Raw genomic sequence first — 288,358 nt, 5'->3', positions numbered from 1 at the left:
ACAATCGTATTAACTTCTTTAATCAATACTGGGATGTTATTAGCCCTATGAATCCTCCCCATTTAAAAATTTCCTAAACATCTCCAAGTTTAACACCCCTTTCAATACTATCACAATATGACCTTTTTGCAACCTTTACTACTTTCCTTACCGTGGCCTGTGCCCTTTAATATTAGGTCACTCGGAGAGTGATACTACTTAACTTTCCTAAACACCTTATTTTTCTCCCTAATTGCCTCTGCATACCCCTCAGTCCACCATGGTGGACAATCTCGTATTAATGCTCTTTTTAATTGGAATCACTTCCACCACAGTTTGATGAATAATGTGACATCACCTTTCATTGTAGAAATCCACATTACCCTCAACATTCAGCCTTGACAGACATTCATCACACAAAACCTTGAACCTCTCCCAAGTTGCTTTACCAGAATTCCACCTCCGAAAAGTGGCCTCCTGTCCCTGATATAAATCCACACCCAAATGATCACTCCCTAATCTTTCATCTCCTATGACATCCCACGCACTCAAGCCAGAATGTTCGAAACTGAAGTTAATCTATAGCAGTTTCAGCACTGTTATGAACATTAAATCTCGTGCCCCTCCCATAATTAAGACACACAAGATGGGAAATATGTAAAAATTATTCTACAGTCAAAGCATTACCATCATTCTGCGAACAACCCCACAGTGAACTATGTGCATTAACATCCCCACACCACACAACCCTTAGTGAGCTAGAGCTACATATGCTTTCCAGCAAATCAATTGAGAGCTTTCCATAAGGGTTATAAAAAAAATTACCACTTTAATATCCCTACCTGTTGAATCAACTGCTTTACTGCCAGTGCCTCATGTACTTCACTTACATCCACAACTCTATGTCCTATCCCTTTCCTCTCAAAACTTGCAACACCACCCCCTCTACCAACTAACCCATCATGTCTAATTACAATATAATCCTGCAAGGAAAAACTTAAATGTGGTAACAACCAGGTTTCCTAAATACATATAACATCAGGTGGATTTGATAAATCAGAAACAAACTTCTTAAAGTCTTGACCATTGGAAACCAGGCTTCTCATGTCCCACTGCAATGGTATAATGCCCATTGTATACCCTCACAAGGACACTGAAATACGGATACCCCACCTATCGGAGCTTCATTTACAGCTTCCCACGTAACACCCGTTATACCCAGGTACTTTTCAGCAGCTTCCACAATAACTTTAATTTTCTCAGTGCGACTCAATATCTGAGCAGTACAATTCACCACACCTGTTATGAACATAACAAACTTGCCAACAAGTAACTTCAGAAAGATAATATGATGCTGACATATAGCCTCTGACTTCACATTCTGTTCTCTGGCTGGTAGTACTTTATCAACGTTCCGTTTAACTTTTTGCAAGGCCTCTGTATAAGATGCACTTAACTGTACTTTAACCTGTTGAACTTCAGCTGCCTTCTTAAGCACTTCACATCCTTTATAAGCTGCACTATGTTCCGCAATTACAATTAAACTTTACGCCTTCATAATCTTCATATTTATATTCTCCAGCACACTGGCTACACCTTAGTTTTCCATGACATACTGCCACAACATTTGAAATATCTAAGCAGAGGTGGAATATAAGCTCATACATTATAACTAAAATACTCCAAACTAACTTTATCAGGGAGCTTCACTTCATCAAAACATATCAATACAGATAAACTACCCATCCTTTCCCCATTTCCGACTACTTGCAATCTGTTTACCTCCTTAACCTTGCCTCCCAAGAAATTTCACCTCTTCTGTCGAAATCTCCACTTGAACACCTGTTATAACACCTTTAAAACCTCTATTTTCACAAGGCAACATAGATACAATCTTTTTGCCAAGTGAAGTCTTCAGTTGTAATGCCTTCTCACACTGCTTTTTATCCTTACAAACAAGCAATACCTTTCTGCCCTTAAAGTATGAGCACAATCTATATTCCCTATGGCCACTTTTAGCTCTGTAGTTAGTTTAATGGGATTGATGGAGGGCAGTTTTCCAGGTCAAATTTAAACAATAACTTGAAGTCTTCTTTCCTTTTTTGTTTCAAAACATCCCACCCTTCCTCTCTATCACTTAAAATAATTCCAATATTATGTTTCTTTTTCCATTTTCTAGATCTAGATTCAACTTCATTCTAACCTGCTCCCACCAACCCGCCCTCACCTGAAGACCCCATTTCTGGTTCCATTTCCAGATCCTCTCCCCTACCTGAATGTACGCTATTTCCCAATATCCTCACAGCCAGTGCCACTAACCGCCACTTCTCAACCTCAAACCAACCAGCCAGACAACTGCAAATGATAAGTTCCCCTGAGACACCACCTGGTGTACTCCTGAGTGAGCGGGTATGGGTGGGATTAAAGCTCGATGCTGATTGACTGGATCTAAATTGCCTATTCCTGACGCTATCTCTACACTCGTGGAACTTGCATTAGGTCCCTCACGTGCTCCATTTCTAGTGATTCCTTAGTTCTGCTATCCTGGTCTTCAGTGGCCTTCCAATCTCACCAATATATACTTTTTGGTGTGGTGATTATCGTATGGAGCCCTGACAGTCCTTTGGGTCTTCTAGGTGCCTTTTTCCAATTGTGACCTCATTTTTTTTGCTAATAACTGGACACCATATTTTCAGCAAATTGGTCAGCTTTTCAGTGAAGCTGCCACTGTACGGCCCAATAACTGTTCTACCTGGAGGCCGTCTTTGTTGTGGTGCTGTATCGCACACCATTCCTTTCTCAATTATGTGCAGAGGGTAGTAATTTTTCTTGAATGCATCTCAGATTCTCCTGAACTCTTACTCTTTTGCAGCTCTAGTTGTGTACAAGATATTTTCTCTTAGTGCCATGCCTGGAACAATGCCAAACATTGTCTTCTTTAGATGACTTGACTAGAGATTCAGATACTGGTCTGTGTGAGCCGCCTTCTTGTGAACACTCAACTCCAGCTTGTCTACCATCAGTTTTACCATAACATCTAAAAATGGCCAAGTACCCTCACTTCCTGCCTCCATGGTAAACAGTATGACCTTGTTCTGATTGTTTAAATGTGTTAAAAATGCTTCTAATACTCCCTGAGTGTGCTTCCACACGGGTCTGTGGGTTGAGAGTCTAAATTGGAGAAGGTCAGTGTTGATGGTATCAGAAAGGATCTGGCAAGTGTGGATTGGGACAGGCTGCTTTCTGGCAAAGGTGGACTTGGTAAGTGGGAGGCCTTCAAAAATGAAATGTTGAGAGTACAATGTTTGTATGTGTCTGTCAGAATAAAGGATAAAGATACCCGGTGTCAGAAACCTTGGTTTTCCAGAGATATTGAGGCCCTGGGAAAAAAAAAGGCAGGGTAGGAACAAATGAAGTATTTATGGAGTATTAGAAATGCAAGAGAACTCTGAAGAAATCAGGAGGGCTGAAAAGGCATGAGGTTGACTTGGCTGACAAGCTGAAGGAAAATGCAAGAGCACAGAAAGAGTTGCCTTTTCAATTAGGTCCATGATCAAGATTTAAAAGGCCAAATTTCATGGCAGTATCTCTGAGTTGTGCAGTGACCAAATCAACAGGTAGGAATGGATTAGAAAGGGCGGAATGGCCATTCTTGTGAGTGTGCCAGTCCTTAGAGCAGCTTTGGCTCATCAGGCTTGGGTGAGGTAGAGTATCTGGTGAATTTCTTCATTGCTCATCTGTTAGCACACAGTAGTTCAGTGAGAATGCCTCCAGGAGCAGTGGTCTGTACTGAGTGTGGAAAGTCTGGGAGACCTCCATTCTCCCAGGTAAACACATCAGCACCAGGTTGCAGCTCCTGAGAGAACCTATTAAGGAACTGGATTTGCAGCTCAATGACCTTCAACTCGTATGGGAGAATGAGGAGGTGATATACAGGAGCTACAGGGAGGTAGCTTGCAGGAAATGGGCAACCGGGTGATTGTCAGGAGAAAGAGGAGAAATGCACAGCCGTACAGAGTACACCTGTGGCGGTTCCCCTCAATGATAAGTAAATAACTTTAGATGTTGTTGAGGGGGATGACCCACTGGGGAGGGGATGGTGGGGCAGCCACAGAGACCAGGTCTCTGGCACTGAGCCTGCTGCTGTGGCTCAGAAGAGAAGAGGTGAAGAGAACTGTAGTGTTGGTAGGAGAATCCACAGTCAGAGGAACAGAGAAGAGATTTTGTGGGCAGCATAGGGAGACCTGGATGGTATGTTGCCTCCCTGGAGCCAAGGTTGGGGATGTTTCAGATCAGATCCATGGCATTCTCAAGGGTGAGGGTGAGCAGCCAGAAGTCTTGATACATATTGACACCAATGACATAGGTAGACAAGGTGAGGAGGTACTGAAGAGAGATTTTAGGGAGCTGAAAAACAGGACCTCCAGGATAGTAATCTCTGGATTGCTGTCTGTGCCGCATACTAGTGAGGGTAAGAATAGGATGCTTTGGCAGGTGCGTGTGTGGCTGAGTAGATGGTGTAGGGGGAAGGAGTTCAGATTTATGGATCACTGGGATCTCTTCTGGGGAAGATATGATCTGCACGAAAGGGATGGGTTACAACTGAACCCGAGGGGGACCAATGTCTTTGTGGGCAGATTTGCCAGAGTTGTTCAGGAGGGCTTAAGCTAATTTGGCAGGGGCTGGGAACTGAAGTGATAATGTAGTTGGTTTACAAACAAAGGCAATCTGTATTGAATTGAATTGGCTTTATTTCTTGCATCCTTCACGTACATGAGGAGTAAAATTCTTTGCGTTACCTCTCCATCTATATGTGCCATGTGCAATTTATAGTACTTAGTAATAGTATGTACAATAGGACAGTCAGTATAATATAGAAATACAGTTGTGTCAGCGTGAGTTCATCAGTCTGATGGCCTGGTGGAAGAAGCTGTCCCGGAGCCTGTTGGTCCTGGCTTTTATGCTGCGGTACCGTTTCCCAGATGGTAGCAGCTGGAATAGATTGTGGTTGGGGTGACTTGGGTCCCCAGTGATCCTTCAGGCCCTTTTTACACTCTCCTAGCAAGTAGAGGCTGATGGTAGGGCAAAATTGCAGTCAACAGGATGAGTTGCAATGTAAAAGGCCAACAAAATCGAACAGGGGACTGAAGGTGTTGTATTTGAATGCGCTCAGTATATGGAATAAGGTCGATGAACTTCTTACACAGTTACAGATTGGCAGGTATGATCACTGAATCATGGCTGAGAGAAGATTATAGCTGGGAGCTTGATGTCCAAGGATACACAGTATCAAAAGGACAAGCAGAGGGATATCATGCTCTGATTTTAAAAAAATGAAATCAAATCATTAGAAAGAGGTGACAGGGTTGGAATGTGTTGAATCGTTGTGTGTAGAGCTAAGGAACTGCAAGGGTAAAGAGACCTTGATAGGAATTAAATACAGCTTCCCAAACAATGGTAAGGATGTGGTCTACAAATTACAACAGGAGATACAAAATGAATGCTGAAGGGCAATGTTACAATAGTCATGTGTGATTTCAATATGCAGCTAGATTAGGAAAATCAGGTTGGTTCTGGACATCTAGAGGGAGAATTTCTAGAATGTCTACAAGATGTCTTGTTAGAGCAGCTTGTGGTTCAGCCCACTAAAACACCAGCTATTTTGGATTTTGTGTTGTGCAATCAACTGGAATTGCTTAGAACTTAAGGTAAAGGAACAATCAGGGGTAAGTGATCATAATGTGATTGAATTCGCCCTGAAATTTGAGGAGAAGCTAAACTCAGATGTATTACTATTACAGAATAATGAAGGAGATTAGATGCATGTGAGAGAATTTGGAAAAGAACACTGGCAGGGATGATGGCAGAGCAACAATAGCTGAAATTTCTTGAAGCAATTCAGAAGGCATAGAATTCATACATTCCAAAAAGATAGAATATTTCTGAAGGAAAGATGACACATCCATGGCTAACAAGAGAAATCAAAGCCAAAGAGGGCATATAATAGAACAAAAAATGGTGTCAAGTTAGAGGATTGAGAAACTTTTAAAAACCAACAGAAAGTAACTAAAAAGTCATTTAAGAAGGAAAAGATGGAATACGAAAGTAAGCTAGCCAATGATATTAAAGAGGATACCAAAAGTTTCTTCAGATCCATAGAGTGCAAGAGAAGTGAGAGTGGATATTGGACCTCTGGAAAACAGTACAAGAGAGATAGTAATAGGGGAAAAGGAAATGGTGGACGAACTGGTGGGGAATTTAAGTATTCACTGTGGGTAACACTAGCAGTATGGTGGAAGTTCCAGTGTCAGGGGTCAGAAATCTGTGACGTTACCATCACTTCACAAGTGCAGGTGACTTATCTACCTTCAGACCTTTTAGGAAACTGGAAGGTCTGAAGGTAGATAAGTCACCTGCACCAGATGGTGGATAGGTCAGGGTTCTGAAAAAAGTGACTGAAGAGATTGTGGAGCATAGGGAATAATCACTCAAGAATCACTGGATTTGGAAATGGTTCCAGAAGACATAGAAACATAGAAAATAGGTGCAGGAGTAGGCCATTCAGCCCTTCGAGCCTGCACCGCCATTTATTATGATCATGGCTGATCATCCAACTCAGAACCCAGCCTTCCCTCCATACCCCGTGACCCCTGTAGCCACAAGGGCCATATCTAACTTCCTTTTAAACATAGCTAATGAACTGGCCTCAACAGTTTGCTGTGGCAGAGAATTCCACAGATTCACCACTCTCTGTGTGAAGAAGTTTTTCCTAACCTCGGTCCTAAAAGGCTTCCCCTCTATCCTCAAACTGTGACCCCTCGTTCTAGACCTCCCCAACATCGGGAACAATCTTCCCGCATCTAGCCTGTCCAATCCCTTTAGGATCTTATACGTTTCAATCAGATCCCCCCTCAATCTTCTAAATTCCAACGAGTACAAGCCCAGTTCATCCAGTCTTTCTTCATATGAAAGACCTGCCATCCCAGGAATCAATCTGGTGAACCTTCTTTGTACTCCCTCTATGGCAAGGATGTCTTTCCTCAGATTAGGGGACCAAAACTGCACACAATACTCCAGGTGTGGTCTCACCAAGGCCTTGTACAACTGCAGTAGTACCTCCCTGCTCCTGTACTCGAATCCTCTCGCTATAAATGCCAGCATACCGTTCGCCTTTTTCACCGCCTGCTGTACCTGCATGCCCACTTTCAATGACTGTTGTATAATGACACCCAGGTCTCGTTGCACCTCCCCTTTTCCTAATCGGCCACCATTCAGATAATAATCTGTTTTCCTATTTTTGCCACCAAAGTGGATAACTTCACATTTATCCACATTAAATTGCATCTGCCATGAGTTTGCCCACTCACCCAACCTATCCAAGTCACCCTGCATCCTCTTAGCATCCTCCTCACTGCTAACACTGCCACCCAGCTTCGTGTCATCCGCAAACTTGGAGATGCTGCATTTAATTCCCTCATCCAAGTCATTAATATATATTGTAAACAACTGGGGTCCCAGCACTGAGCCTTGCGGTACCCCACTAGTCACCGCCTGCCATTCTGAAAAGGTCCCGTTTATTCCCACTCTTTGCTTCCTGTCTGCTAACCAATTCTCCACCCACACCAATACCTTACCCCCAATACCATGTGCTTTAAGTTTGCACACTAATCTCCTGTGTGGGACCTTGTCAAAAGCCTTTTGAAAATCCAAATATACCACATCCACTGGTTCTCCCCTATCCACTCTACTAGTTACATCCTCAAAAAATTCTATGAGATTCGTCAGACATGATTTTCCTTTCACAAATCCATGCTGACTTTGTCCGATCATTTCACCGCTTTCCAAATGTGCTGTTATCACATCCTTGATAACTGACTCCAGCAGTTTCCCCACCACCGACGTTAGGCTAACCGGCCTATAATTCCCCGGTTTCTCTCTCCCTCCTTTTTTAAAAAGTGGGGTTACATTAGCCACCCTCCAATCCTCAGGAACTAGTCCAGAATCTAACGAGTTTTGAAAAATTATCACTAATGCATCCACTATTTCTTGGGCCACTTCCTTAAGCACTCTGGGATGCAGACCATCTGGCCCTGGGGATTTATCTGCCTTCAATCCCTTCAATTTACCTAACACCACTTCCCTACTAACATGTATTTCGCTCAGTTCCTCCATCTCACTGGACCCTCTGTCCCTTACTATTTCTGGAAGATTATTTATGTCCTCCTTAGTGAAGACAGAACCAAAGTAATTATTCAATTGGTCTGCCATGTCCTTGCTCCCCATAATCAATTCACCTGTTTCTGTTTGCAGGGGACCTACATTTGTCTTTATCAGTCTTTTCCTTTTTACATATCTATAAAAGCTTTTACAGTCCGTTTTTATGTTCTCTGCCAGTTTTCTCTCATAATCTTTTTTCCCCTTCCTAATTAAGCCCTTTGTCCTCCTCTGCTGAACTCTGAATTTCTCCCAGTCCTCAGGTGAGCCACTTTCTCTGGCTAATTTGTATGCTACGTCTTTGGAATTGATACTATCCCTAATTTCTCTTGTCAGCCACGGGTGCACTACCTTCCTTGATTTATTCTTTTGCCAAACTGGGATGAACAATTGTTGTAGTTCATCCATGCAACCTTTAAATGCCTGCCATTGCATATCCACCGTCAATCCTTGAAGTGTCATTTGCCAGTCTATCTTAGCTAATTCATGTCTCATACCTTCAAAGTTACCCCTCTTTAAGTTCAGAACCTTTGTTTCTGAATTAACTACGTCACTCTCCATGTTAATGAAGAATTCCACCATATTATGGTCACTCTTACCCAAGGGGCCTCTCACGACAAGATCGCTAATTAACCCTTCCTCATTGCTCAAAACCCAGTCCAGAATAGCCTGCTCTCTAGTTGGTTCCTCGACATGTTGGTTCAAAAAACCATCCCGCATACATTCCAAGAAATCCTCTTCCTCAGCACCTTTACCAATTTGGTTCACCCAGTCTACATGTAGATTGAAGTCACCCATTATAACTGCTGTTCCTTTATTGCACACATTTCTAATTTCCTGTTTAATACCATCTCCGACCTCACTACTACTGTTAGGTGGCCTGTACACAACTCCCAGCAGCGTCTTCTGCCCCTTAGTGTTACGCAGCTCTACCCATATCGATTCCACATCTTCCCGGCTTATGTCCTTCCTTTCTATTGCGTTAATCTCTTTTTTAACCAGCAACGCCACCCCACCTCCCCTTCCTTCATGTCTATCCCTCCTGAATATTGAATATCCCTGAACGTTGAGCTCCCATCCCTGGTCACCCTGGAGCCATGTCTCTGTGATCCCAACTATATCATAATCATTAATAACAATCTGCACTTTCAATTCATCCACCTTATTACGAATGCTCCTTGCATTGACACATAAAGCCTTCAGGCGCTCTTTTACAACTCTCTTAGCCCTTTTTAATGCTTGCCCTGGATTTGTCGGCCTGCCACTTTTACTTTTCCCCTTTGTACTTTTTGCTTCTACGCTCACTTTACACCCCTCTGTCTCTCTGCACTGGTTCCCATCCCTCTGTTGTGAACTAACCTCCTCACACCTAGCCGCTTTAATTTGATTCCCACCCCCCAACCATTCTAGTTTAAAGTCACCTCAGTAGCCCCCGCTAATCTCCCTGCCAGGATATTGGTCCCCCTAGGATTTAAGTGTAACCCGTCCTTTTTGTACAGGTCACACCTACGCCAAAAGAGGTCCCAATGATCCAAAAACTTGAATCCCTGCCCCCTGCTCCAATCCCTCAGCCACGCATTTATCCTCCACCTCATCGCATTCCTACTCTCACTGTCGCGTGGCACAGGCAGTAATCCCGAGATTACTACCTTTGCGGTCCTTTTTCTCAACTCCCTTCCTAGCTCCCTATATTCCTCTTTCAGGACCTCATCCCTTTTCCTACCTATGTCATTGGTACCTATATGTACCAGGACCTCTGGCTCTTCACCCTCCCACTTCAGGATATCTTGGACACGATCAGAAGACTGGAACATTGCAAACATCACTTCACTCTTCAAGAAGAGAGAGGCAGAAGAAGGGGAAATATAGGCTAGTTAGTCTAACCTCAGTGGTTGGGAAGATGTTGGAATCTCTTGTTGAGGATGTGGTTTTGGGGTACTTGAAAGCGCATGATAAAATAGGCCATATTCAGCATGGTTTCCTCAAGAGAAAATCTAGCCTGACAAATCTGTTGGAATTCTTTAAAGAAATAACAAGCAGGATAGACAAAGGAGAATTGGTTGATGTTGTGTACTTGGATTTTCAGAAGACCTTTGATAAGGTGCCCCACGTGAGGCTGCTTAACAAGCTACGAGCCCATGGTTTTACAGGAAAGATACTAGCATGGATAAAGCAGGGCTGAATGGCAGGAGGCAAAGACTGGGACTAAAAGGAGCCTTCACTAGTTGACTGCCAGTCACTAAAGGTGTTCCACAGGGGTCTGTGTTGGGAACAATTCTTTTTACATTCTATGTCAATGATTTAAATGATGGAACTGATGGCTTTATTGCAAAGCTTGCAGACGATATGAAGATGGGTAGAGGGGCAGGTGGCTTTGAGGATGTAGAGGGGCTACAAAAGGATTTGGACAGATTAGGAGCATTGGCAAAGAAGTGGCAGATGGAATACAGTACTGTGTCAGGAAGTGTATGGATATGCATTTTGGTAGCAGAAATGAAAGGGTTGACTATTTTCTAAATGGAGAGAAAATATTAAAAAAACTGAGGTGCGAAGGGACTTGGGAGTCCTTGTGCAGGATTCCCTAAAAGTTAATTTGCAGGTTGAGTCTTTGACTGGAAAGGCAAATGCAATGTTATTATTCATTTCAAGAGGACTAGAATATAAAAGCAAGGATGTAATGTTGAGGGTTTATAAAGTACTGGTGAGACCTCACTTGGGGTATTGTGAGCAGGTTGCAGGTTTGGGCCCCTTATCTTAGAAAGGATGTACTGAAACTGGAGACGTATGAAATGACATTCACGAAAATGATTCTAGGATTGAATGGCTTTGTCATATGAACAGTGGGAGCCTGAATTCACTAGAATTCAGAAGAATGAGGGGTGATCTCATTGAAACCTATTGAATGTTGAAAGGCCTTGCAAGAGTGGATATGGAGAAGATGTTTCCTGTGATGGGAGAGTCTAAGACCAGAGGACGTGGCCTCAGAATAGAGGGAGGAACAGAACAGAAATGAGGAATTTCTTTAGCCAGAGAGTGGTGAATCTGTGGAATTCTTTGCCACAGGGAGCTGTGGAGGCCAAGTCTTTGTGTATATTTAAGGCAGAAGTTGATAGATTCTTGATTGGTCAGGGTATGAAGGGATATGAGGAGAATGCAGGAGATTGGGGCTGAGAGGAAAATTGGATCAGCAATGATGAAATAGCAGAGCAGACACAATGGGCCAAATGGCGTAATTCTGCTCCTATATCTAATGGTCTTTGTGCCTCAGTTTCTGTACTTTTATTCTCAATTTTAGCAGATAGTCAACCCTTTCATTCTTGAGGTATATACCCAAAATATATGGTCTTACTCCCCAAGGGTATTTCACATTTAAAGATGTCTTGTAGGGCATTATGTATCCCACTCCAATAGTCTTTGATAACAGGGTAATCCCAGAAAATATGATGATGGTTTGCATTTTGATTTCCACAATTTCTCCAGTAAACGGGGGTGGGGTTACTATCATAATGGGGTTTCCAAGAGGGTGTAATAAATTATTTTATCAAGTTTTTCCACCCGAACTCCCTCCATTTCTGTGAACTGGTACACTTCCATTGATACCTCCATATTATTGTCCAGTCTTCCTCAAATATTATTATCCCTTCTTCCTTCTCCCATTTTGTTTTAATGTATGAAGTCAAATGTGTTTTAAAATTTGACAAACCCTTATACACGCTTGAAATTATTCTACTACTGTTGTCAGAATTATATGCTTTTCTAAATAGCTCTATCAGACATGTACTTGCCTTGGTTACATTTTTAACCGTCTTATTAACATAATGTCGCATCTGTAAATACCGGTAAAAGTCTTGTTTTTCTAATAAGTGTTTCTCTTTGAACATTTCAAAACTGAACAGTGTTCCTTCTTTCATTATATTGCAAATAGCTGTTATTCCTTTAGCTGTCCAGTCCTTAAATCTAGCACCCAGTTTATTCGGCGTAAAATCCGAGTCATATGCACACCATTTAAGAATTGCAATGTCTCTCTCTAGTTTATAATTTTTTTATAATTTTCTGTATTTTAAGAGACCATTTCACCCACGGGTTGTCAATATTATTTAGGTAACTTTGTACGTTGTTATCAGCCAAAATTTCCTGTATGGGGATGGAAAGTCTCCCCTCCTCAATGTTTTTTCATTGAGCATCATATGATGGATTGCACCGGCGTATCACGGCTCTCAACTATGCTGCAAAATATTAATCTCTGTGAGAAGGTAGGTCCCATCCCTCCCTTTCCTTGGCTAATTACAAAGTTTTGAGACGAACCCTGGGCCTTTTACCTTACCATATATATCTTGATAGCATCTTGTTCCATTCATTGAATTGATTTTGGTTAATCTCTATTGGTAGGGTCTGAAAGAGATATAGTAGTCTGGGCAGTATATTCATTTTAATAGATTCAATCCTTGTACTGAGACCAAGAAAAGGAATTAGGTTCCATCTTGTTACAGCTTCCTTAATTTTTTTATATATAGGCTGATAATTGCATTCTGATAATTTTGCCAAATCTTTTGGCATAATGATGCCCAAATATTTGACAGACTCTGTTTGCCATGCCCAAGGATATCTACTTTCAATTTCTCTTGGTGGGCTATAGTTATATGAAAGTAGTTGGGTTTTATCTATGTTGATCTTGTATCCTGATAATTGGCCATATTGTTCAAAGGATTGCATCAATTTAGGTAAAGAGTATGTTGGTTGACCCAGATAGATCAAAATGTCATCCGCGTAACAGGCCAATTTATGCTTTGTCCCTTTAATAATAATTCCCCTGATATCTTCATTTTGTCTGAGTGTATTGAGCTAATGGTTCCAGATATAATGTGAAGAGTAGCGGTGACCATGCACAACCCTGTCTTGTGCCCCTTTCTAGGGTAAAACTATTAGATAAATATCCATTGATTTTAATCCTAGCAGTAGGATTGTCATATAGTGCCTGTATAGTTTTAATAATTGTGTCACGTAGACCAAATCTATGTAAAACTCTGTAAAGAAAATTCCAATTAACCGAATCAAATGTCTTTTCAGCATCCACGTTTATCACTATTGCTTCAATTTCTTTTTTTTTCATATGATCCATAATGTGAAATGTCCCTCGTATATTGTCTTGTGTTTGGCATTGTATAAAACTTGTCTGATCATTATGTATCAGTGTGGGTAGAAACTCTTCTAATCGTTTGGCCATGATAGAGGTAAATATTCCATAATCCACATTAAGAACAGATATTGGTCTAAATCAGGGGTCCCCAACCTTTTTTGCACTGCAGACTGGTTTAGTATTGACAATATTCTTGTGGACCGGCCTATCGGGGGAGGTGGGGGTGGGGGGGGGGAGGGTTGCCAACCGACAAGAGTAGCTGTCAAATATGTTGTGTTTACCCCGAGAAAGACTACAATGACCATGAAGCCTTGCGCGGGCACCAGTGCGCATGCGTTTACATGCCGATTTCTTTTCTCTACAAATCATTTTTGGAGATTCTGTTCGGGGGGCGGGGGGTGTTAACCACGACCGGAAGTGGCTAATACCCTCATTTTCCTCTCTAAAAGGGTTTATCTAACGAATTTAATATTAAACACACAGCACATATTTTCCTCGCATGAATATAGTGATAAGTCAATTATCAGGGGAGCTTGAAATAAGTGTTGAATGAACTTCCAGTAGGAGTGGTAGAGGCAGGTTCAATATTATCATTTAAAGAAAAATTGGATAGGTATATGGACAGGAAAGGAATGGAGGGTTATGGGCTGAGTGCAGGTCGGTGGGACTAGGTGAGAGTAGCATTTGGCACGGACTAGAAGGGCCGAGATGGCCTGTTTCCGTGCTGTAATTGTTATATGGTCATATAAGTCACTTATAAATCAATAGCATCATAACATTTTAAGTAACATTTGGATATTAAACACACAGCACATATTTTCCCCGTATGAACATATAAAATCATTGCAACACACCAATATCGCTGAATCAGTGGGAACCCTGGGCTTGTTTTCCTGCAACAAGACGGTCCTATCGAGGGGTGATGGGAGACAGCGATACTCGAAGGAGGTTCCTTATGTCCAGTCTATTTAGTTTTCGTTGCATTCATTGCAGAGATATGTTGGAAATGGAAGCAACGTTTTCAGTGCTCCCGTGGTTATCTCAGGATATTCAGCCTTGACTTTGATCCGGAATGCCGGCAGAGATGTTATGTCAAACATACTTTTCAGCCCGTCGTCATTTGCAAGCTCGAGGAGTTGATCTTCTTCCCGCGCCAACATAGATGACGTGCGGGTAATAACCTCGCGTGCGTTCAAACTCAACAGTGGGCGTGACAGGGAATGAGGAAAGGTTTCCTCGCGGCCCGGTGGTTGGGGACCGCTGGTCTAAATGACCCACATTCCATTTTATCCTTGCCTTCTTTCGGTGTAGCTGAGATTATCGCCTCCTTCCAGCTGGGTGGCATTTGCGCTTTTCTTAGGGCCCAGTTCAGTGTGGGGAGTAAAATAGGAATTAACTCACTTCTAAACTCTTTATACCACTCTGCCGTATATCCATCTGATCCTGGTGACTTGCTTAATTTAAGCCTACTAATTGCAGTTTTTAGTTCAGCTTCAGTTACGTCAGCAGTCATCGTTCTATTTTGTTCTTTGCTTAACTCTAAAGAATTCAGGAAGGTGACAATTTGGGTTATGCTTCCCCCTGGAACTTTGGAATATAGAGTTTTGTAAAACATTTCAAAAGCTTTTTGAATTTCACTTAGCTTTTTTTTAATCACTTTTGTTCTTGGATCCCTAATTCTATGAATTGTATTTTCTATCTTTTTTTTCCAGTTTCCACGCCAGTATTTTCATAGATTTAGATCCACTTTCATAGTGTCTCTGTTTCAGAAATATTAAATTTTTTCTAATTTCTTGTGTAGCCAAACTATTAATTTCATTCCTAATTTTTAAAATTTACTCTAGTGTACCCTGTGCCAAACTCAATCTGTGCTTTTTTTTCTAGTTCCTTCAGTTTATTTTGTAATTCCCCTAATGTTTTATTCCTTTTTATGAAGATATCGCTATAATTTTCCCTCTTAAGACAGCCTTCAGAGTATCCCATAGAATGGGAGGTGAAACCTCTCCATTATCATTGAATTCTAAGTAAAGACCAATTTCTTTTTTAATTTGTTCTTTAAAGTAGGGATCATTGCGCAGACTTGAATTTAGTTTCCAAATTGTATTATTTGGTTATAGGTCAAAATCAACAGATAAATATATAGGTTCATGGTCACTTACATCTATTGTCCCAATTCCACAGGTGATTATTTTGTCTCTACCTTTTCCAAATGTTATGAAATAGTCTATTCTTGTAAATAAAGAATGGGGGGTCAGAATAATGAGTGTAATCCCTTCTGTCGGGGAAAAGGTCCCTCCATATAGAAACATAGAAAATAGGTGCAGGAGTAGGCCATTCGGCCCTTCGAGCCTGCACTGCCATTTATTATGATCATGGCTGATCATCCAACTCAGAACCCCGCCCCAGCCTTCCCTCCATACCCCCTGACCCCCGTAGCCACAAGAGCCGTATCTAACTCCCTCTTAAATATAGCCAATGAACTGGTCTCAGCTGTTTCCTGTGGCAGAGAATTCCACAGATTCACCACTCTGTGTGTGAAGAAGTTTTTCCTAATCTCGGTCCTAAAAGGCTTCCCCTTTATCCTCAAACTGTGGCCCCTCGTTCTGGACTTCCCCAACATCGGGAACAATCTTCCTGCATCTAGCCTGTCCAATCCCTTTAGGATTTTATACGTTTCAATCAGATCCCCCCTCAATCTTCTAAATTCCAACGAGTACAAGCCCAGTTCATCCAGTCTTTCTTCATATGAAAGTCCTGCCATCCCAGGAATCAATCTGGTGAACCTTCTTTGTACTTCCTCTATGGCAAAGATGTCTTTCCTCAGATTAGGGGACCAAAACTGCACACAATACTCCAGGTGTGTTCTCACCAAGGCCTTGTACGACTGCAGTAGTACCTCCCTGCTCCCGTACTCGAATCCTCTTGCTATAAATGCCAGCATACCATTCGCCTTTTTCACCGCCTGCTGTACCTGCATGCCCACTTTCAATGACTGGTGTATAATGACACCCAGGTCTCGTTGCACCTCCCCTTTTCCTAATCGGCCACCATTCAGATAATAATCTGTTTTCCTATTTTTGCCACCAAAGTGGATAACTTCACATTTATCCACATTAAATTGCATCTGCCATGAATTTGCCCACTCACCCAACCTATCCAAGTCACCCTGCATCCTCTTAGCATCCTCCTCACAGCTAAAACTGCCACCCAGCTTCGTGTCATCCGCAAACTTGGAGATGCTGCATTTAATTCCCTCATCCAAGTCATTAATATATATTGTAAACAACTGGGGTCCCAGCACTGAGCCTTGCGGTACCCCACTAGTCACCGCCTGCCATTCTGAAAAGGTCCCGTTTATTCCCACTCTTTGCTTCCTGTCTGCTAACCAATTCTCCATCCACATCAATACCTTACCCCCAATACCGTGTGCTTTAAGTTTGCATACTAATCTCCTGTGTGGGACCTTGTCAAAAGCCTTTTGAAAATCCAATTATACCACATCCACTGGTTCTCCCCTATCCACTCTACTAGTTACATCCTCAAAAAATTCTATGAGATTCGTCAGACATGATTTTCCTTTCACAAATCCATTGCTGACTTTGTCCGATGATTTCACCGCTTTCCAAATGTGCTGTTATCACATCTTTGATAACTGACTCCAGCAGTTTCCCCACCACCGACGTTAGGCTAACCGCTCGATAATTCCCCGGTTTCTCTCTCCCTCCTTTTTTAAAAAGTGGGGTTACATTAGCCACCCTCCAATCCTCAGGAACTAGTCCAGAATCTAAAGAGTTTTGAAAAATTATCACTAATGCATCCACTATTTCTTGGGCTACTTCCTTAAGCACTCTGGGATGCAGACCATCTGGCCCTGGGGATTTATCTGCCTTCAATCCCTTCAATTTACCTAACACCACTTCCCTACTAACATGTATTTCGCTCAGTTCCTCCATCTCACTGGACCCTCTGTCCCCTACTATTTCTGGAAGATTATTTATGTCCTCCTTAGTGAAGACAGAACCAAAGTAATTATTCAATTGGTCTGCCATGTCCTTGCTCCCCATAATCAATTCACCTGTTTGTCTGTAGGGGACCTACATTTGTCTTTACCAGTCTTTTCCTTTTTACATATCTATAAAAGCTTTTACAGTCAGAATTAGACCAACATCCTCAAAAAGAGTGTTAACTTTCTTATGTAAGGACTTTGTTTCGTAAGTTTTTCTATTGGAAGAGTCTAACTTTGGTTGTAATTGTAAATTTAAGTCTCCCCCACATATCAAGAGACCTTCTGTTTCTGTTAGCATAATATTAGTAATTTTCTGGAAGAAACTAATGTCACTTTCTGGGGGTGTGTATATATTCAATAAAGTAACTGGATTTCCATCTATATGCCCCCTTACCAGAATATATCAACTTGATCATGGACAAGGATAGATCTGGTCCTAGGGTTGAGGTTCTTAACTGGAAGAAGGCCAAATTTGAAGAAATGAGAAAGGATCTAAAAAGCGTGGATTGGGATAGGTTGTTCTCGGGCAAGGATGTGATCGGTAGGTGGGAAGCCTTCAAAGGAGAAATTTTGAGAGTGCAGAATTTGTATGTTCCTGTGAGGATTAAAGGCAAAGTGAATAGGAATAAGGAACCTTGGTTCTCAAGGGATATTGCAACTCTGATAAAGAAGAAGAGGGAGTTGTATGACGTGTATAAGAAGCAGGGAGTAAAATACTTAAGGAAGAAATCAGGAGGGCTAAAAGAAGACATGAGGTTGCCTTGGCAGTCAAAATGAAGGATAATCCGAAGAGCTTTTACAGGTATATTAAGAGCAAAAGGATTGTAAGGGATACAATTGGTCCTCTTGAAGATCAGAGTGGTCGGCTATGTGCGGAACCAAAGGAAATGGGGGAGATCTTAAATAGGTTTTTTGCATCTGTATTTACTAAGGAAACTGGCATGAAGTCTATGGAATTAAGGGAAACAAGTAGTGAGATCATGGAAACTGTACAGATCGAAAAGGAGGAGGTCCTTGCTGTCTTGAGGAAAATTAAAGTGGATAAATCCCCGGGACCTGACAGGGTGTTCCCTCGGACCTTGAAGGAGACTAGTGTTGAAATCGCAGGGGCCCTGGCAGAAATATTTAAAATGTCGCTGTCTACAGGTGAGGTGCCGGAGGATTGGAGAGTGGCTCATGTTGTTCCGTTGTTTAAAAAAGGATCGAAAAGTAATCCAGGAAATTATAGGCCGGTAAGTTTAACGTTGGTAGTAGGTAAGTTATCGGAGGGAGTACCAAGAGACAGAATCTACAAGCATTTGGATAGACAGGGACTTATTAGGGAGAGTCAACATGGCTTTGTGCGTGGTAGGTCATGTTTGAGCAATCTATTGGAGTTCTTCGAGGAGGTTACCAGGAAAGTGGATGAAGGGAAGGCAGTGGATATTGTCTACATGGACTTCAGTAAGGCCTTTGACAAGGTCCCGCATGGGAGGTTAGTTAGGAAAATTCAGTTGCTAGGTATACATGGAGAGGTGGTAAATTGGATTAGACATTGGCTCAATGGAAGAAGCCAAAGAGTGGTAGTAGAGAATTGCTTCTCAGAGTGGAGGCCTGTGACTAGTGGTGTGCCACAGGGATTGTTGCTGGGTCCATTGTTATTTGTCATCTATATCAATGATCTGGATGATAATGTGGTAAATTGGATCAGCAAATTTGCTGATGATACAAAGATTGGAGGTGTAGTAGATAGTGAGGAAGGTTTTCAGAGCCTGCAGAGGGACTTGGACCAGCTGGAAAAATAGGCTGAAAAATGGCAGATGGAGTTTAATACAGACAAGTGTGAGGTATTGCACGTTGGAAGGACAAACCAAGGTAGAACATACAGGGTTAATGGTAAGGCACTGAGGAGTGCAGTGGAACAGAGGGATCTGGGAATACAGATACAAAATTCCCTAAAAGTGGCGTCACAGGTAGATAGGGTCGTAAAGAGAGCTTTTGGTACATTGGCCTTTATTAATCAAAGTATTGAGTATAAGAGCTGGAATGTTATGATGAGGTTGTATAAGGCATTGGTGAGGCCAAATCTGGAGTATTGTGTTCAGTTTTGGTCACCAAGTTACAGGAAGGATATAAATAAGGTTGAAAGAGTGCAGAGAAGGTTTACAAGGATGTTGCTGGGACTTGAGAAACTCAGTTACAGAGAAAGGTTGAATAGTTTAGGACTTTATTCCCTGGAGCGTAGAAGAATGAGGGGAGATTTGATAGAGGTATATAAAATTATGATGGGTATTGATAGAGTGAATGCAAGCAGGCTTTTTCCACTGAGGCAAGGGGAGAAAAAAACCAGAGGACATGGGTTAAGGGTGAGGGGGGAAAAGTTTAAAGGGAACATTAGGGGGGCTTCTTCACACAGAGCGTGGTGGGAGTATGGAATGAGCTGCCAGACGAGGTGGTAAATGCGGGTTCTTTTTTTAACATTTAAGAATAAATTGGACAGATACATGGATGGGAGGTGTATAGAGGGATATGGTCCGTGTGCAGGTCAGTGGGACTAGGCAGAAAATGGTTCGGCACAGCCAAGAGGGGCCAAAAGGCCTGTTTCTGTGCTGTAGTTTCTATGGTTCTATGGTTTCTATATCTGCCCACCTTATCTCCCATTTCGAATACATTTTCAGAATGTAGATTGCTTGAGATGAGAATAGCAACTCCTCTTCTATGTCCTGATTTATATGAGGAGAAAAACAAATCAGTGAAAGCCCATTCTCTTTAATTTTCCATGCTCATTATCACTTGAGTTTCCTGTAAATTTACTACATGGGCTTGTTCTTTTTTCATTTTTGATGGAATTTTACTGCGCTTGACTGGATTCAACAGCCCATTGACATTAAAAGAAATGAATTTTATTTTGTCCTTAGTCGTGTGTATTTATCTGTTAGTATATCATTTAAATTTGCAGAATATAACTTAATCGATCTACTCCCTGAAAAAATTAAGAGCCAAGGAACGCGAATAATAAACAAAGGTAACGAAGGTGTGATTCCAAGGCTGGGGTCTCTAGATGACCCTGGGTTGAGCTAGAAGAAACGTCTCGCCGTGGGGGATAGCCCCTCCCACCTGTGAGTTGAGGGCCCTCGCTGCAGTACCTATAAAAGTAAGTTTAAAAAATCTATGTCCATTACACAGAAAGGATTTCCCTGTGTATTCCTCCCAGGTATATATTCTCATTTAGGTGGGGGAAAAGGAATGAATGAATGAATTTTTAAAAATTGAGTAATATAAAATCCACATTATAATACATATTTCTTGAGATAGGTATATCACTGTCTATTTTTGCTCCCGTTTAGTTTATCAGCACTTTTAAAGTTAGCCAAACCTTATGGTTCTTCTGGAGGAGGTGAGGGTTGCACTCGGAGAACTGACAGTCATAGTCATAGTCATACTTTATTGATCCCGGGGGAAATTGGTTTTTGTTACAGTTGCACCATAAATAATAAATAGTAATAGTAATACTACTATTAGTAAATAGTAATAGTCATGGAAATAATAAATAGTAATGAACCATAAATAGTTAAATAGTAATATGTAAATTATGCCAGTAAATTATGAAATAAGTCGAGGACCAGCCTATTGGCTCAGGGTGTCTGACCCTCCAAGGGAGGAGTTGTAAAGTTTGATGGCCACAGGCAGGAATGACTTCCTATGATGCTCTGTGTTGCATCTCGGTGGAATGAGTCTCTGGCTGAATGTACTCCTGTGCCCAACCAGTACATTATGTAGTGGATGGGAGACATTGTCCAAGATGGCATGCAACTTGGACAGCATCCTCTTTTCAGACACCACCGTCAGAGAGTCCAGTTCCATCCCCACAACATCACTGGCCTTACGAATGAGTTTGTTGATTCTGTTGGTGTCTGCTACCCTCAGCCTGCTGCCCCAGCACACAACAGCAAACATGATAGCACTGGGCACCACAGTCTCACAGAACATCCTCAGCATCGTCCGGCAGATGTTAAAGGACCCCAGTCTCCCCAGGAAATAGAGACGGCTCTGACCCTTGTAGACAGCCTCAGTGTTCTTAGACCAGTCCAGTCTCTTCCTAAAATTTTTTTCTCCTCCTGTTCTCTTACTATTTTTCCAGCAGATCAGGATAACTGCTCTGCCAGACTTTCCCTTGGTTTGACCACGCTAATGGACAGTCCTCTGTTGTTCATGTCTGTAGTCGCCTCTTCCACCGTCTGGTACAGTCGTATCCCTTCTTGGTAAAATACCCTCAGTTTAGTAAGGTACGGGGTTTGGAATTTAATCTTCTCTTGCTTTCATATTCGTTTTGCTTCAGAATATTCCTTCCATTTCTGTAGGACCGCTGGGGGGGTAATCATGATCGAAGTATATTAACTTCCCGTTCCAAAACACCCTCTTACCCCAGGCCCTTCGTAGAATCTGCGCCTTGCTCTTGAATCGAAGGCATGTAAGTACTATTGAGCGTGGTTTACTTTCCCTGTCTCCGGGAGGCCATGGGATGAGTGAACAATGCGCCCTCTCAATTTCAATCTCCATTGTCTGGGGAATCTCCAGCGCTTCCTGCAGCAACTTGTCTACAAACTTCATCATCGACAACCCTCTGCTCCTTCGGGAACATTATAAATCCTGATATTTTTCCGTCACGATCTTCCCTCTTGGTCAAGCAATTTACTTTCCTGTTGATTTAATATTTTTATCGTCTTACTGAGTGTCTGTCCACGTTTTGCACGCGATCTTCCACCTTCTCAATTTGTGTTTCTGCCACCGCTATTTCCTGATTGACGTTGGTGAGCTCTGACTTGATATCATTGAGTTGCTACTTTATATCTTTTTGGATTTCCCTCATCTCTTCCAAAATCTTTATCATATTTGCCGCTTCGCCTGAACGAGGCCCAGTCAGCCCCGCCGCCGCGCACTGCCCCTCTCTCTTCCATCGGCTCCGCAGTGATGCTTTCTTATCTCCATTCTTGCCCCCTTATCAATTCAGATAGTTTCGAAAGATCTTATATTTGATGGATTAATGGGGCAAAATATGCGTTTTTCCAGAGGAGCTGTTGACTGAGCAGATATAAAGAGAAGGAGAAAACTGAGGTTTTCTGCCCTCTGCTTTCTGAGTGAAGCCTCTTTTCACTGAAGCCTCAGAGTTGAAGCCTCAAGACCACCACTCTGACGACGGCCGCTTTCCTTTAGTTTCCTCTTACTGATCAACCCCAAACGCTGATTGGGCACCGGTCAAAGTTCTATTAACGTTGCTGTAAATGGAATGGGAGTCCTTGTGCCGGATTCCCTACAGGTTAATTTGCAGGTTGGGTTTGTGGAGAGGAAGGCAAGTGTGATGTTAATATTCATTTCAAGAGGACTAGAATATAAAAGCTGGGTTGTAATGTTATAAAGCTCTGGTGAGGCCTCACGGAGTATTGTGAGCAGTTCTTTGAATGAATGTACTGCAACTGGAGAGGGATCAAAGGAGGCTCCCTGGGTCATTCCACACAATCGTAAGTACACTGTTTTGGATACTATTGTGGGGGATGACCTCCCAGGGGAATGGTACAGAGATGGGGTTACTGGCACTGACCATTGGTCCATGATGCAGAGGGAAAGGAGGAGAAGAGGGGACTCCATAGTCAGTGGAAGAGTTAGGATATTTTGTGGACTCCCAGATGGTATGTTGCTTCTAAGACACCAGGGTCAGGGACGTCTTTGATCGCATTTTGGAGGGGAAGGGAGAGCAGCCAGATGTCTTGGTACATATTGGGAGCAATGACATAGAAAGACAAAGCAAAGAGGTCCTGAAGAGAGAATTTAGAGAGCTAGGCAGGAAGCTGAGAAGCAGGACCTCCAGGGTGGTAATTTCTGGATTGCTACCTGTGCCACGTGCTAGTGAGGCTGAAAACAGGGCAATTTGGCAGATAAATGTGTGGCTGTGAATCTGGTGCAGGGGACAGGGATTCAGGTTCTTAGATCATTGGGATCTCTTCTGAGGGTGGTATGACCTGCTCAAAAGGGATGGGTTACAGCTGAACCTGAAGGGGACCTATATTCTCGCAGGAAGGTTTGTTAGAGCAGCTGGGGAGGGTTTAAACTAATTTGGCAGGGGTGTGGGAACCGGAGTGAAGGGACTCGGGATAGGACGGATGGTAAAAAAGCAAAGATAGCTTGCAGTCAGACTGTCAGGAAGGGCAGGCAGATGGTAGGACAGAATTACAGCCAGCAGGGTGAGTATCAGTGCATTAGGAATGCAGAATCAAAACAGGGTAGCAAATGCAGTACTGAAAGTGTTATGTACTCAAAGTGAGAATAGGAACAGAATGAGGTGGCAGATAAATGCATGGCTGAAGAATTGGGGCAGGGATTTGGATTTCTGGATCATTGGGACTTCTTCTGGGGCAGGTGTGACCTGCACAGAAGGGACAGGTTACACTTGAATCTGAGGGAGGCCAATATTGTTGTGGGCAGGTTTGCTGGAGCTGTTGGGGAGTGGTTTAAATTAACATGGCAGGCGGACAGGAACCAGTATGATGGAGCTGGGGATGAGCCAGCAGGATTACAGGTAGATGATGGGTGTAACATGAATGTAAGGAAGGACAAGCCAATGACTGGGTACAAATGCAGACAGAGCAAAGAGTTAAATTGTACCACAGAGGCAAAACTCAGAAGGGCAAAGAATGCAGGACTGAAGTTGCTGTATTTAAATGCATGTTGTATTCGGAATAAGGTCAATGAACTCATGGCTCAATTAGAGATTGGTCGGTATGACTCTCTGGGCATCACTGAGTCGTGGCTGAAAGATGGCCATAGTTGGGAGTTTAACGTCAAAGGATGCACTTTGTATCGAAAGGACAGGCAGGAAGGCACAGGTGGTGGTGTGGCTCTGTTGGTAAGAGATGGAATTGCATCTTTAGAAAGAGGTGACATAGGGTCAGAGAATGTTGAATCATTGTGGGTGGAGTTAAGAAACTGCAAGGATAAAAATACATTATGGGAATCGTATATAGACCTTGAAATAGTAGCCAAGATGTGGGGCTGAGATTGCAAAGGGAGCTGGAAAAGGCATGTAATAAGGGTAATGACACAATTTTAATGGGGGACTTCAATATGTAAGGGGATTGGGAAAATCGGGTTGTGTCGGAAAATGGCTTTTTAGAGCAGCTTGTGATTGAGCCTACTCAGGGAAAGGCTATCTTAGATCGGGTGTTGTGTAATAACCCACATCTTATTGGGGAGCTTAATGTAAAGGAACCCTCAGGAGGCAGTGATCATAATATGATTGAATTCATAGAAATATAGAAAACCTACAGCACAATACAGGCCCTTCGGCCCACAATGCATACGGTGCATTGGCCTTCATCAATCGTGGGATTGTGTTTAAGAGCCGAGAGGTAATGTTACAGCTATATATATATATATATATATAGGACCCTGGTCAGACCCCACTTGGAGTACTGTGCTCAGTTCTGGTCACCTCACTACAGGAAAGATGTGGATACTATAGAGAGAGTGCAGAGGAGATTTACAAGGACGTTGCCTGGATTGGAGAGCATGCCTTATGAGAATAGGTTGAGTGAACTCGGTCTTTTCTCCTTGGAGCGACAGAGGATGAGAGGTGACTTGATAGAGGTGTACAAGATAATGAGAAGCATTGATCGTGTGGATAGTCAGAGGCTTTTTTCCAGGGCTGAAATGGCTAGCACGATACGGCATAGTTTTAAGGTGCTCGGAAGAAGGTACAGAGGAGATGTCAGGGGTAAGTTTTTTTTTTACTCAGGGTGATGAGTGAGTGGAATGGGTTGCTAGCAGCGGCGGTGGAGGCGGAAACGATAGGGTCTTTTAAGAGACTCCTGGATGGCTACATGGAGCTTAGAAGGATAGACAGCTATGGGTAAAGCCTAGGTAGTTCTACAGTAGGGACATGTTCGGCACAGCTTTGTGGGCCGAAGGGTCTGTATTGTGCTGTAGGTTTTCTATGTTTCTATCCACATGATCAATGCCTCAAATCATCTTGTACACCTCTATCAGGTCACCTCTGATCCTCCGTCGCTCCAAGGAAAAAAGGCCATATTCTCGTAAGGCATGCTCCCCAATCCAGGCAACATCCTTGCAAATCTCCTCTGCACCCTTTCTATAGTTTCCACACCCTTCCTGTAGTGAAGTGACTAGAACTGAGCACAGTACTCCAGGTGGGGTCTGAACAGGGTCCTATATAGCTGTAAAATTACCTCTCAGCTCCCGCGGTTGATGAAGGCCAATGCACTGTATGGCTTCTTAACCACACAGTCAACCTGCGCTGCAGTTTTGAGTGTCCTATGGACTCAGACCCCAAGATCCCTCTGATCCTCCACACTGCCAAAAGTCTTACCATTAATACTATATTCTGCCATCATATTTGACCTACCAAAATGAACCACTTCACACTTATCTGGGTTGAACTCCATCTGCCACTTCTCAGCCCAGTTTTGTATCAAATCGATGTCCTGCTGTAACCTCTGACAGCCCCCCACACGATCCACAACACTCCCAACCTTTGTGTCATCAGCAGATTTAATAACCCATCCCTCCACTTCCTCATCCAGGTCATTTATAAAAATCACGAAGAGAAGGGGTCCCAGAACAGATCCCTGAGGCACACCACTGGTCACCGACCTCCATGCAGAATATGACCTGTCTACAACCACTCTTTTCCTTCTGTGGGTAAGCCAAATCGGGATCCACAAAGCAAGGTCCCCTGGGATCCCATTCCTCCTTACTTTCTCAATAAGCCTTGCATGGGGTATCTTGTCAAATGGCTTGCAGAAATCCATATACACTACATCTACGGCTCTACCTTCATCAATGCTTTTAGTCACATCCTCAAAAAATTCAATCAGGTTCGTAAGGCACGACCTGCCTTCAACAAAGTCTTGCTGACTTTTCCTAATCATATTATGCCTCTCCAAATGTTTATAAATCCTGCCTCTCAGGATATTTTCCATCAACTTACCAATCACAGAAGTAAGACTCACTGCTCTATAATTTCCTGGGCGATCTCTACTCCCTTTCTTGAATAAGGGAACAATACCTTCCACCCTCCAATCCTCTGGAACCTGTCCTGTCCCCATTGATACTTTATACTTTATTGTCACCAAACAATTGATACTAGAACATACAATCATCACAGCAATATTTGATTCTGCGCTTCCCGCTCCCTGGATTACAAATATTAAATATTAAAAATAGTAAAAATTAGTAAATATTAAAAATTTAAATTTTACATCATAAATAGAAAATAGAAAAATGGAAAGTAAGGTAGTGCAAAAAAACCGAGAGGCAGGTCCGGATAGTTGGAGGGTACAGCCCAGATCCGGGTCAAGATCTGTTCAGCAGTCTTATCACAGTTGGAAAGAAGCTGTTCCCAGATCTTGCCATACAAGTCTTCAAGCTCCTGAGCCTTCTCCTGGCGGGAAGAGGGATGAAAAGTGTGTTGGCTGGGTGGGTCGTGTCCTTGATTATCCTGGCAGCTCTGCTCCGACAGCGTGTGGTGTAAAGTGAATCCACGGACGGAAGATTGGTTTGTGTGATGTGCTGCGCCGTGTTCACGATCTTCTGCAGCTTCTTTCGGTCTTGGACAGGACAACTTCCATACCAGGTTGTGATGCACCCTAGAAGAATGCTTTCTACGGTGCATCTATAAAAATTAGTGAGAGTTTTAGGGGACAGGCCAAATTTCTTTAGTTTTCTCAGGAAGTAAAGGCGCTAGTGGGCCTTCTTGGCAGTGAACTCTGCTTGGTTGGACCAAATCAGGTCATTTGTGATATTGACCCCAAGGAACTTAAAGCTTTTGACCTGTTCCACTTGCGCACCACCGATGTAAATTGGGTCGTTCGGTCCGCTACTCATTCTGAAGTCAACAACCAATTCCTTCGTCTTGCTGACGTTGAGGGATCGGTTACTGTCTTCGCACCATGCCACCAGGTTCTTAATTTCCGCTCTGTACTCAAACTCATCATTACCCGAGATCCAGCCTATAATTGTTGTGTCATCAGCAAACTTATATATTGAGTTTGATGGAAACTTGGCTACACAATCATGGGTTTACAGTGAGTACAGCAGGGGGCTGAGTACACAGCCTTGTGGGGCACCGGTGCTCAGAGTGATTGTAGAGGAGAGCTTGTCCCCTATTTTTACAGCCTGGGTCCTGTCTGTGAGGAAGTTGAAGATCCAGCTGCAGATCTGAGTGCTAAGGCCCAGGTTCCGGAGCTTAGGAATCAGTTTATTTGGAATGATGGTATTAAAGGCAGAGCTGTAGTCAATGATGATGCAAAGATCATTGCCAGAGGCTCAGCAATCTCCTCACTCGCCTCCCACAGTAGCCTGGGATACATCTTGTCTAGTTCCGGAGACTTATCCAACTTGATGCTTTCCAAAAACTCCAGCACATCCTCTTGATGTCTATATGCTCAAGCTTTTCAGTCCACTGTAAGTCATCCCTACAATCGCCAAGGTCCTTTTCCGTAGTGAATACTGAAGTAAAGTATTCATTAAGTATCTCTGTTATCTCCTCTGGTTCCATACACACTTTCCCACTGTCACACTTGATTGGTCCTATTCTCTCACGTCTTATCCTCTTGCTCTTCACATACTTGTAGAATGCCTTGGGGTTTTCCTTAATCCTGTCCGCCAAGGCCAAGGTTCTGAACTTAAAGAAGGGCAACTTTGAAGGTATGAGACGTGAATTAGCTAAGATAGACTGGCAAATGACACTTAAAGGGTTGACGGTGGATATGCAATGGCAAGCATTTAAAGATCGCATGCATGAACTACAACAATTGTTCATCCCAGTTTGGCAAAAGAATAAATCAAGGAAGGTAGTGCACCCGTGGCTGACAAGGGAAATTAGGGATAGTATCAATTCCAAAGAAGAAGCATACAAATTAGCCAGAAAAAGTGGCTCACCTGAGGACTGGGAGAAATTCAGAGTTCAGCAGAGGAGGACAAAGGGCTTAATTAGGAAGGGGAAAAAAGATTATAAGAGAAAACTGGCAGGGAACCTAAAAACTGACTGTAAAAGCTTTTGTAGATATGTAAAAAGGAAAAGACTGGTAAAGACAAATGTAGGTCCCCTGCAGACAGAAACAGGTGAATTGATTATGGGGAGCAAGGACATGGCAGACCAATTGAATAATTACTTTGGTTCTGTATTCACTAAGGAGAACATAAATAATCTTCTGGAAATAGGAGGGGACAGAGGGTCCAGTGAAATGGAGGAACTGAGGGAAATACATGTTAGTAGGGAAGTGGTGTTAGGTAAATTGAAGGGATTAAAGGCAGATAAATCCCCAGGGCCAGATGGTCTGCATTCCAGAGTGCTTAAGGAAGTAGCCCAAGAAATAGTGGATGCATTAGTGATAATTTTTCAAAACTCTTTAGATTCTGGACTAGTTCCTGAGGATTGGAGGGTGGCTAATGTAACCCCACTTTTTAAAAAAGGAGGGAGAGAGAAACCGGGGAATTATAGACCGGTTAGCCTAACATCGGTGGTGGGGAAAGTGCTAGAATCAGTTATCAAAGATGTGATAACAGCACATTTGGAAAGCGGTGAAATGATCGGACAAAGTCAGCATGGATTTGTGAAAGGAAAATCATGTCTGACGAATCTCATAGAATTTTTTGAGGATGTAACTAGTAGAGTGGATAGGGGAGAACCAGTGGATGTGGTATATTTGGATTTTCAAAAGGCTTTTGACAAGCTCCCACACAGGAGATTAGTATGCAAACTTAAAGTACACGGTATTGGGGGTAAGGTATTAATGTGGATAGAGAATTGGTTGGCAGACAGGAAGCAAAGAGTGGGAATAAACGGGACCTTTTCAGAATGGCAGGCAGTGACTAGTGGGGTACCGCAAGGCTCAGTGCTGGGACCCCAGTTGTTTACAATATATATTAATGACTTGGATGAGGGAATTAAATGCAGCATCTCCAAGTTTGCGGATGACACGAAGCTGGGCGGCAATGTTAGCTGTGAGGAGGATGCTAAGAGGATGCAGGGTGACTTGGATAGGTTAGGTGAGTGGGCAAATTCATGGCAGATGCAATTTAATGTGGATAAATGTGAAGTTATCCACTTTGGTAGCAAAAACAGGAAAACAGATTATTATCTGAATGGTGGCCGATTAGGAAAAGGGGAGGTGCAATGAGACCTGGGTGTCATTATACACCAGTCATTGAAAGTGGGCATGCAGGTACAGCAGGCGGTGAAAAAGGCGAACGGTATGCTGGCATTTATAGCGAGAGGATTCGAGTACAGGAGCAGGGAGGTACTACTGCAGTTGTACAAGGCCTTGGTGAGACCACACCTGGAGTATTGTGTGCAGTTTTGGTCCCCTAATCTGAGGAAAGACATCCTTGCCATATAGGGAGTACAAAGAAGGTTCACCAGATTGATTCCTGGGATGGCAGGACTTTCATATGATGAAAGACTGGATGAACTGGGCTTGTACTCGTTGGAATTTAGAAGATTGAGGGGGGATCTGATTGAAACGTATAAAATCCTAAAGGGATTGGACAGGCTAGATGCAGGAAGATTGTTCCCGATGTTGGGGAAGTCCAGAACGAGTGGTCACAGTTTGAGGATAAAGGGGAAGCCTTTTAGGACCGAAATTACGAAAAACTTTTTCACACAGAGAGTGGTGAATCTGTGGAATTCTCTGCCACAGGAAACAGTTGAGGCCAGTTCATTGGCTATATTTAAGAGGGAGTTGATATGGCCCTTGTGGCTAAAGGGATCAGGGGGTATGGAGGGAAGGCTGGTACAGTGTTCTGAGTTGGATGATCAGCCATGATCATACTGAATGGTGGTGCAGGCTCGAAGGGCCGAATGGCCTACTCCTGCACCTATTTTCTATGTTTCTCATGGCCCCTTCTGGCTCTCCTAATTTCATTCTTAAGCTCCTTCCTGCTAGCCTTATAATCTTCTAGATCTCTATCATTACCTAGTTTTTGGAACCTTTTGTAAACTTTTCTTCTTGACTACGTTTTCAACAGCCTTTGTACACCACAGTTCCTGTATCCTACCATCCTTTCCGTCTCATTGGAACGTACCTATGCAGAATGCCATGCAAATATCCACTGAACATTTGCCACATTTCTTCCGTACATTTCTCTGAGAACATCTGTTTCCAATTTATGTTTCCAAGTTCCTGCCTGATAGCTTCATATTTCCCCTTACTCCAATTAAACGTTTTTCTAACTTGTCTGTTCCTTTCTCTCTCCAGTGCTATGGTAAAGGAGTTAGAATTATGATCATCATCTCCCACTGAGAGATCTGACACCTGACCAGGTTCATTTCCCAATACCAGATCAAGTACAGCCTCTCCTCTTGTAGGCTTATCTACATATTGTGTCAGGAAACCTTCCTGAACACACCGAATAAACTCTACCCTATCTAAACCCCTTGCTCTAGGGAGATGCCAGTCAATATTTGGGAAATTAAAATCTCCCACCACAACAACCCTGTTATTATTACACTTTTCCACCTGTTTCCCTATCTGCTCTTCGTTGTCCCTGTTACTATTGTGTGGTCTATGGAAAAAAAACACCCAGTAGAGTTATTGACCCCTTCCTGTTCTTGGCTTCCACCCACAGAGACTCCGTAGACAATCCCTCCATGACTTCCTCCTTTTCTGCAGCCATGACACTATCTCTGATCAGCAGTGCCACGCCCCCACCTCTTTTGCCTCCCTCCCTGTCCTTTCTGAAACGTCTAAAGCCTGGCACTCGAAGTAACCATTCCTGCCCCTGAGCCATCCAAGTCTCTGTAATGGCCACAACATCATAGCTCCAAGTGCTGATCCACGCTCTAAGCTCATCTGCTTTGTTCATACTCCTTGCATTAAAATAGACACATCTCAAACCATTGGTCTGAGCACGTCCCTTCTCTATCACCTGCCTATCCTCCCTCTCGCACTGTCTCCAAGCTTTCTCTATTTGTGAGCCAACCACCTCTTCCCCAGTCTCTTCAATTCGGTTCCCACCCCCCCAGCAATTCTAATTTAAACTCTCCCCAATAGCCTTAGCAAACCTCCCTGCCAGGATATTGGTCCCCCTTGGATTCAAGTGCAACCCGTCCTTTTTGTACAGGTCACACCTGCTCCAAAAGAGGTCCCAATGATCCAGATATCTGAATTCCTGCCCCCTGCTCCAATCCCTCAGCCATGCATTTATCCTCCACCACATTCTAGTCCTATACTCACTGTCACGTGGCACAGGCAGTAATCCCGAGATTACTACCTTTGCGGTCCTGCTTCTCAACTTCCTTCCTAACTTCCTGTAATCTGTTTTCAGGACCTCCTCCCTTTTCCAACCCATGTCGTTGGTACCAATACATACTATGACCTCTAGCTGTTCTCCTTCCCACTTCAGGATATCATGGATGTGATCAGAAACATCCCAGACCCTGGCACCTGGGAGGCAAACTACCATCTGTGTTTCTTTCCTGCGTCCACAGAATCGCCTGTCTGACCCCCTAACTATAGAGTCCCCTATTACTGCTGCCTTCTTCCTTTCCCTACCCTTCTGAGCCACAGGGCCGGACTCTGTGCCAGAGGTGCAGCCACTGTTGTTTCCCCCAAGTAGGCCACCCCCCCCAATAGTACTCAAACAGGAGTACTTTTTGTTAAGGGGGCCAGTCACAGGGGTACTCTCTAGTATCTGACTCCTGCCCTTCCCCCTTGTGATTGTTACCCAGTTATCTGTCTCCCGAGGCCCCGGTGTGACTACCTGCCTATAGCTCCTCTCTATCACCTCCTCACTCTCCCTGACCAGACGAAGGTCATCGAGCTGTATCTCCAGTTCCCTAACCCGTCCCTAAGGTCCCTACCACCCCACCAGCCTCCGGATCCAGCACATTATCCTCCGCAACTTCCACCACCTTCAACAGGACCCCACCACTAAGCACATAGAAACCATAGAAAAACTACAGCACAGAAACAGGCCTTTTGGCCCTTCTTGGCTGTGCCAAACCATTTTCTGCCTAGTCCCACTGACCTGCACACGGACCATATCCCTCCATACACCTCCCATCCATGTATCTGTCCAATTTATTCTTAAATGTTAAAAAAGAACCTGCATTTACCACCTCATCTGGCAGCTCATTCCATACTCCCACCACTCTCTGTGTGAAGAAGCTCCCCCTAATGTTCCCTTTAAACTTTTTCCCCCTCACCCTTAACCCATGTCCTCTGGTTTTTTTCTCCCCTTGCCTCAGTGGAAAAAGCCTGCTTGCATTTACTCTATCTATACCCATCATAATTTTATATACCTCTATCAAATCTCCCCTCATTCTTCTACGCTCCAGGGAATAAAGTCCTAACCTATTCAACCTTTCTCTGTAACTGAGTTTCTCAAGTCCCGGCAACATCCTTGTAAACCTTCTCTGCACTCTTTCAACCTTATTTATATCCTTCCTGTAATTTGGTGACCAAAACTGAACACAATACTCCAGATTCGGCCTCACCAATGCCTTATACAAACTCATCATAACATTCCAGCTCTTATACTCAATACTTTGATTAATAAAGGCCAATGTACCAAAAGCTCTCTTTACGACCCTATCTACCTGTGACGCCACTTTTAGGGAATTTTGTATCTGTATTCCCAGATCCCTCTGTTCTACTGCACTCCTCAGTGCCTTACCATTAACCCTGTATGTTCAACCTTGGTTTGTCCTTCCAATGTGCAATACCTAACACTTGTCTGTATTAAACTCCATCTGCCATTTTTCAGCCCATTTTTCCAGCTGGTCCAAGTCCCTCTGCAGGCTCTGAAAACCTTCCTCACTATCTACTACACCTCCAATCTTTGTATCATCAGCAAATTTGCTGATCCAATTTACCACATTATCATCCAGATCATTGATATAGATGACAAATAACAATGGACCCAGCACTGATCCCTGTGGCACACCACCAGTCACAGGCCTCCACTCGGAGAAGCAATTCTCTACTACCACTCTTTGGCTTCTTCCATTGAGCCAATGTCTAATCCAATTTACCACCTCTCCATGTATACCTAGCGACTGAATTTTCCTAACTAACCACCCATGCGGGACCTTGTCAAAGGCCTTACTGAAGTCCATGTAGACAATATCCACTGCCTTCCCTTCATCCACTTTCCTGGTAACCTCCTCGAAAAACTCAACAGATTGGTCAAACATGACCTACCACGCACAAAGCCATGTTGACTCTCCTTAATAAGTCCCTGTCTATCCAAGTGCTTGTAGATTCTGTCTCTTGGTACTCCCTCCGATAACTTACCTACTACCAACGTTAAACTTACCGGCCTATAATTTCCTGGATTACTTATCGATCCTTTTTTAAACAACGGAACAACATGAGCCACTCTCCAATCCTCCGGCACCTCACCTGTAGACAGCGACATTTTAAATATTTCTGCCAGGGCCCCTGCAATTTCAACACTAGTCTCCTTCAAGGTCCGAGGGAACACTCTGTCAGGTCCCGGGGATTTATCCACTTTAATTTTCCTCAAGACAGCAAGCACCTCCTCCTTTTCAATCTGTACAGTTTCCATGATCTCACTACTTGATTCCCTGAATTCCATAGACTTCATGCCAGTTTCCTTAGTAAATACAGACGCAAAAAACCTATTTAAGATCTCCCCCATTTCCTTTGGTTCTGCACATAGCCGACCACTCTGATCTTCAAGAGGACCAATTTTATCCCTTACAATCCTTTTGCTCTTAACATACCTGTAAAAGCTCTTTGCCTCTCCACCCCTCTCCGCTTTCCGCAGGGATCGATCCCTCCGCGACTCACTTATCCGCACGTCCATCCCCATGGACCTCCCACCCGGCACTTATCCCTGTAAGCCTAGTGCTACACCTGTCACTACACCTCCTCTCTTGCCACTGTTCAGGGCCCCAAACAGTCCTTCCAGGTGAGGCAACACTTCCCTTGTGAATCTGTTGGGGTCATCTATTGCATCCGGTGCTCCCGGTGCGGCCTCCTCTACATCGGTGAAACCCGACGCAGATTGGGGGACTGCTTCGTCGAGCACCTCCGCTCCGTCCGCCACAACAGACAGGATCTCCCGGTAGCCACCCACTTCAACTCTGCTTCCCATTCCCATTCAGGTATGTCCATACATGGCCTCCTCTACCTCCATGATGAGGCTAAACTCAGGTTGAAGGAACAACACCTCATATACCATCTAGGTAATCTCCAGCCCCTTGGTATGAACATAGAATTCTCCAACTTCTGGTAATTCCCTCCCCCTCCCTTCCTCTATCCCTATTTCTTAGAAACTTAGAAACTTAGAAAATAGGTGCAGGAGTAGGCCATTCGGCCCTTCGAGCCTGCACCGCCATTTATTATGATCATGGCTGATCATCCAACTCAGAACCCAGCCTTCCCTCCATACCCCCTGACCCCTGTAGCCACAAGGGCCATATCTAACTCCCTCTTAAACATAGCCAATGAACTGGCCTCAACAGTTTGCTGTGGCAGAGAATTCCACAGATTCACCACTCTCTGTGTGAAGAAGTTTTTCCCTAATCTCGGTCCTAAAAGGCTTCCCCTCTATCCTCAAACTGTGACCCCTCGTTCTGGACCTCCCCAACATCGGGAACAATCTTCCCGCATCTAGCCTGTCCAATCCCTTTAGGATCTTATACGTTTCAATCAGATCCCCCCTCAATCTTCTAAATTCCAACGAGTACAAGCCCAGTTCATCCAGTCTTTCTTCATATGAAAGACCTGCCATCCCAGGAATCAATCTGGTGAACCTTCTTTGTACTCCCTCTATGGCAAAGATGTCTTTCCTCAGATTAGGGGACCAAAACTGCACACAATACTCCAGGTGTGGTCTCACCAAGGCCTTGTACAACTGCAGTAGTACCTCCCTGCTCCTGTACTCGAATCCTCTCGCTATAAATGCCAGCATACCGTTCGCCTTTTTCACCGCCTGCTGTACCTGCATGCCCACTTTCAATGACTGGTGTATAATGACACCCAGGTCTCGTTGCACCTCCCCTTTTCCTAATCAGCCACCATTCAGATAATAATCTGTTTTCCTATTTTTGCCACCAAAGTGGATAACTTCACATTTATCCACATTAAATTGCATCTGCCATGAGTTTGCCCACTCACCCAACCTATCCAAGTCACCCTGCATCCTCTTAGCATCCTCCTCACTGCTAACACTGCCACCCAGCTTCGTGTCATCCGCAAACTTGGAGATGCTGCATTTAATTCCCTCATCCAAGTCATTAATATATATTGTAAACAACTGGGGTCCCAGCACTGAGCCTTGCGGTACCCCACTAGTCACCGCCTGCCATTCTGAAAAGGTCCCGTTTATTCCCACTCTTTGCTTCCTGTCTGCTAACCAATTCTCCACCCACACCAATACCTTACCCCCAATACCGTGTGCTTTAAGTTTGCACACTAATCTCCTGTGTGGGACCTTGTCAAAAGCCTTTTGAAAATCCAAATATACCACATCCACTGGTTCTCCCCTATCCACTCGACTAGTTACATCCTCAGAAAATTCTATGAGATTCGTCAGACATGATTTTCCTTTCACAAATCCATGCTGACTTTGTCCGATCATTTCACCGCTTTCCAAATGTGCTGTTATCACATCCTTGATAACTGACTCCAGCAGTTTCCCCACCACCGACGTTAGGCTAACCGGCCTATAATTCCCCGGTTTCTCTCTCCCTCCTTTTTTAAAAAGTGGGGTTACATTAGCCACCCTCCAATCCTCAGGAACTAGTCCAGAATCTAACGAGTTTTGAAAAATTATCACTAATGCATCCACTATTTCTTGGGCCACTTCCTTAAGCACTCTGGGATGCAGACCATCTGGCCCTGGGGATTTATCTGCCTTCAATCCCTTCAATTTACCTAACACCACTTCCCTACTAACATGTATTCCGCTCAGTTCCTCCATCTCACTGGACCCTCTGTCCCTTACTATTTCTGGAAGATTATTTATGTCCTCCTTAGTGAAGACAGAACCAAAGTAATTATTCAATTGGTCTGCCATGTCCTTGCTCCCCATAATCAATTCACCTGTTTCTGTCTGCAGGGGACCTACATTTGTCTTTATCAGTCTTTTCCTTTTTACATATCTATAAAAGCGTTTACAGTCCGTTTTTATGTTCTCTGCCAGTTTTCTCTCAAAATCTTTTTTCCCCTTCCTAATTAAGCCCTTTGTCCTCCTCTGCTGAACTCTGAATTTCTCCCAGTCCTCAGGTGAGCCACTTTCTCTGGCTAATTTGTATGCTACTTCTTTGGAATTGATACTATCCCTAATTTCTCTTGTCAGCCACGGGTGCACTACCTTCCTTGATTTATTCTTTTGCCAAACTGGGATGAACAATTGTTGTAGTTCATCCATGCAACCTTTAAATGCTTGCCATTGCATATCCACCGTCAATCCTATAAGTGTCATTTGCCAGTCTATCTTAGCTAATTCACGTCTCATACCTTCAAAGTTACCCCTCTTTAACTTCAGAACCTTTGTTTCTGAATTAACTATGTCACTCTCCATGTTAATGAAGAATTCCACCATATTATGGTCACTCTTACCCAAGGGGCCTCTCACGACAAGATCGCTAATTAACCCTTCCTCATTGCTCAAAACCCAGTCCAGAATAGCCTGCTCTCTAGTTGGTTCCTCGACATGTTGGTTCAAAAAAAAAACATCCTGCATACATTCCAAGAAATCCTCTTCCTCAGCACCTTTACCAATTTGGTTCACCCAGTCTACATGTAGATTGAAGTCACCCATTATAACTGCTGTTCCTTTATTGCACACATTTCTAATTTCCTGTTTAATACCATCTCCGACCTCACTACTACTGTTAGGTGGCCTGTACACAACTCCCACCAGCGTCTTCTGCCCCTTAGTGTTACGCAGCTCTACCCATATCGATTCCACATCTTCCCGGCTTATGTCCTTCCTTTCTATTGCGTTAATCTCTTTTTTAACCAGCAACGCCACCCCACCTCCCCTTCCTTCATGTCTATCCCTCCTGAATATTGAATATCCCTGAACGTTGAGCTCCCATCCCTGGTCACCCTGGAGCCATGTCTCTGTGATCCCAACTATATCATAATCATTAATAACAATCTGCACTTCCAATTCATCCACCTTATTACGAATGCTCCTTGCATTGACACATAAAGCCTTCAGGCGCTCTTTTACAACTCTCTTAGCCCTTGTACAATTATGTTGAAAAGTGGCCCTTTTTAATGCTTGCCCTGGATTTGTCGGCCTGCCACTTTTACTTTTCTCCTTTGTACTTTTTGCTTCTACACTCACTTTACACCCCTCTGTCTCTCTGCACTGGTTCCCATCCCTCTGTTGCATCACCTCCCTCATAGTTCCGCCTCCTTCTTCTACTTCGCATTGTTCTCCTGCCAATCACCTCCCTGCTGCCCCTCCCCCACCCCTTTGTCTTTAAAATTACTGTTATTTATCAACTACCAGCATTCTTCAAACCCTCCCCAAAGTTCTTCCTTCAGTCCTGACGAAGGGTTTCGGCCCGAAACGTTGACTAATCTTTTCAACTGATGCTGACTGAGCTGCTGAGTTCCTCCAGCGTGTTGTGAGTGTTCCTTTGACAACAGCACCCTAACCCTAACCCTCCAGCGCATTGTTAGTGACCCTTTGACAACAGCACCCTAACCCTAACCCTCCAGCGCATTGTTAGTGACCCTAAGCAGCTGCAGCTCGACACACCTGGTGCAGATGTGGCCACCCGGGAGGCTGGGAGTCTCCAGGATCTCCCACATTTGACACCCAGTACAGAACACTGGCCTCACAGACATACCTCCTGTTTCTATTCTTCACAGGTAAGGTACCTCGCTTTGGCCCGTTATGAGCCAAAACCCTACCACTCTGCCGCAGATTACTCCACCAATGATCACTCCTTTGATGAAAGACCTAGATGGAGTAGATATGGAAAGGATGTTTCCCATGGTGGGAAAGTCTTGGACAAGAGGGCACAGCCTCAGGGTAGAGGGACGCCCTTTCAAATTTGTGGAATCTGTTCCCAGAAGCAGCTGTGGAGGCCAGGTCACTGGGTGTTTTTAAGGCGGAGATTGATAGCTTCTTGATTGGCCACGGCATCAAAGGGTCCAGGGAGCTTGCCAAGGGGTGGGGTTGAGGAGGGGAGAGAAGGATCAGCCATGATTGACTGCTGCTCCCATGTCTTGTGATCTTATGGAAAGCTTGAATAGGTTAGGACTTCCTTCCTTGGAACATAGAAGATTGCCAGGAAATTTGTTAGAGGTATACAAAATTGAGGGGTATAGACTTGGTTAATGCAAGCAAACTTTTTCCACTGAGGTTAGGTGGGACTACGACTAGAGGTCATGGCTTAAGGGTGAAAGGTAAAAAGTTTAGAGGAACATGAGGGGAAACTCCTTCACTCAGAGGGTCATCAGCGTGTGGAATAAGCTGCCAGCACAAGTGGTGCCTGCGAGCTTGATTTCAATGTTCAATGGTTATGGTCCCAGTTCAGGTCGATGGGAGTAGGCAGTTAAATGGTTTGCATGGATAGATGGGCTGAAGGGCCTATTTATGTGCTGTACTTCTCTATGACTCTAATGTGAGCTGTTGGAAGAAAGACGGAAGCAAATACAGTGGATTCTAGCTAACTGGGTCATCAGTTAATAGGAGCAGATGCTTATTTGGGGCAACTCTTAAGAATAAAAACTAATCAAGGAAGTAGTCGGGATTCCCTTCGTTTATTTGGGACACAATGCACTTCGTGGGAACAGGAGACCGTTGATGAATAATTTCAAATTTGCAACAGTTGTGTGTACTTGCGTAGCTGTTGGAGAATACACTGGGCTTAGAATGAGCAATTTTTAAAATGGCATCAGTCACTTTTGTGTTCAAGAAGCAGAAATACGCAAGAAGACAATTCAGAACAGTTTTGCTCACTGCAGTTTCAAGCAGTGAAAATGAAACAATTAACTAGTTCAACTAAGAAACTACAAAATTTGGAGGTATCAAGTATCGTCTTGAATGTTACAGTGAAATGAAGATTTGAGGATACAATCAAAGTATTATATGAATTCCATTTTGGTAAGTATTCAGAATGAATACAGCATTTTATAGTACTGTAGTAGTATTGGTAGTACTCTGATTCGTTTTGTATTTTGGTTAAGCAGATAATTTGTTAATTAGTGTTTTTTTAAATAGCCTTTTTAACTATTTCCATGAAACAGTAGCGAATTGGGGTATGTCACTTAATTGGACCCAAGACTTACTGGTCTCAGTTAAGGAGATTCCGCACAACAGTGGGTCCACAATGTGCTGGTTACATAGAAATGTAACCAGGAACGTACACTAAGTACGTTTTGTCTACGTGCATTTCTCATCATCACAATGTGGAGGCTTTGGAGAGGGTGCAGAAGTTATTCACCTGGGAAGTCTCCAACCTGATGGCATGAACATTGATTTCTTGACCTTCTGGTAATTGCAGCCCATCTTCACTATTTCCCTTTCACCTTATCTCCTTGCCTGCCCATCACTTCCCGCTGATGCTTCCACCCCCTTCCCTTCCCTTCTGTCCTCTCCTATCAGATTCACCCTTCTCCAGTCCTTTATCTCTTTCACCCAATTAACCTTCTAGCTCCCACTCCTGGTTTCATCTATCACCTGCCATCTCGTACTACTTCCTCCACTCCCACCTTCTTACTGATTCTCCTTCCTTTCCAGTCCTGAAGAAGGGTTTTGGCCTGAAACATGAACTGTCTATTTGTCTCCATAGCTGCTGCCTGGTCTGCTGAGTACTCCCAGCATTTTGAATGTGTTGCTTTGGATTTCCAGTATCTGCAGATTTTTTTGTTCCCGTGGAAGTTACCTGGATCGGGACAAGAAGAGCGGCGTGGGAGCTGAATTCTGAAGGAAGGCAGTTTTTTAAAAAAACTTCTTCAAGTGCAAGAAAGACGAAACTGCGCAGGCGTGTGACGTAGGCAGGACAGCGCGGAGAGTTTAAAAAGGAGACCACCGTATACAGGGGGCAGCGGACTGAATGGTAGCAGAGTGTAGGGCTTTGGCTCAACGGGCTTAGGTGGTAACGGGAAGAGGGGAGAGCGAGGCACAAACTCTTTTTTCCCCTTGGCGAATCGGCCCGGACAGACAGAGGAACAGCAAGGCTCACACAGCTATTGGTACAAGCTAACTGTTTAAAAAGTTCGTCTGTTTGGCGAGGTAAGTGGGTGAGTAGACTTATTTTTCCTGTTTCATTCCTGTAGAATTAGATAGCATGCCTGCAGGGTTAGTGCTTTGTTCAGGGTGTCAGATGTGGGAATCCTGGGAGACCTCCAGCCTCCCTGATGGCCACATCTGTGCCGGGTGCACTGAGATGCAGCTCCTCAGAGACCGTGTTAGGGATCTGGAGCTGCAGCTTGATGACCTACTGCTTATCAGGGAAAGTGAAGAGGTGATAGACAGGAGCTATGGGGAGGTAGTCATCCCTAGGCTACAGGAGTCAGAAAACTAGGTCACTGTCAAGAGAGGGAAGGGAAGAGCCCGGATAGTGGAGAGCACACCTGTGGCTGTCCCCCTCAGCAACAAATATCTCGTTTTGGATGCTGTTGAGGGGGATGACCTGACAGGGGACGCCCAAGGTGACCGGGTCTCCGGCACTGAGCCTGGTGCTGTTGTGCACGAGGGAAGGAGGGAGAAGAGGAATGCTGTAGTCATAGGGGATTCCATAGTCAGGGGAACAGACAGGAGATTCTGTGAGCCTGACAGAGATACTCGCATGGTGTGTTGCCTCCCAGGTGCTAGGGTACGGGATGTCTTGGATCAGGTCCTGAATATTCTGAAGGGAGAGGGCGAGCAGCCAGTTGTCTTGGTACATGTTGGTACCTCTGACATAGATAGGAAAAGGGAGGAGGTCCTGAAGAGAGATTTCCAGGAGTTAGGAAGGAAGCTGAGAAGCAGGACCTCCAGGGTAGTAATTTCGGGATTGCTACCTGTGCCACGTGCTAGCGAGGGCAAGAATAGTAGGATCAAGCAGATGAATGTGTGGCTGAGAGACTGGTGTAGGGGGCAGGGCTTCAGATTCTCGGATCATTGGGATGTCTTCTGGGGGAAGTATGACCTGTTCAAAAAGGACAGGTTACACCTGAACCCGAAGGGGACCAATATCCTGGCGGGAAAGTTTAATAGAGCTGTTAGGGAGGGTTTAAGCTAATTTGGCAGGGGGGGTGGGAACTGGAATGACAGAGTGGAGGAAGGGGAAAACAGAAATAAATCTAAGATAGTGAGCAGTAAAGATGTCAGGAAAGACAGGCAGGTGATGGGGCAAATTTGTAGCCATTGGGATGAGTTGCAGTGCAATAAAGTTGCAGTGAAATCAAAGCAAAAAGTATCAAATACTGGTCTTAAGGTGTTGTACTTAAATGCACGCAGCATAAGGAATAAGGTGGATGATCTTGTTGTACAGCTACAGATTGGCAGGTATGATATTGTGGCCATCACTGAGACCTGGCTAAAGGATGCATGTCTCTGGGAGCTGAACGTCCAAGGATACACAGTGTATCAGAAGGATAGGAAGGTAGGCAGAGGGGGAGGCGTGGCTTTATTGGTAAGAAATGATATTAAATCATTAGAAAGAGGTGATATAGGATCTGAAGGTGCAGAATCTTTATGGGTTGAGCTAAGAAATCGCAGGGGTAAAAGGACCCTGATGGCAGTTATTTATAGGCCTCCAAACAGCTGCAGGGATGTGGACTACAAATTACAACAGGAAATAGAAAAGGCTTGTCAGAAGGGCAGTGTTATGATAATTGTGGGGGATTTTAACATGCGAGTGGGTTGGGAAAATCAGGTCGACACTGGATCTCAAGAGAGAGAATTTGTAGAATGTCTGCGAGTTGGCTTTTTAGAACAGCTTGTTGTTGAGCTCACTAGGGGATCGGCTGTACTGGATTGGGTATTGTGTAATGAACCGAAGATGATTAGAGAGATTGATGTGAAGGAACCCTTAGGAGGCAGTGATCATAACATGATTGAGTTCACTGTGAAATTAGAAAAAGAGAAGCCGAAATCTGATGTGTCGGTAATTCAGTGGAGTAAAGGAAATTGCAGTGGCATGAGAGAGGAACTGGCCAAAGTTGACTGGAAAGGGACACTGGCGGGAAAGACAGCAGAGCAGCAGTGGCTGGAGTTTATGCGAGAAATGAGGAAGGTGCAAGACAGATATATTCCAAAAAAAGAAATTTTTGAATGGAAAAAGAATGCAACTGTGGTTGACAAGAGAAGTCAAAGCCAAAGTTAAAGCAAAGGAGAGGGCATACAAGGAAGCAAAAATTAGTGGGAAGACAGAGGATTGGGAAGTTTTTAAAACCTTACAAAAGGAAACTAAGAAGGTCATTAAGAGGGAAAAGATGAACTATGAAAGGAAGCTAGCAAATAATATCAAAGAGGATACTAAAAGCTTTTTCAAGTATATAAAGAGTAAAAGACAGGTGAGAGTAGATATAGGACCGATAGAAAATGATGCTGGAGAAATTGTAATGGGAGATAAGGAGATGGCGGAGGAACTGAATGAGTATTTTGCATCAGTCCTCACTGAGGAAGACATCAGCAGTATACCGGACACTCAAGGGTGGCAGGGAAGAGAAGTGTGCGCAGTCACAATTACGACAGAGAAAGTACTCAGGAAGCTGAATAGTCTAAAGGTAGATAAATCACCCGGACCAGATGGAATGCACCCTCGTGTTCTGAAGGAAGTAGCTGTGGAGATTGCGGAGGCATTAGCGATGATCTTTCAAAACTCAATAGATTCCGGCATGGTTCCGGAGGACTGAAAGATTGCAAATGTCACTTCGCTATTTAAGAAGGGGGCAAGGAAGGAAAAAGGAAATTATAGACCGGTCAGCTTGACATCGGTGGTTGGGAAGTTGTTGGAGTCGATTGTCAAGGATGAGGTTACAGAGTACCTGGAGGCATATGACAAGATAGGCAGAACTCAGCATGGTTTCCTAAAAGGAAAATTCTGCCTGACAAACCTACTGCAATTTTTTGAGGAAATTACAAATAGATTAGACAAGGAAGATAGAAACATAGAAACATAGAAAATAGGTGCAGGAGTAGGCCATTCGGCCCTTCGAGCCTGCACCGCCATTTATTATGATCATGGCTGATCATCCAACTCAGAACCCAGCCTTCCCTCCATACCCCCTGACCCCTGTAGCCACAAGGGCCATATCTAACTTCCTTTTAAACATAGCTAATGAACTGGCCTCAACAGTTTGCTGTGGCAGAGAATTCCACAGATTCACCACTCTCTGTGTGAAGAAGTTTTTCCTAACCTCGGTCCTAAAAGGCTTCCCCTCTATCCTCAAACTGTGACCCCTCGTTCTAGACCTCCCCAACATCGGGAACAATCTTCCTGCATCTAGCCTGTCCAATCCCTTTAGGATCTTATACGTTTCAATCAGATCCCCCCTCAATCTTCTAAATTCCAACGAGTACAAGCCCAGTTCATCCAGTCTTTCTTCATATGAAAGACCTGCCATCCCAGGAATCAATCTGGTGAACCTTCTTTGTACTCCCTCTATGGCAAAGATGTCTTTCCTCAGATTAGGGGACCAAAACTGCACACAATACTCCAGGTGTGGTCTCACCAAGGCCTTGTACAACTGCAGTAGTACCTCCCTGCTCCTGTACTCGAATCCTCTCGCTATAAATGCCAGCATACCGTTCGCCTTTTTCACCGCCTGCTGTACCTGCATGCCCACTTTCAATGACTGGTGTATAATGACACCCAGGTCTCGTTGCACCTCCCCTTTTCCTAATCGGCCACCATTCAGATAATAATCTGTTTTCCTATTTTTGCCACCAAAGTGGATAACTTCACATTTATCCACATTAAATTGCATCTGCCATGAGTTTGCCCACTCACCCAACCTATCCAAGTCACCCTGCATCCTCTTAGCATCCTCCTCACTGCTAACACTGCCACCCAGCTTCGTGTCATCCGCAAACTTGGAGATGCTGCATTTAATTCCCTCATCCAAGTCATTAATATATATTGTAAACAACTGGGGTCCCAGCACTGAGCCTTGCGGTACCCCACTAGTCACCGCCTGCCATTCTGAAAAGGTCCCGTTTATTCCCACTCTTTGCTTCCTGTCTGCTAACCAATTCTCCACCCACACCAATACCTTACCCCCAATACCGTGTGCTTTAAGTTTGCACACTAATCTCCTATGTGGGACCTTGTCAAAAGCCTTTTGAAAATCCAAATATACCACATCCACTGGTTCTCCCCTATCCACTCTACTAGTTACATCCTCAAAAAATTCTATGAGATTCGTCAGACATGATTTTCCTTTCACAAATCCATGCTGACTTTGTCCGATCATTTCACCGCTTTCCAAATGTGCTGTTATCACATCCTTGATAACTGACTCCAGCAGTTTCCCCACCACCGACGTTAGGCTAACCGGCCTATAATTCCCCGGTTTCTCTCTCCCTCCTTTTTTAAAAAGTGGGGTTACATTAGCCACCCTCCAATCCTCAGGAACTAGTCCAGAATCTAACGAGTTTTGAAAAATTATCACTAATGCATCCACTATTTCTTGGGCCACTTCCTTAAGCACTCTGGGATGCAGACCATCTGGCCCTGGGGATTTATCTGCCTTCAATCCCTTCAATTTACCTAACACCACTTCCCTACTAACATGTATTTCACTCAGTTCCTCCATCTCACTGGACCCTCTGTCCCTTACTATTTCTGGAAGATTATTTATGTCCTCCTTAGTGAAGACAGAACCAAAGTAATTATTCAATTGGTCTGCCATGTCCTTGCTCCCCATAATCAATTCACCTGTTTCTGTTTGCAGGGGACCTACATTTGTCTTTATCAGTCTTTTCCTTTTTACATATCTATAAAAGCTTTTACAGTCCGTTTTTATGTTCTCTGCCAGTTTTCTCTCATAATCTTTTTTCCCCTTCCTAATTAAGCCCTTTGTCCTCCTCTGCTGAACTCTGAATTTCTCCCAGTCCTCAGGTGAGCCACTTTCTCTGGCTAATTTGTATGCTACTTCTTTGGAATTGATACTATCCCTAATTTCTCTTGTCAGCCACGGGTGCACTACCTTCCTTGATTTATTCTTTTGCCAAACTGGGATGAACAATTGTTGTAGTTCATCCATGCAACCTTTAAATGCCTGCCATTGCATATCCACCGTCAATCCTTGAAGTGTCATTTGCCAGTCTATCTTAGCTAATTCATGTCTCATACCTTCAAAGTTACCCCTCTTTAAGTTCAGAACCTTTGTTTCTGAATTAACTACGTCACTCTCCATGTTAATGAAGAATTCCACCATATTATGGTCACTCTTACCCAAGGGGCCTCTCACGACAAGATCGCTAATTAACCCTTCCTCATTGCTCAAAACCCAGTCCAGAATAGCCTGCTCTCTAGTCGGTTCCTCGACATGTTGGTTCAAAAAACCATCCCGCATACATTCCAAGAAATCCTCTTCCTCAGCACCTTTACCAATTTGGTTCACCCAGTCTACATGTAGATTGAAGTCACCCATTATAACTGCTGTTCCTTTATTGCACACATTTCTAATTTCCTGTTTAATACCATCTCCGACCTCACTACTACTGTTAGGTGGCCTGTACACAACTCCCACCAGCGTCTTCTGCCCCTTAGTGTTACGCAGCTCTACCCATATCGATTCCACATCTTCCCGGCTTATGTCCTTCCTTTCTATTGCGTTAATCTCTTTTTTAACCAGCAACGCCACCCCACCTCCCCTTCCTTCGTGTCTATCCCTCCTGAATATTGAATATCCCTGAACGTTGAGCTCCCATCCCTGGTCACCCTGGAGCCATGTCTCTGTGATCCCAACTATATCATAATCATTAATAACAATCTGCACTTTCAATTCATCCACCTTATTACGAATGCTCCTTGCATTGACACATAAAGCCTTCAGGCACTCTTTTACAACTCTCTTAGCCCTTTTTAATGCTTGCCCTGGATTTGTCGGCCTGCCACTTTTACTTTTCCCCTTTGTACTTTTTGCTTCTACGCTCACTTTACACCCCTCTGTCTCTCTGCACTGGTTCCCATCCCTCTGTTGTGAACTAACCTCCTCACACCTAGCCGCTTTAATTTGATTCCCACCCCCCAACCATTCTAGTTTAAAGTCACCTCAGTAGCCCCCGCTAATCTCCCTGCCAGGATATTGGTCCCCCGAGGATTTAAGTGTAACCCGTCCTTTTTGTACAGGTCACACCTGCGCCAAAAGAGGTCCCAATGATCCAAAAACTTGAATCCCTGCCCCCTGCTCCAATCCCTCAGCCACGCATTTATCCTCCACCTCATCGCATTCCTACTCTCACTGTCGCGTGGCACAGGCAGTAATCCCGAGATGTAGTGGATGTTGTATATTTGGAATTTCAGAAGGCCTTTGACAAGGTGTTGCACATGAGGCTGCTTAACAAGATAAGAGCCCATGGAATTACGGGAAAGTTACATACATGGATAGAGCATTGGCTGATTGGCAGGAAACAGAGAGTGGGAATAAAGGGATCCTATTCTGGTTGGCTGCCGGTTACCAGTGGTGTTCCACAGGGGTCCGTGTTGGGGCCGCTTCTTTTTACATTGTATATCAATGATTTGGATTATGGAATAGATGGCTTTGTGGCTAAGTTTGCTGATGATACAAAGATAGGTGGAGGGGCCGGTAGTGCTGAGGAAACGGAGAGTCTGCAGAGAGACTTGGATAGATTGGAAGAATGGGCAGAGAAGTGGCAAATGAAGTACAATGTTGGAAAGTGTATGGTTATGCACTTTGGCAGAAGAAATAAACGGGCAGACTATTATTTAAATGGGGAGAGAATTCAAAAGTTCTGAGATGCAATGGGACTTGGGAGTCCTCGTGCAGGATATCCTTAAGGTTAACCTCCAGGTTGAGTCGGTGGTGAAGAAGGAGAATGCAATGTTGGCATTCATTTCTAGAGGAATAGAGTATAAGAGCAGGGATGTGGTGTTGAGGCTCTATAAGGCAGTGGTAAGACTCCACTTGGAGTACTGTGGGCAGTTTTGGGCTCCTTATTTAAAAAAGGATGTGCTGACGTTGGAGAGGGTTCAGAGAAGATTCACTAGAATGATTCCGGGAATGAGAGGATTAACATACGAGGAACGTTTGTCCGCTCTTGGACTATATTCCTTGGGGTTTAGAAGAATGGGGGGGACCTCATAGAAACATTTCGAATGTTGAAAGGCATGGACAGAGTGGATGTGGCAAAATTGTTTCCCATGGTGAGGGAGTCTAGTACGAGAGGGCATGACTTAAGGATTGAAGGGCGCCCATTCAGAACAGAGACGCGAAGACATTTTTTTTAGCCAGAGGGTGGTGAATCTGTGGAATTTTTTGCCACGGGCGGCAGTGGAGGCCAAGTCATTGGGTGTATTTAAGGCAGAGATTGATAGGTATCTGAGTAGCCAGGGCATCAAAAGTTATGGTGAGAAGGCGGGGGAGTGGGACTAAATGGGAGAATGAATCAGCTCATGATAAAATGGCGGAGCAGACTCGATGGGCCGAATAGCCGATTTCTGCTCCTTTGTCTTATGGGTTGGAGGGTATGAGCTATAAGGGGAGGTGGGACAAACTTGGGTTGTTTTCTCTGGAGTGGCGGAGGCTGAGGGGGAGATCTGAAAGAGGTTTATAAGATCTTGAGAGGCATAAATGGAGTAGACAGCTTTTCTTCTCTAGGTGGAAATGTTAAATTCTTGCTTTGTAGCTTTATGGTGAGATAGGGAAGTTTATAGGTAATTAATGAGGTAAGTCCTATTCGATTTTTAATGCAGTGGTGGGTGACTGGAACACTGCTAGGGGAGGTGTTGGGAACCATGCACAACAGCAATACGTGAAAATAATTTCATCACAGACATGAAGTCGACCGCTGGAATATTGCAGGGAGTTTGGCTGCATGAAGGAGGGACGTGGATGCACTGGTGATAATGCAAGGAAAGATCACTCGCTCAATCCCTGGAATGAAGACACTGAGACGAGAGATGAAGGGAGATTGATCACACTGTGTCCATGTGCATTAGAAAGGTTAGACGAATGAGAGTTCATCTTTGAGTTCAGAGGGGAATTGGCGGGCGGGTGTGTCTGGAACCAGGGTTCAGAGTAAGGGGTCACATTTCAGTTGGAGATGAGGAGGAATTTTTCCTTCACCGGGTTGTGAATCTTTGAAATTCTCTCTCCAGGATTGTGGGGGCAGAGTTCGAGGCATTTTTAGTTTAACCATCTGCCAAAGGCTCTTGGAGAGGGATCAGGAAGACAGTGTCGGGGCCAAAACTGTAGCAGCTTCACTCTCACTGACTGGAAGAGTTGGCCCAGGGGACTGACTGATCTGCTCCTGTTTTAACAACACTTATTTTAAAGTTTTTGACCTTTTGAAATGTTTTCATTGCAGGGTGTTTGATAGCAGTGTCACTTTGCAGAAAGTGACAATGGCAGATCTTCAGAAGCAGGATGTAGTTTAGTGGTGGTGGGAGGGGGCAGGAGCAGCTGACCCCTGGCCAGTCTTTTAGAGAGCCCATCGTGTGGGCAACATGGAGTTGATGGAAATGCTAATCCACATCCATCCCTGGGGAGGGTATGGAGGCATTCCATCGCTTGGTCCTCAAGAGGATGGAGTTGGATCATGGATTAGCTTAATCCAGTTTGAGCTGTACATCCAGATGTGCAAATATAACTTCCTGCAGAGGGGATGCCAGCAACGGTTAGCTGGAGGTTTGATGGCAATATTCAACGCCATGGGGAATTTTGTTAACTAAACAGAAACTTGTATTTCCATAAGTCGTAGGAGACCATTCTGCCTGTCTAGTTGATCCTGGCTCTCAAAGCAATCCTATCAATCCCATTCCTCACTCATCTCCCTGAACTCTCTTCCATATATGCGTTAACAGCACTCAGTTCTACCCCTCACCAAGGAAGAGTTAGTGGCCACATACCCCAATTATCCCATAACTTTGAAACTTGGGAGGAAACTGGAACACCCTGGGGAAACCCAGGTGGCCACGGGGAGAACATGCAAACTCCACATAGACAGCAGCAGAGATTGGGATTGAACCAGGATCTCTGGAGCTGTGAGTTACATTACCCATTGAACCACTGTCTGATCAGGCAGATAAGATATTGCAGCACGAACAGCATCTTCCAGTGTGGGTCATTCCTCTGCAGAACACACCACCAAAAACCTTGACAGGAACACTTTGCTGGATTTCCAAGAAACACCATTATTTTTCCCCTCTTGAAGACGTCTTTACACTGAGGCAGTGTGTCCAGTGAAGATCCCGCCCCGCCACAGCCTTGGTGGGTTCCGGGGTTTATCTGCAGTGTATTTCAGTTTGCATGCCAAGGTGAGGAAGGTGCAGGTGGTGACGTCAACGTTTCTGCTTACCCCTCTCCCTTTGGGATGTACTGGTCGCCAGTCTTGACCACACTGAGTTGCTGTGTGCTACACTAAGAATAGTATAGGCCCTTCAGCCCACAATGTTGTGCTGACTTTTTAAATCTATTCTAAGATCAATCCAACCCCTCCCTCCCGTATTGCCATACATATTGTGTGGTTTGGGTACTGCACTGGCTTGGGGGGCGGGGGTGGTAGAGAGAGAATGAGTGAAGAGGCCAAATGCTTTAGGAGGGGGCAAAGTGCAAAATAGGCAGGCTGTTTGGCCTGGGTGACACTGGGGTTGTCGGTGCTGTACTTGGCCAGTGGAGAGCATTCTATCCAACTTGAGTATTTTGTAGCAACATCTGTCCTAGTCCTGTAGCCACAGTAATGTGACCAATCTGATTAGACTTTTGATCAATTGACAAGGAGAAGGCAGGAGAATGGGGTTGGCAGGGATAATAAATCAGTGAATTGATGGGACAAATGGCCTAGTTTTGTTCCTATACCTTATGGTCTTACATTAATGATCAGGATCAGCCTTGGGAGCAAGTTTTCTTTAGCCAGAGGGTGGTAAATTGGTGGAATTTTTTTGGCACAGATGATTATGGAGTTGATAGATTCCTGATTGATAAGGGGGTTAAGGCCTTTGGGGAGGTTGCAGGAGAATAAAGTTAAAATCGCCCTCAATTTTGCTCCTACGTGTTGTGGCATTGAACTTGGTGGATGGTGGGAAGAACATTGCTGCCGGTTAGTTCAGTAGTCACCACCACCCACAGTGCATGTGGGCAGGACTGCACGGTTTTCATGGGCTGTGTCTGCTGTGGGACAGTGTCGCTCTGTCACCTTCTGCCTCTGTCGAGGTGGGGGGGGGGGGAGTACCAGCTTGGCAGGTGATAGGTGAGGAGGAAGGTGGGAGAGAGGATGGAGTAAGAAACCAGCTGGTTTCTGCTCCCTTCCTTTCCAGTCTTGATGAAGGACCTCAACCTTATTTTCATAGATGCTGCCTGACCTGATGAGTTCCGCCAGCATTTTGTGCACATTGCTGCAGAATCTCTTTATGATATACCAGTGTTAACCCCATTTCCAAACTCTCACTGACCATTCCAGCTCCTCACCTCCCTGTTCATTCTTTTTAAATGTGTAGACTTTCTCTCTTCCACTATCCCTCAGGCCTGAATCTCCAATGAGTGAAAAACATTTCCCTCAGCTGCCAGGGCTCAGGAGTGAATGTGCTACATCTGAGCCGAGGGCCGACATCATTGCCGACGGATCAGTCTAGTTTTATTCTTGACCTACTTTTGGCTTCATGAAGGGTAAGTTAAAAGTCAGACAAGGTCATGAGCAGCAGCTATTTGTGGACAAGATTGTTTCGACTATTCAGTAGTTTCAGATCACCCGGACTTGTGACTTAAAAATGCATTTTCCATCTGAATCTCCACCTCCAGGTTTTTAGACCAACCCTCAGAACTAGCAGTCCACTGTCTTAAATACAGCAGCAAGGCCAAGGAAAGGAAGATTACAGAATGTATGATTGATCCTAATATACTGCACTATTACCTCGTAGGAATGTTATAATCTGTAATTACCAACCACTATTTGGCCAATTTTCAGCATCTTGGGAAGAATCATGTCTCCGAGATAATTCCTGCTTTCCAGACGATCCCAGTGAGATTCAGCACGCGTGCTCCTCCAACTCTGCCGCCCCTGGTACTTTTCAAGGGACCGTTTCCACAGCAGCTTCCTGGATCCTCATTCCATCAGCTACCCCTCACAGAAACGCCCCCCCACCCTGCTGACAACACTCCCCTTGTGATGTGGGAAACTGGCTATCTCATAGCACTGAACTTTGTACGCTGCTCAATTTCCAGCTCCCATTAACCCACCAACTAGGTGACCTCACTTACAGCCAATTCCCATGGCAACCTTGACCTCATTTGAAAAGTATTCTGTGTCCTATCAAACACTTTCACCATGTTCTTTGCAAAAAAGTGAATGTTTTGGCACTAAGTTTTGATGAAGTCTTAAATCTGAAACCAACTCCCCACTAATGTCCCTTCTGGCATTTTTCCTGCAAGTGGGACAAGTACAACACCTGCCCCTTCACCACCATTCAGGGCCCTAAACAGTCCCTCCAGGTGAGGCGACACATCATTTATGAGTCTATTGCGGTCATTTACTTTATCCAGTCAGACCTCCTCTACATTGGCGACACCTGACATAGTTTGGGAAACAACTTCCCGGAGCACCTTTGCTCTGTCTGCCACAAAAGACAGATCTCCTTGTCACCACCCATCTCAATTCAACTTCTCATTCTGGCAGATCTGTTTATACCCTCCTCTACTACTATTATGAGGCCCCTCTCAGACTGGAGGAGCAACACCTCCTATTCCATCTGGGTAACCACCAATCTGACCGCACAAACATCGATTCCCCTAATTTTTTGCAATTTCTCCATGCCTTACCATTCCCCATTCTAGTTCCCCTTTCACTCTTTTTCTTTTCTTTCCCCAGTGTCCCTCCTTTTCTTTACCCCATGATCCATAGAAACATAGAAAACCTACAGCATGATACAGGCCCTTCGGCCCACGAAGTTCTGCCGAACATGTCCCTACCTTAGAAATTACTAGGCTTACCTATAGCCCTCTATTTTTCTAAGCTCCATGTACCTATCCAAAAGTCTCTTAAAAGACCCTATCGTATCCACCTCCACCACCGTTGCCGGCAGCCCATTCCACGCACTCACCACTCTGAGTAAAAAAACTTAGCCCTAACATCTCCTCTGTACCTACTCCCCAGCACCTTAAACCTGTGTTGTCTTGTGGCAACCATTTCAGCCCTGGGAAAAAGCCTCTGACTATCCACATGATCAATGCCTCTCATCATCTTATACACCTCTGTCAAGTCACCTCTCATCCTCCGTCGCTCCAAGGAGAAAAGGCCGAGTTCACTCAACCTGTTTTCATAAGGCATGCTCCCCAATCCAGGCAACATCCTTGTAAACTTCCTCTGCACCCTTTCTATGGTTTCCACATCCTTCCTGTAGAGAGATGACCAGAACTGAGCACAATACCCTAAATGTGGTCTGACCAGGGTCCTATATAGCTGCACCATTACCTCTTGGCTCCTAAATTCAATTCCACGATTGATGAAGGCCAATGCACCTTAACCACAGAGTCAACCTGCGCAGCAGTTTAGAGTGTCCTATGGACTCTGACCCCAAGATTCCTCTGATCCTTCACACTGCCAAGAGTCGTACCATTAATACTATGTTCTGCATCATATTTGACCTCCCAAAATGAACCACTTCACACTTATCTGGGTTGAACTCCATCTGCTGCTTTTCAAGCCAGTTTTGCATCCTATCAATGTCCCGCTGTAACCTCTGACAGCCCTCCATACTACCCATAACACCCCCAACCTTTGTGTCATCAGCAAATTTACTAACTCTTGCCTCCACTTCCTCATCCAGGTCATTTATAAAAATCACAAAGAGTAGGGGTCCCAGAACAGATCCCTGAGGTACACCACTGGTGACCGACCTCCATGCAGAATATGACCCGTCTACAACCACTCTTTGCCTTCTGTGGGCAAGCAAGTGATGGATGCACAAAGCAATGTCCCCTTGAATCCCATGCCTCCCATCCACTGTCCTCTCCCAACAGATTCCTTCTTCATCCCTTTACATCTTCCACATATCCCCTCAGCTTACTTCATTCTCCTTCAGCTGCCAGCTTGTACTCCTCCCCTTCCACCTTCTTTCCCCCCTTCCTTTCCAGTCCTGAAGGACCTCAGTCCAAAACTTTGACTGTTTATTTCTCTCCATAGATGCTGCTTGACATGCTGTGTTCTTCCATTTTGTGTGTTGCTTTGGATCTGCAGAATCTTAACAACTATGGATGATGTGTTGCCTCCTGGGTGTCAGGGTCCAGGACATCTCAGATCATGTCTTTTCAGAGACTCCTGGACAGGTACATGGAGCTCAGAAAAATAGAGGGCTATGGACAACCCTAGGTAATTTCTCAGGTAAGGACATGTTCGTCACAGCTTTGTGGGCCAAAGAGCCTGTATTGTGCTGTAGGTTTTCTATGTTCTATTTCCACAGCGTTCTTAAGTGGGAGTGTGAGCAGCCAGATGATGTTGTCCACATTGGTACCAATGATATGGATAGGGGTAACAAAGTCCTGCAAAATGAGTTCAGGGAGTTGGGTGCTAAGTTATAGGACAAGACCTGCTGCATTATGATCTCAGGAATTCTACCTGTACCACATGCTAGTGAGGCCAGAAATGGGAAGATCATACAGTTTAACACGTGGCCAAGGAGATGGAAGGGACAGTTTGCACTTGAACTGGATGGAGACTAACATACTTGTGGGCAGGTTTGCTCATGGTGGTGGTTTAAACAAGTTGCAGGGTGATGGGAACCAGAGTGTCAGAACAGATGTTGAAGGAAGATGTTAAGCCTACACACAAAGTCAGGAATCAAAAGGTTGCTGGAGGGACAGAACTGGCAGCTTAACCTTCCAGGGTTCCGCTGTTTTAGACATGATAGATGGAGGGATTACAGGGGCAGGGGCTGCATTATTATTTAGGGAAAGTGTCACAGCAGTGCTGTGTCAGAATAGACAGGAGAACTCACCCATTGAGGCTATGTGCGTAGAACTGAGGAATTGGTAAGGTATAACCACGTTAATGGGATTATGTATACTACGGACCACCCAACAGGCCATGGGATTTAGAGGAGCGGATTTGTAGAGATCACAGACTGTTGCAAGGAAGCAAAGACTGGGAATAAACGGGACCTTTTCAGAATGGCAGGCAGTGACTAGTGGGGTACTGCAAGGCTCAGTGCTGGGACCCTAGTTGTTTACTATATTAATGACTTAGATGAGGGAATTAAATGCAGCATCCCAAATTTGCAGATGACACGAAGCTGGGCGGCAGTGTTAGCTGTGAGGAGGATGCAGGGTGACTTGGATAGGTTAGGTGAGTGGGCATATTCATGGCAGATGCAATTTAATGTGGATAAATGTGAGGTTATCCACGTTGGTGGCAAAAACAGGAAAACAGATTATTATCTGAATGGTGGCCGATTAGGAAAAGGGGAGGTGCAACGAGACCTGGGTGTCATTATACACCAGTCATTGAAAGTGGGCATGCAGGTACAGCAGGCAGTGAAAAAGGCGAATGGTATGCTGGTATTTATAGCAAGAGGATTTGAGTACAGGAGCAGGGAGGTACTACTGCAGTTGTACAAGGCCTTGGTGAGACCACACCTGGAGTATTGTGTGCAGTTTTGGTCCCCTAATCTGAAGAAAGATATTCTTGCCATAGAGGGAGTACGAAGAAGGTTCAACAGATTGATTCCTGGGATGGCAGGACTTTCATATGATGAAAGACTGGATCAACTAGGCTTATACTCGTTGGAATTTAGAAGATTGAGGGGGGATCTTATTGAAACATATAGAATCCTAAAGGGATTGGACAGGCTAGATGCAGGGAGATTGTTCCCGATGTTGGGGAAGTCCAGAACGAGGGGTCACAGTTTGAGGATAAAGGGGAAGCCTTTTAGGACCAAGATGAGGAAAAACTACTTCACACAGAGAGCGGTGAATCTGTGGAATTCTCTGCCACAGGAAACAGTTGAGGCCAGTTCATTGGCTATATTTAACAGGGAGTTAGATATGGCCCTTGTGGCTAAAGAGATCAGGGGGTATGGGGGGGAAGGCTGGTACAGGGTTCTGAGTTGGATGATCATACTGAATGGCGGCGCAGGCTCGAAGGGCTGAATGGCCTACTCCTGCACCTATTTTCTATGTTTCTATGAAACATAAGGTTGTGATAGTAGATGATTTTAAATTTCCGCATATTGGCTGGGACTCTCCCACTGTAAAAGGACTGAATGGAAAATTGACTCAAATGTGTTCAGAAAAGTTTCCTTAATTGGTACATAAAAATCCTACCGGACAGCGTGTGATCCAAATCTCCAATTAGGGAATGAGACAGGGCAGGTGACAGAAGTCTGTGTAGGGGAACTTTTCACCTAGTGATCTCAATGTCATTAGTTTAAAAATAAACATGCAAAAGGATGGGTCTGGATTGTGGATTGAGATTCTAAATTGGAGTAAGGCTAATTTTGTTGGTGTCAGAAAAGATTTGGCAAACATAGAATGGGATCTGTTGTTTTCTGGCACAGGGGTAGTTTGTAAGTGGGAGGCCTTCAAAAGTGAAATTTTGAGAGTACAAAGTTTGTCTGTGCCTCTCAGAACAAAAGGGAAGGATAACAGGTTTAGGGAATCTTGGTTTTTGAGGATCACTGAGGCTCTGGTTAAGGAAAGGAAGGAGGTGGTTAGCAGGTAGCAACAAATAAGGTATTTGAGAACATGTAAGGAAATTTAGGAAGGCTAAAATGTGTGAGGTTGCTCTAGCAGACAAGGGGAAGGATAATCCTAAGGGTTTCTACAGGTATATTAAGAGAAAAAGGACCAGTAAGGGACAAAATTTGTCCTCTGAAATACCAGTGTGGTATTCTATGCATGGAGCCAAAAGAGATCTTAAATGGATATTTTGCAACTGTATTTACTTGGAAAATGGACATAGAATCTATAGATTTGAGGCAATGCAACAACAGTGTTATGGACCCTATACAGATGAAGAGGTTTTTGCTGCCATAAGGCAAATTAGGGTGGATAAGTCTCCAGGGGCTGATAATGGGTTCCTGTGAGAGGCTGGTGCAGAAATTGCAGGGGCCCTAACAGATATTTAAAACATCTTTAGCCCTGAGTGAGGTATTGGGAGGATGGCTAATGTTGTTCTGATGTTTAAGAAAGGATCTAAGAATAAGACAGGAAATTATAGGCTGGTGAACCTGACATCAGCTCACCAGCTACTGTAAGGAACTGGATATATATATATTTGGATTAACAGAGACTGATTAGGGTTAGTCAACATGGCTTTGTGTGTGGTAAGTCATGCCTCACCAATCTTAGAGGTTTTTGAGGAAGTTACCAGGAAAGTTGAAGGCAAGGCAGTGGATATTCTCTGCATGGACTTTAGCAAGGCCTTTGATAAGAGGTTGGTCAAAAGTGTTCAGTCACTTGGCATTCAGGATGAGGTAGTAAATTGGATTAGACATTGTCTTTGTGGGAGAAGCCAGAGAGTGGTATGTGTGTGCCGAAACATTATTCCGCTAGTCCCATTGACCTGCATCCAGTCCATAACCCTACAGACCTCTCCCATCCATGTACCTATCCAATTTATTCTTAAAACTTAAGAGTGAGCCCACATTTACCATGTTACATGGCACCTCGTTCCACACCCCCACCACTCTGAACCTTTCCCCTTTCATCCAAAAGCCATGTCCTCTCATATTTATCTCTCCTAATCTAAGTGGAAAGAGCCTACTCGCATTTACTGTCTATACCCCTCATAATTTTGTAAACCTCTATGAAATCCCCGTCATTCTTCTATGCTCCAAGGAATAAAGTCCTAACCTGTTCAATCTTTTCCTGTAACTCAACTCCTGTAGACCCGGCAACATCCTAGTAAATCTTCTCTGCACTCTTTGAATCTTACTGATATCCTTCCACTAGTTAGGTGACCAGAACTGCACACAATACTCCAAATTGGGCCTCACCAATGTCTTCTACAATCTCCCCATAACATCCCAACTCCTATACTCAATACTTTGATTTATGAATGCCAGAATGCCAAAAGCCTTCTTTACAACTCTCTCTACCTGTGACACCACTTTCAGGGAATTATGTATCTGAACTCCCAGATCCCTTTGTTCCTTCACACTCCTCAGTGCCCTACCATTTACTGTGTATGCCCTACCTTGATTTGTCCTTCTAAAATGCAACACCTCACACTTGTCTGCATTAAATTCCATCTGCTATTTTCTGGTCCATTTTTCCAGTTGGTCCAGATCCCTCTGCAAGCTTTGAAAGCCTTCCTCACTGTCCACAATGTCTCCAATCTTAAGGGAGCTAGGGCTTTACTCTTTGGAGAGGAGGAGGATGAGAAGAGACATGATAGAGGTGTACAAGATAATAAGAGGAATAGACCCTTCCCCAGGGCACCACTGCTCAATACAAGAGGACATGGCTTTAAGGGGTGGGAAGTTCAAGGGGGATATTAGAGGAAGGTTTTTTACTCAGAGAGTGGTTGGTGCGTGGAATGCACTGCCTGAGTCAGTGGTGGAGGCAGATACACTAGTGAAGTTTAAGAGACTACTAGACAGGTATATGGAGGAATCTAAGGTGGGGGCTTATATGGGAGGCAGGGTTTGAGGGTTGGCACAACATTGTGGGCCAAAGGGCCTGTACTGTGCTGTACTATTCTATGGTCTATGTATGTTAACATCATCAGCAAACTTGCTGATCCAATTTACCACATTATTATCTAGATCATTGATACAGACAACAAACAACAATGGTCCCAGCACAGATCCCTGAGGCACACCACTAATCACAGGCCTCCAGTCTGAGAAGCAACCATCCACTACCACTGTAGTTGTATAAATCATTGAGGGCTTAATTGGAGTAATTTGTCCATTTTTGGTCACCCACTTACAGGAAAGATGTAAATCAGATTGAAAGAGTGCAGAGAAAATTTACAAGGATGTTGCTGTATCTTGAGGATCTGAGTTATAGGGAAGGGTTGAGTAGGTTAGGACATTATTCTCTTTAACGTAGAAGAATGAGGGGGAGATTTGATAGAGGCATACATTATGAGTATAGATAGGGTAAATAAAGCAGGCTTTTCCCATGGAGGTTAAGTGAAACTAGAACTAAAGGTGATGGGCGAAGGGTGAAAAGTGAAATGTTTAAGGGGAAACTTGTTCAATTAGAGGGTGGTGAGAGTATGGAACGAGCTGTCAGCATAAGTGGTGAACGTGGGTTCTATTCCAATATGATGGGTAATGCTATGGTTCAGGTGCAGGTCAATGGTGCTAGGCAGACAAATGGTTTAGAAACATAGAAACATAGAAACATAGAAAATAGGTGCAGGAGTAGGCCATTCGGCCCTTCGAGCCTGCACCGCCATTTATTATGATCATGGCTGATCATCCAACTCAGAACCCAGCCTTCCCTCCATACCCCCTGACCCCTGTAGCCACAAGGGCCATATCTAACTTCCTTTTAAACATAGCTAATGAACTGGCCTCAACAGTTTGCTGTGGCAGAGAATTCCACAGATTCACCACTCTCTGTGTGAAGAAGTTTTTCCTAACCTCGGTCCTAAAAGGCTTCCCCTCTATCCTCAAACTGTGACCCCTCGTTCTAGACCTCCCCAACATCGGGAACAATCTTCCTGCATCTAGCCTGTCCAATCCCTTTAGGATCTTATACGTTTCAATCAGATCCCCCCTCAATCTTCTAAATTCCAACGAGTACAAGCCCAGTTCATCCAGTCTTTCTTCATATGAAAGACCTGCCATCCCAGGAATCAATCTGGTGAACCTTCTTTGTACTCCCTCTATGGCAAAGATGTCTTTCCTCAGATTAGGGGACCAAAACTGCACACAATACTCCAGGTGTGGTCTCACCAAGGCCTTGTACAACTGCAGTAGTACCTCCCTGCTCCTGTACTCGAATCCTCTCGCTATAAATGCCAGCATACCGTTCGCCTTTTTCACCGCCTGCTGTACCTGCATGCCCACTTTCAATGACTGGTGTATAATGACACCCAGGTCTCGTTGCACCTCCCCTTTTCCTAATCGGCCACCATTCAGATAATAATCTGTTTTCCTATTTTTGCCACCAAAGTGGATAACTTCACATTTATCCACATTAAATTGCATCTGCCATGAGTTTGCCCACTCACCCAACCTATCCAAGTCACCCTGCATCCTCTTAGCATCCTCCTCACTGCTAACACTGCCACCCAGCTTCGTGTCATCCGCAAACTTGGAGATGCTGCATTTAATTCCCTCTTCCAAGTCATTAATATATATTGTAAACAACTGGGGTCCCAGCACTGAGCCTTGCGGTACCCCACTAGTCACCGCCTGCCATTCTGAAAAGGTCCCGTTTATTCCCACTCTTTGCTTCCTGTCTGCTAACCAATTCTCCACCCACACCAATACCTTACCCCCAATACCGTGTGCTTTAAGTTTGCACACTAATCTCCTATGTGGGACCTTGTCAAAAGCCTTTTGAAAATCCAAATATACCACATCCACTGGTTCTCCCCTATCCACTCTACTAGTTACATCCTCAAAAAATTCTATGAGATTCGTCAGACATGATTTTCCTTTCACAAATCCATGCTGACTTTGTCCGATCATTTCACCGCTTTCCAAATGTGCTGTTATCACATCCTTGATAACTGACTCCAGCAGTTTCCCCACCACCGACGTTAGGCTAACCGGCCTATAATTCCCCGGTTTCTCTCTCCCTCCTTTTTTAAAAAGTGGGGTTACATTAGCCACCCTCCAATCCTCAGGAACTAGTCCAGAATCTAACGAGTTTTGAAAAATTATCACTAATGCATCCACTATTTCTTGGGCCACTTCCTTAAGCACTCTGGGATGCAGACCATCTGGCCCTGGGGATTTATCTGCCTTCAATCCCTTCAATTTACCTAACACCACTTCCCTACTAACATGTATTTCGCTCAGTTCCTCCATCTCACTGGACCCTCTGTCCCTTACTATTTCTGGAAGATTATTTATGTCCTCCTTAGTGAAGACAGAACCAAAGTAATTATTCAATTGGTCTGCCATGTCCTTGCTCCCCATAATCAATTCACCTGTTTCTGTTTGCAGGGGACCTACATTTGTCTTTATCAGTCTTTTCCTTTTTACATATCTATAAAAGCTTTTACAGTCCGTTTTTATGTTCTCTGCCAGTTTTCTCTCATAATCTTTTTTCCCCTTCCTAATTAAGCCCTTTGTCCTCCTCTGCTGAACTCTGAATTTCTCCCAGTCCTCAGGTGAGCCACTTTCTCTGGCTAATTTGTATGCTACGTCTTTGGAATTGATACTATCCCTAATTTCTCTTGTCAGCCACGGGTGCACTACCTTCCTTGATTTATTCTTTTGCCAAACTGGGATGAACAATTGTTGTAGTTCATCCATGCAACCTTTAAATGCCTGCCATTGCATATCCACCGTCAATCCTTGAAGTGTCATTTGCCAGTCTATCTTAGCTAATTCATGTCTCATACCTTCAAAGTTACCCCTCTTTAAGTTCAGAACCTTTGTTTCTGAATTAACTACGTCACTCTCCATGTTAATGAAGAATTCCACCATATTATGGTCACTCTTACCCAAGGGGCCTCTCACGACAAGATCGCTAATTAACCCTTCCTCATTGCTCAAAACCCAGTCCAGAATAGCCTGCTCTCTAGTCGGTTCCTCGACATGTTGGTTCAAAAAACCATCCCGCATACATTCCAAGAAATCCTCTTCCTCAGCACCTTTACCAATTTGGTTCACCCAGTCTACATGTAGATTGAAGTCACCCATTATAACTGCTGTTCCTTTATTGCACACATTTCTAATTTCCTGTTTAATACCATCTCCGACCTCACTACTACTGTTAGGTGGCCTGTACACAACTCCCACCAGCGTCTTCTGCCCCTTAGTGTTACGCAGCTCTACCCATATCGATTCCACATCTTCCCGGCTTATGTCCTTCCTTTCTATTGCGTTAATCTCTTTTTTAACCAGCAACGCCACCCCACCTCCCCTTCCTTCGTGTCTATCCCTCCTGAATATTGAGTATCCCTGAACGTTGAGCTCCCATCCCTGGTCACCCTGGAGCCATGTCTCTGTGATCCCAACTATATCATAATCATTAATAACAATCTGCACTTTCAATTCATCCACCTTATTACGAATGCTCCTTGCATTGACACATAAAGCCTTCAGGCACTCTTTTACAACTCTCTTAGCCCTTTTTAATGCTTGCCCTGGATTTGTCGGCCTGCCACTTTTACTTTTCCCCTTTGTACTTTTTGCTTCTACGCTCACTTTACACCCCTCTGTCTCTCTGCACTGGTTCCCATCCCTCTGTTTAGCATGGAATAGATAGGTTGAAGGACCTGTTTCTGTACTGTAGTGCTCTATGATACTGTTTATGCTCCCACAGATGCCACCTAACCAGCTCAGTGTTTCCAGCAGTTAGTAATTTCATCCCTGTAGGTTTCTCATGGACATTAAGGTTAAGAAAGGATTTCAGGCACTACATGTGGTGGGTAGTATTCCTACAGAAGAGCAAAACTCTTTTAAACTCAGGAATTGCAGAGAACTTTTTAGCATTCTGTCCATTCTATTGCAATAGGGAAATGGAAACGTGGATAAATTGGAAACTAAAGCCAGTAAATTAATGTAAATTAGTGCAGGCGCAGGGGACGCTTGTGACAGGAAAGCAATAGACACTTAGGCAGTTAAATGATGCTGGGTAGGTGGGCAAGATAAAAGGGGGATCACTGGGTGAAAAGCCACTACAACATAGTTTGGTTTGTGCATGAATAGAAAAGATAAATGATTAAAAGATGAATAGGAAAAGCAACAAGCAGTAAAAACAGGATGAATAAGATGAATGGAAAGAGGCACCAATCCAAAGATTACCGACTGGAAGCATTTAAACACGGGCAGGTGAAGTATCTTGCAGCAAAGAGGAAAGGATATTTATCGAAGATTGGAGTTTATGGACTGGGTTACTATTGAAAGTATGGATGATATCAAAATGTATTTCAGAAAAGTAGAAATGCTTGTGTTCCATTTCTGCGTAAAAGGAGCACTTGTTGCTTAAATAACAAGGAAACATTGAAATCATTGGGCTCTCCCACTACAGATGGGACAGTTTGCACCTCAACTGGAGGGAGACTAACATCCTAGCAGGAAGGTTTGCTAGTGCTGCATGGGAGGGTTTTAAACTGGAGTTGAGGTGGCTGGGAACCAGAGAGACAGGTAATAGTGTTTGTGGGGAATGGAGTAAAGCCTATATACAAAGACAGGAATCAAAATGTTGAGCATGGTGGGTCTAATGTTCTGAGTTGCATCTATTTCAATGCAAATATTGTAGAAAGGTGGATGAGCTTAGCGCATGGATCAGCACGTGGAATTATGACATTGTAGTGAGACTTAGTTGTAGGAGGGGTAGGGCCAGGTGCTCAAGTGTTCCGGGGTTCAGTTGTTTTAGACATGATAGAGTGGGAGGGATTAAAGGGAGATGGGTAATTTCACAGCAGTGCTCAGTCAGGACAGACTGACCTCTTCTACTGAGGCTATATGGATGCAACTGGGGAGTAAGAAAGGGATGACCACACTTAGAGGAACAAACTTGGAGAGGGATCGCAGGCTGTTGCAAGAAACACGAGGTTGTTATAGTAGGTGATTTTTAACTTTCCTCATTGACTGGGAATCCTATACTGTAAAAAGGGCTAGATGGGATAGTTTGTCAAATATGCTCAGGAAAGTTTCCTTCATCAGCACATAGAAGTTCCAATGAGTGAGTGAGAGTGAAATACTTGATCTGCTATTAGGGAATGGGACAGGGCAGGTGACAGAAGTCTCTGTAGGAGAACATTCTGCACCAAGTGATAATGCCATTAGTTTCAAGTTAATTATAAAGAAGGATGGGTCTGATGCTCGTGTTTATTTTCTAAATTGGAAAAAGGCCAATTTTGATGGTATCAGCAAGTGTGGATTAGGACAGGTTATTTACCGGCAAAGGTGTAGTTGGTAAATGGAAGGCCTTCAAAAGTGAAATTGTAGAAACAGAGTTTGGATGTACCTGTCAGAATAAAAGGCAACTTTAACAGGTTAAGGGAGCCTTGGATTTTGAGGATTATTGAGACCCTGGTTAAAGAGGAGGTGCAAATGAGAAATTTGATGAATATAACAAATGCAATAGAACACTTAAGGAGGAAATGCAGAGAGCTAAAAGAAGGCATGAGGTTGCTCGAGCAGACAAGGTGAAGGAGAATCTTAAAGGCTTCTACAGATATATTAAGAGCAAAAGGATAGTAAGCAACAAAATTGTTCTTCTGGAAGATCAGAATGGTAATCCATGTATGGAGCCAAAAGAGATGGGGGAGATCTTGAACAAGAGAATCTGCAGATGCTGGAAATCAAAGCAACATACACAAAAGGAGGAACTCAGCAGGTTGGGCAGCATCTGTGGAAAAGGGAATAGTTGACAGTTCAGGCCGTGACCCTTAATCAGGAATGGAGAAAAAATGATCTTCAATGCATTTTTTTTTTGCATCTGCATGTACTCAGGGCCGGCTGGTGGCGTAGCGGCATCAGCACCGGACTTCGGAGAGAAGGCTCTTGAGATTGAATCCAGCCGGCTCCCTTGCACGCTTTCCATCTGTGCAGGGTTGAGCGTCGAGCTAGCAACTCAGCCTCGTAAAAATAAGAAAGCCTGCTTTAAAAAAAAAATGTACTCTGGAGATGGACATAGAAGCTATAGAAGTGAGGCAAAACAGCATCAACTCTCCCTCAGATCCTGTGGAAGGTAAATGCAGGGGATCTAGCAGAATTATTTAAAATGCCCTTAGCAACAAATGAGGTGCCGGAGGATTGGAGGATAGCTAATGGTCTGTTGTTTAAAGCAAGGAAATTATAGGGTGGTGAGCCAGACATCAGTAGTGGGTAAAGGACTGGATATGTGTTTAGATAGACAAGGACTGATTAGGGATAGTCAATATGGCTATGTGTAAGGTAACCAATCTTTTTGAGGTGGATGAAGGCAAGGCAGTGGATGCTGTCTACATGGACTTTAGTAAGGCTTTTGACAAGGTTCTGCATGGGAAGTTGTTCAAGAAGGTTCAGTCACTCAGCATTCAGGATGAGATGGTAAATTGGATTAGAGATTGACTTTGTGGAAGAAGCCAGAGTGGTTGTAGACAGTTGCCTCTCTGACTGGAGGCCTGTGACTAGTGGAGTGCCGCAGGGATTAGTACTGGGTCCTCTGTTGTTAGTCATCTACATTAATGATCTGGATGAGCAAATCTGTGGATGACACTAAGGGGCATAGTGGACAGGAAGGAAGATGATCAAAGCTTGCAGTGGGGTCTGGACCAGCTGAAATATGGGCTGAAAAAACGGCAGATGGAATTTAATGCACCTTGAGAGGACAATCTAGGGTTGGAAATGCATGCAAGCAGTGTTTTCTCCAATGGGTTGAGTGAGACTAGAACTAGAGGTCATGGGTTAAACTTGAAAAGTAAAACATATAGGGGGACCTTCAGAAGGCGATGAAAGTGTAGAATGAGATGCCAGTGGAAGTGGGATTGACTGTAAGATTAATGGAAACATTGATTGGGTACATGGATGAGAGGGGCATAGAGGGCAGGTCAATGGAATTGGGCAGATTAATAGTTTGGCACACTAGATTAGCTGTAGGGCATGTTTCTGTGCTGCAGAGCACTATGACTCTACATCACTGCAATTTATCCATGTCACACCTGCTCCAAATTTCAGCCAGATTGTAGCCAGCACTGGAGCTCCTAAGGTAGGTCATTAATAATCAGGGTCAATCGTCAAGTGGAGAATTCAGTTTGAGTCTGTGCCCCCAGATGGAGAAAGTATTTGAAAATAACTCTTAGCAAAATGCAGTATAAAATCAAAAATGAGCACAGCAATCCATAAGACAAAAGCAGAACTATCGTGTTTAATCAAGATGAGATCAAACTGAAGTAAACAATTCTTCTTCATGACAAATGTTTAGAAAGGCAGCGACTATGACAACTTCTGATAACGCTGGGGCTACAGCGAGAGAGCGAGAGAGGGCAACTATAAATCAGTAAACAGCTTTGGTGTAGTGTTTAAAGCAGAAAAAGATGGCGTGCACATGGGAAGGGGAGGAATATGTGGGAGGGGGGAAGAGAGTGCAGCTGGAAAGTGAGCATGAAAGAGGGAAAGAGCAAGGTAGGGGAAGGACATTGAAATGTTGGGACAATAGGGGGAATGAAGAGGAAAAGATTGAGAAAAGTGAAGTTATGCACACTTTCTACTATTTAAAAAAAAAGCTGCCAATCTGTGAATAGGAACTGAAACAGAATAATTTCTTCTGTCAGACATTTCAGAATCTTAAGTGCACTTCAGGAAGTTGGAGGCAGTGTCCGAGGGCTCTGTACCTAATGGCATTCCTAGCCTGCATCCCCACCGGAAACTCAGCTTGTGCCTGTTAACTGCCGATATAACACATTAAAGTCCACGCATTTAAGGCCATTTGCATAAAAATAGAAAAATGATTTTGCTTACTTTCCTATTCCCAACATGTCTTGTGGCTTTCTGACATGAGACCATCAGACATAGGTTCTGAATTAGTCTATCCAGCCCAGCGAGTCTGCTCTGCCATTCCATGATGCTGATTTATTATCCCTCTCAACCACATTCTCCCTGTAACGCCATGACTAATCCAGAACCTATCAATCTCCACTTTAAATATACCCACTGACTTGGCGTCCATAGCGATGTGTGGCAGTGAATTCCAGACTCATCACACTGTGGCTAAAGAAATTCCTCCTGAACCCTGTTCTAAAGGGATGTCCTTGTATTCTGAGACTGTGTCCTCAAGTCTTAGACTTCCCCCAAAACAGGAAATAACCATGTCCCAAATCTTCCCTCGCTGGTTATTCAGGAAGGCACTTACTCACTAGAAGAGATGAGCAGGATCAGAGGAGAAAGGTGCAATCACTGTCCTATCATGTCTCCACCATCTCCATGCACGGAACTCCATACTGGATATCAAGAACCCAATCTCTCCCCTCACGTACTTAAAGACAGGGTCTAAATCCTGCAAATGTCTGCACCAAAATGGGCTGAAGAGCTCTGGAAAGAAGGCGAATCACTACCTCTCAGGGCAATGAGGAATTAGTAATAAAAGGCAGTGGCACACATATCTAGTGAGGAGGGCTGGGGTGAGGTTTTTATTCATTATATACTGGTCAACCAGGTTCCTTGAGGTTGCTATAGCTGGGGAGTGGTAGTGGGGATAAGCTCCCACTACCTATTAAATGCTCCCAATAGTGTGTGCCTCAAATAGTCCAGCTACCAGCCTTCATGTGTCGTTTAGCTACCAAGCCCGGCAGAACCATTTCTACTGACAGGAGAAGGGGCAAATGCAGATTACTGGCATCTTAAAACCAGTTGCCTTGAGAAGATGGGGCTCATCAGCTATGTTTGGCAGTTCATCTAGAAGGAAAACTCTGATCTCAAATCTCCACTGCCTTGTGGCTAAACCCACTCATGGGGAAGGCTTCAGGAGTAAACCCTGAGGAAAAATCCGGAATTGGAGTCCCTAAGGCAGTCCTATGTTGAGTTCAAAGCTGGCGGGCAACTCCTGCCGTTACTTTGGGTGCATCAGCTGTGTGGAAGGGGGAGCCTACTATAAGGGCCTAATTGGTCATACATATTGGTCTGTACGGCTCTTACTCTGAATCTCTAAACACGTAGATCCACTGGGAGAAGAGAAAATTCTGAATAAACCATGGTTAAAAGGGGGATTACATGCAGCTACTGAAATAATGAGACAGGAGTCAAGCCCACTGGAGTTTGTTTTTTAGTATATTATAGCAAATACATTTTGAGAATAAAGTAGGAAACCAATTCAGTAAGGGAAAAGTGTCTTTGGAAATTTATATTGGAAGGGAAGATAGAGGGTCAGCTTGTGGATTTAACAACAGCTTCAGAAACTCGATGGTTGCTGCTCCTTAGTAATGGAAGTTGGTACAAAAGGAAATGCAGTAATTCAAAACTGGGCATCTCCCAGTGATTGTCAGCCTTGCCCACTGGCTGCAAAAGCAGCCTCATCTTGTACACATCTTCTAGCCGCAGTAGGAATAGACAGAAGATTGGGCATTGTGTTGATTCCTGCGTTAGTCACCATATTGTGGGGCAGTTTCCCTCAGGTAATACTTAACTTGAAGCAATTGAGAGTTAGTTGGATAAAATGACAAGGCAGAAATCCCTAAAATGCTGGTTATTATAGTTGCACTGTATTTTTTGGGCAACTGAATTGCAAGAAAACCCTGAATGATCCAATTTAAGCTGTAATTACTATCCAAGCAGGCTGCACAAGAGTTGCTGTGTTGTTTTGTAGAGCCCAGTGTGTTGAGAGGACATCCAGCTTTCTTTCCAATTGCACGAATGACGGATCACCGATATCACAAAAGGAAAATGCGATCATGCCCTCACACACAAATACATACACATACACACACACATACACGCGCATTTCCATACCATCAACAGATGTCAAAAAGCATAGGCAAGTTAGAGATGAGGTTCAGCACTCAAGGACACCAATTTTCCAGAGAGATCTGGAGGGGGTGGGGAAAAGCATTAAGAATAACCTTCATGCAAAAATATCACCAATTACAAGAGCACACGGAGGTCAAGAAATCACTCCATTCTCCTCTCACCCAGCAGATAGTCTGATTAACACCAATGCCTTTTACTACAGAAATACAACTCCTCTGGACTCGTTTCTCTCACTCATAATTATGTTTACGCTGAGCCACGAATCCAATGCACATGCCGATGAGCACCACAGTACCTCTGCTCTCCAATGCTTACCATCTTCACTTGCAAGCATACAAACAAAAACAATCTTCCTTTTGCTTTTCCTTCCTTCAAAGATTCAGAAAACATTATACAAATCAAAAGGACCCTTTTTTATATATATATATATATATATATATAAAAAATATATATATATATATATATAAAGCAGCGTGAAGAGAGGTTTTAAACAATAGCTGAAACAATAATCACAAACAGATGACCCCAGATGTTATTGCCAGAACAAAGAGCACATCAGTGCTGATGATCCATTCATGTGCACATTGGGAACAGAATCATTATTCACACACGCTTATTTAAAAACCCACTTCAGCAGTGTTCTCACCCAGAACAGCATCAAAACACCAAAACAAATTACCCCCAACCACCTTGTTCCTAGCGGCTGCAGTTCAGGCCCCAGACACAGGCATGGGGAAGGTACAGGGAGTTGGGGTTGGGGGAGGAAAAAGGGAAATAAATTAGTTTTATGAATTGAGGGATTGTATTTTTTTGTCCAAAGTGCCAGGTCTCTTGCTGCGACATGCAGTTTTTATACACAGTCCCCATGATCAGGACAATCAGTCTACTTCCTCCACGTTTCCATAGGCCGGGGTGCAGTGCTCGGCTGGATGCGTGAACAAATCAGACACCGCGTCTGCAGTCAGCTGGGGAGCGTCTTCGGGGTCCAGACCTGCCCCCCGCACTGCCTGACTAGAAGCCTGTAAATATATCAATCCCAAAATTTAGGACAAAAAGAGAGTACAGAAATGCTGTGCAACTCAAAGTTGGCTGAAAAAGTGCAATAAAAATTTATTACAAGGTTTTTGCATTCAACTGCACAATATATTTTAAGGAACATATTTAAAGCTCAAATCGATAGAATCAAGTATCAACGCCCTGAGTGAAAGTATTTTAAATTATAAATCAGATTTAAACTCCCCAGCTTTACACACTTTAAACATATCAACATTACAATTTTTAAAATATGTGAAAATATACATTTGGTGGATAGAGGCATCATCGTAACATTTAATTTTATACAATCCAGTGACAACCAACAACTCTCCCCCACCTCCCCCAGCCACAAAGACAGACAGACAGACAGTCAGTCACACACACACCCACCATTAAGCAGCCCTTACATGCAACATTTGAGATACAATGTTAGGGATTTTTTGCAACAGAGCATGAATGATCAGCAGTTTATAATCCTAATCAAGTGTTAGATTTTCAATGCAAGATATAAACATCCTGCAAAAAGACAGTCAACATATTTATTCCCTGCTTGGTAAAGGTGAGGCTGTCTCATTCTGCACGGCTCTGAATTTATTAGTGATTTCTGACATTTAGGCTCCAAGTTCAGCTCTTTAATGTGACAGTGCTCAACTGGCCTTTAATGGAATGAGATAGTTGCACCTGAGCCCCAGCAAGCAGATGTTCAACAGCCAGCTAAGGTAGTTTCACCTGTACTTGTCCCTCCACCCACTAGCCAAGGGTGAGAGGCAGACGGGCTCTGCCTCTGTGTGAAAGGAGCAGGACAGTGGTACCTGGCAGCATAGGCGTGGGAATGGGAGGTACCCAGCTGCGTGGGGAATGGGAGGCACCCAGCCGCGCAGGCGTGGGGTGGTCTCCAGCTGCACGGGCGTGGGGAATGGGAGGCACCCAGCCGTGCAGGCGTGGGGTGGTCTCCAGCTGCACAGGCGTGGGGATGGGGTGGTCTCCAACCGCGCGGGCGTGGGGGACGGGATGGTCTCCAGCCGCGCGGGCGTGGGGGACGGGAGGCGCCCAGCTCTGGGGAGGAGGAGGGCTCTGGGTGGGTGGTGTGGTGCAGGCTGCGTGGATCTCAGTAGCACAGAGAAAACAGTTCTCTGTTCAACATTCAGTGTGTTTCATGGGACAAAACAAAATCTCACATTGCTTTCAGAGGTTTATTAACCGGAAATCCTTAAATTCTAAACTATAATTAAAAAAGTATGAGGATTAATCAGTAGGCAGAGGTCCAAGACTACCAGTATTCAAGTTTTATTCATTTAATTTTAAGAACCACGATATCAGTTTTAGTCAGTGAAGCTGTCATCGCTAACTCTCACAGCCCAACACTGTGGCTCACAGATGGAACAGCGGGTACGCAGAGTTTTTAGAGCACTGCCCTATTAAAAAATTAATAATTTGTGGGAAAACAAGGCAGCTGTGTGCTGTACAACTGGGAGTACACAAATAACTGGAACCCTATGGATGTACCGTGCAAATCACAACAGTGAAAATGGGGCGGGATGCAAGAGACACAGAGGGGGCTGGTGTTGTGGAAGTGCGGTTAGGCAGTATGTACAATTGCTGCCTCCCTCTACTACTGTGATACACAGGTGCTAAATGAGCAGAGGATACAGGACATTTACAAAGAGAGCTAGCATGGCAGCAAAAGTGCTGAGGACAAAATATCGGATGTAATCCTGGTCTGAGTAGTCTGAGAGCCAGGTTCCTGAGAGCTCCTCGTGGATCCGAGACTGCAGTGGCCTAAGTCCCTGATTATGCCTGCCTGGTGTGCGTGGTGCCTCTTCCCCAGTATCTTCTGCCTCCAGCTCCTGCCATATTAGAGAAGCCTGCGATTTGTGGAAACTCCTGTCAGCCTCTCAATAGAACAGTTGTAATACAGGCCTTCACTAACTCGCTCTCAAAAGCAACACAACTACCTTAGACACAGTAAGCCAGGAATGTGCAAGAGGTTCTGTGACAATCATTTGAACAAAACGACCGGTTCAATACTTTCATGTTAAGGTAAAATGGATATGACAAATGTGCAGACATCTGTGCATATAAGGTGATGCCCTGGGCACATTAAGTGTAAGTATGAGCTGGCACATGAAGAGCTGGTGGGTACATTTGCAGTGTTATCACAGACTCCACACTTTGCCTCGCACAATTAACATTTGTGTCAAATGAAGGAAAACAGATATTGAAAACATTTCTTCTTTTTAAATGAAAAAAAAATCAAAGCCCAATACACTAGATGTGGACTCAAGGTTTCAGGCCAGTGTGGGTATTCATTCAGATGCAGAAAGGTAGACTCAATCCACCATTACGCTGCACCTCAGAACATCTTTACAAGGAATGGATCGTGGTGACGACCTGCATTTCCGTCCCAAATACTGTTGATTGAATGCTTCATTGTTGGACCTAATCAGTGAGAAGGATCAAAGATTCATAAGCCAGTCGTTTTGCAAACTTACTTAGTGACTGGAATTAAGTGGGACACACTTTTCACGAATATTGCTGCAGAACATATTGTACATTCCAAGATGCCAATGATAAACCAGGTTAAAATATTCAGCCTGACTTAGGGTCAGGCTCATTTGAGAGTAAGCTTGGTTAACACACAAACTGTCTTTGACGGCTCTGTTGGCCAGTCATGCAAGGTTACAGCTTAACTTGAATTTAACACTTGAACCTGCCACCCAGATTTTAAAGCAGCACTACTCTCAGGTTAGCCTGCCTTAAGTTATTGGACTGCATGAAAACAAGATAAAATACAATTGTGTAAACATCAAAGGTTCAAAGGTCTAATTTAATGTTAAATATACGTAACATCGCTGCAATAAAAGTAACACCAACTATGTAAATATAAGCATTCAGCTGTGTTTAAAACTTTTTTGAAAGATATTCTAGTTACCTTATAATTGAATGGTAACTATGGTGGATTTGTTACACCACCATATCTAGATGTTAATGTGCTGGGTAGAATTGTTGAGAAGTTGTGTCCCACACATGATCACTACAGTTCTCTGTGTGTGTAAAGGGAACAGGGCTTCAGTGGGATGCTGCTTTGTTGAATAACTACCTAATGTTAGGGAAAGGTTCAAAGCGAGACAAAATGCTAGAATGCATCTCCCAGTCTTCTCCTCACTACTTCTGTGGAGACAGGGAAAAGGAGCAGGAAAAATAACAAGGCCACAGAAAAAGGCAAAATTTCCTCTAGCTGAATGACACAAGGGGACTACAGAAAAGTTTTATGTAATAATAGTGTTTCCTTAATCCATAAGGAAATGCCCCCATTTTAAACAAGGCAGTTCAAATTTGGAGCAATACAATGTCAGTCCGAGCAAGCTTTCTTATACAAACACAGCCTACAAGGTCAGAATTAAATTCTTGTACTTCTTAACAAGGACATTTCCCTGGTGTCCACAATGTTGTAAGCAGCATAGTAACTTTAAGATCAGTTAGAACTATTCAGCTTGAAGGAGTTAGTCACACTGGGAATATGTGCAAGGTTTACTTGGACAGAGCTAACAATTTATGGTGAGATGCTGAGATTTCAGCCAGGGGCAGAAACAAGGAAGACTGATGTACTATGAGGGCTACTGTCCAGGTGTAGGTGGATGGCAGAACAGTAGTTTATCATGGACTAGATGGACTGAAGGCAGTTCTCTATGACTTGTTACTGGAACACTTTTAATAATCTGAATATCCTTCTTGCCTGTTGGGCTTGCTGTCAGTTGCAGTGCTTTCAATTTTCACTACAGTTTCCTCTTGTCTCTACAACACTGTGTCCAGTCTCACCTCCCCCAAGGCCATTCCCCAGTAAACTCGTCTCTCACAAGGATATCCCCCAGATGTTAGGAAGGATAGAGTATGAGCAGCAAGAGCAGACAGATGGGGCAGGCAAAGCAGATCTGCTGAAAACAATGAACAGCAGGAGGCCTACAGGGCTAAATTAAGAAAGGTCACCTTCGAGCACTTAATCTTACCAAGACTGTGAAGATGGAGGCCTCCAGCAGACTGTTACACAAGACTATTTTTAGCGTGTTTTGTATTTGAAGGAACAGTCAAACAGTTCCAGATAATCTTAGAGTTTAGAAACTACAGATAACTGCTGCGTGCTGACTGGGAGTCATGGGTTACGAATGAAGAATGCTGCAACTTCTCAGGCTTTACTGCTGTGACTAAGGACAGAATCATTTCAGAACATCTCCCTAATTGACTGAGAAGCAGCAATGGCATAGGCCATTTCCAGCAAGTGGCTACCCTTGTGTAGTTGTTAGTTTTAACAGTGCAGTACGTGAACCTCTAAACCCATAGTCATTGATGGCAGTGTCTGAAATGCCTTTCCCACCAACTTCCCTGTCCGGTCAAGATTAATACCAACAATGTGCTGGAGGATCTCAGTGGGTAATGTAGGACAACACGGTAGTGTAACACTATTACAGTGACCTGGGTGCTGCTGCTGTCTGTAAGGGGTTTGCATGTTCTCCCTGTGACCGAGTGGGTTTCCTCTGGGTGCTCTGGTTTCCTCCCACTTTCCAAAGTCCTATTGGTTAGGGTTAATAAGTTGTGGACATGCTATGTTGCCGCCAGAAGAATGGCAACACTTTCAGGTTGTTCCTAGCACATTCTTAGACAGTGTTGGTTGTTAACATAAACAATGCATTTTACTGTACAGAGCCCTTATCAGCTCTGTTCAAGAATTATCCAGCCAGTCAGTCAACTCCCACCCCCAGAAACTCAATCAAGGTCCCTTTGAATGCTACAACTGAATTAATAGGATGGTTAAAAAGGTGTGTGGTGTGTTGACCTTCATTAGTCGGGAGATTGAGTTCGAGAGCCACGAGGTAATGTTGCATCTTTACAAAACTCTGGTTAGACCACAAACCCAGCTTACATGCAAGGCCTCTCAGGTTTTGAAAATATTTCTGATTTTTTTGCAGTTTACTCAAGGACAAGGTCACTTTGGGGATATTATCTATGGATGTTCAAAGTAACAGAAGTTACCCATGAAAGTGAAAATTCCTGTTTCAGTGGTGTTTGTGATACATTAGTTCAACTCTCAATCTTGTTGCAATTTCTCATCGGCAACACATTTGGAATTTAACTTTTAATCAGCTCTATTAAACAAAACTGGTTCATGATTTAAGAATAATCTAATTTATATACATTCTCATCAGCATGACTAACACAGAAAGATTAGATTAGCTTTATTTATCATATGTACATCAAAACATACAGTGAAATGCATTATTTGCATCAACGACCAATAAGGATATGCTGGGTGTAGTCGCAAGTGTTGCCAGTGCCAATGTAGTATATCCACAGTCTACTAACCCTAATCTGTACATTATTGGAATGTAGGATGAAACTGGAGAATCCCAGAGAAAACCCGTATGGTCACAAGGAGAATGTTTATACTACTTGCAGTAAGCGACAAGAACTGAAAGCCAACTGGTGATCGCTGGTGCTGTATTAGCATTATGCTAATCGCTGCATTAGTATGGCACCCGCAAAAGGTTGTATTGATAAAAAACACATGTACGTATGAATGTGAGGGAAGAGAGGGGGGGAAAGGGGAGAGGGGGAAGGGGGGAGAGGGGGAAGGGGAGAGGGGGGAGGGATTTATGTACATGTGACCAACTGCATGGAGTGCCATCATAATCCTGTTCAACTTGCTTACAAGTCCACTCAACCATCCATGGAAAAATATTACAATAGTGAAAATGTACTTCAAAGTGAAAATACGATAATGATTTGCTGCCACATCGGAAATGATTTGAAGCACAATACTAAGTACAGTGAAATCTATCATGTGGCTAAATTAGGTGTGAGTGAGAAACCCTTGGCCAAACTAAGTACAATTTCTGTGGGCAGGTAAAGAGAGTAGGGGAGACAACCAGGAACTAGCTGCAGTTATGGCCAAGTTTGTGGATGATATAAAGATAGGGAGCAGTGTAGAAGAAGCAGGGAGTCTGCAGAAGTTAGACAGATTGGGAGAATGGGCAAAGAAGTAGCTGATGGAATAGGGTAGGGAAATGTATGATCATGCACTTTGGTAGAAGGAATAAAGCCGTGGACTATTTCCTAAACAGGGAGAAAATACAGAAATCTGAGCTGCAAAGGGACTTGGGAGTCCTTGTGCAGGATTCCCTAAAGGTTAATTTGCAGGTAGAGTTGGTGGTGAGGAAAATAAATAAAATGCTAGCGTTCATTTCTAGAGTATAAAATAATATTACTAGAATATAAAAGCAAGGATGTGATGCTGAGCACTGACACCTGTGGAACACCACTAGTCACCGTCAGTCAACTGGAAAAGGCCCCCTTTATTCCCACTCTGTCTCCAGCCAATCTCCAGTCTCTGTTGTTATCTTTCTTTGAGTACCATGGGCTCTTATCTTGTTAAGCAGCCTCATGTGCAGCAGCTTGTCAAAAGCCTTCTGAAAACTAAGTACCCCAAAACCCCATCCTTAATAATGGGCTCCAACATCTTCCCAACCACTGGGCAGACTAACTGGCCTATAATTCCCTTGCTTCTGTCACCCTTCCTTCCGAAAGAGTAGAGTGACATTTGTAATTTTCCAGCCCTCTGGAACCATTCCAGAATCCAGTGTTTCTTGAAAGATCATTACTAATACCTACATAATCTCTTCAGGAACCTCTTTCAGAACCCTGGGTCTAGTCCATATAGTCTAGGTAATTTCAAGAAATAACAGAGACAAAGGAGAGTCTGTGGATGTGGTCTACTTGGATTTTCAGAAGGCTTTTGACAAGGTGCCACATGTGAAGCTGCTTAACAAGAGCCCATGGTACTACTGGAAAGATACTAGTATGGAAAGAGCATTGGCTGACTGGCAGGAGGCAAAGAGTGGGAAAAAAGGGGATCATTTTCCCACTGCCATAACAGTGACAGAGTCCCTCTTACCTACCGCCCCATCTGCCTGCTATAGAAGGATATGGGAAATGTACTGCCAAAGAGGATAACGATTTTTATCCTTCTGCATGACAGTGCAGTGATGTGGTCACAAAACCAGCTGAGTTGGCACCTCCAAAGCAGAGAAATGTGGCACAGTGGAGCATACTTCAATCACAAAATGCTGGAGGAACTCAGCAAGTCAGGCAGCTTCTAATTGCTGATGAAGGGTTTCAGCCAAAATATCAACTGTTTATTCTCCATAGGTGCTGCCTGACCTGTTGAGTTCCTCCAGCATTTTGTGTATGTTGTTTTTCAGCATCTAATTGCTGAAGGGTTTCAGCCGAAACATCAACTGTTTATTCTCCATAGGTGCTGCCTGACCTGTTGAGATCCTCCAGCATTTTGTGTGTGTTGTTTTTCAGCATCTGCACACTCTTTTGTGTTTAACATATTCCAATCAACTTTCACTTTACGTAAACACCATGGCCAACTTGAGAGATGTTTATTGTGGCACCTGTAATTGCTCAATGGCCAGGGTAGTACATATTAATTAATTAGCAAATCTGGGAAACGGCACATCAAATAGCTACACCCTTCCTGACTATGGAAGGGAAGGAATGACACTACAGCACTAAGAGTTGGCAAGTTTGATGTCAGTCTCTAGACAGGCAACAAAGCCAATAGATAGCATCTGTGACAAAAGACTGAAGAGCAGGGGAGAGAGATGCCCCACCCTGTCTACAAACCTGGGAGGCTGTTCCATCTGCTTCCGCCGTGCACTCTGCTCCCCGCGTGGCAGCTCTCGTCCGTGAAGGCCTCACTACGGGAGAATTGCGGCGGCGATAGAACAGCACGTAGGCATGCCGAGCTACCACTTGGCTTTCATCAACCGTTGTGACAGTGCTGTCGTCAAAGAGGCGCCAACCTGAGCAGAAAGCACGGACAGACAAGGCATCAACTTAGTTGCCAGCCTGAAGCTAGTGATTCCCACGTTGTCCTTCCACATGGCTAGAGCTAAAACAGACAGGGGAGATGATGCACATGTGACAGAGAACACATAACAGTACAGCTCTTAGTGTATGTATCCTCCATGATGCCAATCCAAACTCATTGCATCTGCCGCACATGGCCCATTCCCTAGCTGTTCATGTGTCCATCGAAATGCCTCTGAAATGTTGACAACGTACCGGCTCAGGCAGTGTTTTCCAGGCAAGTGTGCTGAGTGCATTCCTCACTTTGTGTTACTATTTCTAGGGAACACAAGATCTCTTGTACGTCAATACTCCGACAGGTCCTGCCATTTACTGTACACTTCCCAAAGTGCCAAACCTCACATGTTGGTGAGCTTTCTCATCTGTGGTGTCTACTTTCCGTCTCACCTGTTGAACTGACTTATCTCACTAGTCTACACAGAAAGACAGGGATAGGCTTGCCTTCTGAATGGGAACCACTGAATCCTAGAGCAATTCATTGTAGTGAGGAACCAAACAGATGTACTTATGGTTGTTTTACAACACCACAGGACTATTTGCTCTCTACTATTTATCACCCTGCACCATTTAATCTGTACTTGGAGTTTGCTCACAGCACTCCTTCACTTCTGCTTAAAGCAGACTTTCTACAACCAAACAATGCATTTCTTAGACATCAAATGAGCAAAGTATTTAATTCAGCATCAGTTGGGCGAGGTACTTACACTATGCACATGGAATAACTCAAGACATGCTGCCCGCAGCTCTGCATTATCAATGCTTTTAAGGCCAGTAGAACCTGATGAGATGCTGTGCTGTTTTTACAGAATGTTAGAACAGAGAACACTACACCTTTGGCCCATGATGTTGTACTTGCACTTTCACTTACTCCACGATCAATATAACCCTTCCTTCCCACGAGTGTGAGTGAGGATCTCCGTCGGTCAGAGTTAACCATGGATGTGTCCTAGCTGCCTAGATATGCAAGCCAGCGCAGTATGGTATGAAGAGCAAGCTGTTCCCCATGCAGCAAGCTCCTTCTCTCCACACATCTGATGAACCCAAAGGAATGGCAGAGACCGATACAAGTTAGTACCAGCAGCGTTGCAGGCATTGCCAGTCAACGTTGATCAATGTAGGACTGCCAAAGGGACTCCAGCTCCTGATTTTTCCCCTCGGGGTTTTTTCTCAAAGCCTTCCTCATGAGTGGGTATAGCCGCAAGGCAGCAGGGGTTTCCTTCTCCTGGATGAGCAGCCAACCATGGCTAACGAGCCCCATCTGCCCAAAGCTACTGGTTTTAAGGTGCCAGTAACCCACCTATACCCCTTCTGCTGTCAGTAGAAATGGTTTCACCAGGTTTAGTAACTAAACCACATGTGAAGGCCAGGAGTTGGACTTGGCTGAGGCTATTTGAGCCTCCCACATAACCCTCCATTTTTCTATCATCCATGTGCCTATCTAGAGTCTCTTAAAACATCCATAATGTATGTATCTGCCTCTACCACCACCACCCCTGGCAGGATGTTCCATGTCCCTACCTCTGACATCCCACTAATTGGTAAGAAGCAGCCATTTTGCTGCAGGTTTAGGTACAATAGGCAGGATCTACATGAAGGGTCCCTGCATCATACACCATTCATGAAACAGCTGGGTATTCCTATTCATCTGAAACTGGCGCTTCAACAATGAGTTACTAATTTCCCAATCTTTTTAAAAGAGACCCTTCTCCTCAAAGGGTAAAGAAAACAGCTGAATATTTTTAAAACAGTTTGATAGATACTCAATTAAAAGGTGAAATCTATCATGGGTCGTAAGATAGTAGGGGTGCAGAAAATGAGAAAACATTAGAAGCAGAGTTAGGCAATTCGACCCATGGTCTCTTCTGCCATTCAATCATGGCTATATATATTTCCTCTCAAACCAAGTCTCCTACCTTCTCCCTGTAACCTGTGATGCCCTGCCTAGTGGCATTTGCTTTAAATATACCCAATGACCTTGCCTCCACACCCACCTGCGGCAATAAATTCCAAAGATTCACCATCCTCTGGGTAAACAAATACCCCCTCATTTGTTCCAAATGGATGTCTCCCTATTCAGAGGCTGTGTCCTCTGGTTATGGACTCTCCCACTGTGGAAACCTCCTCCCCTCCACACCCACTCTATCCAGACCTTTTAATATTTTGCAGGGACTACAGAGCTTGACTTGCAAGGGGAGGTTTCTTTGATGCATAAGAGCCTGAGGGGTGAGCTTTAGAGGTTTATAAAATAATAAGGGATTTAAGGTGCATGGTCACAGGATGGGTGAGAATAAAACTACAGGGTAAAAGCTTAAGGAGAGAGGGGTAAGATTTAAAAGGGATCAATGAGTAAGATTCTCACACAGAGTTTGGTGGGTACGTGGAACAAACAAATTGGAAGAATGGCCAAAAAAGTGGCAGATGGAATACAGTCTTGGGAAACGTATGATAATGCATTTTGGTAAAAGGAACGCTAGTGTGGATTATCTAAATAGGGAGAAGGTTCAAATGCCAGAGGTGCAGAGGGACTTAGGAGTCCTTGCGTAAAACACTCAGAAGGTTAATTTGCAGGTCAAGACTGTGGTAAAGAAGGCAAGTACAATGTTGGGATTTATTAAAATAGAAATAAAAGCAAAGGGGTAATGCTGAGGCTTTATTAGACACTAGTCAGGCCGCACTTGAAGGAAGTCCAGAGGACATTCATGAGGATGATTCTGGGAATCAGGTGGTTAACATATGAGGAGTGTTTGGTTGTTTTGGGTCTGTACTCACTGGTATTTAGAAGGATGCGGGGGTGGGGGGGGTAGATCTCATTGAAACCTACCAAATGTTGAAAGGACTAGATAAGGTGGATGTGAGGAGGATGTTTTCTCTGGTGAGGGTATCCAGAACCAGAGGGCACAGCCTCAAAACTGAGGGGTGGCCTTTTAGATCAGGGGTAAGGAGAAATTCTTTTAGCCAGAGAGTAGTGAATCTATGGAATGCTCTGCCACAGACTCTGGTGGAGGCCAAGTCTGTGGGTATATTTAAGGAGGAAGTTAATAGCTTCCTGATCGTTCAGGGCATCAAAGGATATGGTGAGAAGGCAGGTGTATGACATTGAATGGGATCCAGAGTCAGCCATCATGGAATGACGGAGCAGACCCAATGGGCTGAATGGCCTAATTCTGCTCCTATGTCTTGTGGTCTTATGAGACTCATTCTAATGACAAAGCTACCAGAAGAAGTGGTTGAGGTGGGTACAGTTTACATTTAAAGACATTTGGATGGGCACATTGATAGGAAAGGTTTTGAGGGATATGGGTGAAATGTGGGTAAATGGAACTTCAGATAAACACTTCAGCATGAACTAGTTGGGCCCAAGTGCTGATTTAAGTTCTGTATAATTCTGACAGATCTGGTGGTTATCAACTCACCCACATCACTCCGCTGACTGTTCTTGTCATTAGGTAGGCGTGCATAGGCAGTGTAATGACCCCCAATCATTCCACCATAGTGATTGATTACTGCATACAGATCGTAGACAGGGGGCTGTCGGTCATCCTTCTGACCAATGCAGAACTTACTCAGGTCCAAGTTCCTTTAAGGCAAGTAGAGTGATGTTAAACAAGAAATTCCCACTTCAAGTACTGTAAACACATTTCAAGTTCGAAGGGCAGCTTTATCAGCAACTCAAAGGAATGCCAATTGGATCATCAATATCGGGCTTCATTGCCGAGGCTAGAGAAAAGAACGCTTCTAGTCCTCAAACCCAAACTCTGGGTACAAGACATAGATGATACAAGACCATAGGATATAGCAGCAGCATTAGGCCATTTGGCCCATCGCATCTGCTCTGTCATTTCATCATGGCTGATCCAATTTTCCTCTCAGCCCCAATCTCTCACCTTCTCCCCATATCCGTTCATGCTATGACCAATCAAGAAACTATCAACCTCTGCCTTAAATATATATATATAAGACTTGGCCTCCTCATCAGCTGTCTGTGGCAAAGAATACCACAGATTCACCAACATCTGGCTAAAGAAATTCCTCCTCATCTCCGTTCTAAAAGGATGCCCCTCTATTCTGAGGCTGTGTCTTCTGGTCTTAAACTCTCCCATCATAGGAAACACCCTCTATACATTAACTCTATCAAGGCCTTTCAACATGTGACAGGTTTCAATGAGGTCACCCCCATTCTTCTAAATTCTAGTGAATACAGGCCCAGAGCCATCAAACACTTTTCATACGACAAGTCATTCAATCCTGTAATCGTTTCTGTGAACCTTCTTTGAACCCTCTCCAACTTCAGCATATCCTTTTTAAGGGTCCAAAGCTGTTCACAATAGTCCAAGTGAGGCCTCACCAGTACTTTATAAAGTCTCAGCATTACATCCTTGCTTTTATATTCCAGTCCTCTTGAAATGAATGCTAACATTGCATTTGCCTTCTTTACCACAGACCCAACCTGCAAATTAACCTTTAGGGAATCCTGCACAAGGACTCCCAAGTTCCTTTGCACCTCAGTTTTTTTGTGTTTTCTCTCCCTTTCATTTCTTCTACCAAAGTGCACGACCACACACTTCCCAACACTGTATTCCATCTGCCATTTCTTTGCCCATATTCCTATCCTATTTTGTCTAAGTCATTCTGTGGCCTCTCTACTTCCTCAAAACTACCTGCTCCTCCACCCATCTTGATATTGGCTGTAAACTTTGCAAATCAGTGACATATACTTACAAAAATTGTTCCCAATGAGGAGCCCTGTGGAACACCACTAGTCACTGGCAGCCAGTCAGAAAAGGCTCTCTTTATTCCCACTCTTTGCCTCCTGCCAATCAGCCACTGCTTTATCCATGCTAGAATCTTTCCTGTAATACCATGGGCTTGTAGCTTGTTAAGCAGCCTCATGTGTAGCATCTTGTCAAAGGCTTTTTGAAAAACCAATTACACTACTCCTTTGTCTATCCTGCTTGTTATTCAAAGAATTCCAACAGAATTGTCAGGCAAGATTTTTCCTTGAGGAAACCATCCTGACTGTGGCCTATTTTATCAAGTGCCTCAAGTCCCCGAGACCTCATCCTTAATAATCGACTCCAACATCTTCCCAACCACTGAGGTCAGGTTAACTGGCCTATATTTCGTTTCTTCTGCCCTCTCCCTTCTTGAAGAGTGGACTGACATTTGTAATTTTCCTGTTTTCCGGAGCCATTCCAGAATCTAGTGATTCTTGAAAGATCATTACTAATATTTCCACGATCTCTTCAACCAGAGATCCCCTGGGCTGTACACCAACTGGGCCAGGTGACTTATCTACCTTCAGACCTTTCAGTTTCTCTCTGGATATGGTAACTTCACACACTTCATGCCCCCTGACACCTGGAACTTCCACTATACTTTGTGTCTTCTACAGTGAAGGATGGTGCCAAATTTCTTATTCAGTTCATCTGCCATTCCGTTGTCTCCCATTCTACCCCTCCAGCATTACTTTCCAATGGTCTGATATCCACTCTCACATCTGTTTCACACTGTATATATCTGAAGAAACTTTTGGTCTCTTCTTTAATATTATTGGCTAGCTTACTTATCTTTGTCATACTCAAATGAAATGAAAGAGGACACCTTTAACCAAATTGACAATGTATTGGGTGACATCAAGTTTACAGTGGAAACAGAAAGTGAGAACTGACCTGCATTCCTGGACGTACTTGTCTTGAAAGTGACGGACTTTTATTGGAAGACCAGGTATTGAACTACCACAGCAACTAGCCCGCCTGCCTGAAGAAAAGCTCATCTGCACAAGCACACTGCAGCACCACCGAACTTCAGGCGAGGGAAGAGAAACACTTATTTAAAGTGCTCCAGAACAATAGTTACTCACGGAATTTTATCAGGAGATGCTCACTAAGGAGAGAGAGTCATGTAGACCTTACTCAACATGCATTGAAACACATGACCTTGCCCTACATCAAGAAAATCTCAGAAATGACAACTTAACCATTCAAACCTCACGGCATCACAATTGCAAAGAAAGCAACAACAACTTTTAAGGAAAGAACCAAGGTACCAGGAAAGACAACTGACAAAAACCGCTAACAAACAGTCATCAAATCTGACAACATCTACAAAATCCTAAGAGCTAAAGAAACACAAGCCTATAGGATTCAAAGGTCAACTAACGGGGAGCTATAGAAACACGAGCATTCCCAGAGAAACACCAACAACTGCACACTGAGGATGTCACCTCAACTGGTGATGAAACATCTGCAAGCTAATTGCCAAGCTCAGTGAACACCACAACAGCAAACTTATTGAGTATGCCCACAGAAATTATTCTCAGAGTTGTATATGATAACATGTATGTACCTTGATAACAATATTTACTTTGAACTTTGAGCCACAGTTACTTGGCCCAAGCCGTCAGGTTAACTTTAACATTTCCTGTCAGAATCACCTTAAGTACAGATAGTCTGGTACCTAGTGTCACTTTATGTACATTCAGTCTATGTATATAAGCTCATCTTATGTTTATTATGTTTCTTTATTTTTTATGCTTATTGTATTATTTTAATGTTGTATCAGTTCTGGAGCAACAACCATTTGGTCCTCCTTTACACTTGTGTACTGATGAAGGACACTAAATAATCTTGAATGAGCCACAATATTGAATTGAGATATTCTTCAAAGGTGGATGTGGACCTCACTACAATATCCTTTCCAAGAGCCTCAGGTACACTGCTTCCCTCTGCACTCTGATAATGAAAAACAGGGAATAATCAAACATACATTGGCTTTGCTGTGCTACTTACCTGACAGGAAACTCCACCATATCATTGATTTTGTCTCTCCAGATGAAATTGCGAAAGGAAAAGCGTTTCAGTTGAATGATGAGGACATTTGGGAGCCACCATAACATCAACTGCTTGGATGCCTCCCTATGCTGTTTACATTTGGGACAGTACCTACAATAGATCAGAGACAGGGTCAGTTATGTTCTGTACAAGCCAAGCATGTGCAGAAAGCATCAGTACAGTAATAATACAGAGAGCCTTACGGCTACCTGGGCCTTTACTCTATCAATTTACAACTCAAATCCAAACATAAAAGTAACATTAGCTACTTTTAAAGAAGTTCAATTTATTGATTGCGATGCAGTGCTGATTAGGCCCTTTCAGTCCTTTGAGCCACACCGCCCAGCAACCCCCGATTTAACCCTTGCTGAATCATGGGACAATTTACAATGACCAATTAAGCTATCAACCAGTATGTCTTTGGACAGTAGGAGGAAACTAGAGCACCCAGAGGAAACCCGCATGGTGAGAGGTAGAGAATAAAAACTCCCTACTGACAGCAGTGCAGGGATTAAAGTAAAACTTGCAACATCAGGAATTTGCAAAACCGATGTTCAGCCAGCTGTGGTCAATAATTTGGGAGGAGATAGCATAACTACTTGGGTTAGTCATGACAAAGTTCTTGCAAAAGAGTCAATTTCAAAAGCAATGGATTATAGTCTGTTCTACCCCTGGGCACTGCCCAGTGTCAAGAATTGTACAGAGTACTGTTCATTATAGATTCTATCCATGGGCACTGTCCAGCTTTGAGAATTGTATAGAGTACTGATCTATTCTACCCCTTGGCACTGCTCAGCTTTGAGGATTGATGCAAACTCATTCCAGCCACTGGTGGCATTCCATATCTGGATTATGAAAAGAGGAAATATTCAAAGCTGAACTCTCTGCTTTACAGAAGGAAGAACTGTCCATATAGTTAAGTCTTCTGGGACTTCCCTTCAGAATACTAGAACAGGTGTTGTATGAAATATGGAAAGCAAGCCATGTACAGGAAGTTAACATAAATAATGTTGGTAATGGTCATTAGTCTGGTTAAAAAGATACTGATAGAGAGCTAAATTTTGGCCAGTGCACTGGAGAAATATTTTCAAAATACTGTTGAGATATTTTACAGCGATTGAAAGAGGTCAGGAACGCAATGTTACAACTTGTTTGAGAGTCAGAATCACTGGTGGTGTAGTTGTTTCCTCAGGAGTTGTTTGGAGAATCAATTTGAATGAGTGAGCTCAAAACCTGGCTCAATGAGGGATAGCTGAATCATGTTGAGACTGAATATTGAGACTCTTGCATAAAGTGATTTGACTTGTCTTGCTGATTTGACACAAACGACACATTTTACTCTGTGACAAGTAAAGCTAGTAGAACAACACCGTGCAGGCCCTTTGGCCCACATTGTTATGCTAACCAGTTAACCCAGACTAAGATCCATCTAACACTTCCCTCTGACATAACCCCGCATTTTTCTATCGTCCATGTGCCTATCTAAGAGTCTCCTGAATGTCCCTAATGTATCCACCTCTAACACCACCCCCGGAGTGCGTTCCCCATACCCACCTATCTCTGAGTGAAGAACCTACCCCTGATGTCCCCCTTATATTTTCCTCCAATCACCTTCAACTGGTGTCCCTGGCAATGTTTATCGCTCAGAACAGCACGCAAGGTCAGTGTGAAGAGCTGGATGAGGCCTTACCAGGCTTCCTCAGGTGCCAGCACCTCGGGTTTAGTGAAGAGATTCAGACATTGCTCCAGTGTGAAGTAGCCAGCTTTGGCTGCTTCACTGGCTGAATTGGGATCTTCGACGTACTCAAGTTCTTTGGATTCCACCAGCACATACTCCTTCTGCCGCTCGTTGTTTTTCCAAACCATTGCCAACGAAACATTATCAGGAAGTTCCAAGGGAGCATCACCTGTGTAGGAGGGAGATGAGAATGAGAAGGCATTGACTACGAGTAATTATTCAATGCAGCAGATTAGGCTGTACACAATTTATCATTTGAGCCCACTCTTCATGTCACAGTTGGATGAGGGGTGAATATCATGCCTTTCTTGCAGCAGCTGGTAAAATTGCTTCTGCCCAAGGAGATACTGATGCAATGCTGCACTGCCATCACAGAGAAGATCCTCACATCAGCCATTATTGTGAGCCGTTTTGGGCCCTTATCTAAGGGTCCAGAGGAGGTTTACATGAATAATCCTGGAACTGAAAGGGTTAACATATGAGGAGCGTTTGAATACTCTGAGCCTGTACTTGCTGGAGTTTAGAAGAATAAGAGGGGGTCTCATTGAAACCTATTGAATATTGAAAGACCTAGATAGAGTGAATAGGATGTTTCCTATGATGGGGGAAGTCTAGGACCAGAGGTAAAGAGCAAGTTCTTCAGAGAGGAAGGTGAATCTGTGGAGTTCGTTGTCTTAGATGGCTGTGGACACCAGGTCATTGGGTATATTTAAAGCAGAGGTTAATAGGTTCTTGATTAGTCAGGGTGTCAATGGTTTTGGGAAGAAGGCAGGAGAATGGTGTTGAGAGAGAAAATAAATCAACCATGATCAAATGGCAGAGAAAACTTAAAGGGTCAAATGGTCTAATTCTGCTCCTATATCTTATGGTCTTATTACTGTCCGGTTTGGTTCCTTCTGGAAAGTGCCTCAAGACTATTAAAACAAAAACTTAATGCCATCTTAAAATTTCTTCCCCCAAGCAGTTAGTCCCCCCCCAGCTATCAGCCCCACCACTGTAAACACATGCTGGCGTTTCTGTATTTATGCACATTTTATGTGATACCTGTACTGTAATCTGATTTTATTGGCTGTTAGAACATATGTGTTTTTAAAAAACACAATTCTTTATAATGGTTGAATGTTGTTTTGTTTGTGTTGCATGTTACACCCTGACCACCACACCACAGCAAATTCCTAATCCATGTAAATGTATATAGTGAATAAAGTTGGCCCTTGACAATACGGCACTCCCTCGGTACTGACACCCTGACATAGTTGAGTTTCAATGTTATCGTTCGGATGATGAAATACCACTGTAATACAGCCAAAGAAATGATCAGAATGTGATCGTTGCACAACTGTAAGACATGTTGGAAAGAATGCTACACCTTCACGTCTCCCAATTCCCCATTACAGCGGCTACATCGAATTAAAATGCGCTAACTTACAGAATGCAGGCAAATATATACAATTTTATATTTGTATAAATTGTTCATTGGCAAAAATCAACAGGCTCCCTTTTAACCCGAGAGCCGATCCGCCATCATGGAAGTCCGGATGCGACAGCTCGACGCATGCGCACAGCCAGCCTCAGCAGCGACACCTACCGGAGCAAAAGGGCAGGGAGGCTCTATTTCGAGGGGGTCACATTCTGCTAATCACCATCAGCATGTGCAGGATTGGGACAGATCAAACTGCCACCCATCAATAAGAGATAATTAAATCTCATTGTAATAATGTACTTTGAGACACCCATAAAACCCTTTGCTGCAATCAAAGGACAGCGGTGACTATATCACGTCCATTTAGGAGAGCACCAACCACATCATCAAGAATAATCAGCACCCTTTGGTGTTACTGCTTCGTATCTTCTACCCAGCATTAGGGTAAAATAAAATGGTCAGCCTAATTATGCTGCGTGGAAAAGGAAGGGGGACATGATGGTCAAGAGATGACGCCAAACGTCGTCGGGAAGTGACAAGGAGAGGGAGAGGACAAGAATCAGATGACGCCAAGGCCACACGACTCCAAGATCAAAGAGTCAGGACAAAAAAAAGATGACAGAAAAGAGACAGAGAAGGAGAGGCATGCACGTTTCCAGGATCAGAGACAAACAATAAACAGCAGAAGAGCTGAAGAGACCCGGGATGAAAGGGTTGCAATCTCCAGAATGATAATCAGAGGCACGAGGGTGGCAGATAAACCAGAAATGATGCCATCAAAAGTGTCCTTCGTTAAACGAGGAGGAGCTATATTTGCTTTGCTACACATCATTCTTCTTTAATAAACTGAGGTTTTCTACTTCAGTTTCCAAAACAAAGCGATAGCAATAGCATTCAGGAAAATTTAATGTTCATTCTGGTCACATCAGACTACACTACCCTTCTCTCAAAGGGTGCCCCAACGGGTCACCCCGTTGTCTGGTATAAAAATAAAGTTATAAGTACAAATATGGAATAAAATGTGCAAAAATACACAAGTACCAGTAGGTAGTTACAATGTAAACAGCATAACAAAAATTGGTTTGAAGTGTTTACAGTGCAGTGATGTGATGGGGCTAATAGACAGAGGTGGGGTCTAATTAAAATTGCTGATCAGACTAACTGTCTGGGGAAGAAACAGTTATTGGAAAATTTCACAAGGCACTGGGAAAGCTCAAAGGTGACGTGCAGATCTCTATGCACCACAGATAGTTCTGCTTACCAGCAGCGCACAAATTCAGAGTCGGGAATGATGGCGATGCCAGCCACTGACTGTCCAATATACACAGTTTCATGCACAACATTATTAAAATATTACATAAAACTACTTTAAGGGTATATGTATAAGCTGCATATGCAATGCAAATGAATTGTGTGTTTAGATTTGGTCCCACCCCAAGCTATCTCATTACATAGTTCCAAATATTCTAAAATCCCCCAAAAATCCAAAATCCAAAACATTTTATGCTCTTAGCATTTGGATAAGGGGTGCTCAACTTTCAGTCTTGTGGAGCTCTCCAGCCATATTCTCGCTGCTCCTTCCCTATAGACACTCAAATGTTTGACCCTCCAATATTTATCCAATTCCCTTCTGAATTTATATCGGCTACACTTTTAGTCATATCATTCAGGGCACAACTACCTAGTGTACAAACATTTATATGTCATGTGACAAGCGGACCCTCATTGGTGGAGAATATTCAGAATCAGAGGTCCAAAGACAAGAGCACTTGTAACATATCATGGCTACAGCTAGCCATACAGCATGCCAAGCATCATTTTCTGAAAGAAATCTAATTTTCACAACTAAGATGCCATGGGGGTGGGGGGGGGGGGCAGGTTCAGGATAATGATGAAGGCTGTAAGCCTGGGGAGAATTTCATTGAAACATAAATTAGAACGGAGGATAATTTCCGTTAACACATCAGATGAGCTACATTGCCTTTTCCATTTTATTATTGGTTCCGTAAGTGATAAAGGAGCATTTCTAAATGACTGTAATTATTAAGACAGAAGCAGAGTGACCAGGCAAGTGGCGTGAATCGTTCGAAGGAGATTAGTTACAGTGAAAGATTGAATAGGTTCGGACTTTATTCCCTGGAGTGTAGGAGATTTGACAGAGGTATACAGATTTATGAGGGGTATAGATAGTGTAAATGCAAGCAGGCTTTTTCCAAAGGCTGGAGGTCATGAGTTAAGGATGAAAGGTGAAATATTTAAGGGAAACATGAGGAGAAACTTCTTCAGTCAGATGTTGGAGAGAGTAGAAAAATACTCAGTAGAAGTGGTGAATGCAGGTTTGATTTCAAAATAAAAGTACATGGATGTGAGGAGTATGGAGGCTATGGTCTGGGTGCAGGTTGATGGTACTAGGTAAGATAACAGTTCAGCATAGACCACAAGACAAAAGAGCAGAAGTCGGCCATTCGGCCCATCGAGTCTGCTCCGCAGCTTCCCCATGAGCTAAATTATTCACCCATCTAGTTCCAATTTCTGGCTTTTTCCCCATATCCCTTGATACGCTGACTAATTAGATACCTTTCAATCTCCTCCTTAAACACCCTCAATGATCGGGCCTCCACAGCTGTATGTGGCAACGAATTCCACAAATCCACGACCCTCTGGCTAAAAAAATTTCTCCTCATCTCTGTTTTAACTGGGTACCCTCTAATTCTAAGACTGTGGCCTCTTGTCCTGGACTCACCCACCAAGGGAAACAACCTTTCCACATTTACTCTGTCCAACCCTTTCAACATTCGAAATGTTTCTATGAGATCCCCTCTCATTCTTCTATACTCTAATGAATATAATCCAAGAGCCGACAAACGCTCCTCATATGTTAGCCCCTGCATTCCAGGAATCATCCTCGTAAATCCTCTCTGAACTCTCTCCAACATCAGTACATCCTTTCTAAGATACGGGACCCAAAACTGCACATAGTATTCCAAATGAGGTCTCACTAATGCCCTATAGAGCCTCATCAACACCTCCTTACTCTTATACACTATTCCTCTTGAAATGAATGCCAACATCGCATTCGCTTTCCTTACCGCCGATCCAACTTGGTGGTTAACCTTTCGGGTATCCTGCACGAGGACCCCCAAGCCCCTTTGCACTTCTGATTTTTGAATTTTCTCCCCATCTAAATAATAATCTGCCCGATTATTTCTTCTTCCGAAATGTACAACCCTACATTTGTCAACGTTGTATCTCATCTGCCATTTCTTTGCCCACTCTCCTAAACTGACTAAGTCTCTCTGCAACCTTTCCGTCTCTTCAACATTTCCTGCTCCTCCACCTATCTTGGTGTCATCCGCAAAGTTAGCCACAAAACCATTTAATCCATAATCCAAATCATCAATATACATCGTAAAAAGAAGCAGCCCCAACACCGACCCCTGCGGAACACCACTAGTAACCGGCAAGGTGAAAGAATCTGACAGGACAGTGGGTCATGGAAGAAAGGAAAGGAGGTGGTGAACCTTAGGGAGGTGAGGACAAGGGATGGGAAGAGAATCAGAATTGTGAATGGAAAAGGAGAAAGGGGGAGGGGGAGAAATCACAAGAGGGAATATGAGTGTGGCCACATTGTGGCACCAGAGGAGACCATGAAGCGATATGTCAGAATAGGAAGTCAAAATGAAATGGGCTGCCACCAGAAAATCCTGCCTGCTATAGCAAATGTATCAAAGGTGCTCGACAAAGCGGCCCGCAGCATCTCTCTCCACAGTTACTGCTTGGAAGAGGTAAGCTTAACAGGAATGTGGGTTGAATGGAATGGGTTATAAAATGTGTACTGGAAGGTCAGCACAGAGCCAGTGGGCTGAAGGTCCACTTCCCTGCTGCTCGACTGTTTCCAGTATTTTCTGTCATAACTTCAAATGTCCAGCACTGGCTGTTACAGCCCTTGGACTCCAGTTTCAGTGCACCCATCCACTTTGCCCCATGTCATCAGTAATTGCACCGCAAGTTTCTGTGGGCGCGGGTGACACTTTCGAATAGGAATTGTGGACTCTCCACAGGACAGATCTGCACGGTTGGTACTGTTCAATAGGTTAAGCATATGCCACATGAGAGGCATAGATAAGGTGAAAGCATTCTACCTTTCTCACCAGAGTTGGGAAGCCAAGAACTAGAGGGCACAAGTTTAAGGTGAGAGGGGAGAGGTTTAGGCAGAACTTTTTTGTTTTATCTATGTGGAATCAGCTGCCAAAGGAACTGGGAGAGGCAGGCATACTGACATTTAAAAGATAGTTGGACAGATCCATGGAAAGGAATTGTTCAGAGAAATATGAGCCAAACACTAGCAAATCGACCAGTTGGGCTTAAGGGCCTGTTTTTTTTTACTATATAACGACGACTCTACTCAGGAGAAAATTAATTTATGAAATAATGTACGTAAATAATGGTTCTTTGGATAATTCAGGGACTTTCCAGATTATGGAAGACCTGACCTACAACAATCTACGCAAACTCTGCAATAAAGAATTTTTCAAGATAGCAAAATTTGTTACAGAAAATGCAAATATCTCCTGGAGTTATAGAACTGCGGTAGCAGCTAGTTAATTCAAAAGACATCATCTTTTAAAAAAAATTACACGCAACTTCCTGGCAGTAATAAGACACCATTGTCTTGAACACAGCTGCTACTTCACAACAGGAGGCCACTCAAATCATTTGCTTTGGAAACTGCTAAGGCAATCTCATCGGCTGACTTTTGTAAGAATCATCAATCAATTTAACATCCTTTGATACTAAAAGGCCATCAATTGTGTTTCATTGTAACTATACAGGGGAAGGCAATAAATCAATGTTTGTTCTGATTGACCCTCATTGAAGTTTCTGAGCTGTGGAACAATCTACGACAATTTTCAGAAATCGATCTCTTGCGTATCCCAGGGGCTCCCCGTATTCAGTCAAGCTCATGAAACAAGGAAGTTAAACATTCAACCACCCCCCCAACAAAAACACGTCCATTATTTTGTACGCAGTTTCATTAATAGACACAGAGGTTACAGCAAGTGCAGTATCGGGGTAGAAAATGAAATGTCATCATTTGGAAGTCTGGCAATTCTCTCTGATCAAATCTTCATACTAATCTCATATGACAGGACAGACAGTTAACAATATTTTCTCTTGGAATTTAACTGAAACAGTTTGTCAGAAACAGAGTACTTCAGTAATGGGCTGCCAGGTCCAGCATGAGAGTAGCAGCAAGCTTGGAGGAGCATGTGGATGGAGAAGCCACATTGACACTGTTGTCTCTGCTCTGGCAGAGTTGCTGCCACTGACATTCTTTGTACATGGTTTGGTCTGGGTGGTGACAGCAGTAAACCTTCTTGATGGGCGACCAAGAGATTCATGGATACGAGAAGGCCCTTTCCTCCCAAACAACCCCAATACATAGGAAGCAAATACAGTTCGAAGTACATTAAAGCATTTCTATGCCTCCATACTATACTGCCCTGAGATTCCTTTTATTTGACCATAAGATAATAAGACGTAGGAGCAGAACAAGGCCATTTGGCCCATCAAGTCTGCTCCGTCATTCCATCATGACCAATTTATTATGCCCCCAAACCCCATTCTCTTCCTTCTCTTTGTAACCTTTCCTGCCCTGACTAATCAAGAACCTATCAACCAATGCTTTAAATATACGCAATGATTTGACCTCCCCCACTACCTGTGGCAATGAATTTCTACAGATTCACTCTGAAAGAAATTCCTCATCTCCGTTCCAAATTGATGTCCTTCTATTAAGACTGTACCCTCTGGTCCTAGGCTCCCCCACTATCAGAGGTCCTTTCAATATTTGATAGGTTTCAATGAAATTCCCCCTCATTCTTCTAAACTCCAGTGAGTACAGCCCACAGCTATCAAAAGCTAATATATTAACCCTTTCATTCCAAGCATCATTCGCATGAACCTCTAGACCCTCTCTAATGTCAGCACATCTTTTCTTAAATAAGTGGCCCCAAAACCCGCATAATACTTCAAGTGCAGAGTGCAGAATGCCTTATAAAGCCTCAGCATTATATCCTTGCTCTTATATTCTAAACCTCTCATAATGAATGCCTTCCTCACCAACTCAACTTGCAAATTAACCTTTAGGGAATATTGCACAAGGTCACCTATGTCCATTTGCACCTCTGTTTTTGAATTTTCTCTCCATTTAGAAAATAGTCAACACCTTTATTCCCTCTACAAAATGAATGGCCCCACACGCCCCTACACTGTATTCCATCTGCCATTGCTTTGCCCATTCTCCAAATCTGTCCAGGTCCTCCTGCAGGCTACCTGCCCCTCCACCAACCTTCGTATTGTCTGCAGACTTGCCACAAAGCCATCAACCTTATCATCCAAATAATAGATATATAACATGAAAAGAAGCGGTCCCAACACCAACCCCTGTGGAATACCACAGCTAACCAGAAAACACTCCCTCTTTGCCTTCTGCCAATCAACCAATGCTCTATCCATGCTGGTATCTTTCCTGTTAATACCATTGGCTCTTAACTTGTTAAGCAGCCTCAATGTCGCACCTCGTCAAAGGCCTTTTGACAATCCAAGTACACAACATCCACCAATTCTCCTTTGTCTATTCTGCTTGTTATTTCCTCAAAGAATTCCAACAAATCTGTTAGGTAAGATTTTCCTTTGAGTAAACCATGCTGACTACGGCCTATATTATTGTGTGTCTCCAAGTACCCCGAGACCTCATCCTTAATAATCGACTCCAACATCTTCCCAACCACTGAAGTCAGACTAACTGGCCTAAAGTTTTCTTTCTTCTGCCTCTCTCCCTTCTTAAAGAGTAGAGTGATATTTCCAAATTTCCAGTCCTCTGGCACCATTCCAGAATCCAGTGAAAGATCTTGAAAGATCACCACTAATGCTTCTGCAATTTATTCAGCTACCTGGACCTTGGGGAGTAGTCCAACTGATCCAGGTAACTTATTTACCTTCAGACCTTTCAGCTTCCCAAGCACCTTCTCCTTAGTAATAGCAACTAATATCACCTCTGCCCACTGACACTCTGGATTTTCTGGCATAATTCTAGTGCCTTCCATAGTGAAGACTGACACAGAGTACTTACTAAGTTCATCCACTATTGCAATCCAATATCCACTCTCACCTCTATTTCTCCATGTATTTGAAAAAAAAAAGTTTGTTATCCTCATACTATTGGCTAGCTTACCTTCATATTTTATCTCTTCCTCCCTTATAATTTTTTTAGTTGTCTTCTGTTGGTTTTTAAAAGTTCCCCAATCCTTTCTAACTTCCCACTAATTTTTGCTATATTATATGCCCTCACTTTTGCTTTTACACTGTCTTTGACTTCCCTTGTCAGCCACGGTTGCCTTATCCTCCCCTTAGAATGCTTCATCTTTGGGATATATCTATCCTGCACCTTCTGAACTGCCCCCAGAAACTTCAGCCATTGCTGTTTTGCAGTCATCCCTGCTAGTGTCCCCTTCCAATCAACTTTGGCCAGCTCCTCTCTAATCCTTCTGTAATTTCCTTTACTCCACTGTAATACTGATACATCTGATTTTAGCTTCTCCCTTTCAAACTGCAGGGTGAATTTTGTTATGTTATGATCACTGTCTCCTAAGGATTCCTTAACCTTAAGCTCCCTAATCAAATCTGATTCATTACACAACACCCCATCCAGAATTGCCCTTTCCCTAGTGAACTCAATCACAAGCTGCTCTTAAAAAGCCACCGTGTAGGCATTCTACAAATTCCCTTTCTTGGAATCCAGTACCAACCTGATTTTCCCAATCTATCAGCATACTGAAATCCCACAAGATTATCGTAACATTGCCCTTTTTAACATGCCTTTTCAATCTCATTGCAATTTGCATCCTACATCCTGACTACTGTTTGGATGCGTGTACATAACTCCCATCAGGGTCTTTTGACTCTTGCAGTTTTATAGCTCTACCCATAAGGACTCTACATCTTCCAATCCTATGTCACCTCTTTCTAAAAATTTAATTTTAATGTTTACCAGCAGAGCCACCCACTCCCTCATCCTACCGGCCTGTCCTTTCGATACAAGCTGAATCTTATGATGTTAAGCTCCCAACTACAAATTTGATTCAGCCACGACTCAGTGATGCCCACAATGTTGCACCTGCCAATCTCTAATTGTGCTACAAGATCAAACATTCCATATACTGCGAGTAATAAAATATAACATCTTCAGTCTTGTATTCATCAGCATTTTCGATTTTGCCCCATGTTACACGTGAATTCATCCCACTAACTGCAATTTTGCCCTATCATCTGCTTGTTCTTCCTCACAGTCTCACTTGGGGTTATTCACAGTAAAACAAATATCGACAAAAATATACAAGAAAGAAGCAACCAATGTGCAAAGGGAGTTAATTTTCATGGTAGATTCTTGGCCAAAGGCGTAAAGCAGGAGCTAGCAGATAACTGAAAGACAAATGCACTTGGAAGGGCAATACTACAGGACGCGTGCTGAAGCCATTTAGCTGGAAAGATTCTGGAGTAACTGGATTAAAGCAGATGTGCTCAAAATGACTAATGTTCCCAAAATAGCTGCAGTTGCTCTACATCTCAAAAGAGGCTTTTTCTTTAGCAGCCGGGTACAGTACAACAGCAGGCAAAAATTATAAAATGCCACATCCAGAAAACTCACTAAAATGGCTATGAGCCCCATTTCTTTGACCTCACCTTTGTCTTCCATTTTCTGCTCTTTGTTTGACGGGTCAATGAGTTTGATGTAAAACTGTGGTGTGTGAAAACGTACTGATGCAGATGGCTGCTGGTAACCAGGAATCACAGCTGTGGAACAAGAGTTCAGAAACTATGTTATACTGACATTTCTTAATAAACCTTTGAGAGGTCAAGCCACTATTTACTACAAGGACGCTCAGCTTCAAGCACACCAGGTAAAACTGACGGCGTAATAAATGGAAAGTGGTTTCCTAGCTTTCAGAGAACATTTGTTAGTTCTCCAGGAGAGACTTCCAGGAGATATTTTAGTCAAACTAAAGGGCACAGGAATTAAGATTATTGCAGGAAATGCAATGCCCTAGTTGCTTGGTAGAGGGTGGATGATGAAGTCAGCTCCTCCAAAAGTGAGAACACTGGTCCTTTCCTCCCAAATCTATTTTCATTAGCCTTACACATATAGAGTTTAAATTACAACATTACAGGGGAATGGATACCAGAGAGCCAGAGGAATTAGTGGACAGGTTGTGGAGGCCGATGTTGGTAAGATCTCAGACAAAGTCAGGAATCAAAAGGTTAAGCATGGTGCGACTAGTATCCCGAACTGCATATACTTCAATGCAAGAAGTATCATAGGAAAGGCGGATGAGCTCAGGGCATGGATCAACACCTAGAATTATGATGTTATAGCCATCAGTGATACTTGGTTGCTAGAGGGGCAGGACTGGCAGCTTAATATTCCCGTGTTCTGTTGCTTTAGACGAGACAAAGTGGGAGGGATTAAAGGAGGGGTGGTGACATTACTAGTCGGGGAAAATGTCATGGCAGTGCTCAGTCAGGACAGACTGAAGATATCAGAAATGATCGGGCAGGTGTGGTTTGGGATTGGCTGCCTTCTAGCAAACATGTACTTGGAAAAGTGAGAAGACTTCAAAAACAAAATTTTGAGAGTACAAAGGTTGTACATGCCTGTCCGAATAAAAGGTAAAGATAACAGGTATCGGGAACCTTGGTTTTCAAGAGACATTGAGGCCCTGGTTAAGACAAAAAAGGAAGTGCATAGCAGGTACAGACACGAAGGAACTAATGAGGTGCTTATTGAGTACAAAAATGCTTAAGAAAGAAATCAGGAAGGCAAAAAGGTATGAAGTTGCTCTAGCAGACAGGGTGAAGGAGAATCCTAAGGGATTCTACAGATATTTTAAGAGCAAAAGGATTGCAAGTCACAAATTGGTCCTCTAGAAGATGAGAATGGTAATCCACATATGGAGCCAAAGGAGATTGGGGGGGGGGGGCGGGGAGATCTTAAAAGCATTCTTTGCATATTTACTTGGGAAGCTGTTACAGAGTCTATAGAAGTGAGGCAAAGCACCATCAACTTCATGGACCCTGTAGAGATCATAGAGGAGGAGGTGCTTGCTACCCTGAGGCAAATCAGGGTGGATAAAACCATAGGGTCTGACAAGGTGTTTCCTCGAACCTTATGGGAGGTAAGTACAGACATTGCCAGGGTGCTAGCAGATATATTTAAGGCATCCTTACTGAGAGGAGATGTACCAGAGAATTGGAGGATGGCTAATGCTGTTCTGTTGTTTAAAAAAAGCTCTAAACAGAAACCAGGAAGTTATAGACCAGTGAGTCTGGCATCAGTTGTGGGAAAGTTATTGGAAGGTATTCTAAGAGACTGGGTATATAAGGATTTGGATAGACATGGACTGATTAAGGATAGTCAGCATGGCTTCATGCATGGTAGGTCATGCCTAATCAACCTTATCAAGTTTTTTTTGAGAAAGTTATCAGGAATGTGGATGAAGGCAAGGCAGTGGATGTTGTCTACATAGACTAATTTGGACTTTAGTCAGGCATTTGACAAGGTCCTGCATGTGAGGCTGGTCAAGAAGGGTCAGTTGCTCGGCATTCAGTACCAGGTAGTAAATTGGATTAGACATTGGCTTTGTGGGAGAAGTTAGAGAGTGGTAGCAGAGGGTTGCCTCTCTGACTGGAGGCCTGTGACCAGTGGTGTGCTGCAGGGATTGGTGCTGGGTCCTTTGTTGTTTGTCACCTATATCAATGATCTGGATGATATTATGGTTAACTGGATCACCAATTTGCAGATGACACCAAGATTGGGGGTGTAGTGGACACTGAGGAAGGCTATCATGACTTGCAAAGGGATCTGCATCAGCTGAAAAATTGTATTGAAAAATGACAGATAGAATTTAATGTAGACAAGTGTGAGGGTTTGCACTTCAGTTGGTCTTACACAGTGAATGATAAGGCACTGAGAACTGTAGTAGAACAAAGGAATGTTATGTTTAAGATGCACAAGATGTCAGCGAGGACTAATTTGGAGTATTGTCTGCAGTTTTGGTCACCAACTACAGCAAAGATGTAAACAAGGTTGAAAGAGTGCAGAGAGAATTTCCAAGAATGTTGCTGGGGCTAGAGGGCCTGAGTTATAAAGGTAAGGTTGAATAGGTTAGGACTGTATTCTTTAGAATACAGAAGATTGAGAGGAGATTTGATAGAGGTATACAAAATTATGAGGGGAAATGCAAGCAGGCTTTTTCCACTGAGGTTGGGTGGGACTTCAAGCAGAGGTTGAGGGCACATGCGTGAAATGGAAGGGATGCGGGTAAGGGTACCGTTGATGGTGGAGGAAAAGAAGTCCCTGTTTTTGAAGGAGGAGGACATCTTTATTCTGGAATGAAAAGTCTCAACCTGAGAGCAGATGCGGTTGAGATGGAGTAAATGAGGGAAGGGGATGACACTTTTACAACTGACAGGGTGGGAAGAGGTATAGTCCACGTAACTGTGAGAATCAGTGGGGTTAGAAAAGATCAGTAGATAAACTATTTCCAGAGATAGCGACAGAGATTGAGAAAGGGGAAGGAGGTGTCAGAATATGGCCCAGGTAAACTTGAGGGCAGGGTGGAAGTTGGATGCATGGTTGATGAAGCTGACAAGCTCCACATGAGCGCAGGAAGAAGCACCAATGCAGTCGACGTAGCATAGGAAAATCTGGGGAATGATACCAGTGTAGGCTTGGAATGTAGACTTTTCCACATAGCCAACAAAGAAGTAGGCATGGGGGGACCCATGCAAGTGCTCATGGCTACACCTCTTGTTTGAAGGAAGTGGGAGGGGCCAAAGAATAAATTATTGAGAGTGAGGATAAGTTCTGCCAGATGGAGGAGAATGGTGGTGGAGTGCACCTGGTGTCCAGAAAGAAGCAGAGGGCTTTAAGGCCAACCTAATGGGGGATGGAGGTAGAAAGGGACTCGATAACCTTAGTGAAAATGAGACGACCAGGGGCAGGGAACTTGAGGTCATTGAAAAGATCAAGAGCATGTGAAATGTCATGGATGTACAGTGCTTATAGAAAGTATTCACCCCCTTGGATTACAACACTGAATCACAATGGATTTAATTTGGCTTTTTTAAAGCACTGATCAATAGAAAAAGATTCTTTCATGTCAAAGTGAAACAGATCTCTACAAAGTGATCTGAATTAATTACACAAAATAATTGATTGTATAATTACTCACCTCCTTCAAGTCAGTATTTAGTAGACACATCAAAGTTGCTGGTGAACGCAGCAGGCCAGGCAGCATCTCTAGGAAGAGATACAGTCGATGTTTCGGGCCGAGACCCTTCGTCAGGACTAACTAAAAGAACAGCTAGTAAGAGATTTGAAAGTGGGAAATTTGGATCTCCCCCTCCCACTTTCAAATCTCTTACTAGTTCTTCTTTCAGTTAGTCCTGACTAAGGGTCTCGGCCCGAAACGTCGACTGTACCTCTTCCTAGAGATGCTGCCTGGCCTGCTGCGTTCACCAGCAACTTTGATGTGTGTTGCTTGAATTTCCAGCATCTGCAGATTTCCTCGTGTTTGAGTATTTAGTAGACTCACCTTTGGCAGCAATTACAGCCTTGAGTCTGTGTGGATAGGTCTCTATCAGCTTTGTACATCTGGACATTGCAATTTTTTCCCATTCTTCTTTACAAAACTGCCCAAGCTCTATCAGGTTGCATGGGAATCATGACTGAACAGCCCTTTTCAAGCCCAGCCACAAATTCCCAATTGGACTGAAGTCTGGACTTTGACTTGACCACTCCAGGACATTAACTTTGTTGTTGTTAAGCCATTTCTGTGTAACTATGGATTTATGCTCAGGGTCACTGTCTTGCTGGAAAACAAATCTTCTCCTGAGTCGCAGTTCTGTTTCAGAAGAGATCACGTTTACCTCCAGGATTTCCCTGTATTTTACTGCATTCATTTTACCCTCTAACTTCACAAGCCTTCCAGGCCTATCCCCACAGCATGATGCAGCCACCAACATGCTTCATGATAGGGATGGAGTGTTTTTGATGATGTGTGGTGTTTGGCTTACAGCAAACATTGCATTTAGTCTGATGGCCAAAGTGTTTAATTTTGGTTTCATCAGACCATAGAACCTTCTTCCAGCTGACTTCAGAATCTCCCACATGCCTTCTGGCAAACTCTATCCAAGATTTCATGTGTGTTTTTTTTCCCAACAGTGGTTTTCTCTTTGCCACTCTCCCATAAAGCTGCGACTAGTGAAGCACCCAGGCGACAGTTGTATGCTCAGTCTCTCACATCTCAGCCACTAAAGCTTGTAACTGCTCCAGAGTTGCCATAGGTCTCTTGGCGTCCTCCTTCACTAGACCCCATCTTACACAGTTTTTGAGGACGGCCTGCTCTAGACAGATTTACAGCTGTGCCATATTCTTTCCATTTCTTGATGATTGACTTAACTGTACTCCAAGGGATATTCAGTGACTCAGAAATTTTCTTGTATCCATTCCCTGACTTGTGTTTATCAAAAACCATTTTGTGGAGTTGCTCAGTGTGTTCTCTTCTCTTCATGGTGTAGTTTTTAATCAGGATACATACTCACCAGCGGTTGGACCTTCCAGATACAGGTGTATCTTTACTACAATCAACTGAAACACCTTGACTGTACACAGGTGATCTCCATTTAGCAAATTATGTGACTTCTAAAACCATTTGGCTGCACCAGTGATGATCTGGTGTGTCATATTAAAGGGGCTGACTACTTATGCAATCAATTACTTTGTGTTTCATATTTGTAATTAATTTTGATCACTTTTGTAGAAATCTGTTTTCACTTTGACAAAAAAGAGTCTTTCAGTTGATCAGTGCCAATAAAGACAAATTAAATCCACTGTCATTCAATGTTGTAAAACAATAAAATGTGAAAACTTCTGGGGGGGGTGGGTGGGAATACTTTTTATAAGCACTGTAGATAGGAAGGGACCGAACCAGGGGATAAAACAGAGTCAATGTATGCAAATACAAGTTCTGTGGGGCAGAAACATGCAGAAAAATGGATCTATCTGGACAGGCAAATTTATGGATCTTGAGAAGGAGTTAGAAACGGGAGGTGTGGGGTCAGGGAATTATGAGGTTGTGACAGTGGATGGGCAACCCCCAGAGCAAATAAGGTCAGTGATGGTGTGGGTAACAATGGCTTGGTGCTCCTTAGTGGAGTCTGTTCAAGGGGTAAGAAAGAGGAAGTGTCTGAGAGTTGTCATCTGGCCTCATCAAGGTGGTGTTCAGACTAGTACAGGACTCCTCTTATCTGCAGGTTTGATGATGAGGTTAGAATTAGGGTGGAGAAAGTGGAGAGCAGCACATTTGAAAAGAATGAGATTAGAATCGGAAAGAGTAATAGTAAACATAGAAAACCTACAGCACAATACAGGCCCTTTGGCCCACAATGCTGTTGCTGAACACGTACCTACTTTAGAAATTACCTCGGGTTACCCATAGCCCTCTATTTTTCTAAACTCCATGTACCTATCCAGGAGTCTCTCAAAAGACCCTATTGTATCTGCCTCCACCACCATTGCCAGCAGCCCATTCCACGCACTCACCACTCTACCCGACATCTCTTCTGTACCTACTTCCAAGCACCATAAAACTGTGCCCTCTTATTTTAGCCATTTCAGCCCTGGGAAACAGCCTCCGACTATCAACACGATCAATGACTCTCATCATCTTATACACCTCTATCAGGTCACCTCTCATCTTCTGCTACTCCAAGGAGAAAAGGCCGAGTTCACACAACCTATTCTCATAAGGCATGCTCCCCAATCCAGGCAACAGCCTTGTAAATCTCCTCTGCACCCTTTCTATAGTTTCCACATCCTTCCTGTAGTGAGGTGACCAGAACTCAGCACAGTACTCCGAGTGGGGTCTGACCAGGGTCCCATATAGCTGTAACATTACCTCTCGGCTCTTAAACTCAAACCCACAGTTGATGAAGGCCAATGCACCGTAAGTCTTCTTAACCACAGAGTCAACCTGCGCAGCAGCTTTGTGTGTCCTATGGACTCGGACCCCAAGATCCCTCTGGTCCTCCACACTGCCAGGAGTCTTACCATTAATACTATATTCTGCCATCATATTTTACCTACCAAGATGAACCACCTCACACTTATCTGGGTTGAACTCCATCTGCCACTTCTCAGCTGAGTTTTGCATCCTTTCGATGTCCCGCTGTAACCTCTGAAAGCCCTCCACACTATACACAACACCCCCAACCTTTGTGTCATCAGCAAATTTATTAACCCATCCCTCCACTTCCTCATCCAGGTCATTTATAAAAACCACGAAGAGAAGGTGTCCCAGAAAAGATCCCTGAGGCATACCACTGGTCACCGATGGTAAAGTCGAGACAAGTTATCACCTCGTCGGCAGTCAGCAATGAAAAGATCCAGAAGAGGCAGAAGACCAGAGAGGGGTTTCCAGAAAGAGGAGGAGAGTTGGATATGGAAGAAGGGGTCAAAGGTGCAGGGTGAACAGTCCTTGCCAAAGAAGTAGGCACAGAGACAGGCACAGCAGAAGAGTTCAGTGTTATGGTGGCGCAGAACTCACTGAGGCATGGGCGCAGAAGGACAGAGGTGAGGCCTTTGCTGAGGGCAGAATGTTCTGCCACAGTGAGGGGAAGATCAGAGGGAACTGTGAAGACCTGACATGAAAGAGAGCTGGGGTTGGAGGGGAGAAGAGGGTTGGTAGAGTCTGAGGAGAGGGGAGGGTTGAGGTGTTCATGGAAGGTAGGGTAGGAGGAAGATGGAGCTTCCAAGGACTCGAGAGCTGGCGGTGGGACCTGAGAGACATGGGATGGCAGAGTGGTGGTGGGGGAAGGGGAGACTGCGGTTCCAACGGCAGCACGTAAAGACCAGGTCTGGAGGTGTTGGCAGTCAAGGTCCAGTCTGGAATTGTAATTGGAGGTTGCGCAATAGGCAACAGCCTGTTGTCCACATTGTACTGTCCTGGCTTGCATATCATATGCAAGAAGGGGGCATGAGAAAGCCTTGGCGAGTAGGGTAAAGGAAAACCCCAAAGCATTCTTCAATTATGTGAAGAACAAAATGATGACAGGAGTGAAGGTAGGACCAATTAGATATAAAAGTGGGAAGATGTGCCTGGAGGCTGTGGAAGTGAGCGAGGTCCTCAATGAATACTTCTTTTTGGTATTCACCAATGAGAGGGAACTTGATGAGGGTGAGGACAATACGAGTGAGGTTGATGTTCCAGAGCATGTTGATATTAAGGGAGAGGAGGTGTTGAAGTTGTTAAAATACATTAAGATGGATAAGTCCCCGGGGGCTGACGGAATATTCCCCAGGCTGCTTCACGAGGTGAGGGAAGAGATTGCTGAGCCTCTGGCTAGGATTTTTATGTCCTCATTGTCTACGGGAATGGTACCGGAGGATTGGAGGGAGGTGAATGTTGTCCCCTTGTTCATAAAAGGTAGCAGGGATAGTCTGGGTAATTATAGACCAGTGAGCCTTACGTCTGTGGTGGAAAAGCTTTTGGAAAAGATTCTTAGAGTTAGGATCTATGGGCATTTAGAGAATCATGGTCTGATCAGGGACAGTCAGCATGGCTTTGTGAAGGGCAGATCGTGTCTAACAAGCCTGATAGAGTTCTTTGAGGAGGTGACCAGGTATACAGATGAGGGTAGTGCAGTGGATGTGATCTACATGGATTTTAGTAAGGCATTTGATAAGGTTCCACTTGGTAGGCTTATTCAGAAAGTTAGAAGGCATGGAATCCAGGGAAGTTTGGCCAGGTGGATTCAGAATTGGCTTGCCTGCAGAAGGCAGAGGGTGGTGGTGGAGGGAGTACATTCAGATTGGAGGATTGTGACTAGTGGTGTCCCACAAGGATTGGTTCTGGGACCTCTGCTTTTCGTAATTTTTATTAACGACCTGGATGTTGGGGTAGAAGGGTGGGTTGGCAAGTTCGCAGACGACACAAAGGTTGGTGGTGTTGTAGATAGTGTAGAGGATTGTGGAAGATTGCAGAGAGACATTGATAGGATGCAGAAGTGGGCTGAGAAGTGGCAGATAGAGTTCAACCCGGAAAAGTGTGAGGTGGTACACTTTGGAAGGACCAAACTCCAAAGCAGAGTACAAAGTAAATGGCAAGATATTTGGTCGTGTGGAGGAGCAGAGGGATCTGGGGGTACTTGTCCACAGATCCCTAAAAGTTGCCTCACAGGTAGATAGGGTAGTTAAGAAAGCTTATGGGGTGTTAGCTTTCATAAGTCGAGGGATAGAGTTTAAGAGTTGTGGGGTAATGATGCAGCTCTATACAACTCTGGTTAGGCCACACTTGGAGTATTGTGTCCAGTTCTGGTCGCCTCACTATAGGAAGGATGTGGGAGCATTGGAAAGGGTACAGAGGAGATTTACCAGGATGCTGCCTGGTTTAGAGAGTACACATCATGATCAGAGATTAAGGGAGCTAGGGCTTTACTCTTTGGAGAGAAGGAGGATGAGAGGAGACATGATAGAGGTATACAAGATATTAAGAGGAACAGATAGAGTGGATAGGATATTGGTTTATTATTGTTAAATGTTCCAAGGTACAGTGAAAAAGCTTGTCTTGCATAGTGTTCATACACAGTGATTGAGCTGGTACAAGGTAAGATAACAATGCAAGATAAAGTATTAATGATATGGAAAAAGTGATAAGATGCAAGATCATAATGAGGAAGATTGTGAAGGTAAGAATCCATTTTATCTTACAAGAGGTCTTTGTGAAGAAGGATTTTGAAAACTACAAAGCTTACCCTCAGGCTTTGGAGCTTTCTCGTAAGAGGTTTCCTTCTCACATCCTAAGTGGTCCTGTGATTCTGGCTGCATTTCCGAGAACCCCGAGTCGTAGCTGTGAATTGAATCCCTCTCTCTGCCTGGCCAGCTTGTTCCCTTTAAGAAAGCAGAGGCCAGGAGAGGCTCGGACATAGAGCTAGTGATGTGAGTACGTTGGAGGGGCCGGAAGTCTCGTTCCTGAACTTCCAGTGGCAGATTTCCATCTCCAGTTTCAGAGCCGGGACTGGTTCCAGTGGTGGGTTGCATATTATCTATCTTGGAAAGGGGTGGCTCAGGTGAGATTCGACCAGGTTGGAATGGAGGTTGGAACACATTAACTGAATATCTGTAGCAGAATACAATGCAAATATGAATCAGAATCAGGTTTATTACCACTGACGTTCAGTATGTTGTGAAATCTGTTGTTTTATGGCAGCAGTACAATGCAATACATAAATAAATTACTGCAAGTTACAACAAGAAGTAGGTTAGCACACCAGCTTACAGCATCAGGAAGCACCAATCTCTGAGTGCAGGTTTTCAGGCATTCATATCATTATACCCGATACAACATAGGAGGTGGCCATTTGGTCCATCATGGTGGTGCCAGCTTGGTAGTTAGCCTTGTAACCAATGCAACAGCCTTCCTTTTGCAATATTCACTCCAATGCAACACAAATCTGCTTCCACTGGTTTCTATACATCCCCTGTCATGGCTCAATGAGTATAATACAATTCTTATCCAGTGGAACTTTTTACCAGCGATCAGATCTAGTCATAGGTCTACTGGTTATTGACCTCCTCAGTGTAAACACTTGCTGCTAATTTTCTCTGCAAAATCTTCTCATACTTTGCAGCACAATGACTAACCAGCTGTTGATTGCAGTTACTGATTAGGCAGCTGCCTGAACTGACCTGTGGTATGGTACCCAAAAAGCAGATTGCCCTTGAAGATAGAGGGCATAGAACAGAGGCAAGTATTTACCCACACGGTACATCTCGTCAAGCACAGGAGTCTATGACTTGAGAAGATGCAAGCATTTCTGAAATTGAACATAAACAATTCCCTGACAGCTGGTTGCTTGGATTTGTTCCCGATTAGAGAGGCACCATCGTCATTGGCCATATCAAAGCTGGTGACGAATCAGCAAATTGGAGTGGGATTGAAAATCTGTCTGAGTGGTGTTTCAACAATAATCTCTTACTCGCTGTTAGCAAGGCCCAGGAGCTGATTATTGACTTCAGGAGGAAGAAACTGGAGGTCCATGAGCCAGTCCTTATCAGGGGATCAGAGGTGGAGAGGGTCAGCAACTTTAAATTCCTCAGTGCTCACATTTCAGAGGATCTGTTCTGGATCCAGCATGCCAGTGCCATTACGAAGAAAACACAGCAGCACCTCTACTTTCTTAGAAGCTTGTGAAGATTTGGCATGTCATCTAAAATTGCGACAAACTTCTACAGATGTGTGGTGGAGAGGGTACTGACTGGCTGCATCATGGCCTGCTATGGAAACACCAATGCTCTTGAACGGAAAGAGCCTACAAAAAGTAGTGGATACAGCCCAGTTCACCACAGGTAAAGTCCTTCCCACCATTGAGCGCTTGTCGCAGGGAAGCAGCATCCATCATCAAGAATCCCCACCACCCAAGGCCATGCTCTCTTATCACTGCTGCCATTAGGAAAAAGGTACAGGAACCCTCCTGATTTTGTATACCTATCTTATTTAGTCTTTCCCTGTAACTCAGGACCTCAAGGCTCAGCAACATCCTTGCCAAATTTCAAGCTTATTGTTATCTTTACTGTAGGTAAGTGACCAAAACCACGTACAATAGTGCAAATCAGGGCTCAGGTAATGCAGACAAGGGCGAGGTGTTACACTCTGGGAAAACAAAGTAGGATAGGACTCGCACGGTGAGTGGTCGGGCACTGAGGAGTGCTGAAGAACAGAGGCATCTTACAATAAAGATACTTAGTTCCTTGATAAAGGCAACTTTTGGCATATTGGCCTTCATAAATCAAAGTATTGAGTACAGGTGTTGGGATGTTATGTTGAAGTTGTGTAAGATATTAGTAAGGCCTAATTTTGAACATTGTGTCCAGTTCTGGTCACATACAGGAAATATGTTAATCAGACTGAAACAGTGTAGAGCAACACACACAAAATGCTGGAGGAACTCAGCAGGCCAGGCAGCACCTATGGAAAAAATGTACAGTTGACATTTCGGGAAAAAACCCTTTGGCAGGACTGGAGGGAAAAAAGAAAGCTGAGGGGTAGATTTAAAAGTGGGGGGAGTGGAGAGAGAAACAGCAGATAAGCAGTGAAAGCTGGAGGGGGAGGGATGACGTAAAGGAAAGAGTTGGAGAGCAGCAGGGATCATAGCGGAAGAGCAGCAGCGACAGTGTGTTTCACTGAACTCCAATCAAAGGGAAGATTTAAACTTCTTCAGGGTAGACATCCCTGGAAGACATCTGCAGATTTTCTCTTATTCGTGAAAGTGGAGAGAAAATTTACAAGGATGTTATCGTGACTTGAAGACCTGAGTTATAGGGAAAGATTGAGAGGTTAGGACTTTACTCCATGGCGTACAGGAGAATGAGGGGAGATGAGGGAACACCCTAAAGACTAACCTGTAGGTTGAGTTGGTGGTGAGGAAGGCAAACGCCATGTTACGATTCATTTCAAGAGGTCTAGAATACAAGAGCAAGGACATGATGCTGAGGCTTTATAAGGCACTGGTGAGGCCTCACCTTGAGTATTGTGAACAGTTTTGGGCTCCTCATCTTAGAAAAGATGTGCTGGCATGGGAGAGGGTCCAGAGGAGGTTCACAAGGATGATTCCAGGAATGAAAGGGTTATCATACGAAGAACGTTTGATGGCTCTGGGTTTGTACTCACTGGAATTCAGAAGGATGGGAGGGGGGCGGGGTGGAATCTCACTGCAGCCTTCCAAATGCTGAAAGGCCTAGACAGAGGAGATATGGAAAGAATGTTTCCCATGTTGGGAGAAAGAGGACAAGAGGGCATAGCCTCAGGATAGAGGGGCACCCTTTCAAAACAGAGATGCAGAGAAATTTCTTTAGCCAAAGGGTGGTAAATTTGTGGAATATGTTGCCACATGCAGCTGTGGAGGCCAGGTTGTTGGGTGTATTTAAGGTAGAGATTGATAAGTTCTTGATTGGACATGGCATCAAAGGTTACGGGGAGAAGGCCGGGAACTGGAGTTGAGGAGGAGATAGAAAAGAAGGATCAGCCATGATTGAATGGCGGAGCAGACTCGATGGGCTCCTCTGTCTTATGGTCTTATATGGTCTTGATGGGGTATACAAAATTATGAGGGGTACTGATAAGGTAAATGCAAGCAGGCTGTTTCTAGAGGCTGGATGGGACAAGAGCTAGAGGTCATGGGTTAAGGATGAAAGAAGAACTGTTTAAGACTATAACACCGAAAGACATAGGAGCAGAATTAAGTCATTTGACCCCTCGAGTTTGCTCCGTCATTCCATCAAGGCCGATTTATTGTCCCTCAACCCCATTCTTTTGCCTTCTCCCCATAACCTTTGGCACCCTGACTAATCAAGAACCTATCAACTTCCACCTTAAATATACTCAATGACTTGGCCTCCACAACAGTCTGTGGCAATGAGTTCCTTACCGAGTCACTACCCTCTGGCTAAAGAAATTTCTCCTCATCTCTGTTCTAAGGGGACGTCCCTCTAGTCTGAGCTGTGCCCTCTGGTCCTAGATTCACCCACAGTAGGATACAACCTCCCTACATTCAGACCTTTCAATATTCAATAGGTTGCAATGAGAATTCCCTTCCCCCCATGTTTCTAAACTCCACCAAATGCAGGCCCAGTGCCATTAAATGCTCCTCATATATTAATCCTTTGATTCCCAGAATCATTCTTGCGGATATCCTCTGGACCCTCTCCAATGTCAGTACATCTTTTCTTAGATAAGAGGCCCAAGTCTGCTCGCAATACTCCAAATGCAGTCTGTCCAATGCCTCACATGCTTACCACTGACTCAACCTGCAAATTAACCTTTAGAAAATCCTGCACAGGGACTCCCAAGGCGCTTTAGACCAAGTTTGGCAAATAGCCAATGCCTTTATTCCTTCTACCAAGTGCATGACATTACACTTCCCTCATTATATTCCATCTGACACTTTGCCCATTCTCCCAATCGAACTCCTTCTGCAGACTCCCTGCTTCAACATTACTTGCCTCTCCACCTGCCTTCGTATCAACTGCAAACTTGGCCACAAAGCCACCAATTCTGTCACCAAAATCGTGACTTATAACATGAAAAGAAACGGCCCAACACAGACCCTTGCGAAACACCAATAGTCACTGGCAGCCAGCCAGAAAATGCCACCTTTATTCCCTCTTTCAGCCTCCTGCCAGTTTGCCAATATTCTATGCATGCTATCACCTTTCCTGTAATACCATAGCCTCTTACCTTGTTAAGCATCGTCATTTGCAGCACCTTGTCAAAGGACTTCTGAAAATCTAAATAAACAACATCCATTCATTCTTCTTCGTCTATCCTCCTTGTAATTTCCTCAAAGAATTCCAACAGATTTGTCAGGCAAGAAACCATGCCGACTTCGGTCTATCTCATCAGGTGCCTCCAAGTAACCAGAGTCCTCATCCTTAATAACGGGACTCCAACATCTTCCCAACCACTGAAGTCAGACCAACTGGCCTATAATTTTCTTGCTGCTCCCTCTCTTCCTGCTTGAAAAATGGAGTGACATTTGCAATTTTCCAGTCCTCCGGAACCATTCAAGAATCTAGTGATTCTTGAAAGATGATTACTAATGCCTCCACAAATCTCTGCAAATACCTCTTTCAGAACCATGGGGTACAGCCCATCTGGTCCAGGTGATTTATCTACCTTCAGACCATTCATCTTCCCAAGCAACAACTTCTTAGTAATAGCAACAAAGCTCATTTCTGCTCCCTGACACAACTGAATTTCAGGCATACTGTTGGGAGTCTTCCACAGTGAGGACTACGCAAGATACTTAAGTTTCTCCGCTATTTTTTTGTTCCCATTACAGTACTGCCTCTTCAGCATCATTTTCCAGCGGTCCATTATCCACACTCGTCTCTCTTTTGGTCTTCATTTGAAAAAACTTTTGGTATTATCTTTTATATTATTGGCTAGCTTACCTTCATATTTCATCTTTTCTCTCCTTACGGCTTTTTTAGTTGCCTTCTGTTGCATCTTTAAAAAATGTTTCTCAATCCTCTAATGTCTGACTAAATTTTGCTATATCACAGGCCCTCTCTTTAGCTTTTATGCTATATTTGACTTCCTTGTCAGCCATGGTTGCCTCATCTTCCCTTCAGAATACTACTTCATCTTTGGAATGCATCTACCCTGCACCTTCTGAATTGCTCCCAGAAACTCCAGCCATTGCTGCTTTGCTGTCCTCCCTGCTAGTGTTCCCTTCCAATGAACTTTGTCCAGCTCCCCTCTCATGCTTCTATAATTCCCCATAATATTGACACATCTGATTTTATGTTCTTCCTCTCAAACTGCAGTGAATTCTATCATATTATGGCACTGTTTCCTAAGGGTTCATTTACCTTAAACTCCCTATTCAAATTTGGTTAATTACAGAACACCTAATCCAGAATCACCGTTCCCCTAGTGGGCTTAACCATAAGTTGCTCTAAATAGACATCTTGTAGGGATTTTCCAAATTCTTTCTCTTGAGATCCAGGACAACATGATTTCCACAATCTCCCTGCATATTGAGATCCCCCATGACTATCATTGTAATTTGCATCCCATATCCTGGCTACTTGGAGGACTGGTTACAACACCCATCAGGGTCTTTCTACCCTTTGTTTCTTAACTCTACCAACGAGTATTATATATCTTCTGATCCAACTACCTCATCCTCAGCCCTATGATTCCGATTCCCATCCACCTGCCTAATTAGTTTAAACTATCCCCAACATCTCTAGCCAACCTGCATGCAAGGATATTGGTCCCTCTCAGGTTCAGGTGTAACCCGTCCCTTCCCCAGAAAAGACTCCAATGATCCAGAAATCTGAAACCGTGCCCCTGCACCAATTCCTTAGCCACATATTCATCTGCCAAATCATCTTACTCTTACCTTCACTGGCGCGTGGCATGGCAGCAATATCCCGTTTTCCGGTTTTCTACCTCACTCCCTATTCTCTCTTCAGGATCTCCTCCCTTTTTATCCATGTCAATATGTACCAAGACTTCCGGCTACTCACCTTCACCCTTGAGAAAGCCGTGGACCCGATCCAAGACATCCCTGACCCTGGCACCTGACAGGCAAAATACCATCCAGGTATCTCTTTCACATCCACAGAATCTCCTGTCTGTCCCCAAAACTAAGGAATCCCCTATCATGACTGCATTCCTCTTCTAAGTCACAGAGCCAAACTCAGTGCCAAAGACCTGCTTGCTATGGTTTCTCCCCAGTAGATCAAACCACAACACCTCGCGCCCCACCCCCCCACCGTCCTTCCCCCAAAAGAATCCAAAGTGGTATACTTATTGTTGAGGGGAATGGTCACAGTGGTACTTTGTACTGGCTGCCCGCTTCTCTTCCTTTTCCTGACAGTTACCCCGTTATCTGCCTCCTGCAACCTAGGGGTGACTATTTCCCTGTGCCTCCTGTCTATCACCTCCTTATTCTCCCAGATGGGCCACAGGTTATCGGGCTGCAGCTTGTGCACATTGTGCAGATGTAGTTATCAGGGAAGTTTGCACATCTCACAGAAGAAACATACCACTACCTCTGGACCCATTCTTGGTGTACTCACTATGTACTAATAGAAAAAAACAAACTTACTAAGAACTCCACCTGTTTTAAGGGGAACATGAGGGGGAGCTCTTAACTTAGAGGGTAGCACGACCTATCAACAGAAGTGGTGGATTTGGGTTCGCTGTCAACACTCGAGAGAAATTTGGAGAGCTACATGGATGGGAGGGGCATGGAGGGCTAAGGTCCACGTGCAGGTCAATGGGACTAAGCAGGTTTTGCACAGACTAGATGGGCTGAAGGGCCTGTTTCTGTGCTCTAGTGCTCTGTGACTCTATGACCAATGTCTTACATAACTTCAAACTAACTAATTGAAATAATGGTAATGAAAATAAGCCTAGCTTTCTGTTGAGTTAAAGCAGAAAGGACATTCAGCCTTAAAATCATGCACCACTCCATTCTCATCTAAGGCTCCAACACACATTTAAAAGCAAGGCATCGAGAGGTCATGACACCAACAACGCTCTGATACTGAACTTCCTTGAGCTTTTCCAGGAAAACTGTTCATTTGCAGCTGCAACCACCCACACCCAGTCTCCAACCCACTGATTGATTAGTTATAACAGCTAACTCAGCGTTGACCACACAGCTTGAAGAGGAATTAAAATTCGCACCCCATGCATTGCAGAACAATAGAGTCAGTCGACCCACCACATAGCTCAAGTGTCAAAGTCATATCCCTGTGACTAAAGTGTTCTTGTATATCACTTGTTTCAATGATTCATAAAACCCTTCAGTAATGTTGAGATAACGTGAAAGACATGCATGTGTTCAGCCATTGTTTCACAACGCAGTGGGAGTACAGAACAGCTGTTACTTGTAGCCAGTGCTGTGCTAACACTATATATTCACTGATTTCCATTGTACCTTGAATATCCCTCCAACAGTTGTGTCAGCCTGGAATAGGTGAGCCGCGATTCCTGCACGCTAATTATGAAGGGCAAGCCGATGTTTTCCGCTCTGCATTGGTTTTTGTGATCTGACCAATGATTCATTTGACAAGTCCTGTGGGAGGGGGAAAAAAGAAAGAATTACTCCCATAAATTTATATTAAAAGTACATTCATTATCACAGGACAGCAATTCTTCATCTTCAAATAATTAGAATACTTCACAGGTCCTGCTTTATTCGGAAGGACAGAACTACAGGCCATTAAGCCAGAAAGAGAGCAAAGGAGATTTTACGAGGATGTTGCAGGGACTCAAGAGACTGAATTATAGAGAGGCTGAGGAGGAAGCGAATGAATCATGATCTTTCAGAGAAGCACAGAAAGGGTAAACACATATACTCTCCAGGGGTTGGGAATCAAGAACTAGAGGGCCATAGGTTTAAAGTGAGAGGTGAGAGAATTAATTAAAACCTGAGGGGCAAATGTACATAGAAGCTGCCAGAGGAAATGGTTGATACATGTGTATTAATAACATTTAAATACATTTTGAGAGGTACATTTACATGATAGGAAAGATTTAGAGGGATAAGACCAGAAAACGTAGGAGCAGATTTAGTCCATTTGGTCCATCTAGTCTGCTCCACCATTCGATCATGGCTGATTTATTTTCCCTCTCAACCCCAATCTTCTGCCTTCACCCCATGACATTTGATGCCTTTACTAATAAAGAACCCATCAACCTCCACAGGAGGATGATGAATGATGTCACAGGCTCCAGCGGTTAAAGAGCCTCTTGCTATTCCACTGTGGACTGTCAGACTGTCACCTCACTCTATTCTCCAATGAAATACGGCAAACCCAGCTCACAGCTGTGTACATGGGAAGGAAGGACCAACTCACTGGTTGCAGTAGGCAACTCGGTAGCAGCTAGTGCAACGACGCAGCTTCTCCTCCGGCTGTTGTGGCTTCTGGCAGGCAGCACACTTGTTGATCGAGATGTTTGGGATTAACAACCTCTGCAGACAAACAAAGCATGAAGTTACTCGTGTCCCAGCATCACGGCACAGGTAATGCAGTCAGCAAACTCACATACAGCCAGTGTGTCCCTGGTTCATTTTGAGACAAACGAGAACCACATTGAAATCAATTGCATCTGCCTTCAGGAGATAGAGAAGAGCTCTCTCTCTGCTTTGGAGCTTAGGTAACCTCTACTGCCATTCCATCAGAAAGAGGGAACATGGAAAAGCTCTGCAGAAACAACTGGTGACTCCTACCTGTTGTACTTGCAGCTCGACTACTCGCTCCTTTGTAAGGTCTTGAGACAGCACCTCGAAGCAGAAGAGTGTATCACTGGGGGACACTGTATCCAGGGACTGAGATGCCAAAAATAGTCGCTGGAATCTATTTCTCACAACCTACAGGAGGAAAGCGCCAAACAAGAGTGATAGAGCTGTCAGTAGCAAAGAAACCTGCAGCATTGAGATTTGTACAGTATATCAACATGATATTGCTCAAATTGTTAAACCACCTTAGTACACTTGAGTTACTTCACCAATTTTGGCCTGAAGCAGTGAACAGACAGTGGAAGAAAAAGGAGAAGAGTATACAGCCCTTCAGCCCAGAACGATGGTCAATCTTTTAATCTACTCTGAGATTCAACTAACTCTTCCCTTCCTCATAGTCTTTCATCCATTTGCCTATCTAAGAGTTTCTTAAATGTCATCAGTATATCTGCCTCTATCACCACCCCGGTAGCATGTTCCATGCACCCACCGAACTGTTAAAAAAAAACAACCCATCTCTATTCATTAATTAATTCATTAATGCATTGACCTGAATATCAATAATAAATTGGAATTACTTCATGAATTTTTTGATGTTGTTCTGAAACCTGGATCAGGCAGTGCAAGAGAAACTCCTTTGCACTTTCAAATTAATTTTAGGGTGTCAGAATTTATTATTTAAATTAAAAGCTTTCCTAAGACTGGAAATTATTGCTGGGTCAGCTGATAGTCAGTGTACATCTATAAAGAGAAGTGTGAGGTATCACACGTGGGGAGGTGCAATAATGCAAGGGAACGTATGACAAACGCAATAGTAGCGAGAGTTGCTGAAGAACAAAAGCACCTTGGAATAACATCCAACACACATCACAGTTGCTGGTGAACGCAGCAGGCCAGGCAGCATCTCTAGGAAGAGGTACAGTCGACGCTTCGCCAGGGTCTCGGCCTGAAACGTTGACTGTACCTCTTCCTAGAGATGCTGCCTGGCCTGCTGCGTTCACCAGCAACTGTGATGTGTGTTGCTTGAAATTCCAGCATCTGCAGATTTCCTTGTGTTGCAATAACATCCACTGATTCATCCAGGTCAGGTAAATAAAGGTGGTTAAGAAAATATTTCTGTATAAGCAAAAACACAGACAGTTCAGTAGCATAGTAGTTAGCACAATGATTTTCAGCACCAGCGATCACCAGTGTTCAATTCCCTCCATTGACTGTCAGGAGTTTGTATGTTCTCCTCATGACAACGTGAGTTTCCTCTGAGTGCTCTGGTTTCCTCCCATACTTCAAAGTGGGTTAGTAAGTTGTGGGTATGCTATGTTGGTGCCAGAAGCACGGCAACACTTGGAGGCTGCCCAGCATAATCCTTGCTGATTTGATTTGACACAAGCTACGCACTTCACCGTATGTTTCAATGTACATTTAAAGCTAATCTTTAATAAATCTTTGAATACACAATCAGGGAGGCTATTCTAGAAATGCATATACTGGAATGTTCATCACACTTCTGCATAAGTACTATGTACAGTCTAATCACCAAATTACAGGAAACACGCCGTTACACCAGGGCTTGGGTTAGAAGAGTGTAGCTATAAAGACCGACTAGATAAGCTAATTGTTTACCCGGGAAAAAGGGAAGCTGAGAGTTCACTGAGTTGCATAATTGAAGGGCCTCACAGACAGTTGGAAGAATCATTTACGTTACAGAATTATATAAAATGTGTATTAATTTAAGTTTGGTAATTTATATGTCCTTGCCTTGTGCTGCTGCCAAAAATCTAACTTCTATGGCATGAATGAATTGAATTGACTTTATTTCTTACATCCTTCTTCACATACATGAGGAGTAAAAATCTTTATATTACATCTCTGTCTGAATGTGCAATCGTAGTAATTTATAATGAATACAACAGTCAATGTAATATAGGGTACACTCAAATCAGGTGGAAGAAGCTGTTCTGGAGCCTGTTGGTCCTGGCTTTAGTTGCAGTACCGTTTCCCGGATGGTAGCAGCTGGAACAGTTTGTGGTTGCGGTGACTCGGGTCCCCAATGATCCTACGAGCCCTTTTTACACACCAGTCTTTGTAAGCTTCCTGAATCATGGGAAGTTCACAACTACGGATGCGTTAGGCTGTCCGCACCACTCTCTGCAGAGTCCTGCAATTAAGGGAGGTACAGTTCCCATACCAGACAGTGATGCAACCAGTCAGGATGCTCTCAATTGGGCCCCTGTAGAAAGTTCTTATAATTTGGGGGCCCATACCAAACATCCTCAACTGTTTGAGGTGAAAGAGGCTCTGTTGTGCCTTTTCCACCACACAGCTGGTGTGTACAGACCATGTGAGGTCCTTGGTGATGTGAAAGCCGAGGAACTTAAAACTGATGTCAATAGGGGTTAGCCTGTCTCCATTCCTCATGTAGTCTACAACCAGCTCCTTTGTTTTTGCGACATTGAGGGAGGGGTTGTTCTCTTGACACCACTGTGTCAGAGAGATGACTTCTTCCCTGTAGGCCATCTTGTTATTGTTTGAGACAAGGCCAATCAATGTAGTGTTGTCTGCAAATTTAATTAGCAGAGTGGAGCTGTGGGTGACAACACAGTCATGGGTATACAGGGAGTAAAGGTGGGGGCAGGGGAACAGTACAGCCCTGAGATGCACCTGTGTTGAGGGACAGAGGTGAGGGAGCCCAGGTCTTGCCACCTGCCAGTAATCTGACAGGAAGTCTAGGATCCAGCTACACAAGGCAGGGTGAAGGCCGAGGTCTCTGAGCTTCTTGTTGAGTCTGGAGGGAACTATGGTGTTGAATGCTGAACTGTAGTCCAAGAACAGCATTCTCACACAAGCATCCTTCTTCTCCAGAAACAAACTTATTAACAGAAACATGAGCAACCAAGAAGTAAAAGTCAAAAGTAACTGGCTTTCTCCAAAGGCTTGGTGGGAATCTGGAAAACACTGGCTGAAAAGGAACTAAATGGCAGAAACTCTAATCATATTTACAATGTAGTTAAATCTTGGACCACATTTGGGAGTATTCTGTGTAGTTCTGGTTGCCTTGCTATAGGAAGGATATGGAAGCTTTAGAGAGGGTGCAGAGGAGATTTACCAAGATGCTCCATAGACTGCAGAGCATAGGCTGGGCGAGCTGCAGCTTTCCTCTTATAGAGAAGGAAAATGAGAGGCGTCTTGATAAAAGTGTATTACAAGATAAGAGAAAAAGAATGGATAGCCAAAGGCTTTTTCCCCAGGATGGAAATGGCTAATACAGGGGCTAAGTTTTGAAGTTGATTAGAGGAAAGTATAAGGAGAATGTCAGAGGTAAGTTTTTTAAAAAAAACATTAGTGAGTGTGTGGAAGTAGAAGGGATGGAGGTAGAAGAAGATACACTGGCGACATTGACGAGGCTCTTAGTACATGGATGAAAGAAAAATGGAGGGCTATGTGGGAGGGAAGGGTTAGATTGATCGTAGAGTAGGTTATAAGGTCAGCACAACATTGTGGACTAAAGGGCTGTGCTGCAGTGCTGTATTAAAGAGCTATGATGGGCAAGGCTATAGAGCTGATACTGAAAGGTTACTGCCTCTGTTGCAAGTTTTCTATGAGTTAAGGCAGCTGGATATGGGTCACAACCAGCCACGATCTTACTGAACAGGCTCAAGGGCAGAATGGGCCATTGTACTACTATATTAAGAAAGAGTGCCAGCAGCTTAATCAATCTCAGAAATTTCATTTGATGCCCAGCTCACATCTCAGTTTTCATTCATAAGCACACATTTTCCAAGCTGAAATCATTTGTCGACCTTCAGGATCAGAAACATCAGCTCCATTTGCCTTTAGTTTGCTCAGGGAAACATACAAAGGAAAAGCCTCACTTGTGGTCTTCTTGAAGGTAGACAATACTATAGGGGTCAAAATCCACTGTAGTCCCTCTTGGCCAGCGTCCAATGGACCTACAGAGGTATGAATAGGTGACGCAGAATATTCCCAGTTCACTAGATCAGACGGTAATATTTTTAGGAAAGTATATCCCAATGGAACATGTATTTAAAATTATAAAGATATTAAATTGAATTGTCTGGCATTTGTTGGAAGCTTGTGTATGTTTTCTCAAGCTGCATGGGTACAGAAGAGATTCATGAAAATGTTAGTGAGACTGTAGGGGCTGAGTTATAAGGAGAGGCAGGAAAGGCTGGGACTCCTTTCCTAGGAGTGGGGAAAACTGGGGAAGATAAGGTCATAGAGTTTTTTTAACCCCTAGAATCTAAAACCAGAGGTACACGTGTTGGCCGGAAGAAACTACAATCAATGAACAGGAATGGTGGTGCCCATTTTGTGAACTGTTCGATGAAGCAATTCTTGCTGTGGGATAACTTAATCAGAGCAATTGAACTTGGGCACAAGGAGTTTCTGTTAATGATCTGCAAAACCTGAGGCTATTCTCAGATAAGAAACGTGTTTATTGTGTAAAATGATAGGTTTGTAGAAGTAATCTCATCATCTGGTTCGAGTGTCTGGATAGCCAGGTTCGAGCCAGTCAGAGTTGAAGAGAACTAAGTAAGTCACCTTAGGCACAAAGTTGAAGGCAGAGCCCTAAAAATAATACTGCTTGTAGCACTGGCTACATCCAATGAGAATTTGACACAGATCAGTCAGATGATTGAGGCAACAAAATTGAAACATCAAAATTGAAACATCATAGGATTGACCTTGTAAAGTATGGATCTGTTGTCTACGCATGCGCATTCTTCTTCCTCTCGCGCTGCAATGTGAATACATTAGTTACAGCCATCTCGTGTGCGTGCTTTTATTGAATCGATATGTAGTTGTGTGCAGACACAACAAATTGGCGACATGTATGAAACTAAATGTCACCAACTGCACTGACAGTTATGGGACAAACCAACAAGAGTTAAATAGCATGAGAAAGCCGAAGGACCCGTGAATAACAGTGAAAGACACGCTGAATTTAAAGTGAGAGTAATGTGGCAATGTCTTCAGTCGGGAAAGTTGGCAAATTTGACAGAACTAATGAAGGCTGGGAGTCGTATTATCAAGAGGATGGAACTGTATTGTAATGCGAACAATGTGGAGGAGCAAAATAAAGCCGCTACACTTCTTAACTTAATGGGCCCAAGAACGTACAGTCTCTTATGCAACATAGTAACCCCTGCAAAGTCAGCAAGACAGTCAAATGAAATTATTACAAGATTACAAAATCACTTGAGCCCTAAACTGATGGTAACAGCTGAGAGATTTAGATTTTACAAAAGGAATCAGTTAAAAGATGAAAGCATTTCTGAATACATTGCAGAAATACGCAAACTTTCCCAGTACTGTGACTTTAGAGATGTAGTTTCTGATGCATTAAGAGACAGGCTTGTGTGTGGTATGCATAGTCAAAGCACTGAAATGAGGCTATTATCCAAAAGAAACCCAACCTCAGAATGGGCATTAACCATTGCAATATCATTAGAGACTGTAGAAAAGGATGCAAAACTACAGAAGAGGAGGTTAGATTGTCAAATGCACAAAACGTCTCTGAATTGTGCAAAAAGCCAAAGATGTTATCAATGTGGCAAATCCTCCCATGATGCAAATGACTGTTGTTCAAAGAAAAGTCTGCAGAAAGTGTCACAGTCAAGGTCACAGAGATAATCCGTAAGGCAGACAAAAAGCACAACTGGGTGAAAAGTCTGATACACAAAACTAAACAAATGCATAAAGTTACTGAATGTAAAACAGAATCAGACAACATACAGTCTGACAAAGGTGAACTGTCATGCCTAGAAGTGCATAACTAGATCACAATAGATGATCTGGATTACAATAGATGTGCCCAGTGTAAAACTGAAAATGGAGCAGGGTCAGCTTTGTCCATAATTCCAGAGGCTGACTACAACAGACCCTAAGATACCATTGGGGAAGACCTCAGTAATGCTAAAGACTTACACAGGTAAAAAAATGTCTCCCAAAGGCAAACTGAAAGTAAATGGAGGCCAAGCACAATGTATTGAAAAGTGGATGGCCAGCACTTCTGGGATGTGAATGGTTGAGAAAAATCCAACTAGACTGGCATTCAATCAAAGCTCTCAGTGTGACATCAACAGGAAACGGTAGCCCAAATGGTAGCACTGACCAGAGACTGGCACAGCTGCCAATGCTAGTGAGGAGGTGATTCAGAAGGGGATTGGTAAACTCACAGGCATGAATTGAACTGGATGACACAGCAACACCAAGATTCCGTAAAGCTCATCCAGTGTCTTACATCAGGGGTCCCCAACCTTTTTTGCACCGCAGACCAGTTTAATATTGACAATATTCTTGCGGACTGGCCAACCGGGGGTGGTGGTGGGGGTGGCGGGGCTAGGTTTGCCAACTGGTTACCCTGAGAAAGACTACCATGGCCATGAAGCCTTGCGCATGCGCGCATATATTATGTGCACATGCGTGTACGTACCGATTTTTTTCTACGAATCATTTTTGGCGATTCTGCTCAGTGAAACTACACTGTACATACATTATTTCTACTTTATAAAGGCTGTGTACTTATCATATCATTCCTTTTACTATATGTTAGTGTTATTTTAGGTTTTATGTGTTATTTGGTACGATTTGGTAGGTTATTTTTTGGGTCTAGGAACGCTCAAAAATTGTTCCCATATAAATTAATGGTAACTGCTTCTTCGCTTTACGCCATTTCGGCACGAAAGATTTCACAGGAATGCTCTGCCTTAGAGGGGGAAATACGGGACCAGGGCGGTCCCGTATGGAACAAACCAATTTAGCCTAATATACGGGATGTCCCGGCTAATAAGGGACAGTTGGCAACCCTGGGGGGGAGGGGGGGATGTTAATCACGACCGGAACATAGGTGATAAGTCAACTATAAGTCACTTTAAGTGGCTAATACACTTAACTTCGTTTCTAAAAGGGTTTATCTAGCGAAGTCAATATTAAACACACAGCGCATATTTTCCTCGTATGAACATATGAAATCATTGCAACACACCAACATCGCTGAATCATTGGGAGCCCTGGGCTTGTTTCCCTGCAACAAGATGATCCCATCGAGGGGTGACGGGAGACAGCGATACTCGAAGGGGGTTCCTTATGTTCAGTCAATTCCGCAATTTAGTTTTCGTCGCATTCATTGCAGAAAACTCCGCTTTGCAGAGATATGTTGGAATGGAAGCAACGTTTTCAGTGCTTTTGTGGCTATCTCAGGATACTTCGCCTTGACTTTGATCCAGAATGCCGGCAGAGATGATATGTTAAACATACTTTTCAGCCCGCTGTCATTTACAAGCTCGAGAAGTTGATCTTTCCGCACTGACATGGATGATGCGTGTGTAATGACCTCGCATGCGTTCAAGTTCAACAGTGGGCGTGACAGGGAGTGAGGAAAGGTGCAGCTGACTTGTATCGTTTCATATTGCCAAATCATATCGTTTCCTCGCGGCCCAGTAGCACATGCTTTGAGGCCTGGTGGTTGGGGACCACTGCCTTAAGGTGGATGCTGATGCAGAGCTTGGAGGCGTCTGCAATTCTCTCCAAGGTTGAGTGGAGCGATTGGGCCATGCCCAATGTCCTGGTGATCAAGAAAGGGAAGGCTGGAGGCATTTGTGTATGTGGGGATTTGAAGGTGGGCATCAACCTGGTGCTGCATCCTGTGCAGTATCCCCAGCCACAAATAGAAAACATTTTTGCATCTATGGCAGGCGGGGAGAGATCTTCAAAGATTGACTTGTCACAAGCTTATCTGTAAATAGAGATTGAGGAGTCAAGCAGGAAATTCCTCAAAATCAACACTCACAAGGGACTGTTCCAGTATAATTGTCTCGTCTTTGGTATCGAATCAGCTCCAGCAATTTGGCAAAGAGCAATGGACCAAGTGCTTCAAGATGTCCCAGCAACACAATGTTACCTTGAAGATATCATCGTGACTGGCAAAAGTGATGAAGAGCACCTCCAAAATCTGGTAAAGTGTTTACCAGGCTGGGCGAGTATGGTCTGCACACAAAGAGGGAAATGTGAGATTTTCAAGAATGAAATCTCATATTGTGGACATGTCTTTGACAAGCATGGCTTACATAAGTCACAAGAGAAGACTGAAGCAGTGTTACAGTCACCCAAACCAGAAAATGTGTCACAACTCAGCTCATACTTGGGTCTTGTAAACTACTACCATCGGTTTCTCCCAAACATTGCAACAGTGCTGCATCCATTGAACACACCATTACAGACAGGAGCAAAGTGGGAACGGTCAGAAAGATGTGAAAAAGCATTCAAGGAAACAAGAAGACTAATAACATCCAATGATCTGCTCGCCCATTATGGTCCATCCCTGCCCATCTGACTGGTGTACTATGCCTCCCCTTATGGCATTGGAGCCATTTTGCCACATATTATGAAAGATGGATCTGAACGCCCGATTGCATTTGCTTCAAGATCACTGATGAGTGCAGAATGCAACAATGCACAGACTGACCAAGAGGCCCTAAGTCTAGTATGGGGAATAAAGAAGTTCCACCACTACCTGTATGGAGAAAAGTTTACACTAGTGACAGATCACCATCCCTGAGTGTCCATTTTCAATCCCAGGAAGGGAATTTCTGTGATGACTGCTACCTGGTTACAATGTTGGGTACTGTTCCTTGGAGCCCAACTCTACGAACGTCGAGTTCAAGGGTACCAAACAGCATAGCAACACTGATGGCTTGTCATATCTTCCATTATTGGCAATTGAAGAACTGGAAGTCTTCATATTGTGACCCAGCAGAAGTGTTCAACACTGCACTGGTGGACCAGTTGTTGGTAACAAATTCCAAAATACAAAGGGAAACAAGGAATGATCTGACATTGTCAAAAGTCTATGAAACCAGCATGCAAGGATGGCCAGCTCATGGTAAATCTTACGTTTCCAGAGACCGACTGTTGGCATGTCAAAGAACGCTGATGTGTGGCTCTTGTGTTGTGGCTCCTCTAAACTACGCACCAGAGTGTTAGAAAATCTGCATGAAAGACATCTAGGTACAGTCAAGGTGAAGAGTCTCACTCAGAGCTACGTGTGGCGGCTAGGAATACAAAACAGGATTGAAAACTTAGGCAAAAGCTGTTTGGAATGCCACAACATTCAAAATGCACCACACAGGCACTGTTACACCCATGGGAGTGGCCGTCATCACCATGGCAAAGAGTACATATTGATTTTGCGGGGCTATTCATGGACTTCACGTTTCTGATTGCGGTGAATGCTCAATGTGGCCGGAGGTCATACCAATGAAGTCAACCATGTCAGCAAAGACTGTCCCCGCTCTGAGGACTACCTTCGTCAGAAATGGCTTACCTAACCAAATCATGACCGACAACAGACCACAATATACATCAGAACTTTGACTTCAAGATGAAAAATGGTATCAGACATTTCAAATCACAAACACAAGAAAATCAGTTGGCAATCCAAGCCACACACACAAAATGCTGGAGGAACTAAGCAGGCCAGACATCAACTATGGAAAAAATGTTCTGTCGATGTTTTGGGCAGAGACCCTTCGGCAGTCCTGGCCCAAAACGTCGACTGTACTTTTTTGCCCCCATAGACAATGCCTGGCCTTCTGAGTTCCTCCAGCATTTTGTGCATGTTGAGCACATTTTTCAAGTCACCTCCTTACCACCCAGCAACAAATTGGTCAGCTGAAAGGTTTATCCAAACCTTCAAGTCGTCCATTAAAGTGATGGACAAGGAGGACATTTCTCTACAGCACAAGTAGAAAATTTCCTTTTTGTGTATCGGAACGCTGTTTATGCAATGACAAATCAAACTCCTGCACAGCTGGAATCTGAGATCTCACATGGGCCTCTGGAAAGGTACAGTTCAGCCAGTTGCAAAGTAAAACATCAAGGAGCTTCGAGATTGGACAGGAAGTCCTAGTGCATGATTACCAAGATAAGTGGACACCTGGTAGGATAGCTACAAGAACTGGACCACTGATATACAGAGTGGATGCTGGAGATCAGACATGGAGAAATCAGGTGAACCATATACCGGATGCTCAACCAAAGAACACACCTGAGTTGATGGCATCTGACAAGACGGACACATTTCAGTCACTGGACCTGCCTTCCAGTAATGATCATGTCACTGACAGCATCGTGACACAGGAAACTGAGAACGTTGTCTTAGATAAAACACCTACCAAACCTGATACCACTCCTTAGGTCCAGAGGTGTGACAAGAACATTACTGTTGATAAGACACTTGTCAAACCTGATGCCACTCCACAGTCCAGAGGTGCTATCCTGAAAGAAACAGAGCATCACCCAAAAGAACTGTGAAGTTAGTTATGGACTGTTATTGTGAAAGCATGTTTATTTGGAATATAGGTTTATGAAAGGAAAGTTGAATGTTTTCTACATATACAGTTTATGTTGCATTAATCCAAAGGGGGAGGAAGTGTAACGTATGAATATATTTCTTTTAGAGCAATGACATCCCTCTTAGCACTACATATTGATCTGTTGTCCACGCATGCGCATTGTTCTCCTTCTCTCTCTCACTGCAATGTGAATACACCAGAGAAAGCCATCTCCGTGTGCATGCTTTTATTGAATATATATGTAGTTGTGCACAGACACAACATACCTAATGAGGAAAAGTATAAAAATAGAGGATTTTGAGAGCTCAGGAAGCAACAACTCCTCGGAGACCAACCACTGCAGATGTGGAGGACCCCACGTCAGACACGTGGGGATTAGATCAGGACCACAAGGTACACATGGTTAGTTGGACTTTTCCCAGGCAATACCTTTTCTATTCTTTGACTGTTCATGGAGGGTCAGGAAAACTTAGTTCATGAGCATATAGATATTCAGTTGTGTGAATTCACATGAGCCAATAAAAGTACTTGTAACACAGGTATAAGGTGAGAAAGGAATGAGTTAAAAGGGACCCGAGGATAGTGGGTATCTGGAACAAGTTGCCAGAGGAAGCTGTAGAGGTGGATATAATTACAATGGGGTTTAAGATGTTTTGACAAGTACATAGATAAGGTTGAGAGGAAAATGGGCCAAATTCAATCAAATGGATTAACTTGGTCAGCTTGGACCACCTGGGTCAAAGGTTGTGCTTCTGAGTTGTTTGGTCTGTGACTTTCTGACCTTGAACTAGCCAAGTTAAATGCCATTTGCCATTCTCTGGCCCACTTCCTAAGTTGGTCTCTTAGACAAAGACAACATCACTGTCCACGACACTACCAATTTCATTGTAGTCCACAAACTTACTAACCATGTTAATAACAACTCCATCCAAACTGTTGGTAAACAACAGTGGACACAGCACCAATCTCTGTGGCATACCAGTGGTAACAGGCCCCTAATCTGAAAACTGAACGCCCACTACCAGCATCTGTGTTCTACCACCACGTCAATTAGCTAACTCATCCTGGACCCCATACGATCTAACCTTCCAGACAGCCCTTTCTTGCCTTCTGAAATAAACGCACAACTTCAGACACCCTCCAGTCATTTGGTATCTCACCCATGGCTAACTCTGCCAGTGCCTCAGGAGGTTCTTCCCTAGCTCCCATAATGTCCTAGGATGCACTCTGGATTTGGCCACCTGAATGTGCTTCAAGACCCCCAGCACCTCTGGAGGAACAAGTAACTCTTTAGATAAAGATGGATTTCAAGACAGGAGAACTTTCTTGTTCAACCCATCTTCTCATCACCTTCTCTAGTTTAATCACAAGTCACCTTTGCACAGTTATAAGGCCTTACCTCAGCTAGTCGGAGACAGTCTACTTTTACCTTCATGTTTCGGGCAACAGCTTCAAAGATGTCTGTGGCGCTGGCATTTTCCTTGCTCACACTCACCAAGATCTATTAGCAGAGAAGGAGAAAAGGAGCAATCAGGTTAACTAAAATACATTTAGAGCATGTTTAACTGAGTAAAACATTCCAAGGCTTTTCACAGAACCAAAAACAAATTCTAACACCAAGCAACAACTAACTTGTTTAAGCACATTGGCCTTCATAAACCAAATTATTGAGTACAGGAGGTGGGATATTATGTAGAAGTTGCATAACACAATGGTGAGGCCCAATTTGGAGCACTGTGTCCAGTTCTAGTTACCTACCTACAGGAAACATAGAACATAGAAGTCTACAGCATATTACAGGCCCTTTGTAACAACCATGTAACATACTCTAGAAACTGCCTAGAATTTCCCTATTGCACAGCCCTCTATTTTTCTAAGCTCCATGTGCCTTCTAAGAGTCTCTTAAAAGACCCTATTGCGCTGGCGGTGCATTCCAAGCACCCACCACTCTGTGTGAAAAACTTACCCCTGACATCCCTCCCTGTACCTACTTCCAAGCACCTTAAAACTTGTGTTAGCCATTTCAGCCCTGGGAAAAAGCCTCCAGCTATCCACACGATTAATGCCTTTCATCTTACAATCTCTATCAGGTCACCTCTCATCCTCCATCATTCCAAGGTGAAAAGGCCAAGTTCACTCAACCTATTCTCATAAGGCACACTCTCCAATCCAGGTAATATCCTTGTAAACCGCTGCACTCTCTCTATAGTATCCACATCCACAGTGAGGTGACCAGAAGTGATCACAGTACTCCAAGTGGGGTCTGACTAAGGTCATATAGCCGTAAAGATTGAAAAAGTACAGAGAAAGTTTACAAGATGTTGCTGGGTCTTGAGGACCTGAGTTACAAGAAAAGATTGAATAGGTTCGGACTTTATTCCCTGGAGTGTAGGAGAATGAAGGGAGATCTGTTAGAGGTATATAAAATTATGAAGGGTATAGATAAGAGTAGATGCAAGCAAGATGTTCCACTGAGGTTGGGTGAGACTAGAACGAGGGGTCATAGATTGAGTGAAAGGTGAAATATTTAAGGGGAACCTGAGGGGGCAACTTCTGCACTAAGAGGGCAGTGAGAACATGGAATGAGCTGCCAGTGAAAGTGTAGGATGTGGGCTCAATTTCAATATTTACATTGTTTGGATAGGTGTATGATTGGGAGGTTTATGGAGGACTATGGACCAGGTGCATGTCGATGGGACTCAGCAGATTAATAGTTTGGCACAGACTAGATGGATCAAAGGACCTGTGTCTATGAATATTTAGACAGCTAACCAAGAGCTTGAGCAAAGCAGCAAAGTTTGGGAGCATTCTAAGAGAAGAGAGAGCCCGAGGGAGAGAACCTTAGAATCAACATTTCAAAACTTAGAACTCAGGATACAGAAGAGAAAGCCTTAAATTGGGGTGATTAAATATTGGAATCCACTGAAGGACAAGAAAGGAAGATCCCAGGGATACGATGGATGGATGTGAGAAAATAGTGGAGTGCAGAGTGAGTTTTACAACTGAAGGGACACATGTGTGGTGGGAAATTCTCTACACAAACTCATGTGGTTCCAGAATCATCTAGCATATTCCAGGCAAAGACTGAGGTTACTGGAGAATAAACAGGTAGAGATGAAAGATTAGCTCTATTTGTCACATTTACATTAAAACATACAATGAAACAGTGTCAATGACAAACACAGTTTGAGGATTGTAGGGGGTAGTCCACAAGTGACCAACATAGCATACCCATGCCAACTGCTATGTAACCATGGCTGCTGATGTTTTGACACAGGAGGCTGTAGCTACTGAGATTTGGAGCTGATAAGGTAAGAGAATGGGTATTGAGGTAGAGAAAAGTCATAAGCTAGCGCATGACATGGCAAGCTGAAGGGCTGAATGGCCCTCTCCTACTTTCACTGTATGCTTGTACGGTGGTGTGAATTAGTACATGGACACCAGATCAGGATGAGATCAATTCTTTCCATAATATGTCGATTGGAGGGCGAGTCAGACAGCAAAGGAAGAGCTGAATCTAGCAGGAAGAGAAAATGGATAACAACCTTAGCAAATAAACCAAGGTTAGAAGTATAATGTTAGGAGATGGAAGTATTCAGTCTTGGCAAACAGTGAGGATGTGGAGTTAATCTCATCTGCCTGTAGTCAGGTGCAGCTGAGAAAGGGAGGAAGCGGGGTACGGGAGTGGAGGCAGAGAATTCAAGAGATATTCCACAGATCAGTTTATAAATGGCAGAAGACCTAATAGACTGGATGGGCAGGGGGAAATACCTGATTGGGAAACACTAAATTATGAGGGCATGGCTAGGACTGAGAGCAAGGAACCTTCCTCAGGGTGGTGATATCTGTAACCAGACAGCTCGTTTACAGTACGGGTAAGAAATTTAGAAAGAACCTGAGTAAGAACGTTTTCATCTAGAATGGTTGGAATTTGGAATACTACCAGAAGGACTGGTGGAGGCAGAAACACTTGTGTAAAAGAGTATCTGGGTGAAGACTCCAGAGCCAGTGCTGGTATTAAATTAGCACAGCTGGGTATTTCATGGTTGGCATGGACAGTGGGGCAAAGGGCCTGTTCCTGTATGAATGTAAAATTCAATCGCAGAGTGGTTAGCATAACAGTATTCCAACACTGGTGACCCAATTCAATTCTTGCTGCTGTCTGTGAGGAGTTTGTGCGTTCTGCCTGTGACCGAGTTAGCCTTCTCCGGGTGCTCTGGTTTCCTCTTGCATCCCAAAGACACAGGGGTGGTTGGTAGATATATTGGTCACGTGGGTGTAATTGGGCGGTGTGGTTTGTCGGGCTGCAAGGGCCTGTAGTCATGCTGCATCTCTAAATAAAAATAAAATAACTACAGCAACTTTATGCACAAATCTTCTTTAGGGGACAAGCCATTAAAGTTCAAAGAAAGTATATTATCAAAGTATGTATGTGTCACCATATAATACCTCAATATTCATTTCTTGCAGGAGCTTATAGGAAAATAAAGAAGTAGACTTCATGAAAATTTAAGCATAAAGACTGAAAAACAACCAACGGCAAAAGTCAAATTGTGCAAAATACATAAATTAATATTGTTAATTGGTTAAATAATCAGTGCAGTGTCAAGGTGAGTGATTCAGGAGCCTGATGGTTATAGAGTAATTAATTGTTCATGAACCTGGTAGTGTGGGACCCAAGGCTCCGTACCTCTTTCCCAAGCAAGCTGTGAGAAGACAGCATGGCTTGAATCCCTCCCAAAGTTGCCAAGGAATGGGACTAATCAATGTGAACAAACTCCTGTCAGGAATTACAGTCTCTATCACCAAGGACAACATGCAAACTGGCCACACATTGCAGTGTCTGAGGGAGGACAGTATATACAAAGCAGCTTACATTGTTGCAGAGTGCTTTGTGTTGACTTGAGAATGTGCATATCAGTACATAAATGAAGACTTTGTTTCAAGCAAAAAGAATGTTTATCTACTTAGTGTTTGTCATCTGATCAGTGGCCTGAAAATTTACTTTCTAATCAAACTTATTCTTTCTTATCATTTTTGTATTGGCCCATGTCAAAGCAAGCCTCAGCAGTTTGAAGACTGAGGAAGGAATAGTGCTCACTGCCACACGACTCTTACCTTGATGGGTTTTATGTGGGGCTCCTTAGCAAAGTAGAAAACAGTCAGCACCTTCTGCTTCTGTGGCAGTGGGACCGACAGGTAGAGGAACGGATCAAATGTGATCGATACCTGGAAAACAAAATGCACACAAAATGAATGGGAGACAGGCAGAGACACATGCAGATAAAAACAGAGTCATCCTCACCCTCACCGTATCTACAGGACAACAATGCCTCCAGTTCCTTACTGCAGACTGGAGGTCTCAGATATTGTGCACAGCTCGCAAAGGAGGTTCCTATCCCAATCAAGGATAAATTTGATTCCTAGCCATGGGAGATAATAAGGCAGCATCCTGCTTCTACCACCGCCCTTATTCTCAGTACTACTTTTGTCAAATTTGTTTCAATATTTGAGTGTGCCATCTCAATGATCACTGAGGGGGTGCTGCAGAGTTTGAGGTGTTGTCTTTCTAAGCGGACAATAAATGGATGCTGCAGCTGCTTTCCCTGTCAGGGAACGTCATCTGTCATTCTCTAATGCAAATATAAGCCTCTCCCCCCACCCATCCCATATTACCATTTAGAAAGGAGCTCCTTTTGACCTGGGACACCAGGTGGTGTAAATGCTGGGGATAAATGGAAATGTTTCACTTAGAGCCCACATGAAAAGCAGAGTATGTGATGGAGTCTGAACAACCAAACACCCATTCTCCTAATCCCTACATTTGGCATCTGGGGGTGGGGTGGGGGCAAGAGGACTGTTTGAACCAGATTAGGACAATATTGAAAGCAAGAAATCATGAGATTAAACACCGATCCCCGCAAGGCTAAAGTTAGAACAACTCACACTAGAATATTAGAGAGTTTACGTGAGTTTACAATCTAAAAGACCCATCTGTTGATCTCCACTGGCCGCTGGCAGAGAAGATTCTAAGTGTGACACTGGGCGCCAAGGCAGTGTAGTGGATAGCACAACATTATTACAGCTTGGGGCATCAGAATTTGGAGTTCATTTCCGTTGCTGTTTTGTAAGGAGTCTCTGTACGTCCTCCTTGTGGAATGCATAGGGTTTCTCTGGGTCCTCAGTTTCCTCCCACAACCCAAAGACATTCTGGGTAGGTTAACTGGTCATTGTAAATTGTCCCATGATTAGGTTAGGGTTAAATCGGGGTTATCAGGGGTTGCTGGGTGGTAAAACGGTCTCCCAGTCTGCGTCGGGTCTCGCCAATATATAGAAGGCTGCACTGGGAGCACCGGATGCAGTATATCACACCAGCCGACTCACAGGTGAAGTGGAAGGACTGTCTGGGGCCCTGAATGGTGGTGAGGGAGAAAGTGTAAGGGCATGAGTAGCACTTGTTCCACTTACAAGGATAAGTGCTGGGAGGGAGATCGGTGGGAAGGGATGGGGGGGCGGGCAGTACGAGTGGACAAGGGAGTCGCGTAGGGAGCAATACCTGTGGAAAGCAGAAAGGAGGGGGGAAGAGAAAGATGTGCTTCATGTTGGGATCCTGTTGGAGGTGGCGAAAGTTACGGAGAATTATATGTTGGACCTGGAGGCTGGTGGAGTGGTAGGTGAGGACAAGGGGAACCCTATGGGGTGGCGGAAGGATGGGGTGAGAGCAGAGTTGATGGTGGAGGAAGGGAAGTTGCTTTCTTTAAAAAAAGGAAGACATCTCCTTCGTCCTGGAATGAAAAGCCTCATCCTGAGAGCAGATGCGGTGGAGACGGAGGAATTGCGAGAAGGGGATGGTGTTTTTGCAAGAGACAGGGTGGGAAGAGGAATAGTCCAGGTAGCTGTGAGAGTCCGTAGGCTTATAGTAGACATCAGTAGATAAGATGTCTCCAGAGATGCAGCCCTGACGCAGACCGGGAGACCGTTTTGCTGAACACCTACGCTCTGTCTGCCAGAGAAAGCAGGATCTCCCAGTAGCCACACTTTTTAAATCCACGTCTCACTCCCATTCTGATATGTCTATCCATGGCCTCCTCTACTGTCAAGATGAAGCCACACTCAGGTTGGAGGAACAACACCTTATATTCCGTCTGGGCAGCCTCCAACCTGATGGCATGAACTTGTCTAACTTCTATTAATGCCCCTCCTCCCCTTCTTACCCCATCATTCATTCATCCATCCATCTATCTATCTATCTATTTATTTCTTCTCTCTGTCCATCTCACTATAACTCTTTACCTGCTCTCCATCTTTCTCTGGTGCCCCCCTCCCCCTTTCTTTCTCCCTAGGCCTCCCGTCCCATGATACTCCCCCTTCTCTAGACTTGTATCCCTTTTGCCAATCACCTGTCCAGCTCTTAGCTCCATCCCTCCCCCTCCTGTCTTCTCCTATCATTTCTGATCTCCCCTTCCTCCTCCCACTTTCAAATCTCTTACTAACTCTTCTTTCAGTTAGTCCTGACGAAGGGTCTCGGCCCGAAACGTCGACCGTACCTCTTCCTAGAGATGCTGCCTGGCCTGCAGCGTTTTGTGTGTGTTTTGCACTAACTTAGATAGGCGCCTTGGTCAGCATGTTTGAGTTTGGCTGAAGGGCCTGCTGTATAGCTTTATGACCATAAATACACACAGAACAGGGTAGATAGAATATTCTTCTCATTGAGAAGGGCAAGCTTGAGGTGAGAGGAAGGAGTTTTAAAGTGGATTTATGGGGAAAGTTATTTTTTGACTGTGCAGTGGAGGTGGTGGAAGTTAGATGCAATCAGTATGTTAGAGGGGCATTTAGTGGGGCACTTAAATAGGCAAAGCAAAGAATGTTATCATTCAACTGAGTGTAGCGGACAAATGGGTCAGCATGGTTGTGGTGGAAGGAAGGGCCTGTACAATACGATACATAACATTAATGCTCCGAACCTTAAAAGTCCAGAAGTCACCTTTTGCCTAGTGTGGATTATTTTTCAGAATCACTGGCAGACTGGAAGCCATTGCTTACGTGCTAGTTCCTGGGTTGAGGTTTACATCGTTACACAGGCTTCAGGCTGTAACCTCAACTGAACAGCACCACCTAGTGTTATGTTGGGAATAAACAAGACTGCATGCCTGCAAAATGTTCCTCACAATTAGATTTATTATCACCGACTTAAGTGACATGAAACTTGTTGTTTTGAGGCCAATCCTAACAGTAGTAAGATTTGTCCAAATTCCTTCCTTCCTACAACAGCAGGCAATTTGAATTCAATAAAATCATGGTATTCAAAATAAGTTCACCATTGCAGCCTACACATTTTCAGCTGTTCTCACTCAGCTAGTCAGTCGAAGTTGAGAAACACTTGATTCCACTCCAATTCTACAGGCTCTACTGAAGCCAACATGTGATCTGCTGGCTCTGGCATGGACAGGGTTGCTGGAATTGATGGGAAGCAGACAGCAAGTAGTTAAATCCTGAGTCCCTCCTGTGGTAATGTGTTGAATCAAGGTGTTAAGTATTTCTTCACTTGCTTGTTCACCATCCTGAACAGCAATGGGGCAGTCGGAGTGCTAGTGTGGACTCTGGGAATGGGAATGTCTATGCAGCATTTTCTGTCCTCCTGAAATCTCACACTGTGACAGAGCTTAGAGCAGAGTACTTGCTGCGGGATGCTAGTATCTGACATGCAGACAACGAACCTTCGCTCTGAGCTGATTAATGTGATCAGAATCTTGACACAGATGGGGACACTGACGTTCACTTGCCTATCCAGCCAATGGATATGGAAGATTATAGATAATATTAGAGGTATCTCTCCAATGTTGAGTCCCCCCATGTCCAAAATATACCGGAGGGCAGAGATCAAAGCGCTCCCATAACTAAAGGCCTGCTGTCAGGTTGACATCTTCGTTGAACATTCATTTTCTCAATTGGTCAATGCTTGGGTTGACATATTGGAAGTAGTGGTTAACTCATTATCAGTACAGGTTGAGTACCCCTTATCCAAAAATCCAAAATCCTAAAACCTCCAAAATTCAAAATGTTTTTGAGTGTTGACATGACGTCACAAATGGAAAATTCTACAAGGCGCTGGGAAGGTTCCCAGGCGATGCGCAGGTCTCTGTGCACCACAGACAGCTCTGAGAAGTGACCTCACATATGTAATGAACAGAAGTTAATAAAGACTAAAAACACTGCATAAAGTGAAACATGAAGATCTCGATCATGCTTTGACAATGGATTCGTCAGCATCAGAGTGAACATATGCCACCTAATGGTATGCTGATCATGAAACAAGCAAAGATCTATCACAACAAACTCAAAATTAAAGGTAGTTGTGAAAAATCAGCAGGGTGGTTGTAGAAATTTAAGTCTACAATGCTGATGGCTTTTATACCTCCATAAAGCCTAAAAAAGTAAAACACTGCACTGTAACCATTTAATCAAACACGCCATTGTAGGTGGAGACTGAACGCCTGCCGTTGTTTGTTGTTGTTCAACAGCTGATTCAGGTTTACTCCTGATGCTGCCGGGCTGCTTTTGTTACCTTGCACACATTATATTTTCATTATATTCATGGTATCTAATCATTTTTACTGTTAAGTACAGTAAATGAAGTGTGATGGACAAAAACTGCTTACTGGTAGCACATAAATTCAAAGTCAAAAATGATGGTGATCCCAAGCTCTCTTATGATATATTGCAAAACCAAAAAAAATCCGAAATACTTCTGGCCCGAAGAATTTCAGACGAGGGGTACCCAAGCTGCACTTCTTGCTGACTAGTGGCTCCCAGCTATTAGAAATGATCTATTGATCTGTATTTTCCCAGATCTGATTGTACATCTAGATGATCAGAGGTACAATTGTTTTGTGAGGCTGGGGAGGGTGCAGGGACAGGGTTAGGTTGGTAGAGGACTTTGTCTTTATGTAGTTTAGTGAAAAGCTCATTCTTTAACTAAAGGAGTAAACAATGAGCTGGAGCTGTCTCCAATCTTTCCTCAGTGAAAATTTTCCAGTGATCATTAACCCTTTCTTCACCCTCTCCATACCAATCACATTTCTCTTATAACAGAGGCGCCTTAGTGTTCCAAAAACACACTGAAAGTCAGCAACATGGGTAGATAGGGTGGTGAAGAAGGCACATGGCATGTTTGCCCTCACAGGACAAGACACATGTACAAGTAGGGGTATTAATATTAAAATGTTAGGGAACATTGGTTAGACCACCCTGAGTACTGTGTGCTGTTCTGGTCACCACCCTATACGATGTACTTGAGATGGAGAGCTCCAGAAGAGATTCACTGGGATTTTTGTCTGGACTGGAGGCCTTTAGTTTTGAGGACAGATTGGACAGGTTGGGCTTGTTTTCCCTGTAGTGAAGGAGACTGATAGAAGTATGTAAAATTATGAGGCATACATAGGCTATCTTCTGTCCCACAGAAGTAGTAAAGATGGCATAGGTTTATATATAGTTTTTTCATAAATTCTATTGTATTTCTTTATTTTCCTGTAAATCCCTGCAAGAAAATGAATCTCAAGGTAATATATTCTTTGATAATAAATTTACTTTGAAGGGCTTAGGGTGAAAAGAAGGGGCTTTAAAGAGGATGCGAGGAGTATTTTGCTTACCCACAGTGGTTGATACGTGGAATGTGCAGCTAGAGGTGGTGATGGAGTCAGATACTGACTTTCTTTAAGAGACATTTTGACAGGCAAGGTACAGGAGGATAAGGATCTTGGTGCAACAGAGATTAGAGTGCAAGGTTGGCATGGACATTGTGGGCCCATTTTAGAGCTGTGTGACTATCAGAAGTCAGATGGGTCTTTGGTTGAACTTCCCATAACACTGTTGTCATCCTTAGTGTAGTTTCTGAGGGTGAACCACACTAACCCCCTCACCCCATCTCATTTTCTGCATACTCACCTTGAAACACATAGGACACACCAGCTTGGACTTGTACTGGCCCTGGAACAGGTCCACAATGAAGGAATCATTTCGCATCTTGTGACGCTCCCAAGCTTCCTCTGCCACCACCTATAGAGTTCAATGAACAGGAGACGCTGCAGGTCAAACATGTGATATACTCCTTTGTTTATTTACACCACAGCAGGTACCGGCAAAGTGAGATCACTTGTACTTAATCTGCTCTCTTGGTTATTTACATACACCTCCTGCTGCCGTCCATACATTCTCTCTGTGCTGTCCTCAGAGTACTCCGATTTCCTCTCACAGTCCAAGGACATGCCAGTTGGTAGGTCAATTGGTCATTGTAAATTTTCCCATGATTAAATTGGGGAGCTGCTAGGCAGCGCAGCTCAAAGGGACAGTTCCATGTTGTATGTCAGTAACTTCCCCCCTCACCATTTCCCATCCCTTTTCCCTCTCTCACCTCATCTCCTTGCCTGCCCACCACCTCCCTCTGCGACTCCTCCTCCTTTTTCTTCCTTCTATGGCCTTCTGTCCTTCCTATCAGACTTCCACTTCTCTAGCCCAGTATGCCCTTCACTCATCAACTTCCCAGCTCTTTACTTCAGCCCTGCCTCTCCCAGTTTCACCTATCACCTTTTGTTTCTCCCTCCCCTCCCCCCACCTTTTAACTCTACTCATCTTTTTTCTCCAATTCTGCCAAAGGGTCTCGGCCCACAATGTCGACCACTCTTTTCCATTGAAGCTGCCGTGCCTGCTGAGTTCCTCTAGCATTTTGTGTGTGATGCTCAGATTTCCAGCATCTGCAGATTTTCTCTTAACTGAGAACTCAGGAAATCTTTAATGAGCGGTGTCTCAGACAGGCAGAGTTCATTGTTGGGGATCTCCAGCACCCAGGTCATGCCCTTTTCTCACTGTTACCATCAGGTAGGAGGTACAGAAGCCTGAAGACACACACTCAGCGATTCAGGAACAGCTTCTTCCCCTCTGCCATCCCATTCCTAGGTGGACATTGAATCTTTGGACACTACCTCAGTTTTTAAAAAATATACAGTATTTCTGTTTATGCATGTTTTTAATCTATTTAATATACGTAATTGATTTACTTGTTAATAAACATTATTATTTTATTTATTATTTTTTCTCTGCTCGATTATGTACTGCATCGAACTGCTGCTAAGTTAACAAATTTCACGTCACATGCTGGTGATAATAAACCTGATTCTGATCTCCCCCCCATCTGTTTTGGCTCCACACATTGATTAACATTCTGCTGGAATGCTCTTTGATTAATCTGCTGCTGTTATTGACACTACCTCAGACTGTCCTACAGGCTCTACACCATTCTGCTGGCTTGCTCCTTAATTATTATGTACACTGTTACTCTGTGAGCTTCCTGATGCACACAACAGTAAACTCACCTCATCCAATTCTCTCCAAAACACAACTTTAACCTCAAGACAGGAAAACATGAGAAAGTCTGTAGATCAGTCGAAGCAAGCAGCTGAGAAGAAGGGAGTGAAGAAATCGGGTGCAAAAAGTCTTTTTTCTTAAACACTGCTCGGGGAGAAGGGTCTGCACTGCGCAGGCGCATGACGTAGAGCACCAAGGTTTAAAAACAGACCACCATATACAGCGGGCAGCGGAGTGAGAGGGAGCAGAGTGGGACGGCTTTGGCTCAACAGGCTTCGGCGGGAACAGGCAGAGACCAGGGTAGGTTCCAGTAAGTTTTTTTGTCCAAATTGTTTAGAGTAGAGAGAATGCCAGGCAGGATGTTGGAATGGTCCTCTTGCAGGATGTGGGAAGTCAGGGAGACCTACGGTGTCCCTGACAACGACACCTGCAAGAAGGGCATCAAGCTGCAGCTCCTAACAAACTGCGTTAGGGAACTGGAGCAGGAACTGGATGACCTCCGGATCATTCGGGAGAATGAGGAGATTATAGATAGTAGCTACAGGGAGGTAGTTACGCCAAAGGAGCAGAGCACAGGAAATTGGGTCACTGTCAGGCGAGGGAAGGGGAAAGGGCAGGCAGAGCAGGGTTCCCCTGTGGTCATTCCCCTCAACAACAAGTATACCACATTGGATACTGTTGGCGGGGGGGATGACTTACCTGAAACAAGCTGCAGCAGCTGGATCTCTGGCACTGAGTCTGGCTCTGCAGTGCAGAAGGGAGGGGGGAAGAAGAGAAGAGCGTAGTGATAGGGGACTCGATAGCTAGAGGTACAGATAGGAGGTTCTGTGGTCGCGACAGAGAATCCAGGATGGTTTGTTGCCTCCCGGGTGCCAGCATCAGGGATGTCTCTGATCACTTGCATGACATTCTGAAGTGGGAGGATGATCAGCCAGATGTTGTGGTGCACATCGGTACCAATGACATAGTAAGGAAGAGTGAGGAGGTCCTGGAGAGTGAGAATAAAGAGCTTGGTAGGAAATTGAAAAGCAGGACCTCAAGGGTGGTAATCTCAGGATTGCTACCTGTGTTACGTGCCAGTGAGGGTAAGAATAGGATGCTCTGGAGGATGAACAAGTGGCTGAGGAACTGGTGTAGGGGGCAGGGTTTCAGATTTCAGGATCATTGGACCTCATCTGGGGCAGGTGGGACCTGTACAAGAGAGATGGATTACACTTGAACTACAGGGGGACCAATATCCTTTCAGGGAGGTTCGTTAGTGCTATTGGAGAGGTCTTAAACTAGATTTGCAGGGGGATGGGAACCAGAGTGCCACAGCTGACAGTGGGGCTGGGATGAAAATAAATGATATTAAAAGTTCAAGCAAAGCCGCAAATAGAAAAGTTGTGAGTGGTGGTAAAAATCTTCTGAGGTGTATATATTTCAATGCTAGGAATATTGCAGGGAAGGCAGATGAGTTGAGGGCGTGGATTGACACGTGAAATTATGACGTTATAGCAATTAGTGAAACTTGGCTACAGGTGGGGCAGGACTGGCAGCTTAATATTCCAGGGTTCCGATGTTCCAGATGTGATAGAGGCAGAGGAATGAAAGGTGTGGGGGGGGGTAGCATTGTTTGTCAGGGAAAATGTTACAGCAGTGCTCAGGCAGAACAGATTAGAGGGCTTGTCTACTGAGTCCTTATGGGTGGAGCTGAGAAACAGGAAAGGTATGGCCACATTAGTGGGGTTGTATTATAGACCACCCAACAGTCAGCGAGAATTGGAGGAGCAAATCTGCAGAGAGATATCAGACAACTTCAGGAAACATAAAGTGGTGGTGGTAGTAGGGGATTTTAATTTACCACATATTGATTGGGACTCCCATACTGTTAGGGGTCTAGATGGTTTACAGTTTGTAAAATGTGTTCAGGAAAGTTTTCTAAATCAATATATAGAGGTACCAACTAGAAGGGATGCAATATTGGATCTCCTGTTAGGAAACGAGTTAGGACAAGTGATGGAAGTGTGTGTAGGGGAGCACTTTGGTTCCAGTGATCATAACACCATTAGTTTCAACTTGATCATGGACAAGGATAGATCTGGTCCTAGGATTGAGGTTCTGAACTAGAAGGTGGTCAAATTTGAAGAAATGAGAAAGGATCTAAAAAGCGTGGATTGAGACAGGTTGTTCTCTGGCAAGGATGTGATCGTTAAGTGGGAAGCCTTCAAAGGAGAAATTTTGAGAGCGCAGAGCTTGTATGTTCTTGTCAGGATTAAAGGCAAAGTGAATAGAAATAAGGAACCTTGGTTCTCAAGGGATATTGCAACTCTGATAAAGAAGAGAGAGTTGTATGACATGTATAGGAAACAGGGAGTAAATAAGGTGTTTGAGGAATATAAAAAGTGCAAGAAAATACTTAAGAAGGAAATCAGGAGGGCTAAAAGAAGACATGAGGTTGCCTTGGCAGTCAAAGTGAAGGATAATCCAAAGAGCTTTTACAGGTACATTAAGAGTAAAAGGATTGTAAGGGATAAAGTTGGTCCTCTTGAAGATCAGAGTGGTCGGCTATGTGCGGAACCAAAAGAAATGGGGGAGATCTTAAATGGGTTTTTTGCGTCTGTATTTACTAAGGAAACTGGCATGAAGTCTATGGAATTAAGGGAAACAAGTAGTGAAATCATGGAAACTGTACAGATTGAAAAGGAGGTGGTGTTTGCTATCTTGAGGCAAATTAAAGTGGATAAATCCCCAGGACCTGACAGGGTATTCCCTCAGACCTTGAAGGAGACTAGTGTTGAAATTGCAGGGGCCCTGGCAGATATATTTAAAATGTCGGTGTGTACGGGTGAGGTGCCGGAGGATTGGAGAATGGCTCATATTGTTCTGTTGTTTAAAAAAGGATCGAAAAGTAATCCGGGAAATTACAGGCCGGTAAGTTTGACGTCGGTAGTGGGTAAGTTATTGGAGAGAGTACGAAGAGACAGAATCTACAAGCATTTGGATAGACAGGGGCTTATTAGGGAGAGTCAACATGGCTTTGTGCGTGGTAGGTCGTGTTGACCAATCTATTGGGAGTTTTTCGAGGAGGTTACCAGGAAAGTGGATGAAGGGAAGGCAGTGAATATTGTCTACATGGACTTCAGTAAGGCCTTTGACAAGGTCCCGCATGGGAGGTTAGTTAGGAAAATTCAGTCGCTAGGTATACATGGAGAGGTGGTAAATCGGATTAGACATTGGCTCAATGGAAGAAGCCAGAGAGTGGTGGTAGAGAATTGCTTCTCTGAGTGGAGGCCTGTGACTAGTGGTGTGCCACAGGGATCAGTGCTGGGTCCATTGTTATTTGTCATCTATATCAATGATCTGGATGATAATGTGGTAAATTGGATCAGCAAATTTGTTGATGATACAAAGATTGGAGGTGTAGTGGACAGTGAGGAAGGTTTTCAAAGCTTGCAGAGACTTGGACCAGCTGGAAAAATGGGCGGAAAAATGGCAGATGGAGTTTAATACAGACAAGTGTGAGGTATTGCACCTTGGAAGGACAAATCAAGCTGGAACATACAGGGTAAATGGTAAGGCACTGAGGAATGCAGTAGAACAGAGGGATCTGGGAATACAGATACAAAATTCCCTAAAAGTGGCGTCACAGGTAGATAGGGTCGTAAAGAGAGCTTTTGGTACATTGGCCTTTATTAATCAAAGTATTGAGTTAAGAGCTGGAATGTTATGATGAGGTTGTATAAGGCATTGGTGAGGCCGAATCTCGAGTATTGTGTTCAGTTTTGGTCACCAAATTACAGGAAGGATATTAATAAGGTTGAAAGAGTGCAGAGAAGGTTTACAAGGATGTTGCTGAGACTTGAGAAACTCAGTCACACAGAAAGGTTAAATAGGTTAGGACTTTATTCCCTGGAGCGTAGAAGAATGAGGGGAGATTTGATAGAGGTATATAAAATTATGATGGGTATAGATAGAGTGAATACAAGCAGGCTTTTTCCACTGAGGCAAGGGGAGAAAAAAACCAGAGGACATGGGTTAAGGGTGAGGGGGGAAAAGTTTAAAGGGAACATTGGGGGGGGCTTCTTCACACAGAGAGTGGTGTGAGTGTGGAATGAGCTGCCAGACGAGGTGGTAAATGCAGGTTCTTCTTTAACATCTGAGAATAAATTGGACAGATACATGGATGGGAGGTGTATGGAGGGATATGGTCTGTGTGCAGGTCAGTGGGACTAGGCAGAAAATGGTTCGGCACAGCCAAGAAGGCCTGTTTCTGTGCTGTAGTTTTTCTATGGTTTCTATGCTGGAAATTCATACAAAATACTGGAGGAACTCAGCAGGTCAAGGAGCACCTATAAGCAGTCAACTTTTTGGGCTGAGACCCTTCATCAGGACTTTGCAAACCTGCTTTTGATGTCGTGTCTGGTTGATAACACTTCTCCCTCACCAAAAGCCTGGTTTAACAAGTTATGGTAAACACTAGTTCAGAGGAATGTCAACGCTTTGGAGAAGTTGCAGTGTAAAAAAGGCCAAGGATATTGAAGGATTAAGTTGAACAGAGGATCATGGAGATGTGTAAATGCAATAATTTAATGTCAGAACTGGAGGGGAAAATGAAGTTGGATTTTTCTTCAGTCATTCCTCCAAAGGAGTCACAAAGGCCTCTTCAAATTACCAGAGCTCCAGTCTTCATGACATTATCTGAACACTCCTCTTTGTAAACAGACTGGCCAAAACTAAATGGTGACACGACAAAGTGCTTAACAAACAGGCACACTCACTTGTTGTGCACAGGAGGCAATGTCGAGGGACTCGTGCACTAAATCCAAGCTGCTGGAATGCACTATCTGGAACAAATGCAACAAAAGGCAACAGCTGCAACTGCAGATCTGAGGTACCCAGTATAGCTCAATGGGCCGAATTGCCTAATTCTGCTTCCATTTCTTAAGGTCTTACCTCATCGGGGCGTCCATCGGAGTCCACTGTCTCTGTGTATGGTTTGTTCTGTATCCTATTAAGGTCCTCATGCAGGCCATCCAGTAGAAATGCCATAAACTCCTGTGCATCGTGCTGTGCGTAACCAGTGAACTGGCTGGCTTTACTGGCCACAATAGCCTGAAAAGAAAGAGTGACGACATGTAGCCAAAACAACAACGGACACGTTTATTTGCATCACACCACAGATTTAGGCAATGAGATACCAGTAATATCTATTTCATCCTTTTATCTGTCATGGATGCCCTTTTCCCTGGGTCACAGTCTCAGCAAATGCCAGAAAGTGACACATCAGAATAAAGAACATAGAAATCTACAGCACATTACAGGTCCTTTGGCCCACAACGCTGTGCCGACCATGTAACCTACTCTAGAGACTGCCTAGAATTTCCCTACCGCATAGCCCTCTATTTTTCTAGCCCCATGTACCTATCTAGGAGGCTCTTAAAAGACCCTATTGCATCTGCTTTCACCATTGCTGCTGGCAGTACATTCCAGCACCCACCACTCTGTGTGAAAAACCTACCCCCGACATCCCCTTGGTATTTATTTCTAAGCACCTTAAAACTGTGCCCTCGTGTTAGCCATTTTGGCCCTGGGAAAAAGCCTCTGACTATCCACATGATCAATGCCTCTCATCACGTTGTACACCTCTATCAGGTCACCTCTCATCCTCCATCGCTCCAAGGAGAAAAGGCCAAATACACTCAACTTATTCTCATAAGATACCCCCTCCAATCCAGGCAACATCCTTGTAAATCTCCTCGATACTCTCTCCACATCCTTCCTGCAGTGAGGTGACCAAAATTAAATGCAGTACTCCATGTGGGGTCTTATATAACTGTAAAGATGTGGCACTGCCGCTGTACACTGACTGGCTGGCTGAGTCTCGACAGTACATTCTTCCTGGGAGTTGAGCCACAGATTCCAGTGTTTGTACAGCATTTCCTAGTAATGCTGTGGAAACTGTGCGTCCATTACATTTTTAAAGACTGCTTTGTGTGATAGTGATCTCATCACATTTATAAGAAAAAGCAGCAGTCGGCCAACTGGCCCTCTGAGCCTGCTGTACCATTCAATACAATCACCTCTCACACCCAACCTTCCAACATGCAGTTACAGAAAACTACATCAGAGAAACAGGCCATTTGGCCACTTAGCCCATGCTGATATTTTGCCTGGTCCCATCGACCCAAGCTGGACCATAGCCCTCCATACCCCTCCCATCTATATACTTAACCAAACTTCTCTTAAATGTTGAAATCGAACCAACATCCACCACTTCCACTGGTAACTCATTCCACACTCGTATCACTCTCTGAGTAAAGAAATTCCCCCTCAGGTTCCCCTTAAATACTTCACCTTTCATCCTTAATCTAGAACCTCTAGTTTTAGTCTCACCCAATCTCGGTGGAAATGCTTGCTTGCAATTACCCTCCCTATACCACTCAGTTTTACATATCTCTATCAAATCTCCCCTTAATCCTCTACATCCTCTGGATTAGTATGGATTCAAAAGCTACTGGGAGAAGGCAGGAGAATGGGGTTGAGAGGGCCTATAAATCAGCTATGCTCGAATAGAGGAACAGACTCGATGGGCTGAAAGGCCTAATTCTGCTCCTATATCTTCTGGTCTACATCATAGGGGTTGAACTAGTGAACCATCTCTGTGCTCACATCTCACTGACATAAAGCACTGACTCAGTGTTCCATTATCACTACTGTCATTCACAGCTTTGGGAAATTCATTTTTGAGAAATGAGTTTTGGCAGATTACCAGCAGCATGACATGATGTAAGATGAGCAGAGGCTGTACAAAGTTACTTTCCGGTGTCACTTGCCTGGCAGAGCCTGGGGCAATAATCCTGGCTGCACAAAACTGCCAGATATTCATTACGCCTGATGCATCATTTCAAAGCAAACCAGGAGCTGAAAGCAGGGTAAACTGCTCCTGCAACTAGTGCAGTCTAGAATGATTAGGCCGATTCCTAGGATCTGCTCAGGGAGACTGAAAACCAGATCAACACACAAAATAGTGGAGGAACTCAGCAGGTCAAGCTGCTTCTATGGAGAGGAACAAATATTTGATGTTTCAGGCAGAGACCCTTCAACACTAGCTTTCCAACATTTACAGATTCTCTTGTGTTCATAAACTGCAAAAAAAAAGTCTACAAGTAGTGAATAGAGCAGACTCCATCACAAGCAAAGCCCTCCCCACCAATGAGCAGGAAAGAAGAATCCATCATCAAGACCTCAGCCTTGAAACCTCCTTGTGCAACTGTATCCCGGACTTCCTCTTATGCAGATCCCAGTCAGTTTGGATTGGCAACAACATCTCCTCCATAAGCTCCTTCAGTACAGATGCGCCAAAAGGCTATGTGCTTAGCTTCCTGCTCCACTCACTTCACATTTATGACTAAGCACAGCTCCAATGCCATATTTAAGTTTGCTGACAACACCACTGTCGCTGGTCAAATCAAAGGTAATAACAAATCAACATATAGGATGAAGATTTGAAATCTGGCTGAGTGGTGCCACAACACAACCTGACTCAATGTCACAAGGAGCTGATTACTGCCTTCAGGAGGTGGGAGCCGGATGTTCATGAGAAGCAGGACCTCAAAGGTAGCAATCTCGGGATTATTGCCTGTGCCATGCGACAGTGAGCATAGCAATAGAATGAGGTGGAGGATAAATGCGAAGCTGAGGGATTGGAGCAGAGGGCAGGAATTCAGATTTCTGGATCATTGGGACCTCTTTTGGGGCAGGGGTGACTTGTACAAAAAGGATGGGTTGCACTTGAATCACAGGGGGACCAATATCCTTGCAGGGAGGTTTGCTAAGGCTACTGGGGAGAGTTTAAACTAGAATTGCTGGGGGGTGGCAACCGAACTGAAGAGACAGAGGAAGGGGCAACTAGCTCACAAATAGAGAAAGCTTGGAGACAGTGCGAGAGGGAAGATAGGCAGATGATAGAGAAGGGATGCGCTCAGACTGATGGTTTGAGATGTGTTTATTTTAATGCAAGAAGCATCATGAAAAAAGCGGATGAGCTTAGAGCATGGATCATTATGTGGAGCTATGATGTTTGGCCATTACAGAGACTTGAATGGTTACTTAAGAGTGTCAGGCTTTAGGTGTTTCAGAAAGTACAGAGAGGAAGCCATAAGAGGAGGGGCGTGGCACTGTTGATCAGAGATAGTGTGACGGCTACAGAAATGGAGGAAGTCATGGAGGGATTGTCTACGGGGTCTCTGTGGGTGGAAGTTAGGAACAGGAAGGGGTCACTAATTCTATTGGGTGTTTTTATAGACCTCCCAACAGGGACATCGAGGAGCAGACAGGGAGACAGATTCTGGAAAGGTGTATTAATAACAGCGTCATCATGGTGGGAGATTTTAATTTCCCAAGTATTGATTGGCACCTTCCTAGAGCAAGGGGTTTAGATAGGGTGGAGTTTGTTAGGTGTGTTCAGGAAGGTTTCCTGACACAATATGTAGATAAGTCTACAAGAGGAGAGGCTGTACTTGATCTGGTATTGGGAAATGAACCTGGTCAGGTGTCAGGTCTCTCAGTGGGAGAGTGTTTTGGAGATAGTGATCATAATTCTATCTCCTTTACCATAGCATTGGAGAGGGAAAGGAACAGACAAGTTAGGAAAACTTTTAATTGGAATAAGTGGAAATATGAAGCTATCAGGCAGGAACTTGGAAGTATAAAGTGGGAACAGATATCTCAGAGAAATGTACGGCAGTAATGTGGCAAATGTTCAGGGGATATGTACGTGACGTTCTGCATAGATACGTTCCGATGAGACGGGGAAAGGATGGTGGGGTACAGGAAATGTGGTGTACAAAGGCAGTTGAAAATCTAGCCAAGAAGGTTCAATAAACTAGGTAATGATAGAGATCGAGAAAATTATAAAGGCTGCAGGAAGGAGCTTAAGAATGAAATTAGGAGAGCCAGAATGGGCCATGAGAAGGCCTTGGCGAGCAGGATTAAGGAAAATGCCAAGGCATTCTACAAGCATGCGAAGAGCAAGAGGATAAGACGTGATAGAATAGGACCAATCAAGTGTGACAGTGGGAAAGTGTGTATGGAACCAGAATAGCAGAGGTACTTAATGAATACTTTGCTTCAGTATTCACTACGGAAAAGGACCTTGGCGATTGTAGGGATGCATTTCAGTGGACTGAAAAGCTTGAGTATATAGACATTAAGAAAGATGATGTGCTGGAGCTTTTGGAAAGCATCAGGTTGGATAAGTCACCAGGAATGGATGAGATATACCCCAGGCTATTGTGGGAGGTGAGGAAGGAGATTGCTGATTCTCTGGCAAAGATCTTTGCATAATCAATGGGGATGGGAGAGGTTCTGGAGGATTGGAGGGTTACAGATGTTCTTCCTTTATTCAAGAAAGGGAGTAGAGATAGCTAATTATAGACCAGTGAGTCTTACTTCAGTGGTTGGTAAGTTGATGGAGAAGTTCCTGAGAGGCAGGATTTATGAACATTTGGACAGGCATAATATGATTAGGAATAGGCAGCATGGCTTTGTTAAAGGCAGGTCGTGCCTTACGAGCCTGACTGAATTTTTTGAGGATGTGACTAAACACATCGGTGAAGGTAGAGCCGTAGATGTTGTGTATATGGATTTCAGCAAGGCATTTGATAAGGTACCCCATGCAAGGCCTATTGAGAAAGTAAGGAGGCATGGGATCCAAGGGGACGTTGCTTTGTGGATCCAGAACTGGCTTGCTCACAGAAGGCAAAGAGTAGTTGTAGATGGATCATATCCTGCATGGAGGTCGGTGACCAGTGGTGTACCTCAGGATCTGTTCTGGAACCCCTACTCTTTGTGATTTTTATAAATGACCTGGATGAGGAAGTGGAGGGATGGGTTAGTAAATTTGCTGATGACACAAAGGTTGGGGATGTTGTGTATAGTGTGGAGGGCTGTCAAAGGTTACAGTGGGACACTGATAGGATGCAAAACTGGGCTGAGAAGTGGCAAATGGAGTTCAACCCAGATAAGTGTAAGGTGGCTCATTTTGGTAGGTCAAATATATTTGGCAGAATATAGTATTAATGGTAAGATTCTTGGCAGTGTGGAGGATAAGAGGGATCTTGGGGTTCGAGCCCACAGGACACTCAAAGCCGCTGTGCAGGTTGACTGTGTGGTTAAGGAGGCATACGGTGCGTTGGCCTTCATCAACTGTGGGATTGAATTTAGGAGCCGAGAGGTAATATTGCAGCTACATAGGACCCTGGTCAGACCCCACTTGGAGTGGTGTGCTCAGTTCTGGTCACCTCACTACAGGAAGGATGTGGAAACTATAGAAAGGGTGCAGAGGAGATTTACAAGGATGTTGCCTGGATTGGTGAACATGCCCTATGATAATAGGTTGAGTGAACTAGGCCTTTTCTCCTTAGAGCGACAGAAAATGAGAGGTGACCTGATAGAGGTGTATAAGATGATGAGAGGCATTGATTGTGTGGATAGTCAGATGCTTTATTTCAGGGCTGAAATGGCTAGCATGCGAGGGCACAGTTTTAAGGTGCTTGGAAGTAGGTATAGAGGAGATGCCAGGGGCAAGTTTTTTTTTATATAACACAGAGGGTGGTGAGTGTGTGGAATGGGCTGCCGGTGGCGGTGGTGGAGGCGGATACGATAGGGTCTTTTAAGAGACTCCTGGATAGGTACATGGAGCTTAGGAAAATAGAGGGCTACGGGTAACCCTAGGTAAATTCTAAAGTAAGTACATGTTCGGCATGGTATCGTGGGCCGAAAGTTTTCTATGTTTCTAACTTCACTTGCCCCGTACCGAACTGTTCCCACAACCTACAGACTCACTTTCAAGAACTCTTCATCTCATGTTCTCAATATTTATTGCTTATTTATTTATTATTATTTTTTCTTCCTTTTTGTACTTGCACAATTTGCTATCTTTTGCACACTGGTTGTCCACTCTATCTTGCTGGTGCTCCAACACGGTGGTTTTGTGGAACTCATGTTCCCTTGACTTGGAACACCTAACCTAATGGACTAATTGATCCATTCTATTCACCTTGGGAGTTCTCTTCCGTAGTCCTGACCGCAGTTTACATACCACCAACAGCCGACTAAAGTCACACGTTCGTAACACTGAATGATGTCACCTCCAAACAAGAAGCAGTCTATCCTGACACATTTCACATCACAGTTGGAGATTTCAACCAGGCTTGTTTGAAGAAAATACTGCCTAATTACCACCAGCATATAACCTGTAGCATTAGAGGTCCCAATGCACTACACCACTATTATACTAAGACAAGGAATGCCTACCGTTCTTTGCCCAGACCATATTTTGGTAAATTGGATCACTTGGCTTTCCTTCTCCTAACTGCATACAGGTAGAAGCTAAAAAGCAAAGCTCCAGAGATTAGGACAACAAAGAGGTGTTCACAAGAGGTAGAGGAGCAATTATAAGATTGCTTTGAGTCAGTGGATTGGACTGTGTTCAAGCACTCATCTAGGAATCTGAATGAACACACCATGGTTGTAACTGACTTCATTAAAACAGCTGTACATAATTGTGTCCCAACTAAATCATTCAGAGTCTTCCCCAATCAGAAGCCCTGGATGAACAATGAGATCTGAAATTTGCCAAGGGCCAGATCAGAGGCATTCAAGCCTGGAGATCAAGAAAGTGACAAGAGGTGCAGGTACAATCTTCAAAAAAGCCATCTCAAGTGGAAATTCCAGACCAAACTTGAATCAACAAGGGATGTTCAACAGCTGTGGCAGATCTCAAATGCCACAACTTCTTATAAAATCAAGCGACATAGGAGACAGCAGGGCTTCACTTCCAGATGAGCTCAATGACTTCGCTTTGACTGCCCAGAACACAGAAGAACCATCGCAAACTCCTACATCCCCTGATGATCCAATGATCTCAGTCTCTGAAGCCGACATGAGGGCTGCCTTCAGGAGGGTGAACCCAACGAAAGCATCCGGACTGGACAGACTACCTGGCCATGTACTAAAGACCTGTGCTGATCAACTGGCAGGTGTGTTCACTGAGATCTCTAACCTCCCACTTTGGTTAACCTGCATCCCCTCAACCATTAGGCTCTTGAACCAAAGGGGATAACTTCACTTGCCCCATCACTGAAATGCTCCCACAAACGTGGACTGATTTTCAAGGACTCTTCATCTCATGTTTTTGTTTTATTGCTATTTAACTATATTTGCATTTGCACTGGTTGTTGTCTTCTGTACTCTGATTGAATGCCCTGGTTGGGTGGTCTTTCATCGATCCTGTTATATGCCCACAAGAAAATGAATGTCAGGGTTGTATATAGTGATGTACGTGTAATTTGATAATAAATTTACTTTGAACTTCGAAACACACCACCATCCAAGGCAATGCTCTCTTCTCACTGTTGTAATTGGGAAGGAGGTACAGAGGCCTTAGGCACCAGGTTCAGAAACAAACATCAGGCTCCTAAATCAATGTGGATAACGTCACTCACTTCAACACTGAGCTGATTCCACAACCTATGGGCACACTTTCAAGACTCTACAAGTCATTCTCAATACAGTTTATTACTAATTTTTTTTTGTATCTGCACAGTTTGTCTTCTTTTGCACATCGGTTGCTTGTTCCTCTTTCTGCGTAGTCTTTCATTTAATCTATTGCATCTTTTGTGAATGCCCGCAAGAAAATGAATCTCAGGGTAGTATGTGGTGACATACACATACTTTGATAATAAGATTACTTCGAACTTTAAAAACAAATGGCTGACGCTTTCACTAAGAAAGAGAAGTGACATTCAGGATACTGAGTAGGGTTCACAAGACAGGTGGCAAAGTTGCTTCATGTTCAATTCACTGTCACCTGACTGTATACAATCAACAAAACTACATTCCTCCGGACCATGGTGCACCCATAAAACATATCACAAATACAAACCAAAATATTATCATAAATAAATTAATAAAATATAATTCAAAATGCATGTAGCGTGCAGTACAGGTAAAGAGCTCGCTGTCCTAGTGATGAGACCTCAGTAGTGGTAGGGTATTCATTAGTCTCACAACCTGAGGGAAGAAGCTGTTACTTCCACAAGAATTAGGGGCAAAGTTTTAAGTAAGGGGCTACTTATTTAATACTGAAAAGTCCTCACTTGAAGGCTTCTTTTTATTTGTGATTTTTGTATTGCGGTTGATCAGCCATTGCCCATTTTCATGGCTCAGGTGAATATATAGGAACAAGGCAGAGAATTGGTCATCATCTTACTAAATGTACAACACTTGGAATATTATGTTGCCTCATCATAAGCAGAATGTGGCAGAGAAGATTTACCAGGATGCTGCCTGGATTAGACAGCGTGTGTTATGAGGATAGGTTGAGAAGATAGGGCTTTTCTCTTGGATTGAAGAGGGATGGGGAGGTGATTTGTTAGAGATATAGATCGAATGGACAGCCAGAGACATTTTCTCAAGGTGGAAATGGCCAATATGAGGGGACGCAATTTTAAAATGGTTGGAGGAAAGTATAGGGGGATGTTAGAGGCAAGCTGTTTTTTTTTTATGTACACAGAGTGGTGGGTGCATGGAACGCTCTGCCAGGGGTAGAGGCAGATACATCAAGGACATTTAAGAAACTCTTAGTTAGGCACATGGATGATACAAAGTTGGAGGGCTATGTGGGAGGGAAGTTGGATTGATCTTAGTAGATTAAAAAGTTAGCTCAACATTGAGGCTGAAGGGCCTATACTATTCTATATTCTATGAATGCAGATCAACAATGAGTGTTCACTACTATTTCTAACAACACAGGAGGAGACAATCCCGTTAGAACCTGCTAGACAGAAATAGAAGATTGCCATTCAAACCCTCTAACCCACTTCACTGGTCAATTACATTTCATACAATGAAAAGATCACATTTCAGAAACTGAACTAACTCAATTTGGGGCAAGAGGTTAAGGAAAGGTTAGAAAGATTAGCTTCATTTGTCACACGTGTATTGAAACAGAGTGAAATATTGCTTGCATCAAATCAGCAAGGATTGTGCTAGGGTTTTAGAAAATTCTTCAATTTATCAGTCCAGACCCCAGCATCTCCCCGACACTAGTCAAGCAAGACCATTTCAAGAGGCAACACTGCCACGAGTTATTTCATAGAACCACTGCGCCTGTCAGATCTTCGGCAGAGCAAATTTTCACTCAGTGCCAAACCCATAATTACTGGTATTACCTGGAAGAAGGGCACCCACCTAAACCTTTTCCTTCTCTAAAGGAAGCTAAATACCTACAAACATTTAAACCTCCCCATAACATAACTATTTAAAAATAAGAGATTCTGCAGATGCTGGAAATCCTGAGCAACACACACAAAATGTTGGAGGAACTCAGCAGGTCAGCATCTATGGAGAGGAATGAACATTCAACGTTTTGGGGCAAGACCCTTTATCAGGAGCGTCTTGGCCTGAAATGTGGACCTCTTATTTCCTTCCATAGATGTTGCCTTACCTGCTCAGTTCCTCCAACATTTTGTGTGTTACATAGCAAGTTAAGCTTCAAATTCCTCTTTCGGCCATCAGATGATCAATGCCCAATGAGCTGAATGGCTTCACTCACTCTCATGTTCCCACAGTTCGAGCTGTGCCCAAGTTGCTAACTTGCTGGCAGACCCGGCAGTGTTTCTGCTGACTCCAGGGTTTTGCCAAGCATGGTTCACTCACCTTCAGCTTAGACGGCTGGTAGGCATGGTGCGTTCCTTTCCACAGAGCCCTCAAAAGCACTGCGAAACCAATGGCCAGTCGCCCGCCCGTTCCCAGAGGGTTGTTGTAATTTATTTCAGACTCAAAGGATTGATCTAGGAGCACAATCAGAGTTCCTGATTAATCTTTCTTCAACCATGGCTGGTATCAAAACAAAATCTAAAAATTTGTAAGCATTAAAATGTAGCAATGTATTTCCCAATTAACCACTTAAGGTCAATATAAGCAGATGCTGTTCCAAGACGACCATTTCCCTTAATGCTAACGATGACTGTGAAAAGAACCTTAGCATTTATATAAAACCCATACACAAAGTGCTTTGCAGCTCAACACGTTCTGAAGCGTAGCCACTATTGTAGCCAACTGCACGCTGCACACTCTCAGAAACTAATATGACAACCTCCGCAAACTGGTTTATGCCCGTTGGTTCAGGATAACTACACAACTCTCATACTAAGCAGCAGTTGGCTTAACAACCAATTCGATAGCCTTTGTCTGAAATGCCGGACCACTGCAGTACCACGGAATCAAATCAGTATTCTCCTGATGGCCGGGATGAACTGGATTCTTTAGGAAAGGACTCAAGCCCATAACACACTGGTTTAGAGGGGGATACCTTCTGCAGCCACATGACTGTTAATGTTTTGGCCTTTCACACTTCACTAACCGTGGAAGTAGTCACGAAGCTCCCGTGTGTTGGATAACGATTGGATGACACTGTTCATGAAGCAAGTGTTGCCCAAGTTGACCAATCCTGTAAAGCCTGGAAGGCAGACCTTCTTTTCTTCCTCTTCCTCCTCTGTATGTTCAGCCCCAGTGCCGCTGTGAGTCATTGGAGTCACCATACAGGTAGGCTTGGGCTGCAAGAATATGAGACAGCTTAGAGGAGATCAGAATCAGAATTAGCTTTATTACTGACATGTGTCATGAAATTTTTTGTTTTGCAGCAGTACCACAGTGCAATACACGAAATATTACTATAGGTTACAAAAAGGAAAACAAAGTAAACAATGCAAAAATAGTGAGGAAGTATTCACAGACTGTTCAGAAATCTGATGGAGAAGCTATTCCTGAATCGTTGAGTACGAGTCTTCATGCCCCTGTACCTCCTCCTCAATGGTAAAATGAGAAGAGATGCAGAAGGTCTTTAACGATGGATGCCACCTTACTACCTGATTATTTGTTCTTTGCACTATTCAATTATCATTAAACTAAAAGAGCCTACTTTGGCTATTCAGCCCATTGAGTCTGCTCTGCCACTACTCCATCATGGCTGATTTATTATCTCTCTCAACCCAATTTGCTGCCTACACCCTGTAATCTTTGATACCCTGACTAATGAAGAACCTATCAACCTCTGCTTTAAATATATGCAGTAACTTGGCCTTCACAACCCTCCACAGCGTGGCAATGAACTCCACAGATTTACCACCCGCTAGCTCAGGGTTTCTCATCTAGGGTTCCTTGAGAAGTCAGCAGGGGTTCCACGAGAGATCATGATTGAAGAAAATAAACATCGTTTTTTGAACTTCGTACAATGCACAATGCTAGTGCTCGCAGTGGTGTGCAGTGACCGAGCAGCCCTGATCGAAATCTCTTTAGAGGTCTCTCAGCCCAGTATGGCAGTGCGCAGTAGGACCATGTTTATTCTGAGTTCTTGATGCGAGGTAAGGGAGGCCGCTGATAATTGGTGAGCACTATATTGCACAGAGGAGAGGTTGGCAGACTGATAGTGAATGCTGTATTGCACAGAGGGGAGGTTGGCAGACTGACAGTGAATGCTGTATTGCACAGAGGGGAGGTTGGCAGACTGATAGTGAATGCTGTATTGCACAGAAGGGAGGTTGGCAGACTGATAGTGAATGCTGTATTGCACAGAGGGGAGGTTGGCAGACTGACAGTGAATGCTGTATTGCACAGAGGGGAGGTTGGCAGACTGATAGTGAATGCTGTATTGCACAGAGGGGAGGTTGGCAGACTGACAGTGAATGCTGTATTGCACAGAGGGGAGGTTGGCAGACTGATAGTGAATGCTGTATTGCACAGAAGGGAGGTTGGCAGACTGATAGTGAATGCTGTATTGCACAGAAGGGAGGTTGGCAGACTGATAGTGAATGCTGTATTGCACAGAGGGGAGGTTGGCAGACTGACAGTGAATGCTGTATTGCACAGAGGGGAGGTTGGCAGACTGATAGTGAATGCTGTATTGCACAGAGGGGAGGTTGGCAGACTGATAGTGAATGCTGTATTGCACAGAGGGGAGGTTGGCAGACTGATAGTGAATGCTGTATTGCACAGAGGGGAGGTTGGCAGACTGATAGTGAATGCTGTATTGCACAGAGGGGAGGTTGGCAGACTGACAGTGAATGCTGTATTGCACAGAGGGGAGGTTGGCAGACTGATAGTGAATGCTGTATTGCACAGAGGGGAGGTTGGCAGACTGATAGTGAATGCTGTATTGCACAGAAGGGAGGTTGGCAGACTGATAGTGAATGCTGTATTGCACAGAGGGGAGGTTGGCAGACTGACAGTGAATGCTGTATTGCACAGAGGGGAGGTTGGCAGACTGATAGTGAATGCTGTATTGCACAGAAGGGAGGTTGGCAGACTGACAGTGAATGCTGTATTGCACAGAAGGGAGGTTGGCAGACTGATAGTGAATGCTGTATTGCACAGAGGGGAGGTTGGCAGACTGATAGTGAATGCTGTATTGCACAGAAGGGAGGTTGGCAGACTGACAGTGAATGCTGTATTGCACAGAAGGGAGGTTGGCAGACTGATAGTGAATGCTGTATTGCACAGAGGGGAGGATGGTAGTTTGATGAGGAGCATGAAGTACATTTTCTGAGCATTGAATGGACTTGCCTAACCTGGGCTGTGATGTCAGCCTCTCACTCCCGAATTACCTCTCCGATCTTCCAATTAAGCGCCGCCAACTGACTCATGGGAGCGAACAATCTCTAGCGGTGCAGTAGAAAATTGGAGGGAAATTTTCAATCTAAAGTAGGAATTTTTACGTGCCCCGACTCAGCTGCTGGCGTGCCGCTTTACTGCTGTGTAAACATTGCAAAGGATGGATTGTGTAGGTTAGAAGTGAATTGTATGGTGAAGTGTTCGTATTCTTTGTAGTTTTCCCCTTTATTTTATCGACTATGCTGTTTTTTAAAATATCTTATTAACCCGTTCCTTTGAGCCTAGAATACGAAAAACAACGTACAAACGCAGCAGTGGCTCCAACAAAATTAAAAGACATCTACAAATCACAGCCATATGACAGGTAAAAGTGCTGATTATTTTAAACGGCTGTTGGAATCTCAAAACAAACAGTAAAGCTTTTAATTAAACTCAATTTACAACCTTTATTTATATAAAATCTACCACGCCTACTTTTAGAAAAGTTAAATCCCATTTTGGCTTCAGCCATTTATTTAACAGAAATTTATTATGTTTGACTTACGAGTTTTTAAAATTTACATTCTCTGCTCAAAAGAGCATTGACAATTATCTGCGTGAAGTGCATCCGGCTGCAGCTCCTTGAAGACAGTGTTAGGGGTCTGGAGCAGCAGCTGGATGACATTCGGCTTGTATGGGAGAGTGAGGAGATAACTGATCAGAGTTATTGAGAAGTAGTCACCACTAAGTTGCAAGAGGCGAGTAGCTGTGAGACTGTCAGGAGAAATGGAAATGTGAATAGGCAGTTGATGCAGAACACCCCCGTGGCCATTCCACTCAATAAGTATACTGTTTTGGATACTGTTGTGGGGGATGACCTCCCAGGGGAATGCCACAGAGACTAGGTTACTGGGACTAAGCATGGGTCTGTGGTGCAGAAGGGAAAGGGGGAGAAGAGGGGAGAGGTAGTGATAGGGGACGCAATAGTCAGGGGAACAGACAGGAGATTATGTGGACATGAACGGGACTCCTGAGTGGTATGTTGCCTCCCAGGTTTCAGGGTCAGGGACATCTCGGATCGCGTCCACAACATTTTGGAGAGGGATGGAGAACAGCCAGATGTCTTGGCACACATTGGTACCGATGACATAGGAAGGAAAAGCAAAGAGGTCCTAAAAAGGGAATTTAGAGAGCTAGGTAGAAAGCTGAGAAGCAGTACCTCCAGGGTAGCAATTTCTGGGTTGCTGTTGTGCTACATGCCAGTGAAGATAGACAGGATGATCTGGCAGATGAATGTGTGGCTGAGAAGCTGTAGCAGGGGGCAGGGCTTCAGGTTCTTGGATGATTGGGATCTCTTCTGGGGAGGTATGACCTGTCCAAAAGGGGCAGCTTGCACCTGATCACCTGAGGGGACCAGCATTCTCGCAGGCAGGTTTGTTAGAGCACTAACCTGGGAAGGGTTTCAACTAATTTGGCAGGGGGTTGGTGGAAACTGGAGTGAAGGGACTCAGAAAAGGACGAATAGTTAAAAAAAAAGCAAAGATAACATACAGTCAGACTGTGAGGAAGGGCAGGCAGATGATAGGACATAATTGCGGCCAGCAGGGTGTGTATCAGTGCTTTAGGGATGCAGTATCAAAATGGGTAGCAAATACAGTACTTAAAGTGTTAAATCTCAAAGCATGGAGTATAAGAAATAAGGTGTATAAGATCTTGTTGCACGACTACAGATTGTCAGGTATGATGTTGTGGCCATCACTGAATCATGGCGGAAGGATGGTTGTAGTTGGGAGCTAAATGTCCAAGGTATCAGAGGGATAGGAAGGTAAGCAGAGGGCGTGGCATGGCTCTGTTGGTAAAGAATGCCATCAAATAAGTAGAAAGATGTGACACAGGATCGGGGGATGTTGAATCCTTGTGGGCTGAGTTAAGAAGCTTCAAGGCTAAAAGGGCCCTGATGGCAGTTATGTACAAGCCTCCCAACAGCAGCTGGGATGTGGACCACAGATGTCAACGGGACATAGAAAAGGTGTGTCAAAAGGGCAGTGTTATGATAGTCATGGGAGATTTCAACATGTAGGTTGATTGGGAAAATCAGGTCGGAAAAGGGTTTGTTGAATGCCTATGAGATGGCTTTTTAGAACAGTTTGTCAATGAGCCTACTAGGAAATTAGCTATACTGGATTGTGTGTTATGTAATGGGCCGGAGGTGATTAGAGAGCTTAAGGTAAAAGAACCCTTAGGAGCCAATGACCACAGTATGATTGAGTTCAACTTGAAATTTGAGAGGGAGAAAGTAAAGTCTCACTTAGCAGTATTTCAGTGGAGTAAAGGAACTTACAGTGGTATGAGAGAGAAGTTGGCCAAAGTAAGTTGCAAGGAGATGCTGGCAGGGATGACAGCAGAGCAGCACTGATGTGAGTTTCTGCATGGATAGACATATTATAAGAATGAAGAAATACTCAAAAGGCAAAATAGTACAACCATGGCTGAGAAGGGAAGTCAAAGCTAGTGTAAAAGCAAAAGAGAGGGCATACAACAAGTAAAAATTAGCGGGAAGACAGAGGATTGGAAAGCTTTTAAAACACCACAGAGCAAGTAAAAGAATCATTAGGAAGGAAAAGATGAAATATGAAATCAAACTAGCAAACAATATCAAAGTGGATAGTAAAAGCTTTTTCAAGTATGTAAAGAGATGAGAGTGGATATAGGACCACCAGAAAATGAGGACAGAAAAAAAATAATGAGGGCCAAGGAGATGGCAGATAAACTAATTTGAGTCTTTGGCATCAGTCTTCAATGTAGAAAACACTAGCAGTGTGCCAGATGTTGAAGGGTGAGAGAGAAGAGTGTAGTTACTATTACAAAGGAGCAGGTGCTCAAAAAGCTGAAAGACCTAAGGGTACACAAGTCACCCAGAGCAGATGAACTGCACCCTGAGGTTCTGAAAAAGTAGTAGAAATTGTAGAGTCATTAGTAACGATCTTTCAAAAATCATTGGACTTTAGCATAGTCCCAGAAAACTGGAAAATTGCAAATGTCACTCCAGTCTTTAAGAAAGGGGAAGGCAGCAAAACAGAAAGTATAGACCAGTTAACCTGATCTCAGTGGTTGGGAAGATGTTGGAGTCAATTATTAAGGATAAGGTTAAGGAGTAATTGGAGACACAGGACAAGATAGGACAAAGTCAGCATGGTTTCCATTAGGAAAAATCTTGCCTGACAAACCTGTTGAAATTCTTTGAGGAGATTACAAGTAGGATAGATAAAGGGGATACAGTGGATGTTGTATACTTGGACTTTCAGAGTTCCTCCAGCATTTTGTGCACATTGCTTGGATTTCCAGCACCTTCAGTTTTTCTTGTTTGTTTTGAGGTTTTTGTTTTGCTGAACATTGTGGACATGCTATGCTGGCACTGGAATGTGTGGTGACACTTGTAGGCTACCCCCTGGACATTCTATGGGTGTGCTGGTTATTAATACAAATAACCCACTTCACTGTATGTTTTGATGTACATGGGACAAACAAACCTGAATCTGCAGTGCAAAAAGGCGATGGGCAATACTATTTGGCTTTGTCCCCAATGGGAATAAATCAAAATCTGACCCTCACCTTAAGAGCAAGGACAAAGGTGAAATAAACTTTACTTACCGATGTTACCAACGTGTCCTGCTTAACCTGGACATTCTCATGCGCTGGCCTGATTGCCACCGGGTCGAGGCTGGCCTCCTCAGAGCGTATCTTCTCCTTCTCATTTGAGCGTGGCTCCTCCTTGGGAGGAAGTGCATGCTGGCTGCTCCCAGGCTGAGCTTTGTCTAGTGACGGTGGGCCTGCAGGCACAGCTACTTTGGCACCACCCACTGCACCTTAAACAGGGGAGCACATGGCTTGTGTTTAGAAGGTCTAACGAAAACACAAAGGTATTTAGAACACCTTAAAAATCAACTACAAAAGGTGTAGGTCATGTCTCACATGGGCTGGACAGAATGAAAGTCTCTCTACATTGTCCAATCTCATATTGCCAGGATAGGAACGGGATAGCTTTGGTTTTAGAATCTTCAGCACTATTACCACCGGGAAGGAGGAACAGGAGCCTGAAGACCCACACCGCCAGGTTCAGCAACAGGTATTATCCCTCAGGCTACTGAACCAGTGTAGATAATTTCACTCACTGTCACACTGAACCGACTGCACAACCTACAGGCCCACCTCACAACTCATGTTCTCAGTATTATTTATTTTCTTATTTTTATTTGCACAGTTTGCTTTCTTTTATACATTGGTTGTTTGTTAGTTTTTAGTTTTATTCATGAACTCTATTGCATTTCTTTACTTTCCTGTGAATGTCTGCGTTAATGAATCTTTGGGTAATATATGGTAACATGTATATACTTTGATAATAAATTTACTTTGACTTTAAATTTCATCTACAATGTTCGGTTAAATGCTTAAGGAAAAAGCAAACAACCTGCTGGGGAAGGTCAGCAGGTTGAGTAGTGCAAGTGGTGGAAAGGAATTGGGTCAAACCCACTACTAGAACTCTCAAAGCAGAATTCCATGGGTTAGTGGGTTAGATACTGAATAAATTCCCTCCATGCTACCCTATTTCAGTACCTACTTTCTATCTTGTATCTATGACCTGTCTCAATGTGACTTCCAAGTGATCAGAGAATGAAAGATATTCCAATGCTGTAAATATACGATGTAATTTCAGGTAGAGCCCTTGTGGACAATTTGGGCTGTTTTCTATTTAGATTCTCAAGCAGAAGGTTAGAATGCCACTCAGCCAACTGGTCTTGATGCAGAGGATGGAAAACCATTTTTAGTTTTCAAGAACAAAACATCCTGAAAAACGTACAAGAATGCTTTTCATGTACTTCCTAATTCAAACTACATAATCAAATTAAGCACGATGATCACCTTAAGTAAAAGCTATTTGATTTTCTATGATTATTGAAAAATAGCTTGAATATCTTTAACCAAAAAGAAAATTAAAGCAAGTAAATGTCTACCGGGACAGATGAGCAAAAGTCTGGTAGAAAGGAAAGAAAATCAGACAATAGAACTCTGAAACTGAAATACAAAAAGTGCTCCAAGTGCTCAGGTGCTATTAGCATCTGTGGAGACAGAAACAGCATTATGTTTCAATCTTAATAGATACTGCTCACTGGTTCGAGTACCTGCATCTCTTTGAAAAGGTACACTGTAGAACACAGTGAGCAGAAAGGTAACCAGCAATAAGGACTACAGAAGCTGAGGTACAGCCGCTTTAAAGGTGTCAGGGAGGCTGGAATCGAAGATTGGAAACATTACCCCCACTAGGATGTAATAGAAATTATGTGATAGCGATACTCTTATATCCACCTGGAATCCAAAGAGCAGGTATCTGCAATTAGATTATAAAAAGCTTCCCTTCACACTGAGTAACACACAAAATACTGGTCTGGCAGCATCAGTGGAGGGGAATAAATAGCTGACATTTTGCACCGAGACCCTTCATCAGGACTGAGTCTCCACACGGCATCTGTTGTTTTATCAGCCCAAGCATCAATATTCCTGGATTTCAGTGCTTTAAAAGGGATAGAGAGAGCGGAAAAAGGGGAGGAGGGGTGGCATTACTGGTCAGGGATACTATTACAGCTACAGAAAGGGTGGGTAATGTAGCAGGATCCTCTTTTGAGTCAATATGAGTGGAAGTCAGGAACAGGAAGGGAGCAGTTACTCTACTGGGGGTATTCTATAGGCCCCCTGGTAGCAGCAGAGATACAGAGGAGCAGATTGGGAGGCAGATTTTGGAAAGGTGCAAAAATAACAGGGTTGTTATCATGGGTGACTTTAACTTCCCTAATATTGATTGGCACCTGATTAGTTCCAAGGGTTTAGATGGGGCAGAATTTGTTAAGTGTGTCCAGGATGGATTCCTGTCACAGTATGTGGACAGGCCGACCAGGGGGAATGCCATACTAGATCCAGTACTAGGTAATGAACCGGGTCAGGTCACAGATCTCTCAGTGGGTGAGCATTTGGGGGACAGTGACCACTGCTCCCTGGCCTTTATAATTATCATGGAAAAGGACAGAATCAAAGAGGACAGGAAAATTTTTAATTGGCGAAAGGCAGATTATGAGGCTATAAGGCTAGAACTTGCGGGTGTGAATTGGGATGATGTTTTTGCAGGGAAATGTACTATGGACATGTGGTCGATGTTTAGAGATCTCTTGCGGGATGTAAGGGATAAATTTGTCCCGGTGACGAAGATAAAGAATGGTAGGGTGAAGGAACCATGGGTGACAAGTGAGGTGGAAAATCTAGTCAGGAGAAAGAAGGCAGCATACATGAGGTTTAGGAAGCAAGGATCAGATGGGTCTATTGAGGAATATAGGGAAGCAAGAAAGGAGCTTAAGAAGGGGCTGAGAAGAGCAAGAAGGGGGCATGAGAAGGCCTTGGCGAGTAGGGTAAAGGAAAACCCCAAGGCATTCTTCAATTATGTGAAGAAAAAAAGGATGACAGGAGTGAAGGTAGGACCGATTAGAGATAAAAGTGGGAAGATGTGCCTGGAGGCTGTGGAAGTGAGCGAGGTCCTCAATGAATACTTCTCTTCGGTATTCACCAATGAGAGGGAACTTGATGATGGTGAGGACAATATGAGTGAGGTTGATGTTCTGGAGCATGCTGATATTAAGGGAGAGGAGGACAGATAAATCCCCGGGGCCTGACGGAATATTCCCCAGGCTGCTCCACGAGGCGAGAGAAGAGATTGCTGAGCCTCTGGCTAGGATCTTTATGTCCTCGTTGTCCACGGGAATGGTACCGGAGGATTGGAGGGAGGCAAATGCTGTTCCCTTGTTCAAAAAAGGTAGTAGGGATAGTCCGGGTAATTATAGACCAGTGAGCCTTACGCCTGTGGTGGGAAAGCTGTTGGAAAAGATTCTTAGAGATAGGATCTATAGGCATTTAGAGAATCAAGGTCTGATCAGGGACAGTCAGCATGGCTTTGTGAAGGGCAGATCGTGTCTAACAAGCCTGATAGAGTTCTTGGAGGAGGTGACCAGGCATATAGATGATGGTAGTGCAGTGGATGTGATCTATATGAATTTTAGTAAGGCATTTGACAAGGTTCCACACGGTAGGCTTATTCAGAAAGTTAGAAGGCATGGGATCCAGGGAAGTTTGGCCGGGTGGATTCAGAATTGGCCTGCCTGCAGAAGGCAGAGGGTGGTGGTGGAGGGAGTACATTCAGATTGGAGGATTGTGACTAGTGGCGTCCCACAAGGGTCTGTTCTGGGACCTCTACTTTTTGTGATTTTTATTAACGCCCTGGATGTGGGGGTAGAAGGGTGGGTTGGCAAGTTTGCAGACGACACAAAGGTTGGTGGTGTTGTAGATAGTGTAGAGGATTGTCAAAGATTGCAGAGAGACATTGATAGGATGCAGAAGTGGGCTGAGAAGTGGCAGATGGAGTTCAACCCGGAGAAGTGTGAGGTGGTACACTTTGGAAGGACAAACTCCAAGGCAGAGTACAAAGTAAATGGCAGGATACTTGGTGGTGTGGAGGAGCAGAGGGATCTCGGGGTACATGTCCACAGATCCCTGAAAGTTGCCTCACAGGTGGATAGGGTAGTTAAGAAAGCTTATGGGGTGTTAGCTTTCATAAGTCGAGGGATAGAGTTTAAGAGTCGCGATGTAATGATGCAGCTATATAAAACTCTGGTTAGGCCACACTTGGAGTATTGTGTCCAGTTCTGGTCACCTCACTATAGGAAGGATGTGGAAGCATTGGAAAGGGTACAGAGGAGATTTACCAGGATGCTGCCTGGTTTAGAAAGTATGCATTATGATCAGAGATTAAGGGAGCTAGGGCTTTACTCTTTGGAGAGAAGGAGGATGAGAGGAGACATGATAGAGGTGTACAAGATAATAAGAAGAATAGATAGAGTGGATAGCCAGCGCCTCTTCCCCAGGGCACCACTGCTCAATACAAGAGGACATGGCTTTAAGGTAAGGGATGGGATGTTCAAGGGAGATATTAGAGGAAGGTTTTTTACTCAGAGAGTGGTTGGTGCGTGGAATGCACTGCCTGCGTCAGTGGTGGAAGCAGATACACTAGTGAAGTTTAAGAGACTACTAGACAGGTATATGGAGGAATTTAAGGTGGGGGCTTATGTGGGAGGCTGGGTTTGAGGGTCGGCACAACATTGTGGGCCGAAGGGCCTGTACTGTGCTGTACTAGTCTATGTTCTATCAGCTAAATATGCAAGTGCTATTAATGTAGTCATTGCAGCCCTTGTTCACAAAGACAAATGCCACCTGAAGTATAATCATCTGGGCATTGCACAGCAATGAATGATCACAGGACACCTTTGCTGTACACAGAGTAACATCCCAACTCAGCATCATCACTGAGCAGCAGTGACAATCCCAGTATTGTCACGCAGTAGCAGTAACAGAGTAATCTACAGTACAATACAGGCCCTTCAGCGCCCAATGTTGTGCCGACCATGAAACTGGCTAGAATTTCCCTACCGCATAGCCCTCTGTTTTTCTAAACTCCATGTTCCTAAGAGTCTCTTAGAAGACCCTATTGTATCCGCCTTTACCACAGTCTCAAGCAGTTCATTCCAAGCACCCATTACTCTGTGTGAAAAATTTACCTCTGACAGACCCCTTGTACCTACTTCCAAGCATCTTAAACCATGCCCCCTCGTGTTAGCCATTTTAGCCCTGGGAAAAAGCCTCTGGCTATCCACATGATCAATGGCCTCTCATCATCTTATACACCTCTATCAGGTCACCTCTCATCCTTTGTCGTTCCAAGGAGAAAAGCCCAATTTCACTCAACCTATTCTCATAAGGCACACTCTCCAATCCAGACAACATCCTTGCAAATCTCCTCTGCACTCTCTCTATATATCCACGTCTTTTCTGTGGTGAGGTGACCAAACTGAACACATACCCCACGTGGGGTCTAATTAAAGTCTTATATAGCTGCAAAATTACCTCATGGCTCTTGATCTCAATCCCATGGTTGATGAAGGCCAACACACCATATATCTTCTAACCACACTGCCAACCTACGCAGCAGATTTGAGTGTCCTATGGACACGGACCCCAAGATCTCTCAGATTCGCCACACTGCCAAAAGTCTTATTAATATTATATTCTGTCTTCAAATTTTACCAACCAAAATGAACCACTTCTCACTTACCTGGGGCTGAACTCCATCTGCCACTTCTTGGCCCAGTTCTGCATCCTATTGATGTCCCGCTGTAACCTCTGACAATCCTCCAGACTATCCACAACACCCTGAACTTTTGTGTCATCAGCAAATTTACTAACCCACCCTTCTACTTCCTCATCCAGGTCATTTATAAAATTCTCAAAGAGGAGGGGTCCCAGAACAGATCCCTGCAGAACACCACTGGTCACCAACCTCCATGAAGAATACGAACCATTTACAACCACCCTTCGTCTTCTATGGGCAAGCCAATTCTGGATCCACAAAGCAATGTCTCCTTGAATCCCATGCCTCCTTACTTTCTGAATGAGCCTTGCATGGGGAACCTTTACAAATGCCTTACTGAAATCCATATATACTACATCCACTGTTCTACCTTCATCTGCTCCCAATTTATGTTCCCAAATTCCTGCCTAATAGCATAGTTCCCCCACCCCCAATTAAATGTCTTCCCAAATTGTCAGCTCCTATCCCTCTCCTTCTCTATGGGAAAGGAGATAGAGTTGTGATCGCTACCTCCAAAATGCTCTCCCACCGAGAGGTCTGACACCTGAGCAGGACATCCATACAGGACCAAACGATACACTTCTGTACTCTACCCACGATATGCCCTGACTGACTTGTGTTACATCGAGAGCAACTCATACCCATCTGATAGGCGTTTCTGCGGCCACAAACGAGACTCCAGGAGGGTATGTTGCCTCCCTGGTGCAAGGGTCAAGGATGTCTCTGAGCAGCTGCAGGACATTCTGGAGTGAAAGGGTGAACAGCCAGTGGTCGTGGTGCACACAGGTACCAACAATATAGGAAAAAAAATGGGATGAGGTCCTACAAGGTGAATTTAGGGAGTTAGGAGATAAACTAAAAAGTAGGACTACAAAGGTAAAAATCTCTGGATGACTACCAGTGCCACATGCTAGTCAGAGTAGAAATAGGAGGATATATCAGATGAATACGTGGCTTGAAAAATGGGTCATGGGGGAGGGATTCAAATTTCTGGGGCATTGGAACCAGTTCTGGAGGAGGTGGGAACAGTACAAACAGGACGGTCTACACCTGGGTTGGACTGGAACCAACGTCCCGGGGGAACATTTGCTACTGTTGTTCAGGAAGATTTAAACTAATGTGGCAGGGGGATGGGAACAAGTGCAGAGAGACAGAGGGGTGTAAAATGAGGGTAGAAGCAAAAAGTAGTAAGGTGAAAAGTAAAAGTGGCAGGCCGGCAAGTCCAAGGTAAAAATCAAAAAGGGTCACTTTTCAACATAATTGTATAAGGGCTAAGAGTGTTGTAAAAGCAAGTCTGAAGGCTTTGTTTGTCAATGCAAGGAGCATTCGTAACAAGGTGGATGAATTAAAAGTGCAGATTGTTATGAATGAATATGATATAGTTGGAATCACAGAGACATGGCTCCAGGGTGACCAAGGATGGGAGCTCAACATTCAGGGATATTCAATATTCAGGAGGGATAGACATGAAAGAAAAGGAGGTGGGGTAGCATTGCTGGTTAGAGAGGAGATTAATGCAATAGAAAGGAAGGATATTAGCTGGGAGGATGAGGAATCGATATGGGTAGAGCTGCATAACACTAAGGGGCAGAAAACGCTGGTGGGAGTTGTGTACAGGCCACCTAACAGTAGCAGTGAGGTTGGGGATGGCATTAAACAGGAAATTAGAAATGCGTGCGATAAAGGAACAGCAGTTATAATGGGTGATTTCAATCTACATATAGATTGGGTGAACCAAATTGGTAAGGGTGTTGAGGAAGGGGATTTCTTGGAATGTATGCGGGATGGTTTTCTGAACCAACATGTCGAGGAACCAACTAGAGAGCAGGCCATTCTAGACTGGGTACTGAGCAATGAGGAAGGGTTAATTAGCAATCCTGTCGTGAGAGGCCCCTTGGGTAAGAGCGACCATAATATGGTGGAATTCTTCATTAAGATGGAGAGTGACATAGTTAATTCAGAAACAAAGGTTCTGAACTTAAAGAAGGGTAACTATGAAGGTATGAGATGTGAATTAGCTAAGCTAGACTGGCAAATGATACTTAAAGGGTTGACGGTGGATATGCAACGGCAAGCATTTAAAGATCACATGGATGAACTACAACAATTATTCGTCCCGGTTTGGCAAAAGAATAAACCAGGGAAGGTAGTGCATCCGTGGCTGACAAGGGAAATTAGGGATAGTATCAATTCCAAAGAAGAAACATACAAATTAGCCAGAAAAAGCGGCTCACTTGAGGACTGGGAGAAATTCAGAGTCCAGCAGAGGAGGACAAAGGGCTTAATTAGGAAAGGGAAAAAAGATTATGAGAGAAAACTGGCAGGGAACATAAAAACTGACTGTAAAAGCTTTTATAGATATGTGAAAACAAAAAGATTGGTTAAGGCAAATGGGGGTCCCTTACAGTCAGAAATGGGTGAATTGATCATGGGGAACAAGGACATGGCAGACCAATTGAATAACTACTTTGGTTCTGTCTTCACTAAGGAAGACATAAATAATCTTCCGGAAATAGTAGGGGACCGAGGGTTTCGTGAGGTGGAGGAACTGAAGGAAATACATGTTAGTAGGGAAGTGGTGTTAGGTAAATTGAAGGGATTAAAGGCAGATAAATCCCCACAGCCAGATGGTCTGCATCCCAGAGTGCTTAAGGAAGTAGCCCAAGAAATAATGGATGCATTAGTGATAATTTTTCAAAACTCTTTAGATTCTGGACTAGTTCCTGAGGATTGGAGGGTGGCTAATGTAAACCTGCTTTTTAAAAAAGGAGGGAGAGAGAAACTGGGGAATTATAGACCGGTTAGCCTAACATCGGTGGTAGGGAAAATGTTAGAGTCAGTTATCAAAGATGTGATAACAGCACATTTGGAAAGCGGTGAAATCATCGGACAAAGTCAGCATGGATTTGTGAAAAGAAAATCATGTCTGACGAATCTCACAGAATTTTTTGAGGATGTAATTAGTAGAGTGGATAGGGGAGAACCAGTGGATGTGGTATACTTGGATTTTCAAAAGGCTTTTGACAAGGTCCCACACAGGAGATTAGTGTGCAAACTTAAAGCACACGGTATTGGGGGTATGGTATTGATGTTAATAGAATTGGTTGACAGACAGGAAGCAAAGAGTGGGAATAAACGGGACCTTTTCAGAATGGCAGGCAGTGACTAGTGGGGTACTGCAAGGCTCAGTGCTGGAACCCCAGTTGTTTACAATATATATTAATGACTTAGACGAGGGAATTAAGTTTAGCTGGGTGGCAGTGTTAGCTGTGAGGAGGATGCTAAGAGGATGCAGGGTGACTTGGATAGGTTAGGTGAGTGGGCAAATTCATGGCAGATGCAATTTAACGTGGGTAAATGTGAGGTTATCCATTTTGGTGGCAAAAACAGGAAAACAGATTATCTGAATGGTGGCTGATTAGGAAAAGGGGAGGTGCAACAAGACCTGGGAGTCATTATACACCAGTCATTGAAAGTGGGCATGCAGGTACAGCAGGCGGTGAAAATGGTGAATGGTATGCTGGCATTCATAGCAAGAGGATTCGAGTACAGGAGCAGGGAGGTACTACTGCAGTTGTACAAGGCCTTGGTGAGACCACACCTGGAGTATTGTGTGCAGTTTTGGTCCCCTAATCTGAGGAAAGACATCCTTGCCATAGAGGGAGTACAAAGAAGGTTCACCAGATTGATTCCTGGGATGGCAGGACTTTCATATGGATCGACTAGGCTTATACTTGCTGGAATTTAGAAGACTGAGGGGAGATCTTATTGAAATGTATAAAATCCTAAAGGGATTGGACAGGCTAGATGCAGGAAGATTGTTCCCGATGTTGGGGAAGTCCAGAACGAGGGGTCACAGTTTAAGGATAAAGGGGAAGCCTTTTAGGACCAAGATGAGGAAAAACTTCTTCACACAGAGAGTGGTGAATCTGTTGAATTCTCTGCCACAGGAAACAGTTGAAGCCAGTTCATTGGCTATATTTAAGAGGAAGTTAGATATAGCCCTTGTGGCTAAAGGGATCAGGGGGTATGGAGAGAAGGCAGGTACAGGGTTCTGAGTTGGATGATCAGCCATGATCATACTGAATGGCGGCGCGGGCTCGAAGGGCCGAATGGCCTACTCCTGCACCTATTTTCTTTGTTTCTATGTATACCTAGCTTACGTGTACCTACGTGGTTTGATGTGTTCTGTACCCTAGAGTCAAACCCTACTGTCAGACACCAGATTTTGATCATCTAAATTCAGAAATTCAGCTACTGTCTGTTCCCCAGCTTCTTATGAGACTTTATGCAGACAGCTTAACGATTTACTGAAACTCCAAAAGCAAACCTACATAGAGTCAAAGAACGCTACACTACAGAAACAGGCCCTTCAGCTCATCTGGTCCATGCCAAGCTATTTATCTAACTAATCTCATCAACCTAAACCTGGACCATAGCCTTCCACACCCCTTTCATCCATTACCTATCCAAATTTATCTTAAATATTGAAATCAAACCCATATCATCCACTTCTGCTGGCAGCTTGTTCCACACTTTCACTTCCCTCTGACTGAAGAAATTCCTCCTCACGATCCCACTGAACATTTCCCTTTCACCCTTAACCTATGACCTCTAGTTCCAGTATCTCACAATCTCAGTGGAAAAAGCCTGCTTACATTTACCCTATCTACATCCCTCATAATTTTGTATACCTCTATCAAATTTCCCCTCAATCTTCAAAGCTCCACGAAATAGAGTCCTAACCTATTCAACTTTTCCCTATAACTCAGCTCAAGTACATAGTACATACTGTACTATAACAATAACTTGCATGCTGCAGTTGCAGTGGGATTAAACCAGCACATTAGCACAATGCTTTACAGTATCATCAAGCCGGGTTCAATTCCCCTGCTGCCTGTAAGGAGTTTGCACATTCTTCCCCTGACCACATCGGTTCCGTCTCACGGTCCAAAGACGTACTGGTTGTGAGGTTAATTGGTGGTAGCAAATCGCCCCATGATTAGACTAGGATTAAATTGGGTTTTGCTGGATGGTGCATCTTGAAGGGCCAGAAGGGCTATTCTGTGCTGTACCTCAATAAATAAAAAGCCAGAATAAAACACAGCAGCCCAGTCAGTATCTGGGAACAAAGTAAGGTGTGTTTCCTTTGTCATCAGATGCTGACTGGCCTGGCTTCCATTTGTAGTAGTGTGAAGCACTCGGATGTCACTCTGCAGACCTTGTGCTGCCAGGGCTTCGAGCCCTCCCCACCGCTGGTTCCGCCTCTTCTTCAGACAAATGTCAATACGCGATGTCGTGAAGGTGTAGTGACACTGCTCTGGGTTAATCAGGTTCCTACAAAGAGATTAAAACAGATTGTTAGACAACCTTCAACTCCCCCCATTTATCTTGCTCTGTAGCTGCTGCCATTCTGATGTCTTACCCTGGACAGGTAGCTGAGAACATTGCAGTAACAGAGGCTGCGACACTTTTATGTTCAGATTAGAGAAACCTTCTACTGCACTTGACAGGTGTGTCAAAAACTTAAAGTACAAAGCTGATTGCTGGACAATGGAACAGAATCAGAATGGCTATGACATGATATTGCTGTTGCAACAATGTGGATAGTTGAGATAGAGGAACAAATACTTGTTTTTACGGGAAATGGTGATTGACAGGGGAAGAAACACCAGACAAACAAGCTTTGCTCCCAGCAAAGAAAATGATGGCAAATCAATGGGTGTTGTCTACATGGACTTTAGTAAGGCGTTTCACAAGGTCCCACACTGGAGGCTAGTCAAAAAGATTCAGTCACTTAGCATTAAGGATGAGGTAGGAAATTGGATTAGACATTGGCTTTGTGGGAGAAGCCAGAGAGTGGTAGTAGAGGGTTGCCTCTCTGACTGGAGACTTGTGACTATTGGTGTGCTGCAGGGATCATTTCTTGTTTGTCATCTACATCAATGATCTGGATGATAATGTAGTTAATTGGATCAGCAAATTTGCAGATGACACCAAGATTGGGGTAGTACTGGGCAGCGACGAAGGCTATCATGGCTTGCAGAAGGATCAGCTGGAAAAATGGCAGATGGAATTTATAACAGACAAGTGTGAGGTGTTGCACTTCAGTACGACCAACCGTGGTAGGTCTCACACAGTGAACATTAGGGGACTAAAGAGTGTGATAAAACGAAGGATTGTGGGAATACAGGTCCATAATTCGGGTAGATGGAACTTGTCAGCCTGGGAAGGCGGTCCATCTAAGAGAGGGAAAACTCTGATTTCAAACCTCCGCTGCCTTGCAGCCATACCCACTCATGGGAAAGGCTTCGGGAGTAAACCCTGAGGACAAATCTGGAGCTGGAGTCCCCAAGGCAGTCCGACGTTGTCTTCAACCTCGTTCTGGCAACTCCTGCAACGTCACTGCTGCCAGGCTGCATCGCCCCTTGCCCTTCCCTTGGACAACACCGGTGGTGTGGAGAGGGGATATCTGCTCCATGGGCAACTGCCTGTCTTCCATACAACCTTGCCCAGGCCTGCGCCCTGGAGAATCCAGGCGCAGGTCCATGGTCTTGCCAGACTAACGGATGCCACCACAATAATTCGTTGAACATGGCATCACAGATAGATAGGGTCACGAAGAAAGCTTTTGGCACATTGGTCTTCATAAATCAATGTATTGAGTACAGGAGATGGGATGTTATGTTGAAGTTGTATAAGATGTGAGGCCTAATTTGGAGTATTATGTGCAGTTTTGTTCACCTATCTACAGGAAAGATTGAAAGAGTACAGAGAAAATTTTGAAGGATGTTGCCGGGTCTGGAGGATCTGAGTTACAAGGAAAGATTGAGTAGATTAGGACTGTATTCCTTAAAATACAGAAGTTTGAGAGATTTGATAGAGGTATACAAAGTTATGAGGCGTATAGACAGGGTAAATGCAAGCAGGCGTTTTCCTCCGAGGTGGGTGGGACTACAACCAGAGGTCATGGGCTAAGGGTGAAAGGTGAAAAGTTTAAGGGGAACAGGAGGGGAAACTTCTTCACTCAGACAGTCATAAAAGTGTGGTATGAGCTGCCAGCACAAGTGGTGCAGGTGTGCTAAATTTCAACATTTAAGTGAAGTTTAGGTAGGTATATGGATGGAAGGGATATGGAGGGCTAAGGTCCCGGTGCAGGTCGATGGGTGTAGGCAGTTTAAGTGGTTTCCGCATGGACTAGATGGGCTGAAGGGCCTGTTTCTGTGCTGTATTTCTGTACGACTATGATTCTATGTTCATGGCAGTTGGAATAGAAGAGGTAAACAGCAAATCTACAATTGCTCAAGTTACAGGAAAAAAAACCTGGATGTGAGCACTGAAAAATAATTCTCAATTAATCTGCAACTATTTCAAAACTCAGCTAGATAATCTCACACAAAAGTGATGCAAATCTGTTTAAAACACACACACAGTTTTGTGAACAAAACAGAGGAGCTCAGTAGGTCAGGCAGCATCTATGGAGAGGGATAAATAGGTGTCTCGAACAAAGACTTCATATTATTTTATTGTAGTATATAGGGGAGATACAGATTTGTTTCACAGATCTGGACTGAACTGTAGTCAGTGGCAGCCTTGTCCATTTTCTATACCAAATCTCTTGACAAGAACTCTATACAAACATTAAAGAGGATGTAAGAAAAAGAATTGGAATTGCTGTACTGAGATACAGTGGTAAGTTTGTCTTGTGTACTGCTCACACCGATCAGATAATTGCAGTGCAATTAGGTACCGCAAGGGAAAAACAATTAGACAATGCTGAATGAAGAGCAACAACTACAGAGAAAGTGCAGTGCAGGTAGACAATAAGGTGTAAGAATTCCCGCAGCCAGATCTACTTGCCTGGCGTGTTTGATATAACACCCTATAGAAAGCTTCGTACATACCACTAGATGTGTGAGCTCTAGAATTTAATTTGTGGAACTACTTCCATGAACAGCCCAGACAATCAATGTGTTAAATGAACATTAGTTATACATCAAAACACAAGTAGGAGTAGGTCCTATACTCCTTGTATTCTACTCTGCCATTCAACATCATGGCTTGTTTGACCATAAAACCACAAGACATAGGAGCAGAATTAGGCCATCTGGCCCACCGAGTCTGCTCCGCCATTCAATCATGGCCGATCCTTTTATTCTATCTCCTCCTCAACCCCAGTTCCCAGCTTTCTCCCCGTAACCTTTGATGCCATGTCCAATCAAGAACTTATCAATCTCTGCCTTAAATACACCCAATGACCTGGCCTCCACAGCTGCACGTGGCGGCAAATTCCACAAATTCACCACCCTTTGGCTAAAGAAATTTTTCTGCATCTCTGTTTTGGAAGGGTGCCCCTCTATCCTGAAGCTGTGCCATCTTGTCCTAGAGTTTCCCACCATGGGAAATATCCTTTTCACATCTACTCTGTCTAGGCCTTTCAACATTTGAAAGGTTTCAGTGAGATGACCCCTCATCCTTCTGAATTCCAGTGAGTACAGACCAAGATCCATCAAACGTTCCTCGTATGATAACCCTTTCATTCCTCTAATTATCCTTGTGAACCTCCTCTTACCCTCTCCAATGCCAGCACAACTTTTCTAAGATGAAGGGCCCAAAACTGTTCACAATACTCAAGGTGAGGCCTCACCAGTGCCTTATAAAGTCTCAGCATCACATCCTTGCTCTTGTATTCTAGACCTCTTGAAATGAATGCTAACATGGCATTTGCCTTCCTCACCACCGACTCAAGCTGCAAGTTAACCTTCAGGGTGTTCTGCACAAGGTCTCACAAGTCCCTCTGCATCTCAGATTCCTGGATTTTCTCCCAGATTAGAAAATAGCCCGCACATTTATTTCTACTATCAAAGTGCATGACCATGCAATTTCCAACACTGTATTTCACCGACCTTTGCCATCAAATCTACTTCCCCGCCTGATCCCCAGAACCCTTGATTTTTCCACAGTCTAAAAATCCCAGCCTTGAATATATTCAATAATTCCAAAAATTCATAGCCCTCTCCAAAAGAACATTCAATAATGCCTCTTTTTGGGCTAAAGTGGCCAACCCATTATTCTTGTATGATGTGCTCAGTTCTAGATACTGAAATCAGATGAACATCCAAAGTCATCTACTGTCAAGGCCTCACGTTTCTTTAAAACTCTAGTGAGCATTTTTTACTTTGAGATACAGCATGGGAAAGGGCCCATCCAGCCCAATGAGTCCACACCACCCCATTATACCCATGTGACTAATTAACCTACTAACCCATATGCCGTGGGAATGAGAGAGGAACCGGGAGAACCCAGAGGAAACCCACAGATCCCTTACAATCGATATCCTATCTCCAATGCAAGTGCACTTTGTGTAAACACAATTAAAACCATACATAGGACAGCAGGTATGATATTACAGAAACCTTGTCAATTTGTCACTGAACTTCTGTATTCACTGTTACAAGATTCTTGAACAGACATCTTGTACAATATAAATTATTGATCTCACTGCATCTCGCTTTCTCTGGAACTGTAGAACTATATACGGCACCTGTTGATCACCTTCCCCTTGTACTAAATTACACAATGTACTTAAGTTGTGAAATGATCTACATGGATGGCATGTAAAACAAAGTTTGTCACTGTATCTCTGTACTCATGACAATATCTCAATGTCTCTATCTCTGGAGATAGCTTATCTACCGATGTCTACTATAAGTCTACGAACTCTCACAGCTACCTGGACTATTCCTCTTCCCACTCTGTCTCTTGCAAAAATGCCATCCCCTTCTCGCAATTCCTCTGTCTCCACTGCATCTGCTCTCAGGATAAGGCTTTTCATTCCAGGACGAAGGAGATGTCCTTTTTTAAAGAAAGGGGCTTCCCTTCCTCCACCATCAACTCTGAGTCACATCTATCAGAAGTGCATACGGCTGGGCGATCTGGAAGACCGTGTAAGGAACCTGGAGCAGCAGCTGGATGACCTTCGACTCATAAGGGAGAATGAGGCGGTCATAGATGAGAGCTACAGGGAGGTAGTTACACCTAGGCTGTCGGAAGCAAGTCGTTGGGTGACAGTCAGAGGGGGGAAAGCGAAGGTGAGCAGACAGGTAGTTGCAGAGCACCCCTATCGCCATTCCCCTGAATAATAAGTTTACCGTCCTGGATACTGTTGGTGGGGACGACTGACCAGGTGTGAGCCACGGTGGCAGGGCCTCCGGCACTGAGTCTGACCCTGTGGTGCAGAAGGGTGGGACGGAGAAGAGGAGAGCTGTCGTCATTGGAGACTCTATAGTCAGGGGAGCAGACAGGAGATTTTGTGGACGTGAGAAGGACACCCGCATGGTTTGTTGCCTCCTGGGTGCCAGGGTCTGGGATGTCTCTGACCGGGTGCACGACATCCTGGTATGAGAGGGAAAGCAACCAGAAGTCATGATACATGTTGGGACCAACGACATAGGCAGGTAGAGGGATGAGGTCCTGAAGTGTGAGTTTCGGGAATTAGGCAGAGGGCTGAAGAACAGGACCTCAAGGGTGACGTTCTCAGGATTGCTGCCAGTGCTACATGACAGAGATGGTAAGAATTGAAGGAGATGGCAGTTGAATGCGTGGCTGAGGAGTTGGTGCAGGGAGCAGGGTTTTAGATTTTTAGATCATTGGGATCTCTTCTGGGGAAGGTGGGACCTGTACAGATTGGATGGGTTGCACCTGAACTCGAGAGGGAGCAGTATCCTTGCAGGTAGGTTTGCTAGCATGGTTCGGGAGGGTTTAAACTAATTTGTGAGGGGGATGGGACCCAGAGCGATAGAGCAGTGAATGAAGTGCATGGAGTAAAGCCAGATCTAACATACAGAGAGGCTTTGAGGAAAGAGAAGCAGAATAAACCGTGTAAAGACAGTAAGGTAGGAGGGCTGAAATGAGTGTACCTCAATGCAAGAAGCATCAGGAACAAAAGTGATGAACTGAGAGCTTGCATACATACATGGAATTATGATGTAGTGGCCATTACAGAGACTTGGCTGGCACCGGGGCAGGAATGGATTCTCAATATTCCTGGATTTCAGTGCTTTAAAAGGGATAGAGAGGGAGGAAAAAGGGTAGGAGGGGTGGCATTACTGGTCAGGGATACTATTACAGCTACAGAAAGGGTGGGTAATGTAGCAGGATCCTCTTTTGAGTCAATATGGGTGGAAGTCAGGAACAGGAAGGGAGCAGTTACTCTACTGGGGGTATTCTATAGGCCCCCTGGTAGCAGCAGAGATACAGAGGAGCAGACTGGGAGGCAGATTTTGGAAAGGAGCAAAAATAACAGGGTTGTTATCATGGGTGACTTTAACTTCCCTAATATTGATTGGCACCTGATTAGTTCCAAGGGTTTAGATGGGGCAGAATTTGTTAAGTGTGTCCAGGATGGATTCCTGTCACAGTATGTGGACAGGCCGACCAGGGGGAATGCCATACTAGATCTAGTACTAGGTGATGAACCGGGTCAGGTCACAGATCTCTCAGTGGGTGAGCATTTGGGGGACAGTGACCACCGCTCCCTGGCCTTTATAATTATCATGGAAAAGGATAGAATCAAAGAGGACAGGAAAATTTTTAATTGGGGAAAGGCAAATTATGAGGCTATAAGGCTAGAACTTGAATTGGGATGATGTTTTTGTAGGGAAATGTACTATGGACATGTGGTCGGTGTTTAGAGATCTCTTGCGGGATGTAAGGGATAAATTTGTCCCGGTGACGAAGATAAAGAATGGTAGGGTGAAGGAACCATGGGTGACAAGTGAGGTGGAAAATCTAGTCAGGAGGAAGAAGGCAGCATACATGAGGTTTAGGAAGGATCAGATGGGTCTACTGAAGAATATAGGGAAGCAAGAAAGGAGCTTAAGAAGAGGCTGAGAAGAGCAAGAAGGGGGCATGAGAAGGCCTTGGCGAGTAGGGTAAAGGAAAACCCCAAGGCATTCTTCAATTATGTGAAGAAAAAAAGGATGACAGGAGTGAAGGTAGGACCGATTAGAGATAAAGGTGGGAAGATGTGCCTGGAGGCTGTGGAAGTGAGCGAGGTCCTCAATGAATACTTCTCTTCGGTATTCACCAATGAGAGGGAACTTAATGATGGTGAGGACAATATGAGTGAGGTTGATGTTCTGGAGCATGCTGATATTAAGGGAGAGGAGGTGTTGGGAGTCCTAAAATACATTAGAACAGATAAGTCCCCGGGGCCTGACGGAATATTGCCCCGGCTGCTCCACGAGGCGAGAAAAGAGATTGCTGAGCCTCTGGCTGGGACCTTTATGTCCTCGTCGTCCACGGGAATGGTACCGGAGGATTGGAGGGAGGTGAATGTTGTTCCCTTGTTCAAAAAAGGTAGTAGGGATAGTCCGGGTAATTATAGACCAGTGAGCCTTACGTCTGTGGTGGGAAAGCTGTTGGAAAAGATTCTTAGAGATAGGATCTATAGGCATTTAGAGAATCAAGGTCTGATCAGGGACAGTCAGCATGGCTTTGTGAAGGGCAGATCGTGTCTAACAAGCCTGATAGAGTTCTTGGAGGAGGTGGCCAGGCATATAGATGAGGGTAGTGCAGTGGATGTGATCTATATGAATTTTAGTAAGGCATTTGACAAGGTTCCACACGGTAGGCTTATTCGGAAAGTTAGAAACATGGGATCCAGGGAAGTTTGGCCAGGTGGTTTCAGAATTGGCTAGCCTGCAGAAGGCAGAGGGTGGTGGTGGAGGGAGTACATTCAGATTGGAGGATTGTGACTTGTGGTGTCCCACAAGGAAAACAACAGGAATTCTGCAGATGCTGGAAATTCAAGCAACACACATCAAAGTTGCTGGTGAACGCAGCAGGCCAAGCAGCATCTATAGGAAGAGGCGCAGTCGACGTTTCAGGCCGAGACCCTTCGGGGTGTCCCACAAGGATCTGTTCTGGGACCTCTACTTTTCGTGATTTTTATTAACGACCTGGATGTGAGGGTAGAAGGGTGGGTTGGCAAGTTTGCAGACGACACAAAGGTTGGTGGTGTTGTAGATAGTGTAGAGGATTGTCAAAGATTGCAGAGAGACATTGATAGGATGCAGAAGTGGGCTGAGAAGTGGCAGATGGAGTTCAACCCGGAGAAGTGTGAGGTGGTACACTTTGGAAGGACAAACTCCAAGGCAGAGTACAAAGTAAATGGCAGGATACTTGGTAATGTGGAGGAGCAGAGGGATCTCGGGGTACATGTCCACAGATCCCTGAAAGTTGCCTCACAGGTGGATAGGGTAGTTAAGAAAGCTTATGGGGTGTTAGCTTTCATAAGTCAAGGGATAGAGTTTAAGAGTCGCGATGTAATGATGCAGCTATATAAAACTCTGGTTAGGCCACACTTGGAGTATTGTGTCCAGTTCTGGTCACCTCACTATAGGAAGGATGTGGAAGCATTAGAAAGGGTACAGAGGAGATTTACCAGGATGCTGCCTGGTTTAGAAAGTATGCATTATGATCAGAGATTAAGGGAGCTCGGGCTTTACTCTTTGGAGAGAAGGAGGATGAGAGGAGACATGATAGAGGTGTACAAGAAAATAAGAGGAATAGATAGAGTGGATAGCCAGCGCCTCTTCCCCAGGGCACCACTGCTCAATACAAGAGGACATGGCTTTAAGGTAAGGGGTGGGATGTTCAAGGGGGATATTAGAGGAAGGTTTTTTTACTCAGAGAGTGGTTGGTGCGTGGAATGCACTGCCTGCGTCAGTGGTGGAGGCAGATACACTAGTGAAGTTTAAGAGACTACTAGACAGGTATATGGAGGAATCTAAGGTGGAGGCTTATATGGGAGGCAGGGTTTGAGGGTCGGCACAACATTGTGGGCCGAAGGGCCTGTACTGTGCTGTAGTATTCTATGTTCTATGTTCTATGTTCTAACTCTGCTCTCAAACGCATCTCTCCCATTTCACGCACATGTGCTCTCACCCCATCCTCCCGCCACCTTAGGGTTCCCCTTGACCTCACCTACCACCCCACCAGCCTCCAGGTCCAACATATAATTCTCTGTAACTTCCGCCACCTCCAACGGGATCCCACCACTAAACACATCTTTCCCTCCTCCCTCTTTCTGCTTTCCACAGGGATCACTCCCTATGCGACTCCCTTGTCCATTCGTTCCCCCCCCCCATCCCTTCCCACCGATCTCCCTCCTGGCACTTATCCTTGTAAGCGGAACAAGTGGCTACACATGCCCTTACACTTCCTCCCTCACCACCATTCAGGGCCCCAGACAGTCCTTCCAGGTGATGCGACACTTCACTTGTGAGTCGGCTGGGGTGATATACTGCGTCCGGTGCTCCCAGTGCAGCCTTCTATATATTGGTATTGAATAGGTAGTTAATTTCTTGTTTAATAGACTAGATACAGTTTGTTAACTGGAAAGTAGCCCATTTATCCCTGTTCCTATCAATTAACTAATCCGCTAATCATGGATTACCCTCAATGATAAACCCATTCAAAAAGCAGAAGCTCTTGATCCATCTGCTCAATGTGGCAAACAAATCACAGCCAGGAGCTCGAGGGACCTCATTCTGCACATCACCATTCTCCACGTTGCAGTTTCAGTACTATAGCATGCCACGCAGTTGAAGCAAATCAAGAATATGCCAGACTATTCACATCAATTAAAGATCTGCTCTGGTCAATAATATAAAATGCTCATGAACATTTTACATTCTTTCCAAACAATCCTCTGCTAACAATGTGCTTCAGCAACAGGAGCTCTGCTATGACCTACCATCTGTTGAAGCTTCTCACAAACAATGCAAATTCCATGCCAAACATTTACAACACAGCTGGTCTTACCGAACTTTCACCTGCCACTTGAAGATGGTGTTTGGTCCACTGTCAGGGTGGATACGCAGAAATGGCTCGTGGCTTTAAAACAAAACCAGGACATTAGTTCAGCAAATTCAGTCTGCTTGTTAATCAATCATATACATATAGTACCAAAACTGGCTCATATGAAGTAGTACAAAGTCAGAAAACTGTATTAATGAACGCTTCTCCTCTGAAGTACAAACTAGGCTTCAGTACATGCCAATGCCAGCTGAAATTCAGTTCTACTGTGAGTCACAAAATGTAATGACAGTGTCACCTTTTGCAAAATAGGATTTATCTTCAACTTGCAAATCAACTTGAACGAGTGAACAGGGTTAAATTGAGCCTCTTCCGGGCTTCCTGTTTGGGTGAAAGGGTAATGATGAGAAAATCCCTGTTCATCTCAATGGTGGCAGAATTATTGAAAACTGCAGAGAGTGGTGAAGATATGGGATGCCCCATTTCATTAACAGATGTGACGAAGGAAGTTATAAGAATACAAAAGCACTAGTTCAGCAACAGATCACTACACACAAAATGTAGTAGTGGCCTCAGATCAGCTGCAGATGCCAGGGAAATCTTGGAGAAAGTTCAAGTAAATGCAATCAAAATAATTAGAGGTCTAAACCAATCAACATAGAGAGAAACAGGTCTCATTGGTGCAAGGGATCTGATTCTGATCCCTTGCACCAATTTTCTACTGATTTAAAAGGAGATGGACAAAATAACCAAAGTACAACCATTCTCCTGCAGCAAGTAGCTGGCATTGGAAATACATCAAAAAGCTGGAGGAACTCAACAGCCAGGCAACGTCTCTGGACAGTTGACACTTTGGGTTGCTTTAAGACTAGAGACATCAACTGTCCATTTCCCTCCACAGATGCTGTCTAACCTGCTGAGTTTTTTTTTTATATAGAGGGATACAGCAGAGCACACAGACCCAACTATACCCATATAACCAATCAGCCTAATAATCCATGCCTTTGGAATGTGGGAGGAAACTGGAGCACCTGAAGGGAACATATATGGATATGGGAAGAACGTACTAACTCCTTACAGACTGCAGTGGAAACTGAACCTGGGTCAATGGCACTATAATTGTGTTACACTAACTACTACACTGCCAGGTCACCCAAAACTGAAGTTTGTTTGTATTTTATTTAGAGATACAGTGTGGAACTGGCCCTTCTAGCCCAATGAACCGCACTGGCCAGCAACCCACCTATTTAACCCCAGCCTAATCACACTACAATTTACAACGACCAATTAATCAATTAACTGGCAGTCGTGGAGGAAACTCACGCAGTCATGGGGAGAAAGTACAAACTCCTTACAGACAATACCAGGAACTGAACCCGAGTCACTGGTGCTGTAAAGCAATGTGTTGAACTGCTATGCTACCATGCCACCTCTTCCAGCTGTCTGTGTGTTGCTCCAGATTTACAGTATACACAGTCACTTGGAAATGCATTGACCGATTGGCAGTGGATTTCAAAAGGGAGTTTATCAGCACTTGAAAAGGGAACAAAACACAGCTTTGAGGGAAGGGTAGAGGACTGGGACGGCGGAAATGTTCCGCTACAAACCTGAAGAGCCGTTGGACCTCCTGTTCAGTTACCGTTCATTGCCCAACAGTGTGTTCAGGTTAGGAGACATGGAAGTTGAGTTGATGAAGGCAGAGCTTTGGATGTGCTGCATTTGGATTTTAGTGAGGTATTTGATAAGGTTCCCCATGGTAGGCTCATTAAGAAATCAAGAGGCAGAGGATTCAAGGGAACCTGGCTGTGTGGATTCAGAATTAGCTTGCCTATAGAAGCCGGAGGATGGTAGTAGATGGAGTGCATTCTGCCTGAGGGTCTGTGACCTGTGGTGGTCTGCAAGGACTCAGATGAGGAAGTGAAGGAGTGGGTTAGTAAGTCCGCAGAGGACATGTAGGTTGGTGGTGCTGTGGATAGTGTAGAAGGCTGAGATGTCGATAGGTGCAGAGCTGGGCTGAGAAGTGGCAGATGGTGTTCAACCCAGAAAAGTGTGAAGTAATAAGAGTTTGGAAGGTTGAACTTGAAGGCAGAATACAAGGTTAATGGCAGGATTCCTAGCAGAGTGGAGGACAGAGGGATCTTGGGGTTCACAGATCTCTCAAAGTTGTTGCACAAGTTGATAGGGCAGTTGAGGTGGTGTCTAGTATATTGGCCTTTATTAGTTAGGGGAGTTCAGGAGCTGCAAGATAACGTTGCAGCTTTATAAAACTCAAGTTAGACTACATTTGGAGTATTGTGCTCAGTTCTGGTCATCTCATTATAAGAAGGATGCAGAAGCTTTTAGAGAGGGCACAAAGGAGATTTACAACATCATGGGCTGAAGGCCTGTACTATTCTGTGTTCTACATTTCCACAAACTAGAAACAAACATTGGTGAGGCAAGACAGAAAATTCCCATCTTTATCAAAACTAAAAGCAAAGAAAGTTTTCATTTCCTGCTGACAGGGAAACTTCTCAGTTCACGCACAGCCCCAAGATTACCACGCTCCCTCTGTGGTAGCTCTGCACACCTCTTGCAGAATGCAAACTGAGGGGCAATCTCGGACTCAAAAGCAAGCACGCTACCCACCTTGCAATGGTACTCTCTGTCAATGTGGGAGAAGATCATATTTCAGGCTCCACAAAACTAGATTGCATTTTTTCTCTGCCGACAGAGAGTAACTGTTCATCTCTGTGAAATTTGCTCGAAATCTGGAACTCACCTGGTCTGGAAAATGAGGGTAAAGTCTTGCTCGCGGAAGAGCACCTTCGACGTGGATTTGCAGATCTCCTTCACGTACACATGGACCACCATTGCATCTGTGCCCTTCTCATACGAGTCATACTTGACAAAGCTCAGATTCACATAACCATCTGGCACTACAGGAGATTGAAGAGATTAACAATTAGCTTTATTTGTCACACGTACATCAGAACGTGCAATGAAATGCATCATTTGCATCAATGCCCAAAGCATTCTGAGGATGGTGCTGGGGGCAGTCCACTAGTGTCATCATGCTTCTGGTACCAACACGGCATGCCCTCAACTTACTAACTCTAACCCATTCTGGTGGCCCAATCAGCGGCAAGAGCAGGCCACAGCGATGAGGTTTCTCACAGATCAGCAACACTTGTTTAAAAGTTTAGAAGGGACAAGCCATTGTTGGGAGTAGGCCAATGGTGAGAGCAAGAGTGTCAGGCTTTGGCTCAAAGAAGGCTGTGGGTGAGATTTTGTTAAAGTTCCCTTTGGTCTCTCTTATCGTACCTAGTGTAGTAAATGGCCTAGCTCACTAAATTCTCAAGGAACTACATCTGCGTGAAGCGCATCCAGCTGCAACCCCTTGAAGATCGTGTTAGGGATCTAGAGCTCAGCTGGATGACCTACGGCTTATACGGAGAGTGAGGAGATAATCAATCGGAGTTACAGGGAAGCAGTCACCCCTAAGTTGCAGGAAGTGAACAGATAGGTGACTGTCAGTAGAAATGGAAATGTGAATAGGTAGTTAGCACAGAGCACCCTTGTGGCCATTTCCCTCAATAATAACTATACCATTTTGGAAATTGTTGTGGGGGATGACCTCCCGGAGGAATGCCACAGAGACCGGGTTACTGGCACTAAGCATAGTTCTGTGGCGCAGAAGGGAAAGAGGGAGAAGGGAGGAGCAGTAGTGATAGGGGGACTCAATAGTCAGGAGAATAGACAAGAGAATCTGTAGACGTGAACGGGACACCTGACTGGTATGTTTCCTCCCAGTTGCCAGGGTCAGGGACGTCTTGCAGGGAGCAGCCAGATGTCTTGGGAGCAATGACATAGGAAGGAAAAGCAAAGTCCTGAAACAGAGAATTTAGAGCGCTAGGCAGAAAGCTGAGAAGCAGGGCCTCCAGGGTAGTGATTTCTGGATTGCTACCTGTGCCATGTGCGAGTGAGGGTGAAAACAGGTTGATTTGGCAGATTGATGTGTGGCTGACAAGCTGGTGCAGAGGGCAGGGCTTCAGGATTTTGGATCATTGGGACCTCTTCTGGGGGAGGTATGACCTGTACTAAAGTGGCAGGTTGTACCTGAATCCGAGGGGGACCAACTTTCTCATGGGCAGGTTTCTTAAAGCTGTTGGGAAGGGTTTAAACTAACAGCAGGGGATGGGAACTGGAGTAAAGAGCTCAGGATGGGGCAAATAGTAAAAAAGCAAAAGATAGCATACAGTCAGACTGTCAGGAAGGGCAGGTAGATGATAGGACAAAATTTCAGCCAGCAGGGTGAGTATCAGTGCATTAAGGATGCAGAATCAATAAGAGTAGCAACTACAGTACTCAAAAAGTTATATCTCAATGCAGGAAATATAAGAAATAAGGTGGATGATCTTGTTGCACTATTACAGATTGTCTATGATGTTGAGGCCATCACTGAATCCTGTCTTTCGGATGGTTGTTTCTGGGAGCTGAATGTCCAAGGTTATATATTGCATTGGAGGGACAGGAAGGTAGGCACAGGGGGTGGTGTGGCTCGAATGGTAAAGAATGGCATCAAATCAGTAAAAAGATGTGATAGAGGATTGAAATATGTTGAGCTGAGAAATGCAAGAGTAAAAGGACCCTGATGGCAGTTATATACAGGCCTCCCAATAGTAGCTGAGATGTGGACCACAGATTACAATGGGAAATAGAAAAGGCTTGTCAAAAGGGCAATGTTATGATAGTCATGGATGATTTCAACATGCAGGTCGATTGGGAAAATCAGGTTTGTAATGGATCGCAAGAGAGTGAGTTTGTTGAATGCCTACGAGATGGCTTTTTGAGCATTTTGTTGTTAAGCCTAATAGAGGACATTGCACCTGAACCTGAGAGGACCAGTATTCTCGTAGTATTGTTTATTAGAGCTGTTAGGGAGGGTTTAAACTAATTTGGCTAATCGGTTAAGTAATGAACCGGAGGTGATTAGGGAGCTTAAGTTAAAAGAACCTGCAAGAGGCAGTGAGCACAATATGATTAGATTAGATTAGATTATGAGGACACTCAGTCCTCATTTATTGTCATTTAGAAATGCATACATTAAGAAATGATATAATGTTCCTCCAGTATGATATCATGGAAACACAGGATAGACCAAGACTAAAACTGACAAAAACCACAGAATTATAACACATAGTTACAAAAGTGCAAAGCAACACGGTAATTTGATAAAGAGCAGACCATGGGCATGGTAAAAAAAAAGTCTCAAAGTCCTGATAGCCCATCATCTCACGCAGACAGTAGAAGGGAGAAACTCTCCCTGCCATGAACCTCCAGCGTCGCAAACTTGCCGATGCAGCACCCTGGAAGCACCCGACCACAGCCGACTCTGAGTCCGTCTGAAAACTTCGAGCCTCTGACCAGCCCTCCGACACTGAGCACCCAGCACCATCTCTGCCGAGCGCTTTGACCCCACCCCGGCCGCCGAGCAACAAGCAAAGCCGAGGACTCGAGGCCTTCCCTTCCGAAGATTCTGGATCATACAGTAGCAGCGGCAGCGAAACAGGCATTTCAGAAGTTTCACCAGATGTTCCTCCGTGCTCTCACATCTGTCTCCATGAAATCAGGATTGTGCACGGCATCCTACTTGACAGATATCAGATATTCATTGCCGAAGTGGCCACTGCACGCTGCGTCGTGCCGCCATCTTCTCTCCTCAAGTTGATCGAGTTCAACTTGAAATCTGGTAGGGAGAGAGTGAAGTCTGATGTAGCAGTATTTCAATGGAGTAAGGGAAATTACCGTGGTATGAGAGAGGAGTTGGCCAAAGTAAATTGGAAGCATCTGCAGATTTTCTTGTGTTTAAATTAGAAGGAGATGCTTGCAGGGATGACAGCAGAGCAACAATGGCATGTGTTTCTGGGAAAAATAAGAAAGGTACAGGATAGACTTATTCCAAAATCAAAGGAATAATCAAATAGCAAAATTGTACATCTGTGGCTGACAAGGGAAGTCAAAGCTAAGGTAAAAGCAAAAGAGAGGGCATACAACAAAGCAAAAATTAGCAGGAAGACAGAGAATTGTGAAGCTTTTAAAAACCTACTGAAGGCAACTAAAAGAATCAGTAGGAGGGAAAAGATGAAATATGAAAGCAAGTTAGCAAACAGTATCAAAGTGGATAGTAAAAGCTTTTTCAAGTATGTAAAAATAAAAGAGAGATGAGAGTGGATATAGGACCGCTAGAAAATGAGGCCAGAGGAATAATAATGGGAGCCAAAGAGATGGCAGATGAACTAAATGCCATCAGTCATCACTGTGGAAGACACGAGCAGTGTGCCAGATGTTGAAGGGTGAGGGAAAAGAAGACATTGTAGTTCCTATTACAAGGGAGAGGATGTTCAAAATGCTGAAAGACCTAGGGTACATAAGTCACCTGGAGCAAATGAACTGCACCCTAGGGTTCTGAAAGAGGTAGCGTTAGAGATTGTGGTGGCATTAGAAATGATCTTTCAAAAATCATTGGACTCGGGCATGGTGCCAGAGGACTGAAAAAATGCAAATGTCACTCCACTCTTTAAGAAAGGAGGAAGGCAGCAGAAAGGAAATTATAGACCAGTTAGCTTGACCTCAGTGGTTGGGAAGATGTTGGAGCCAATTGTTAAGGATGAGATGATGGAGTACTTGGTGACACAGGACAGGATAGTACAAAGTCTATGTGGAGGGCCTTTGACAAGGACACACACTGTTTGTTGGTCTGGAAGGTCAGAACATATAGGGTCCAGGGTGAGAGAACAACTTGGATGCAAAAATGGCCTGCTGGTAGGAGGAAGAGGATGGTAATGAAGGGTTTATTTTCAGCACTTGTGACCCGTGACTCAGAGGTCTGCCTCAACTGGGTTCTTTGTTGTTTGCCATACTTCAAGATCCTGAATCCTACAACTGAGCTTTTACTAGCAACCAGTCCAGACATCAGAAGTTTGAGAGGAGATTTCACTCAGGTCCACTGCCCGCATAGAAAACGACAACACCAGGTCACAGTAGTGTAACTGAACTCTGGCCAGTGACAAATCCGCATTTGGGATTGACAAGTAAGAGCAAATTAAAGGCAGGGGCAAGTGCAGCGCCCATGGTCTGAGTGGACATAGTCAGAGTGGTGATCTTGAAGCTTTAGCTCTTTGAAGCTTCAGTCAGAGAAAGGAAAGAAAAGCTCCGTATTTAGTTTTTTCCTCCAATCTCTTCTTTATATATGCTCAGCTTGGACAGTTGGGATGGCCAGTAGGAGAGTGGAATGCTTCTCTTGCGGGATGTGGGAAGACAGGGTGACCTCCAGTGTCCCTGACTACAACTGCAAGAAGTACATCCAGCTGCACTTTCTAACAATCTGCATTAAGGAGTTGGAGCTGGAACTGGATGAACTCCGGATCATCTGGGAGGCTGAAGGGCTGATAGATGGGACATATAGAGAGGTAGCTGCACGACACAGGAAACTGGGTGACAGTCAGAAAGGAGAAAGGGGTTAAGGAACCAGTGCAGAGTACCCCTGTGGCCATCCCCCAACAACAGGTGTACCACTTTGGATACTATTGGGGGAGATTAACTACACAGAAGAAAGTCATAGTTTTGAAGTCTCAGGCTCAGGAGTCTGGCTCTGTGACTCAAAACGGGGGGGGGGGCGGTGGAGAGAAGAACAGGAATACTGTCGTGAAAGGGGATTCGTTAATCTGGGAAATGGGCAGGAGGTTCTTTGGGGAGAACGAGATTCCCGTATGGTATATTGCCTCCCAGGTGCCAGAATCCAGGATATCTCCAATTGAGACCTCAGCATCCTTAAGTGGGAGGATGGTCCATGTAGGTACCAATGATATGGGTACGATGAGTGACGAGGTTCTGCACACGAAGTTCAGGGAGTTACATGCTAAGTTAAAAGGCAGGACTTCCAGGGTTGTGATCTCAGGATTGTTAACTGTGCCAGGTGTTATTGAGGCCAGAACCAGGAATCTCATACTGTTTAACACATGGCTAAGGAGTTGGTGTAGGAGGGTGGGCATAACATTTTTGGATCATTGGGCATTCTTCCAGGGAAGGTGGGACCTGTACAGAAGGGACCGTTTTCATCTGAACTGTAAGTAACATGCTGTAGGATTTTACTACTGTGTAACATGCTGTAAGGTTTCACTGATAATGTAATGGTTTCTCTGTAGCAGCAATGTTTGGGTTATGACTAGAGATAACAGGGTTAGGAATGCTATTGTTCTTCCTTGTGAGCTGGAAGAGAGATTTTTGTGGTCTTTTGGCCGGGGAGGGATGAGGAGAGAAGATGCAAATGAAGAGAGTGGTAGACCACTGATCGGGGTGGACTTGGAGCGAGGTTCCGAAGGGCAGCGATGATCGGAGGAGGTCGATGGTGGACGATTGACTTATCAGTGAGCTCCAACATTGTGCAACAGACTTTATTAAGATTGGGCCCCTTTTTTCATTTCTCTACTAACCATATAGTCAAAGTAAGAATTATAAAGCTTACTTATTTAATCGCATATTGTGTACTGTTTGTTATTTCAGAGTACTGATTTGTAACAGGGGACACATCGTGCAGCATCCACCCAAATGAGATTTCTTAGGTTTGGATGGGCCGGGGGCTATCACCTCCTAAATTAAGCCTCTAGCTGAAGCGAGAGTTGCATGAAGGAGGACTAATATCCCAGTGGGAAGGTTTGTTAATGTTACACAGTAGGGTTTACACTAGAGCTGCAGGACGATGGGAACCAGAGTGCCAGAGTGGAGAGGTTGCGCAGGCAGATGCTTGTAAGACCTCAGACAAAGTCAGGAATCAAAAAGTTGAGCTGGTGCAACTAGTGTTTTGAGAAGCATATACTTCAATGCAAGAAGTATCAAAGGAAAGGCAGATGAGCTCAGAATAAACACCTGGAATTACGATGTTGTAGCCATTCGTTAGACTTGATTGCAGGAGGAGCTGGACTGGTAGCTCAATACTCCAGGGTTCCATTGCTTTAGTCGCGACTGAGCGGGAGGGATTAAGGTGGGGAGTGGTGTTCCTAGTCAGGGAGAATGCTACGGTATTGCTTCATCAGGACAGATAGTGAGGGAAATGAGAAATAGGGAAGGTGTAACCACATTAATTGGGCGATATTACAAACCACCCAACAGTCCTAGGGATTTAGAAGAACAAATTGGTAAAGAGATCCCAGTGTTGCAAGAAACATGAGATTGTTATAGCAGGTGATTTTAACTTTCCACATATTGACTGGAATCTCATAGTGTAAAAGGACAAGATGGGATGGAGTGCATCAAATGTTTTCAGGAAAGTTCCCTTCATTAGTACGTATAAGTCCCAACGAGAGAAAGTATGCAACACTTGATCTGTTATTAGGGAAAGAGACAGGGCAGGTGACAGAAGTTTGTGTAGGGAAACACATTGTATCCAGTGTCCACAATGCAATTAGTTTCTTAGTAAATATGCAAAAATTTGGGTCTGGTCCGTGGGTTGAGATTCTAAATTGGAGAAAGGCCAATTTTGATGGCTCTGGCAAGTGTGGACTGGGACAGGCTGTTCTCTGGCCAAAGTGTTCTTGGAAATGGGGGGCCTTTGAAACTGAAATTTTGGGAGTACAAAGCTTGCATGTGTAAAGAACCTTGGTTTTCAAGAGATGTTGAGGTCCCAATTAAAAGAAAAGAAGGTGCATTGTAGGTATAGGCAAGTAGGAATAAATGAGATGTTTATGAAGTACAAAAAATGCACAAGAACACTTAAAAAAGAAATCAGGAAGGCTAAAGGGAAGCATGAAGTTGCTCTAGCAGACATGGTGAAGGAGAATCCTAAGGGATTCTGCAGATATATGTTAAAAGCAAAAGCATTGGACCTCTGCAAGGCCAGAATGGTAATCCATGCATGGAGCCAAAACAGATGGGTGAGATCTTAAATCTTAAAATCTTATTTTTTATATCTAAGATGGATACAGATTCTATAGCTAAAGTGGTATGCAAAAGTTTGGACACCCTGGTCAAAATTTCCGTTACTGTGAATAGCTAAGTGAGTAAAAGATGACCTGATTTCCAAAAGGCATAAAGTTAAAGATGACACATTTCTTTAATAGTTTAATCAAGAAAACTTCCTTATTTCCATCTTTTACAGTTTCAAAATAACAAAAAAGGAAAAAAGGCCTGAAGCAAAAGTTTGCGCACCCTGCATGGTCAGTACTTAGTAACACCCGCTTTGGCAAGTATCACAGCTTGTAAACGCTTTCTGTAGCCAGCTAAGAGTCATTCAATTCTTGTTTGAGGGATTTTCGCCCAATCTTCCTTGCAAAAGGCTTCTAGTTCTGTGAGATTCTTGGGCTGTCTTGCATGCACTGCTCTTTTGAGGTCTATCCACAGATTCTCGATAATGTTTAGGTCGGGGGACAGTGAGGGCCACGGCAAAACCTTCAGCTTGCGCCTCTTGAGGTAGTCCATTGTGGATTTTGAGGTGTGTTTAAGTTCATTATCCTGTTGTAGAAGCTATCCTCTTTTCATCTTCGGCTTTTTTACAGACGGTGTGATGTTTGGTTCCAGGATTTGCTGGTATTTAATTGAATTCATTCTTCCCTCGACCAGTAAATGTTCCCCATGCCACCAGCTGCAACACAAGCCCAAAGCATGATTGATCCACCCTTGTGCTTAACAGTTGGAGAGGGGTTCTCTTCATGAAATTCTGCACCCTTTTTTCTCCAAACATACCTTTGCTCATTGCAGCCAAAAAGTTCTATTTTAACTTCATCAGTCCATAGGACTTGTTTCCAAAATGCATCAGGCTTGTTTAGGCTTGTTGTACACTTCTCACGCTCTTAAACTTTTCGATGATTTTAAGTTCCCTGGCCCCCACCGCTTTACTTTCACCACGGATGTCCAGTCCCTGTATACTTCCATCACCCATCAGGAAGGTCTAAAGCTTTTTGGATTCCAGACCTAATCAGTTCCCCTCTACCACCACTCTGCTCTGTCTAGCGGAATTAATCCTTACTCTTTAATAATTTCTCCTTTGGCTCCTCCCACTTCCTCCAAACTAAAGGTGTAGCTATGGGCACCCGTATGGGTCCTAGCTATGCCTGCCTTTTTGTTGGCTTTGTGGAACAATCTAAGTTCCAAACCTATTCTGGTATCTGTCCCCCACTTTTCCTTCTCTACATCGATGACTGCATTGGTGCTGCTTCTTGTGCGCATGCTGAGCTCATTGACTTCATTAACTTTGCCTCCAACTTTCACCCTGCCCTCAAGTCTACCTGGTCTATTTCCGACACCTCCCTCCCCTTTCTAGATCTTTCTGTCTCTATCTCTGGAGACAGCTTATCTACTGATATGTACTATAAGCCTACTGACTCTCACAGCTATCTGGACTATTCCTCTTCTCACTCTGTCTCTTGCAAAAATGCCATCCCCCTCTCGCAATTCCTCCATCTCCGCTGCATCTGCTCTCAGGATGAGGCTTTTCATTCCAGGACAAGGGAGATGTCTTCCTTTTTTAAAGAAAGGGGCTTCCCTTCCTCCACCATCAACTCTGCTCTCAAACGCATCTCCCCCATTTTATGCATGTCTGTTCGCACTCCATCCTCCCGCCACCCCACTAGGAATAGGGTTCCCCTGGTCTTCACCTACCACCCCACCAGCCTCCGGGTCCAACATATTATTATTCTCTGTAACTTCCACCACCTCCAACGGGATCCCACCACTAAGCACATCTTTCCCTCCCCCCCCCCTCTGCTTTCCGCAGGGATCGCTCCCTACGTGACTCCCTTGTCCATTCGTCCCCCCCATCCCTCCCCACTGATCTCCCTCCTGGCACTTATCCTTGTAAGCGGAACAAGTGCTACACATGCCCTTACACTGCCTCCCTTACCACCATTCAGGGCCCCAGACAATCCTTCCAGGTGAGGCGACACTTCACCTGTGAGTCAGCTGGGGTGATATACTGCGTCCGGTGCTCCCGATGTGGCCTCTATATTTTGGCAAGACTCGACGCAGACTGGGAGATTGTTTTGCTGAACACCTACGCTCTGTCTGCCAGAGAAAGCAGGATCTCCCAGTGGCCACACATTTTAATTCCACATCCCATTCTGATATGTCTATCCACGGCCTCCTCTACTGTCAAGATGAAGCCACACTCAGGTTGGAGGAACAACACCTTATATTCCGTCTGGGTAGCCTCCAACCTGATGGCATGAACATTGACTTCACTAACTTCCGCTAATGCACCACCTCCCCCTCGTACCCCATCCGTTATTTATTTATTTACACACATTCTTTCTGTCTCTCTCTCCTTTTCCTCCCTCTGTCCCTCTGACCATACCCCTTGCCCATCCTGGGTTTTCCCCCCCTCCCCCTTTTCCTTCTCCCTGGGTCTCCTATCCCATGATCCTCTCATATCCCTTTTGCCAATCACCTGTCCAGCTCTTGGCTCCATCCCTCCCCCTCCTGTCTTCTCTTATCATTTTGGATCGCCCCCTCCCACTTTCAAATCTCTTACTAGCTCTTCCTTCAGTTAGTCCTGACAAAGGGTCTCGGCCCGAAACGTCGACTGTACCTCTTCCTAGAGATGCTGCCTGGCCTGCTGCGTTCACCAGCAACTTTGATGTGTGAGGCTTGTTTAGATGTTCCTTTGAACCTTTTGAATGGAACTTTTTGGCTGCAATGAGCCATCTAATTTTAATTTGAACTTTGAAATTGAGAATGTTAAAAAGAGAATACTTGCCAGTTCTTTCCACTGTCTGATGTCAGTCATTAGAGAAATAGAACAGATAACTATTTTGCAATGTGATGAACTAATGTGATCCACATACTTTGCTCTAAAGGTATGAAAACAGGCCTTTCAGAAATTAAGGATTTGAAATGGTAAGGGGAAGAGGGTGGAATTATTAGTATTTTTCCCCCAAGGTAATTGGAGTGACAGCATAGGCTGAAACGACTGTGTTGTTTAATTTCTGGGTTGCCGTATCTTGGGGCAAAGTCATCACAAGAATGGTTCAACATTGTGCAAGTCACCTATTCCTGCATCAGGTGAATTGGTTGAAAAGGGATAAGCAAGGCATATTCTTTTCTACTTCCACATTGCAGATATTTTTAGAGACACTGCACTCAAAAACTTCCATAGTTGTACTGTGGAGAGCATTCTGACAGGCTGCATCACTGTCTAGTATGGAGGGGCTACTGCACAGGACCGAAAGAAGCTGCAGAAGGCTGTAAATCTAGTCAGCTCCATTTTGGGCACTAGCCTGCAAAGTACCCAGAACATCTTCAGGGAGTGGTGTCTTAGAAAGGCAGTGTCCATTATTAAGGACTTCCAGCACCCAGGGCATGCCCTTTTCTCACTGTTACCAGCAGGTAGAAGGTACAGAGGCCTGGGAGCACACACTCAGCGATTCAGGAACAGCTTCTTCCCCTCTGCCATCCCATTCCTGAATGGACTTTGAAGTTTTGGACACTACCTCACTTTTTCTTTTAATATACAGTATTTCCGTTTTTGCACATTTAAAAAAATCTATTCAATATATGTAACTGATTTACTTGTTTATTTATTATGTTTTATTTTATTTTATTTATTATTATTATTTTTTCTCTCTCTCTCTGCTAGATTATGTATGGCATTGAACTGCTGCTGCTAAGTTAACAAATTTCACGCCACATGCCGGTGATAATAAACCTGATTCTGATTCTATGATCAACTTTTTAAAAAGCTGATGTAGGAATTGCCATAGGACAATAAAGATAGAGGGTGCAAGGCAGGGCCTGGACCAGAGAGCATGAAACAAACCAATGTATGGCCATTACTGGAGTGAATGGAGCCAATTCAAAGCAGCAGAACTGAGGCAAGGCGAGGAGAAATCAAGGTGGCAGGACCCGGGTCTGAGCGTGAGAAAGTAGCTGACGTCTGACTGATTTAAGTGCCAGGCCAGAGCAAGGCTGTGGGTCCCACACCAATCTCAAGTCTGTATATTGTATACGTTGAAAATAAATGTACTTTGAGCTTTGAAAAGGTTTTACATTTCCGATTCAAAAATGATTAGGGATGGTGTGGATGGATTGAGTCATGTGATACCACCTTATGCGAAGCAAAGTTAAAAGCATGAACTTTATCCCACATGATCCCATTGTACTAAGTTTGCCTCTCTAACACTCACCTCAAAAACTCTCAAGACGCAGATTATTCTACCAATGTTGTGTAAAAATTGGCAGTCATCTTTCCCCTGGGTCTGATGTTGCAAAGTCGACAGACTGGAAGCTCATCAATGTCCTGGCTTCATGCACTTCATGTGCAATCTGAAGCCAGGTTTATACAGGATGTGGTATGTGAGCTTTTCTGGGAATGGATTTCTTATTGCTGCGTTGTGAATCAGTCAAGGTGAGGAAGGGCATGCTTCTGAATTACATAAATTCACAAACTGTGCATGACATCACACTTAACCAAGAGTGCAGTTCAGCATTCACATAACTGGAGAAAACAAACACACAGGCAGCACAATGACAGCTGAAAGATTTCTGAACATACAGAAAATGAGCAATGATCAAAGTTTGTGAATGGCCTAGATCAGCGGTCCCCAACCACCGCAAGGCATGTGCTACCGGGCCACGAGGAAACGCTATGAGTCAGCTGCACTCTTCCTCATTCCCTGTCATGCACTGCTGAGCCATTACACATGTGAGGTCATTACGCATGCGTCATCCATGTCAGCGCGGGAAGGAGATCAATTCCTCAAGCTTGCAAATGACGGCGGACTGAAAAGTATGTTTGTCATAACATCTCTGCCGGCATTCTGGATCAAAGTCAAGACTAAATATCCTGAGATAGCCACGAAAGCACTGAAAACGTTGCTTCCATTTCCAACATATCTCTGCAATGTATGCAATGAAAACTAAATTGCGGAATAGACTGGCCATTAGGAACCCCGTTCGAGTAGCGCTGTCTCCCATCAACCCTTGATAAGACCGTGTTGTTGCAGGAAAACAAGTATTCAGCCCAGGGCTCCCACTGATTCAGCGATATTGGTGTGTTGCAATGATTTTATATGTTCATACGGGGAAAATATGCGGTGTGTTTAATATCGAAATGTTACTTAAAATGTTATGATGCTATTGACTTACTTATATAACCATATAAGCACAAGTTCCGAGTATAAACCATGTCAGCTCATGAGCAAATTTCTTTGACAGATCAGAACGTGTCCAACTATAGTTACTGGTCACGAGATGCAATGGGCAACAATGGCTCAGTTACACAGAACACTACACTACAGTAAAGGCCTTTCAGTCCAACATGTTGTGCTGATCTTTTAATGTGCTCAAAGATCAATCTAAAACTTCCTTCCCACATAACCATCCATTATTCTATCATCCCTGTACCTAAGAGTCTCTTAAATGCCCCTAATGTATCTGCCTCTACCACCATTCCTAGCAGGTCATTTCCACTGCTCTCTGTGTAAAAAGCCTAACTTTAACACCCCCGCCTCATACTTTTGTCCAATCGACTTAAAATTATGCCCCCTTGTATTAGTCATTTCCACCCTGGGAAATGATCCCTGGCTGTCCACTCTATCAATGCCTCATCATTTTAAAAGCCTCTCATCCTCCTTCACTTCAAAGAGAAAACCCCTAGTTCATTCAATCTATCCTCATTGTTCTCTAATCCAGACCACATCCTGGGAAAGTTCCTCTGCACCCTCTCTAAAGCTTCCATGTCCCTCTATGAGGCAACCATAACTGAATACATACTCCAAATGTGGTCTAACCAGAGTTTTATAGAGCTGCAACATCACTGTGGGCTCTTGAACTCAATCCCCCGAGTAATGGAGACCAACACACCACATGCCTTCTTAACCACCTTATCAACTTGAGCATTAACTTTCAGGGATCTATAGACATGGACTCCACGATCCCTCTGTTCCTCCACGCTGGTACATTTCCTGACATTAACCCTATTAACTTGAAGTCAGAACAATCTTCCAAAATGAATCATTTCACACTTTTCCGAGTTGAACTCCACCTGTCACTTCTCAGCCCATTTCTGCAACCTGTCAATGCCCCATTGTAACCTTTGACAATCGTCTACACTCTCGAACAGCTCCACCAACCTTTGTGTCATCTGCAGAAAGTAAAACTGTCACCTGTCAGTTTCAGCAACCCAGGTTTGCCCATGCTGTATGAAGCTGGTTAGTCCATCCTGTGATCACGTGGGCTTGCCCAATACTCCAGTTCCCTCCTACAATGTAAACGCATGCAGGATAGCATGCTAATCCTTCCCTAAGCTGTCGATGAGTGGTAGAGGAATGGATTGGGGTGGGGGGGGGTAAAAGATTTATGACCAATAGGATTGCACCATAAGCTGGTATGGACCTGATGGGCCAAAATAACCCCTGCCTTCAGAAGATACGAATGAAGGCAGTGCAAAGATACTGAATCTGTCTGAGCACCAACCAAAGTGCTCCATTTGGAGTGTGTGCCAAAAAAAAACCCACGGTTGCCCTTCAGCATTGATCAATCTCCTGGTGAACAGCACTGATGTACTGATGCTGGATAATATAGAACTGGGCATACAGCATCACTGAATAAGCTGCGAAGATTACTAGCATGAAAGCTGATCAGATAGAGCGCGTAAGGAGGGCAGCATTATGAAGTGGCTTGGAAAAAGGGACATTGGGAAGATGGGCCCACTTGAGAGAAAACAAATATTCAGGTTAGCTACAAAACTGTTACTAATAGCTTGTAAAGATAATAGATTTAAAGATGAGCTTTATTTGTTACATACACAGCGAAATGTGCTATTTGCATCAAATCAAATCAGTGATGATTATGTTGGGCAACTTGCAAGTATCGCCACACTTCTGGTGCCAACATAGCCCTAATCCGTACATCTTTAGAATGTGGGAGGAAACCTACATGGTGATTGGGAGAATGTACAATCTCCTTACAGACAGTGACGAGAATCAAACCCTGATCTTACAGGTGGTACTGCAAAGCTCCACACTAACCACTACATCACTGCACCACACCTCTTTAAATTCCTTATCAGATAAAATAATGAAAAGAAAGAATGTGGAACTCTCTCGCATGAGAAGCATTAAGGTGAAGATAACTACACTCAATGGAATTAAATATAATATACAAACATATGATGATGCAGACAGCAGCCAGAGAACTAGAAAAGAATACCAATGAATTGATCCACTTGACCCGAAACAGGAGTGTGTGGGCCATGGCAGTCAAAGCTCAAACTGGGCACAGCACCTGATGATAACGATGACACAAACATATAAACGAGCAGCAGGAGGTTACTCAGCTTCTTGAGCCAGCTCTGTCATTTATGACAAAGGCTGATACAAGTGCAGCCTCAATTGGAGGCAGACAGGAACTCTTCATAGCCACCTGCCCCTTCACGCCTTTGCTTAACAAGAAGCAATCTACTTTACCTTAAAAATACCAAGGAACTCTGCTTGGAAGAAGAAAGTTCCACAGACATACAGCTTAGAGGGAACAAAATGTCATGCACTCCCTCCGTAGCAAGTAGCTCTTCTTAGATAGAGAGATCAAAACTGTACATAAGACTCCTGGCATGTTCTCACCAAGGCCCAATATAATTGTAACTAGACAGCTTTTACACCATACAAATTCTCTCATTAGGAAGGCCAATGCCTCAGCAGAGGTACAAATCAGAGCAGTGAAGAAAACCAAAAAACTGAAGTTCATTTATAGCATCTCCAACCTCCAAACAGAATACTAGATTTTAAAAAGATACAAAAGGTGATTACCTTCAACCTTTTCCTCAGAAAGACTTTCCTTCACCTGGTTGGTGTTCTCCACAGATGAATGAGACGGTGATGTGGTGCCCTCACTGGGCCTTTCTAATGGGACCTGCCCTTCAGTCAGTTGTTTGATAGGGTCCATTTGGCTTCCAGCAGATGTGTCAGAGTTCTCATTTACAGATGAACTCCATGTCACTGTCCTTTCCACAGTTACATCAGCAACCTCAGGACAGTTTCCAACAGACTCCTGAGCCTTTGTCCCAGTGTCACCCACTACTGGATCCACAGGAACACTTAAACTTGAAGGCTGTGCCGTACTTTCGCAGAATAATTGAGCTGATGTAGCGTTGATATCATGGCTCTCCGGAAGCAGTTTCTCCTTCTCGGTCACTTCCAACTTGTGCAAAAAGAGAAGAGAAGATAAGCGTTAGTATCATGGGAGAATTCACTGGCAGAGCATCACAATCTGAAAGCAGCCAGATTGGCTCAATTGACCTTACGCTACCAGAAAACCAATCCAACCATCTTCCTCAAAACTATGTGCATCATTCACAGACAAATGCAGTCAGATTAAACTAAGTAGCACGAATCAATCAGTCACATAGTATGAAAATGGCTTTTGGCCTACTGATCTGTACCTGCCACCGAGACCATACCCACCAAAAAACACCAATGTTACCTACCGTAAAACCCTGAGTCCTTACCTACCAGAAAACACCAGTGTTAACCTACCGTAAAACTGAGCCCATACCTACCAAAAAGCACCAGTGTTACCTCCCAGAAAACCAGTGTTACCTACTGTAAAACACCGAGTCTGTACCTACCAAACACCAGTGTAACCTACCGTAAAACCGAGTCCATACCTACCAGAAAACACCAGCGTTACCTACTGTAAAACACTGTCATTTAACTCTTCTCACTTTCATAGTCATTGCTCACCTTGCCCCATATATGCTTTAGTCCTGTACCCTCAATGCCTTTCCTATCTACTGTCCTATGCCTTGTATATGTTGCAATTGTATCTGCTTCCTCCACCTCCTTTGACAGCTCGTTCGGGATATTCATCACCCTCTGAGGAAAACTTATTCAAATCTCCTCTCAGGTTAAGTTTACAGCTCTCCAGACCGTGTTAGGGAATGGAGCTTCAGCTTGATGACCTTCAGATTGTTAGGGAGAGGGAAGCAGTGATGGACAGGAGCTACAGGGAGGTAGTCACCCCAAGGCTACAGAAGACAGATAAACGGGTGACTGTCAGGAGAGGGAAGGGAGATCGTCAGATAGTGGAGAGAACCCCTGTGGCCATTCACCTCAACAATAAGTACTCTATTTTGAGTAATCTTTGGGGGGGGGGGGTGGGAGAAGAACACCTTCCTAGGGGAATCAACAGCTGCTGTGCCTCTGGCACTGAGTCTGGCCTTGTAGCTCAGAACAGTAGGGGAAAGAAGAGGATGGCAGCAGTAGTAAGGGATTCTATAGTCAGGGGGTCAGTTAGGTGATTCTGTGGAAACGAAAAGGAAACATGGATGGTAGTTTGTCTCCCAGGTGCAAGGGTCTGCAATGTTTCCGAACATGTCCACAATATCCTGAAATAGGAGGGTGAGCAGCCAGAAGTTGTGATACATATTGGTACCAATGAATAAGGTAGAAAAAGGGAGGTGGTTTTGAAAACAGAATACAGGGAGTTAGGAAGGAAGCTGAAAAGCAGGACCTCGAGGGTAGTAATCGCGGGATTACTGCCTATGCCATGCGAATGAGGATGGGAATAGAATGAGGTGGCAGATAATTGCATGGCTGAAGAATTGGAGCGGGGGCAGGGATTCAGATTTCTGGATCACTGGAACCTCTTTTGGGGCAGGTGGGACCTTGACAGGTTGCACTTGAATCTGAGGGGGACCAATATTCTTGTGGGCAGCTTTACTAGAGCTGTTGGGAGTGGGTTAAACTAATATCATAGGGGAATGGGAACCAGGAGGTTAGAGCTGAGGATGAGCCAGCAGGTTTATAAGTAGATGATGGGTGTAACATGAATGTAAGGAAGGACAAGCCAATAATTAGGTACAAATGCAGACAGAGCAAAGAGTTAAATTGTACCACAGATGCAAAGTTCAAAAGGGTGAATAATGCAAGACTGAAAGTGCAGTATTTAAATGCCCGTAGCATTTGGAATAAGGTGGACGAATTTGTGGTGCAATTAGAGATTGGTCGGATTGACGTTGGAGGCGTCACTGAGTAAGGCTGAAAGAAGGCCATAGCTGGGAGCTTAACATCAGAGGATATAATTTGTATCACAAGAACAGGCAGGAAGGCACAGACGGTGGTGTGGCTCTATTTGTAAGAGATGGAACTACATCTTTAGAAAGAGGTGACACAGGGTCAGAGAATGTTGAATCTTTGTGGGTGGAATTAAGAAACTGCAAGTGTAAAAAAAACCATTATGGGAATCATATATAGGCCTCCAAATAGTAGTCAAGATGTAGGGTTGAGATTGCAAAAGGAGCTGGAAAAGGCATGTAATAAGGGTAATGACACAATTGTAATGGGGTATTCAATATGCAAGGAGACTGAGAAAATCAGGTTGGTGTCGGATTGCAAGAGAGGGAATTTATTGAATGCTTACGAGATGTTTTTTTTAAAGAGCAGATTGTGCTTGAACCTATTCGGGGAAAGGCCATCATAGATTGGATTTTGTGTGAAAACCCAGATCTTATTCAGGAGCTGAATATAAAGGAACACTTAGGAGGCAGTAATCATAATGTGATTGAATTCATACTGTAATTTGAGAGGCAGAAGCACAAGCCAGATGTATCGGTATTGCAGTGGAATAAAGGGAATCACAAGAGAAGAACTTGCCCCGGTGGATTGGAGGACACCGGTGGGGATGACGGCAGAGCAGAGATGGCTTAAACTTCTGGGAATAGTTCACAAGGTGCAGGATAGATATGTCCCATAGATGTTGTTCTCAAATGGCAGGGGTAGGCAACCTTAGCCTACAAGGGAAGTTAAAGAATGCATTAAAGTCAAGGAAAGGGTATACAAGGTAACAAAAGTGAATGGGAAGCTTTTAAAATCCAACAAAAGGCAACTAAAAAAAGCTATAAGGAAAAAGATTAAATAAGAGGGCAAATTAGCCAATAACATAAAGCAGGATACTAAAAGTTTATTCAGTTATATAAAGAGTGAAAGGGAGGTGAAAGTTGACATTGGACCACTGGAAAATGATGCTGATGAGGTAGTAATGGGGAACAAAGAAATAGCAGATGAACTTATTGGGTACTTTGCATCTGTCTTCACTGTAGAAGACCCAGCAAGATCTAGAGGTCTGTGAGTGTCAGTGAGCAGGAGTGAGTGCTGTTGCTATTACAAAGGGAAAAAGTGCTGGGCAAACTCAGGGGTCTTAAGGTGAATAAGTCACCTGGACCAGATGGACTACATCCCAGAGTCCTGAGAGAGGTTGCTGAAGAGATAACTGAAGCATTGCTCATGATTTTCAAAAATCACTTGATTCTGGCATGGTCCCAGAGGACTGGAAGATTGCAAATGTCACTCCACTCTTTAAGAAGGGAGGAAGGCAAAATAAAGGTAATTATAGGCAAGTTAGCCTAACCTCAGTGGTCGGGAAAGTGCTGGGAGACCAATGATAAAATAAGTCAAAGTCAGCATGGTTTCTATTAAGGAGAATCTTGCTTGACAAACCTGTTAAGAGTTCTTTAGGGAAGTAACAAGCAGGGTGGACAAAGGAGAGGCAATGGATGTCAGTTACTTGGATTTTCAGAAGGTATTTGTTAAGGTACCACACATGAGGCTGCTTAACAAGATAAAATCCTGTGGCGTTACAGGAAAGATACTGGCATGAACAGAGGAATGGTTGACAGGCAGGAGGCAGTGAGTGAGAATAAAAGAGGCTTTTTCTGGTTGGCTGTCAGTGACTAGTGGTGTTCCTCAGGGACAATACAGGGACTGCTACTTTTCACATTGTTTGACAATGATTTAGGTGATGGAATTGATGACTTTGTGGCAAAGTTTGCTGATGATACTAAGATAAGTGGAGGGGCAGGTAACGCTGTGGAAGCAATGCGATTGCAGCAGGACTTAGACAAATTGGAAGAATGTGCAAAGAAGTGGCAGAATGGAATACAGTGTTGGGAAATGTACGATAACGCATTTTGGTAAAAGGAACAAAAGTGCAGACTATTATCTAAATGGGGAGAAGGTTCAAACATCAAAGGTGCAGAGGGACTTGGGAGTCCTTGTGCAAGACTCCCAGAAGGTTAATTTACAGGATCAGTCTGTGGTAAAGGCGGCAAATGCGATGTTGGCATTTACCTCAAGGGGAATAGAATATAAAAGCAAGGAGATAATGCTGAGCCTTTATAAGACACTAGTCAGGCCGCACTTGAGAGTATTGTCAACAGTTTTGGACCCCATATCTCAGAAAGGATGTGTTATCATTGGAGAGGGTCCAGAGGAGGTTCACACGGATGATTCCGGGATGAAGGGGTGGACTGTACTCTTTTCCATAGATGCAGCCTCGCCTGCGAGTTCCTCAGCATTTTGCGTGTATTGCTTAGATAGCCAGCATCTGCAGATTTTCTCTTGTTTATGAGGAGCGTTTGGCAGCTTTGAGCTTGTACTCATTGGAATTTAGAAGAATGCACGAGGATCTCATTGAAATCTACCAAATGTTGAGAGGACTAGATAAGGTGGATGTAGAGAAGATGCTTCCTGAGGTGGGGGTATCCAGAACTAGAGGGCACAGCCTTAAAACCGAGGGGTGACCTTTTAGAACAGAAGTAAGGAAGAATCCTTCTACCCAGAGTAGTGAATCTGTGGAATTCTCTGCCGCAGACTGCGGTGGAGGCCAAGTCTGTGGATATATTTAATCCAGAAGTTGATCATTTCCTCATTGGTCAGGAAATCAAAGGATATGTCAAGAAGGCAGTTATATGGGGTTGTAGGATTCCTGAATGGCAGAGCAGACTCGATGGGCTGAATGGCCTAATTCTGCTCCCACATCTTATGATTCTAGCCATCTATACCATTCATTTTATAAACCTTCGCAAGATCACTCCTCAGCTCCAATTTTCAGAGAGAAGAACCCCAGTCTCTTCACTCCAGGTAACATTTGGTGAATCTCCTGTCATCTTCCAAGTACTTTCACATCCCTTTGGTAGGGTGGTGACCACAACTGGGCACTATACTCAGTGCAACTAAATCATGACGCCAAGCACATCAAATAACCTTTTCACAAAGTTATCCACCTGTATCCATTTTCAGGAATCTTTACATTTGCACCCCACGATCTCTCCAAGATATACAGAGTACATATGCTCTATAGATCCCATTGGTATTTAATATCTCAAAGTGCATGACCTCAATTCTTGTCTGGATTAAACTTCATAAAACAACATTCCTTGCAGTTTTTCCAGATGATTTGTATGCACTGTATCCTTAGACAACTATCTTTGTACTGGACATCACAACCAACTTTTATGTTGTCTGCAAATGTACTAATGAGACCCCTACATTTTCTTCCATCATTTATACCTGTTAGAAACAAAGCTTCCAGTTGCTGTGGAACACTGCTGGTCACAGCCTTCTGGTCTGAAAATCCATCCACCACTCTCTGCTTCCTATCACCAAGCCAACCGGGTTCCAGTTTGCCAACACTCTGCAGACCCTTTGTGCCTTAATCCCTTACCCATGGAGACAAATAGAAAACAAACACGAGATTCTGCAGATGCTCGATATTTGGAGCATCACACACAAAATGCTGGAGAAACTCAGGTCAGGCAACATCCATGGAAATGAATGAACAGTTGACATTTCAAGCCAAGGAGAGGAAGGGGGAAATTGTATGAATAAAAAGGTGGGGGGAGGGAAAGGATGACAAGTCAGAAAGTGATCGGTGAAGCCAGGTGGGTGAGAAAGGTCAAGAACTGAAGAAGAAGGAATCTCATAGGAAAGGAGAGTGAACCATGGGAGCAAGGGAAGTTGGAGGGACATGAAAGATGCAGGAAGGGGTGGGGGAAAGAAAAAGCAAAATAAAAACCAGGAGAAATTGATATTCATGCCATCAGGTTAGAATATGAGATGTTGCTCTTCCAACCCGAGAGGGAATGCATTGGGACAAAAGAGAAGTCCACGGACTGACATGGCAGAATGGGAATGGGGAAAGGAACTTAAATAGTTGGCCACGGTGAAATTCCGCTTTTGGCAGGGCAGATGAAGCGGAAGTGCTCAACGAGCGATTCTCCAGCTCATATCAAGTCTCACCAATATAGAGGCAGCGGCATTAACATCGGGGGCACCAGATACATTAGACAACTCCATTTGATTTGCAGGTGAAGCACTGCCTCACATGGAAGTTCTGTTTGAGGTCCTGAGTAAAGGCAAGGGAGGCGGCAAATTTCTACCCTGCTTGGTCCGTTTCTGATGGTTCTCTTCCCTTTCTTGATCACGGTCTCCATCTCCGGAAATATACTGTCAACCGACATATTTTATAAACCACCCAATTTCCAAGGCTATCTTGACCTTATCTCTTCCCACCATGTCTCTGGTAAAAACGTTCTTCCCTTTTTTCAGTTCCTTCGTCTCCACCACACCCGTTCTGAAGATGCAGGTTTCCTTTCCTTCTTCAAGGATCAGCCTCTCTTTCTTCAAAGAATGGGGATTTCCTTCCTCCACCATTGATGATGCCCTCACCTGCATATCCTCCATTTCCCAGATATCTTCCGGTCACCTCAACAGTGATAGAGTTCCTCCTGTCCTTACCAACAACCCCATGAGCCTCCACATCCAACGCATCCGCCACTCTCCACAACTTCTGCCACCCCAAAGGGATCCTACCACCAAGTACATCTTTACTCCCGCCCCACTCTCCGCTGTCCTACATGATTGTCTTGTCTATTCACCCCTCCTCACTAATATCCCTCTTGGCACATATCCCTGCAAGGAAGTGAAATGCTACACTTGCCCATTCACTTCCTCCCTCCCTCCCTCAAAGTATCAAAGATTCCAAAGAGAAGGTAGAAGAATGGGGTTGAGAAGGATAATATACAGGTCATGATGGAATGGCAGAGTAGACTAATTCTACCCCCATGTCTTATTTTAAAATCTTATTTATTATCGGTGGTTAAGATGGTACAGTGCCTATACAAAGTATTCACCCCCTTGGAAGTTTTTATAATTTGTTTTACAACATTGAATCACAGTGTATTTATTCAAAGTTGCTGGTGAACGCAGCAGGCCAGGCAGCATCTCTAGGAAGAGGTACAGTCGACGTTTCAGGCCGAGACCCTTCGTCAGGACTAACTGAAGGAAGAGTCTCTTCTTTACAAAACTACTCAAGCTCTGTTAGATTGCATGGGGATCATGAGTGAACAGCTCTTTTCAAGTCCAGCCACAGATTCTCATTTGGATTGAGGTCTAGACTCTGACTTGGCCACTCCAGGACATTAATTTTGTTGTGTTTTTCAAGCCATTTCTGTGTAGCTTTGGCTTTATGCTTGGGGTCATTGTCTTGCAGGAAAACAAGTCTTCTCCCAAGTCACAGTTCTCTTGCAGACTGCATCAGGTTTTCCTCCAGGATTTCCCTGTATTTTGCTGCATTCATTTTACCCTCTACCTTCACAAGCCTTCCAGGGCCTGCTGCAGTGAAGCATCCCCACAGCGTGATGCAGCCACCACCATGCTTCAGGGTAGGGATGGTGTGTTTTTGATGATGTGCGGTGTTTGGCTTACACCAAACATTGTGTTTAGTCTGATGGTCAAAAAGCTCAATTTTGGTTTCATCAGACCATAGAACTGACTTCACAGTCTCCCATGTGCCTTCTGGCAAACTCTAGCCAAGATTTCATGTGAGTTTTTTTTTAAACAGTGGACTTCTCTTTGCCACTCTCCCATAAAGCTGTGACTGGTGAAGCACCCGGGCAACAGTCGTATGCGTGCTCTCTTCCATCTCAGCCACTGAAGCTTGTAACTCCTCCAGAGTTGTCATAGGTCTCTTGGTGGCCTCCCTCACTAGTCCCGATCTTGCAGTCACTCAGGTTTTGAGGATGGCCTGCTCTAGGCAGATTTACAGCTGGGCCATATTCTTTCCATTTCTTGATGATTGACATAACTGTACTCCAAGGAATATACAGTGACTCAGAAATTTTCTTGTATCCATCTCCTGACTTGTGCTTTTCAATAACCTTTTTGCGGAGTTGCTTGGAGTGTTCGTCTGTCTTCATGGTGTAGTTTTTGCCAGGATACTGACTCACCAGCAGTTGGACCTTCCCAATATAGGTGTAATTTTACTACAACCAATTGAAACATCTTGACTGCACATAGGTCTCCATTTAACTAATTATGTGACTTGTAAAACCAGTTGGCAGCACCAGTAATGATTTGGTGCGTCATATTAAGGGCGGGTGAATACTAATACAATCAATTATTTTGTGTTTTATATTTGTAATATATTTGTAGAGATGTTTTCACTTTGACACGAAAGTGTCTTTTTCTGTTGATCAGTCAAAAAATCCAAATTAAATCCACTGTGATTCAACATTGCAAAACAAGAAAACATGAAAACTTCCAAGGGGGAGGAGGGGTGGTGGTGAATACATTTTAAAGGCACTGTATACTTAATTAGTAAAGAAGAAAAGCAAAGAAAGCTGCAATTGAATGGAGCTGTCCCAATGCCCAATGGAACGTGAGCACATGCATGAGGCACAGAAACAAAGTTAGATATTAAAATGAAGTTTGTGCTGCAATTTCATGTACATACACTGGGATCCTGTTAATTGGGACACATCAGGACCAGTACACTCTGGCTCAATTAACTGGCTACCCTGAAAAGCCAAAGCTTCATGGAAATAGTTATAAAGGTATAAAAAAGACAAACTGAGTAACAAATTACGTATTTAAGTGAAATACAGAACAAATATGAATACCATCACTACCACTACAGTACTATGAAACTGTAATACTTCCTAGCAATTATTGGAGGAATTCATCCAGTGTACGCTGTCGTGTTCTTTTGATTGACTGTAAATGAACTCCTAGTGCAGATAATGTCTGCCTTCACACAATGCTTTCAATTATTGCATCCCCCAAATCTTTATTTTTATTGTAACATTCAAGATGATTGTTAATACCTTCAAATTCTTCATTTACTCCTAACATGAAGTCGTGAAATTGTTTCATTTTCACTCCCAGCCGATTCTGGTATCTCCAAGCCTGAGTGCTCGAAACCACAGTGAGCAAAGCAGTTCTGAATTGTCTTACTGCTTCTTTCTTGCCAACCATCAGTGACAAAAAAGACTGCTGCTTTTTGAGCACAAGCATTTGCAACTGACAATGCTTAAAAACTGTTTGCTCTGAGCACGGTATAGCGACTAACGGCTACACAAATACACACAACTGATGCTAGTTAGAAACTGTTCGCAATAGTTTCCTGCCTCAATTATGTGGCATGGTGTTCCAAATAAAGGGAATCCCAGCTATTTTCCTGATTAGTTTTTTGTTCTTGAAGTGTTGTCCCAAATAAGTGGCTGCCACAATTAACTGATTGCCTAATTAACCAGAATCCATTGTATAAGGAGAAATGGTCCCTCCCCCCCCATTCATAGGTACTTTACATTTACACTCCACACCTCATACCTAACAATGACACACTCCACTCCACAGTTCCTCACCACCCACTTCATCCCCCCATTCACTGACACTCCACACCTCATACCTACACTGACACACTCCTCTCCAGTTCCTCACTACCCCCTTCATCTCCCCATTCACTGACACTCCACACCTACCTACTTACACTGACACACTCCTCTCCACAGTCCCTCACCACCCCCTTCATCCCCCCATTCACTGACACTCCACACCTCATACCTACACTGACACACTCCTCTCCACAGTCCCTCACTACCCCCTTCATCCCCCCATTCACTGACACTCCACACCTCATACCTACACTGACACACTCCTCTCCAGTTCCTCACTACCCCCTTCATCTCCCCATTCACTGACACTCCACACCTAACTACTTACACTGACACACTCCTCTCCACAGTCCCTCACCACCCCTTCGTTCCCCCATCCACTTTCACTTTACACTGACGCTCCACACCTCATACCTACACTGAGAGACTCACTCTGTCGTATCTTCATCTGCCTGTGCTGCTACCTAGAAGAGTTTCTCTTTCCAAGAGTCATTTTATTTCCTGTCAGAGTTTCCTTATGTAGATACCCCTGCACGTAGCGTCACTTACATACATACACACACAGTCGGCCCTCCTTATCCGCGAGGGATTGGTTCCAGGACCCCTCACGGTTACCAAAAAAATGCGGATGCTCAAGTCCCTTATTCAACCTGTCAAAATGCAGTGGACCTTAGGACCCAGCGGAATCCCGGACCTTATTTAACCGGTCTCAGTGTGGTGGACATTAGGACCTGGCGGCGAGGCTCTGAATCCACAGTTTCTGTTCACGAAAATAATCACGATCGCGATTTAAAATAAAGTGGAAATAATAAAGCGATCGGAAAGAGATTAAACGCCATCGGTCATAGGAAAAGCGTTAGGCTACAGTTGGTCAATGATCGGAACAATTTTGAAGGATAAATTGAGAAAAGCCCTGCCCCGATTAAAGCTACAATTATTACTAAGCAACGCAGTGGTTTAATTACTGGGTTTTGGAGTTTTGGGTTTTTAATCCTCAACATCAACCCGGCAGGGATGGACAGTGCACTTGGGAGCGGTCTGTCACTGGATTGAACTTGGGAATTTCCGTTCCTGAGCCTGGCGCTGAACATACGTTTCTTAAGTGTTTTATATGCATTGAAAGGTAAAATATATACTATATACTAAGACAAATGTTTGACCAACTGACGCTAAATAATACCAGGTGTACCTGTTCAGACTTAGTAAGAGAACTTCCGTTTTTTTTCGATCCCGATCCACGATAAACTACGCACATCCTCCCGTATACTTTAAATCATCTCTAGATTACTTATAATACCTAATACAATGTAAATGCCATGTAAAATAGTTGTTATACTGCATTGTTTAGGGAATAATGACAAGAAAAAAAAGTCTGTACATGTTCGAACAACAAGTGCTGGAACATAAAGCAGGATACCAGAAGTATTTTTTTCCAGTTATATAAAGAGTAAAAGGGAGGTGACATTTGATATTAGACCATTGGAAAATGATGCCAGTGAGGTAGTAATGGAGGACAAAGAAATGGCTGATGAACTTAATCATTACTCTGCATCAGTTTTCACTGTGGAAGACACTAGCAGTGTGCCAGAGGTCCATGAGTGTCAGGGAGCAGGAGTGAGTGCCATTGCTATTACAAAGGAAAGAGTGCAAGGCAAACTCAAAGGTCTTAAGGTGGATAAGTCATCAGATGGACTGCACCCCAGGGTTCTGAAAGAGGTTGCTAAAGAGATTGTAGAGGCATTCGTAATGATATTTCAAGAATCACTAGAGTCTGGAATGGTTCCGGAAGACTGGAAGATTGCAAATCTCACTCCACTCTTCAAAAAGGAAGAGAGGCAGAAGAGATTATAGGCCAGTTAGCCTAACCTCAGTGGTTGGGAAAGGGTTGGAGTCTATTATTAAGGATGAGGTTTCAGGGTACTTGGAGATTAATGATAAAATAAGTCAAAGTCAGCATGGTTTTCGTAAAGGGAAATCTTGCCTGACAAATTTGTTAAGAGTCTTTTGAGGAAGTAACGAACAGGGTGGATAAAGGAGAGGCAGTGGATGTCACTTATTTGGATTTTCAGAAGGCATATGATAAGGTGCCACACATAAGGCTGCTTAGCAAATTAAAATCACATGGCATCACAGGAAAGGTGCAGTAATTGTTGGAGGAACTCAGGAGGCCAGGCAACATCTAGGGTAGGGGTCGCCAACCGCTCGATCTTTGAGACTTTCCCAGTCGATCCCGAAAAAAATGAAAAATAAATACACAAATACTGTTGTAATGTGAGCATTATAAAAATAAGTAATACTAATTAGGATAATGGTAATATAGCAATATTTTCGCTATTGAAAACTATTTGTAGAGAGAGATTGTTTCCGGGTTGCGGGGTTTTAGTTCCGTTCTTTCTGCCCGGTGCGCATGTCTGTAGCTCCCCCGCCATGCACCGCGTTTTCAGCGTAGCCTGTGCTGCATCAAAGTGACCAATTAGAACAGATAAGAGTACAGACTGTCGCAAACATCAATATACAGCACTCGCTGGTGATATCCTGCAAGGTAGCTAGCTAGCATGGCGGAGGCTCCACGAAAGAAGGCGAAAACATACAACTTCCATCCAGAATGGGAAGAGGAATTTCTATTTGCCTTGGTGAAAGACAAGTGTGTATGTATGTTGTGCCACCAAACACAAGCACTGACTAAAAGAGGGAATCTGGAGCGGCACCACAACACCAACCACCAGGAATTTAAAGACACCTACCCCCCCCCCCCCCCAAAGAGCGCAATTCGTGCCTGGAAAGTTGAGGAACTGAAATCTGGGTTGAAGGCCCAGCAATCGTTTTTTACAAAACATGCTGCTCAAAATAAGGCTGCTATTGAAGCATCATTTCGTGTAAGTCACCTTTTGGCTAAACACAAGAAGCCTTTTACAGATGGCAATTTATTCAAGGAAGCAATGGTCATTATCGCAGAGACCATTTTAAATTACTTTAAAAACAAAAACGACATCATAACTGCAATACATGATATACCGCTTGACCCTGTAACAGTGACAAGGAGGGTAGAATCACCGTCAGAGGATGTGGATCCACAAGTGTTAAAGGACTTGTCACTCTGTGAATTTTTTTCACTACAGTTCGATGAATCCCTGGATGTAATGCAAACAGCTCAGCTTGTTGTATTTGTCAGAATGGCTTTCCAGGATTTTACAACAAAGGAGGACTTCCTCACTCTTTTGCAATTAAAGGAGAGAACGAGAGGTGAGGATATTTACAATGAGTTTAAAAAATATATCTGTGAAAATGACATCCCCATTCACAAACTGGGGGCAATTACTACTGATGGGGCCCCAGCAATGCGCGGTGTGCGCGTTGGTTTTATAGCACTGTGCCGTCATGATTTTCCTGACTTCCTGAATTATCACTGTGTGATTCATCAGCAGGCCTTGGCTGGGAAGGTCGTGGAGTTTTCTCATGTAATGACACTGGTGGTCAAACTGATAAACTTGATTCGAGCAAAAGCACTTCAGCAACACTTATTCAAGGCGTTATTGGATGAGCTCGATGCCGCTTACGGAGACATAATTCTTCATGCTGATGTTCGGTGGTTGAGTCGCGGTAAAGTGCTACAATGATTTGTTGACTTGCTGCCTGAGATAAAGACTTTCCTGTCAACAAGAAACGAGGAGCACGAGGAGCTGTCAGATGATGCGTGCCTACTGGATTTAGGGTTTCTGACAGACATAACAGCTAAATGAAACGCACTTAACAACCAGCTCATGGGAAAAGACCGACACCTAACCCACATGATCAGCGCAGTAAATGCGTTTAAGGCCAATCTCGGTGTCTGGATTTCAAATTTAGAGAATGGGAGGCTGACACACTTTCCCAACTTGGAAAAAATGTTACAGGCCATCAAGGAAAAAAATGCTTTTCGCCCTGAGCAGTACTGTGCTTACCTAGACAAACTGGCAATAGAGTTCGATCGGCGTTTTGGGGAGTTAAACGTCATGAAAGATATTGCTGCATTTATTTCAAACCCATTTCTGCCACTCGATATAGAACAGATAGCAGCCAAATTCCAGCAAGTATTTGGTGTGCCAAGTAATACTGAAATGGAAATAATTGATTTGCAAAATGACATCAAGCTTAAAGCAAGATCAAGTGACGGTGACTTTTGGGGGCTTGTCAGCAGGGAGAAGTTTCCTCATCTCACCACATGTGCACTAAAAGTCAGTGCCTACTTCAGGTCAACTTATCTATGTGAAATTGCATTTTCACAGATGAAAATTATTAAATCTAAGTACAGGAGCTGTCTTACTGACAGACACCCCACAGACTGTCTCAGACTGGCTGTCTGTAGTTACGAGCCAAATTTCAGGGAACTAGCAGAAAGTATTCAGCCCCAGTCCTTACACTGAGTGCAGCAGTCAATTTTTATTCATTTATTTTTCGTATTGAAATAAAACTAAATAATGAAACTTAGAATTAAAGGTGTGAAGTATTGTAATATTCTTAAAGAAAGACAGCTATGGCCTGTTTGATATGCTGGTTACAGTGTTTTCTTGTTTGAACTAATTTGAAAGTTTGACAGAAGTATTTTGTGTAATTCAAATACAATTAGACCAAATAAGCTGTGTTTTCTCTAAACGATTTAGTAGGCAGATCTTGCCTTTCACTGAGGTCGAGGTAGGGGATCTTGGGCTTAAAAAGGTTGGTGAGCACTAATCTAGAGAAAAGAATAAACAGTCTATGTTTCATACTGAGACTCTTCATCAGGATTGGAAAGGTAGAAGGCAGAATAAGAAAGTGAAGGGGGGGAAGGAGGACAAGCTAGAACATGATAGGTGAGGGGTAAGGTGGGTGTGGGGAGGGGAAGAACTAAGAAGCTGGGAGGTGATAGGTGGGGGAGGTAAAGGGCTGAATGGAGGAATCTGATGGGAGAGGAGAATGGACTATGGAAGAAAGGTAAAGAGGAGGGGCAACAGAGAGGGTGATAGACAGATAAGGAGAGAAGGGATAAGAGAGGAGCCAGAATGGGGAATGGAGAAAAGGCACACGGATGGAAGGTTTTGGCCAGAGATACTGGAATATATTTCCACCTCTAGTTGCCCAGTGAAGGTGAAAGTTTGTTAATTGAACCGCTATGGACAGATCAATCTTTTGCCAGGCCACTGGACATTCATTGGAGTTACATTTACTCCATTTATGTGACATTCGTTTTTACAAACCTGAGTGCCTAATGGTGAAGTTTACTGTGACCAACTTTATGTTTGACAAATGTTGTCTCAATCAAGCTAAAATCAAAAAATGCTTTGTAATTTAGACCATAGGGTCTCCAATAACAAGTCATGGTATTTGGAACACAGGCCTGCACACAGTCCCGCACGTGAAAGATAAACAACAGCAGCATGGAAAACCTACCTCAGCTTTCTCAGTCGATACTAGCCCTGTATTGGCTTCACATTTCTCCTCCATGTGCCAGTCTCCCTGAGGACCCCGGCCATTCCTCTTCACCTTACAATCAACCATTGAATCCAATAGTCCTCCATCAGAATCACTTGTACGAAGTTCATTTGAGGCAGGTTTTGGACTTTCAGCACACTTTGTGTCCTTTTCAAAGGAGGCAGAGTCTGTTCCTTCACTGGACTTGACGTAGACAGGCTGCGTTGCAATGGGCTCAGGGTTAACTCGAGCATTATCCAGATTCTTACACTGAATGGTACGTTTTACCCCAGGCTCAGGTGGCGACTCTGTCTTTCCTGGGGCTTTCACCTTGATGGGGCGTTTGATTCCACGCTCGCATTTTGCTCTTTTTTCTGAGAGGTCAGACAATTTTCCCGATTTTAGCTCTTCGGAACTTTCAATGGGTGAAACCTTCTCTTTCCCAGAATCCTTTGGGGGAATAATCGTGGCCTGCCCTTTATTTTTCTTCTTCTGTAATGGCAATGAGAACATAGGTCAGTGTAAACCCTGCACCTTCAAACTGCATTTTAAAGAACTGTAGAATCTTCCAACACCAATTCGACCCATTGTCTGCACTGAGATCCTGAAAGACCTCTCATTGTCTCACTCCCTGCACTTGCCCCAATCGACCTCCAATATTTTGTTCAAGAATATTTGCATTTACTTTTGGAGAATTATTACTCAACTTGTTTCTGACACCGTTACACTGTGCAGACCAAATTCTCAGAATCAGAGTTAATATAACCGGCAAATGTCATAAAATTTGATAACTTTACAGCAGCAGTACAATGAGATACATGATGAATAAATATAGAGAAAAAGTGGAGTTGCATTAACTATATATACACATCTATTAAATAGTTAAGTTAAAATAAGCAGTGCAAAATAACAGAAATAAAAAAGTAGTGAGGTAGTGAACATGGAGTCGATGTCCATTTAGAAATTGGATGGCAAAGGGGAAGAAGCTGTTCCTGAATTGCTGTGTATGTGCCTTCAGGCTTCTGTATCTCCTTCCTGATGGTAACAATGCGTAGAAGGTAGCCCAAAATGGTGGGGGTCCTTAATGATGGACACTGCCTTCCAAAGGCGTCACTCCTTGAAGATGTCTTGGATACTACGGAGGCTGGTACCATGATAGAGTGGACTAATTTTACAAGTTTCTGCAATTTACTTCAATCTTGTGCAGTAGCCCTCCCGCCCCCCCACCCCCCATACCAGACAGTGATGCAGCCAGTCAGAATGCTCTCCACGGTACATTTGTAGAAGTTTGAGTGTATTAGTTGACAAACCAAACCTCCTCAAACTCCTAATGAAATATAGCTGCTATCTTGTCTTCATTATAGCTGCTCAATATGTTGCATCCAGTGTTAGGTCCTCAGAGATACTGACACCCAGAAACTTGAAACTGATCACCCGCTCCATTTCTGATTCCTCTGTGAGGATTGGTTTGTGTTCCCTCATTTTACTGAGGTCCACTATCAGCTCTTCGGTCTTTCTGACATTGAGTGCAAGGTTATTGCTGTGACACCACTCAACTAACTGGTATATCTTGCTCTTGTACGCCCTTTCATCACCATCTTAAATTCTGCCACAATGGTTATATCGTTAGCATATTTATAGAGGCTGTTTGAGCTATGCCTAGGCACATATAACCATGGGTGTAGAGAGAGTACAGCAGTGGGATAAGCACACAGCCGTGTGAAACACCAGTCAATTGTCAGCGAGCTGGAGATGTTATAACCAATCCACACAAATCGTGGTCTTCCATTCAGGAAATTGAGAATCCAGTTGCAAAGATACCTCGGTTCCCCAGCTTTTCGATTAGGACTGGAGAAATGGTGGTGTTAACTGTTGAGCTATAGCCAATAAACAACATCCTGACATAGGTTCTTGCATTGTTCAGGCGATCCAAGCTGCGTGGGGAGCCATTGAGACTGTGTCTGCTGCAGACCTAATATGATGATAGGTGAAATGCAGTGGGTCTAAGTCCTTCCTGAGACAGGTGTTGATTTTAGCCATGACCAACCTCGCAAAGATGTGAGCGCTACTGGATGATATTCATTGAAGCAACTCACACTGGTCTTCTTGGGCACTGGTATAATTGTTGCCCTTTTGAAAATCCAACTGTAGCAGTGAGAGATTGAAAATGTCTTTGAATACTCCTGCCAGTTAGTTGCCACAGGTTTTCAGAGTCTTACCAGGTACTCCATCAGGCCCGCTGCCTTGCGAGGGTTCACCTTCTTGAAAGACAGCCTGACGTCTGAGACAAAAATCACAGTGTCATTGGATGCTGCAGGGATCCTCGTAGATGTGGTTTTATTCTCCCTTTCAAAGGGAGCATAAAATGCATTCAGCTCGTCTGGTAGTGGAACTTCACTCCCATTCACGATGTTGGGTTTCGCTTGTAGGAAATAATGTCCTGCAAACACTGCCACAGTTGATGTGCAACCGATGCCGTGTCCAACCTCATCGGAATTGCTTCTTCGATCTTGAAATAGCCCTCCGCAAGTCATACCTGATTTTCTTGTACAGACCTGGGTCACCAGACTTAAATGCTACAGATCTAGCCCTCAGCAGACTATGATTCCCTGGTTCATCAGTGGCTTTTGGTTTGGGAATGTACGGTAAGTTTTCGTAGGCACACACTCATCCTACACAGGTCTTAATGAAGTCGGTGACAACTGTGGCGTACTCATCTAAGCAATAAGATGACTCCCTAAACTAGTGGTCACCAACCTTTTTAAGCTCAAGATCCCCTACCTCGACCTCGGTGAAGGGCAAGATCTACCTACTAAATTGTTTAGAGAAAAAACAGCTCAGATTGTACTTCCAATCTGAGGCCTTTTATTTGGGTGAATTGTATTTGAATTACACAAAATACTTTTGTCAAACTTTCAAATTAATTCAAATAAGAAAACACTGTAACTAGCATATCAAACAGGCCATAGCTGTCTTTCTTTAAGAATATTACAATACTTCACACCTTTAATTCTAAGTTTCATTATTTAATTTTATTTCAACATGAAAAATAAATTAATAAAAATTGACTGTTGCACTCAGTGTGATGACTGGGGCTGAATACTTTCTGCTAGTTCCCTGAAATTTGGCTCATAACTACAGACAGCCAGTCTGAGACAGTCTGTGATGCGTAGGGTTGCCAATTGTCCCGTATTTCCCCCGCTAAGGTAGAGTGTTCCTATGAAACCTTTCGTGCCGAAATGCGTTACGCCGAAGCAATTACCATTAATTTACATGGAAAAAGTTTTTGAGCTTTCCCAGACCCAAAAAACTAACCTACCAAATCATACCAAATAACACATAAAACCTAAAATAACACTAACATATAGTAAAAGCAGGAATGAGATGAGAAATACACAGCCTATATAAAGTAGAAATAATGAAGATTAAGCCAAAACCAATTCGTGGGGTAAAAAAAATCAGCATGTACGTGCATGCGCACACAGGTGCCCGTGCAAGGCTTCATGGTCATGGTAGTCTTTCTCCAGGTCAACACAAATGTCCCGGGATTTGACTGCTACTTTTGTCCCTTATTTGGGAGTGAGAAAGTTGGCAACCCTAGTGAGGTGTCTGCCAGTAAGTCAGCTCCTGTACTTAGATTTAATAATTTTCATCTGTGAAAATGCAATTTCACATAGATAAGTTGACCCGAAGTAGGCACTGACTTTTAGTGCTATAAAAACAACGTGTACACCGCGCATTGCTCGGCCCCATCAGTAGTAATTGCCACCAGTTTATGAATGGGGATGTCATTTTCACGGACGTATTTTTTTTTAACTCATTGTAAATATCCTCACCTCTCGTTCTTTCCTTTAATTGCAAAAGAGTGAGGAAGTCCTTCTTTGTTGTAAAATCGTGGAAAGCCATTCTGACAAATACAACAAGCTGAGCTGTTTGCATTACATCCAGGGATTCATCGAACTGTAGTGAAAGATATTCACGTCCTCTGATGGTGACTCTACCCTCCTTGTCACTGTTGCAGGGCCAAGCAGTATATTACGTATTGCAGTTGTGATGCCGTTTTTGTTTTTAAAGTCATTAAAAACGGTCTCTGCGGTAATGGCCATTACTTCCTTGAATAAATTGCCATCTGTAAAAGGCTTCTTGTGTTTAGCCAAAAAGTGACTTACACCAAATGATGCTTCAATAGCAGCCTTATTTTGAGCAGCATGTTTTGTGGAAAGCGATTGCTGGGCCTTCAACCCAGATTTCAGTTCCTCAACTTTCCTGGCACGAATTGCGCTCTCTGGGGGGTAGGTGTCTTTAAATTCCTGGTGGTTGGTGTTGTGGTGCCGCTCCAGATTCCCTCTTTTAGTCAGTGCTTGTGTTTGGTGGCACAACATACATACACACTTGTCTTTCACCAAGGTAAATAGAAATTCCTCTTCCCATTCTGGATGGAAGTTGTATATTTTCGTCTTCTTTCGTGGAGCCTCCGTTATGTTATCAGGATATCACAAGCGATTGCCGATTGTGTCGCCTCTGATCTGGGCCGACATTTACGTGCCGGGTGACACCTAATTAATTAGCTTGTTTATTTCGGCTTTTTTTCTTAAAGATGTGCTGTGTGCATCCCGACTACCGCTGCACCCCTGCATTCTTCGTGGGCCGGTGGTTGTGGACCACTGCCGTATATTGATGTTTGCGACAGTCTGTACTCTTACCTAATCTGATTGGTCACTTTGATGCAGCACAGGCTACGCTGAAAACGCGGTGCATGGCGGGGGAGCTACAGACATGAGCACTGGGCAGAAAGAACGGAACTAAAACCCTGCAACCTGGAAACAATCTCTCTGTACAAACAGCATTTTAGCGAAAATATTGCTATATTACCATTATCCTAATTAGTATTACTTACTTTTATAATGCTCACATTACAACAGTACTTGTCTATTTATTTTTGCTTTTTCTTCGGGATCTACTGGGAAAGTCTCAAAAATCGACCGGTCGATTGCGATCGACAGGTTGGCAACCCCTACCCTAAACAGTCCAGTCCACTGATTCAAAGCAGTCTTATAAGTGCTCCTGTGCCTCCCTGGTCCTCGCTACTGGTCTTTGCCTACACTCTGGGTGTAGAAGTACAGGCAGGTGACCACACTTACCAAAGTGTGGGCATGGCATAGCACTGTAGGCAGTCTTGAACTTAGTGCAACAGTGGTCCAGTGTGATACTTCCTCTAGTACTACAGGTGATTTGTTTATAATAATTATTTAGTGACTTTATCAAGCTGGCATTGTTAAAATCCCCCAAAATGATGGGGAAGACATCAGGATGTGCTGTTTCATGCCTGTTGACTACATCGCTCAGTTCATCTAGAGCCTGTTTCACACTAGTCCAAGGAGGAATATACACTGCTACCAAAACGATCAATAAAATCTCCCACGGCAGGTAAAATGGCCAGCTCTTAATTGCGAGGTATTCCAGGTCTGGTGAGCATATTGGGATGTTACTGACACATTAGTACACAAGGAGTTGATCACAAGGCATAGACCTCCACCTCTGTTTATGAGACACTTGACCGACCTATCCTGACAATGAATCATGAACACATCTATTTGAATTGCTATGAAGGGGTTAACCAAGATTCTGTAAAACAAGGGACACACGTGTTCCTAACGTTCCTCTGTTACAGAACCCTAGCTCTGAGATTGTCAATTTTATTTATCAGAGACTGTATGTTTGCCAGCAGGATAGTTGGTCTTGGGAGTCGGAAACCTCATTTTTTTAAAAATGTGCCATCAGACCAGCACATTGACCCTTCCTTTACCAGCGGCTTCTTAAAAGGCAGTGTGCTGGCCACAATCCAGTTTATTTCCATTGGTTTTAAGGAGCGCTAGATCTGACTGAAGCCTCTCGTTGTTGAAGTCTCGAAGAACTAAATCCCCAAGATCACCACGCTATGTCTATTCCTACTATGGCGGCTGCAACAATAGCTGTTACACTTGCCCCAGCCTTCCTTTAATTTGCTCTTGCTAATCAATCCCAAATGCTGACTAACCAAACTTACAGTTAAATGAGTTGCAGGCAAAGTCCAGATTAACTCCTAGGTTCCCTGAGCATTCTCAAATCCAGGCTTCCTTCCAATGGTCAAAGCCACACTTTTCTTTGCAGACATCTATGGATGTAATTACACCACAGCTCTCTTGGACATGACACTATTCTGTGAACAAGTTTCAATTCATTTAACCATCTTTAACCAGTTGGAGTAGAGTAAATGGACTGCCATAGCTTTCAAACTAATTTTAGCTAACTTAATGTACTCCCTATGTAGGCTTATAATATTCTCTGCAGCTATCTTTTAACCTTGACAGAGGCCTTTGAAACACTAAGTTTGCTCAGCAAGTCAATTGTTGTTATTTAAGAGTCCACTTCACTGCAGTGGGAAGTGAAGCAGAGCAAAAATAGCACAGCATTTGCACCTAGTCAGCAAAGCAAGGAAAGGCAATGCCCAGAATAGAACCCAGGTACACAAACCCGCAAGAAAAATAAGCTGTTTGTCAACTCATACCAGCCAAGCACTGAACTCAGTGCCATTGTATCTGTGTAAAGAGGTGATAGAAACAAGGAACAAAAACTGTGTGCTCAGTGCTCAATGGTGTCTTCTAATAATCTGACATATTTGAAAATGATGGGGCAAGAATATGGTGGAATTCTTCATTAAGATGGACAGTGACATAGTTAATTCAGAAACAAAGGTTCTGAACTTAAAGAAGGGTAACTTTGAAGGTATGAGACGTGAATTAGCTAAGATAGACTGGCAAATGATACTTAAAGGGTTGACGGTGGATATGCAATGGTAAGCATTTAAAGATTGCATGGATGAACTACAACAATTGTTCATCCCAGTTTGGCAAAAGAATAAACCAGGGAAGGTATTGCACCCGTGGCTGACAAGAGAAATTACGGATAGTATCAATTCCAAAGAAGAAACATACAAATAGCCAGAAAAAGCTGCTCACCTGAGGACTGGGAGAAATTCAGAGTCCAGCAGAGGAGGACAAAGGGCTTAATTAGGAAAGGGAAAAAAGATTATGAGAGAAAACTGGCAGGGAACATAAAAGCTGACTGTAAAAGCTTTTATAGATATGTGAAAACAAAAAGATTGGTTAAGACAAATGCAGGTCCCTTACAGTCATAAACAGGTGAATTGATCATGGGGAACAAGGACATGGCAGACCAATTGAATAACTACTTTGGTTCTGTCTTCACTAAGGTGGACATAAATAATCTTCCGGAAATAGTAGAGGACCGAGGGTCTAGTGAGATGGAGGAACTAAGGGAAATAAATGTTAGTAGGGAAGTGGTGTTAGGTAAATTGAAGAGATTAAAGGCAGATAAATCCCCATGGCCAGATGGTCTGCATCCCAGAGTGCTTAAGGAAGTAGCCCAAGAAATAGTGGATGCATAGTGATAATTTTTCAACTCTTTAGATTCTGGACTAGTTCCTGAGGATTGGAGGGTGGCTAATGTAACCCTGCTTTTTAAAAAAGGAGGGAGAGAGAAACTGGGGAATTATAGACCGGTTAGCCTAACATCGGTGGTGGGGAAAATGCTAGAATCAGTTATCAAAGATGTGATAACAGAACATTTGGAAAGCAGTGAAATCATCGGACAAAGTCAGCACGGATTTGTGAAAGGAAAACGTCTGACGAATCTCATAGAATTTTTTGAGGATGTAACTAGTAGAGTGGATAAGGGAGAATCAGTGGATGTGGTATATTTGGATTTTCAAAAGGCTTTTGACAAGGTCCCACACAGGAGATTAGTGTGCAAACTTAAAGCACACGGTATTGGGGGTATGGTATTGATGTGGATAGAGAATTGGTTGGCAGACAGGAAGCAAAGAGTGGGAATAAATGGGACCTTTTCAGAATGGCAGGCAGTGACTAGTGGGGTACCACAAGGCTCAGTGCTGGGACCCCAGTTGTTTACAATATATATTAATGACTTAGATGAGGGAATTAAATGCAGCATCTCCAAGTTTGCGGATAACACGAAGCTGGGCGGCAGTGTTAGCTGTGAGGAGGATGCTAGGAGGATGCTAAGAGGATGCAGGGTGACTTGGATAGGTTAGGTGAGTGGGCAAATTCATGGCAGATGCAATTTAATGTGGATAAATGTGAGGTTATCCACTTTGGTTGCAAAAACAGGAAAACAGATTATTATCTGAATGGTGGCCGATTAGGAAAAGGGGAGGTGCAACGAGACCTGGGTGTCATTATACACCAGTCATTGAAAGTGGGCATGCAGATTGATTCCTGGGATGGCAGGACTCATATGATGAAAGACTGGATTGACTAGACTTATACTCGCTGGAATTTAGAAGATTGAGGGGGGGATCTTATTGAAACGTATAAAATCCTAAAGGGATTGGACAGGCTAGATGCAGGAAGATTGTTCCCGATGTTGGGGAAGTCCAGAACGAGGGGTCACAGTTTAAGGATAAAGGGGAAGCCTTTTAGGACCGAGATGAGGAAAACCTTGTTCTCACAGAGAGTGGTGAATCTGTGGAATTCTCTGCCACAAGAAACAGTTGAAGCCAGTTCATTGGCTATATTTAGAGGGAGTCAGATAAGGCCCTTGTGGCTAAAGGGATCGGGGGTATGGAGGGAAGGCTGGTACAGGGTTCTGAGTTGGATGATCAGCCATGATCATACTGAATGGCGGTGCAGGCTCGAAGGGCCGAATGGCCTACTCCTGCACTTATTTTCTATGTTTGTAAGAACAGGCAGAGGTGGATGCACTGTAAATCAGTTTGCTTTATTGATTCAGTTCATTCTCAGGTATTGCGCTTCAGTCAACATGACTGAAACGTCTGTCCATTAGCACAGGAGTGCTGAAAATTGGCAGTTGATGAGAGTAAAGACTGCCAAGGCTGACAACAGTTGGTCCAAACTCAATGCTTTCATGCTTTCATAGAGGGTAATTTTAAACTATAGGCAGGAATCTAAGAATAACAAACACCCACAAAAACACCTGACAAAAATCAGTGGGACATATGCACATGCTTAGTGGAAGGACAGAACCAATAAATGGTGCCACAGTAGCATAAAGGTTAGCTCCATGCTATTACAGTGCGGTGCATGAGAGCTCAGTGTTTACTTCCAACCACACATTGCCAGGAAATCCCTTGGGACTAATATCAGCTGAGTTTGAAACAAAGTTATGTATTGGGATGAAAATATGACCTTTCCTTTTACAAGAATTAAGCTGAAAGCAGGAGTAGCTTCCAACCCTACAGTGCTATTCACAATTCAGTTTCTTTTGAGACATCTTACAGATAGTGAGGCATTTCTGAGATGCAGTTACCATGGTAACGAGGGAGCTATGACTGACAAGACAGCATTATGAGAATGACCTAAAATCATTCTGTAATATCAATGAAAATCTTCAAAATTATTTCAGGAGATTTTTGCATGGTAAGCTCTAAGAGTAGGCAAGCAATGTCCTGACAGATCTTAAATTAAAATCCCATCCAAAAGCTGGCACCTACAATGGCCTTGTCTCTGGCTTGAGAACACAATTCAAAGCTGAGTGAGGATAGGCTGATCTGCTTAACCTTATTGAGAGGAAAGGTTTTAGAAGCATTAGAAAGTTAGGACTTTATTCCTTGGAACGTAGAAGATTGAGAGGAGATTTGATAGAGGTATACAAAATTACAAAGGGTATAGACAGGATAAATGCAAGCAGGCTTTTCCCATTGAGGTTAACTAAGACTAGAACTAGAGGTCATGGGTTAAGGGCGAAAGGTAAAATATTTAAGGGGAACACGAGGGGGAACTTTTTCCACTCGGGATGGTTAGTGTGTGGAACAAACTGGCAGCAGAAGTGGTGAATGCGAGTTCAGATAAATACGTGGATTTGGGAGGGGGGTATGTAGGGCCAGGGTCCAGATGCAGGTTGATGGGACTAGGCAGAATAGCAGTTCGGCATGGATTAGACGGGCTGAAGGGCCTGTTTCTGTGTTGTGGTGCTCTAAGCTTTGATCTGGGACAGGATCAATAGGAAAGGACATGGTTTAACCGAGGCATGTCAAACCTCATTTATTGAGGGCAAACCTTGCTTAGCCAACTTGATTAAATTTTTTTTTAAATGTGGTAATGGAAGATTTAATATAGGTAACACACACAAAATGCTCCCACTACCTAAGAGTGCTCCTCACAGCATGCACCTCAAATAGCCTCTGACAACCAAGTCCAACTCCTGGCCTTCTCATGTGGCTTAGCCTCTAAGCCCGGCGGAACTGTTTCTACTGACAGGAGAAGGGGCAAAGGCAGGTCCTGGCGCCTTAAAACCAGTGCTTCGGGTAGATGGAGCTCTTCAGCCTGGGAAGGCAGTCCATCTAAGAGAGGGAAAACTCTGATTTCAAACCTCCGCTGCCTTGCAGCCATACCCACTCATGGGAAAGGCTTCGGGAGTAAACCCTGAGGACAAATCCGGAGCTGAAGTCCCTAAGGCAGCCCGATATCATCTTCAACCTCGTTCTGGCAACTCCTGTGATGACACTGGTGCCAAGCTGTATTGGCCCTTGCCCTTCCCTTGGACAACATCGGTGTCGTGGAGAGGGGAGACATGCTGCATGGGCAACTGCTGGTCGTCCATAAAACCTTGCCCAGGCCTGCGCCCTGGAGAAGTCTTTCCAGACGCAGATCCATGGTCTCGCAAGACTAACAGATGCCACCACCACACAAAATGCTGGAGGAACTCGGCCAGTCAGGAAGCATCAATGGGAATAAATAAATAGTCAAGATTTTGGGCCAAAACCCTCGTCAGGACTGGAATGGAAGGGGGAAGAAGCCAGAATAAGGTGCGGGGGAGGAGGAGGAGGACAAACTAGAAAATGATAGGTGAAGTCAGATGGGTGGGGAAGGGGCGATGAAGTGAGAAGCTGAGAGGTGATACGTGGAAAAGGTAAAGGGCTGGAGAAGAAGTAATCTGACAGAAGAGTGGACCGTGAGAGAAAGGGTTAGAGGAGGGGCACCAGGGAGATGTGATCAACAAGTGAGAAGAGGTAAGAGGCCAGAGTGGACAATAGAAGAAGGGGGAGGGAGAAAAAAAATTATCAGGAGGAGAAATCGATGTTCATGCCATCACATTGGAGAATAACTAAATGAATTATGAGGTGTTGCTCCTCCACCATGAGAGTGGCCTCATCATGGCAGAAGAGGCGGCCATGGACCAACATTTTGGAACGGGAATGGGAGTAAGAATTAAAATGATTGGCCATGGGAAATTCCATTTTTTGCGGATGAAGCAGAGGTGCTAAAGGTAATATAGACAATGTGGCATACATGGACTTCGCGAAAGATCTTACTGAGCTTATCAGCAAAGTTGAAATATAAAAGGGACAGTGGCAGCATGGATACAAAGTTTGCTCAGTAACAGGCAGCAAATCATGATGAATAGTTGGATTTCATACTGGAGGAAGGTGAACAGCAGGACTGGTGTTAGGGTTATTGTTTTTTTGATTTATGAAAGATGCAGACTTGGAGCAAAAGCCACAATATCTAAATTTTCAACACACCTTGGCAGCATTGTGAACCGTGAGAAGGAGAATGATAGACAGTAGGATATAAACAGGTTGGTAGAAAAGGCAGGTGCGATGGAAAAGCAAAGCAGGCTAATGCACTTTGGTAGGAAGAGTGAGGAGAGGATGAGATGAGAGTTGATAAAAGAACATGATATTCTTTCATAAATTAGTTACGGCACAGGAGGTCATCATATGGCTTTGGGCCTGTATTCACTAGAATTCAGAAGAATTAGGGATAACCTTGTTGAAACCTATCAAATGGTGAAAGACTGTGATTGAGCGGATGTAGAGGTGATGCTTCCTCTGGTGGGAGAGTCTCAGACCTGAGGACACAGCCTCAGAATAGGGGGCGTCCTTTTAGAATGTAGATGAAGATGAATTTCTTTAGCAAGAGAGGGGCGAATCTGTGGAATGCTTTGCCACAAGCGGCTGTGGAAGCCAAGTCTTTATGTACACTTATGGCAGAGGTTGACAGATTATTGATTGGTCAGGGCATGAAGGCAGGAGACTGGGTCTGAGAATAAAATTGGATCAGCCATGAAGAAATGACAGAGCAGACTCGATGGGCCAAACAGCCCAATTCTGCTCCTTTATCTTATGATAATGTTCTGAAAGGGATGCTGGATCTTATGAACACACAAGCCACTGAAAATGGGAGGGTGTACTGACAAAGCAGTTAATAACACAGAGTGTTTCATCAATGCAGAAAGCGAGTATAAACACAGAAGTCATGCTGAACCTTTGTACAGCACTGATACAACCTCACCTGAACCACTGTGTCCAAAGCTGGGAACTACACTATAGAATAAATATTAAGGTATTAGAGCCCAATGACATTTAAAGGACGGTTTGTGGGATATGGGATGATACTTACAAGGCTATCCAAGAGGAATCAGGGGACCAGGAAAGCGATATTTGATAGGGTGCTGGACACATTGAATGGAAGGTTATTCCCCTTCATGGAAGGGTGGAGGTCTCAGGCACAAAGCTGAAGAGATTTAAAAAAAGACACATTGATGCAAAGTGTGGTTGGAATCTGCAATGCACTGTGTGAATCTGCACTGTGCAATGCAGACAGATTCCAGAGACAGAATTGAATAAAAATATGGTCTGGACGAATCTGCAAGGCTAGAGAAAAGGCCAGCAAGCAGAACAAATAGAATTCCACCCCCCGCTGCCAGCACCTTTCTTTCTTCCATGGCCTTCTGTCTCTTTCACCAATCAACTTCCTAGCTCTTTGCTTCATCCCTTCCCCTCCAAGTTTCACCTATTGCCTGGCGTTTCTCTCTCCCCTCCCCCCACCACTCAAATCTATTCCTTAGCTTTTTTTCTCCAGTCCTGCCAAAGGGTTTCAGCCTGAAACGTTGACTGTACTTTTTCCTATAGATGCTGCCTGACCTACAGAGCTCCTCCAGCATTTTGTGTGTTTTGCTCAGATTTCCAGCATCTGTAGATTTTCTCATTTGTACACTGGTACAGTGTTGTCATGGACACAAGGAGCCAAATGACCTCCTTCTGTGCCTTAACCAATTTATGAAAGAATATCATGTTTTTACCAACTCTTATCTGATTCTTTAACTTTTCCTACATTACATCTCATAAACCTGCCTTTATTCATTCTCTCCCATCACAAAACTGATCACCCCATTTCCTCTTCTTTAAATCAGTTACATCTTCACATCGCCAGTTAAAAAATGTGTTTCACCTGCTCCTCCTTTGAGTTTCCGAAGGTGATGTGATTTTCTGTTGCTAACATAGTTACTTAAGCAGTGAGCCACTACATGCCGTAATATAAGAAAATTGTCTTTGGAGATCCAAAGCCCTTTTCCCATGGGTGGAAATGACTAAATCAGGGGTCATAAGTTTATGATTGGAGGAAAGTATAAGCAGGATGTCAGAGATAAGTTCTTTACACAGTGGTGGGTGATACGGGTGGTGGTAGAGACAGCTACAATAGGGGTATTTAAGAGGCACATGGATGATAGAAAAGTGAAGAGCTCTGTGGAAGGGAAGGGTTAAATTGATCTTAGAGTAGGTTAAAAGCTTCCAGCCAATACTTTCATTTTGACCATACCTAGATGACCAACATGTACAGTGGCATGCAAAAATTTGGGCACCCCCGTCAAAATTTCTCTTACTGTGAATAGCTAAGTGAGTAAAAGATGACCTGATTTCCAAAAAGCATAAAGTTATACATGCAAACATGAGGATATCTACAGATGCTGGAATTTCAAGCAACACATAAAAATTGCTGGTGAATGCAGCAGGCCAAGCAGCATCTATATATAGGAAGCGGTACAGTCGACGTTTTGAGCCAAGACCCTTCGTTAGGACTAACTGTAAGAAGAGATAGTAAGAGATTTGAAAGTGGGAGGGGGAGGGGGAGGGGGAGATCCGAAATGATAGGAGAAGACAGGAGGGGGAGGGATGGAGCCAAGAGCTGGAAAATTCTGTGAGAATCTTGGGCCGTCTTGCATGCACTGCTCTTTTGAGGTCTATCCACAGATTCTCGATGATGTTTAGGTCGGGGGACTGTGAGGGCCATGGCAAAACCTTCAGCTTGCGCCTCTTGAGGTAGTCCATTGTGGATTTTGAGGTGTGTTTAAGATCATTACCCTGTTGTAGAAGCAATCTTCTTTTCATCTTTGGCTTTTTTTTTTACAGACCATGTGATGTTTGCTTCCAGAATTTGCTGGTATTTAATTGAATTCATACTTCCCTCCACCAGTGAAATATTCCCCGTGTCAGTGGCTGCAACACAAACCCAAAGCATGATTGATCCACCCTCGTGCTTAACAGTTGGAGAGGTGTACTTTTCATGAAATTCTACACCCTTTTTTCTCCAAACATATCTTTGCTCACTGCAGCCAAAAAGTTCTATTTTAACTTCATCAGTCTACAGGATTTGTTTCCAAAATGCATCAGGCTTGTTTAGATGTTCCTTTGCAAACTTCTGACACAGAATTTTGAGGTGAGGACGTAGGAAAGGTTTTCTTCTGATGTCTCTTCCATGAAGGTCATATTTGTGCAGGTGTCGCTGCACAGTAGAACAGTGCACCACCACTCCAGAGTCTGCTAAATCCTCCTGAAGGTCTTTTGCAGTCAAACGGGGATTTGGATTTGCCTTTGCCTTTCTAAAAATCCTATGAGCAGTTCTCTTGGAAAGTTTTCTTGGTCTTCCAGACCTCAACTTGACCTCCACCGTTCCTGTTAACTACCATTTCTTAATTACATTACGAACTGAGGAAACAGCTAGCTGAAAACATTTTGCTATCTTCTTATAGCCTTCTCCTGCTTAGTGGCATAATTTATTTTAATTTTCAGAGTGCTAGGCAGCTGCTTAGAGGAGCCCAAGGCTGCTGATCGTTGGGACAAGGTTTGAGGAGCCAGGGTATTTATAAAGCTTTGAAATTTGCATCATCTGGCCTTTCCTAACGATGACTGTGAACAAGTCATAGCCCAACAAGCTAATTAAGACTTTGGTAAAAGTTATCTGAGAGCTCAAATCTCCTGGGGTGCCCAAATTTTTACATGGTGCTCCTTTCCTTTTTTTCACTCTAAAATTGTACAAAACAAAAATAATACACTAATCTTGCTTAAAATGTTGAAAAGAATGTTTCATCTTTAACTTTATGCCTTTTGGAGATCAGTTCATCTTCTACTCACTTAACTATTCACAGTAACAGAAATTTTGACTAGGGGTGCCCAAATCTTTGCATGCCACTGTAGCTCCTCCAACACTTTAGCTCTCAGCTTGGATGGTACAACTCACAATCTCCACATACAAGGAAAAAGTTCACCCCAGAGGGGGATCTGGAATTTCTGCTGCACGTTTCAGCCATTCTGAGTTGCCATGTACACCTAAGACAGTCTGGAGTCTTTTCTGGTTTCCCTTTGCATCATCTCTGCCACTACAGGAGACTTTCACTTTCCATTAGGGAGAACATGTCAAGAGGAATGTTCTCTTTTGTACATTTTTCTTAACAGAAGTGCTTTAGGATGTATTGAGTATACACCAAGACAAATATACTGAGTATACCGAAGGAACTCCCCAGCATTTTGTGTGTATTGCTCAAGATTTCCAGCATTTGCAGAATTTGTGTTCCAGATATCTTACATAAAGAAGAGCTTGTTCAATTACTTGTCACTGAAACCAACTACCCAGGAAACAAAAAGAAATCATGTGGTACAAGGGACGTTGACCATAGTCTCAGAGACCAATGTGAAAGTGGGTGCTTTAGTTGTAGAGCCTAGGTCAGGCCTAACTTGGAATAGTCTGTCCAATTTTAGGCACTACTTTTCATAAAAGCCACACTAGACATGGGAGGTGTCAAACAAAAGTAAACAAAGATGAAAGGAGATCTAAAAGGGAAGAGATTACTGAGCCTCTGGCTAGGATCTTTATGTCCTCGTTGTCCACGGGAATGGTACCGGAGGATTGGAGGGAGGCGAATGTTGTCCCTTGTTCAAAAAAAGTAGTAGTGACAGTCCGGGTAATTATAGACCAGTGAGCCTTACGTCTGTGGTGGGAAAGCTGTTGGAAAAGATTCTTAGAGACAGGATCTATGGGCATTTAGAGAATCATGGTCTGATCATGGACAGTCAGCATGGCTTTGCAAAGGACAGATCATGTCTAACAAGCCTGATAGAGTTCTTTGAGGAGGTGACCAGGCATATAGATGAGGGTAGTGCAGTGGATGTGATCTACATAGATTTTAGTAAGGTATTTAACAAGGTTCCACACGGTAGGCTTATTTAGAAAGTCAGAAGGCATGGGATCCAGGGAAGTTTGGCCAGGTGGATTCAGAATTGGCATGCCTGCAGAAAGCAGAGGGTAGTTGTGGAGGGAGTACATTCGGATTGGAGTGTTGTGACTAGTGGTGTCCCACAAGGATCAATTCTGGGACCTCTACTTTTCATGATTTTTATTAACCACCTGGATGTGGGGGTGGAAGGGTGGGTTGGCAAGTTTGCAGCTGACACAAAGGTTGGTGGTATTGTAGATAGTGTAGAGGATTGTCGAAGATTACAGAGAGACATTGATAGGATGCAAAAGTGGGCTGAGAAGTGGCAGATGGAGTTCAATCTGGAGAAGTATGAGGTGGTACACTCTGGAAGGACAAACTCCAAGGCAGAGTACAAAGTAAATTGCAGGATACTTGGTAGTGTGGAGGAGCAGAGGGATCTCGGGGTACATGTCCACAGATCCCTGAAAGTTCCCTCACAGGTAGATAGGGTAGTTAAGAAAGCATATAGGGTGTTAACTTTCATAAGTCGAGGGACAGAGTTTAAGAGTCGCGAGGTAATGATGCAGCTCTATAAAACTCTGGTTAGGCCACACTTGGGACTGTGTCCAGTTCTGGTCGCTTCACTATAGGAAGGATGTGGAAGCATTGGAAAGGGTACAGAGGAGATTTACCAGGATGCTGCCTGGTTTAGAGGGTATGCATTATGATCAGACATTAAGGGAGCTAGGGCTTTACTCTTTGGAGAGGAGGAGGATGAGAGGAGACATGATAGAGGTGTACAAGATATTAAGAGAAATAGATAGAGTGGATAGCCAGCGCCTCTTCCCCAGGGCACCACTGCTCAATACAAGAGGACATGGCTTTAAGGTAAAGGGTGGAAAGTTCAAGGGGGGTATTAGAGGAAGGCTTTTTTTACTCAGAGAGTGGTTAGTGCATGGAATGCATTGCCTGAGTTAGTAGTGGAGGCAGATACACTAGTTAAGTTTAAGAGACTACGAGACAGGTATATGGAGGAATTTAAGGTGGGGGAGTCATATGGGAGGTAGGGTTTAAGGGTCGGCACAACATTGTGGGCCGAAGGACCTGTACTGCACTGTACTATTCTATTCTAAAATAGTTAAGTTATAAAGTTTAATTAGAGAAACAGGACTTAAAAGATCCAGAGTTTAGAAATCATGTGCTCCCTTTGTATACAATAAAGGTTTCAGTAGTAAACTAAAAGTCTTTTCTGGAGATCATAACAGATCTTAAAGTTACAGATGAACCATTTAGGAATGAAATAATGTAGCACTTTATGCACAGTAGGGATAATAGAATTTCTCCATAAAAAGCTATGGATGCATGCATGTGTATCAAACTATTCAAGGCTAAAAGAAAGATTTTCTTGCAAGTGAAAGAACTTGGAATAAAAATGGACACAGAAAAATGGGCCCAGAAGTCAAGGCCCAAAGATCAAATTTGTGACTGGTGTCCTGGGGATGAAGTACAAAGTTGGAGGGCCAATGTCAGGCTCAGAGGCGGCCTCCCTGTGGGTGGGAGGAATGGGAGGAATACCTGCTGTCTTGTTTTGTTACTGTTGTTTGTGCTGTTTTACTGAACAAGGTGGGTGTGCTACGTTGATGCCAGAATGTGCCCCTAGCATATTCTTGGGTGTGCCGGTTGTCAATGCAAGTGATGCATTTCATTACATACATCGATATACATGTGATAAATCAATCTGAATCTGAAACAAAAGAAATGGTGTGAGGAACTCAATGGGTCAAGCAGCATCTGTGTAGGTAAAAGGTGAAAGTCAATATTTTGGGTTAAGACTGAAAGGGAATAGGAAACTCTGCCCATGCAGAGCAATACAAAAGGAAGCCAGTTGGAAACAGGTAGACAATTGGTGAAAGGGCTGAAGAGCAGATGGAACTAGGTGGTGGGAGGATTCATGAGATGGGGGGGGTGGAAATCAACATTGTCAGGTGAGTGAGAGAGAGATCAGGGAACTTGCGGTGTTGGTCAACCGTAATTGGAAATACAATAGGAAACCCAACTGAAATTGGGTTGTAAACTTGTGGAAATGTTTTTACTGAAAAGAAAAAGTTGGACAAGAGCGACCTGAGTGGCAATTAAGATGAGGAGCGTAGAAATCTTACACAAGGTAGTGAATTATAGAATTCTCTGTCCCAGAGTTGTGGAGGCTTGCCCATGAAAGAACATCACCTGCAAATACATACTGGCCATGGGTGCCATGCCCCATCCAAGGGAAGAACCAGAAAAGGCACTTAGCCCACTGAATCTGCAACCACCTCGGTGAAGAACAGTTTTGAGAGAAATAACATTTGTTACATATGCCAGTGATTTACTGTACCATGAGTGATGACCATGTGTATAGAGGAATCTTCTTTGGCATAACAAGCTGCAGGAACTTTCCCTTCTCCTTGTACTGCAACTTAGTGCACGAGCTTTCAATCTCTTCATGGAACTGACAACTCCATTGGCGTCCATCTATGTTACAAGGTGTCACAGCAAGACAAAGTACAAGGTTAAATGAAAATTAAAATATATATATATATTTTTTTAAAAAGAGTACAACTTAGTGAAACTTGAGCCATTTTGCTGCATTGACAGCCTACATAGCTCCTTTTCCAAATGCAACACCTACAGAATGCTGGAGAAACTCAGCAAGTCAGGCAGCACCTATGGAGCTGATGAAACATCTCCGCCCTAAACATTGACTCTTTATTCCCTATCCCATGATTAGTTAAGTTCCTTCAACATTTTTTGTGTTGCTCAAAATTTACAGCACCTACAGACTCCCATTTCAAATTCCCATTTTAATAACTGTGACTTCATATAAAGGTCAAAGTCAAAATCGAATGAACAGTTTCAAATCAAGTTCAAATTATTTCAAGCCTTCTCCAGCCGATAGCTAAAGGGGGCTCAGGATATTGTGAAATACAAATGCAGGTGTGATCTGGCAAGGAACCTCAGCAGACTGTAAAGGCTCCAACATGCATGGTAAGATAGGCCCCTCACAGAATGAAAAAAAATTGAATAGGAAAATGGCAGAGAAATTAAACAAATATTTTGTCTGTCTTCATAGTACAAAGCAATGTCACAGAGCAGCACAAATAGTGAATAAACTGAAAGTTAGCATTAGTTAAAGAATGCAGAGGAAAACACAGTGGGACTGCAAGGCAATAAATCCTTGCAACTTGATGACCTGTATCCCAAGGCTTTGAAAGAAGTGGCTGTGGAGATTCAAAACGGCAACTGGACATTGCACCAAAATTCCACAACTCCCGTGGTAGTGAAGGTAACCCCACCATTTACAAAAGGGGATTGGTGGAAGATGGGGGAGAAAAAAAAATCAGCAAACTTAGCAACACCTTCCAATTTCCTAAACCTCCTACAGACAGCACCTGTTTTTCCCCTAGAGGACATCTGTTTAAGGTGAGTGAATTTAAGTTAGGGGAGATGCCAGAGGTAGAAATTTTTGAAAAACAGAGTGGTGGGGGTCTGGAATGCACTGCTAGGCATGGTGGTAGAGGTTGCTATAACAGAAACATTTAAGAGACTCATATGGGCACAAGGATACAAGGAAAATTAAGGGTAAACACGAGGAAATCTGCAGATGCTGGAATTTTGAGCAACACACATTACATCTCTCAAGGAAAATGAAGGGTTATGGATTATGTAGCTAGGAAGGGTTACATTGATTGAATAGGTTAAAAGGTCAGGTCAATGTCATGGGTTCAAGGATCCCGTACTGTGTTATAATGCACTATATTTTATCACTTCCTGCATATCTCCTTTAGATTTGCCCCCTCTCACCTTAAACCTATGGTTTCCAATATTTCAACATTTTCACAATGGGGAAAAAGATGGAAACTATTTCTACCTCTCATAATTAAATATTTCTATCAGATCACCCTTCACCCTTCACTATTCCAGAGTGAACGATCCAGATTTACCCAACCTCTCTTTTCAGCCACATTCCGGTGACCCTCTATAAAGTCACCACACCCTTCACAGGATGTGGCAACAGTTACCCTACTCTTTGCTGCACAGAGGCTGAAGCTGTGGGCCTGCGCTGGACTTCATGTCTGTGGGCTCTGCAACACTTACTCCGCTATGTGCTGAACTGATGCTGTGGCTGTGGTCTGCTCCATCTGTTCCAGGCTTCCTGTCTGAGGACTCACTTTCATTCTAAATGCTATTTGCTTGCATATGACTGGGCAGACTCAACATGTATTTATATGAGAAATTGAATTTGACAATTTGTTCTTGTATCTAGCAGTCCATCACAGGCAATGCTTTCCAACCACTAAGCACAAGAAAGCAGGATCCAACGAGGACCCCACCATCCAGGCCATGCTCTGTTCTTGCTATTACCATCGGGAGCTTTAGGTCCCACACCATCAGGTTCAGCAACAGTTACTACCCTACAACTATCAGGCTCCTAAACTTCACTCACCTCAACTCTGAACTGATCCCACAACCTATAGATTTACTTTCAAAGACACTTTACAAATTACGTTCTCAGTTTTTTTATATGCACAATTTGTCCTTTGCACATTGATTGTTTTTAAGTCTTTATGCTTTTCATAAATTCTATTGTATTTCCTTATTTTCCCGTGAATGCCTGCAAGAAAATGAATGACAAGGTAGTACATGGTATCATATACAAAATTTGATAATAAATTGACTTTGACTAGATAAGAGGGCCTTTCTGATAATATTTGAAAAGAACGCATGCAGTGACACAGATTGAAGAGCTGTTGCCTCAATGCCAATGGCCCAAGTTCAACCCTGACCTTCTCCACTGTGTGGAATTTCTATACTCTCCTTGGGACTGCCTGGGTTCTGACAACTCAAATTTCCTCCCATCTTCCAAAGACAGGGAAATTAGCAGGTTAATTGACCACTGAAAATTGCCCTGAGTGTGAAGGTGAGTGGCAAAACCTAGGATGGCTTCAATCAGTAAAGAACGTGTAAAATGGGGTGTCTGAGGGTCAGCGAGGACTCAGGGGATCAACGGGTACGTTTCTGCATCTCTCTACGACGGAATGCAGAGCTTTAATAGTCAAAGTAAATTTATTGTCAAAGTACATATACTCTCAGAGATTCATAAACACAAGAGATTCTGCAGGTGCTGGAAATCCAAAGCAACACACACAAAATGCTAGAGGAAACACACATAATACTGGAGGAACTCAACAGGCCAGGCAGCATCTATGGAAAAGAGTACAGTTGACGTTTCAGGCCGAGACCCTTCATCAGGAATGGAGAAAAAAACATGAGGAGTCACAGTCAGGAGGGGGGAGGGGAGGAAAAACACAAGGTGATAGGTGAAGGGGGGTGAAGTAAAGAGTTGAGACTGGTGAAAGAGATACAGGGCTGGAAAAGGGGGTATCTGATAAGGGAAGACAGAAGACCACGGAAGAAAAAAAAAAGTGGGAGGGAGGTGATGGGCAGGTGAGGAGTAACGTGTAAGATTGGTGGGGGGGGGGTGCATTACCAGATGTTCGAAAAATCAATGCTCATGCCATCAAGGTTGGAGGCTACCCAAAGACTGTTTGGGGCCCTGAATGGTAGTGAGGGAGGAGATGTAGGGTCAGGTGTAGCACTTGTTCCGTTTGCAAGGATAAGTACCAAGAGGGAGATTAGTGAGGAGGGACAAGTGGACAAGGGAGCCACGTAGGGAGCGATCCCTGTGGAAAGCAAAAAGTTGGGGTGGGGGGGGGGAAGATGTGCTTGGTAGTGGGATCCCGTTGGCAGAAGTTACAGAGAATTATGTGCTGGACATGGAGGCTGGGGGGTGGTAGGTGGGGACAGAAGGATGGGGTGGTGGGGTGGTGGGAGGATGGAGTGAGGGCAGATGTGCGTGAAATGGAAGAGTCCTTCCAGGTGAGGCCACATGTCACCTGCAAGTCTGTTAAGGTCATCTACTGTATCTGGAGCTCCCGGTGTGGCCTCCTGTATATCAGCAAGACCTGATGTAGATTGGAAGACTGGTTCGCCGAGCACCTACATTCCACCCCCTAGAAAAAGCAGGATCTCCCAGTGGACACCTATTTTAATTCCACTTCCCATTCTTATTCTGACATGTCAGTCCATGGCCTCCGAAACTGAGGCGATGAAGCCATACACAGGTTGGAGAGGCAACACCTTATATTCTGTCTGGACAGCCTCCAACCTGATGGCATGAACATCAATTTCTCAAAGTTCCAGTAATGCACCCTCCCCACTCTTCACCATTCCTCATTCCCTTTTCCCCTCTCTCACTTTATCTCCTTACCTGCCCATCACTTCCCTCTGGTGCTTCTCCCCTTTTCCTTTCTACCATGACCTTCTGTCCTCCCCTATCAGACTCCCCCTTCTCCAGCCCTGTACTTCTTTTGCCAGTTAACTTCCCAGCTTTTTACTTCATCCCACCTCCCCCTTCCCAGTTTCACCTATCACCTTGTGTTTCTTCATCCCCTCCCGCTCCTTACCCTGACATCTTTTTTTTCCTCCAGTCCTGATGAAGGGTCTTGGCCCGAAACATTGACTGTACTCTTTTTCATAGGTGCTGCCTGGCCTGCTGAGTTCCTCCAGCATTTTGTGTTGCTTGGCCTTGCAGCATCTGCAGATTTTTCTCGTTCGTGATTGAAATACTAGCGAAACGCAGTAGGTCTGGTAGCATCCATGGAAGTTAATAACCAGCTGATGTTTTGGGCCAAGACCCTTCATTAGGTCTGGACAGGAACGGGGAAGAAGACAGAATAAGAAGGTGGAGGGAGAGGGAGGAGTGCAAGCTGGAAGCTATTTGGCGAAGCCAGGTGGGTGGGGGAGGGAGGTATGAAGTAAGAAGCTGGGAGTTAATAGGTGGAAAAAGTAAATGGCTGGAAAAGATGGAATCGAATGAGAGTGGACAATGGGAGAAAGGGAAGGAGGTGGAGCACTAGGGGGAGATGATAGGCAGGTGACAAGCGGTAAGAAGTCAGACTGGGGAACTGAAGAAGAGGTAAGAAAATTACCAGGAAATGGAGAAATTGATGTTCATGCCTTCACATTTGAGGCTACCTAAATGCAAAACAAGGTGTCATTCTTTCAACCTGAGCGTAACCTCATTGCAGCAGAAGGAAAGCCGTGGATCGACAAATTGGAATGGGAATGGGGATAGGAATTAAAATGGATGGCCACCAGGAAATCCTGCTTTTTTGCAGATGGAGCTGAGGTGCTTGACAAAGCACTGAGAGGCTACTTTATTAGGTATACCAGTACACTTGCTCATTAGGCACACAAGACATAGGAGCAGAGTTAGGCCATTCGGCCCATCCAGTCTGTCTACCATTCCATCATGGGTCATTTATTATACCCTCAACCCCATTCTCCTGCCTTCTCTCTGTAACCTTTGAAGCCCTGACTAATTAAAGTGCTATCAACCTTTGTTTTAAATGACTTGCCCTCCATGGTCATCTGTGGCAATGAATTTCTACGAATTAATTACCCTCTACTTAAAAGAAATTCCTTTTCAACTCTGTTCTAAATAAAGATTTCTCTACTCTGAGGCTGTGCCCTCTGGTCCTGAACTCTCCCACTATAAGAAACATCCTCTCCACATCAACTATACATAGAAACATAGAAAACAGGTGCAGGAGTAGACCATTCGGTCCTTCGAGCCTGCACCACCATTTATTATGATCATGGCTGATCATCCAACTCAGAACCCTGCACCAGCCTTCCCTCCATACCCCCTGATCCCTTTAGCCACAAGGGCCATATCTAACTCCCTCTTAAATATAGCCAATGAACTGGCCTCAACTGTTTCCTGTGGCGGAGAATTCCACAGATTCACCAATCTCTGTGTGAAGAAGTTTTTCCTAATCTCGGTCCTAAAAGGCTTCCCCTTTATCCTCAAACTGTGACCCCTCGTTCTGGACTTCCCCAACATCGGGAACAATCTTCCTGCATCTAGCCTGTCCAATCCCTTTAGGAATTATACGTTTCAATCAGATCCCCCCTCAATCTTCTAAATTCCAACGAGTACAAGCCCAGTTCATCCAGTCTTTCTTCACATGAAAGTCCTGCCATCCCAGGAATCAATCTGGTGAACCTTCTTCGTACTCCCTCTATGGCAAAGATGTCTTTCCTCAGATTAGGGGACCAAAACTGCACACAACACTCCAGGTGTGGTCTCACCAAGGCCTTGTACAACTGCAGTAGTACCTCCCTGCTCCCGTACTCGAATCCTCTCACTATAAATGCCAGCATACCATTCGCCTTTTTCACTGCCTGCTGTACCTGCATGCCCACCTTCAATGACTGGTGTATAATAACAGCCAGGTCTCGTTGCACCTCCCCTTTTCCTAATCGGCCACCATTCAGATAATAATCTGTTTTCCTATTTTTGCCACCAAAGTGGATAACTTCCCATTTATCCACATTAAATTGCATCTGCCATGAATTTGCCCACTCACCCAACCTATCCAAGTCACCCTGCATCCTCTTAGCATCCTCCTCACAGCTAACACTGTCGCCCAGCTTCGTGTCATCCGCAAACTTGGAGATGCTGCATTTAATTCCCACATCCAAGTCATTAATATATATTGTAAACAACTAGGGTCCCAGCACTGAGCCTTGCTGTACCCCACTAGGCCTTTCAATATTTCGCAGGTCTCAGTAAGATCCCCTCTAATTCTTCTAAACACCAGCAAGTACAGGCCCGAGTCAAATGCAAATGCGCTTCATATGTTAACCCTTTCATTCTCAGAATCATTCTTGTAAACCTCCTCTAGAAACTCTCCAATGTCAGCATATCCTTTCTTAGATGAAGCCCAAAATTGCACTCAATACTTCCAAGTGCGGTCTGATCATTGCCTTATAAAGCCTCAGCATGTTGGAAAAAATACTCTGCAGCCACAGTCATACTTTGAATGCGATAAAAGAGACTGTTTGTTGTTGACGGTGAATTACCTCAGCTCCATCACAGAAGAATCCCTCAGGACAGTGAAAGTCCTAATGCTTTCACTTCCTTTCCATTACAGAACCAGAGATGGTGGGATGGTGGCTGGTTGCTAAATATTTAATTCTGTTAACAAATCCTCTGAAAATTCAAGCTATTTAACCTGCAGGCAACAAGACCTAGACAACAGTGTATAAGTACATGTTCATGCCACAAAACTATCAGGCAACAATCGAAAAGTCTAACTATCCAACTTCACATTCAATGAGCTTGTCATTGCCAAGTCCTTCATTATCAACATCGTTGGGACCACAAGACCTAGGAGCAGAATTAGGCCATTCAGCCGATCCAGTCGACTCTGTCATTCCATCATGGCTGATCCCAGATCCCACTCAACCCCATACATCTGCCTTCTCGCCATATTCTTTGATGCCCGACCGATCTCGAAATTATCAGCTTCCACCTTAAATGTTCCCATGGACTTGACTTTTACCGCAGACCGTGGCAAAGCATTCCACAAGTTCCCTCTGTTCTACGGGCGCACCCCTCAATTTTGAGGCTGTGCCCTCTAGTTCTGGATACCACCACTATAGGAAGCATCCTCTCCGCATCCATCCTATCTAGTTCTTTCAACATTTGGCAGGTTTCAATGAGATCGCCATGCATTCTTCTACAAACGTTTGTAGATTCAGATTGGCCCAAAACTGCCAAATGATCCTCACATGTTAACCCCTTCATTCCCAGAATCATCCTTGTGAACCTCCTCTGGACTCTCTCCAATGACAACACTTAGATATGGGGCCCAAAACTGTTGACAATACTCCAAGTGCGGCCTGACTAGTGTCTTATAAAGGCTCAACATTACCTCCTTGCTTTTATATTCTATTTCCCTTGAAATAAATGTCAACATTGCATTTGCCTTCTTTACCACAGACTCAACCTGTAAATTAACCTTCTGGGAGTCTTGCACAAGGACTCCCAAGTCCCTCTGCATGCCTGATGTTTGAACCTTCTCCCCATTTAGATAACAGTCCAGACTATTGTTCCTTTTACCAAAACGCATTTTCAGTAGGTTGAGTGGACTTGGCCTTCTCTCCTTGTAGTGGCAGAGGAAGAGAGGAGACCTGACAGGGGTGTATAAGATGATGAGAGGCATTGATCGTGTCGATAGTCAGAGGCTTTTTCCCAGGGCTGAAATGGCTAACACGAGGGGGTGCAGTTTTAAGGTGCTTGAAAGTAGGTACAAAGGAGATGTCAGGGGTAAGTTTTTACATGAAGAGAGTGGTGAGTGCGCGGAATGGGCTGCCTGCAACAGTGGTGGAGGCAGGTACAATAGAGTCTTTTAAGAGACACCTGGATAGGTACATGGAGCTTAGAAAAATAGAGGGCTATGGGTAACCCTAGGTAACTTCTGAAGTACATGTTTGGCACAGCACTGTAAGTTGAAGGGCCTGTATTGTGCTGTATGCTTTCTACGTTTCTATACATTTCCCCACACTGTATTCCATCTGCCACTTTTTTGCCCATTCTTCCAATTTGTCTAGGTCCTTCTGCAATCGCATTGCTTCCTCAGCACTACCTACCCCTCCACCTATCTTCGTATCATCCACAAACTTTGCCACAAGCCATCAATTCCATTATCCAAATAATTGATAAACAATGTGAAAAGCAGCAGTCCCAGTACTGACCCCTGAGGAACACCATGTCACTGGCAGCCAACCAGAAAAGGCCCCTTTTATTCCCACTCACTGCCTTTTGCCTGTCAGTCATTCTTCTATCCAGGCCAGTATCTTTCCCGTAACGCCAATAGGATTTATCTTGTTAAGCAGCCGCATGTGTGGGACCTTATCAAACGCCTTCCAAAAATCCAAGCAAATGACATCCACTGCCTCTCCTTTGAAAACCCTGCTTGTTACTTTCTAGAAGAACTCTGAGTTATCAGAGGGTTGTGGTTCTGTGGAATGCTCTGCCTCAGAAGGCAGTGGAGGCCAGTTCTCTGGATTCTTTCAAAAGAGTTAGATAGAGGTCTTAAAGATAGCGGAGTGAAGGGATATGGGGAGAAGGCAGGAAAAGCGTACTGATTGCAGATGATCAGCCATGATCACAGTGAATGGTGGTGCTGGCTCGAAGGGCTGAATGGCCTACTCCTGCACCTATTGTCTATCAAGCAAGATTCTCCTTAACAGAAACCATGTTGACTTTGACTTATTTTATCATTAGTCTCCAACTACCCCGAAACCTCATCCTTAATAATAGACTAATAATAACACTTTCACAACCACTGAGGTTAGGCTAACTGCCTAAAATTTCCTTTCTTTTGCTGTCCCCCCCAGCCTTAAAGAGTGGAGTGACATTTACAATTTTCCAGTCCTCCTGGACCAGACAGAATCAAGTGATTCTTGAAAGATCATGATCAATGCATCCGTTATCTCTTCAGCAACCTCTCTCAGGACGCTGGGATATAGTCCATCTGGTCCAGGTGACTTATCCACCTTTAGACCCTTGAGTTTGCCTAGCACCTTTTGTTTTGTAACAGCAATGGCACTCATTCTTGCTCCCTGACACTCACCAACCATTGGAACACTGCTAGTGTCTTCCACAGTGAAGACTGATGCAAAATACCCTTTAAGTTCATTTACCATTTTTATATAACTTTTATATAAGAGTTTTAGTATCCTGCTTTATATTACTGGCTAGTTTGCTTTCATATTTCATCTTTTCCCTTCTTATCGCTTTTTTCGTTTCGTTTTGTTGGATTTTAAAAGCTTTCCAATCATCCAACTTCCTGCTCACTTTGCTAACTTATATCCCCTTACCTTGGCTTTTATGCAATATTAACTTCCCTTGTCAGCCATGGTGCCTACCCCTGCCATTTGAGAACTACTTCTGTGGGATACATCTATCTTGCACCTTGTGAAGTATTCCCAGAGGCTTCAGCCACCTTTGTTCTGCCATCAGCCCCGCAAGTACCCTCCTCCAATCCACCTGGACAAGCTCCTCTCTCTCGCCTCTGTAATTCCCCTTATTCCATTGTGATACTGATACATCTGACTTATGCTTCTTCCTCTCAACCTGCAGTATGGACTCAATCATATTATGATCACTGTCTCTAAAGGGTTTCTTTACATTAAGCTCCCTAATAATACCTGGGTTATTACGTAACACCCAATCTCAGATAGCCCTTCCCCAGGCAGGCTCAAAAACAAGCTACCCTAAAAAGCCATCTTGTAGGCATTCAAGACTTTTCTCTCTTACGATCTGACACCAACCTGATTTTCCCAATCCCCTTGCATATTGAAGACCCCATTAGAACTGTGACATTACCCTGATTACATGCCTTTTCCAGCTCCCTTTTGCAATCTCAACCCCACATCTTGGCTACTATTTGGAGGCCTATATATGATTCCCATAATGTATTTTGACCCTTAGTTTCTTAACTCCACCCACAAAGATTCAACATTCTCTGACCCTATGTCACCTCTTTCTAAAGATGTAATTCCATCTCTTACCAACAGAGCCACACCACCACCTACGCCTTCCTGTCTGTCCTTGTGATACAAAGTATATCCTTTGATGTCAAGTTGCCACCTATGGGGTCCTTTGAGCCACAACTCAGTGATGCCCGCAATGTTATACTGGCCAATCTCTAATTGCACCATGAGTTTGTGCAAACACGAGGAAATCTGCAGATGCTGGAATTTCAAGCAACACACATAAAAGTTGCTGGTGAATGCAGCAGGCCAGGCAGCATCTCTAGGAAGAGGTACCGTCAACGTTTCGGGCCGAGACCCTTCGTCAGGACTAACTGAAAGAAGAGCTAGTAAGAGATTTGAAAGTGGGAGGGGGAGGGGGAGATCCGAAATGATAGGAGAAGACAGGAGGGGGAGGGATGGAGCCAAGAGCTGGAAGCTCTTTCTTTCTCCCTAGGCCTCCCGTCCCATGATCCTCTCCTATCCCTTTTGCCAATCAACTATCCAGCTCTTGGCCACATTGCCTGTGAGATGGTTTCCCAGTGATTGTACCTGGACCTCTTGTAACAATACACAATAAATATACCCTCAGTGGCCACTTTATTAGGTACACCTGCTCATCAGTGCAAATATCTAATCAGCCAATCATGTGACAGCAACAATGCATAAAAGTGTGCAGACCAAACATCAGAATGGGGAAGAAATGTGATCTGAGTGACTTTGACCATGGAATGAATGATTGTTAGTGCCAGACAGGCTGGCTTTTGTATCTCAGAAACTGCTAGTCTCCTGGGATTTTCATGCACAACAGTCAAGACCCTTTTTATTGTCATTTCGACCATAAACTGCTGGTACAGTACACAGTAAAAATGAAACAACACAAACTACAGTTTATAGAGCAGACATCCCACCCTGCAAAAACTCATTTCAGGGAGGTAGCACCATCAATTTGCAGGAGACTCCCGGGAGAGGTGGGATGTCTGCAATAGAGTAGCTCCTTAGCAGCCAGCCAGCGAGTTTAAATAACGTTAGCTATGCTAATGAACGAATGACACCTGTTAAACTCACCTCAACATGTCTTTTACAGTCTTGACCCACCATGGGCAATAGAAAAGTCACTGTTGCAAACAGTGCAGCGAGCAACACTGTCATTATTTTGACCCCTGTTAGGCAGGGGTACACTTTAGTGTAGTCAGGGGTGACGTACGTTTTATTTTTTTTGGAACACTCTGCCATGGCGCGCTCTCTCTCTCCCTCTCTCGCTCGCACGCTCTCTCTCGTGGTCGCTCTCGCACTCTCTCGCTCGCTCTCAAAAAATTGATTTCCGTGATATTGTATATAATTTGCGGCCATCAGGGAGCCACTATTAATATGCGGGAGACTCCCAGAAGTTCTGGGAGAGGTGGGATGTCTGATAGGGCTTAGAGAGAATGGCACAAAAAACAAAAATAACATCCAGTGAGCAGCAGTTCTGTGGGTGAAAATGCCTTGTTAGTGGGAGGTTAGAGGAGAATGACCAGACTGGTTCAAGCTGACAGGAGAGCAACAGTGACTCAAATAACCATGTGTTACAACAGTGGTGTGCAGAACAGCATCTCTGAATGCACAACACATCAAATCCTGAAGTAGATGGGCTACAGCAGCAGAAGACCATACCAGATTCCACTCCTGTACCTAATAAACTTTGTAGATGACCACGTGGCCAGAGTTGGAGCACTGCAGTGCTGGGCAGAATATTGGAAGAGTTTTGAGTATTTAAGCATGTTGATTCAGGAGCCAATGCAAATCAGTGACTATGCATTTAAGGTGGTAAGCTCTGATGCAGACTGGTCAGGTTTCTGACAAGTTGCATCCATGTTTATATGGACCAGAGGTTCCAACTCCATTAGTCATTAATGGCAGGTATATAGTAGATTATCCCACTGTCAATATTCTGGACATTTGACTTGGGTATACACATTCAGTACTTCCACTGAAGTCAGACACTCATTGGCTTTGTGTGCTGTATAACTATTAATTACTTTAATCAACTCAATGAGCTGTGGCTTTTCTCACAAAAGCTGCCAGTTCCACCACTGGGCTCTTCAAACAGCAATGTCATGTGTAATTTGCTCAAGATTAACACACGCAAAATGCTGGAAGAACTCAGCAGGTCAGGTCAAATCCCTTTCAACTCTTTTCTCCTGCCTTCTCTCTTTAACCTTTGATGCCCTTACAAATCAAGAAACTATCAACCTCCACCTTAAATATACCAAATGACTTGGCCTCCACACTGGTATGTGGCAAGGAATTCCAGAGATTCACTACCTTCTGGATAAAGAAATTCCCCTTGTCTCAGGCCTCAAGGGATGTCCCTCTATTCTGACAGTCAATATTTCAGGGCTCCTGATGCAGGGTCTCGGCCCAAAACATCGACTGTTTATTCCTTTCCATAGATGCTGCCCGACCAGATGAACTCCATCATTTTGTGTGTATTACTCTGGATTTCCAGCATCTGCAGAATACCTTGTGTTTATTATCGCTTGAGAATAAATGGTTTAGAAAAGAAACCTAGTATCATACATATGCAAACAATGAAAATGTGCCCTTCTAGCCCACCTCATAAATATCGATTGCCATGTTTACCTATGCTAGTCCCATCCGGCCATTAAGTACTCCACCCAGCTTCCAGACTGATCTACATACCCCTGTATTGTTTAAACATTCTTCACCTTCATTGCCTCCAAGTATTCTTGTGTTGACTGTAAACCTACTAATAAGACCACCTACATTCTTGTTCATTTATAGACATGACAAAGGCCCCAGCAACAATTAATGTTGTACAGCACTTAGTATAAACCAAGTTAGAAAAACACTCAAAATTACACATCTATTAATATTTAAAGATCAGTTGGACAGGTACATGGATAAGAAAGATTTACAGCAGGGTTTCCCAACCTTTTTATGCCATGGACCAATACCATTAGGCAAAGGATCCAGGTTGGGAACCCTTAATTTAGAGGGATATGGGCCAAACCTGGCAAATAGGACTAGCTTAGATGAGCACCTTGGCCAGCGTAGGTGGGTTGACTCTAAATACCACTTTCAAGATAATTTTGTCATGATGCCTCCAATCCTATGAGTCTTAACATGCTGGATCATGTAAATTCCACACAGATCACGTCTAACCCTCTGCCTTCATCCATTTCCCAAGTTTGTTCCTCAAAAGCTTCAGATTTGAAGGACATGATCATCCCTGCACAAGACCATACAGACACCTCCTAAATCAGTTCCTGCTTCTGATATACATAGCTTTTAGGATTGTCTGACCTAACTTGCCAAGGTCATTTCATGGCCCTGGTTTGCCTTTCCATTCTCTTAAGATCTTTCTAGTAATCCCTTTAAGCCTTGTGACTCATTCAATAGCCACACACTTTTTCCCAGGGCAGAAACAGCTAGTACAAGAGGGTATAATTTAAGGTGTCTGGAGGAAAGTATTGTGGAGGATGTAAGAAGTATACACACAGAGTGATGGGAACACCCTGCCAAGGATGGTGGTAGGGGCAGACAGGTTAGGCTATCTACGAGAAAAATGGAGGACCACGTAGAAGGGAAGGGTTAGATTGATTTTGGACATTTAAAAAGTCGACACAACATTGTGGGCTGACAGGCCGGTTCTGCGCTGCTATGTTTAATGATATGAATATGCAACAGCTCTCTCGATTCGCAAGGGTCAGAAAGAAACCATAACAGAGAGGTATTTACTAATTAGCCACCAATCTTTCTGAAATTGTACTGAACACACAAAGTGGGAATACAAAAATTAAAAAAACAGTGGACATGGAGAAGTCACATGATGCAGCTAAGTAGGGACCAAACCCAGGAAAAGATCTTGATGAACAAGGAGGATTTAGTTAAATGAATTGCAGATAACAATAAAAGTAGGCAAACTATCAGAAGCTTTAGCAACTTAGGAGAAGAAGCAACTGAGCTGAAGGATCAGAGACATTTGGGGTTTGGGTAGTGTTGGCAGTAGGTCATGATACAGAGTAATAAGACATTATCTTCTGGAGCAGCATCACATCAGTGCCTTAATGACAGTACAGGAGTGGATGATAGAGTACTTCAGGTTTAGAAGCAAAGGAAGGGATGGAAGGATGGTGTTGACAGCAAAGTAAGTCAAGAGAAATCCAGAGGGTGGCACCCATGAGTGAAAGATAAAGTTCTTAAAGATTTAGTTTTATTTGTCACAAGTACATTGAAGCATACAGTGAAACGTGTTGTTTGTGTCAAATCAAGTCAGCTGGGCAACCTGCAAGTGTCACCACACTTCCAGGACTAACACAGCTTACAACTTACTAACCCTAACTGTATACTACCCACACAGTCACAGGGAGAACGTACAAACTCCTATACAGCAGCTCACATTGAAGCCCGGTCGCGGGCACTGCAAAGCATTGTACTAACCACTATAGCATCTGTAATAAAGACTAGGGAAAAGATAAATTAAATGTACAAAAGAAACTTAAAACAACTCAGCCACCTGGCAGTGGAAGAGTTTATCATTACACACCTGCAACCATGTCCCAAAGGTTGCTCCTTGCTGTGCATGTAAATTAAAAACAGCAACAACTTCCCCAGCTCACCTGGTAGTGTAATGATGCAGTCAGAGTCTGTGAAAGCCGCATCAACCTCATCAACCTTTAGGTTTCCCTCTCCTGGCTTCAACTTCACAATAACCTCATCTGCATTCTGTTTCCAGTCAACAAACAGATCTGTAAGACAAAGCAGATTTACAGGAAATTAACAAACAGATCAGATTAACAGTCATTAAACAGCCATATACCATTGTAACAAGTTCAAATGTCAAAACTGAACATTTATTAGGCTAGCATTTCCTTTGTATAACTAATCAATTTAATGGGAAGGTAGCTGCCCAGATAACTTAAAAGTACAACTTCTTGGAGTAATATTTTGCTGATCACAAGAGATTCTGCAGATGCTGGAAATCCAAAGCAAGACACACAAAAAGCTGGAGGAATTCAACAAGTCAGGCAGTCTACAGAGTGGAATAAATAGTCGGTGTTTTGGGCCGACACCTTTCATGAGGGCTTCAAAGGTGGGGCAAGGGGTAGGTGGGGGTGAGAAAAAGCCAAAGGTAGTGGGGAAGGGAAATTTCTCCACCCCCCCCGCTTCTCTCTTTCCATTCCCCATTTTAGTTCCCATTTCACCTGCTCGTCACCATCCTCTAGTTCCCCTCCTCTGTCCCTTTTTCCCATGGTCCACTCTCCTCTCCTATCAGATTCCTCCTTCCCTGGCCCTTTACCTTTTCCACCCATCATCTCCCAGCTCTTTGTCCCCTTTTCCAGTCCTGATGAAGGGTCACGACCTAAAATACCCTCTGTTCATTCATGTCCATAGATGCTGCCTGACCTGAGTTCTTCCAGCATTTTGTTTGCTTTGCTTCACTTTGTATTTTTTGATGTGGGAGTACAAAACAAATCTGAACTAAACCCACAGATCCTACAAGATGCTGGAAAGCCACAGACACAAAATACTGGAGGAATTCAGGTCAGGCAGCATCAATGGAAAGGAATAAAGAGCTGATGTTTTGGGTCAAGACCCTTCATGAGGACTCACTTAGTTCCAACTACCAAGACTCAGTTTATACTGTTACCATAACTGGGCAAGTGACAACAAAGAGTAAAATATGAGTCAGGATACGAGCTGCCTATCAGTGAAGGAAGAAGGGAACAAGCCCAAAGACCTTACCACTGCCACAGTATAAAACACCCCAGCAATAAACAAAAACTAGCGTTTGATAGCAAATGTCAAACAGTTAACTGGGATGAACCCTGTGCAAATGCAGGCCAATCCTTTAATCTGGATGAAGAACTGGTTGCAGATACCCATGAAATTATCTGCAATCCAAAGGGGAAATGTTCTCCACCCATTAGGCTGTGGTTGCTTAGGCATGTTTATTGTTAAAGCACAAGGAAAGCTATAAATGAATAGGCTGCGGCTGCCTTTCATTAGTATGGTTGATTTGCCCTCGGGCTGAACTCCTCTTCTGTAAGTTCCTCAAAGCCCTCAATTCCCCATTGCTCCAATAATGTTTACCTCTTTGTACCTAAGTATGGTAGCAGAATGTACAGAATTCCAGAAATTCAGCACTCTCTGAGAAGATCCGACATATTTTGGTTTTCAATGACCATCTCTCATGATTCTCCCATGGTGAAAACAATCTCAGCATCTCTTCTGTCATGCCCTCCCATAGTCCCTCATTCTTTGCAATTCCAAATAAGGATTGAATATCTTTAGCTGCTATGACAAGGCAAAACTGTCATTCTGGGAAATAGCCACGTGAATCTTTTTCATTGGTATATCCTTTCTTCAATAGAGAGCAAAAATGCAGTGCTCCAGGTGTGACTTCACTCATACCCCACGCAATTATCATGGAGTTTTAGTAAAGTACAGCACAAAGAAACTTTTAGCCCATTTAGTTCATGCCAAAACCATTTAAACTGGCTACTGCCATCAATCTGAACCAGGACCACTGCCCTCCATACTTCTAAATCCAGCTTGCGTGCATTTATGTTGTCAGCTTGCTCCACTCTTACAACCCTCTACATGAAGTTTCCCCTCATGTTCACCTTAAACTTCTCATCTTTCACTCTTAACCTATCACCCTAAGATGTAGGTAGGTGATCAAAACTGCACACAATACTCCAAATTAGACTTCACCAACACCTTATACAACTTCAACATAACATTCCATCTCCTGTACTCAATACATTGATTTATGAAGGCGACTGTGCCAAAAGCTTTCTTTGGGCCCTATCTACCTGTGACACCACTTTTAATGAATTATGGACCTGTATTCCCAGATCTCTTTGTTCTACCACTCTTTTATTTTTAGAACTTTTCTTAAACAGCAGAATCATATTGGCTAACCTCCAATTCTCTGGTACCTCTCCTGTTGCTAAGAATAATTTAAATATGTCTGCTAGGGCCCCAGTAATTTCTGCACTTGCCTCCCGCAGGGTCTGAGGGAACACCTTGTCAGGCCCTGGGGATTTATTCACCCTGATATGCCTCAGGACAGCAAACACCTCTCTTTCCATAATCTGTATAGGGTCCACGAAGCTGATGCCACTTTGCCTCACTTCTATAGACTGTGTCCGTCTCCTGAGGAAAAAAAATGTAAAAAAATTATTTTTCTTTTTAAAAGATCTCCCCCATCTGTTTTGGCTCCACATGGATTACCATTCTGCTCTTCCAGAGGATCAATTTTGTCCCTCGCGATCCTTTTGCTCTTAACATATCTGTAGAATCCCTTAGGATTCTTCTTCATCTTTTCTGCTAGAGCAACTTCATGCCTTCCTTTAACCCTCTTGATAACTTTAAGCATTCTCTTACATTCAAACAACAGGAATTCTGCAGATGCTGGAAATTCAAGCAACATACATCAAAGTTGCTGGTGAACGCAGCAGGCCAGGCAGCATCTATAGGAAGAGGCGCAGTCGACGTTTCAGGCCGAGACCCTTCGTCAGGACTAACTGAAGGAAGAGTGAGTAAGGGATTTGAAAGCTGGAGCTTACATTCTCTTACATTTCTTATATTCCATAAGCACCCAATTTCCTACCTGCCTATACCTGCCATGCATCTCCTTTTTTTTTTCTTAACCAGGGCCTCAATATCTCTTGAAAACTAAGGTTCCCTACATTTCTTATCTTTACCTTTTATTCTGACAGGCACATACAAGTGTTGTGCTCTCAAAATTTCACTTTTGAAGGCCTCCCACTTACTAAGTACACCTTTGTCAGTAAACAGTCTGTCCAAACCACACTTGCCAGACCATTTCTGATACCATCAAAATTGGCCACTCTCCAATTTAGAATCTCAACCAGTGGCCAGACCCATCTTTTTGCATATTTACTTTGAAACTAATGACATTGGAGTCCCAATCAATATGTAGAAAGTTAAAAATCACCTACTTTCACAACCTTATGCTTCTGCATTCTCTCTACAAATTTGTTCTTCTAAATCTGACTCTTGGGTGATCTATGATTTCCCCTCATTAATGTGGTCATACCTTTCTTATTTCTCAGTTCCACCCATAACAGCTCACTAAACAAGTTCTCCAAACTGTCCTAACTGAGCGCTGCCGTGACATTTCCCCTGATCAATAACACCACCTGCCCTCCTTTAATTCCTCCTGCTCTGTTGCATCTAAAACAACAGAACCCCGGAATACTGAGCGCCAGTCCAGATCCTCCCACAATCAAGCCTCACTAATGGCTACATTATCATAATTCCAGGTGGTGCTCCATGCCCTGATCTCATCCACCTTTTCTGTGATACTTCTTGCATTGAAATATACGCAGTCACACTATGCACAACCTTCTGATTCCTGACTTTGTCTGAGGTCTTGCTAACATCTGTCTCCACAACTTTTCCACTAATTGTTCTCACCTCCTGCAACTATAGTTTAAGCCCCACTGTGCAGCACTAGCAATCTTTCCTGCTAGGATATTAGTCTCCTTCTGGTTCCGGGGCAAAACGCCTCTGCTGTACTGGCCTCACCTTCCCTGGAAGAGAGGCCAATGATCCAAAAATCATATGCCCTCCCACCTATACCACCTCCTTCGCCACACATTAAACTGTATAATCTTACCATTTCTGGCCTCACAAGCATATGGCATGGGCAGCAATCCTGAGATCAGAACCCTGGAGGTCCTGCCTTTTTACTGAACTACCTTTGCAGAACTTCGTCACTCTTCTGACACGTTATTAGTATCTACATGGACCACAACCTCTGGCTGTTCACCTTCCCTCTTTAGAATGCTGAGGACTCAATCTGAGATGACCCAGACCCTGGCACCCGGGAGGCAAGATACCATCCAGGAATCTTGTTCTCATCCACAGAATCTCCTTACTATTCCCCTAAGTAATGAATCCCTTATCACCACAGCTCGCCTCTTCCCTTCTGAACCACAGAGTCAGACTCAGAGCCAGAGACTTTCCTCTGTTAGGCTATCCCCCACCGACAGTATCCAAAGTGATATACCTGTAGCTGAGAGGGATGGCCATGGGTACTCTGCAGTGACGGTTTAACCCCTTTTCCCTTCCTGGCCCAAAAGGTCCACTATTTACTGTTTATCATGGATGCTGCCTGGCCTGAAGAGTCTTCCAGCATTTTGTGCATGTTGCTTCGGATTTCCAGCGTCGGCAGATTTTCTCGTGTTTGTGGTTGTACCTCTCCATATGTCTCCATCACACCTTCAGCCTCCCAAATGATCCTGTGTTCATTCAGTTCCAGCTCCTTAACACGGATGCACTTCTCACAAGTACAGCTGTCAGGGGCACCGGAGGTCTCCCTGCCTTCTCATTACCCGCAAGAATAGCATTCAGCTCTCCTGTCTGGCACCTCTACTGTTCGAACTGAGCAAATATAAATAAAGGGGAAAAAAATTCTACATCTTTTATTTTACTTGTAATACTTCTCATTTCTGAATACCAACCATCTCACAATAAAGGCCGATGTGTCATTTGTCTTCCTAAGTCAATGGATCTGATGGTTCTCATTTTGTGATTTATGTTCAAGGACACCCAGGTCCCTCCAAAAGATTTTTTGTCACGATGGATAAAAAAGGGTTAATGAGATCAGGTGGAAAAATTAAAGCATACAGAAACAGTTACAATTACTTTGTTATGCTTGAGGGATCTAAAACCTATTCCTGCTTCTCTTTTCTGATATCATTGATTTTTGTTCCTCAATCTCTAGCAGAGAACAACATAAATCCGTATAAATTAGTACAAGGATTTCAAAACTGAATACACTGCACAGCAAATTTTTCAGAAGTGTTGGTTCCTCAGAATTTTTTTTATAGTTATGATAGACCACTTGAAGCTGAACACAAATATAATTTCACACCACCTGTATCACATAGGAATTTGGAGAAACAAGAAATTTAACTTTTATTGAATATAATGCACTTTGTTGCAAAATGGTGCTGATGCTTTGCAATTGTTCATCTAAGCTAAAAATGTTTTGTCGATGATTTTCATTTGTATGCAATGTCTGAGGCTTCTCGCTTCAATGTCCAACACTAAATCAGCCAACATTGATGGATTCCACTTGCCTGAATACTGTATCGCCATGACTGCAATGCCCTGGTGAAACTTTTCACCATACTCATTACTGACAGCGCTACGATTTGCAGGGAAGAATGGGAATACAGAAAATTAATCTTTAGTGACATGCTTCATTTCATGGCTTTGTATGCTTGAAGCAGGTTTGCAACCAGTTGTAGTTCAGTGCTCTGTGGTTGCCAAGAACATTTTCAACAACATCCTTGAATATTTCCATGCAATTTTCTCCAGACCAACTAGAAGTTCTTCAAATTGCCTGTTATTGATAAGCTGTTTGATTGTGGACCAACAAAAATGCCTTCCTTAATCTTGGCATGAGTTATTTCGGGAAACATCTGTCTCAAATATTGAAATCCTTCACTTTACTTGTTCATCACTTTCACAAAATTTATTACTAGCCCCAGTTTTATATGAAGAGGAGGCAATCGTTGGGTCTACAAATAGCTTATGTGCCACACATTTCTGACCTGCAACCAACTACTTACAGAACAGCCAATCCTTTTTAATGTAATTAAAAGGCATTTGACAAGGTATCCCATGCAAGGCTTATTGAGAAAGTAAGGAGGCATGGGATCCAAGGGGACATTGCTTTGTGGATCCAGAACTGGTTTGCCCACAGAAAGTAAAGAGTGGTTGTAGATGGGTTATATTCTGCATGGAGGTCAGTCACCAGTGGTGTGCCTCAGGGATCTGTTCTGGGACCCCTACTCTTTGTGATTTTTACAAATGGCCTGGGTAAAGAGTGGAGGGATGGGTTAGTAAACTTGCTGATGACACAAAGGTTGGGGGTGTTGTGGATAGTGTGGAGGGCTGTCAGAGATTACAGGACATTGATAGGATGCAAAATTGGGCTCAGAAGTGGCAGATGGAGTTCAACCCAGATAAGTGTGAGGTGGTTCATTTTGGTAGGTCAAATACGATAACAGAATATAGTATTAATGGTAAGACTCTTGGCAGTGTGAAGGATCAGAGGGATCTTGGGGTCCAAGTCCATTGGAAACTCAAAGCGGCTGCGCAGGTTGATCTGTGATTAAGAAGGCATATGGTGCATAGGCCTTCATCAATTGTGGGATTGAGTTTAGGAGCCGAGGGGTAATGTTGCAGCCATATAGGACCCTGGTCAGAACCTGCTTGGAGTACCGTGCTCAGTGCTGGTCACCTCACTCCAGGAAGGATGTGGAAACCATAGAAAGGGTGCAGAGGAGATTTACAAGGATGTTGCCTGGATTAGGGAGCATGACTTATGAGAATAGGTTGAGTGAACGCGGCCTTTTTTCCTTGGAGCGATGGAGGATGAGAGGCGACCTGAACCAGGTGTATAAGATACATACATCAAAGTTGCTGGTGAACGCAGCAGGCCAGGCAGCATCTATAGGAAGAGGCGCAGTCGACGTTTCAGGCCGAGACCCTTCGTCAGGACTAACTGAAGGAAGAGTGAGTAAGGGATTTGAAAGCTGGAGGGGGAGGGGGAGATGCAAAATGATAGGAGAAGACAGGCGGGGGAGGGATGGAGCCGAGAGCTGGACAGGTGATAGGCAGAAGGGGATACGAGAGGATCATGGGACAGGAGGTCCGGGAAGAAAGACGGGGGGGGGGGTGACCCAGAGGATGGGCAAGAGGTATATTCAGAGGGACAGAGGGAGAAAAAGGAGAGTGAGAGAAAGAATGTGTGCATTAAAAAGAGTAACAGATGGGGTACGAGGGGGAGGTGGGGCCTAGCGGAAGTTAGAGAAGTCAATGTTCATGCCATCAGGTTGGAGGCTACCCAGACGGAATATAAGGTGTTGTTCCTCCAACCTGAGTGTGGCTTCATCTTTACAGTAGAGGAGGCCGTGGATAGACATGTCAGAATGGGAATGGGATGTGGAATTAAAATGTGTGGCCACTGGGAGATCCTGCTTTCTCTGGCGGACAGAGCGTAGATGTTCAGCAAAGCGGTCTCCCAGTCTGCGTCGGGTCTCACCAATATATAAAAGGCCACATCGGGAGCACCGGACGCAGTATATCACCCCAGTCGACTCACAGGTGAAGTGATGCCTCACCTGGAAGGACTGTTTGGGGCCCTGAATGGTGGTAAGGGAGGAAGTGTAAGGGCATGTGTAGCACTTGTTCCGCTTACACGGATAAGTGCCAGCAGGGAGATCAGTGGGGAGGGATGGGGGGGACGAATGGACAAGGGAGTTGTGTAGGGAGCGATCCCTGCGGAATGCAGAGAGAGGCGGGGAGGGAAAGATATGCTTAGTGGTGGGATCCCGTTGGAGGTGGCGGAAGTTACGGAGAATAATATGTTGGACCCGGAGGCTGGTGGGGTGGTAGGTGAGGACCAGGGGAACCCTATTCCTAGTGGGGTGGTGGGAGGATGGAGTGAGAGCAGATGTACGTGAAATGGGGGAGATGCGTTTAAGAGCAGAGTTGATAGTGGAGGAAGGGAAGCCCCTTTCTTTAAAAAATGAAGACATCTCCCTCATCCTAGAATGAAAAGCCTCATCCTGAGAGCAGATGCGGCGGAGACGGAGGAATTGCGAGAAGGGGATGGCGTTTTTGCAAGAGACAGGGTGAGAAGAGGAATAGTCCAGATAGTTGTGAGAGTCAGTAGGCTTATAGTAGACATCAGTGGATAAGCTGTCTCCAGAGACAGAGACAGAAAGATCTAGAAAGGGGAGGGAGGTGTCAGAAATGGACCAGGTAAACTTGAGGGCAGGGTGAAAGTTGGAGGCAAAGTTAATAAAGTCAACGAGTTCTGCATGCGTGCAGGAAGCAGCGCCAATGCAGTCGTCGATGTAGCGAAGGAAAAGTGGGGGACAGATACCAGAATAGGCACGGAACATAGATTGTTCCACAAACCCAACAAAAAGGCAGGCATAGCTAGGACCCATACGGGTGCCCATAGCTACACCTTTAGTTTGGAGGAAATGGGAGGAGCAAAAGGAGAAATTATTAAGAGTAAGGACTAATTCTGCTAGACGGAGCAGAGTGGTGGTAGAGGGGAACTGATTAGGTCTGGAATCCAAAAAGAAGCGTAGAGCTTTGAGACCTTCCTGATGGGGGATGGAAGTATATAGGGACTGGACATCCAAGGTGAAAATAAAGCGGTGGGGGCCAGGGAACTTAAAATCATCGAAAAGTTTAAGAGCGTGAGAAGTGTCACGAACATAGGTCGGAAGGGATTGAACAAGGGGTGATAAAACAGTGTCGAGGTATGCAGAAACGAGTTCGGTGGGGCAGGAGCAAGCTGAGACAATAGGTCGGCCAGGACAGGCAGGTTTGTGGATCTTGGGTAGGAGGTAGAAACGGGAAGTGCGGGGTGTGGGAACTATAAGGTTGGTAGCAGTGGATGGGAGATCCCCTGAGCGGATAAAGTCGTTGATAGTGTGGGAGACAATGGCCTGGTGCTCCTTAGTGGGGTCACGATCGAGGGGTAAATAAGAGGAGGTATCCGCGAGTTGTCGCTGTGCCTCGGCAAGGTAGAGGTCAGTACGCCAGACTACAACAGCAGCCCCCTTATCAGCGGGTTTAATAATAATGTTAGGATTAGTGCGGAGGGAGTGGAGAGCAGAGCGTTCCGAAGGAGTGAGGTTGGAATGGGGACAAGGTGCGGTAAAGTCGAGACGGTTGATGTCCCGTCGGCAGTTGGCAATAAAGAGATCCAGAGCAGGCAGAAGACCAGAGCGGGGTGTCCATGAAGAAGAGGAGGGTTGAAGACGGGAGAAGGGGTCATCGGTGGGGGTGGAAGAGTCCTTGCCGAAGAAGTAGGCTCGGAGACGGAGACGGCGGAAGAAAAGTTCCGCATCATGGTGAACACGGAACTCGCTGAGGTGTGGGCGAAGGGGGACAAACGTGAGGCCCTTACTGAGAACAGAGCGTTCTGCCTCCGACAGCTGAAGGTCGGAGGGGATGGTAAAGACCCGGCACGGATGAGAGCTGGGATCGGGGGGGAGGGGGGAGGCTGGGGGTGTCAGTGGAGAGGGGAGGGTTGGGGTGAGAGGAAGATGGAGCCTCTGAGGGCCCAGGAGTTGACGGTGGGATCTGAGGAAGACGGGGCTGCGGAGTGGTGGTGGGGGAAGGGGAGACGGGAGTCACAACAGCAGCACATAAAGACCCGGCCTGGAGTTAAGATGATGAGAGGCCTTGATCACGTGGATAGTCAGAGGCTTTTTCCCAGGGTTGGAATGGCTAGCACAAGAGGGCACAGTTTTAAGGTATTTGGAAGTAGGTACAGAGGAGATGTCAGGATGATGTTGTTGTTTTTTTTAAACGCAGAGAGTGGTGAGTGCATGGAATGGGCTGCCGGCAACGGTGGGAAGGCGGATATGATAGGGTCTTTTAAGAGACCCCTGGACAGGTACATGGAGCTCTGAAAAATAGAGGGCTATGGGTAAACTTAGGTAATTTCTAAGGAAAGGACATGTTCGGCACAGCTTTGTGGGCCAAAAGGCCTTTGCAAATAAAATGGCACTACTTGGTGTATCTGAGCTGCATTTCTAGTAGCAGCGCTGCTACTTTCAGATCACCACAGATATTCCAGTTGTAGTTGCTGTACTATATCTGTTCCAACAAGACTCCCAGATTTCAGCAGTTTTCTTTCATGTGTACGGCTCAGCCAATTGGTATTGAAGGATGGAAATTGCCGTTCTGCAGCAGCACAACTTTCAGGCTTAACACTGAAGAATCAATAAAAAGACGCCATTGTTGTGGGCCATGCTGGCAACCCAAAGCAGTCAAAAGCCCATTAATTTAAGTACAAAAATAGATTATCAATCTGACCAAAGAATTTTGTGAAATCTTCATGGTGGCTGTGAAAGACAGAAATGGTGCTGTGATAGGGAAATTTCATGGTGATTTTCATGATCAGCAGCCCAACATTCATAAGATATACCCAAAAGTATTCAGGAAGCAAAATCTTTGTTGTCCAGTGTTACCAAACAATGAACTGTGCAACACAGGAACAGGCCTTTCAGTCTACAGTGTCTGTGACAAATTGAACTAACTCCTTCTGCCTACACTATCCATATCCCTCCATTGTCTGAGTACTTACCTAAAAATCTGTTGAATGTCAATATTGCAACTGCTCCCACTACAGGCACCCACCTCTCTAAAAACAGTGCCTTGCAAGCCCCCATGAAACTCTCTCCCCCACACCAAGCTTACAAACCCACTACATTTCAGGCTGCCTACCTTGGCTATGCCTCTGATTTTATAAACTACTCTCAGTCTCCCCTCAGGGAAAACAATCTAAGCTTCTCTGCAGCTCATTCCCTCTAATCCAGGCAGCATCCTGGTGAACCATTTCTGCATCTTCTCCGAAGTCTGTACCTCCTCCTCATAATGCACCCCAACCATGAGTGCAACTTGACTTTTGACTCTTATATTAACATTCTATCTAACTGCGTTGCCACTTTCAATGGTACAAACTTGGACCCCAAAATCCCCTTGTCTATCAAAATTGTTAAGGATTCTGCCAATAACTATACGTATCCCTTACACGTGATCTTTGACTTACCTGGATTAATATTCATCTGCCATTTAGTACTGTTAACACCAAACACACGTCGCCAACGACCACACTCCTTTATCTACTCCAGTAGTTACTTTCCTTATAGTCTCATTAGGTTTCCTTAAATCTAGGCTGATACTGCTTAATCCTATTATTCTTTCAAGGTAATAGAGACATAGAGCACTCCAGCACAGAAACAGGCTATTCATCCCATCCACTCTGTAGTGAAACATTTTTCTGCCTGGTCCTGGGGCAATGGCACTTGGAGCTTAGCCCTCGACACTCCTTCCATTCATGTACCTTATCCAAACTGTTACAAATGAACCTGCATCAACCATTTCAGCTGGCTATTTGTTTCACACGCTCACCACCTTCTAAGAGAAGCTTTGCCACAAATATTTCACCTTGAATCCTTGAGTCCTGGGAACATCCTTGTAAACTTTCTCTGCACGCTTTCAATCTTATTGGTATCTTTCCTGCAGGCAGGTGACTCCACATCTGACCTCAGCAATGTCTTATACACCTTCAACAGATCATCCTATCTCCTGTACTCAACACTCCAACTTGTCTGGATCTGTTATTCTATCCTTCAGTGTACATTCCAGTACTGACAATTAACTAATAGATTCAGGAGTTCTCCATTTTCTCTTTTTTAAAATAAATTTGATACCATACAATAAATGGAAACTCCAGAATTTATTGACCAGGACCATTTTCTGCTGTTCCGATACAGAACCTTGACCTGAAACATTGTTCCCTCCACAGAACTGCTCAGTCTGCTGAGCTCTGTCAGGTTTGATTCTTGCTGCAGATTACAGCAACTATAGTCCTTCGTCTCCAATTTCCCCACAGAGAGGTTTGCTCATGTCACAAAGGGTTTAAACCAACATAGCTGGGTAAGATATTGAGCAAAGATTCAGAAAGTAGTGCACAACTAGAAGAGGGAAGATTAGAAAGCTCACAAAAGTGTTTGAAAGACAAGGTTCAAAGATAGACAAAAGGCATTCTGATATGCTTAATGGTTTAATCCTAAATGTAAGTGGATTCGGCAGGCAGGTTGAGAGAACGTTACCATTCTTTCACATGCCTATTACTGAAACAAGGTGAGATTAAGCCAGGCTAAATCAGCTAGCAAAGGAATGGGAAAAATTGCTTCCCTCTGTATCGCCACTGCATGATATTCCAGCAACAAAATTGTGGATTTACATAGTCCGTAGTTGCAGATTCACTGCTACACACAATGATGGAATTAGGAGACACATAGCATTTAAGTACTAGAATTGGAGAAATAAAAGTTCTGTTCACCAAATTGCCGCCCACAGTTCTGGGCACTCCATGTAAAAGTATAGACTTTGCAAGGAATACAGCATAAATTGCCAAAAAGTTATCAGCACATACTGGTGTCATTGCTTAACAACAGAAGTTGTTACAACCACTAAAATCAGGCAGCCTGCAAAAAGATTCAATTCAAATTTCAGGCCTGGGACTTTCCAGAAGACCATAAGACGTAGGAGCAAAATTCGGCCATCTGCTCCACCATTCAATCATGGCTGATCCTTTTTTCATCTCCTGAACCCCATTCCACAGCTTTCTCCCAGTAACCTTTGATGCTGTGTCTAATCAGGAACCTATCAATCTCTGCCTTAAATACACCTAACGACCTGGCCTCCATAGCTGCCTATGGTAACAAATTCCACAAATTCGCCACCCTCTGTCAAAAGAAATTTCTCAGCATCTGTTTTAACTCGATGTCTCTCTTTCCTGAAGCTGTGCCCTCTTCTCCTGGACTCCCCACCATGGGAAACATCCTTTCCACATCTACTCTGTCTCAGCCTTTCAACATTCGAAAGGTTTCAACGAGAACCCCCCCCCCATCCTTCTGAATTCCAGCGAGTACAGACCCAGAGCCATCAAATGTTCCTTATGCGATAATCCTTTCATTCCCAGAATCATCCTTGTGAACCTCCTCTGAACCCTCTCCAATGCCAGCACATCTTTTCTAAGATGAGGAGCCCAAAACCATTCATAATACTCAAGGTGAGGCCTCACCAGTGCCTTATAAAGCCTCAGCATCATATCCTACTCTTGTATTCAAGACCTCCTGAAATGAATGTTTACATTGCATTTGTCTTCCTCACCACTGACTCAAGCTGCAAGTTAACCTTCAGGGTGTTCTGCACAAGGACTCCCAAGTCCCTTTGTATCTCAGATTTCTGGATTTTCTTCCCATTTAGAAAATATTCTGCACATTTATTTCGACTACCAAAGTGTATGCCCATGCATTTTCCAACATTATATTTCATTTGCCACTTTCTTGCCCATTCTCCTAATCTGTTTAAGTCCTTCTGCAACCTACCTGTTCCCTCAACAGTACCTGGCCCTCCACCAATCTTCGTATCATCTGCAAACTCAGCAACAAAGCCATCTATTTCATCATCTAAATCATTGATACACAGCATAAAAAGAAGTGGTCCCAACACCAACCCTTGCGGAACACCGGTCACTGGCAGCCAACCAGAAAAGGATCCCTTTATTCTCACTCTCTGTCTCCTACCAGACAGCCAATGCTGTAACCATGCCAGTAACTCGCCTGTAATATCATGGGCTCTTAACTTGGTAAGCAGCCTCATATGTGGCACCTCGCCAAAGGCCTTCTGAAAGCCCAAATGTACCACATCCACTGGATCCCCTTTATCTATCCTACTTGTAACCTCCTCGAAGAATTCTAGCAGGTTCGTCAGGCAAGATTTTCCCATATGAAAACAATGCTGACTTTGTACTATCTTGTCCTGTGTCACCAAGCACTTCATCACCTCATCCTTAATAGTTGACTCCAACTACTGAGGTCAGGCTAACTGGTCTATAATTTCATTTCTGCTGCCTTCCTCCTTTCTTAAAGAATAGAGTGACATTTGCAATTTTCCAATCCTTTGGCACCATGCCAAAGTCCAATGATTTTTGAAAGATCATTGCTAATACCTCCAAAATCTCTACCACTAACTCTTTCAGAACCCTCGGGTGCAGTTCATCTGTCCAAGTGACTTATGCACCCTTAGGTCTTCCAGCTTTTTGATCACCTCCCTTGAAATAGTAACTGCACTTGCCCCTCCTCCTTCACACGCTACAACACCTGGCACACTGCTAGTGCCTTTCATAGTGAAGACTGATGCAAAATACTCATTTAGTTCATCTGCCATCTCCTTGGCCCCCATTATTATTTCTCTGGCCTCATTTTCTAGCAGTCCTATATCCACTCTCATTTCTCTCTTATTTTTTACATACTTGAGAAAACTTTTACTATCCACTTTGATATTGTTTGCTAGCTTGCTTTCATATTTCATCTTTTCCCTCCTAATGATTCTTTTAGATGCTCTCTGTAGGTTTTCAAAAACTTCCAAATCCTCTATGTTCCCGCTAATTTTTGCTTTGTTGTATGCCCTCTCTTTTGCTTTTACATTAGCTTTGACTTCCCTTGTCAGCCATGGTTGAATTATTTTGCAATTTGAGTATTTGTTTTTTGGAATACATCTACCTGCACCTTCCTCATTTTTCCCAAAAACTCACGCCATTGCTGCTCTGCTGTCATCCCTGCCAGCATCTCTTTCCAGTTTACTTTTAGCTATCTCCTCTGTTGGGAGGCCTGCATATAACTACCATCAGGGTTCCTTTACCCTTTCAGTTTCTTAACTCAAACCACAAGGCTTCAGTATCTTCTGACCCTATGTAACATCCTTCTACTGATTTGGTATCATTCGTTACCAGCAGAACCACACCACCCCCTCTGCCTACCTTCCTATTCCTCTGATACAACGTGTAACTTTGGACATTCAGCTCCCAACTACAGCCATCCTTCAGCCTTGATTCAGTGATGGCCACAACATTCTACCTGACAATCTGTAATAGTGAAACAAGATCATCCACCTTATTTTTTATACTCTGTGCATTGAGATTTTACACTTGAGTGCTATATTTGCTATCCTTTTTGATTCTGCATCCTTAATGCCCTGATACTCACTCTGCTGGCTGCAAATTTGACCTATCATCAGCCTGCCCTTCCTGACAGTCTGACTGTACCACATCTTTGCTTTTTTACCATCCGTCCTATCTTGAATCCCTTTATTTCGGTTTCCACCCCTTGCCAAATTAGTTTAAACCCTCCCAACAGCTCTAACAAACCTGCCCACAAGAATATTGGTTCCCCTCGGGTCCAGGTGCAATCCATCCCTTTTCTACAGGTCCTATCTCCCCCAGAAGAGATCCCAATGATGCAAGAACCTGAAGCCCTGCCCCATGCACCAGCTTCTCAGCCACACATTTCTCAGTCAACTCATCCAGTTTTTACCCTCATTAGCACCTGGCATAGGTAGCAATCCAGAAATTACTACCCTGGAGGTCCAGCTTCTCAGCTTTCTCCCTAGCTTTCTAAATTTTCTCTTCAGGACCTCATTGCTTTTCCTTTCTATGTCATAGGTACCAATATGTACAAAGACATCTGGCTGCTCTTCCTCCCTAATATGCTGTGGACGTGATCTGAGACTTCCCCAATTCTGGCACCTGGGAGGCAACATACCATCCGGGTGTCCTGTTCATGACCACAGAATCTCCTGTCTGTTCCTGTGACTATTGAGTCCCCTATTGAGTATTGAGTATTGAGTACCATTCACCTCTTCTCCGTTTTTACTTTCTGGTGCAGGACCATGGACCCATGGTCAATGCCATCACAACAGTTTCATCACAACTGTTGTTTCGGTGTCTGCAGTTCTTCTTTGATTTTCATATTGAACAGGGTTTCCATTCCCTGCTCAGTGGTTGGTTCCAGTGTTTTGATAAAGGCTTTTCGAATTATGAAATGAAGTTGCAAGCCATTGTTGGACAGGCTACAAAGGAGGACTGACTCTGTTACATGTTCTAATCAGTTTTAAACGATGTATGCAAACTTGGTGAAGCAGTCTTTCAGTATGCTGCCCTTCATCAGTGAGGGCATTCAGTATATATGTTGGGACGTCATGGTATGGTTGTACAACACGCTGATAAGGCCACATTTAGAGAGTGTACAGTTTTGGTCACCGTTATAGGAAAAATGTTATTAAACTGGAAACAGAAAAGATTTACAAGGGAAGTGGTATATATGCTTTTGTCTACATCAATGGTGTTGAAGTTGAGAGCCTCAAGTTTCTAGCACAGAACATACCATCAGTTTGTCCTGGTCAAACCACGTAGACAACATGGCCATGAAAGCTCACCAACACCTTTACTACCTTAGAAGGATAAAGAAAATTGGCATTTCCTGTTGCGCCTCACCAATTTTTAATCGATGCCCTACAAAAACCATCCTACGCTGATCCAGAATGGCTTAGTATGCTCTGCCGTGACCACAAAAAAAAAGTTGTGGACACTACCCATAAAGAAACCATCTTCCCCTCCATGGACTCTATCTACCCTTCTCACTGTCTCAGTAAAGCAGCCAGCATTAATTGAAGACCCCAACCACTTTGGAGATTCTCTTTGATTCACCCTTCCATGGAGTAAAAGATGCAAAAAGCTGAAAGCATGTACCACTAGATTTAAGGACAGCTTCTACACCGCTGCGATGACTACTGAATAACTATTGACTTGAGTACGATAAGAAGGACTCTTGACTTCACAATCTAGCGTATGATTTTGGACCTTCTTGTTTACCTGAAGTATACATTCTCTGTAGCTGTTACACGTTATTCTGCATTCTGTTTAATGATCTGATCTGTATGTACAGTATAAGATAGGCTTTTCACTGGATCTCAGTACACATGACAATAATAAACCAATAGCAATTTTCTTAGTTACTTCCTCAAAAAACTCAATTAGATTTTTGATAAACGATCTCCCCTGCAACAAAAATGCAGACTCCTCTAATCAGACCCTGCCACCCAGAGGAGAGAATTTTTCTAGTCCATTTTTCCTCATTAGAGACTCACAAACATTTATCCATTCTACAATTAAATATTTTGATCTAATGGGTTACTTACTGCTGCCCAGAGAGCTTCTAAAATTGGTTCAAACAGCATATGGGAAAATGCAGCCATACAATGCAACACTTAAGGAGGGTAGATATATTGGCAAGTTCAGCAAATAGAGTTCATAGACATAGAACACTACAGCACAGTCGAGGCCCTTCAGCCCACAAGGTTTGAACCTACCGCAAAGCCAATTGAACTCTTCTCTCCTACATAGCCCTCCATTTTCCCTTCATCCATGTGCCCAAGTCTCTTAAATGTCCATACTTTAACTGTCTCTACCACCATCCCTGGCAGGGTGTGCTCCATGCACCCACACAATATGTAATAAAAAAACAATCTTTGACATTTCTCACTGTACTTTTCTCCAGTCACCTTCAAATCATGCCTCCTCATTTTAGCCATTTCTGCCCTGGGGAAAAAGTCTATGACCTCGAGGGTGGTAATCTCAGGATTGCTACCTGTGCTACATGCCAGTGAGGGTAGGAATAGGATGCTCTGGAGGATGAACAAGTGGCTGAGGAACTGGTGTAGGGGGCAGGGTTTCAGATTTCAGGATAATTGGGACCTCTTCTGGGGCAGGTGGGACCTGTACAAGAGAGACGGGTTACACTTGAACTACAGGGGGACCAATATCCTTTCAGGGAGATTTGTTAGTGCTATTGGGGAGGCTTTAAACTAGATTTGCAGGGGGATGGGAACCAGGGTGCCAGAGCTGACAGTGTGGCTGGGGTGAAAATAAATGATGTTAAAAGTTCAAGCAAATCCACTAATAGAAAGGTTGTGAGTGGTGGTAAAAATCTTCTGAGGTGTATATATTTCAATGCTAGGAGTATTTCAGGGAAGACGGATGAGTTGAGGGTGTGGATTGACACGTGGAATTATGATGTTATAGTAATTAGTGAAACTTGGCTACAGGAGGGGCAGGACTGGCAGCTTAATATTCCAGGGTTCCAATGTTTCAGATATGATCAAGGCAGAGGAATGAAAGGTGGGGGAGTAGCATTGCTTGTTAGGGAAAATATTACAGCAGTGCTCAAGCAGGACAGATTAGAGGGCTTGTCTACTGAGTCCTTATGGGTGGAGCTGAGAAACAGGGAAGGTATGGCCACATTAGTGGGATTGTATTACAGACCACCCAATAGTCAACGAGAATTGGAAGAGCAAATCTGCAGAGAGATAGCAGGCAACTGCAGGAAACATAAAGTTGTGGTGGTAGGGGATTTTAATTTTCCATATATTGATGGGACTCCCATACTGTTAGGGGTCTAGATGGTTTGGAGTTTGTAAAATGTGTTCAGGGAAGTTTTCTAAATCAATACATAGAGGGACCAACTAGAGGGGATGCAATATTGGATCTCCTGTTAGGAAACGAGTTAGGACAAGTGACAGAAGTCTGTGTAGGGGAGCACTTTGGTTCCAGTGATCATAACACCATTAGTTTCAACTTGATCATGGACAAGGATAGATCTGGTCCTAGGGTTGAGGTTCTTAACTGGAAGAAGGCCAAATTTGAAGAAATGAGAAAGGATCTAAAAAGCATGGATTGGGATAGGTTGTTCTTTGGCAAGGATGTGATCGGTAGGTGGGAAGCCTTCAAAGGAGAAATTTTGAGAGTGCAGAATTTGTATGTTCCTGTGAGGATTAAAGGCAAAGTGAATAGGAATAAGGAACCTTGGTTCTCAAGGGATATTACAACTCTGATAAAGAAGAAGAGGGAGTTGTATGACATGTATAGGAAGCAGGGAGTAAATAAGGTGCTTGAGGAGTATAAGAAATGCAAGAAAATACTTAAGAAAGAAATCAGGAGGGCTAAAAGAAGACATGAGGTTGCCTTGGCAGACAAAGTGAAGGATAATCCAAAGAGCTTTTACAGGTATATTAAGAGCAAAAGGATTGTAAGGGATAAAATTGGTCCTCTTGAAGATCAGAGTGGTCGGCTATCTGCAGAACCAAAGGAAATGGGAGAGATCTTAAATAGGTTTTTTGCGTCTGTATTTACTAAGGAAACTGGCATGAAGTCTATGGAATTAAGGGAAACAAGTAGTGAGATCATGGATACTGTACAGATCGAAAAGGAGGAGGTCCTTGCTGTCTTGAGGAAAATTAAAGTGGGTAAATCCCCAGGACCTGACAGGGTGTTCCCTCGGACCTTGAAGGAGACTAGTGTTGAAATTGCAGGGGCCCTGACAGAAATATTTAAAATGTCGCTGTCTACAGGTGAGGTGCTGGAGGATTGGAAAGTGGCTTATGTTGTTCCGTTGTTTAAAAAAGGATCGAAAAGTAATCCGGGAAATTACAGGCCGGTAAGTTTAACGTCGGTGGTAGGTAAGTTATTGGAGGGAGTACTAAGAGACAGAATCTACAAGCATTTGGATAGACAGGGACTTATTAGGGAGAGTCAACAAGGCTTTGTGCATGGTAGGTCATGTTTGACCACTCTATTGGACTTTTTCGAGGAGGTTACCAGGAAAGTGGATGAAGGGAAGGCAGTGGATATTGTCTACATGGACTTCAGTAAGACCTTTGACAAGGTCCCACATGGGAGGTTAGTTAGGAAAATTCAGTCGCTAGGTATACATGAAGAGGTGGTAAATTGGATTGGACATTGGCTCAATGGAAGAAGCCAAAGAGTGGTAGTAGAGAATTGCTTCTCAGAGTGGAGGCCTGTGACTAGTGGTGTGCCACAGGGATCAGTGCTGGGTCCATTGTTATTTGTCATCTATATCAATGATCTGGATGATAATGTGGTAAATTGGATCAGCAAATTTGCTAATGATACAAAGATTGGAGGTGTAGTAGACAGTGAGGAAGGTTTTCAGAGCCTGCAGAGGGACTTGGACCAGCTGGAAAAATGGGCTGAAAAATGGCAGATGGAGTTTAATTCAGACAAGTGTGAGGTATTGCACTTTAGAAGGACAAACCAAGGTAGAACATACAGGGTTAATGGTAAGGCACTGAGGAGTGCAGTGGAACAGAGGGATCTGGGAATACACATACAAAATTCCCTAAAAGTGGCGTCACAGGTAGATAGGGTCGTAAAGAGAGCTTTTGGTACATTGGCCTTTATTAATCAAAGTATTGAGTATAAGAGCTGGAATATTATGATGAGGTTGTATAAGGCATTGGTGAGGCCGAATCTGGAGTATTGTGTTCAGTTTTGGTCATCAAATTACAGGAAGGATATAAATAAGGTTGGAAGAGTGCAGAGAAGGTTTACAAGGATGTTGCTGGGACTTGAGAAACTCAGTTACAGAGAAAGGTTGAATAGGTTTATTCCCTGGAGCGTAGAAGAATGAGGGGAGATTTGATAGAGGTATATAAAATTATGATGAGTATAGATACAGTGAATGCAAGCAGGCTTTTTCCACTGAGGCAAGAGGAGAAAAAAACCAGAGGACATGGGTTAAGGGTGAGGGGGGAAAAGTTTAAAGGGAACATTAGGGGGGGCTTCTTCACACAGAGTGGTGGGAGTATGGAATGAGCTGCCAGATGAGGTGGTAAATGCGGGTTCTTTTTTAACATTTAAAAATAAATTGGACAGATACATGGATGGGAGTTGTATGGAGGGATATGGTCTGTGTGCAGGTCAGTGGGACTAGGCAGAAAGTGGTTCGGCACAGCCAAGAAGGGCCAAAAACCCTGTTTCTGTGCTGTAGTTTCTATGGTTTCATTATCTTGAACACAAAGCTCAAGGCACAAAACAGGAAAACATCACAATCACAGAAGAGTTATAGCAGGGAAGGAGGCAATTAGCCCCTTTGCCCCATTCCCTTCACCACTTCCGTCTTAGATACCCCTTGAAGGCTGCAGCTACCAAGGGAAAACGTTCCACACCCTATCCACTTAGTACATAAAAACATTTCTCTGAATACTATTTCTGTTTCCATCTCAATTACATCTTCCTTGGTGAAGACTGATAGCAAGTAAATTTTGTTTTTTTTAAAATGAAATGCACAGTAACGAGTAACAGAAGTACACACCAACCAGTATGGTTTTTAAATGGGGTGCAAGTTAATGGGGTGGCATGGTGGTGCAGTGGTTAGCACAACACTTTACAGTATAGGCGACCTGGGTTCAATTCCCACTCCTGCCTGTAATGAATTTGTACGTTCTCCCTGTGACTGTGTGGGTTTCCTCCCACAGTCCAAAGATATTTCAGTTGATAGGTTAGTTGGTCATTGTAAATTGTCCTGTGATTAGACTAAGAATAAATCAAGGGTTGCTGGGCATTGTGGCTTGAAGGGCTGTTCCATGCTGCATCTCAAACAATAAAATAAATAGGGAAACAGGTGCACAAGCACACAGCGTTAGGAGGAATCAGTTAGTAGACCTCCTGGTTTTTAGAAGCACAACGGATTTCACACAACCTTAGCTATTAAGCTAAAAAACTATTGTAACTAATCCAAAATGTAGCTGGCCAGCACCACCTCAAAGTACTTCAGTATTTGGCTACAACTGTCAGAACAGTACCACAGTGGCAGAGAGCTCAGAATAATCACAGCATTTTACTGAAGTGGAAGACAAGAGTCGGAAAATGCAGTGATAATTGATTTTGGGAGGTTGTGGACCCACAATCACAGAGCAGAGCATATGTGAGGCAATTTTTCTCCACTTTAATCAAAATTCTATGGACAATTTCCCTGTCTCACAGATCAATGTACAACAGAGTTCTGTGAAAACGGCCATATTCCAAAAGTATTTTTGAACTAAAGGCATTAAGCAAATAGAAATACAGAGTGAAGCGATTCGCTAATTGTATTTTTAGGGCAAAAAGAGTACTTCCTAGAGGAGAGTCACTACCATCATTAATTGCAAGCTTTTCAACAGTTAAACTTCTCACCAGTTAAAAAGGCAAGCTCTGAGACTTACCATCACTACCTATACCGTGCAAAGCATCTTGATTGCTTGGTAAACCTGACAGTCAAAACAAACAGAAAAAGATTCAGTGGATCACATGGACCTCAAAAGAAACATAGTTTTCTTCTCTCCCCATCAATTGAAATATTTAAAAGCTTGGCGTTTTTCAATTGGAACACACTGAAGCGACATGCATGATGTTGCACAAGCACACAACCTGTCTGAGCGGACATCACTCCCTAGATGTCCTGCCCTCATTACATGACTGGCACACAAAGCAGAGAGTGATCGATGTCTGTGACCAGTAAGTGAGTATGAAGGAAACCAGAGGTCCATAAGCCCACCCTCATCAAAGGATCAGAGGTGGAGAGGATCAGCAAGTTTAAATTCGTCAGTGTTATGATTCTGGAGCTGTCCTGCACCCAGCACACAAGTGCTATTATGAAGAAAGCACAGCAGTGCCTCTACTTCTTTAGAAGTTTGCGAAGATTCGGTATGACATCTAAAACCTTCACAAACCTCTATAGATGTTAGTGGAGAGTATATTGACTCGCTGCATCATGGCCTGGTATGGAAACACCAGTGCCTTGAATGAAAAATCCTACAAAAATTAGTGGGTACAGCTCAGTCCATCACGCATAAAGCCCTCCCCACCGAGCATAACTCTAAGAAACACAGTTACAGGAAAGCAGCATCCATCATCAGGGACCCCCACCACCCTGGGCATGCTCTCCTCTTCTTCATGCCATCAGGAAGGTGATACAGGAGGCTCAGGACTCTCACCACCAGGTTCAGGAAGTTATTATCCCTCAACCATCAGGCTCTTGAACCAGAGAGGATAACTTCACTCGCCCCATAATTGAAATGTTCCCATAACCAATGGACTCCCTTTGGAGGACTCTTCACCTCATGTTCTTGATGTTTATTGCTTATTTATTATTATATCTTTTTGCATTTGCACATTATTTTGTCTTTTGCACACTGGTTGGACACCCAAGCTGGTGCAGTTGTTCAATGATTCTGTTATGTTATTGTATGCACTGTGGGCACTGAGTATGCCCACAAGAAAACAAATCTCATAGTTGTATATGGTGACATATATGTACTTTGATAACAAATTTACTTTGAACTTTGGAAAGATGGGATGGGAAGACATTTGTATTCACATAAAGAATTCTCATCTATAATCTACATTCTATGATTCAAACACATGGGCTAATTCTGATGAATGTTTTCAGCTACAAATTGAACAGTTTATCTTCTGAGAGGATGTGACAGATCTGCTCACTCACCAATGCTGCTCCAGCTGCTGAGCTCCTCTAGCACAGGGGTTGTCAAACTTTTTTTATGCCATGGACCAATACCATGAAGCAAGGAGTCCATGAACCCAGATTGGGAACCCCTGCCCTGGTAGATCGCTGTTGTTCCATATTGCAGCATCTGCATGTCTGCACTACACCATTACTGGTTTACAGCAGCACAAAAAACATGGAGGAACACAGCAGCTCAGGCAGCAGCTATGAAGGGAAATATACAGTTGCCATTTTGGGCTGAAACCCTGCAACAACATTGGAAGGGAAGAGGGCAGAAGTTAAAATAAAAGGGTGAAAGGTAGGGAGAGGAGCAAGCGCAGGCAGGTGATAGGTGAATTCAAGTGAGAGGGATAATAGGTATGTTGGAGAATGGAGTAGAATGATGTGAGAAGCTTGAGGTGACAGGTGGAAGACGTAAAGAGTTGAAGAAGATGGAATCTAATAGGAGATGGCAATGGACTATGGGAAAAAGGGAAGGAGGGGAACCCAGATGGAGGAAGATATGGGTGAGGAGCAGGAGAGAGGAAGAGAAGGGGTAACAGAGCCAGAGGCATAAAGGAAATGGTGGGGGGGAAGGGAAGGGAGACAGAGGGAGTTGTGCCTGGAAGTTAGAGAAATTAATAATGCTATCAGATCCCACCAAAGTAGAGGAGGCTGCATTCAGCACTCAATACAATAAATGGATTCAATGTGAAGGTGCCTCAACTCGAAGGACTGCTTAGGGTTTTCTTGTAAATATGAGAGATTCTACAGAAACTAGAAATCCAGACAACATAGAAAAAATGCTGGAGGAACTCAGCAGTTCAGGCCTCAATCCAAAAGAGCAGCAGAAATGGACGGTTTTATGAAGAGATACCACCGAGCTAACTGCCCAATTGCCCTCATCAATTGTATTGCAACAATTTTACGACACGTCCTCCCACACCCAGTCCATATACCAAGAGCCATTAGAGGGGTGATATGTACCCAATTCCTGGCCTCTCCTCAACTGGGCCACAGAAAGTCCTCTCACAAAGGGGAAAATACTTTTGAGCCAAGTTCAGACATAAAAATTGACAATTCTACACCCTATAAGGGTTGGAGATGTACTCATGCCCAGGAAATTGCAGGTTAAGGGACAATTTTCAGTGGGTGAACAGTTAGGGAACAGTGACCACAATTCCTTAACTTTCAGGCCAGCTATAAATGAAGATAGGTATCGTCCTTGTGGGAGAATTTTAAATTGGAATAGGGCAAATTTCTGAGGGCATTAGGCAGGAACTAAGAAGTGTTAATTGGGAACACCTTTTTTCTGGTAAGTCCACATCAGACATGTGGAGGGTGTTTAAAGATCAATTGCACAAAGTACAGGAAAGATAAGTTCCTGTTAAAAGGAAGGATGGGGATGGAAAGATAAGAGAAGCTTGGATGTCCAGAGAGGTGATGAATTTACTCAAGAAGAAAAAGTAGCATGTAAAGCTTCAGAAGTTAGGATCAAACGAAGCACATGAGGAGTATAAAGAAGCCAGACAAGAACTCAAGAACGGAATTAGGAAAACCAAGGCCCAAGAAAAGTTCTTGGCAAGCAAGATTAAGGTGAATCCCAAGGTAATCTATACATACGTCAAGAGTAATTAGATAACTAGGGAGAGGGTGGGACTACAAGCATAAGTGAAGGGGGGGGGAGAGGAGAAACATTGCATGTTTGCAGAGAATGTGAGTGAGATACCCAGTGGGTACTTTGCTGCAGTATTTACCAAGGAAATGGAGGACCAGGAGATCAGTGCTGAGTGTATAAATATGTTAAAACATTTAGGGGTCAAGTAGGAGGAAGTGTTAAGGTGGATAAATCCCCTGAGCCTGATGGGATTTACCCCATGTTATTGAAGGAGGCAAGAGATGAGATGAGTATCATTGTGTCCTCTCTAGCCATAGGTGAGGTTCCCGTGGACTGGTGAGTAGCTAATATTGTACCTCTACATAATAAGGGAACAAGGGCAAATCCTGGGAATTCTTGGCTGGTGAGTCACATAAATTGTAGGAAAATTGCTGGAGAAAATTCTTAGGGATAGGATAAGTGCATCTGGAAACCCATGGACTAATTAATGCTTTGTGCATGGCAAGCCATGCCTTACCAACCTGATTGAGTTTTTTGACAAGATGACGAGAGAGATTGATGAGGATATGTTGTCTACATGGATTTTAGTAAGGCACCTAACAAAGTCCCTCATGGGAGGCTAATCTAGAAGATTAAAATGCATGGGCTGTGATGAATTGGCTGTTTGGATTCAGAACTGGCATGTGCACAGAAGCCAGAAGGCAGTAGTTGAAGTGACTTATTCAAGCTGGTGGTCTGTAATCAGTGGAGTTCCATAACGATCTGTGCTGGGACCTCTGCTTTTCTGATGTACATAAATGACCTGGATGAAAATGCAGACGGGTGGGTTAGTAAATTGCGGAAGATACCAAGATTGATGGAGTTGTGGATCGTGTGGAAGACTGGCAAAAAATACAGCACGAAATAGATCAGCTCCAGATATGGGCTGAGAAATGAGAGATGGTGTTTATCCCAGATAAATATGAGGTGTTGCACCTTAGTAGGGCAAGATCCTTAAGTGTTGCTGAGCAGAGAGATCTTGGGATCCAAGTTCATAGCTCCTTGAAAGTGGTTACACAGATCGACAAGGTAGGTAAGAAAGCTTATAAAATTCTTACTTTTATTAGTCGAGACTGAGTACAAAAGTCAGGAGATTATGTTGCAACTTTATAAAACATAGTTAGGCCACATCTGGAGTATTATGTACAGTTCTGGTTGCCCCACCCAAAGGATGCTTATACTTTGGAGAGGGCGCAGAAGAGGTTTACCAGGATGCTGCCTGGTTTAGAGGACATGTGCTATCATGAGAGGCTGGATAAACTTAGGTTGTTTTCTCTGGAGTGTCAGAAGCCAAGGGGAAATCTGATAGAGGTTTACAAGATTGTGAGGCATAGATAGAGTGGACAGAGAGGATATGTTTCCCAGGGTTGAAGTGTCTAATACAAGAGGGCACGCACTGAAGGTGAGAAGAGGTAGGTTCAAGGGGGATGTGAGGGGCGAGTTTTTTTACTGAGAGAGTCCCAGATGCTTGGAATGCACTGCCCAGTATTGTTGTAGAGGCAAATACATCAGAGGCTTTTAAAAAAAGTTTGGATAGGCACATAAATGTAAGAAAGATGGAGGGATAGGAGGTAGGTGGTAGGAGGAATTAGTGTTTGGGAGTTTTTGATTTGGTACAACACTGTGGGCCGGATGGCCTGCTTCTGTGTTGTACTATACTGTTCTATGACAAAAATAGCAAATCAAGAAAACTAACCAAAAACCAATATCCAAATTCACACCAAGCTATAATGCAAGACTAAAATCCTGATGAATAATTTTCGCCCAAAATGTTCTGTTTATTGATTTCCATAGATGCTGCCTAACCTGCTGCATTTCTCCAGTATTTCTGTGTGAAGATAGTGTGCTCACTGGTTGACATCAGTTCCCAAATCTCGTCATTTTCAAATGTCTTCTTGGCCTTGCTGTCGCCTTGATATCTGAGCTCTTTCAGCTCTGTTCTCTTGCAGAACTTGTTTACTTTGCCTGATCTCTGGTGGCCTCACCTTCGTCTCACAAGGCCCTAAACTGCCCCACTTCTTTCTCTGTGAAAGCACTCCTTAAAATGTTTAACACCCATCTTTTGTAATCTTACTTAGTATCTTTACTTTCAGCCTTGTGTAAATGTTGTTTGTTCTGTGAAACACTTTGTGATGGTTTGTTACAACAAAAAGGTAGTATTTATAAACAGGGTCTGTAGCTGCAGTTTGATCAGTGAAATGCACCTATGGTGCGGAGAGCTGTAGGTCCTTGCTAATGGGTCATGCTTCCTACAGCTTGTCAAAGGTTATGGGGGGAGAGGGAGGGGATGTGGTTGAGAGGGATAATAAATCACACCCATGATGGAATGGCAGAGACGGCTAAATGGGCTGAAAGGCCTAGTTCTGCACCTGTAGCTTACACTAGAGTGACAGCTTGCTGTGTTGAAGAATACTCAGTTCATCACCACACGTGCCAGTGCCGTACCTTTCTTTGGCTCACCGTCAGCGGTAACTTTCCCATCTTTGTTCTCCTGGTTGACTTTGTCCTTCAGCTTCTTCTTGTTTGCGGCCTCCTCCCGATTCCGTCCCAGTCTCCTCCTGCCGTTCTCAGCCGTACTGGCCATTTTCAGCCACTTGGCCGACAGAGGAGCACTGCTTGCGTCACTGATGGGATCTGGCTCAGGGTTTCGTCGTTTCTTTCCTGGCCCAGCTATTTTGGCGGCTCTGGATGGATGAGCTCTCAGACAAAGAAAGACTGGCCAGAACGCCCAGGGTTAGGCTGCAACAGAAGGCAAAAGGCACATTATTCATAGTTGCCAATTCAGGGAAGGGTTCTTTCCAGCAATTAGCACCTAAAATAATAGAACTGCAATAATTTGTAGCACCAAGTATTTCTTAGCATCATGTTCGTGTCCTCAAGCAACCAGTAGTGCTGAAATATTTAGCTTATCCAAGCTCAATCAGCAGCACTTGACTTGGCAGTAGCTTCATGATCCACAAGTTTTGACAGGCACTTTCAGGGCAGTGCCAAGGCTAAAATGTTAAACCAAGCCCTTAGTTATTCATTGAGGTGCACACACAGTCACACAACAATACTGCTGACAGAAGCAGAGTTTCCCTTGTGTACTGCTCCATCCTTCAACTGACAGCACACAAAAATAGATCTTCTCATTATCACAGAAGTAAGGCAAAACAGCAGTGAGATCATGGACCGTATCTGGATTACAGAGGAAATGACTCTGTCTTGAGGCAAATTAGCAAGGATAAATTCCCAGACCTGACAAGGTGCCCCCTTGGACCTTATGGGAGGCTAGTGTGAACTTGCAGGAGCCCTGGCAGGGGCATTTAAAACATCCTGAGTTGCCATCAGATTGATGCATAGCTAATGTTGTTCTATTATTTAAGAAAGGCTCTCAGAATAAACCAGGAAATTATAGTCCGGTGAGCCTGGTGTCAGCAATGGGTAAACTATTGGGAGGTATACTAAAGGACCAGATATATATTTGGATACACAGGAACTGATGAGGAATAGTCAACATGGCTGTGTGTGTGGTAGGTTGTATCCTAAGAGATTTTGGAGGCAGTTACCTGGAAAGTTTATGAAGGAAATGTAGTGGATGTTATCTATGTGGACTTCAGCAAGACCTTTGACAAGGTCCCACGTGGGAGATTGGTCAAAAAAGTTCAGTGTCTTGGCATTCAGATGAGGTAGTAAATTGGATTAGACACTGGCTTTGTGGAAAAAGCCAGAGAGTGGCAGTAGATGACTGTCTCTCTGACTGGAGACTGGAGATTAGTGGAGTGCTGCTGGGATCAGTGCTGGGTCTGTTGTTGTTTGTCAACTATATCAATAAGCTGAATGGCACTGCAGATAACATCCAAGATTGGGGATATAGTGGACAGTGAGGAAGGCTATCATGGTTTGCAGCGGGATCTGGACCAGCTGAAAAAATGGGCAGAAAATTGGCAGCATACACAAAACGTTGGAGGAACTCAGCAGGCCAGGCAGCATCTGTGAAAACAAGCACAGTCGTTGTTTTGTGCCGAAACTCTTTGGCAGGACTCAGAAAAATAGTATATGGAATTTAATGTAAACAAGTGCGAGGTGTTAAACTTCGGTAAGATCCAGCAGGGTAGGTTTTACACAGTGAACAATAGGGGATCAGAGAGTGCGGTAAAATAAAGGGCTCAGGGAATACAGGTCCATAATTCACTGAAAGCGGCATCACAGGTAGATAGAGTTGCAAAGAGAGCTTTTGATACCTTGGCCTTTATAAATCAAAATATTGAGCACAGGAATTGGGAGTTACATTTAAGTGTAGAAGACAATGGTGAGGTAAAATTTGAAGTATGCAGTTCTGGTCACCTGTTAACAATAAAATTGAAAGACAGCAGAAAAAAATTACAAGGATATTGCCAGGACTTGAGAACCTGAGTAATAGGAAAATATTTGATAATAATAATATTAAATATTTTATTGATCCCAAATAGGAAATTATTTTGTTACAGCAGCAACATTTAAAAACACACTTAATAATAAATATAATATTAACTAAAGTACAGAATAATTTACCAATGAGCAATAATAAAATATGAAATAATAAAACAGAGACTATTGTACTATGATGTATATAGATTCAATAGGTCGGATATGGTTCCCTAGAGCGTAGGAGAATGAGGGGAGATTTAATAGAGGTATACAAAATTATGAGGGGTACAGGTAGGGTAAATGCAAGCAGGCTTTTTCCTGAGGTTGGGTGAGACCAAAGCTGAAATGTTTAAGGGGAATCTGAGGGGGAAGTTCTTTACTCAAAGGTTGGCGAGAGTGCGGAATGAACAACCAGCAGAGGTGGGAGATGGGGGTTCCATTTCAACACTTAAGAGAAGTTTAGTTAAGTACATAGGATGGTATGGAGGAATATTGTCTGGGTGTGGGTCAATGGGACTAGGCACAGACTAGATGGGTCGAAAGGCCTGCTTCTGTGTTAGAGCTCTCTCTGTCAAAATAGTGTTCTGGCAAGTTCCAAAGTTGTTAAAACCCCATTCAAAACTAAACAACATACAACTTCAAGAACTTCCGTCTATGATAGTTTGAGGCAAGAATTAGAAATCACATTAGAAGAGAATGGCCTTCCGATATTGTACAAAGTGACAGCCTGCATTCACACTAATGTTTACTATTGCACACGAGGGTGTACAAAGTGACACCCTGCCACATTCTCACTAATGTTTACTATTCCACACGAGGGTGTATGAAGTGACACCCTGCCACATTCACACTAATGTTTACTATTCCACACGAGGGTGTACGAAGTGACACCCTGGCACATTCACACTAATGTTTACTATTCCACACGAGGGTGTACAAAGTGACACCCTGCCACATTCTCACTAATGTTTACTATTCCACACGAGGGTGTACGAAGTGACACCCTGGCACATTCACACTAATGTTTACTATTCCACACGAGGGTGTATGAAGTGACACCCTGGCACATTCACACTAATGTTTACTATTCCACACGAGGGTGTACAAAGTGACACCCTGCCACATTCTCACTAATGTTTACTATTCCACACGAGGGTGTACAAAGTGACACCCTGGCACATTCACACTAATGTTTACTATTCCACACGAGGGTGTACAAAGTGACACCCTGCCACATTCTCACTAATGTTTACTATTCCACACGAGGGTGTACAAAGTGACACCCTGCATTCAGACCAATGTTTACTATCCCACATAGAAAGTGTTCCATGTCCCAGCAAAGACGTAGTTGAACTTCAGCTTAACTTCACAAACTGTATATCATTTGCTTAAACTATGCCAAATGTACCTGACAGGTACTCTGATAATAAAACAGTTCAGGCTTATTTGCAAATACAATAAGTTTTGTACAGAGCAAATTTTTAAAAAAATCTGAAATCAAACTCTACTTGCAATCATTCTGTGACCATTGTAAAACAACTTCAACGTCTAGGAAAGGGGCTGTTAAATTTAGTCATTAAATCTGTTATGGTTATTGTTCTATAGATTTATTGAGTATGCCCACAAGAAATTGAATTTCAGGGTTGTAGATGGCAACATATGTACTTTGATGATAACATTTACTTTGAAATTATCTCTTCTTGTCAGCATTTTTAAAGATTGTAAAATCCTCTACACCACTTGAATGTGAGAAGATATTTTCAAGCTAAACAGACGGAGCACTGCAGAGACAGAAAACAATCTCCAACTTGGCCTCTGGGTACTTCAGCAAAGCAGACCTTATTGTTCATTCCAAACTCAATGGCTCCAATAGATACAGTTAAAACAGCAACAACACTGTGCATGCAATTTACAAAGTGATAAAAGTATAAAAATATTACAAGGTCAATTTTGTCAAAACCAGCCTGGACAGAACATATGACAATAGTGAAGTAGTGGTGGAAAAAAACACAACACGGTTCAATAACAAAACATGTCATCAACCTCCAATTTGTTGCAAACATCTCCCTCAGGCGACGCACTTGATCCTCAAGTGTGTTAGCACATACATCACCATTCTAAAAGAAACTACCCAGTTCATTGTCTCTATGATACAGCATACTATGTTTTCTAAAAAGACAAGAGTGAACAGGGAAAAAAGCAGCTTGCAGTTGCTTAAATACTCTCCAAATGTCATGCTGTAATGTTTTAGTCAGCATGAGATGGCAAAATGAGATACATGCTACTGTAGAAAATGCTTAAAGATTGGCTTGAATTGTGGCATCCAGTAAAATGTGTCATTTTGCACCAACAACCAACACAGTCTGTGGATGTGCTAGGGACTGCCCTCTCAAGTGTCTCTGCACTTACGTCACCAACATAGCATGCTCACAACTCTCTAACCATAACCTATACATTTTTAGAATGTGGGAGGAAAGCAGAGCATATGGAGAAAACTCATGCAGTTACAGGTAGAAAGTACAAACTCTTTACAGACAGCAGTGCAAATTGATCTGCAATCGCTGGTGCTGTAAAGCGTTATGCTAACCACTACACTACCATGCTGCGCTATCCATTTAATCATAAATGTCACAACATGGTGATACAATGCTTGCACAATTAAACCAATTTTATTAATTCTGTTTTCCACTTGTTAAAGCACCTGCATATTAACCAGTAAAAATTAAATTAAAAAAGAAAATCATTTCAAATTCAGGAGTATTTATAATAGCTTTATTATAAAGAAGTTATTCTAGGCTATAAAGTTTAACTGACTGCTTTAGGCTGGTTCTTGAATGTTGTTATTATCAGGGGAGGTAATGGGAACAAGCTCCCACTACCAATTAAATGCTCCCAGTAGTGTACATCCCAAGTAGCCTCTGACAACCAAGTCCAGCTCCTGGCCTTCATGTGTGGCATAGCTACTAAGCCCAGCGGAACTGTTTGTACTGACAGGAGAAGGGTTTGCTGGTGCCTTAAAACCAGTTACTCCAGGCCAATGGGGGTCCGTTACCATAGATGGCAGCTCCTCTAGAAGGAAAACTATGATCACAAACCTCTACCGCTTTGCAGCTAATCCACTCACAGGGAAGCCTTCAGAAGTAAACCCAGAGGAAAGACCTGGAGGAGTCCCTTAGGCAGTCCTACATTGAGTTCAATGCTGACTGGCAACTCCTGCGACAGCACTGGTGCCAAACTGTATGGTTCTCTGTATTCCTTTAGATTCATCAGAGGGAAAAACCTGCTACATGGACACCAGTTTGCTCTCCAAATGCAAACACAGCAAAGAGTTAAATTGTACCACAGAGGCAAAATTCAAAAAGGGTGAAGAATGCAGGACTGAAGGTGCTGTATTTAAATGTTGTAGCATTCGGAATATGGTGGACGAACTTACGGCGCAATTAGAGAATGGTCTGTATGACACTGTGGGCATAGCTCAGGGGGCTACAGTTGGGAGCTTAACATCAAAGGATATACTTTGTATCGGAAGGACAGGCAGGAAGGCATAGGCAGTGGTGTGGTTCTGTTGGTAAGAGATGGAATTACATCTTTAGAAAGAGGTGACACAGAGTCAGAGAATGTTGAATCTTTGTGGGTGGAGTTAAGAAACTGCAAGTGTAAAAAAAAAACAATCATAGCAATCATATATAGGCCTCCAAATAGTAGTCAAGATGTGGGATTGAGATTGCAAAGGGAGTTGGAAAAGGCATGTAATAAGGGTAATGACACAATTCTAATGGGGTACTTCAGTACGCAAGGGGATTGGGAAAATCAGGTTGGTGCCGGATCGTACCAGAAGGAATTTGTTGAATGCCTATGAGATGGCTTTTTAGAGCAGCTTGTGCTTGAGCCAACTCAGGGAAAGGCTATCTTAGATTGGGTGTTGTGTAACAACCCAGATCTTATTAGGCAGCTTAATGTAAAAGCAGTGATCATAATCTGATCGAATTCATACTGCAATTTGAGAGGGTGAAGCATAAGTCACGTGTATCAGTATCGCAATGGTATAAAGGGAATTATAGAGGCATGAGAGAGGAGCTTGCCCAGGTGGATTGGAGGAGGATACTGGCGGGGATGACGGCAGAACATAGGTGGCCGAAGTTTCTGGGAATACTCCTCAAAGCATAGGATGGCTATATCATACAGAAGTCGTAGTTCTCAACCCAGTGGCAAAAGTGACTCTCACGGAGTATATGGATACCAAAAAAGCAGGTTAAAAACATCAGTGTCTATTTAGCCACAGAATAATGTACAGAAGAGGAACTGAATTATATTTTGTTTGGAAACGGAGAGATCACTTATTTGAAAATGTCACCTTCTAACATTGATAAAACTTGCTCTTTGTATGCAATCTCTTTCCTTGAATCTGTTTAAAGTTTTGCTGCCAAAGTTCCAAATAATGTGAACTGTTGATTCGTTAATAACTTGCTGCATGTCAGTTCTATCAACTCCTTTTTTGCAGTGGTGTAGAATCATGCAGTCATACACCAATCACCGGTCAATTACTATTAATGCGCAAAGTTTTTCTTAAAGAGAACCTGCCCATTGTACTCCATCAATGTGAACCTTATAGAATAACACCGTAGGGTCAAGGTGCTTTGGTTCTTTGTCTTTTTCCTGCAACTGGACCAAAACTTGCCACTAGCTGGTCATGGTTTCAAGTTTAAAGACTAGCATGGATGCCATTGAACTGATTCTAGAATGCTCCACACAATGCCGTCAGTTAATGTGACTAACTATATCCATCTCAATGGCAGATAACATGGAAAAGCCTTTCATGCAGGGACATTTATATGGCAACTTTAACACAAGAGAACAGTGATATTTCTCAGCAGAAGCACCTTACAAAGCAAGGTGAGAGGTAGGTTAAAAGAAATCTTAAAGGGCTGGAGGCATGATGACAGAGATGATTGGGAGGTCAGAATCAGAGGAGCAAGGTTTTGGGATTCAGAGATTACACAAGAGCATAGAGCAAGCTTACTTTATTAGTCAAAGCACTGCATTCAAGAGTCTTGATTTATAAACCTCTGGTTGGGCCGTATCTGGGGTTCTGCGTTCAGTTCTGGTCACCCTGTGATAGGAAAGACAGGGAAACTGGAGAGGCTGCAAAGGACGTTCACCAGGATGTTGCCTGGATTAGAAGGCATGTGCTACAACGACAGGTTGGGCAAACTCGTTATTTTCTCTGAGGGGAGACCTGACAGAGGTTTAGAAGATTATGACAGGCACAGACAGAGTAGATAGTCAGCACCTTCTTCCTCTGGGTTGAAATATCCAATACTGCATTTGGGTGAGGGGTGAGGGGTGGGGTAGGAGTGCAAAATGCATGGATTTCCTCCGAGTGCTCCAGTTTCCTCCAACATTCCATAGTAGTACAAAGTAGGGCAAGTAAGCTGTGGGCATGCTATGTTGGTGCCAAAAGCATAAGATACTTGCCCCAGGACATCATATGTTTGTTGTTGATGCACTTGACTATATGTTTCAATGTACATGTGATAAGTAATGCTAATCTTTCAGGGTTTAAGAGAGTCTAACATACATAACTATGTGGAGAAAAGAAGGATACACACCATGTGCGGTTCAACGCTTTGAGTGATTATGCGGAAAGTTTGAAGTTAATAACTCATCTCCTTCTACCTTAGGCCACGAACTTATCAATGACCCCTGATAAGTTATTAACTTCAAACTTTCTGTATAATCACTCAAGAGTTGACCTGCATGTGCATGTAACGAGAGCTGTATAACTCAACTCCTTCTACCTTAGGCCACAAACTTATCAATCACCCCTGCTGTGGACACTTTCTGGAGGTCCAAGATCCATATGCTCCACGACTGCTGGACGAAGTGTGTAAATGTAGGAGGGGACTATGTTGAAAAGTAAATGTGCTACGTTTTCTAAAATTGACTCCTTCTACCTTAGGCCACGGACTTATCAATTACCCCTCATATTTATCAGCTAAATGCGCCTCTGTTAAAAGAGTTGCTGACATTACAAAAATGTGACTACATCCAGTTTTAGCAGTCATACCAATAGCAAGCCTCTGTGCAACCAATTCCAAATTTGTGCATCAAAATGTAGTAAATGCAACGCATAAGCTCTTTGGAGGCTATCAAGTTCTGAAATGTTACAGTTCTACAATAGTAACTAAACTTCACATCCTTTACTAACTGCAAAACGCTTCCGGACACAAAAGGTGTTTGTTATTGCTGTATCAATGGAACAGTGCACTACAGGATTCACCCCCCTGCTTGCTCAGGAGCAGGCGAAGACCAAGAAAACAGTAATGTAAGAACAGGTATGTAGATTAGCATGAGGATCTCTAAACTAACTCACTCAGAATTACTCTGGATTGATGCACTAACACTCACCTCGGATAACAATTTAACAGACCCGTTTCTGAATGTGTGTGCTATTTACAAGGCAGAGGAGCACAGTAACACATCAGGACATTAACATCTACAGGAACACAGAATCCAAATGCTTCCACGACCTGACAAAACAAAAAGAAAACATACGATAAAGGGCTTTGGTTTTCTGAAAAGGACGTTGGGATGCAAGTGGAGGGACGAGTGTCAGTGTGGGAAAATGTACTTGTAAATAGGACTCCATGACAAAATGACATATTTATCAACATGTGAATGTCAACATCTGTTCACAACGCTACACAACCAGTGTTTAGAGAGGTAAGCCAATGTGACTCCGTGCGCCTATGTCAATCCAACTTCTGATCCAGTGTACCCGTGCAGACCTCACAACACCTGCCTCCACCCAACCTGCTCCCCAACCAAATCTACCCCTGACTTCGCACACCCATATCAAACAGGTTGTCCGTGTCAACCCTCTCCCACATAATCGCATTCCATGCACTCAACAACCCAATGTGTCCACATAAATCCACTCCCCAACCCTGTGCCCACATAACTGGAACATTAGAATAGAGCACAGGAACAGACCACGTGGGTCAGTGTCTGCGCCATTACTATAATGCTATCAGTCTGCACACCATCCAACCTGCATATTCATGAGCCCATCTCAAATACTACAAAAATATCTGCTTTCATCATCTCTCCAGCCACCCACCACCCTCTAAGAAAAAATCTTGCCTTGCACATCTCCCTTAAATTTTTCTCCTTGCAAGTTAAATGCATGCCCTCTCGTACAAGACACCTCCACCCTGGGAAAAAGAATTTAACAGTGCACCTATCTATGACGCTCGCAATTTAATAAACATAATATCTCCCCTCAGCCTCTGACTTTCCAGAGAAAACAAGTTTGTCCAACCTTGGCCAAATAATGTGGACATTTGGATTCAGAATTGGCTTGCCATAGAAGGTAGAGGGTAGTGGTCAATGGGACCTATTCTGGTTGGAGGTCTATGATAAGTGGTGCTCCACAGGGATCTATACTGGGTCCTCTGCTGTTTGTCACACGAGTGATATCAACAAAAACACAAGTGGGTAGGTTAGTAAATTTGCAGATGATACAAGGATTGGACGTGTTGCAGACAACACAGAAGACTGGCAAAGAGTACAGAGGAATATAGATCATTTGGAGATATGGCAGATATGAAGAAATACACTTTGGGAGATGAAATATAGAAACAGTACATTGTTAACAGCAAGACCCATTACAGAGGTGCCATGCAAAGGGACCTTGAGGTCCAAGTCCATAGCTCCCTGAAAGTGGCAACACAGGCTGGTAAGGCAAGAAAGGCAGCATATCACATGCTTGGCTTTATTAATCCAGGAAATAAGTTCAAGAGTCAGGAAGTGGTGCTGCAGCTTTATAAATCGCTACAGTTCTGGTTGCCCCATTATTGAAAGGATGTCAAGGCTTTGGGAGAGGATGCAGAAGAGGCTTTACCAGGATGCTATCTGGATTAGAGATCATGTGCTGTAACAAAAGGATGGACAGACTTGGGTTGTTTTCTCTGGAGGCTGAGGGGAGATCTGATGTTTATATTACGAATCTTTCAGAAGATTTTAAAATTAACTCCCCTCCCCAATTCCTGGTGTACGTCCCACACTGACCCAGCCCCCCTCCACCTCAGTGGGAGTCCCACACTGACCGAAACCCCCATCATTATTCCGGTGTGTGTCCCACACTGACCCAAACCCCTCATCACCATTCTGGTGTGTGTGTGTCCCACACTGACCCAAACCCCCCCCCCATCCCCACCCCAGTGTGTGTGTCCCACACTGACCCAAACCCCCCCATCCCCACCCCAGTGTGTGTGTCCCACACTGACCCAAACTCCCATCACTATTCCAGTGTGTGTGTCCCACACTGACCCAAACCCCCATCACTATTCCGGTGTGTGTGTCCCACACTGACCCAAACCCCCCCATCCCCACCCCAGTGTGTGTGTCCCACACTGACCCAAACTCCCATCACTATTCCAGTGTGTGTGTCCCACACTGACCCAAACCCCCCCCCCATCCCCTCCCCAGTGTGTGTGTCCCACACTGACCCAAACTCCCATCACTATTCCGGTGTGTGTGTCCCACACTGACCCAAACCCCCCCATCCCCACCCCAGTGTGTGTGTCCCACTGACCCAAACCCCCCCATCCCCACCCTAGTGTGTGTGTCCCACACTGACCCAAACCCCCCCATCCCCTCCCCAGTGTGTGTGTCCCAAACTGACCCAAACGCCCCCCTATCCCCATTTCAGTGTGTGTGTCCCACACTGACCCAAACCCCCATCACTATTCCGGTGTGTGTGTCCCACTGACCCAAACCCCCCCCCATCCCCTCCCCAGTGTGTGTGTCCCACACTGACCCAAACTCCCATCACTATTCCGGTGTGTGTGTCCCACACTGACCCAAACCCCCCCATCCCCACCCCAGTGTGTGTGTCCCACTGACCCAAACCCCCCCCATCCCCACCCTAGTGTGTGTGTCCCACACTGACCCAAACCCCCCCATCCCCTCCCCAGTGTGTGTGTCCCAAACTGACCCAAACGCCCCCCTATCCCCATTCCAGTGTGTGTGTCCCACACTGACCCAAACCCCCATCACTATTCCGGTGTGTGTGTCCCACACTGACCCAAACCCCCCATCCCCACTCCAGTGTGTGTGTCCCACACTGACCCAAACTCCCATCACTATTCCAGTGTGTGTGTCCCACACTGACCCAAACCCTCATCACTATTCCGGTGTGTGTGTCCCACACTGACCCAAACCCCCCCATCCCCACCCCAGTGTGTGTGTCCCACACTGACCCAAACTCCCATCACTATTCCAGTGTGTGTGTCCCACACTGACCCAAACCCCCATCACTATTCCGGTGTGTGTGTCCCACACTGACCCAAACCCCCCCCATCCCCACCCCAGTGTGTGTGTCCCACACTGACCCAAACTCCCATCACTATTCCAGTGTGTGTGTCCCACACTGACCCAAATTCCCATCACTATTCCGGTGTGTGTGTCCCACTGACCCAAACCCCCCCCCCCCATCCCCTCCCCAGTGTGTGTGTCCCACACTGACCCAAACTCCCATCCCCATTCCGGTGTGTGTGTCCCACACTGACCCAAACCCCCCCATCCCCACCCCAGTGTGTGTGTCCCACTGACCCAAACGCCCCCCTATCCCCATTCCGGTGTGTGTGTCCCACACTGACCCAAACCCCCCCATCCCCACCCCAGTGTGTGTGTCCCACTGACCCAAACGCCCCCCTATCCCCATTCCGGTGTGTGTGTCCCACACTGACCCGTCCGCCCCTCTCTAGGTGTGTGTCAACATTAACCGTCCCCCAGCACCGTGTGCACTCCGCTCCCTTCCCGTAGCCGGGGCCTCGGTCCTACCTCCAGCCGCGAGCTTCACTGGCTCTCGGGCTACCGCCCGACTCCAGACCGCTCACATAACCGACACTTCAGCGCCCGCGGTGTCTCAACGCCGCGGCCTCCCGCTTCCTCAGACGGAGGGCCTGGGTTTCCCTGCGCTGGGCCGAGGCCGGCCGGCGCCGTGGCCTCCGGGCGGAACCGAACCGGACTCGAGTCCCCGGTGTCAGATGGGAGAGGCGGAGAGAGTGAACGGGGGACACGGGGTCGCGATTGTCCTGTCCGGGGCCTCAGGTGGGCGCGGAGCGACGGACAAACACAAACTTCCGCCGTTGGGTCTACGTCACCGGCCAGAGGACGCTGCTGCGCGAGCCGGCCCGTGCCCACGTGACCGCGTCGTCCCACGTGACACACAGACGCTGTTGACCGCCCCGGTCAGGTAACGCGCAGGCGCAGCCGGACAGGGGATTCCCGCCTGCTGATGAGCACGTGGTGCGGCCGACGTACACGTGTAGGTGCGACCTGGTTAGGGGCCTGGTATTGGGGGTGAGAGCTGGGCTCAGAGCCTGGGGCCTGGGCGGTGCGGAGGTACCTGGGTCTTGGGTCGAGGGTGGCCAGGTCTCGGATTCTGGTCTTGGGGGTGAGAGCTGGGCTCAGAGCCTGGGGCCTGGGCGGTGCGGAGGTACCTGGGTCTTCTGAGAGGGGTGACCCGGAAACTGGTTCTCCATCACTATGCATTTATTATGTTTGTTATTGTAACACACACAGTGACCACAAAACAAAAAATATCACGATTATGTTGGTGATAATAAACCTGATTCTCATCCGTCTCTCAATTCAAATGTAACACCCTGGTTAAGGTTTTACTGCTAGGCTTTTACTGCTAATGCTGTGGGGTATTTCTTTTTAGAAACAAGAGAAAATCTGCAGATGCTGGAAATCCAAGCAACACACACTAAACACTGGAGGAACTCAGCAGGTCAGGCAGCATCTATGAAAAAAGTACAGTTGATGTTTTCGGCTGAGACCCTTCAGCAGGACTGGAGGAAAAGAAGATGTGGAGTGGATTTCTATTTCTTTAAACAGTTTTCTGTAGAAGCAGTGTATTCTGCTGGTAGTGTTTGGAGATAAGGGGTTGTGATGTTCAGCTTAGGAATGTTGGTTCGGCCAATCAGGATGGTGGAATTGGGAGAAGGTTCTAGAGGAAGCTGGATGGAGACGTTTTGTGGCAAGGTCCTTTTTTGGAAGATGGAGAGAGAAGATCGAGAGAGCCAGTGGTAGGATTCAATCCAACTGGAGTGCATGATTCGGTGAGTCTAGGATGGAGGATCTATCGGTGATCAGTGAATAAGCAGTTGATGCCATGAGTACAAGGACACCTCTAGCTTTTGGAAGATCTGAGTTCCAAATTTCTGCATATTTGACTGGTTTAATTTTAATGGCCCTTTTATTTATTTTCTTGTTTCTCTTTCTTCTTTAACAACTTTTTGATGAAGTGACATTCATATATCTTTCGTATAATTTTGAATACAGAGTATGATCTGTTTTTATTTGCTGATGGGTAATTGCTAGTGGGCGGCACTTACACAGTATTTACTCAGGTTGGGGTGCTGGTCATTAAAACGTCCCGACTCTCCCGATCTGGTGGGACCCAAGTCCTATCGACAGTAAATGTACGGAGTTTGAGAAAGCTGATTGTCTCACCGCTGAGTCCATTGGCTTGTTAGTGAGGGGTTAACCACTCGTACTTCTAGTGATACATGGTAAAAAGGGGTTTCATTGTGGGGGCTTTCACCCGCGATCTGATTGGTTAATGCTGTGTGTTTGCTGTAAGAATTGATTAAGTGGTTTGTGTGCTTAAGTCTGTGTTTAGACTAGTGTCCGGGAAAGTGATTAAGATACGTGATTATGGATGCCGCTGAGATTGCATTTTGGTGCGATTCAAAGAGATTACCCACAACTAAAGCTTGTGTTCTGAGCGGGGTGGGGAGCAGCCCAGTTGATTGAGGGCTTAAAAAAAATCTTCAAATGCCGTTGAAGTATTAGGGGAAGTTACCCTTGTTGAATGGCGTTTTGATCAATTGACTGGTAAGGATGTTGTGTTAGTCCAGATTTGCAAGGACGTGTCGGGAGTAGATCTGCCTGGTACGATTGGGGCACCTGGAGAAGTGGGGTGTCACGTACCCCGTGATGGGTTAAAGAACCAGCAGAAATGGAAAACACTTTGGAGTCTGGTATTGCTGCTAACGAATGCTATTTATTAGTAACTACACAATACAGTAATATAAATGCAGATATATCAAACAGGTTAGCAAGGACTTTATATATAAATAAGTGTCACATGTGGGGAGCTGGGAACAGACCAGAGAATCAGGCAAGGACATGACATGGCTTCCAGACAGGACGTGGCTGGAGTCTAGAGGCCAGAGCTTGGAGACAAGACAAGGCTCAGACTCCGAGCCCAAGACTGGACAAGGACCCAGAACCTGGGTCTTGCCTCGGGCTCGGACCCCAGAACCAGGCAAGGACATGACATGGCTTGAGGCTGGGGTCTTGGGTCTTGAGCTTGGCTTGGGATCCTCCAGGCTTGGGGTCTTCGTCTTGAAATGCGGAGGCTGATAACTCGGAGACTGGAGCTGAGAGGCCGACTGGGAACTGAACATCAACATAGAGCAGGGACTTATCCTTCGACAAGCCAGGACTCATCTTTAACACAACACAAACATGAGACAGGACAGAACATAGACATAGAGCCGGGACTTATCCTACGACAAGCCAGGACTCAACTTCATCTACACACCAATGTGGGACAGGTCTGTCCATCAGGTAACAGCAGAACGGCCAGACTTACCCAACAGAGGCAAGGACAAGACAAGACAGATCCCCCTGCAGGGCAACGGCTAAACAGCCTGGCTTACCCCATGGAGGCGAGGGCAAGACAAGACAGATCCCCTCGCAGGGCAACGGCAAAACGGCCTGGCTTACCCCACAGAGGCAAGGACAAGAAGAGGCAAACACCAAAGAACGACAGACAGTTCCATCTCTGCTCCGGGGAAGCTCCAAGTCTCAGTTCAGCCAGCAACTTCAGCTGGCTATGGAAACAGGCGGATCCCTACCTAGCTCGGTGTGGCTGGCAGCCACTCAGCTGGCCCAGGAAACAGCCAAATCCATACCACAAAGACCACTCCAATGAGTGGCAACAAGGCTCCATGAAGCAGTGGTCCTCCAACCAGGCCTAGAGATCACAAATGGTTTACTAGCATTCCATCAGCAGGTTGCTCCAAGGGAGACTGACAAGACAAACCAGCAGCCCACACTCAACCCCAAGGCTACTTATATTGCAAGCCCAAAGATGGGAATCAGGTGCCTATGATTAACTCCAACAAGGGTCAGCTGGAAGACCCAGAGTCCTGAGTCCACGGACCGGACAGTGAACTGGAATGGGGACTTCATGGACCGGACCATGACAGTAAGTGTGGAAATATATGAAAATCAAGCTTCTTCAAGTCTAGGGTTAAATAGATATAGTCTTACGATGATGAGTAAAGTTCAGTTCAGTTCGTGGTATTGAGTTGAGTAGTGATGGAGAGAGAGAGAGGGAGATGTGAGTCTTCAGGTGAGCTGATGCCGTCGATCTTCCTGTCGTCCTCAAAAATCCTTTAGAAGTCACCGACTGTGACCAGAACAAAGGGGACCGTTCTTCTGTGGTGGAACTATCAACCCAGGCGAGGGTTGGACATACGAATAACTCCCCACTGGTCACTCCCTTTTCACACTGTGAGAGCCACTGATCAATCTTCCAAAAGCCACTTTTTCTGTGGGAACAACAAAGCTCATTCAGTGTCCAAAACCATGTGTCTGTAGGTCTAACAGCTGACCTATTTATCTCACCATGCTGAATACTAACTGTCCATCAAACAGCTCCTCCCCTCTCTGTCTGTAAGAATTTCTAAGCAGGCAGCATCCTTGTAGAAAGTATAAACACGCTGTGAGCAGTCTTCGCCGCTCCCTCTCTCTTTCTTTCTCTTTTTAACAAGGTGTTTGTGTTGGGCACCTCTCTCTCTCTCTTTTCAAAAGCACAGTTCATAGGGGTAATTCAGGACCCCGTCACAGGGGCCATAGCCCATCCATACTTTTAGAGAGTAGCTGAGGGTGAAGAATTTGGAGACAAGTTTCCTGCATCTGAAGGCGGAGACTTTAAAGGCAAGTTGTTTTCATTTCTGTGGGATGAGGAGTAGGAGCAGTCTGACGTGAAAGGTCTAACGGGTCCCTCAGCGGGTGGAGCTGGTTTCAGCAATTACCTCCTTCCTTTTTTACCAGTGGAAGGGGAAGGGGGAGGACAGAGCCCCTATATCCAACTATCCCACGAGGTGATACTGAAGAACGGATAAGCTCAGTCCCCGAGAAAAGTCCCCCGCCCCAACCTCAGAGACAGTTACCTACCTGAATGGTGCCAAATCCCAGGGCGGGGGAGCAAGATCAGCCGGCGGTTATCCCTGTCCATGCCCCATGGAAGCCACAAGAGATGATCATGATAAAGAATCAGGCCCCTGACAGAAAGGAGAAACTGGTGCTTTCACACAATATGTGCAGAGCGCAATTCAGATGTATAACGCTATCCCTCAGGATCTTTTCGGACTTTGTTGCATGATATTACCTGCGGACGAGGGACAGAAATGGAAGGCAAAACTGGGATACCAGACTTGCCACAAACTGGGGGTGGGGGGGTTGCCAAACAGTGGGGAGCAGACCAACCAGGGCTTGGAAAAAGCACTCCAGCAGCCTGTTAACATCCCCAAGGTACTAGA

At 44.0% G+C, this 288,358-nt stretch overlaps 1 protein-coding gene across 6 annotated transcripts; it reads right to left on the bottom strand.

Moving 5' to 3' along the window:
- Window positions 1-68,447: 68,447 nt before the first annotated feature.
- On the bottom strand, window positions 68,448-284,114 carry usp19 (ubiquitin specific peptidase 19). Of its 6 annotated transcripts, none has more exons than XM_063068285.1 (28): window positions 283,575-284,110; window positions 280,137-280,258; window positions 271,785-272,078; window positions 266,403-266,447; window positions 244,535-244,663; window positions 229,858-229,994; window positions 211,167-211,679; window positions 196,060-196,450; window positions 181,047-181,203; window positions 178,292-178,363; window positions 168,684-168,799; window positions 157,873-158,087; window positions 151,997-152,189; window positions 151,291-151,424; window positions 141,523-141,681; window positions 135,172-135,282; window positions 129,346-129,456; window positions 125,627-125,728; window positions 113,846-113,986; window positions 113,472-113,587; window positions 112,550-112,687; window positions 104,849-105,213; window positions 95,720-95,830; window positions 85,504-85,720; window positions 83,772-83,924; window positions 80,397-80,560; window positions 76,738-76,916; window positions 68,448-69,038 (listed from the first exon to the last, which is right to left on the bottom strand). In XM_063068285.1, the coding sequence occupies exons 3-28, from the start codon at window positions 271,921-271,923 to the stop codon at window positions 68,898-68,900; spliced, it is 4,449 nt and encodes a 1,482-aa protein (XP_062924355.1). In that variant the 5' UTR covers window positions 271,924-272,078; window positions 280,137-280,258; window positions 283,575-284,110; the 3' UTR covers window positions 68,448-68,897. The 6 variants fall into 6 exon arrangements, with proteins under 6 accessions (XP_062924355.1, XP_062924353.1, XP_062924352.1 ...); XM_063068283.1 differs by lacking the exon at window positions 68,448-69,038 and adding an exon at window positions 69,092-70,919 and having other exon boundaries at window positions 157,873-158,081; window positions 283,575-284,114; XM_063068282.1 differs by lacking the exon at window positions 68,448-69,038 and adding an exon at window positions 69,092-70,919 and having other exon boundaries at window positions 283,575-284,113.
- Between the last annotated feature and the right edge of the window lie 4,244 nt (window positions 284,115-288,358).

Source organism: Mobula hypostoma, chromosome 15, assembly GCF_963921235.1.
Source record: "Mobula hypostoma chromosome 15, sMobHyp1.1, whole genome shotgun sequence".
Classification (NCBI taxonomy): Eukaryota; Metazoa; Chordata; class Chondrichthyes; order Myliobatiformes; family Myliobatidae; genus Mobula; species Mobula hypostoma.
This window is presented reverse-complemented; position numbering and strand designations above follow the sequence as displayed.

Excerpts from the sequence above, each read along its gene's own strand:
- usp19 (XM_063068282.1), bottom strand. The coding sequence starts at position 271,923 with ATGGCCAGTACGGCTGAGAACGGCAGGAGGAGACTGGGACGGAATCGG. Across the intron at positions 266,448-271,784 it reads TGACGGTGAGCCAAAGAAAG|GTTTACCAAGCAATCAAGAT; the intron begins GTACGGCACTGG and ends TTTGACTGTCAG. Across the intron at positions 196,451-211,166 it reads TATCGACTGAGAAAGCTGAG|TTGGAAGTGACCGAGAAGGA; the intron begins GTAGGTTTTCCA and ends TTTTTGCACAAG.